The 230,532-nt window shown below is 50.4% G+C and overlaps 4 protein-coding genes and 1 long non-coding RNA gene across 55 annotated transcripts; 2 read left to right on the top strand and 3 right to left on the bottom strand.

The window, feature by feature from the left end:
- Nucleotides 6,994–57,170, bottom strand: VAPB (VAMP associated protein B and C). Of its 2 annotated transcripts, none has more exon segments than NM_001123213.1 (6): nucleotides 6,994–8,459; nucleotides 10,731–10,907; nucleotides 12,799–12,879; nucleotides 16,533–16,636; nucleotides 30,136–30,288; nucleotides 56,776–57,170. In NM_001123213.1, coding segments are annotated over 6 exon segments (732 nt in total). In that variant the 5' UTR covers nucleotides 56,834–57,170; the 3' UTR covers nucleotides 6,994–8,300.
- LOC110257417 lies at nucleotides 30,295–45,076 on the bottom strand. The gene is made up of 3 exons (XR_002339983.1): nucleotides 45,067–45,076; nucleotides 42,387–42,391; nucleotides 30,295–33,240 (listed from the first exon to the last, which is right to left on the bottom strand). It is a non-coding gene; the product is annotated as an uncharacterized LOC110257417 (long non-coding RNA).
- On the bottom strand, nucleotides 79,498–136,934 carry RAB22A (RAB22A, member RAS oncogene family). Its single transcript, NM_001123174.1, has 7 exons — nucleotides 136,654–136,934; nucleotides 135,619–135,698; nucleotides 100,418–100,499; nucleotides 92,331–92,402; nucleotides 92,137–92,243; nucleotides 91,394–91,503; nucleotides 79,498–86,840 (listed from the first exon to the last, which is right to left on the bottom strand). The coding sequence occupies exons 1-7, from the start codon at nucleotides 136,687–136,689 to the stop codon at nucleotides 86,743–86,745; spliced, it is 585 nt and encodes a 194-aa protein (NP_001116646.1). The 5' UTR covers nucleotides 136,690–136,934; the 3' UTR covers nucleotides 79,498–86,742.
- Nucleotides 137,097–216,953, top strand: PPP4R1L (protein phosphatase 4, regulatory subunit 1-like). Of its 50 annotated transcripts, XR_002340187.1 has the most exons (18): nucleotides 137,097–137,133; nucleotides 137,272–137,317; nucleotides 162,046–162,178; nucleotides 183,766–183,889; nucleotides 184,309–184,458; nucleotides 192,153–192,279; nucleotides 193,273–193,369; nucleotides 197,149–197,326; nucleotides 197,632–197,737; nucleotides 203,172–203,353; nucleotides 203,450–203,755; nucleotides 204,056–204,151; nucleotides 204,877–205,210; nucleotides 205,306–205,506; nucleotides 205,688–205,925; nucleotides 210,044–210,178; nucleotides 211,080–211,237; nucleotides 212,200–216,953. XR_002340187.1 is itself a non-coding variant. In XM_021078397.1 (17 exons), the coding sequence occupies exons 13-17, from the start codon at nucleotides 205,097–205,099 to the stop codon at nucleotides 211,329–211,331; spliced, it is 978 nt and encodes a 325-aa protein (XP_020934056.1). In that variant the 5' UTR covers nucleotides 137,097–137,133; nucleotides 137,272–137,317; nucleotides 162,046–162,178; nucleotides 183,766–183,889; nucleotides 184,309–184,458; nucleotides 192,153–192,279; nucleotides 193,273–193,369; nucleotides 197,149–197,326; nucleotides 197,632–197,737; nucleotides 203,172–203,353; nucleotides 203,450–203,755; nucleotides 204,056–204,151; nucleotides 204,877–205,096; the 3' UTR covers nucleotides 211,332–216,953. The 50 variants fall into 50 exon arrangements, 15 of the variants coding, with proteins under 15 accessions (XP_020934056.1, XP_020934057.1, XP_020934064.1 ...); XM_021078397.1 differs by having other exon boundaries at nucleotides 205,764–205,925; nucleotides 210,966–216,953; XR_002340193.1 differs by lacking the exons at nucleotides 184,309–184,458; nucleotides 192,153–192,279; nucleotides 193,273–193,369 and adding an exon at nucleotides 209,072–209,192 and having other exon boundaries at nucleotides 205,764–205,925.
- ANKRD60 (ankyrin repeat domain 60) lies at nucleotides 217,250–226,754 on the top strand. Its single transcript, NM_001128449.1, has 4 exons — nucleotides 217,250–217,534; nucleotides 222,128–222,258; nucleotides 223,730–223,895; nucleotides 226,441–226,754. Exons 1-4 carry the CDS (start codon nucleotides 217,420–217,422, stop codon nucleotides 226,752–226,754), a joined length of 726 nt encoding a protein of 241 aa, NP_001121921.1. The 5' UTR covers nucleotides 217,250–217,419.

The raw sequence follows: 230,532 nt of genomic DNA, 5'->3' as shown, positions 1-230,532 counted from the left end.
TTAGAGAAGCTCCCCACGGCCTGGGATGTGAAACGTGCCTGCACGTTTGCATCCTCTGTGAACCCCACGGCAGAGGACCCCAGGAATGCGGGAGACACAGGCGTTTAGACTAGTGTCATCGTGAGGCTGCTGGCACAGGTCAAGAGTAGAGGCATGGGCCCCGGGGAAGACCCCACCGCCGCCCCCCAATCCACGTCTATACCCTTTGCTGCACGTGTCGTCACGCAGAACCCTACTGGCACACTCACAAACGTGTGCCCTTGGCATCTTCATTTTTGTTGTTGTGTTGGCCCCTGCCTTCGTGGGGTGCGCCTTTCTCCTCTGACCTAACTTCACGGCAGATCCTTCCCCGTGGGAAAAGTGGCTCCACCTCCCCGAGAGAGACCGCAAGTTAAATCTGGGATGCCAAGTGCACTCTGCAGACGAGCGAGGGCCAGAAAGGCGGGCCAGGCCACGTGCTGGTGAGGAAGCAGGGACAGCGGCAGTGCCGGTACCGCGTGGAGTCACGTGACTCCGTCTCACACGCAGGTGCCCTTTCTCTTCCAGGAACCCTCACGATGGCCTTGCCCATTTGTAGGGTGCTTGCCGGAGCTGTGCTCGCCGCAGCGAGATCGGAAGTGACTTCAGCGACCTCCGCGGAGCGCTGGTTCAGGAGATTGTGGGCCCATCACACGGAGGGGAATCGGAGAAACATTAAGATGCGCACGGCCACGGAACCACCTCCACGATGCCTTACGAAGCCAACAGTCAGCGCTCAGGACAGGGTGGGGAGTGTGTGCTGCCACTTGTGTGCAAGAAAACGCAGAGGCTCTCTGGGGAGCAACCAGGAAATGGGAGGTGGGGAGGTGGGTTGTGCCTGGAGCAGGGAAGCGGGTTTGCTGGGCTTGGTGGATAACTGACTTGGGGCTGCCCATCCCCTGGTCTCGGGCGAGGTCGTGCTGTTTGCACGTGGAATCTTCCAAGAGGTTAAAACACTTTAACGAGATAAGAGTGTGAGATGGAGACTGCCAGCCCCTGCTTAGAGACAGAGGCCACCCCACCTTGTGGACCTGGAGGCAGTGTACCCCAGTGAGCACAATGTAAATCAATGACAACTGCCCCCTGCCCCCCAGGAAAACACAGGGATGCCGGCCTGGCCCCTCTGCCTGAGCTCTCTGGGCCCACATTTGCTCATCAGTAAGATACGCTGACCTCAGTCAGCCTGTCCGTCTGCATTCAGGCACAGCATGTCAGATAGTTCATTTAAACCAATTTTATGTCCCTAAGAAGCAGTGAGAGAGTCAGGGTGACGTTTGCTAAAGCACAGCTAACTGCTCCTAAACCATCCATTCAAAATAATTTTACACTGAAGCATCCTTTAAATATATTCAGAGCACAGAATTTATTGACCATAATATGGAGACGGCTCGTACAAAGGTCCATGCCTCGGCAGGGCGGGTTCCATCCGGCCGGCATGCAACGTGTGCGGACATGCTGTGGATGAATGGCTCTTTCGAGCTGGACACTGCAGACAGACCCCCGCCTTCCCTCCGGGAAACAAACACTCAGCCATGAACCCGTGAACCTGTTACCTATCAGAGAACCAAAGCACACGATGGCAGAGTCCTTTCCTAGACCAACTTTTAAGCAAATTCCAGGTCAAAATAAGTAATACAGCTTAAGATACATCAAAGAAAACACAGGAAACCAAAGCATTCTAAAACATCTCTTAAAATACTCGCTCCCCACAACGTTAATGCACACGGGAGTCAGAGTGAAAACACGCATCCCAGGACCGCAGAGATCTTTCCTCAAGGCAGGGAGTGCGATGCAGAACGCTGTAGGAACAGCATGTGTTACTGAAACAACCTCTTTACTCAAAAAGGAGAGAGGCGAAGGGAACATTTAAATAAAAATGGATCATTTTGAGTTTCTTATAAGAAGTGCCAAATGGCAGCAGTTTATAAATTGTCTTTAAAAAAGAAAACGCTGGCAGCAGAAATGAGAACCAAATGTATTTTGCGTTTTTCTCTCTCTACTAGAAGCTTGAATCACCTCACCGAGGCTGCTGGCAAAGGAAAGCCACAAAAACACAATCACTCCCATTGAGCAATTTCTCAGCATCTCATTTGGTCTCTGACAGAGAGAAGGTAAACTGGACCCATGTCTGCTGAATGAGTGATGAAAAGCAAGAAGCGGCTCTTGTACACGTGGTCCCAGCACGACAATGAACTCTGACCCCGGAAGTCAAGGAAAATGGTCAATGGGGGGGAAAAAGCATGTTTAAACGAACGCTGCCACGGAGGTTAACAGCTGGATTTAGTTCTCTCCTAAAATACAAAGGGAAGATGGGAATGCAAGCGGCCAGTTCATCAAAAAAAAACAAAACAAAAACAAAAAACAACAAAAAAACACACCCAGGCCTTTCCATGGGCTGACATGAGAAACACGCATGCCGGCTCATGACCTTCTTAATCATGAAAAGCTATGCAGTCTCGTTAGCACTAAGCCTTAATGAAATTGTGTGAAAGATATCTGATGTTGTCTCCCTACTTGGAGCTGCTGAAGGGGAACCAAGAAAGGCAGCCTGTTCTGTTGCAGCCAGATTCAGCCTCGGGTGTGTGTGCGACACAAACCGTCCATGGCAGAAACCGCAAGAGGCAGCACGGAGGACCGGGAGCCAGCGCCAGCCCCGCACCCACCTCCCTTAGCTGATGATTAAACAGACATCCACCCTGCAGAAGAATAAAGTCATGAGAATAGGGCCCTGTCGTGGGATCAATGTTTCCTGGTTTAAAAACAAACATTAGCATTTACCTAGCAGCAGAAAACTATTATCCCACGGCACTGATTCACTCAACTGACGACTCTGAATCAAAGCGATCCATGCCGTGGCAACATTCCAAGGCATCATAATTGCAAATATTCATGGCAAGTTAGATAATAGCTATATATATTTTTTTCTTTTTCTTTTTTGCTTTTTAGGACCGCACCCGAGGCACACGGGAGGTTCCCAGGCTAGGGGCCAGATCGGAGTTATAGCTGCTGGCCTACACCACAGCCACAGCCACGCCAGATCCGAGCCGTGTCAGCGACCTACACCATAGCTCACGGCCACACTGGATCCTTAACCCACTGAGCGAGGCCAGGGATCGACCCCGCAACCTCATGGTTCCTAGTCAGGTTCGTTTCTGCTGCACCACCACGGGAACTCCAATAACAGCTATATTTTTGTTAGGAGTTTTTTCTTCCTTTTCTATTGATCGGATGCAGGCATTTTCTCATGAATCATTTCCATTAAGAAGAAAACCTGAAGTAATTATATTGAGACAACTTCTTATCCACCTCCACCGGTTTCACGGTTAACTGTTATACACAACTGTTGACGTGAGTGGGTATCTTCTAAATTTTTCAGAATGCCTCTGTAATGAAAAGAAATTAGAACGAAACCCTGCGTTTCAGCAGCAGACCTGCAGCTAACAGGGAGGTCTGGGATCCCTGGCACAAGGGCGGCGGGGGGGTGGACGTGTGCACCCCAGCAAACGTTCTCGGAGGCCGAGCCTCGTGTGCCAAGTCGGCGGCTGATGAGACTCAGGCACGGGAGCGAAAGGGTGAGTGAGTCCTGCCGGAGATCCATTTCCACAGCCTCCCAAGCTGGCCTCCTTGGCAGCGTCTGCTGTCACCCAGCTGCACTGCGATGCCCTGACATGCAGCACTAATTCGGGGAGAGGTCTCAGACCCGCAGCTTGGCGGCTTTAAACCTCGGCAGGCCCCTTCTGTGATAGCAATTTTAAGCAACTGCACCCGCTTCCCATTTAATTCACAAGTTATGTGCAGCCTCCACAGAAAGCACCCTCAGCGCCGCGCTGGGACAGACCAGGAATTTTCTTTCTTGAGCCCCCAGATGCATCCCCCAGGAGCCTCAGGCAATGAGAAAATGGAAAACGCCCATGTCTGCACTGGCTGTAGTGGGTTCATTTTCTTCCTTTCAAAAAGAAAAATAAAAGGCATCTAAACGAGAGTCCCCACGCCGTCTGCTTTGTCTTTAAAGTGACCGCATGGAGGCATGAAGACAAACCTGTACAAGGCGGACAAGGGCTCAGCGTTTGGGCCCCGTTGCTTCACCGCGGCCTTTCCCGCCGCTCCTCCGAGTGGGTTTTTGCGGTTGCAACGGCCTTAGCCGTTTGAGGGCTGGCAGCAGCCTTCCAGAGACTGGTTTCGGTCCAAATGAGAGGGTCTAGGAAGGTACCCAGTTTAACCTCCTGGAGGCTTCATGTCCTCGGGTGCAAAACAGAGCCCTCAGGCCGGCACAGCCCTCAGGCCGGCACAGCTGTTGTGAGGAGTCACCAAGGGGTCGGGAACACCCTGCGAGGGGGGACAGCACCCTAACAACAGCAACTTCCTTAGAAAGACGATGTCGGAGCCGCTAAGGAAGCCTTAAAACACAAAACAAGACTCCTCCAAACCCAGACAGGTGGGAAGCCCAGCCCTGAGCTGGAGTCGTCCGTCTACCCCACAGGGATTGTGGAAATCAACTCCATTCCTGCTCATCTTTGCAAACGTTGCTGGGCAAACACGGCCCAAGCTTTGCCGGGGCAGGTCCCCCCTGAGTGGGGATGGGATGAGTCCGTCTGTTGGTGAGCCTCCTGCTCTAGCTCCAGGGTCTCCACAGGAGGGGCCATCCAGCCTGTGACCTGGCCCCCGCCAGCGGGAGGGGCTGGGGGGGGGGCTCCCCACGTTCCAAGGTCTGGGAGGTGAGCCCCTCCTGACTGGTCAAGGTGACTTCAAAGCTCAAGTCACACCTCTTGGTATTTTCTTTTAAATCAGGAATTTCACAGACAAACCACAGCCAGAAACTTGTAAATGGGCCAGTTCTTTAGAGGAGGAAGTGAAAATGACATTTTATTTTGGCACGGGCTCTGAGTTTGCAAATACAGAGCTTTGTGTGTGCAAAAAACAGAGGCGCCATTTGAAAAATGTTATGCTACTTACATATGTATGGTGCATATGCTACACACACACACACACACACACACACACACACAACACACACAGAGCTTGTTTTCAAATTAATGTGAAAGGCTATTTGGCTCTGAGCTAGCACCACATTCAGTTATATCTGACTCAACACAGCCTCCAAGTCCGGCACTGATATCTTTCGATAGCAATTCTATTCCTGGGATTTGTTTGAAAGCGTTTAGGTTTTCACGGATCACTGGAAGTTCTTCATTTTCCCCCCTTCTGTGTTATGTATAAGCCGCCTCTCTAGGCATAAACTGTCCACTGGTAAAAATCAATTTTGATTTTATCGGTATTTATTACTGCTGGTGCCAGCCGTTTAGAAGACTAGGGAAGGAAAACATGCAAACTAGGACGAGGGAAAAAAAAAAAATTAAAGCCAGGTCCTCACACCTACAAATAACATAGGCTGCTGTCTTTAAGAGGGGTTCTGTATCACGCCAGGGCATCTTAAATTATCGATTTAAAAATCCAATCGATAAAAACGTACACGGATCCGTCACTGCTCACTCGCTTTCATATTTGCGAGCTTGGCGGCGGCGGGTATTTCTAAAACGAGGGCTCCGCTCTCAGGGGTGCGGTGAACCAGTAACGACAGCAGCAGGCAGCCTGGGCGAGCTCGGCCAGGCTCCTTTCCCGGCTGGCACCCTCACCAGCTTCAGCCTGGCTCCCTCTAAGCCAGCCGACCCCAATGACTTGACTCTCCCCGCTCGGGACAGGAGATGCCGGAGGGAGGACCACACACCCACCTCCCTGCCTTTTTTCAGACACCCCAAATGGATGTGCTTCTCCAGGTTCGAGATCTTGAGTGTTTGTGGCTCTGCAAGTGGGCCCCGAGCCCGAGCGCGCCTGCTCCACTCTGCCGCCGGCAGCGTTACCCACCAGGGCCACTCCCACGACGTCCGCGCACCCCACCACCAGCCTCCTGTCCCCGGGGGCTTCCCTGCTTCCGCTCAGCCAAGAAGCTCAACAAACGAACGGGTGTTCCCCCAGTCTTACCCCTAAGCCAGAAAGAGATTTGACAGAGCCATTAGTGAGAAACGAGAACGTTGGCTTTTAAGCTTGGATGTTTAGCTACACACAAAATGTTCACCTCCCCAGAGAAGCTGAATTCCTTCTTCCCTAAGATGTACACAAAACACCACGTCCCTTTCTGAGAACTCAAGTGACTCTAGTGCAGGTGCCAGCAACCCCCAGCATCACAGGCCAAATGCCACCAGCGGTTCTTGCGAATAAAGTTTTATTGGCACACACACAGAGCACAGCCCCCTGCTCTAAAGGGGAGGCCCTCCCAGGCCCTCTGGTCAAGGCCAGGAGGGATCAGACGCTACATAAAGATGAACCAGCTGCGCCTCCTCCACTCAGACTCTTGTCCACGTACAGCAGTTACCAGCAGAAAGCAGATGCTTCCCAGCTCCGTCTTCTCCGTTCCTAAACACCCAGATCCACGTGGCACAGAGACCGGGGAGGAGTCTATGCCCGGGAGGGCGGCCTCCCCGCTTGGCGCACGGCAACGAGGGAGACAGGCGTGTGGCCGAGAACTAGGTCTAGTCAAGGTTCATGGCAAGCACTTGGGGTGTAAACTCTTTTGTGAAGGCAGCAAGTCGCCTCCCCTGAGCAGCCGGGTGGCCACCTCCCAGTCCCCAACCAGCCCCGGGCCACATGGAGGCGCAGAGGGACCTGCCTTCTCACAACCGCCCTCCTCCGGTGAGCCTGGCTTTTCCAACCCACCCGCAGGCCCGTCCTGCCTGCACGGCTCCTGGACCCGGAGGAGAGGTGTCTATTTACCGGGAGGCAAGGTGACCAGCTGCGTCCGACTTGGAGCAGTTTTATTTCTACACTCTCAGCTGAAGCCAAGCAGGAAAGGGAGAAAAATGACACATATACCCTAAACACGTACTTTTCATCAATAGGGCTCATTGGGAAATCAAACTTCCAATGATAAAGTCCTGATACCGCCCCCCATATAGCAAAAGTGACAAAATGACACAAGAACTCTTAATTTTGGGGCTTTATTTTAATTTTTTTACTTTTTAAGATGCTACATAGTCAAACAGAATTGGATTGGTCTTTTACGGCATAAAATTAATTTCACAGTCAAACTCTCGATCACAACTTGATGGATGATCTGACGTCTCTTTCGCCCTCCCCTCCACACCCCACCCCGCCGGCTCCCTCTCTCCTGAGTCCCTGCTGCCTGACCCCAAGCGAGGGCCGCGTGGGCAGGTCAGGGCCGGGCCCACCCCGGGGGGCGTGTGTGCTGCAGGGTGAGTGGGGGTGAGGGCCATGCTTCTCCATGGAGAGTGATGGGGAGTCGACAGCCGCTCTTGAGAGGGGCCCTCCCTGTGACAGCTGTTGTTTATTTACACAGAAAAGCACTTCCTGGTGGCTGTTCTCCAGCCTGTTTTCCGAGAGCAGCCACGCCTCCGTGTGTGCAGAGCCCACCGCCCCCAGCAGCCGCAGTGCAGCCTCACCCGGCAGTGTCAGGAGCACAGGTGACTTTTAGGCCACAGCATTGATTACAATCTTGTGACAGGGACACATGAGATGAAACACGTTAAATAAGTTAAATATGCGTTCGGCATCTCTGAAGCACAATTCAGTCTCGCTACATGACCCGGCGGGGTTCTAGCTTGGTCCCTCGAGAGGACGGAGCACGGGCTTACTTCCAGAGCACTGGGTCGACCAGGCCGCGCGCGCACACACACCTCCCGCTCTGAAGGGCACCGCCGATGCTGCCACAGCGCCATCCTCGTCGGGTCCCGACTCTGTCCGCCAGTCCCCGGGGACGGGCGGTCTGGGCCGAGCTCGGAAAGCAGCCCCGAGGGAGTGGGCCGCGTGGGGGTGACGACGTGGAGGTGGCGACTCCCCGCCGGGCTGGCTCCAGCTCCCGAGGGCCAGCACCAACAGGCGAGGAAGAGTGGCGTGTTTTAAGAGAGGTAATCCAGCAACATGTACCGAGGCTACTAATGTTTAAAATGACACTTTCGACATGCCACTGTCGTTTAATCACGGTTCCCTCGTCATTAATAAGGATCATTATTCCCCCCAATCATTTACTACACGTTTTAAGCTTTCTAAAAGATTGTTAGATTATGTTCTACCTGTGTGTGTGTGTGCGTGTGTGTGCGTGTGTGCGTGTGCATGTGCGCGCGTGCGCACGGCACAGGGAGGGGTAATTTAAAGGCAAGACCTGTGAGATGTCATCATACGTTAATTTCTTTTTACACGTGGTTAGGACCAATTTCAATCCCACGAAGCGGCGGATCCGTCAGCCCGGTTTCCCGTCCTCTGCACGCAGCCTACAAGGCGATCTTCCCTATGATCACGCCCACGATGAAGAACAAAACCACCAGCGCCAGCAGCCTCGTGCTGAGGCCCTCCTCCTTCCCAGGCGTGGCGGGCGCGGGCGCAGGGCTGTTGCTCGGCACGGGCTTCCTCATCCGAAGGCCGTCTTCCTCCTGGGGAGCAGACGCACAGGTCAAAGGCAGCCCACGGCAGCAGGAGTGCACGCCAACGCACGGCCTCGCGGCGGCTTTTAGGACCCCGGACTCATCAGGCAACGCCGTCCGACCCCCGCCCCCCCCCGGCTTTGCAAGGGGAGACACGGAACCTTCAGAGAAGAGACTGGCCTGTGGCCGCTGAGAAAACACTGCCAGAGGCCCGTTTCCTTCCCCCATCCTACCAGTGCTGCAGGTGCCTGCACACACCACGCCTCTAAGCAGGGCACTCGGGGTTTCCCCACGATTTACAGAAAACAGCTCTGGGGAGAAAACGCAAGAAACTACCAACTGGGAGACCGGGGAGCTTGCACGCAGAGCTCTGTGCGTGGCTCCTGTCCGCTGACTCGCGTGTAGACGGCTGGGTTGAGCACGTGACGTTCCTAACAGTAAAATGCAACTGGACTGGGCTTTCTGCTTCGTGCACGGGATTCTCACCAGAGAAGCCACGCCCGTCTTCACACACAGAGCAGACACCTGCCACGTTCCGGTCCCTGCACAGCCCTGCTCTCCCTGGTCACTCCCCAGCAGGGCCCACTCCGAGGCCTCCCGGCCAGAGGGCACCCTCCACTCCCTCCCTGGCAGCCTCCACAGCGGGGGCACTTTCTTTGCTTCCCTCACTTGGCTCACGTTCACCACGTGCCGGCAAGGTCGGGAGACCCCAGGCGGCCAGCCATCGCGCCGACCCTCCCTGGCACCTGAGGCCAACTCTGTGGGACCCCTCATGACACGGGTTGTGAGTGCCAGCGTCTGTGGTCAATAGAGTGCTCTTATGGGCAGGGCCCGCCCGTGTCTGTATCCACAGTGCTGGGGACCCAGTAGGGTCTCAAGAAATGTGCCAAGTGAGGGCATGAAACAACACAAAACAAGAAATCAGTGTTTGGCAAGATAAAGAATCTTCTAACGTCAAGACTGGTCTGAGAGTACATTAAAGATACACAGCTCGTGGGGCACAGCCAAGAGCGTACGCAGTGATAAAGGACTGGTGCTGTTTGATTAACTCCCCAAAAAAGGACACAGCAAAATACAGCATTTATTTCATTGGGTTTATATAGAAGCTATTTCTAGCTATTTATCACTTTAAATGGCACAGAACTCTGTTTCTGAAGAGAAATACATTCAAGGAGAAGCTCTAGGCGTGTCGTAGATTTTTCGCCAGAAAGTAGGGTGTCGGCCTCATAATTGACTCCACACTCAAAGGGCGGCCAAACGAGGCGATAACTGCAAAGAGGGAGGAGCTCCCCAAACCGTCGGCCCCCCGCGTCTGCCACACGGTCAGAGCCAAAGAAGGCCGGGCCAGCTGAGACGAACTCATCCCACGTACCTGCTGTCATGCGGAACGTGACCGAGATGGAGAGAAGGGATCGGCCCCAAGATTTAAGCTGCCACCAAAGCCCCTGCGATGAGCTGTGCAGCAGGGCTCTCTTTAACGTGTGCGGGAACCAGACCTACCACTCCCCACTCTGCAAGGGGCCTCAGAAGTGCTCTGCGAGCAGAGGCCTGCTCCCGGGCCTCTGTGTGGCTAAGAAAGAGCCACAGCTCGTTCAAGTCTGGCTAGCTGTTTCCACAACACGCAAAGCCTCCGAGGCCAAGAGAAGTGCACCGGCCCCCCTCCACCACCCAGGGCAACCTGACCCGCCAACACCAACGCCAACGGCCGGGTCAACGGCCACCAGCTGGAGACTCGGGTCTCTCCCGCCATCTCCACCCACCTTATGGTGACAGCGTCCCACCTCCAATCTCATCACTGTGTTAACAGTGTGATAACACCCTACTGCCTAAACCGATTCAGAATCCTCAAAAATCCGAACTACGCAAACTGTGTTAAAAAGACTACACAAGGGGATTTACCCTCTTTAAAAAGCTTCTCATCCAATGGGAATGGAATGGAGTTTGAAGATGGGAATTCAAGATAAGCACTGCTGTCTTATTTTTAGTCTCAGAATTAAATTTCAACTTACAGCAGCGGAGGGTGGGAGGGATTGGGGGTGTTTCTGTTTGAATAGTCGAGAAGCCTCTGCTCAAGGGACCCTGGCTCTTGACTGGGGGGTGTGTGGAGGTGTGCTCAGGACCCTTTGAGAACTCGAGGAAAGGAGTGGAGATTGCCGCCTGGAGGGAAATGTGCCAACACGAAACCGCCCGACAAATCCGGGGGTGCGTCAACATCCCCGCCCAGGATCGGAGGGAAAGAGCCCCCTTCTCCGCAGACATCAGGAAACAAAACACGGGTACCTTCAACTGCTTGTTCTCCTCCCGCAGCCTCTGGACCTCGCTCTGCAGCCGCTTACACTCTTCCATCACCTTCTTCACTTCGGTGTCGTCCAGAGCGGAACTCAGGGCTTTAGACACCACTGGCGTTTCTGTCTTTGATGCAGTTGTGGATATAATTTTATTTATTTCTACATCATGCTGTTCAGAAATAAATGAAAGCCCGAGTGTCACCAACTATGTAATAAAGGACTTTTTTATGCAAAGTAAAGTAGTTCTCAGCAAATACCACACGTGGTAGGGTTTCATCCACACTGTAAAATGTCACATTTATTTTTAAAATGGATCGCTTTACCTAGTATCTTAATAATCTCAGCAACTGGGCTCCAGAAATTATGGACAAGGGCAAATAATGAAGCTCGGCTGAGACTAACACTTCAGCGCAAGAGAAGAGGAGCTGGGCATACTGCACGTCAAACCCCTGCCATGCAGAAATCAGCATCCCGCAACGGTGCAAGCTCAGGAATTATTAGCCACAAATCACTGTCGCCACGAAGGTCTCAACACCCCAGGACGCTGCGTGGGGGTGGGAGGCTGAGGGCCATTTCTTTCACGAACTTCTAACTTCGAAGGTGGGGTACAGGTGCCACAAGCTCAGTGTCTATGACAGCTCAGCCTGGGGGAGCCACCCGAGCCTCCATTTCTCTGCCAAGACCGTGTCCTAACCCCCTCTGGAGCCCGGCTGGGGATGAGCGGAAAGGGGGAGCCCACGGCAGCACTCGGGGGTGTGGGGGAAAGCAAGCGGGGATGGCTACCCTGGGGTCCCCGCAGCAAACGGAAAGCTCTGAGCTCCACTCTTCATTTCCCAGGTGAGGAGAGCGAGGCCTGGAAGGCAAGGCCCCAGCACACAGACTTAGTCACCTAGCATGGAGCCAGGGCCGGGGGACAGATCTGGCAGCCGCCGCAAATGGCCTCCCTAGGACGCACACGCAATGGGGGCAGAGAGAGAAGGAGGAAAACAGAGAAAAAAGACTGCCGCCCAGTCAAAGAAACAGGATGATGACAGCGGTCAGTCATGGAGTAGAAAGAAAAGGCCAAGGAGTTGTGACACAGGGCATCACACTCCCGGAGCTCATGATGGGTCATGTTAGGAGAACGTGAGCGTTTCTATGGCCCAACGCCAGCTATTAACAGCCAGGGTGCTCTAATATTCCACGTGCGTTTCAACCCTGTTTTCTGTACAATTTAAGGTTTTGGGTTGAAGGGAGGCCCCCACGAGCACTGCAGATATAGTCGTCTTTCCAACTGGCCGCAAGCGGGGGCCACAACAGGCTCGGCCCTGGGTTTCGCAGAGAGAGGGAGCTGGCAACGTGGAGGAAGTCAGTGCCCTGCCCGCAGCTGCTCAGGCAGCAAAGGAGGTGACGGGAAGGGGGTGACCCTGCCCCGGGCAGGGCGTATCTGGCACTATCCAGAGGCCCTTCTGGTTGTCACTCACTAGTACTGGGGGGCGGCACTAGTGAGCAGAGGCCAGGGACGCTGCTAAACATCCTACAAGGTACAGGACAACCCCCACCGCAAAGACTGATGCGGCGCAAGTGTTAATAGCGCTGAGGCTGGGAAACCCTCATCTGAGAGCAGCTTCTGGCGGAAGAGGAAGGAGGGGTTAAAGGGCAGAGCTGGTGCTGGGGACGGACAGGCAGGGGCTGGGCAGAGCCGGAGAGCTTACCGCCACCTGCCCGTCAGGCCCCACGATCAACGGCAGATTATCTGGGTTCAGACTTACCCACTGGGAAACAGCAACCTGTACCTTTGCCACGTCAAAGAAGCTCTTTGGGATTTATGACATTTCAACAGCCCATAGGCTGTACTTTTTGAAGGGAAAAAAATGTTTCAATTAGTTGTCTTTCTGCAAGTCCTTCAAAGGCAGATTCCATGAAGGCCCACTTACTTGTTGACTCCAGTCTATTGTTTTCTTCATACATCAGAAGAAGGAAAATGATTTGCCAACTTAAATCTTGGTCTTGCAGGAGATGGTATGCAAATAAGTATCAGCTTGCAACATTCAATTACTGTTAACTAGAAACATACTTACTGGTTTATCATTTTCTGCTGGCAATTCAAACACACATCTAAGTTTTGAATCCATAAGGTCTTCCGGTTTTGCCTCCTTCCACTAAAACAATTTAAATTTAATAATCAGGATATTATAAAGCTGCTGGAAGAATAATTTTCTTCCCATAACTGACAATTTCAGAAAAATACTCTTAATGAGAAAGCCCTGATGTGTATCAAATAAAGAACTCAAGTCTGCTGAGATTTCAATATTTTTAACATGACAAGATTAAATACACTAGCTCTCCTGAATATTTCATAAACCCGGTCTTGCTACCTGACCCCTCAGTCAACCAGCACCCTTTCTGCGGCTAGTCTGTGGGAAGCAGGCAGACAGAGAACAAAGACCACCGCTGAGCCCGAGGAACCTTCCGGATTGCGTTTGGACAGCCAGAGGGTGTGTTGGCTCTCCTGAAGAAAACAGACCTTATTCCGCAGGGTACATCCTTCCTAGAGAGACCAAGCACACACCACCTGGGAGGTTTCGGGCACTGCCAGCTACCAAGGGCACGTGGACCAGCAGCCCAAGCTGTGACTGCCACGGCCTGGGCCGACTCCCACCCCGTTTGCAGCAAGGACGCCTTCCTGACTAAGGCCATGCCTTGGGGTGACACGCTCCCCTTTGGCAGCGGAGGACAGGAGCCCCAGGTGTTCTGAGAATTACAAACCAGCAGAGCAGGAAGAAACAGAAAAAGGAACCAACCCCCACCCCCCCACGCTCACCCCAGGACCATGCAGGCGACAGCGAGAGCAACACAAGCACCACGAGCCAAAAATGGGAAACTATCTTTATGTCCGACAAAAGGGGACGCAGCCAAATCAATCAGAGCAGAGAGTCAGGGGCTGCATGCCATTCAAGAGCACTTAGGGACGTGGGGAAAACGCCCCGGATATTAAGGGAGGAAACTATAAACAGTATCTTAAGTCTGTTCCTCTACACACACACACGTATGTGTGCCCGCATGCGTGTCAAAAGAACTTCAGGCAAGGACCATCTCTGGGTGCTACAGTCAGAGGGAAAGACTGCGGGGAAGCAGGAGAGTCACGTGGTCTCTAAAGTATCTGAGGACTCTGAGTACACAGAGCACCTACTAAGCGCGGGGTAAATGTGCTTTGACACTGCAGACAGCTGGCAGTCACCTTCGCCAAGTACCAGACTTCGTGTCACCAAAAGAGGGGCAACCTGGCGTTAAATGCCTTCGGATGTGATGTACACGTGACACAACCTAGGGAATCTTCTTGCCCCCATCCAAACCCCCAAAACAAACACTTAACCTGAATTTCACCATGAGGAAATAACTGGACGGATCCAGAGTGCGAGGCATTCTACACGGCAACCGGCCAGCGCTGTAAAAAGGCTGAGGCTGCGCCAGGAAAACAGCACCGAAAGGCCATTTTGGAACAACTGGAAAATGCTGCATTTTTTCTCCATTAAACAATACCGATTCGTGTCAACATTCTCAGCTGCGATAAGAGGACTGCGGCTGTGTGAGAGACTGTCCTTGTTCGAAAGCATTTAGGGCAGTGACGTGTCATGCAGTCTGCACCGTACAGTCACGGAGCGCAGCAACAAAGGAAGTTTATGACAGAACGGAAGCGAATGTGGTAAAATGCTAAAAGGTGAATCTCAGCAAAGGTTAGATGAGTAGTCATTGTACTCTTTTTTCAACTTGCTGTGTATTAAAATACAAAGAAAAATATTTTAAAGAAAAAGCAGGTGTTCCCGTCGTGGCTCAGCCCTTCGCAAACCTGACTAGGAACCATGAGGTTGAGGGTTCGATCCCTGGCCTCGCTTGGTGAGTCAAGGATACGGCGTTGCCATGGGCTGTGGTGTAGGTCAGAGAGGTGGCTTGGATCCCGAGTTGCTGTGGCTGTGGTGTAGGCCAGTGGCCACAGCTCTGATTGGACCCCTAGCCTGGGAACCTCCATGTGGAGTGGGTAGTGCAGCCCTAAGAAGACAAAAAAGACCAAAAGAAAAAGAAAAAAAGAAAAAGCACAAGGCTCTCATTAACAGTGGCCGGGTCTAGTATGAACAAATTACAGGTCAATGTTGGTTTTATTTCTACTATCTGTATGTTTCCGTATGTTCCAACAATGTACCTTTCATATAAAAAATGTCTTAACTTATACAAATTATCACTGAAGGAAGTGAAAGTCACCTTTATTGTACACAGAGTGCCTGGTCTGTGTCGACACTCGGATAAAAACGACTGCTGGACACGATGCCAAGTGTTCTGCACACACAGCACATTTAACCCACTAGGTTTTTATCACCATCTTGCGCACGAATAAACCCTCAAGAGAGTTAATGAAAGCTGCCCAAGGCCGCAGTGTTAGTAAAAGGCAGAGTGCAGCTTCACACCAGGCGCCCAAGCGCATGCTCCTTCGCGAAGCCATGCAGCAAAAGCCGAGCAGAACGGATCCCTGGGCAGTCCGTACTCCGCATGTGCCACACTCCTCCTGGCTCGTTCAGAGCACCACGAAGGGACACCTCAGGCTCCGGGGATAAGAGGAACGATGCTGCCTCGGTCACCATCCTCTGTAAAACGAACACCACCTGCTCCCACGGATCTCGCTGACACCCCAGGGCTCTGGCTCACCCTCACTTCCCGCCCCGAGGTCAAACATGCGTGAAGACGGCCAGTGATGCTTTTCCAACTAAAAGGAAAGGCTGTGTGGTGACACAGGGACTCGAAGGTGGGCCGTGCGTGAAACGGCCCCTAGCGTCAACCTTGGGGAGAGAGGACCGCGGCGGAGCGTGAGCCCTGGCGGAGCAGAGCTGCAGGCACTCTCGGGCGGCTCCAGGCTCTGGGTCTGCGCTGCCCACCGGGCAGTGGCGAGCATGCGGAGGCGACCCCGCCCTTGTTCCCCAAACCGTGAGGACGAGACCGTCTGTCCTCACCGGTGCTGTGGGCTTTCAGGGTTATCAGTAGAATGCCTGATGATTTACTCAGACGTGTAAAAAGCTTCGGGGAGAGTGGCCATTACAATCTCCTGCCGGAAAAATCAACACAGTCGCCCCTTGGTATCCACGAGGCCCCAGCCCCATGGTTACCAAAATCTGCCAGTGCTCACGTCCCCCACACAGAAGATACAGTACCGTCGGCCCTCTGAATCCACGGGTGGGGAACCCACGGAAATGAAGGGCCAACTGTGGTGTACCCATTGTTTATTTTATCTTATTTTCACCAAAGGGAGAGATGGAATTAAACGTGCGCTTAAGCAGGGGGAAATGCAGGCACCTGGGGGGAAACGACAACAACAACAACGCACAGAGAATCATGCTTTCCAGAACCAAGCAGGGGGAAAAGGCCAAAGGGCTGAAGGACGTTCAGAAGTCCTCCCTCTGGGTTCTGGGGGGCGGGGAAGGCATGGTGGGCAAGGCCCTCTGCAGTGGAGCGCCCTTTTCTACGGGGAAGCGGAAGTGGGGGGAAGGGAGGGAACCCCCAGACCACTGAGGACACAAAATCCACCAGAACAAGGAACTGCGAAGAAAACCAGGTATGACAGGCAGAAGGGTCCTCTAAAGAGTTACATAAAATGTTCCAATCAAAGGGTTAGAAAAACCAGAAGGGCAATCCAAGTGCGAACCCCGAAAACACCATTCCCCTCTGGAAACGATTCTGGCGTATTCTGAAGCGCATGCCCCCACAGTTCCGCACCTAGTCACCTGCTGGATTACTGAAAAGAATAAGAAGCGTGTTGGGTACTTACAGCTGCCTCCATATCAGAAGTGTCAGCTGGAGCAAACATAGACTGAACCATAAACTTGTGTTTACTCTTCTCATTGGGATCATAATCGAAAGGCTGTAACATCACTGAGAAAGAAAATATTTCATTAGGAGGGTCAGAGCGAGGTTCCCAGCAGCCGCCTGTTACCTTCGCAGTTGCGTTCTCGCGGGACAGCACTTCCCCCGGCTCCCCTCCGAAGCCCCGGGGGGAGGGAGCAGGGCAAGACGGCCAGCCTCCGCTCCACTCCGCAGGCCTCAACCAGGCCCAGCAGAGTGGAGGGACCTGCCCGAGGTCAAGCAGCAGGGAGCGACTGGGGTGGGGACCCAGGTCTTCCGATCCCTGGTCCCCTCGTCTCCCACCCCCGCCCCCCGGCCAAACGTCTGCCACAGGCCCACGGAAGAGGCAGACCAGGCAGAAACACCAGGCACGGGTTCTGCGCAAGCAAACACACCCAGCCGACCTCTTCAGTAACCAAAACAGAACCCAGGACACCAAAGGAACGTCCCGTGAGCGTCTCCCTGTCCCAGGTCCCGGGTCAAGGCCATCATGGCAATGCTTCCCATACACTTTTCCCACTAGAATGTTCAGAGAACGTTCACGACCAGCACCCTCACAGCATGGACAGGACACCCCCTTTCCTGCCCAAGAACCTAGAAGAATCTCCCATCGAGGCCCCGATGGAGCACACCCACGGGCTGAGCGAGGGCCTTCCTGTCCCGACCGGCTTCCTGAGGACACAGCCCCCACCTCGGATCATGAAATGAGCACTGCCTTCCTGGCAGTTTTTGCTACAAGGCTTTGCTAAACCACGCATCTAGCTGAGCTCCCCGAACACCACACGCAGGAAAAGCCGGCTGGCCCTGGCCTGACGAGGGCTACCTGGGGCTGAGGGCTCCCCGTGCCAGAAGCTGAGCGCTGCACTTCAGCTCATCGCTAAAAGGCAGTGGGGCCTAAAAGGCAGGCACTGCTGTGGACGTTACTTGGACGCCTGATTTCAGATGAAAAAACAGAGGCACAGGGAGGTCAGCTAACTTGCCCGAGGTCACGGGGAGGTGTGGACACGCCAGCGCAGGTGGCCTGGGCGGAGGTCCTGCCTTCTCCACAGCCCTCTGCTGGGTCCTCACTCATCAGGTTCCTCTTGCCTGTGAACCCCACCCAGACCTTCTCGGGTGCTAAAGCCTCCCCCTCAACCAGCCTCTGCAGCAAATGAAGGGCACTGGTCCTAAGCCCTCGTTTATGAAGAAATCTGGGGCCCAGCAAAGCAAGGGACTTGCTCGGGGTCACAACGCTAGGAAGCAGCAAAACTTCAACAAGGAGCCCAGTGCAGCCCAGCCCCGCCTCTGCCACGCTGGTCACTCCAATATAAAACAGGGTCACACAATGTGAGGAAGAGAAATACAAACGTGTCCCTCTCTCTTGGGGGTGTGCATGGGGCCTTTCCATCGTGGGGACAGAGAAAGTCCATTAAAGCCCACAACACGTCAGATTTGAATGTGCTGCTGCATGCAGTCCCTAAGGCAGCTCAGCGGCCCCATCACCCATCCCAGTGCTCTGGGCTAGAGGACACCTTTCTGGGTAAATTCTTCAGGACAAAATCAATAGACATGCAAACTTTTTTTTTTTTCCAACTCAGTGCTTGTATACCTACGACACCAAGTTTAGCTACTGATAAAGATCAATAAACTAAATATGTTCAGTCTATGGATTCAAAATCCAAAGTGTGACCATCGGCAGAGAGAACAAAGGTCATTTAAAACAGAGGGCCACTCTATTTGCAATTTTATTCTTTTTGTTGTTGTTGGTTTTGTGGGTTTTTTTTTTTTTTTTTTTTTTTTTGTCTTTTTCCTAGGGCCGCACCATGGCATATGGAGGTTCCCAGGCTAGGGGTCTAATCGGAGCTGTAGCCGCCAGCCTACGCCAGAGCCACAGCCACGCCAGATCCAAGCCGTGTCTGTGACCCACACCACAGCCCATGGCAACACTGGATCCTTAACCCACTGAGCAAGGCCAGGGATCAAACCCAAAACCTCACCATTCCTAGATGGATTCATTAACCACTGAGCCACGACGGGAACTCCTGCAATTTTATTCTTGCAGATGGAAAGGCGTGGTTCCATCCTAGAAAAGCGGTCCTCACTGACCGCTTGGGACCGAGAAGGGAGACACGGCTTAGGCCTCCGTGAGCCAGCCAGAGCTCTCCAGGGCTCTCCTGGGGACAGGCCTGCAGCATCACACAGCTGGCCTTGACATTCAACCTCAGGGGCAAGTGGCCAGTCGAGCAGGTCAAAACCAGACTCTTATTCTGAAAGCTAAATTCCAACTGCGTTTTCTCCAGCTCCAAGACTGTACTAAGGACACAGATAATCTACTGGCGAGCCAGGGTCTCCCCTGGACAGGGACGGTCAACTTTCCCTAGAGGTGGGTCACAGTCTTCAAACTTTTGTCAGATTAACGTTGTTTTTTTTGGTCTTTTTGCCATTTCTTGGGCCGCTCCCGCGGCATGTGGAGATTCCCAGGCTAGGGGTCGAATCGGAGCTGTAGCCACCAGCCTACACCAGAGCCACAGCAACGCGTGATCTGAGCCGCATCTGCAACCTGCACCACAGCTCACGGCAACGCCGGATCGTCAACCCACTGAGCAAGGGCAGGGACCGAACCCGCAACCTCATGGTTCCTAGTCGGATTCGTTAACCACTGCGCCACGACGGGAACTCCTAACGTTGATTTTAAAAAATTAGAGAGCATTAGGTCTTGAGAACATCTGCTCTCACCCGGGTGTGACAGTAGCCCACTGCCGTGTTTTCAGAATGGGAAGGAAGAGAACTGCGTCCCAGGTGATACTCTGGCAGCCAGGCGCAGCCCTAGCAGAAAAACGGCCTCATCCTTGAGACTCTGCTCTCCCAGCTTGAAGGGCTCCAGTTCCCCCGCGCGGGGTCCGACGCCACCCGGGAATTATCTGCAAGGAACGCCGGCACCCAGAGGTGAGAGCCACTGGAAGAAGGCTGATGTCCGAGAAGCTAGCTGGCTCTTAGCTCCAGCTACGTGGGGTCACGCAGAGTACCGATGGGGCCAGGGACTCAGACACCCGCACATGTGGGTGAGCAGCCCCAGGAAGACCTGCTCCTCCCTCTCCCTCTCCGTTCCCCTCCTCGAGGTGGTGGCAGCCAGGAAGGGCCTGGGTCCCCGCACGCCCCAAGGCCAATGGGCCTCCCTTTCAGCTCTCCACCCCACCCCACTCTCCCATCCCCAACATCTTCACAACATCCCAAGAAAGAAAGGAAAATAACTTTCATGAGCACCTAGGCAGGCACTAGGCGCCAGAGAAGCCATGTTTTCCTTGATTCTCCCACGTAATCCTCACAACCAGCGTAGAAGAGGCCGTGTCTTCATTCTCCAGAGGAGAAGACAGAGCTTACAAAGGCTGGGCGGCCTCCCTCAGGTCCCATGGAGCCGGCGCTCCGGTCTGGCTTTGTTTCCCGTCAGACTGCCACGCCACAGGTTCTCGGAGTGTTATTCACAGCCCCAAGACCCGCCCCCGCCACCATCGGGTGGCTCATAAAGTCAACCCTGGGCTGAGGAGAACACCAACACGTTCTACGCTGTCTGCCTCTCCCGCGTGCTGCCGCTCGCAGTGACGGCGGGCACAAGCCAACGGGGTAAAACCGCGGGTGCCTGAACACAGAGGGGCAGCAGCAACGGTGCGTGTGGCTTCAGATCTGGCACGACCACACGCTCATGGGCTTTTTGTTGTTGCTGTTTTAAAGGCAGTCTCACTTAAGAATATCCTGGAAGAAGCACTAAAAGCACTGCCTTTCCTAAATCCTCCCCTGGACCCTGCACCCTAGGCCTGCGCCTGAAGAAACGGCAAGCAGGCGGCAGGCACCCCGCCGTCTGGGGAAGCGCCGGCGCGCTGTCTGGGCTGTGAGCTGAACGACACGCGCTCTCATGGAACCGCTTACTTGAAAGAACTACCAGCAGAAAAACGACGGTCGCTCACACCCTGGGTAGGTGGCAGACACTCTCCTGACAATGAACTAAGTGAGCCTGTCCCTCTAAGGAAGACGACATATAGTTGTTGCCAATGATAAATAAAATCCAGGCCTTCAAACAAAAATGAGAACCTTGGAAAAACCTCTACCTGCCACCGAGAGCGCCACGGCTTCCCAAAGGCTTAAAGACTTTCCCAGCGAGAGCAGTGGGAACAGCAATGGGATACTGCATAAGGAATGAAGGTTCCTTTGGGATGCCGCACAATGTCCTCAGGATGCCGCGTAATGAAACGCATGTCCTTTGGGTGCTGCGTGAGGAAATACCCCCCGGCTGGAAGAGCTACCTGACTCAGCCAACCTAACACAGCACCGCCAAGGCCGCTCAAGGGCAGGCGAAAACAATGCATTTCTGTGACACAGGGTTCAGAGGGTTCCCGGACAGGCTGTCAGATCCATACTGCGCCAACCTTGAAGGCGATGCCACTTGTCAAGTTTTGGCGTCATATCAAAGAAGAATGTCTACAATTACCTGAAAAGGCTACTAAAGACAGTCTTCCCTTTTCCAACTACATCTATGTGGTAAAAGTGACTTTCCTTGATACGCATTCACAAAACAACACATCAGAACAGACCGAACACAAAAGTAAACAAGAGCCTCCAGCCTGTCTGCCACGAAGCCAGGAGTGGAGATGTGCAAAACATATCAAATAACACCACACGTTTTCTGAAAAGCTATTTTTCATTAAAAATGTTACTGTTTGCAATAACTGTATTTATTCGTGTTTTACTAAAAAACACCTCTTAAATTTCTGTTTAATCTGGAAAAATGATAAATACTGACACAACCCACAAACCAAAAAAAGCTCTCTCAGCCTTTAATTTCTAGGAGTGTAAATGGGCCCTGGATCAAAGGATTTGAGCACTGCTGTTCTGCTTCGAGCTGCCTCACTGGTCCCTCCAGGAGGAAGACAACCTGGTGAAATAATTCCAGTGAAGCGGCTTTGTGCTACCCCTCTTGGGAGAATGTGCAGTTTAAAAGGAAAAGCTTCACACGAACCAAGTCCTGAACCCAGGACGTGCCAGGCCTCGGGTGGAGACAGAAGCGCACATGCAGGAGCACTGGTCCCACACAGAGAGGGCCTGGGTCCCCTGGGCTCCTCTAACCAGACCACCTTGCAACTGCCCGCACCACCTCTGCAGGAGGGTGCTGAGATGCCCTGCCATCCTTGGCTGGACCTCACAGGTGCGTCAGCCCAACGCCAGGCCTGGAGCAGCCTTCCTGCCGGGCCGCCACAGGGCAGAGCTGGAAGAACCTCCAGCAGACGTAACTTGGCTTTAGGGCTCTGAGCGCAATATGAACGCAGGCCTTCAAGAAGAAGGCACTGGCGGAAGCCAGTCACCTGGGAGGAGCACTGGAAGGGACAGCCCGAGCCGAGCTGGCAGGTCAAATCTCCCTTGTGCAGAGGCGGGGACTCATGGAATGCAAACACAGATGCCCTATGCACTGGTGAGGCTGGCGAGCTGCCAATTAAACGGTGAGTGAGAAGCTGGCCTGCAGGAAGCGCAGGTGCCCGGCCCCTCCCCCTCTGCAGGGTCTCTCTCTAGAGCAGTGGGTCATGCTGCTGCCTCCCAGCTCCCCTTTCCTGTGGGCCCCAGATTGGCCAGCAGGCGTGAGGACGTCAAGCAGCCACCCAGACCCTGTGGAACTTCATGAACCCTGCGGGCCCCAGGATCTGCATTCTACCTGACAGAGCCCCCAACTCATGTCCAGAAGTTTGTGCTTCTCAGCTACTATCATCGCGTGTCAAATTCAATTTGCTATCCCCTATTAGCTGGAACTCACAAGAACATGACAGAATAAATGTTGTTAATCGTTTGTTCTTTCAGCTCCATACATGCAAATTGTGACAGAAATTATGTACTTTTTTCCATGACAGGCTATAAAAGAGCTTCCCATTAACTTAATTTATTTCACTTGAATACCAGAGACACTGATGATAAAACCCTCTTAAATGAACCATCTATCCTACTTTTAAAATCTATCGCTGATACTGCATTAAAAAGAAGCCTGTTACCAGGAGACGGCCTGGAGACCAGGTCACCACGCACCAACGTTAACGCTTTGGGATACATGTCTGCTGCGCTGCAGACTGCAGAGATGAGATCCGGGTAGGAAAGGGCCCTCGGGGTCATAAACGCTGGATCAATAAGACCGGACTTTCTTCTGAAGAAATGCAGAATTTATGCTGCTCCACACACACACACACACACACACCCCCACCCCTCAGAGAAAGGATGACTTGATTAAATGCAGCATAAAAGCTTCCTATGAGAACCCAAGCAAGCCACAGATCATTTTCATCTGCATCGTAATGGCCACGGAGCAAATGAACAAAGGCTAACAAGCACCACGCACACGCTTCCGCGTTTTGTTTACTCTCAGAGTGTTGCCTGTGAAGTGTCTCTCTGTGTCTGCGGGACCACCACCTCTGCTCAGGCCTCCCCAACAGCTAAGCTTCTCCGACCAGACCGTCCCCAACAGGCGGCCCACACGGCCCTATGACCCCACAGAGTTAATCTCCCTCCGAACACCTCCTCATGGGCACCACGATGTTCCTCAGATCAAAACCCTCCCACAAAAAAGCCCATTTCCAGGTAAAAGACAATCAACTCAAGTCCTCAGTCTGGTTCTCTCAGACCTCCTGGTATGATCCACCAACGGGGCCCTCAGTGGTCTAACGGGTGTGTACACGTACTGGTACACATGTACCCAGGTGTTCTCTTGTCTGTACCCAAGTCTCTTCGTCTTCTTCTTCTCTTTTTTTTTGGCTTTTTGTCTTTTTGTCTTTTCTAGGGCCGCTCCTGCAGCATATGGAGGTTCCCAGGTTAGGGGTCCAATCAGAGCTGTAGCCACCAGCCTACGCCACAGCCACAGCAACGACGGATCCTTAACCCACCAAGCAAGGCCAGGGATGGAACCTGCAACCTTACGGTTCCTAGTCGGATTTGGTAACCACTGCACCACAACAGGAACTCCCCAAGTCTCTTAACACAATGGCCCCAGGCGGCTGGCACATCCCTCTCAGACCCCCTGCCCTCCGCACATCTCAGGATGGCAGACCTTCCAGGGCTTAACCCGGCTCTGAATCTCCACCAGTCTGACTGTAACGCGGACCTCGAGCTTCGGCATGATCAGAACCGCCGGGAGCGCCTGGGACACACAGGTGGCAGGCTCCCACCTCTGGTCTCTGAGTCAGCAGGTCGGCGATGGGGCTGAGACCACGCATTTCTAAAGCGTCCCAGGTAACGCAGATGCTGCTGGCCCGGGAACCACGCCTGGAGAAGCTGCTCCACGACCTCTCCCAGCACTGCAGCGCCCGCTGGAACGCTCTCTCACACCCTCCTTCTTACTGTGGGTCTTATTCTATCCCTGCACTTGAGGATACTAAGCTCTCCCCACATGTTCGCCTTCTCTACCCAATTAAGCTGAGACCAGGACTTCGGGTTTTGCGATCTCACATCCTGGGAACTAATTTGCAGCTTTTCGCTGGCTGAAGAGCGTGCACCCTTTTCCCTCCCCACATTCAAAGCCCTCCTGAATCACGCTCCCTCCAGAAATCTCGGCTTCTCTCCCGCCCTACTTCCCAGAGCCACTCACTATTCTGCTCAGGGTTTAAAACCACCGCTTCCAATCTTCTCATCACGGCTGTCCTCACTATCTCTCTTTGCTTTCATGCCTGTATCAAAAGACTGTTCTCTACCAAATTGCATTTATGCTGTAATAATGAAGTCATTGCTCCATTTTTTTTTGAAACTAATCAGAGACAAACCAGAGTTCTGTCATGGGCTTAAGATAACTAATGTTGCCACAATGGGGTGACAGAATTCTAAGCTAAAGCAAAGAAACTCAGACATTTTAGTTACACTGTATGCCTTTATCACCACTAAATTTATTACTTCCTTTAGGATGCTCAAAATGCTGAAACCATGACTACTTTCCCAGACCTCTGCCTATTCAGGGACCCATGGATGGAACTGAGTCTGGCAGGTAAACAATTAATCTTACCTGTTTATATATATTAGCTGACATATATATTATACATATATATGTCCTTGCGTTCTCTATAGGATTTTCCAGTTCAGTACATCCCGACTCGGGCCTCAAACACCTCGCGTCTGAAGAACTTACCTGTGCAGCGTCTGCGGGGCCAATGTACTCCGGCATGACCGGAAGATGAGGTGCGCCATATACAGGCACCGGCCAAAGATCCCTCTCTTCTATACACATCTTGCGAAATACACGTCTTCCTTCAGGACGGCAACACGCTCTCCCAGGTCCACTAGCTCTGCAGTGCAACACCACACGGCCTTCCCTGAGCACGCGCGTGTTCTGACGAGGAGCAGCCGTCATGGGCTATCTTAACATGGCCTGCAAGCCAGGTCTCCCGAGACTGACCCACTGAGCGGGGACAGTGGGCATTCGGGACCCTACTGCCTTCTCACTGGCGCTTGTTCTCTGGGCTGTCCCTGTCCAGCCCCTCACTGTGCTCACTCCTTCCTCCCGGCCTGCGATGGGCTGGCCCTCAGAACGGGGTGAAAGGGGAGCCTAAAGTCAGAGTCTAAAGAGCCGTGTCAAGACTAGGGCGCCCAGGGGTATGAACGTGCACGGAACTGGAATAAGCGAAACGCACCCTACTCTGGGCGGCTCCAGGGCCAGGCCACAGAGCTGAAGCTACCTCCTGCTAAGGGAGCCGAACAGAGTGTACTTGCTAAGGCCGCCTGACCAGCGTCTTGGAATGTAAATCGGGAAACTGTGTGGGTCACCCCGATAAAAGGTGAAACACAGGGTTCTTCTTAAGAAACTGAAATATCACAGTAAACTTTTAAAAACTCTTTAAAAGCACAACTAAGTTGAATTTTTGTTGGCAATTCCCTTATAAAAAACAAACAAACCAACCAACCCCAAAAACCAGAATCTCATCTGGTGAAAAAGATGAAAGACATCTTTTAAGCATGAACGAGAATTGTTCTTATCTGAGAGGAATAAACCTGGTTCATGAAAATCATTTATAAAAGGGTTTCATTTGTCAGTGACTGCCAACGCAAATAATCAAACGAAGAAGAATGCTGCTGTGAAGATGCCCGACCTCCCAAATTTAGCTCCCATGACCAGCTCTTGACGGACGAATGTCTGAGTTCTTTCTCGAAGGGCAGGGCACTTACACTTTGGTGCCAATCGCCTCAAAGCTGCAGCCCAAGGCTGGCGGGTCCAGGGCAAGCAGGCCGCTCCATTACACGGAGTCAGCAAAATCTTAAAAGGATTAATTAGCAATTGCAGTCGTACCCAATTACATTAACTGCCCAATGTGTCCATCCAAGAAGAGTTGCTGATATTCATCCTCTGTCCTCAAGAACTTTATGTTTCAAATGTGACTGAAATAAGTGCTGAAAAGGGCTGTATGTCAGGAATGAACACTGCTCCTTAAGTCTTTGAATTTTAATTTAAAATACAGACTCAGACACTAGAAGATTTGTGTGTGTTTGTCTTGAATCCATTTTCAATTCCCAAGGTACACTTAGGAAAGTGTATCTGTACCTAAATATTGGTATCTTCAATGACTCTTCCCAACGCCCCCCCAACACAGATATTTTGCATTTCTAATTTGCTTGGTACACAGGCAACCAATGTGCATAATTGAACTGCAAATGGAAGCGTGCTTGCTACGTTAGTGAAATTAGAATTCAGTGAAGGTTATAAAAATATTAAACTTAATATCACATTACAGCAAGCATAAGTACTTTTGATGGGCCCATAACTTTACCACTTTACCTGCTGGGTCCTCCGGCAAACATGGTTTGGAATTAATGGAAAACTCCCTCATTATTAAACTGCAGGATTAAAAAAAAATCACAACCACGAACAGCTTACCACAAAGACATTTTCAGAAATTATCTACCTTAAAAATATTCCCCCATCAGACAGTTCAGAAAACAGATCTAATTTTGCAAAGCTAGAACAAGTGGGGAGACCCCCCACTGCTTCAAACAATTCATTAATTCAACAAGTTCCATCTTCCGTGCATTTAAAACCTCTGGGGGAAAAAATCCAATCTCCTCTTTTCCAATCTCCCTTTAAGTGTGCCCATTTTGCTGAGGTCCAGGTGGGAATAATTCAAAAGCACCTCTGGCAGACGGTGCGGAGTAAGGGGCAAGGGACCCAAACCACGGCCTTCCGCGCCAGTCAGTGCAAACCCAGAGCACCAGCACCCCTCTTCTTCCGCACGGCCTCCCCAACAGGCACGGATCCCAGAAGGGGCTACCAGAACAGGATGAAACGAGCACATCTCCAAAGGGCAAAGAAAAGGACTCCCTCAGAGACCCTGAGACCCTCTGGGACGTCCACACATTTTCACCCACTGACAAGGAGTTCAGGTTATACCCGTTTCCAACCATAGCTTTACCACTGGAGTTTACAAAATGGAGTGGTCTGGTTTCCATTTTTTAAGGACCTCCTCTGCAGGACAAGGCTGGTAGCATTTTAAGTTGACTCGATGGCTGCCTTTTTATAGATTGTATTTGGAAATTTACTACTGAATTGTCAGTATAAAACAGATGCATATTATAGAAATAAGAAAAATACAAATTTTTCTTAAAATTAGAAAAATTCCATAAGGGAGTAAAATACGCGAAATTTATAAAAAGGCAATTCAAATATGTACAACCCACCTTCAACAAAAACTAGCTAGTTTTTATCTAAGCTGGGGAAGAAAAACTCAATCACACTCTTGCAGCACGCTTCCAGTTAAAAATATTGGCACTGGTAAGTACTCTGTGAGCTAATACCGTTCTCTCTCCATTTCAGAAATGAGAAAACTAGAACCTAGAAAAGCTAAAGTCCTGGCCAAATATCAGCCAACAGCTTAAACAGCGGGGCTGGGCAGCCTGTGCAGAATTCTGAACCCCAAATCTAGGGATCTCTGAGTAGAGAGGGTTCGAGCTTGGCCGTGCACACACATGGGGACAAGGGACGGCCGGCCTGCAAGTGTCTACAGGGCCCGTCCGCTGGGACCCTCCTTTGGAGGGAAGATGGCATCATGTAGCTGCACTGTGAGAGGACCCCTGGAAAAGGGCAATGCTTTTCACCCCAAAACATGAATGTCTCTTAAGTGATACAGGGCTGCACAGCACAGAAATCTGCAGCAAAGTTTACTGACTGGTGAGCTGTCCCTGAAATGCAACAAACCCTGGCTCCACCTAGGTGCATCTCAAGCACTGAAACCAACACACACCAAATAAAAATAAAGGAGTCGGAGTTCCTGTCGTGGCGCAGTGGTTAACGAATCCGACCAGGAACCATGAGGTTGCGGGTTCAATCCCTGGCCTTGCTCAGTGGGTTAAGGATCCGGTGTTGTCACGAGCTATGGTGCAGGTCACAGACACAGCTTGGATCCCGCATTGCTATGGCTGTGATATAGGCTGGTAGCTACAGCTCCAATTCGACCCCCAGCCTGGGAACCTCCCTGTGCCACGGGAGTGGCTCAAGAAAACGCAAAAAGACTAAAAAAATAAATAAAAAATAAAGGAGTCCTTCCTGACATGTAAACATCATCCTGTTTGTTTAGGAGGAAGGCCACAGACACACAAGTGTCTTGTCGTCAACTGCTTTTCCCCAAGTCCATTTCATCGTGAGAGCCGGGGTGTTTTGTTTTCTACTCACTTGTAAGTGAGGCCACCCCCAACACTGGTGAGGCAGTTTAGTGTCACCAAAGAGCCACTAGATCAGGACAGACACCTGGCTTCGAATACCAGCTCTGCTGCTAATCACCCACGTGACTGGAGCTGGTCAGCCCACTCTCTGTCCCCTTCCACCTCCTCTGCAAGAGGAAGGCCGCAACCACAAAACCCTGGTCTTCCTGACGGAGACAGTAACAAACCGAAAGGAATGCCCCGAGTTTTTAACAGCTATCCCTGTGACAGGGGAGGCTGAATCTTTCTGAAAGATACACTCACAAACTAATACTTACCATCAGAGAGCACACCTACACTGCACACCTGCCTGTTGAGACTCTTTTACTCAGAAGCTGTGCTGCTGCCTGCCTGTTTACTCCGAAACCCAGTAAATCTCATCTCCGGACAACGCTGCTCAGATCTGATGTGGACGAGGACACCGAGAAGGAAAAAACTAAGTCCATCAAAAAGAAAGGGACTAGAAGGTATCAGCTGTCCCGGATTTCAGGAGAAAAACCGAAACCAAACAGATCCAAGGGGTACGGAAACGCCAACCTCCTGGGTCCCTCCCTTCCCCAGCTGCAGTTTAAAGAGTCTGGGCGCCAGAGCCAGAGAGAATGACCCACATCCTGGCTCTATCACCGCCAGCTTCGTGAGCCTACAGCCACTGGTCTCCCTCTGAGTATGAGGGGGGGACAGGGCAAATAACAGAAACTACATGAGATCATGTGTGTACAGGCCCAGCACGGAAGGGACTCTCAGCAAGCGCTGGCTCCCAGCCTCCTGAGTTCTCCGGGATAATAACCCGATTCGAGAGCCCGATAAGGCCTTGCCGCCTCAGAGAGAAGCACGCAGGGGGCCAGCTGGTGAGGGTGCACAGTAACGAGACAGACCAACGGACGGAGGCGGTAAGGGTTTGCAGAAATGATCAGATAATGAAACACCTTACATCTTTCCAAAGAGGTGAGTCATTTTCTTTTAGGTGTCAAATGAATAGCCAAATGTATCACAATCAAAATCTGTCATGAAAAAAGCTGGCTGGGTACCCACTTCAAGTGAGTAGTAGCCTCTAAAGATGCAGAGAGCTCTGTGACAGAGCCTCCTGACAGCTCAAGGACACGCACACCCCACCCCGAGCTCCTCCACAGACACAAAGGCACTCCTGGGTCCAGAAGTTCTAATGAGCTCAAAGTTCATTCCATTTCTGAAAGACACCTGAATTCAAACCCATCTCTTATACCGCCTTAGTTCTAAAATCCAGTTCTCAATCTCAGCCCTTTCCCAGCTTCTCTTCAAAAGGCGGACTTGGGGAAACACAGACGCTCCCAGACGGAGGGGGAAAACCCATCAGACATGCCCAAGACTTGCACCCTTGAATCTATTCCAATTTCCCAGCCTCCATCTCCCTTAGCTTTCCACCATCAGTAAAGTGCAGTTACCAATCACTGGCAATGACACGAGCTTAATGTCAGAAATCATTTAGCTTGGATAAGAAAATAACTCCATTTAGCGTTCTCCCACAAAGTAAAATTAAGTTTGTTTAGCCCTTTTTTATTTATTGCCAAAGGGCAGATTTAATTTCAAGGGAGTGAAAACCAAAGTCATTCTGAAGTCAAGCCTGAAGTTACCACTTTAATTCTGCGTTACCATTGGGGCACGAAGGCTGTAAGCATTAAACCAAAGAGCATTCATTAATTATGGGAAAACAATAGGCGAGTGGCACCCCCCAAGCTTCTTAAATCAGAAGGCGAAGGGCTGGGGGGAAGCCTGCTGTCTTCCTCTGCCATCCTATGAATAAAAGCTTTGAGAAATCCCGCCGCTTCCAGGGGCTTTGCAGCACCCCGCTGGCCTTCATTCTCAGAACTTACCAGATACATTGATGGAGGCCCCCGCGTCAATGATCCCACTGTTGGGCCTCACGCAGTACCTACGTGGGGCCGTGGTCTTCACCTTGAAACACACATTCCGGTCTGTCGGGTTGCCGAGCTTTAGGTTGGTGGTAACCACGTCGGTGAAGGGACCTGCGGAAGCAGACAGAGACCGATGGGGCCACGGGGACCGTCGCGGGGGCCGCCCGATGGGGCCACGGGGACCGTTGCGGGGGCCGCCCGATGGGGCCACGGGGACCGTCTCAGGGGCTGCCTGCCCGATGCTCCAGTCAGGAGGGAGATGGAATGCGGTGAAAGGCTGATTCTAGACCCAAAAGCATCCCATCGTGATGGACAGGAGAGCTGAGCTGGGGCTGACACACTAAGAGGAACAGCCAAAATTCGCCACCTTCTTGCCACGCCTGCCACCCAGCACCTAACCCAGTAATAAGCCTTCTAGCACATGGCATCGCCTTGAAGCCTCACAACTGTAGGACCGGTGCCAGACAGAGACACCGAGGCGCAGGAGGACTCGCGACCTGTGCGTGGCCACGCTAGTTTTCATGCTCGTCCGTGGCCGTCAGGACCCATGACTAGAGAGCCTGCATCCAAGGCCAGTTCCTGACTTACGCTGAGCCCTGATTTCCACAACGAGATGGAATCCAGCCAGAGAACGGAAAGGTCTAGACTTGGGTCCAAAGTGCTTACCAAAGGCAGAGTGCGCCGACAGCAGCAGACGCAAGAAAGATTTTGAGGTGTAAATGGTTAGACGCCCCCCCCCCCCCAACAATACAGCGTTGCTACGGAAGAGTTCCTGTCATCTTAGGCTACAGCAAGGGCAGAGGTCTGCTGGGCGGCCCACACCCGGGACACCACATTCGGTTTTAACGACCCAGGCTGCTGGGGAGACGGAAACAAAGCTCAGGGCCCTGAAGGTATTTTTTATTATTATTATTTATTCATTTTCTACTTTATTAGATTTCTTTAATTAAAAAAGTAAAACATGCTTCTTAAAACAAGCCAAACAATAAAAGATGTATAAAGAGGAGGTTAGTAAGTGCTCCCTGTCCCCTGAGGTAACTGGCAGCAACTGCGGGAGGCCCTCCACCTCCTCCGGGCTTTTACACAAGCAGACACCTGCGGACGGGTCCGCTCCTCACGTCCCTCTCGCACGAGCAGTGCATACACGCGTGGGCGGGGGAGGTAACCCAAACGGGTCCTAGTCACACAGCTCGGACACCTGCGCTTCTTCCTCGTGCCGGTGACGCCTGGCCGCTGGTGCTCACCGCGGCGGCAGCCGCAACGGCTGAAGCACCACACCTCCGAGGTCCTCTGCAGCCCTGCTCGCACTGTCCATCAAGGACGCCTGGGTCTTGCCCGGCAGGCGCCTTCCTCCCACCCTCACACTCGCAGGGAACTGCGAAGCGGGACGCGGAGGGCTGTGCTCCTCTGCTCACAAACCAAGAACACCCAGCGCTGGGTCACCTGCTCCCTAAGAAGAACCGCAATAAAGCCATTTAAATCTGGGCCTCGCTCAAGACGCCAAGGAGAAGGATGATATTTTGCCCGTTTCCGTGCCTGGTACTGGCAACAGGTACAGGGGTGTGTGGGGGACGGATTTTGAGAGATAGCCAGACGGGCTTCCTCCTTCGCCAAGGAGGAAACCTCCGCGTGGAGAACCGCTGGCGAGACCTCAGGCCGCTCTCAGGCCGCTCTCTTGCCTTCAGAGGTGCTTGGGGTATGAAAAATCAATCTGATATGGGCTTAACAAATATAAATTAAGAAATCAATAAGGGTGAACAGGAAGAAAGGAAAAGGGACTCAATTCCAAAATAAAATAAACTGGTGCCAGTTCTGCTAGAAAGCTTATTTTGAAAACGTGCATCTGTTCCAATGTGATTGATGTGCACATTAGGAGGACAATCTGAGCATAAAATGAATTTCACATTTGCTTATGTGTGATTCTGTCTGCAAGAAACGCTAAATGAACACAGAAAACTGCATCCAGATGAACCGGGTGGCAGAGAAGTACACAAACACACAACTGCACACGTCCCAACCACCTACCAGCTGCCTCAGTTCACCACGTGGGAAGGAGCCACGCCCACCCACACCTGGGGATGCCAACCTTGCCGGCGAGTTCAGGTAACCCGCCTTCCTCCACCTCACAGGCTGCGGCTCCTCCAGTGCCCACTTCTACAGGCAACCGTCGGGTCTTCTTCAAGGTAAAGCGCCATATTTATTGTAATAGTCACATATGTCCTACCCATTTAATGTGTGTAAAACTGGGCTTCTATGTTTATTAGGCTCCGATCTTTGTGTGTGAGACCAACAAAGTTTTCGCGTGTTAGGCACCTAACCTCGTTTGCTGTTCCTCTAAGTCCTGAGGCTTGTACCGTGCCTCTCTGTGTAAGAAGGTGATTTTAGAAGGCATACGCCACACTGCCGCAGGAACACCTATGCTGCTGGGCTATCTACTGTTTTGTCGTTTCTTATACTAAAAGCTATTCCCCTTCTTTGAGCAAAGACACCTAAGGGGAGGTTCCCCATTTGCTTACCTTTCCAATAAGCCCTGCCTCTGGCTCTCTGGGAGTCAAGCTGGAAGCCACGGGAGGGAGGCACTTTGTAGGTGCAACGGTGGCCAGATGTGGGAAAGGCCAGGTCTCTGAGCTCACGGGCTGATTCCAGCACACGCAGCCCTCTCTCCACACACTAAGCCATTGCCTTCCAGAGCACTAGAAGCTTACCCAGGAGGGGAGGTACCCTGAGCCCCAAGAGGATTTTCAACCACAGCGAGGGAAAGCCAGGTGCCAAGCACACTCCACCCTGTATCAAGCTTTTGGCCTTAGGGAGAAACAGGACAGGGGCTGAGGCGGTCTCTGTGGAATTACGGAGGCAGCAGCTCTCCAGGACTCCACGCTGCTCCTCGCCCCAACACTGCAGACCGACGCAGAATGCAGATGGAGAAGGTCTGGTCTCCCATTAAGCCTCTGCCTGCCTAGGGTGGCTATCACTTCGGCGATGGCAAAAGAGAACAGAACAGCTAAACACCACTCTGCTTTTCTGGAATCAAAGAACACAATTACACATGTGCACCTGCGCACGCTCAGACAAACCTACACGCGCGTGACCACCCCCACACATCCCCCAGCCCTCACGTAGACGGTGCCCGTCACAAGGATGCCACGTGAGCACAGCTCCAGCTCAAATGGCCCCCCAATGCCGGGCGCAAAGACACAAAGCGTGGGAGACCTGAAAATGGGTGCGCTTTCAACTAGGACGCCTACGGGAGAAAACCGTGCTCTCGCCCACCGACCGTCTGAAGGGGCCTCATACGCTATCAGGCCGTAAGGCTCTCCGGCGTACCTTAAAGCTACCTGTCTCAACAAGCCCCCGTCTCAAGAACATGGGAGCATCTTCGGATCAAAACGCCAAGAATTCGTAATGCCCCACAAACACATGCAAAAAACAGATTTCTCTAAGTGGTCTGAAGGATACCAAGAGCAGAAAACAGGGGTGCTGGCAAGATTTCACTGTGATGAAACTGAGAATACCTGTTTCCAACTCCATTTCTCCTGCCTCTTCCTCCTCACTCACCCTGCTTCATGAGGTGTGTCTGTGCGTCTGTGTGGGGGCCGGATAAGTTTAAGTGTGTTTATTCTCTGCGTTGACCCTTTTCTTCTAGGTATTCCACAAAAATAAGCCACATTTAACTGTAAACGCTAATCTAGTTTTGGAAATTCCACCAGTTAGTATGTTACATACAATCTAAATAGTATTTCAACCTATATGAATCACCTAAAAAGTAGTTTAAACTCTTAAAAGACAAACAGTATTTGTAGTAATAAGCAGAATAAAATAAATATCCCAGATACACTCAATCCTGAGCTTTTAAGTGTTGGAAATATCTTGGGCTTATGTAGGGTTTTATTCCTAAAAATTTGGAGGAAATGAAAATAAAAATATATACAAAGTGAAAAGCATCAGTGATAAAACAGCAAAGTCTCATGAGTAAAAATCAAGACATTTTGTAAAACATGGGCCAACCCTCTCTCCCCACCCTGGGCGATTTACTCTAAGAATTTTATTGAAAATAAATTCTATTCAATTTGAGTAATTATAGCAAATAAACCATGTCAGTGGTTCTCCTTTTCCCCTGTATTAATGAATTGGAATATACAAAAACCTCAATAAAAATGATATAAGGGCTTATGAGCACCATTCAGATTTTTACTAGTCACTTTCATTTCATAAAACTGCCATTTCCATTAAAGCATTATGTAAAAAATGGGATTTTACTATACCAACATGCAAATATATCAACAATGAATTTAAACATCACTTACAGAGTGCAGTGTCAATTTTACACATGAAATCCAGTTCAAAAGTTAAGACTTTTTTCTTTCAAGAGATTGAAAAGAAAAAAAAAAAAGATTTGGTGTCTCTAGAAGCGCAGCACATCGTTTTAATCATTTTTCTCTCTAGTCTTGTATTCTTTACTTCAGATATTTATCCTGTATTTATTTTAGGAATTAACATCTAAAATGTAAACTAAGGGGTCAAAAAAATGAAACTGCGATTTGGGGAGAAATCAGGAATGGTCCTAAAATCTTCCTTTTTCTCCTTTTTAACAATGTGTACAATGGTCTTCACGCCCTGTATTATGCGTACTCATCTATGAAAATTGTGTGAGTTTGACAGATGCTCATGAATAGCATTAACTCACTTGACTGTAATTTCTTGACAGGCTCTACAACGTGTAAGAGAAAACCGAGCACAGTTTCACCTCCTCCCTCCATCCAGGTCTGGCTGACTGTCATCTTAACGTGTGTATTTTAAGACAGTAAGAAGCTCTAGAATTGACCCGTCTTAGAAAGCCAATAATACAATGCCAGTAGCAACACGCACAGCATTAAAAGAAAAAGGAGGAGTGGTTAATTTTTCCGTCATACTCACCGAAACAGCGCCTTGGCACGAGAAGGCACTGGTTTAAGGGTCAGGGAAGAAGGTCACCATCCAGCAAACCTCCCCGTGGTTAAGGCATCGGGCTCCAGATACTGAATATTTCATCAAAAGTGGCTGCATAAACTTATCAATCAAGAGAGCATTTTGCGGAACACGAATTCCATTAAGTCTTTAAACATTTTACCAAGCTATGCATGGTTTAAGTACTTCTGTCTCGTCATCGCCTATTCTGAGATCTAGGGAGGAAAAGACTGTAACAAAACGCTTCCTTTTCAGGAAATGCAAATGACCATTTTTACAAAAGAATAACTTAAGTATTCAGGTCCCGGTGACTCTAAGAAGTGACAGGGAAAAATCCAGGTGAACTCAAAATTCAGTCTTGACCTTACTTAACTATGTAACTTCAAGCATATCCTGTCACCTCATTTGTACATCACAGGCACAATTCAAGGGTTACGATTTTTGCTCAGTAATTTAATTCAACAAGAAAATAAAGACAGACAGATACACACAAACACACACATACACATATATATACATACATTCGCACACATAAAACTATACGAATCCTGGAAGGTAACATAATATCTAGATAACCTTGGGTTTGGCGATGACTTTTCAGCTATAACGCAGATGGCACAATCCATGGAAAATAAATAAATAAATAACTGAGGGAGTTCCTGTTGTGGTTCAGTGGGTTACAAACCCAACTAGCATCCATGAGCATGCGGGTTTGATCACTGGCCTTGCTCAGTGGTTAAGGACCCGGCATTGCTGTGAGCTGTGGTGTAGGTCCCAGACATGGCTTGGATCTGGCGTTGCTGTGGCTGTGGTGTAGGTCAGCAGCTGCAGCTCTGATTTGACCCCTAGCCTGGGAACCTCCATATGCCTCAGGCGCGGCCCTAAAAAGAAAAAAAAACAAAAACAAGAAACTGATAAGCTGGACTTCATTAAACTTAAAAATGTTTGCTCTGCTAAGGTGAATGAGAAGACAAGCAAGCCAAAGACTGGGAGAAAACATTTGTGAAAGAAACATTAAATAAAGGACTGTCATCCCAAATACACAAAGAACACTTAAAACTCGACAGTAAGAAAATGAACCACCCAATTTTAAAAATGGGCAAAAGATCTGAACAGACACCTCAGCCAAGAAGATATACAGATGGAAAAGAAGATACACAGATGACAAAAATAAACACATGAAAAGATGTTCAACATATGTCATTAGGAAACTGCACGTTCAAACAGCAATGCAACAATGCAGCTGGTATTACACTTGACAGGCACTTACCAAAATGGCCAAATTTTACCACGCAAACATCATCAAACGCTGGCAAGGACGTGGAGCAAAAGTTCTCATTCCTCGCTAGTGGGAACGCAAAATGGTATGAAACTTGGGATGACAGTTTGGTTGTCACAATTAAAAAACCCAAAAAACCCTCTAATACTGTCTTTTCACACATTTCAGCAATCATACTCCTTGGTATTCACCCAAAGGAGGTGAAACACCATGTCCACACAAAAACCTGCACCCCGATATTTATGGGAACGATTCACACTGTCAAAACATGAGAGCAATCATGACGTCCTTTAGCAGGTAAATGAACTGGTACCTACAGACAACGGGATACCATTAGGCACGAAAATGGTTACCACACCATGAAAATTCAGGCACGAAGGAATCTTACATGCATGTTGCTAAGGTAAAGAAGCCCATTTGAAAAGACTAGATCCTTTATAATGCCAATTTTATAACATTCTGGAAATGGCAAAACTATAGAGACAGTGGCTGCCAGGGGTCGAGAGGGCAGGGAGGAAGGAGAGGGCGAAGAGCGTGAGTGCAGAGGGCTGCCAGGGCAGTGAAACTATTCCGGACAATATTACAACGGTAGGAACACGGCATCATGCATTTATCAAAACCCACAAACTGTCCGACACGGAGGCCACGCCCTGAGGGGCACTCTGAGGACAGTGACGTCAAGGCGGGTTCATGAGTGGTAATAAATGTGCCACCTGGCGGGGTGTTGACGGCAGAGGAGTCTGCGCACATGTGGGGACATGGGCATTTGGGGACCCACCCTACTTTCTGCTCGCTTTTGCCGCGAACCTAAAGCAGCTCTAAAAAATAAAGTCTTTCTTCCTTTCAAAAACAAAGGTAAAAAAGTACTTGGCTTTCACATTACTTCACTTTTGGCGGCACCCCTCCCAAATTTTTGGACATTAAATACTGATTTTAATGTAGAGTGTATACATAAATGAACACATATACATATATATAAATGAATAAAGACGGCTTTGTTTCGTTTTTCTTCCTTTTTCTGGAGGTCACCGAATTCTGATATCCTTCCTTTGCAGTATTTCTGCTGATGTAGCTACGATACTTTGCAACTCAAACCATGTGCTACCAAATGAGTTATATACCAATTTGATATATAATCTATCAGGGCTCAGCTTTCCAGATATAAACTTAAAGCTTTTTCCACTCCGCATAAAAACAGCTGTAGGATTTTATACTCCTGCAAGCCCAGTTTAGGGACCACATCTCTCTCTCCTTCAACCCTTCCAAAAAAACACGGTACCATGTTTCACTTCAGCTCTGAAAAGATTACCTTCTGGGAAGGTAATAATCTGTCTCTAGAAGCCTAGGACTGATGATGGATTTTGTTAAGACAATAAAATTATGCTTCAGGTTTCAATGCAACAGATTCTGGTAAGGGAAAGGTATGTCGAATTGGGGGGAGGGAACGGACAAGATGAAGCAACAATCTGCTGGGTCTCGTGCAGATGTCTTGAAAATTTACCCTCTGCCAGTCCATTTTCATTACAGGTACCCACCTGCTTCCCGCTTTGCCTACCCATCCGCAATGCACCAAATCCTCACATTATTTTCCACATTTATGTCCGTCCTCCCCTTTTGGAACAGAAACTCCATGAACACAAACTTTTCTGTCTGTCTCGTGCACTGCTGGTCCTCAGCTGCCCCAGATCACTTCCAGACACAGGCAGATGTTCCATGGCGCACGCTGAACGCTGAATGAAGGCGTGCGCGGCCACGCCACCTGTCCACGTGATGCGAAGTGCTTCTCCTCTTCCTGCGCGCGCCCTCCTGTCTGCGCCACCAGGTCTGCAGGAAGGGATACGGAGGCCCCGCTGCTCCTCCTGCAGCAGTGACCCCCTTTCATCTTCCACAGGGCACGTACCATCAACTGGAATTTCGCGTGTTCCCTTCCCGGAGGTCTCCCACCTAGAGTGACCTCCACATGATTCACCACTGGAGGCTCTGAGCCAAGAACCGTGAGACACACATGGTAAAAGCTCCCTAAGTGTGTGCAGCACGAGCGGACGTCAGACGTCCTCAGAGGCGGTACGAGGTGATTCAGACACGTGTCCTATAAACAGAGGCCTGCTCCGTAACGTGGATCTGTTGCCATGACGTACCTGTGCTGTTCATACACAGCTTGGAGGTATTAAAAACATTCGTTTGTGTCAATGAGGCCTCATCAGTATTATTCTATGATCATTTTGTTTATAATTGCCCCCTCTAACCATGAATCCAAGAGTTAGGACACTGGGAGATGATTCTTTCTTAATCTATTTTTTTTTTATTTCACTCTTTGTTCACACATTAAATCAATGCTTTAGAAACACAATTAAAACTTGGTAATCAATGTGTCTTTAACAGCAGATACTGGATTCCAATATTTTAGCAGAAAGCCTTAAATCTCCTATTTTGAAAGAACCACACATAAAGAATACTACACGCACGCCTAACTTTCCAAAAGAAATCTGAGAATGTAAAGTGTTCTAAATTAATAAAGTAACCTACCTGCTATACTTGGGAGTCAGCCAGCTGCTGAGAAATATCCCACCCATTATTATAGCAGGAGAAATCAAAACCAAGAATACTCACTAATGGTGCCATCAAAGAAAGGCACACTAGAAGCCGGCTTGACTGAAATAAACTACACGAACTTTAAATTTAGGGCTGCTTATTCAACTCACTAGTTCCCCAGCTCCTTTGGAGCAAAAAGAAAGAACACTGTCTCCCACCAACTCCATGCGAGGGAAACCTAGACCTCAAGGCACCCACGGCAGGGTAAGAATTCAGCAGCAGGTAAGAGAACTCCGGAAGACTAAGAGCAAACCCAGGGAAGCCACCTGCAAAAGACATAAAGCTCGACGGCAGGGAACAGCCGGAGAAGCGAGAGGATCTTTGCAGCTGTGTTCCCAGGCACGCAGAATACATAAGCCATCATTACTCAGCAAAACAAATGTGCTGGGCTCTGAGGAAGGACTACTCTACGACCGAAAAGAAGGAACTAGAGAGACCCGCGTTTCCACAACAGAGGGTCTCAAAGGCATGTCGAGTGAAACACACACCGTGCCGCCACATTAAAATGGCCATCGTCCACGGTCGGCTTGTCTGGCGAGGGACACGGGGAGGAGCGGGACGGGATGGCAGGTGTGGAGGCAGACGTGTCTTGAGACTCTCAGGGTGTGTGTTAGAGAAAAACTTGAAAGCAAATCGAACAAATTAGTAACATTTGGTGACTCTGTATGTTGGTGTTTATTCCACTATCTATATTTACTTTTTTCCCACATAAAGAAAGCTGTAGTTTACGTGACACCCAGACAATGTCCTGAGAGAACTCTCTTCTTGCCAGAATGCCCTGCAGAATCCGGAACTGTGGAGCTGTCAAAAACCAATGTATCTACACCAGTAGCCATTCTTGTGCAATTTTTATAAAAATCAAGCTTATCACTTAAAACATGTCTAGAATAGCAGTGGTCTCGTTCATTTAAAATAAAGACCCAAACCTGAAACTGCGACAAAATCGACTGTAAGAACTTTGAAGACTAGAGACATTAACCCATCGAGAGATATATACTATATTATTTTTCATTAATGCAGCACTTTTTTTCCTCACTAGAAAAATGGCTAAAAGTATTGTTAAGAGCTGAAGCTTTGTACATTCTACCTCTACCCAGCACCAAGACAGATTACGGTAGCCTGAGACGAAGATTATTTTAAGGTAATGGCACACCTGACTAGTACGAATCTTCTCTTACTTCTAAAAGGATCTTGGACTATTTGAAAAATTGGATTTTTTTCAATGCACAATTTTTGTCCCATTGACTAACAAGCATCTAGTAATTTCTCTCTATTTAGAATAACAAAATCTGTGATTAGAGTGATCATGAAAATAAACAAAAAGATAATATCCTACTCCAAGTGAAGTTCTACCCAAACAGGAGAATGGGAAACAGGACTCATTTTCTTTCACACAGCACAGGAGGAATCAAGACAGATGTTATGCCCAAAGGAGGGCTGCGAGTGTGTGGAGAGCAAGGGGCTCCGATTTCTCGTGGCCGCAGTTGTGGTTGTAACTTGACGGCGTTATAAACGAGCAAAATTAGAGTCAAGGGCCTAAAGCGTATGGGCGCGAGTAAAAATGTCCCCCCAAAGTCCAACCTTTAGGGGAGATGACAGACAGCACGTGAGAAGGCTCCACACTGAAATCAACACACCTCAATTCACAGCAGACGCGCGGCGGGGTGCCGCTAAAACATATCCCGCAATCCGCACCTCTATGGTCCAATCGGAATCTTCAGTTTGTGAACAACGAGGAACAGCAGCCCATGGTTTAGCCGTTAGGGGGTGATCTGCTCTGGTTTCCCTTTCAACAGAGAGCCTCGGCGGCCACACCCATGAAAACAGATTATCAACTAGGTCAGCAGCTTCTTAAACCAATTCAACGCGAGGCCAGAGAAAAGGGCTGTGAGTCTTGGAGGAACAGTATCTCCCACTTTCCTCCTTCTCTGCCTTTGGAAATCACGCTCATTCTCCAAAGTGTCGCTCAAGTGCCTTCTCTCCTGGGGAGGCTTACCTGAGCTCTGAGTTAGAAAAAATCATTCCTTCCTATATTCTGTCCCAACGGTAAACTGGTGATTGCCAAATTTACATCCACAGCCTGACCTTCTCCCCAATCTCCACCTGCAAGTGGTCTAAGCATCTCAGTGGCCAAACAGCAGAGACCCACTCCCCTCCCTCAAGCCCACCACGTCCCATCTCAGCAAAAGAAATGGCCGTTCACCAAAATGCTTGGGCCAAAAGCAGTTGCCTGAGTGTCCACTCCCTCTCCTACTCCACATTTCACCCACCTACCGGCCAGCTCGCCCTGCAAGAGATCTGGAATCTAAGCATTTCTCGTTCCATTTTCTCCACCACCACCACGCTGGTCCAAGCCACAGTGTCTTGGCCTGGATTAGGGATAACGCTAAGGATTATGGATGGATGGGTGGACAGACGGATGGACAGACGAACAGAGGATGAATAACTGTAGCAGCTTTATGGCTTCTACACATACCACCACCCACACACCTCCCACAGCCTAGGCTCCCCACACCATCCATGGTCTTACAGAAAGACTCCTGCTCAGAATTCTCCATAACTTCCCATCTCACAACAAAATCCAAAGTCCCTCCTGCGGCCCACCCACCAGCGAGGCCTCCCTCCCTTCCTCTGGGAGCCCAGCTCCCACTGCACCAGTTCAGCACTCGCTGCAGGCACAAGGGCCCCGCTGCTCCTTGAGTGCGCCAAGCTCACAGCCCCCTGGGGGCCTGGCACTTGCCCTTCCCTCTGTCTGGAATGGTATCCCCCAAAGGGGTACACGGCTTATATGCCAGTCTCAGTTCCAATATCACCTTCTCAGGAACTCAGCATCCCTGAGTTACCCTCTTCAAAACAGAACCTACTCCCAAACCCCTTTATCCTGTGTCTGCCACCCCCACCCCCTTGGCCCCTACTACTATCCTGTACCACGTTATATACATTTCATTCTCTTTTATTCAGTGCCTGTCTTCCCCACTAGAAGATGAGCGCCATAAGGCAAAGGTCCTTTGTTTTGTTTTGCTGCCTTTTTAGGGCCTTACCTGAGGCATTTGGAGGTTCCCAGGTGAGGGGTTGAACTGGAGCTGTAGCCACCAGCCAACACCACAGCCACAGCAGCACTGGATCCGAGTCCCATCTGCAACCTGCACCACAGCTCACAGCAACACCGGATCCTTAACCCACAGATCGGGGCCAGGGATCGAACCCGCAACCTCATGGATACTAGTCAGATTTGTTACTGATGAGCCACAACGGGATCCCAAGGCAAAGGTTTTGTCAGTTTTTTCACCTCGGTCTCTCAAGTATCCAGAACAGTATTTAGCACACTGCAGGCATTCAATAAGAAACTGATGGCTTACTGTGCTAGGCCCTCGAGCTCGGAAGATGACACCACTGCGCCTGCCCAGAACCCTGAAAAGACAGCAAATACATTTGGAGAGCCACCCCAGGACCCATCCAGAACTCGGGAAGAAGAATCTCTAGGATTGAGGCTCTGGAATGATCTACCTCAGAAAAAAACTATCAAACGACAGTGACCTCAGTTAACACTTAACAGGTCTGTTCCAAGCACTTTCCATGTGTTAACGCACCTAATCCTCCTGACACAGAGGCCACAGTGAAGTATCTGAGGCACAGAGCAGCAAACGCTTCACCAGGTCCTGTGACCTTTAGGGAGCAGGTCTCGGGTTCGCAGCCACAGGGCTGGCCCGTGGTTCACACTCTTCTATCTGTGGGTTGAGTGCTGCCTCTTGCTGCACCGACTACGGTGTCAAAGCTAAAACACGGCGTTCTGTGGAAACACAGCGGGGCAGGGAGTTGAACACTGAGTCCCAGAGAGTGAAGACAGAGGAAGGTGCATTTCCACCTGGCGTCAGCCCGGTGTGTGCCGGTCAAAGTGCAAGGGGCCTTTGGGAGGGAGACCCAATGACCACAGCAGAAGGGGCTGAGGGAAGGAAGGAACTGAGAAATGGGGGAAACCACATCTGTTTATGCTTTTTTACTGGTTTTTGTTGTTGTTGTTGTTGCTGTTGCTGTTTGTCTTTTTAGGATCACACCCATGGCATATGCAGGTTCCCAGGCTAGGGGTCCAATCGGAGCTGCAGTCACCAGCCTATACCACCGCCACAGCAACGCAGGATCCGAGCAGTGTCTGCGACCTATCCCACAGCTCACGGCAACACCAGATCCTTCAGTCACTGAGCGAGGCCAGGGAGAGAACCCGCAACCTCATGGATACTAATCAGATTCCCACTGAGCCACAATAGAAACTTCTGCTTATGCTTTTTAAAACCTTATGTTGAAATAAAAATAAGCTGTAAAACCTTAAACCCCCACAAGTCTGGCAATGAGCGCTGCAGGAGGAAATGAAAGGAAGAACATAAAAAAATGATTCTAGGAAGGTAGGTATGAGAAAGGAAAATGGGCTTCCCTTTTCTCCCCATGGGTTCTGAAGAGTATTCACTGCCTCTACGCACATGCAATAGAAATCAGGTGTAAGAATATGCATACTCATGCATGTCTCTGTGTGTCAGAGCATTTGTTATTCTAAACAGCTCATAAATATTTTAATTGTTTTAAAATGGAGAATAAAAACTGAGTTTGTTTTAAAAATAAAAAAGTGCGGCCCAATTTTGAAAGGCTGTGATGCTGGCTTAAGAATTCTGAACATTAACCTGTAGGATTGAGGGAACCAAGGAATGCTTTAAAACAAAGAAAGGACATGGTTGATTTCAATTTCAGAAAAATAACTCTGAAACTGTATCCAGGATCCCTTGAAGAGAGAAGGAAGTAAGCGTAAATCAGAGATCAGGAGTCAGGCCACAGGGCAGTGCTCCTGAAGACAGAGGGGGCTCCACGCAGGCCAGGGCGGTGGGGATAAAGAGGAGCAAAGGGACAGACTAGGTGTGAGAGGTGTGGCAGGGGCTGTGAGAGAGGAGGTCAGGGCTTTCGGCTGGGTGAGCCAGGTGCGAGGGCCATTCCCAAGACAGGAAAGACACAGCCAATGGGAACAAGAGCATAAATCATGAATGCAGCACGGAATAGGCTGGATCCGAGATGTTTTCAGCCAGCCCAGCGATCAAAAGATCTGCTTGGAGATAGAGATTTGAAGTTTTCTGCGTAGAAGTGAGAGCTGAAGGGATTACTAATGAGAGAACAGAGAGACGGTCAGATGGCGAAGTCCGAGGACAGAAGCTCGGGAAATGTCAACACGCAGCACACGATGACATGACGAAGGGGCGGGCATCCACCAGAAAAGCCAAAGACAAAAGGGCTTCAGGGAGGGGTAACTCTGAGAATCAAGAGGAAGGTGAAGATGTAAACCAGCAATTGAGATGCACTGATTCCAAAATTCAGTTGCAATGTAAAACCAGGCATTTACTTAAGCAGGGGAAGATCTGGAGGAATGCGATTTTTGACTTTGGGTTTCTTTTAAAGGAAGGGGAAACAAGCATGTCTGCAGGCACTGGGAAGGAATCAAGGAGAAGAGACATTTGAGTCACCAGAAATAGAGGGTGACTGATGGCGCGGGATACCCTAAGTGACAGAAAAGGAACAGGTGGGAATCTGCAGCGGAAACGAATCCAACTAGTAACCATGAGGTCGCAGGTTGGTCCTCTGGTCTCACTCAGCAGATCAGGGATCTGGCGCTGCCATGAGCTGTGGTGTAGGTCGCAGACAAGGCTCAGATCCCACGTGGCTGTGGCTGTGGCTGCGGTGCGGGCCGGCAACTACAGCTCTGATTCAGCCCTTTGCCTGGGAACCTCCATGTGCCATGGGGGCAGCCCTAAAAAGCAAAAAAAAAAAAAAAGGGAAACAAGAAAGGGAACAGGTGAAGAGCACTCGATGAAGAGGCTGTGCTAAGTCTCTGAACAGGAAGGGAGGACAGTGAAAACATAAGTCTGGAGAAGGGAGACAAGTGCCCGACACTTGGTAGAAAACCCTTTTGCCGCTTTCTGAGCAGAAGGCACTGGGTCCACACGCAGCAGCGGCACACAGCGGGCCATGGAGATGGGTCTCACCATTCCTTTCTACAGAAAGCCTTTTTCTCCTTCGCCCGTCTCACTTCTCTCAACACGCTCAGACCCAGACACCATGCACTCCCTGAGAAGACGCCTCGTGCCGTGCTCTGCGCTAAGCCCTGGGATGGGGGATAAAAGACACAGTTCAGAAAAAGGCAAAGGCCTTGCTGATTAATGGGGAGGACGTCAAGTCACCAGACACACCTGATCACACTGTGGTAAGCGCAGGGGACAGATACCCTGTGGGTGGAGCGTGTTGGGAAAGTGACCTCGAACAGTGAGGGAGGTACAGCAGAAAGTGATGCCACACTGCACAGCAACTACACTTTAAAATGTTAAACAGACGTGAAGGAGGGTGCCGTGGGGCAGGAGGAGGGATGGAGGCAACACATGCAAAAGCTCAAGGGCCGGAGGATCAAAGGCTAGAGCAGAGCCTGAGGAAAGACAACAGGCACCGATCTCCCAGGTCTCCTTCAAGAATTTAAACTTCGTTCTTCTGGCAGGAGGGAGACATTTAAAGACCACAAGCAAGTCAGAGACAAGCTGAGATCTGCATTTCTGAACGTACCATCAGTAGGGAGAAGGCCAGAAAAAACTATTAGTCGTGGGGGGTTGGGGGGACCAGAAAGAAGGGGCAGATTTCAGTCGTGGGCTTTCCAAGCTGGTGCTGATCAGCTGTGAGGCATGGGTACCATTCAGGGAGGTGTATATGCAGGAAGAGGCAGTTTGGAGGAAAAAAGAAAAGGGAGTGGTGATAAGGACATCTGGGGCCCCTACGGAGCTCAGGTCAGGCCAAGGGTCCTTCAAGTGTCAGAAACCAAGGTGCTGGCAGAAGAGCTGCCCACCGGGAAAAAGACAGCCAGGGACGGGGGGGGGGGGGGGGGGGGGGACTGAGAAACGAAGAAGAGGGAGGGACACCTGTGCCCCCGGCACCATCCTCAGGACGCCAAACGTCGTGGACAAGCGTGAAGGGAAGTGCCAGGCAGCACGCTGGCAGAGGGCTCAAATGCCACAGAGCAGAATCATTAAGAAGAGGGCATGGTAACGAGGCTCGTGGGTAATGAATGACCTGAGGAGTGAACGGGCAGTGAGCAGATGGAGACGAAGACCTCCAGAAGCTTAGGGGATCAGAGGAAGAGAAGGGAGTAGCTAGAGTGGGCATACAGGACTGAGAAAGGAGTTATTCCTTTTCTTTTTTTGGCCACACCCACGGCATGTAGGAGTTCCTGGGCCAGGGACCGAACCCACACCTCAGTTGCAACCTGTGCCACAGCTGTGGCAACACCAGATCCTTAACTTGCTGAAACACAAAGGAACTTTCCAGTTATTCTTTTTTTTTTTTTGGCTTTCTAGGGCCACACTCACAGCATATGGAGGTTCCCAGGCCAGGGGTCAAATTGGAGCTGCAGCTGCCGACCTACACCACAGCTCACGGCAATGCCAGCTCCTTCACCCAACTGAGCGAGGCCAGGGATGGAACCCGAGTCCTAATGGATACAAGTCAGGTTCATTACTGCTGAGCCACAAGGGAGGTCCCCCCAGTTATTCTTTTGAAAAAAGGCAGATAACACTCGGGTATTTGCTCAAGTGGACTAACTGCCAGGCACTGTGCTCAGCATCAGGCACGGAGAAAAAAAACAAGAACCAACCTTTCTTTGAAGGGCAAAGGCTACCAAGGCAGTCATTACAAACAAATACATAAGAATACAATAAGATAAAATAAAGAGACCCAAATGAACAGTCAAGTGTTTTCTGGACGGCTCTAGACGACGCCTCATGTTTCTTCTACCTCGGACATTCTGAGCAAGAGGAGAGGTCAGCTAGGCACCCAGTGCAAACTGTGATGCTCCCGTCCCCAAATTACCGAGAAGTTCTGAAAGAGTGTATCTGCAGATTCTCCAAGGAGTGATTCATGGCTTTCCTTCATCCAATTAGTAAAGCAGTGTCTGACTTTAAAAAGGTCAGAAAGCGCGGATTTAGATTTTCAGAGCAGTCCATCAGGATACGTTTATATGCCAACAAATCAATTCAAACAACAGAATGCGAATTCAAATAAGTCTCCGCAAGGACAAACCTTTGGTTTTTCAGCAAATCCCTGTTTTTACTCCTATGTGTGCTTCTATTTAGAACGGTCACACCAAACACTGAAAAGATGATTGAGGCAGGCTGGGTGCTCCCCTCTCTGGGGTTACTGGGGACGCAGAGAACCCATGCTCTTAGTTACGACTGGGAAAGCTAAAGAAACAAAACCTACAGGAGCCTGCATTCCGGCTGAAGACAAAGCAGTCAGTAAGGAAGGCGCACACAGAGGGAGACGGAGACGTAAACACAACATGTGAGTGAGACACAATGTGCAGAGCTTGAGGTGACGCAGAAAAAACTGGAACTGGATGAGAATATCCACGAATACCAAGGAAAGGTTTACAGAACAGAGAGCTTTTCAAGCAGAACAAGAGGGCTCACTAAAGACAGATCTGAGAGCCCGCGAGTACAAAGCCCTGCAGGTACTCAGAGAAACGCAAGCCCCAGTTTCTGCCCTCAAGGGGCTCTCCATCCTTCTCCTTCAGCTAAAATGAACTTCCCTGTTCGCAAGCCCAGAGCCGGAAGGCACACCGAGCGGCACTGCGTCCAAGCCTCTTCATGCAGCAGAAGAGGAGATCCAAGCTGGGTGGAGAGGCTGGCTGGGCCCCTCTCTGGGTGACAGCAAGGGGAGGAACAGAAGCCTCCTTTTGTAACACGAAGCACACGGGAGGCAGAGGCTGCGAGAACGAGGTACAGACGACACAGTTCGCCAAGGGCCAGGCCCAGTCTCTCTCGTTTCTGAAATGAGATGACTGCAATACCCACTGTCCACCTAGACATGAATTGCTGGACACGGCTTGAGACACTCAGGACTCTAAATTGCCTGGGTTGTTTTTAAAGGCTCAATGGTGCTCAGAGAAGGGGAGAGGAACGGAAAACGGAACCTAGGCGCCTCTCCTTTTCTTCCCTTTTTCTACTATATTATAAAGCCTGAGTGCTGTAACTAGAAGGTAAAGTAGCACCCAATTAGCCCGCGCTGTCTGCAGTGACAGGCCTGGAGGTGACAAAGGACCTGCAGTCGGTGGTGGAAAGGAAAGTACGGTGGTAATATTAGCACATCATTTTCAACACTAACAAGTGAATGACGCAATTAGAAATGATCAAGTTAGGACCGAAGTTCTTAGGGGAAAAAGAAAATTAGTAGAAAGGGGTTTTTTTTAATCAGTCATTCTAAGTGCCAGGACAACTGTGTCCTCCATGGAGGCAGTGACAAGGAAGCTATTACCAGATGACAATGACAACTAAGCACCTTTGCTCCTTTTCATGTCTTGCTTCTCTTTCAACCCTCTTCCTCAATTCCCACTGTCCGACTTCCAGTCCCCCTTTCATCTTCCTAAGAACATAATAAATAAGAAAACCACGGGCTTTCCCAGTGAGCCACAGTCTCGCCAAGCTTTCAGGAGGAGAAATGCAGCCGAAGCAGTGACCAGGAACATGGGCTTTGCCGTCGGACAGAGCTTGGCTCGAATCCCAGTCCCACCTCCAATCTGGGTTACGAACCTGAGGCTCATGGCTGGATCTACTCCCTAGTCCTGCTGGAAGAACAAACAGGCACGGAATCGAAAAATGCCCAGAGTTCCACCTTCCGCGTGAGATTCAACCCCGAGGGGAACTTAGTTTTTTCTAAGCTCCTAGTGAGGAACTGCCATTGTTCTCACCCCACCGCCCGGAGGCTGGGAAACAGAAGGGCCAGGACTCCTCTCCTGCCTCTAATCCACTACCTGGCCCACAGGAAGCTTCCAGGACGCAGTGACCAAACCAATCTTGAATCGCAGCCATGCTACATTCCGTCAGACAAGAAGGGGTGTCTGCCCGTGAAGAAGACCTCGAGGGATGAGTTGTGCAAAAGGAAGAAAGCCCAGATATTGCCAGATGGACGACCCCCTGCTCCACGCGCGATCACCTCCCCACGCTGACTCTCGGGCCTGGAGGCCAGTCTGGGGGAAGGACGACTCCCAAAGTGCGCTTCACGCAGAATAAAACAGCACTTTCTCACAGGCACTTTATCTTGCTCAACACTTAAGAAATCTCTAGTTAATATTAACTTACCTTTATTTGTTTCTCTGTCTTTGTTGCCCCACTTGTAAAGTTTACGGTGGCACCTATGAAGGTCATTTATTTCAGACATTTCTATCTAAACAAGTATTCTTTCAAACTTCTCTAAATTCCCACTTTACAAATCTGCAAAACTGTGAAATTCCTACCTCACACAAATTTCACCCTACCTTCCAAAGACTCAAGAGCAGATGTGCAAATTACTCGAAAGTTAATGTGTTCTATATATACAGAATCATTAAACACGAACAATGTGTGTTATAAAAAGTGAATATTCACAAGGTAAATCAAAGAATATTTTGGAGTCATCAGTATGAACTTTCTTAAAAGGATGGTAAGAAATCCCTCCTAAACATTCCACAAAGATTAATTCTTAGTTAATTAATGTTCTGAAGAAATTATCCTGACGGCTCCTAACACTTCCTTAATGGATAAAAATTCTCTGCCCTGGAGTCCCCACTGTGGTACAGTTGGTTAAGGATCGGCTGTGCAACAGCTGTGCCATAGGCTGAAGCTGTGGCTCAGATCAATGCCTGGCCTGGGATCTTCCATATGCTGTGGGTGTGGCCAAAACAGAAAACAAAAATTCTCTGACTCCCCACCCCCCCAAATGAGCTCCTTTATGAGTTCATTCCAGAGCCCCTGTGATACACCGGAAAGAAATGCCTTAGGTGCTGGACCGACCGGGGACAGTGGCCTCACCCAGGGCCGGGCTCCCTAACGGCGGAGTAACGCACATCACAGGGCTGTGCCACAGACTCCATAAGAAGATGAAGGATGTCAAGCATCTGTCGCGCCCCCAGACTTCACGGACGTGGTGAAAAGCAGGCAATTATCTCCCAGGGAGCGTCCTTCTTGCCTTCCCTTTCCGTCCCCCTCAGCTAGAAGGCGAATGCCAGCACCCCCTGGCCTCGGCTCTTAACGGCAGAGCCGGGCCCAGTGGGCCATCCACTCCTTCGCCCTCACCACCATGTCCTCTGCTCCCAGGCCCTCCGTCCGGCTCTCTGTTCCTCTCCCATCCCTGAGCACCCCCCAGCCTTTAAAGACAGCGCCAGGAAAACTCAAGAGTCCCAGTGGTTCCAAGCCACATCGCAAGCAATTTAAATCTAGTCCAGGGGTCCACTACACCGTCTTAAAGTATGATCCAAAAGAGACAACCGTCTCAATCCACCTCCCCCCCCGGAATATTTAAGACCCTAAGCCCCCTCCCAGACAGGCTACAGCCATATGATCCTACTGAAACACCAGGTGCGGAGGAATGGCTGCCACCTGCACCATGTGACCTGCCCCATGGGGACAGACACCCCCGACGGCAGAAGAGAAATACTAACCTACTAGTCAAAAATTGATAATAACCCTTCTGAAAGGATGAAGGAAAACCCTAGGAAGGTAGTTCTATACGGCTTTACAGTTTTGTGCCATTAATGCTAAAATATTATTAAGAGAAAATGCATCAAGATTTTTCCCAAGGGACTAGGCCATTTTCTCAATCCCCCCCCCCACCCTGTGCAAGGGAGGGAAAACCCAGAAGCACATCAAGGCATCATTGTTTCTAGACATCAACAGCTTTTGTTAAAACAACACCCTGAACATTTTGAAAACAAGATACTCTAGAAAGACTATTTTGCCACACTGATATTTTTTAAAATAATCTTAGAATGATGGTCAAGTTCAGTAACTTTGTTTCCAAGATAAAGCTCTTTAAACAACTCCTGTTTTTGTAAAGTCAGCAGCCTAGGTCTGTCAGGTAAAAACTTCAAAGACTGTACATATCCGCTGAGCACAGGCCAAAGCAATCCTGGATGTGCTACGCTGATGACAGCCTGAAAGGGGCCTAAAATGACAGAAAACGAGGAAGCAAGCCTGGAACCATAATGCAACTTTGTTTTTAACACAATGCCCAGTGCAAGATGACTGTGCAGAAGGCTTTTATTTGATGTTATTCAAGACACTCGATGGCACCCTTGTCCTGACGAATGGAACTCGTCTTTCTTGTCATCTTGCTGAAAGCTGGGCTCATTTGTTCCAAATCATGGTCATCCTTCAGATGGCAACATTTCCAAATACAAATGGGAGATGTAGGAAGCATCCTGGTGATAATTCCTATGTAAAAATTCAAGCTTCAGGTTCAAAACGCCGAGCCTAAGGGTAGTATTTGAGTGTAACCAACATAGTTCCTTCCCCTGATTCCTTCCCTAATTTTCAACTACTTGGCGGTAATACCACAGGGTCAAAGTCCTCAGTGTTTTGCCTTGAGCACTGGATGGGAAGATGCTATATAATCTTAATAAATAAAAGATAGTATTACTAATGCTTAAGAGTTCATCTCTTTAATAAGCATCAATTCAGACTAATTATTTTAATAAATCCGTACGTGAATGCAAACTTACCAGGTAGTTACAAAGACAACCGTATTCGTGCTACAAACACACACAACAAGGGACCATCACCATTTTCCAAATAGAAACACACAGCCAAGAATTATCTAATTCCCCCCCCACCCCCAAGGAGTTAACTGTGAAGAAAAGAAGAAAATAAATGTGTAAAAAGAAGTTAATCTCTAGTCCCCATTTTTCTCCCAGGAACAAAAACTCAGAAGTAAATAATACAATCTAAGTTTGACTAAAGATTGGTAAGTTTAATGCCACCTGCTTCGGATGAGCAAGCTGGTTAATAATTAAATAAATGAAGATAATCTATGCAGGATGGATTTAAACCACCACCATAAAGAATCTTAAGCACACTGCTGACATTCTGTTGTGCTGTAAAACACAGTCTGCTCTCTGTGATCATGAAATGTTAAGGAAATCAGTGCTATGCTAAAAGCTAAAGAATTAATGGAGTAATTAGCATCTGAAAGATAATTACTGCATTGTACTGACTATATCTACCGAGTTTTATATTTTTTAGCTTCCTAAACAATATTAAATTACACATTAACGTAAGAGGATGAACTAATGATTTCCTTATACAAAAGAGAATATCCCTAACCGGTCTACCCAAGTTCCAGTTTTCTCCCCAAAGTGGCAATCAACCACACCAACCAATGGTGCTGTGCCAGTATGTTACCCGTACTGACCCACAGCAGGGCTATCCAAGACGTAGCAGAGGCCGCTGGTTTAGGTACAGAGTAAACAAAGGTAAATGGGTCCTCCGCGGGTTTAAACCCTAACTGACCAGCTCATGAGGCTGGTTAACCGACCCTTCCCACCTGACGGTATCATGAGGTGGGCGGGGCGGTTGCCAGGATGGGAGGAAGGATCCTTAAGAGTCTTGGGCAATGACCAAGAAAATACAAAGACATGCCACTTACCAGGGATGGAGTCAATGGAAGGGGAGGGAGAGAAGAAAGAAAAGATACAAAATGCCCTGAAAGCTCACTCTTTCTTTCTTTCTTCAAATCCTGTCAGTCTTTATTTTTTTGTTTTCAGGTTTCTTTTTCTTTTTTAATTACTTGATGAATTTTATTAATTTATAGGTGTACAACAATCATCACAACCAAATTTTTATAGCATTTCCATTCCAAACCCTCAGTGCATGCCCCCCACCCCCCGCCTTCCTTCTTTGTTTCTCTTGCCATGCCCAAGCCACACGGAAGCTCCCAGGTCAGGAAACGAACCTGTGCCACAGCATCAACCCAAACCTCAGCAGTGACAACACCAGAGCCTTGACCCACTGAGACACCAGGGAACTTCTCAGAAAGCTCTCTTTGAGCTGAGCAACAAACGGGAACTCAGAGTGAGGAGATGGAGAGAAAAGGATTTGGCCTAGGAAGACCAACAGAACAATCAAGAGAAAGAACAATGCAAAGCATACATTTCAAAGGTTCTCAAAATGCTTCACTCTTTCAGAAAGGTCACCCCAGTTCAAGAGAGATCCTCCCGTTTCACTACAGCAAGTGTCGTGGTGCTGTGCTTCTTTCAGGAGGCCAGCAGTCTTTCTCCTCCTGACACTTAACACAAAGCAGCACGGCATTTCCTATAAAACCCTACGAGGTCCTGCAAGGCTGTGCTCTCCTTCCTCCTGTAACATCCTTAACTTCAACACAACCACACGAAATGCCCGAGATGAAAAAAAATCCAACACATACAACTCCGTATCATCTTAGGCTGCACTGAAAAACAATTTTTTTCCTTTGGATGACAGGCATTTTAACTATTATCTTTTTTTTTTTTTGGCCCACACTCGCAGCATGTGCAAATTCCTGGGCCAGGGATTGAACACACGCCACAGAGCAACCCAAGCCACAGCAGTGAGAACACCGGGTACTTAACCTGCTGAGCCACACGAGAACTCTATTACCTTCTTTTTTCTTTTTTCTTTTTTGTCTTTTTGCTATTTCTTGGGCCGCTGCCTCGGCATATGGAGGTTCCCAGGCTAGGGGTTGAATCAGAGCTGTAGCCACCAGCCTACGCCAGAGCCACAGCAACGCGGGATCCGAGCCGCGTCTGCAACCTACACCACAGCTCACGGCAACGCCGGATCGTTAACCCACTGAGCAAGGGCAGGGACCGAACCCGCAACCTCATGGGTCCTAGTCGGATTCGTTAACCACTGCGCCACGACGGGAACTCCTCTATTACCTTCTTAAGCAAAGTTAGCTGACAAGTTTGATTCATCTAAGCGAACCATCCAAAGTCAGATTCATCACCCTGAGTAACCTGTATGTGCCAGTTCTCATCCTGAAATGAATGATCCCGAAACAGCAAGCCAGGACACAGAACCTCTTTGTTTTTGTTTGTTTGTTTGTGTCTTTTCAGGGCCGCACCCTCGGCATATAGAGGGTTCCCAGGCTAGGGGTCTAATTGGAGCTGTAGCTGCTGGCCTACACCACAGCCACAGCAGTGCAGGATCTGAGCTGTGTCTGTGACCTACACCACAGCTCATGGCAACGCCGGATCCTTAACCCACTGAGTGAGGCCAGGCATCAAACCCACAACCTCATGGTTCCTAGTTGGATTTGTTTCCACCGTGCCACAAACTCCGGAACCTCTATTCTAATTTCACTACCTTAGTGCTCAGTTTAAAAACAAACCAACAGGTGTTCCTGCTGTGACACAGCAGGTTAAGGATCTGGCATTGCCTCTGAGGCAGTGCAGTGGGTTAAGGATCCAATGTTGTTGCAGCTGTGGCACAGGTCACAGCTGTGGCTCAGATTTGATCCCTGGTCAGAGAACTTCCATAGGCCACAGGCATGGCCAATAAAGGGAAAAGAGAAAAAGAAATAAACCCACAAAAAAATCGCATAAACTGGTTTATACATGCCTCCAGGTGCCTTTTCTGAAGCCACAAGCCAACAGCCTTCAACAATCTGACACTGCAACTTTCCTGGACCACCTCCCTAGCAAAAATATCCAGGGGCTTTGGCCAGCCCTGGGCCAGAGAGATCACTCTTCTCCACCACACTGTTCATGTAAAGAAGCTGAAAGGATGACACCAGCTGACCAAATACTCCTCTGGAGAGTGAAGCGGCCAGCCCAAGGTCAAACATCTTCAAGTGAAAGAACTGGGACAAAACCTTTAATAGTCCCCAATTAGTGCCTCTTTCTATACATCACTGTAGGAAGTCTACATGCTGGGGGTGGGATTAAGGTTACCCGGGATCAAAAAACTGGCTGAGAAGACAACATAATTTGAACGTGGACACTGGCTGCCTCTGGCAGAGGCCACAGAAGACCTGACTCCTGTCCACAAGCCAGCCTGGTCTCCTACTTGGCCTCGTGACCTCCAGCAAGTGCTCATTGCTGCTGTCATTCAGAACTACCATCCCAAAGGAGCCCCATTACTCAGCCTCTGTGCCACTGTACATGCAGTTCCCTCTGCTGCCACGCTCCCTGCCCATGGCCTGCTTCCCTTCCACCTTCACACACAGCTCGAATGACACATCTTTCTGGAGCTGACTCCTCCCGGCTCCCGGAGCACTCTGAATTCCCTCAGACCCTCGCCCGTCCTGGCTGATTCTGCAGGACCTAAGGGGGCGTGGAGAGGCACACCTGTGATGTGACTCGCCTCCTCGTACCTGACACCTGGAGCAGCACACGTCTACGGACTAAATGAAGGAATGTGCTGCTGCCCAGGAGCGGCGAAGCCAGGCTTGCGGGGTAGAGAACGTCGGACACCTCACGTGCAAACCATCCCCTTCATGGTCAGCACCATCCGGGGATTCCACTCCCAGCCCGGACCCTGGAGGAGCAGGCCAGCGGGACAGCACGCAAACTCCAGTTCTCTCGCGGAATTATAATCCATCCACCTTAGGTCTTTGAGGGGGTCTGTTTTGGTTTTAACTGGACACCCTTCAGCTGTTTATACATTTAGGGTCACTTCAGACTGTTAACCTGGGAGGCAATGTAAAGCCACAGGACTGGAACAGCTCCCAGAGGTGGGACAGCAGAACTGCTAAGGAGGGTGAGCTCTGAAGTCTGAGCTCAAATGTGTGCTAACTGGGTTAAGTTTGGGTAAGTTACCCTAGGCTACTTCCTGCCAGTATAATTTAAAGTGGGGTGCATGTGGCCAGAATGCAGTGCGACTCCACAAACATCTACTGAGCGCCTACAGTAAGCCAAGTGCTGGCAATACAGCAGGGCCCTGGGCGTCCAGTCTAAGCAGATGCTCGTCAGGGCCGGCTGGTTTCAGGTCCTTCGCGGCACGTGCCACTCCCTGAACCAGGCTTGCGCGCTCGTGTGTCCCCCTCACTAGAAGGTACGCAGCATGAGATCGGGGAACTTGTCCCTCTGGCTCATTCCTCCCCCTCCAGTGCCAAGCTTACGTTACTCAAGGCACTTGAAAAGATGGCACTGGGTAAGTCAGATGAGGTCCCAGACAAGAGACTCCTGGCACTTTCATTTTGGTGGAGAAGACGGGGCGGTAAGACGGAAAATAAAGACAGACGTTACAAGGGGCTCTGGCTTGCCACAAACACGCGTGGCCCCCTGGGCTTCCTCTGGGAAGATAAAAGATCTCGCCGCCCTGCGAGGCCCCCCTCGCTGCACAGACGTGAGCCGCGGGCATGAGGACGGCAGGGCAAGGAAGGCTGGGCCACGTCCCGCCAGAACGTGTGCGGAGGCTCCTGCCACTCTTTTGTTCAACGGGTATTTATTAGGCCCCTAGGACGTGCGGGGCAGGAAGCGGAGACGTGACACGGTCCTGTCCTCATGGAGTTTCCCTTCTAGTGTACCAGCAGGGTAAACAAGCGCGGAAACGGTCCTTCCAGGTCGTGGCAAGAGCCGACCTGCCCACGAACACATGCGACGGGGACCGGCTGCAGGCGTCCTCCCTGGGCAGGTGACAGCTGACCTATGCCCCGAGCAGGCGAAAAACCTTCTCGGCGAAGGCGCCCACACCAGGGCGGAGGCCGCACACTGGACAGGAACAGTTACACTGGCAACTGTGCGAGTGTCTCGAGGGCGAGGCGCAGGGAGGCTGTGGAGGAGCAGGCCCTGGACTCCCGCGCACGGACGCCTGGCGGCCCGGGGGCGCGGGGCGGGCGCGCCGTCGGGGGGGAGCGGGCGGGGGCCGCGGGCCGGGGGCCGACGTCACGGCCGCGCCGCCAGGCCCTCCGGAGCGCGGGAGGGGGTGCGGGGCGGCGGGCCCGGCCCGCGGCCGAAGATGGCGGGCCTCCGGGCTTACCTCGGAATTTGAGCTCGTGCTGCGGCTCGAGGCTCAGGACCTGCTCCACCTTCGCCATGTTCCTCGGCAGCGGGGCACCTCAGGCGGGGAGACCCCTGAGAGGTCACCTGGGGCGAGAAGCGTTAAGGCTGCGCCCCCTTTAAATTTGGAAAAGGGGGGGCCGGCCGGGGCGCGGGCGGGGGTCGCCGACGGGGTGCGCGCGGGGGGCGGCCTACGCGGTGCAGGCGCAGGGGCGGAGGGCGAGGGCGAGGCCGCGGTGCCCGGCGAGCGCACGGCACGCACGCACGCAGCGACGCACGCAGCGACGCACGCACGCACGCACGCACGCACGCAGCAGGCTGGCCTGCTCGGCCCGGGCGCGCGCTCGGGCTGTGGGGAGCTGAGCGCGCGCGGAGCCCCTGCCGGGCAGTGCGCAAGCGCAGCGCTGGCCGTGGGGGCGGGGCTGCCGGGCGGCAGGGGGCGGGGCGCCGCGCAGTCCCGGGGAGGGGCGGGTCCGGGACGCCGGGAGTCTTGGGCCGTCGCGGGGGAGACTATTTACTGAACGTCCTTGGGGGCCTGGCTTTGTGTTAAGTGCTTTACTCAATAATAATAATTAATAAGAATGAACTTCCACTTTCCCTTGTTTGTGCGGTGCCAGGCACTTAGAGACTGAATAATGATGAAAACACTATTTATTCTTATTATAAACATAATGTTTATTGGTGAATGATGTGTGCTAGGCACTGTGACGTATGGTAAACAATAAATATAAATTTAGTAAGGTACCAATTACTGCTTGCTTATTTTGTGCCACTCTGCTGAGCGCTTTGGATAACAGCAGCATCAATTGTATTAAATAAAATCTACTCTACGTGAAATGTTTACTAACAAATACGGTGCTGAATCCTGTGCTACTAAATGCAACAAATATTTAGAAACACCAGAAGCAGAAATGTTGACCTGGTTTCTACCCTCTCCCTAGAGCCGGTAGGAGGGACAACCTGTGAATAAATAACCGCACAAAAAAGTTCATTAAAAATTACTGAGAACCCAGATCTTCTTGGCCTCAAATGTGAACACTCTGCTTCACTATTGACATTTAAATTTTATTCCATTTATAATGTTCACGACATGAAATATGTTATTAATAGTCCCCTTTAATATATATGTATAGACGAAACACAGCAAAGAGCTAATACTGACTCTACATAGCAGGCATATGTGGTTTCTTTGCACTATTCTTCCCATTTTTCAGTACGCTTGGAATTCTTCATAATAAAAGGTTTTTTTAAAGATAATCTTTGTCTTTTAACTAGAGCATTTGGTGCATTTATACTTATTATATTTACGATCTATCTGGATTTATTTCTACCATCTTATTTGCCCCTTCTATTTGCCATGCCTGCTTTTTTTTTTTTTTTTTTCCTCTCCTTTCATGCTCCTTGGGTGCTGATGTTTTTTCTCATTCCGCTTTTCTTCCTCTTTCATACTCTGTTTCTGTTGTTTTAGTGATTACTCTTCACCTTACTACCTGAAAATAAAAGCACTTAGGGGTACTATAATGACCCATATACTAAATAATATGCCTTAATTGTAGTATATTTTCAGTTTAATCTTTTCCTTTTTCACCTCAGTGAGTCATTACTAAATTGCTGTATACAGTCAGTGTTAATTTAGACTCAATCACACTGTTACCAATTTCTTTGCTCATCTTCTTGCTTCTCAGAACTTAAAACTAGGATCACTTTCCTTGTCCCTTAAGTACAACCTTTAAATTCTATTTCAGTGAGGGTTTGTTGGAGCAAATGCCCTTGGTTTTTGTTCACCTGAAAATGACTTTAGGAGTTCCTGTCGTGGTTCAGTGGTTAAGGAATCCGACTAAGAACCATGAGGTTACAGGTTCGATCCCTGGCCTCGCTCAGTGGGTTAAGGATCCCGCATTGCCGTGAGCTGTGGTGTAGGTCAGCAGCTACAGCTCTGATTGGACCCCTAGCCTGGGAACCTCCATCTGCCGTGGGTGAGGCCCTAGAAAAGACAAAAACCAAAAAACAAACTTTATATTTCCCTTGTTTTGAGAGGTATTTTGCCTGGTTTCCTAGAGGGACAATCATTTACTCTCAGCACTGAGAAGATGCCACCACTGATTTCCAGCTCCCACTGTTACTGGCTGAGCTTTCAGATGACAATCTCCTCGTTATTCCTGCAAAAATAATCTGTTTTTTTCCTGTCCTGGGGTTCTACAGTCTTATCACAATATACCTTTTAATTTATTGTCTTAGCCCATTCAGACTGCTCTAACAAAATACCTTATAAAGGGAGTTCCCGTTGTCGTGACTCAGCAGTCACGAACCCGACTAGCTTCCATGAGGACGTGGGTTTGATCCCTGGCCTGGCTCATGAGTTAAGGATCCAGCGTTGCCATGAGCTGTGGTGTAGGTCGCAGGTGAGGCTCAGATCCCACTTGAATGTGGCTGTGGCTGTGGTGTAGGCCGGCAGCTGCAGCTCTGATTGGACCCCTAGCCTGGGAACTTCCATATGCCTCAGGTGCAGCCCAAAAAAGACAAAAACAAGAACAAAAATACCATAGGGAGTGGATGGCTCAAACAACGGTATTTATTTCTCACAGCTCTGGAGCCTGGGAAGTTCAACATCAGAGCACCAGCAAATTCTGTGCCAGGCAAGAGCCTACTTTCTGGTTCCTCGGCAGCTGTTCTTTTGCTCTCTGGGGTCTCTCTCTCGCTCTCTTTTTTTTTTTTTTTTTTTTTTTTTTTTTTTTTTTTGTCTTTTTTGCCATTTCTTGAGCTGCTCCCTCGGCATATGGAGGTTCCCAGGCTAGGGTTGTAATTGGAACTATAGCCGCCGGCCTACACCACAGCCACAGCCAACACCAGATCCGAGCTGTGTCTGCGACCTACACCACAGCTCACGGCAACGCCGGATCCTTAACCCGCTGAGCAAGGCCAGGGATCAAACCCGCAACCTCGTGGTTCCTAGTCGGATTCGTTAACCACTGCGCCACGACGGGAACTCCTTGGGTCTCTTCTATAAGGGGCGCTAATCCTATTGATCAGGGCTCCCCACTCATAACCTAATCACCCCCCGGGGGCCCAGCTTCCAATACCACCACTCAGGGACTGGGTTTCCACCCATGACTTTTGGGGAAGATACAAATGTTCAGTCTATCGTATTTATCCTGCTTGGAGTCTCGAGGAGTTTTGAATTTGTTGACTGGTATATTTGATCATTCTGGAAAATTCTCAGACAACATTAAAAAAATGTCTTACTTGTAAAATACACATAACATAATTGACTATCATAATCACATGACATGTAGAGTTTCACGGTATTGAATTCACTCACCTTATTGTACAACCATGACCATACTCTGTCTCCAGAACTCTTGCAAAACTAGAACACCAAGGAGTTCCCTGGCGGCCTAGCAGCGAAGGAACTGGCGTTGTCGCTGCAGTGGCTTGGGTCGCTGCCGTGGTGCAGGTTTGATCCCAGGTCTGGGAACCTCCACCTGTGGCAGGAACAAAACAAAAACAGAAACAGAAACAAAAGTAGGACTTCATACCCAGTAAACAGTAACGCTCCCTCCCCTTCCCCCACCCCTGGCAATCACAGGCTTTCAGTCTCCACGAATGTGACCCGTCCAGGTCCCTCTACTTTATGTACGTGGGGTCACACAGTATTTATCCTTTTGTGGCTGGCTTATTTCACTCAGCATAATGTCTCCAAGTGTCCCCATGCTGGCGCATGTAGAACACCATCTCTTTGAAATATTACCTTAGCCCCAGCCTCTCATTCTTTTCTCCTGGAAGAGGCTGACTCGCAGTTTGTTCAACCAATATTTTTCAAACTGTAGGCTGCTTCCCAAAGGTGACTTGTAAAATCAATTTAGTAGGTTGTTACCAGCACTGAGAAAGAAAATGAACAGAAAATATCAGAGTGTCTTGTACTCTTTCATGAAACTTTAGTTTCGGCTGTGTATCTATGAACACACCGAGACATAAAACCATGTCGTGGGTTACAAATAAAATGCATTTCTTCGACTTTCTCATCCCATTTCCCACGTTGCTCTATTGCTCTGTCAAAGCTTAATGTCGCATCTCTGCGTCCCACGTTGGGGCTCTTTCTTCAGATCGCCACGCAGGGAGTGGTCCCGTATTGGGTTTTACTGTTGTCACTTTAGTCAGTGGCAGTGGCCAGGTCAGCTTGATGAAGGGACATCCCTGTTCTTGGGCCCCCACGGAGCTTCCACACATGCTACCATGGGCATTTTTAAATAAACTCGGTGTGTCAGCAATGGCAGGGCCGGCCCCAACCATGTCACCTTGTCCACTTGATTAGTACGAGTCACCACTGCCATGGAGGTCCTTGGGTGGGCATTCCCATAGGTCACTGTGGCCATCCTGGCTGGCATCCACGTGTGTCCTCCCCAAACTCCTTCTCACCAAGTCCACTCCTGCTCTATCTGCCCCCGACCCCTGGGTTAATGCACAGAAGCACCGGCTCTATCCCACCAGAGTCAACATCTAAAAATACTGCTTGACAGCTAGATATGGGAGTTCCCTGGTGGCTCAGCAGGTTAAGGATCTGGCATTGTCACTGCTGCGGCGCAGATTTGACCCCTGGCCTGGAAACTTCCACATGCCATGGGTGTGGCCAAAAAAAAAGTTAAAAATAAATAAAAGCCCTACTCGAGATTCTGGAAATTCTGTGAATTCCATGTGTGTGGTAATTCTACTACTCGACCATTCGATTTTGATTTTCAGCAAGGTCAGAAATCTGTAGCTACAAGAAATAAAGGATTATTTTCGGGCTCCATGTCATCTCCCTCAAGTCACAGTTGGAACACCAATTGTGGCTTAAGCTGAGGGCTTACAGTTTCTCACTTTCTTTCCATAACAGCTCCAGGGAACTCAGAGGCAGCTGCCCCACCGCACGGTCCCTGAGTCACCTCCGGAAGGGTAGCAGCCACCTGGCTCTCCCAGGCCCCTGCGTGTGGGCCCTCCGTCACAGTCCGGAGTGGGGGACAAGGCCCTTGGTGGTGACACCCCTGCATATTCCTTGTAGATTACCTGTAACCCCGGCAGGGTGCCATACTGACTCTCTGGGGTAAAAATCACTCGATTTGCCATTTTTGCGGATTCCTGTGGTGCAAACACTCCCCCCATGACTGTTTTGTTTGGTTTTGCTTTTTAGGGCCACACCTGTGGCATATGGAGGTTCCCAGGCTAGGGGTCCAAACGGAGCTACAGCTCTGGCCTACACCACAGCCACAGCCATGCCAGAGCCGAGCCGCGTCTGCAACCTACACCACAGCTCATGGCAACGCCGCATCCCCAACCCACTGAGCGAGGCCAGGGATCGAACCCACATCCTCATGGACACTAATCGGATTAGTTTCCGCTGAGCCCTGATGGGAACTGCCCCCATGACTGGTTTTCACCTACTTGTAGCACATGGCTGCACACGGGGTGAAAAGAGAGGGGCCCTTTGGCTCCTGCAGGGTGGGGGACAGCCCTGCTTCTGTTCTATTTCCCCCCCAAGGCTCACAGTCTGCGTGAGGTCGTGGCCCCATCAGCCCCAGAACCCCAACTCTGAGGCTCTGTTTCCCGGGACCCCTCTTGGTACCAAGCACTCGACCAGTCAGAGTCCAGCCAGGAGAGCAGAACTTACCTCAGAAACTCTGACAAAGATGACTGAGAAGGAGGACATGGTTCGTGGGGTGACGGGAACTGCAAACGCCCAAAGAGGAAGACGCGGGGTCTCTCGGGGAGGTGGGGGGACACAAGGAAGGTGTCACTAGACCCCAGGAGCTCCGAGGCCGGGCCTCAGGGAGTGGACTCGGAGGGGCCACCCCCCAAAGCTTCAGGCTGTGGCCAGGGGAGCGTCGCAGTTGAGGTGACAGTGACAGGGAGACCAAGACCCCCTTCCCCGCCCTCCTGCCCTCAGGTCTTCCCCAGGGGCCTCTGCTGGGGGGAGCTGACAGGAGAGCAGCTGCCTGAGGGGAGTGAGCGAACGGAGCCCCTGAGCCTCGGGGCAGAGAGTGGGGGCCCGAGAGCCCCACACCCACCCCCTCCTGGATTCCCTTCAGGTCATGGACACTTGTGTCTACAGCCTGTGCAAAGCGAATGGGTGTGGAGTTTCGATTCTGTTGTTTCTGCTGGCTCAGGGTGTCCTGTTTCCTTGTGTGTTTTCTGGTCTTTCGGCTTCTGTATGGGCGTTCTCGGAGGCCTGGTGTTGCAATCCGCTGTCACCACGTAGCCCATGGCTGCAAAACCCAGCAGCTCAAACACCACCCGTCAAGTGACCAGCGTCCCTCACGTGCGTGGGGTGGCTGGGCTCCGCCCCGGGGTCTCACGCAGGCTCTCTCCTGGGCTATGCAGAGAGGTGAGGGCCAGCTGCAAAGTTCAAGGGCACAGAATGCTGGGGTCACCGTCTTTTCCCACACCAACTGCGGGTGTTAGGCGTGGGGACGCCCCCCAAACCATCCTCAGATGTGATAATTCAATAGAGGCTCATAGAACTCACAGAAAGCTGGTATACTCATGCTTAGTTTCTGTCTTCTTAGGGCCACACCTGAGGCATATGGAGGTTCCCAGGCTAGGGGTCCAATCGGAGCTGCAGCTGCCGGCCTACACCGCAGCCACAGCCACGCCGGATCTGAGCTGCATCCGAGACCTACCCCGCACCTTTCGGCCACGCCAGATCCTAAACCCACTGAGTGAGGCCGGGAATCGAACCTACATCCTCACAGATGCTATATTGCGTTCTTAACCCTCTGAGCCACGAGGGGAATTACATAGTTATGGTTTATCACAGGGAAAGGAAACGGATTCCAATCAGCCAAGGGAAAAGCGCCTGGAAAAGAGGATTCTCCATGTGGAGCTCCCTTTGCCCTCTCCCTGGGGAGTCGGGACCTGCTAGGCTCCAGGGTCAGTGTGTGCCAATGGGCACAGAGCGTCACCAGCCAGGGAAGCCCACCTGAGTGTCTGTGTCCGGAGTTTGTACTGGGGCTCCATTCTCGTAGGCTGATGGCCCACAGGGCTGTTTTCAGTCTCCTGGCTCAATTGATAGCACATGACCCAAAGCCTCCACCCTAAGGCGCACGGCTGGTCTTTCTGGCCGCCGGCCCTCTTTCTCAGACTATCCAGGTGTGGCCAGCCCTCCCCAAAGCACATCGTTAAGACTATCCAGTAGGGATGGGACCAGAGATTTTGCCACTAAGTGAAGCCCATCAGAAAGAGAAAGACAAATACCATATGAGATCACTTATATGTGGAATCTAAAATATGGCGCAAAGGAACCTAGCTACGAAACAGAAAGAGACTCACAGACACGGAGAACAGACTTCTGTTTGCTAAAGGGGAGGGGGAGGGAGTGGGATGGATGGGGAGTTTGGGGCTGGTAGATGCCAACGATTACATTTCGAATGGGTAAGCCATGAGGTCCTACTTTGTAGCACAGGGAGCTATATCCAGTCTCTTGGGCTAGACCAGGATGGAAGATCGTATGAGAGAAAGAATGTACATACATGTATGACCGGGACAGTTTGCTGTACAGTAGAAATTGACACAATATAGTAAATCAACCATAATAAAAACATTTTAAAAATAGTAAAATCAGATGTAAAAAAAAATATTTCCTGGAGTTCCCGTCGTGGCTCAGTGGTTAACGAATCCGACTAGGAACCATGAGGTTGTGGGTTTGAGCCCTGGCCTTGCTCAGTGGGTTAAGGATCTGGTGTTGCCGTGAGCTGTGGTGTAGGTCGCAGACGCAGCTCGGATCCCGTGCTGCTGTGGCTGTGACGTAGGCCAGCGGCTACAGCTCCAATTAGACCCCTAGCCTGGGAACCTCCATATGCCACAGGAGCGGCCCAAGAAAATGGCAAAAAGACAAAAAAAAAAAAAAAAAAAAAAAAAAAAAAAAATTCCTGGAGTTCCCATTGTGGCTTAGCAAGTTAAGAACCTGACTAGTATCCATGAGGATGTGGGTTTGATCCCTGGCCTCGCTCAGTGGGTTAAGGATCTGGCATTGCTACAAGGTGCAGTGTAGGTCAGAACTGAAGCTTCAGTTGGATACCTGCCCAGGAACTTCCATATGCTGCAGGTCCAGCTGTAAAAAAGAAAGAAAAAAAAGAGAGAGAGAGAGAGAAAGAGAAAAGGAAAAGAAAAGAAAAATGGCTGATTTTAAGACGGGAGCAGGGGATAGAGGAAATGGACCTGGAGTATCTTCGAGTGCTGGAAAGTAGCAAGTGTGCAAAAGACAAGAGCAGGTGGTATGTCAAAGGGATGCAGGACCCAGCGAAAGAGCTCCCAGGGGACAATCTGAACAACAGCAACAGAGAGCAGAGTGTTGGGTTATAACCCAACGAACGCAATAAATATCCATGAGTCCATACTGATGTCAATAATTTTATTTTATTTTTTTGCTTTTTAGGGCCGCACCTGCAGCATATGGAGGTTCCCGGGCAGGGGGTCTAATCAGAGCTACAGCTGCCGACCTACACCACAGCCACAGCCACACCCACACCAGATCCAAGCCGCGTCTGCGACCTACGTCCCAGCTCATGGCAACGCCGGATCCTTAACCCACTGAACGAGGCCAGGTACGGAACCCGAAACCTCATGGTTCCTAGTCGGATTTGTTTCTGCTGCGCCACGACGGAAACTCCCTGATGTCAATAAATTATTGAATAACTAAATGGAGCAGAAAAGACAGAAGAATTCCGGATAATTTATGTTAACTATTCCTCCCTCAAGGAGGGGGGGTCCTATCCCCTGAGTGACAACTATGCTTAGTGACTTCCTTCCAACAGTACAATATGAAAGGCTGGAAAATAGTAACTATGAGTTCCCTGGCGGCTCAGCTGGTTAAGGATCTGGCATTGTCACAGCCGTGGCCTGGTTCAATCCTTGGCCCAGGAGCTTTTCCATGACATGAGTGGAGCCGAAAAGAAAGTAGTAAGTCTCTAAGGGGAGACCTGGCCAACAGAACCTCGGCCAGGTGATCAGGAGTGACCGGTTGGGGAAACAGAGCTGGACATGACGTGATGCACAGCGCACCTCCCCCCGGAAGCTCATCGTTCCAGTCTGATTATAAGAAAAACATCGGGAAAACCCAAACTGGGGGAGATCCTGAGCAGCACACCTCACATTCTGAAGTCATCAAAAACGAGGAAAGCCTGAGATATGGCCACAGCCCAGAGAAGCCTCTGGAGGCGTGAGGACTAAAAGTCAGGTGGGGTCCAGGTTGGGTCCTGGGGCAGAAAAGGGCCATCAGGGGAAAACCCAGGAACTCTGTATAAAATATGGACTTTAGCTGACGTAGCGTATTCCTCACATGGGTGGGTCACTGGTTGTGACAAAGGCGCCAGAGCGTCAGGAAGATTTTAATGACAGAGGACACGGGGTGCGAGGCACCCAGAGATCCCCTTCGCTCTCTCTGCGACTTTGCTGGAACTTCAACGATACTCTAAACTTAAAAGCTTATACATGTGTGACTGAGTCACTTTGCTGTACCGCAAATTTCTAGTTGGTACAACATTGTAAATTAACCATACTTTACAAGATGTAAAAAAAAAAAAAAAAAAAAAAAAAAAAAAAAAAAAAAAAGCTTTCCAAAGAAATGGGCTGTGAAACACAAAAAAAAACCCCAAAAACAGATAGTTTTTTTTTCTTTTCTTTCTTTTTTTTTTGGCCACACCCCCCGCATATGGAAATGGAAGTTCCCAGGCTAGGGGTTGAATTGGAGCTGCAGCTGCCTGCCTCCGCCACAGCCACAGCAACGCTGGATCCTTAACCCACTGAGCGAGGCCAAGGATCGTACCTGCCTCCTCACAGACACTACGTCAGGTTCCTCATCCTCTGAGCCACAAGGGGAACGCCTTAAATATTATCAGTGGATTTTCAGCATCCTGAATTGGCGCTCTCTGTAATGTACTTGGGTACTGCTGCTCTCGGGCCTTCAAGTCCTTTGACAAGCAGCAGGCATGAGGCTGGACCACACTGCAGAGATGGGTTCCCTGAATTGATATCTTGCCCCATTTCCCTTTGGGTTTTTTTAGGGCCACACTTGTGGCACAGCGAGATTCCCAGGCCAGGGGCTGAATCGGAGCTGTAACTGCCGGCCTACACCACAGCCCCAGCAACGCTGGATCCGAGCCGCATCTGTGACCTCCAGCACAGCTCACAGCAATGCCAGATTCTTAACCCACTGATGGATCCTTCGTCCTCACGGATCCTAGTCGGGCTTGTTCATCACTGAGCCATGAAGAGAACTCCTTGCCCCACTTCCTGCCTTGGAAATGCCACCAGCCCTGGCTGCCCAAGCCCCGTCCCCGCATCCTTCATGGCCTCACTCACTCATTCTTTCATTCATTCACTCATCCACACAGCATTTCCCCAGGATCTGTCAGCATCCTGCAGTGGACAGATTTAGCCTTGGCTACAGAGGGTCTTACTGTCTAGGGAGGGCAGTTGAAAAAAAACAAAGCAAATCCCACCAAAAGAACTACCATCTGTGCTAAATCTTAAAATAGAAAAGAAAGCTATGACGGACAAGGACTTTTAGCGGAAAAGCTCATAGGGTAATCGAGAATAATCTTGGAAAAACGGCAAGAAAGATCTTGCCAAATGGAAAAGGGAAGGAAGAGCTCTCCAGGTCGAGGAATAGCCAGTGCCAAGGTCCTGGGGTAGACGGCCAGCCAGGGCCTACCCCTACTGGCGAAAGCCAAGGACGGATGATGCCTTCTCACGTTTCCCCAGCTCCTGCTCTGGGTCAGGCAGGAGATCAGCCTACACATTCATTTCCTACGGTTGGGTAGCAAATCACCACCACGTGGGGCTGAACACAACACGTATTTTTTAAAAAACAGCACACAGTTGTCATGTTGCAGTTCTGGAGGTCGCAAGTCCGAAACTGGGTCTCACTAAAATCCACCTGGCTTCCTCTGCAGGCTCTGTGCCCTGTCCACCTCCTGGAGGTCAGCCGTGTTCCTGGGCTCCATCTCCGAAGCCAGCAGCAGAGCTTTGTCTCCTCGGGCCTCCTCGTCCACCCCACTGAGTGTGTCCCGCGGGCCAGGTACCACCCCAAGGGCCTTGCTGATGTTGACTCCTTTAATCCTCACCGTGTGAAGAGGGGTCATTTACGGCCACTTTACAGATGAGGAGACCGAGGCTACCACAAGGACAGGGATGGGTGTCCCTTGTGCTCTGGAGTCTGGCTGTCACTGTTGGACACCCTTGGCCATCCCAGAGGATACCCCACCTGCACGAGTAGCCTGACCAAACATGCTGCTGCTTTTTTGTTTATTTTTGGTTTCCTTTTTGTTTTGTTGGTTTGCCTTGTTTTATTAAACTGTTTTTTCTTATTTTATTTTATATTTTATTTTGTCTTTTTGCCTTTTTCTTGAGCCGCTCCCATGGCATATGGAGATTCCCAGGCTAGGGGTCGAATCGGAGCTGTAGCCGCCAGCCTACACCACAGCCACAGCAATGCAGGATCTGAGCCGCATCTGCAACCTACATCACAGCTCACGACAATGCCGGCTCCTTAACCCACTGAGCAAGGCCAGGGACCGAACCCACAACCTCATGGTTCCTAGTCGGATTTGTTAACCAGTGAGCCATGATGGGAACTCCCATTTTTGTTTTTTAAATGTATTGTTTTATTTACTTATTTTTTACTTGAAGTATAGTTGATTTACAAAGTTTCAGGTATACAGCAAAGTGATTCTGTTTTACATATAAAACATTTTTTTTTTTTTTTGTCTTTTTAAGGCCACACCTGCAGCATATGGAAGTTCCCAGGCTAGGGGTCCAATCAGAGCTGCAGCTGCTGGCCTACACCACAGCCACAGCAACGCCAGATCCTTAACCCATTGAGCAGGGCCAGGGATTGAACCCGCATCCTCGTGGTTATCAGTCAGGTTTGTTACTGCTGAGCCACAACAGAACTCCTAAAATGCATTGTTTTTAAATAAACCTTTAATTTTGCAATTTTTTTTTGGTTTGTTTTTTAGGGCCATACCTGCGGCACATGGAAGTTCTCAGGCTAGGGGTCCAACTGGGGCTGCAGCTGCCGGCTTACACCACCGCCACAGCCATGCCAGATCTGAGCTGCATCTGCAAACTACTCTGCAGTTCAAGGCAACACGGGATCCTTAATCCACCGAGCGAGGCCAGGGATGGAACCCACATCCTCACGGACACCATGTCAGGTTCTTAACCTGCTGAGCCCCATGGGAACTCCATGCAATAATGTCAGACACACAGAGAAGTGGCAACGGCAGTGAGAGAGTTTTGTTCACTCCTTGCTCCGTTTTCCCAGTGTTATCACTTCACATGGTTTTATACACCTGTGGTGGCAACACTGGGACACGCTTATCGTAAACTCCAGACTGTTTTGGGATGTCACCTGCGCTTCCACAAATGTCTTTTTTCTTTTCCCCAATCTGGTCTAGGACACCACCTTGCCTTCAGCCAGTTTATTTTTCTCAGGGCTGTTCTGGAAGCTGCTGCAGGTGGACGGATGACGACCCCAGCGGTGGCCTCCAGGGCCCGAGAGCCCGGTGCCAGGCACCCTCCTGAGAGGCACGGTGCGTCTCTCATACATCCTCACCACAGGGAATGATAACATCCTGTCTCTCGTTTGGAGCCGAGGCCACCAAGGCACCGGGAACTGCAGAAACTCACCAAGAGGAGGGAGCCACTGCAGATGGAGGAGGAGGACTGGGGCGAAGGAGACCCCAGGGGTGGGGCCGGGGGGGCGTCTTGCAGAAGCGGCGGGGGCGGGGGGAGCACCATGCCGAGGGATCAAGGCCAACACGCAGAACTCCAGTGGCCCTGCCACAGGCCCTTTGCACGGGCGGTCCCCGCTCCTGCTGTGGCCTGCCCAGGGCCACCTAACGTTGTCACTGGCGTCCCACAACTCCCTGGAGGCCCGCTGCTCGGGTGCCGGGCTAGGTCCACGTGTGCAGCTGCTTCCGGGAGGTGGGTGCACACGAGACATGGGAGCTGCGGGAAGGGACGCGGGTGAGGACGGAGGCCAAGGGGGTGGGTGTGAGCAGGACCCAACGCCCCGCCCTGAAGGCTGTTCTGCCAGCTTCCTGTCGCCAGCGCCTCAGTGATACCTGTCCTTCCCGGCCCTTGGCCAGCGTGGACTCACCATCTATTTCTCTGCGGTCCGTCTCCCCACGAGGACACAGCCTCATGAGGGATCCACCCTGGGTCAGGCTCCCAGCGGCCAGTAGAGGGATGAGCGAGAAATGAAGGGGGGAAGGCAGGCAGAGCCGGGGTCACCCGGCGTGGCCGTCTCAGCACTGGCTTGTGCGCAGGCTTTGTGAAAACCACGCGGACCCAGCAGCGTTAGCCTGGTGGGAGCTGGGGGGCCCCGGAGCCAGAGCCACCCCAGGTCTGTGCCAGAGGGGGGGCGTCCTGTGTCCTGACAAGGGGGCCCTCCAGGCTTGGGAGGGGGAAGGACTTGGGAGGGGGAGGACTCGTGGTCGCCATCTCCGGCCCGGCCTGTGAAAGGTGCTCAATAAATGTTTGATGAATGAACGAACTAATGTAATTAAGAATCTGAAGGGGGATACGGGGGCAGTCTTTTCAGTCCTGAGGCCTTGTCCCCAAGCACCCAGAAGGCCACATTTGCATACAAATAATTGATATTCTAATTACAAATCATTCGTATTGATTTATTAAGCAGATCCCCAAAGGATCTCTGGAAGATAATTGGATTCCAAGCTCCTTAGGGGTAAGGAAGGCATATTTACCTGGCTGTTCCCCCACGGCGGCGCGAGGCAGAAGCGTTACATGATAAATGTTGGATGAGGACGGGGAGAGGGTGGTCTTTTGTGGGGGGTTTATAGCGGCCCCACAGATCGCTTCCAGTGCGTCCGGGGCTGGGGCATAGGGGCTGCATCCTTCTGTGTGTTTGCGTGTTCCTGTGTGTGTGTGTGTGTGTGAAATTGCAAATGTCGCTTTCCCCCAAGCCCTGGTGATTTTCCACTGTGTGCGCGGCCTTCCTTCACGGAGGGGACACGCTGGGGACCGAGATGCAAGAGGCACTCAGACCCCTGGTCCTCTGTCCAGCCGGAAGACAAGGCCGAGCAAGACTGGAGTCCCCAGTGGTCCCCCCCGGGGGTGGGTGGCAAGGGGCTGGGGTGGTATCGCTCCTGTCATCTCTGTCGGCCTCTCCCCAAGCCACTTCAAAGAAATGACTTTAGTACATTAAAAAAATAAAAAGCAAGCAGTGAAGGAAGGCATCAATAGAAAACTTGGCTGCTTGATCTGATTACAGACTGGGCTTGCTCTGTGGAGGCAGCTTCAATTCCTCCATCTCTACTGGCTTTCTGACCCGCCGGCCACCCCCAGGGCCCTCTGAGAACAGAAACTGTGCAGCCGCTGCCTGAGGCCAGCAAAGGACGAGGAGGAATCCCCAGCAGGCCTGACCCTAGAACAGGTGGAGGCAGCGCTCTGCAGTGCAGGGCGGGCGGGGGGTGTTGGGGGAGAGGAGGGGGGATGGGGGAGGGAGGAGAGAGAGCCACACACGAGAGACAGAGACAGACAGAGCCTGAGCTGGAGTGGTGCTGGGGCGGAGGTGTTTTAAGGCTTGGTTTCTCCATTTCCAGGAATGCTTAGGGCCAGGGATTCTCAAGTGACTCTCTCAACTTTGCATTTCTATCTGGGAGGAAAAACTTGAAAATGAGCAATTACAATTTGTAATGCATATGCAGTCTTCTCAGGAAATCCACAGGGTTGCAGGATCAAGGCCCATTCTACCTGGGCCAGTGGGGCCTGCTGCCTGGGTGACACCCCAACCTAGCCGTTCTGGGAGTTCTAGATGTGTGACCTCCGGCAGGTTACTAAGCTGTGGGCAGCGGCCTCCAGCCAGAGCCCTGGGGGACAGACCTGCAGTTGAACGAGGAGGGGTCCTTTCTCACTGCAGCGGGGAGGAGGGGGCTGGCAGAACCCCCGAGGGGAAGGGTCTGAAGGAGGGTTCGAGGAAGTGGGGCTTTGCTTTGGGTTGGATGCAGTCAGGACTGGGCGATGCCCTGACCAGGCGGGTATCCAGGGAGGACGGACCAGATCAGCCTACAGCTGTTTAACTGGCAAAGGGGAAGCCTCACCATCACTCAGATGCAACCTTGGGGAGAGCTCAGTTTTGGGGTTTGGACGATGCTCTTGTCTTGTCTGGGCTCAGAGTGATTCTGGAGGGGTCTTCTTAGTGTCTTGACCCATCCGGGTCTCCGAGTGGCCTTGTGGGAACCCGGGGTCCCGCGGGACCATGATCAACAGGGGAGGGGACCTCAGGACGGCTGAGGGCCAGGCCAGCCCCTGGCTGCCAGGAGCTGCTTTTCCTGTAACCTGTAGGGCAGGAAATAAGCCACATATCTCTCTACGGTGTGGGGAGCCGGCGGTGTACGAATGCAAGGTCTCAGCGCCGTGTGCCCGGCACATGGTAAGCCGTCAATAAAACACCAGCTATTACCACCAGGCTGACGTTTCGAAGCGCTCCCCCGCCTCTCGTGAGGCATCTGGGAGGCTCGTATGGTGTGTGCGCTTGGAGCCGTTATGTTTCTGGAGACCGCAATTTCAGGCGGGGTTTGCAGTCACACCCGGTGCGACAGAAACGAGCCCCTCTCACCCCAAACACGGCAGCCCAGGAAACAGCATTAACACCTGGACTCTTCGTCGTCACCGTGTAACTTGGCGAAGACACCCCCACTCCCCCAGTCTTCTCTTCCTTCGCTCGGAGCAATTAGCAAAGGGAGCATGTAGCAAACACCTTCTGTCATTATTCCCACGGGAAAGGTATCATTAGGAGGCAGCTGTATCTCGTGGAAGACGCACTCCCTCCCGGGGCCCCAGGGCACTTGTGTTGTGCTAATGCACGCTGTGTGAGAGCACCCTGAGTTTTCATCCATTTATTCCTCCGTGGCTGAGACACAGGGCTTTGCAGCCGCAGGAGTGTTTTAACATCTGAGGATACGAACAATAAATGACGTCGGATCAGCCTCTGAGAGCTGGTACCTGGCAGGGGCGGGGGGCGGGTGGGGGGCAACATGCGTCCGGCCGTGGCCGTGGGCTGCAGCGACCCCGGCCACGGGCACCCGGCTCGTCTGCCATCCTCGTCCATTTCCACCTTGCCCCTGGTCCCGACTCTAAGCCCCGGGGCGCCCCTGTTCAGACTCTCCTCACCCCAGGTCATTCTCCTGCTGCTGGGGCTACACACAGTCTTTTGTCTTTTTCTCATTTTTCACTTTGCAATTTAAGTCATTGCCTTTTCTTCATTTTGTGTCTGTGTGCGGACTCACAGGCTTGCGTGGGTGTAGTTTTATTTAAACTACAGCGTTATGAAAAACAAAGACAAACATTGACATTTATTTTAGGCTGTAATATAGAAACAATAAAGAAGTCCCTAAGGGAACCTATGGTGAAAATAAGGCAGGCACCAAATGTGTGTGGTTTTGTAACAGGCCGTCAGATGCTCCGGCTAATCATAGGAATTGGTCTGTTTTTTTGTTTTGTTTTTTTTTTTTTAATCAATGTGATTAATAAAACTTACAGAACCTGAAGGCTTGCCATCATTAGCTATTCGCAGTAGCCCCGTGAAGTCTGCACCATTATCATTTAGCAAATAAAAGCACCCACAGACTAGCAGAGGAAGTCACCAAAGTTTAAGCACAGTCACTGAGTTGGCAAAATAACTCAGGTCTCCTGGTTGGCCTCTCAGCCCCTTTGGAGAAGTGAGCCCTGCGTCATTCGTTTCAGAGAAGAGCCCAAGGAATCGCAATCTTATTCCACTTCCTGAAATGCCATCGTCAAGACGGCCGGGTCTCTTAAGCCGGCACAGCCCTTGAATCCAGCACTTAACCCAGTGAAGGCCAAAACGGCCTCTCCAGGCTGGCCTTGCGCTCCGGGTGGCTGAGGTTTTTTCGGGGGAGGGGTAACTGGATACACACAAGCACCGCCTCCATTCAGCTGTCCTTTCTGCACTGTAGGGTCGTCCACAGGCCATTTATACAAACGGCCACTTGGCCACCCGTGTGGCCACATCCTATGGCATTCAGAAGGGGACTGGCCTGGGGAGAAGTCCCTGGAGAACAGGCAAAGAAAACCTGCAGGGATCCTCCTTCTCTAATGGGGGTGATCACACTGGAAGAATGAAAGGCCAACATTTCAAAATGCAAGCAGAACATTCTCCGTAGGCTGGCGTACGATTTGATGGTCCCGGGTATTAATACCTGGTGATTCAGACCTCACTTCCCCGTTAGTAAAAGAGCCCCCATGCCATTGCTGTTGTGTTTGCTCATTTTTTCCCCCATTTTCTTACTTTTTCAAAAAACCATGATGTGTCCTCATTTATATGCAAAGACGACGTGACCCGACCCCCTGGCTGGAGCCAGCGCCGAGTGAAATTCTAACACGAGTGAAATTCTAACACCGAGGACAGTGAGCCCCGGGCATGGACCCCGTGCCCAGCACTGGGCACTGACCTCACATCTCATGTTTACATTCACGGCCCTGCAATCTTCTTAAAAATGACCTTCCTCTGATGGAGTGGAGCCTTGGGAGCTTCCCATGATGCTTTTCTACAGGTTTTATCCAACAGGGGCCCGAAGGGAACATTCTACACGGACGACTCATAAAGAGACTTCTGACCCTCCGGTCCTTTTTCCCACCCCTTTCACACTGATGCCTGTGGTTTATATGAGCTTTATGCACAGATCTTAAAAGCTGATCTCTGCACTCGTTTCTTAATTTTTATTTTATATATATATTTAATTTTTTAGGACTGCACCTGCAGCATATGGAAGCTCTCAGGCTAGGGGTTGAATTGGAGCTGCAACTGCCAGCCTATGCCACAGCCAACCAATGCCAGCTCCGAGCTGCGTTGCTTGTGGCAATGATGGACCCTTAACCCACTGAGTGAGGCCAGGGATCAAACCTGTATCCCTGGATACCAGCTGGGTTCTTAACCTGCTGAGCCACAACAGGAACTTCAATCTCTGCATTCTTACATTGTCTCCTGGAAGACGGTGAAAGGTTATGCTGAAAACAAAGTGACCAGAGGTCTGATTAAAATCATTCTTCTTCTTCTTCTTCTTTTTTTTTTTTTTTTTTGTCTTTTTAGAGCCACAACATGGCATAAGGAGGTTGCCAGGTTAGGGGTCAAATCAGAGCTGTAGCTGCTGACCTACACCATAGCCACAGCCACCTGGGATCTGAGCCAAGTCTGCAACCTACAGCACAGCTCACTGCAATGACAGATCCTTAACCCACTGAACAAGGCCAGGGATTGAACCTGCATCCTCATGGATGCTAGTCGGATTCGTTTCTGCTGAGCCACGAGGGGAACTCCAAAGTCATTCTTAACACAGTGATTCATTTTGACAGGGTGTTAGATATAAAGTCCCCCCCCCACTCTCTTACAAGCTCCAGCAGTGTCCCTCAGAAGGGGTATCAACAAAGAGATAATTTTTTTGTTTGTTTGTTTTAGCTGCACCCATAGCATGTGGAAGTTTCCGGGCTAGGGATGGAACCCAAGCCACAGTGGGGACCTGGGCCACAGTATGACGACATCGGATCCTTGATCTGCTAAGCCACCAGGGAACTCTGAGAAGGGATCGTTTAACACGGCTTCTGGTAAATTCTAGAAGGCTGATGATGCTTGACTTCCCAACCGACACTGACATTTTCAGGGGAGAGTCGTGTTTTTGGCCAGTATTATTATAAGTCAAAGAACTGAACATTTTAAAAGGCTTCACATTTTATTTTTATAATTCACCATCTTAATGGAAATCTAGTTTTTAAGGTCTAATGGGAAAAAAAAAAAATCTGCAGTAAGCATTAAGGTTGCTTAGAAACCTGGGTCCATGATTTAGCTTTTCTGTGCTCTAAAGCGAGCAGCCCGTTGCTTGTGGAAAAATAAAGCACTGTGGTTTCGAGTGTGCCTTGAAACCATCCCTGTTTGCTCTGGGAGTGTGCTCATTTGATTCTTCCCTTTTTGCATAGAGTCTTCTCTTTTTCTTGGCATCTATAAATGAGACTGGCTTCCTTAATGGTATCTGACATTCTGCAGGTTGACATGACAGGTTGCAGCTAACGGTCTTCTTCTTAACATATGTTTCTTTACGCTCTTCCTTACCCCGCTTTCGTCTAGGCGTTTAGGGGCCGCTTGAACAGATTTATCTCAAATAACAAAGTAAGACAAATGTGGACTGTAAGCTTCGATACACTTGCTCCAAGGCTGGCTCTAAGCTTTTCGGCTAAACAAGTGGAAGAGTGTGTGTGTGTCTGCGTGTTTTAAGAAGGAAAAATAACAGCAGTAGGAACTATGCTCAATATCGCAATAACCTATAAGGGGAAAGAATCTGACCCCCCCCACACATATAAAACTTTATTAGTTTGAAACACAATATTGTAAATGAATTCTACTTCCATAAAAATAAATTAAAAAAGCAAACAAGAAGAAAATTTGACTAGAAGAAAATGCATGAATTGTCCTACTTGTAAATAAATACGAATTCCTTTCTCATGCCACAAAAAAATAAATAAAATACAAAGGAAAAGTAAGACAAAGGCAACTTCAGTGTATCTACTGAGCCAGTTTTCATGAAGGAGCTGAAGAATTAGGGAAGAATTTCTGACTTTTTGGTGCACCAGGGCACAGGGAAGTTCCCAGGCCAGGGACTGAATCAAAGCCACAGCTGCAACCTACACCACAGCTGTGGCAACGCCGGATCCTTTAACCCACTGTGCTGGGCTGGGATGGAACCATCGCCCTCCCAGAGGCCAGCTGGATCATCAACCCACTGTGCCACAGTGAGAACTCCCTGACTTTAAAATTTTTTTTATTACTATTATTATTATTATTATTGCTTCTTGGGGCTGCACCTGTGGCATATGGAGGTTCCCAGGCTAGGGGTCCAATCAGAGCTTCAGCTGCCGGCCTACACCACAGCCACAGCAATGCAGGATCCTCAACCCACTGAGAGAGGCCAGGGATCGAACCCACAACCTCATGGTTCTTAGATTCGTTTCCACTGCACCACGATGGGAACTCCTCCTTTAAAAAAAAAAATGAGATCCACACCTATGTGCAGCCTAACATTTCAAACTACAGAAGTCCAGATAAAGCAGAAAGTGAAAAGAAAGGTGACAGTTGTGTATCCAAGCCTCTCTTCGCAGAAATAAACGACTACTGCTAACAGCTCGGTGCACCAGTTTCCAGGTTTGGAAAGCACACACACAGAAGCGGGGTGAATGTGCAGTTTCCTTCACAGAAATGCACTCATCCGCCACACACACCCTGGTCTTTCCCCCTCACAGGACACTGGGTGCACCTTTCCAGGTGCACGTGTAGGTGGCAGTTTGTGCCTGGACGCTCCTTTCCCAGAAGTGACAGCGAGGCCGCAATGACCGCTCTTGTTCCTGCAGCTCTTCTACAGCATCTTCCGGGGGTGAGGTCTTTAGATGGGGATCCGGGGGGGGGGTTCTTCTCCAAAAGGCGGGGTGTCTTCCCTCTGAGCCACAGGCCAAACGCCACTTCTCTGGTTGGCACCTGCCTTTGTGTAGCTTACCCCCTTTGGTTAATGTGCGATCCGTGTTTTCTTTTTCATAAACTGCCTTTTCGTGTAACGGGTCTTTTCATTTCCCTGTTGGAAGGTGGGTCTTTTGGCTTCCTAGCTGCTCCTAGGGGACCACAGCTAGTAACCCACTCTGTCACATGCGTGGCAAACACGTCCTCCCCAGGTTTCGGTTCACCTTCTCAGCTTCATGTAAGGTCTTTTTTTTTTTTCCTGGTCTATCTTCTCCAGTCACCGGATAAACAGGACCTAGGAGTTGACCCTGGGTCTGGGGCCTCCTCACCCACTTGGCATCACCCTCCATCTCCCCACATACGCCACCCTGGCTGAGGGTGTATGTACTGTAACAGGAGAGGGTTTGTACCAAACAACAGACTCCCTTTCGGGAACAATTAGAAAGACCTGCAAAACACACACTGAATAGGAAAATGCAAATTCCACCGAACGATACCACCACACCCCCGCCAGAACGGCTAAAATGGAGAAGAGGGTAGTAAGTGTTGACCAGGATTCTGAGCAGCTGGAATTCTCATACACCGAAGGTGGGCATTCTACCGACAGGCCACTTTGGACACACTGTTTTCTGCTGAGGCAAAGAGGAATAAGCACGTCAATTCATCTCTCTCCCGGGACTCAGAAATTCCACTCCCAGGTATGTGCCGAGGAGAAATTGTATAGGGCATCAAAGACATGTGTGAGAACGTCTATGGACGTCCATTCGTAAGAGCAAATGTCTGCAGACAATCCAATGCTTAGCGAGGCAGGATGGATAAAGACACTGTAGTTTACTCTATGGGAAAAGAATCGGAAGAAAGGGAGTTCCTGCCGTGGTGCAGCGGGAAACAAAATCGGACTAGGAACCATGAGGTTGTGGGTTCGATCCCTGGCCTCCCTCAGTGGGTTAAGGATCCGAGGTGCTGTGAGCTGTGGTGTAGGTCGCAGACGTGGCTCAGATCTGACGTTGCTGTGGCCGTGGTGTAGGCCGGCAGCAACAACTCTGATTCAACCCCTAGCCTGGAAACCTCCATATGCTCCAGGTGTTACCCTAAAAAGACAAAAAAAAAAAAAAAAAAAAAAAAAAGCGTGGCTACATGGGTATGTCTCCTTTATGAAAACTGACTGAGGTGTACACAAGATTTATGGAATTTCCTAAGTGTTATGCTTCCAAAAAGTGTCACAAAGAAAAAACCAAACCCATGACAAAGAGTTACTTTAATGGAAACAGATACGAGGGAGGTGGCTTTTCAAAACAAATTATATGGGAGCACTTCCTACTGACAACGCCGTCTGAATGCCAGTTATGCAGGCATTGCCCCCAAACAGCCACGGGTGTTGGTTATGACCTTCCCATTTTACAGATGAAGGCAACGACACTCAGAGACGTCAAGAACTTTGTCTGAGGCCACACAGCCTAGAAAGGGGCCAACCTGAAGCTCAGACCTGAGTCTCAAGCCATCTCGAGCTTTCTCTGGCTCCCTCGCTTGAACACATCTGTCCTGTCGACACAACCACTGCACAGGGACAACGGCGTCTCTATCTTAGAGGGACACAGCAAAGACAGAAGAGTGTGTGAACCTGTGGGCAGTGAAGGGAGGGCACGGAGGGACCACAGGGCAAAAGTCCACGCTGGAAGGAAACACTGGATCTTTGACAAGAGCCACCGGGTAACGAGATGGTGCAAAAGCTTCCTGCTCACGAACTTTACTTGGCGGGGGGATAGAATTTCCTCCAGATGCTCAGTGGAGGCTCTGCAGGCCTGCTTCCAGCATCCTTCCCCAACGCATCTTGGGAAGGACACAGCCAGGGAAAGAAGCTGTCTGAGAGAGAGAGGCAGAGAGCTGGGAGCTGGATCAGTGGATACGAATACTGCATTGCTCGCCAGACACTGGCTGTCACAGTTCTGGCGTTTCAGTTTTCCAAAACTGGAGTTCCCTTGCGGCTCAGTGGGTTAAGCTGCCGGCATCACTGCTGTGTTTCTGGTGCGGGTTTGATCCTGACCTAGGAACTTTCACACGCTGCGGGGGTGCCCCCGCCCCCCCCGCCCCCCCCCAAATCATTTTGAAACGACTTCAGGAGATTTGGTTAAGAAAAACGTGTGATAGATGATCCGAACGAGAAACCAGTTGAAAGGCAAATACATCTATTTGTAAACATAGCATTTTATTAACAAAATGTTTACACTCTCCTTACAATACAAGTTTTGTAGTGACTTAGCATGTCATATTCTGTAAAAGTTTAGTATAGAATATTCAAGCTAAAACAATACAGTTTAAAAGTATGCCACATCAACCACCATTTGCAAACTATCTACTACCAGCCTAAGTATAAAGAGGAAAAAAACAATCTTACAACGAAAATGCAAAGATCTTGCTTTCTTTCGTCCGCATCTACGCACGATACAGACGCCATATGGTTTACACCCACAGACTCAGGTCCAGCCTAAGGTTCTGACTGCAAAAATAAAGTCTTCAGATATCCATGTACGCTTGGCAAACCATCATTCCGATATGTCATCACAGGTGCTCAAGCACTGCGTCATGCAGAGAAGCCTCGGCTGTAAGTCTGGGCTGTTTTTATATCTAGTGCAACGAGGCGGCCTCAACTGTGAGCAACTTGATTTTTATTTTTCTCATAATAGACGTGATTATAAAAAGGCACAAATACCTTACTCCTTGCATCACATCTTGAAAAGGCATGACGTTCGCAGGAGAAATAAGAATTGCTGGTACAACAGCTTAGCTCTTTCTTCTTTTTAAGGTGTCTAGACTCATCTCTATAGCTGTTTCTCTTCAAGACTTCACACTTGGGAGTTTTACATACTTTCACGAATGCTCTGTTACACATTAAGCCAAGTTCTGACACTTAAACTGTCTCATCACCAACAGTAAAAAAAACCATTTTGTTACGCAGTCACGTTGTTGCTATAAGCTAGAGCTGCCCATTCCCTCTCTGGAAATACTGATTTCATCCCCTCAAGTTAGCCTTTGTGTTTTCTGAGTGGTTTCTCTGCATTGTCTTTTGCCTCTCCTGTTGGACGGGGTGGGCAGACCCTAGAGCTGCGACCAGGTGAGGCAGCCTGGGAAGGCGTGTCACATGCGCCTCGGCGGTGGCTTGGTGGCCTGCGTCTTTAAGGGACAGCCCACAGCAAAATGAGAAGAGAAATAAGGCAAGAAGTTGGCTTCGATCACAGAGAAGGCAAGACGTCAGTTCTGAAGGTCAGAGGCATGACTGACAATTATGTGAGTGACTCACAAAGTAAGATGATAAAAAGACCGAGCTAGGAGAACAAGGAAAAAAAAAAAAATCCTTCCCAGGGCAATAAGGGTCCGTCTACACAAAATGACAAATGGTTTAAAAATAGAGCCACCGGGAGTTCCCGTCGTGGCGCAGTGGTTAGCGAATCCGACTAGGAACCATGAGGTTGCGGGTTCGGTCCCTGCCCTTGCTCAGCGGGTTAACGATCCCGCGTTGCCGTGAGCTGTGGTGTAGGTTGCAGACGTGGCTCGGATCCCGCGTGGCTGTGGCTCTGGTGTAGGCCGGTGGCTACAGCTCCGATTCGACCCCTAGCCTGGGAACCTCCATATGCTGTGGGAGTGGCCCAAAGAAATAGCAAAAAGACAAAAAAAAAAAAAAAAAAAAAATAGAGCCACCAATCAGCTGCTCTGCCCAGCCAGCCACTGAGGCTACTGCCCACCAACGGACCGCTGGGGCTCCAGCATCACGTGCCCGATCCGTGGAAGAAAAAGGTTCCTGAGCGGTCACAGCCTCCCGCAAAGTAAGCTAAGCGGAGGGACACACATCCGGACCCGCCCTTGCCATTTTCCGGGGCTGAAGCTGATTACTCAAGTACGAATGTCGTGAAAAAATTCAGATGAATGAAGGGCTGAGGCCCCAGGTGAAGGCAAGGCTGCTGGGCGTTGCCGAAGGTGTCAGGTTGGGGGGACCCACTCCCCGGGGCTTGGTTCTCCAGGGGACAGTAGGGGCGGGGGGATCCCGGTCAATTTCAACTCTGAGCGACGACAAGGGGCCCCGGGCGTGCAACGCCCTCTCCGAGATGGCTTCCTCTCAAGTGCCACACTAAACCATTTGCTCTCGGAAACACGGAAAAGTTCCCCTGAATCAAGAAGTTGCCTCAAAACCGGTATTTTGTTTCTTTTGCCTTAAAACCAGTATTTTGTTTTTCTTTGATTACGGAGCTAATTAAGGTCTAGGGTTTAAAACTGCCAATTAGAGAAGGCGCTTTCGAAAAACCCATTACTGTCTCGAGATTTCCCATTAACTGGCTGAATTCTTGGCACGTGAGTTCCTGTTGGCAGAAAGCTCCCCGGAATTTTGTTTGTTTCCATTATGAAGGGTTTGGATGGGGCACAATGGGCACCAGGACGGTGCAGACCTGAGAATGAGCTGGCAATAAATGGTGAATAAAATGCTGTGAAGTCTGCTAAGCCTCCGTGGTTTTAATTCTAGCATCTACAGATGACACATCCTAATCTCACTCTCCATCTAGAAGATTCAAGGTAATGAAAGGGAAGGATGGAAGATTTAAGATTTTTCTTTTTATTAGACTTCTGAATGCTGTTGCTGTGAAGTCAGAAATATTCTAGCCTGTCTAGAATTGATTATACTCTAGAAGGGAAGAACACAGATATTAGTTATTTCTGATGGTAGAGACCATCAAATTAAAGCTGATCGATGCCACTGGAAGTCCTTCTAGATTTGGAAAATAAATCATTTTTCCTATGTGCTAAGAGAATCCTGAAGGACCGACTGAGAAATATGGAGAGTCTCAATTCGCTCACTTGTCATCTCTCAGATTGAAGAAGTGGAGGCTCCCGGAAAACGCAATAGTCTCCTAGTACTTATTAGACTTTCATTTGCACATAAAACAGGACAAATGCCCCCGAATTCCATTAATGTTCCCTGCAAATCGGATCATCACATTGCCTGGACTTCTATTCCTGGGAGTCAGTAACTCTGCCGTCAGGAGGAACTGGCAGAGGTGGTTTCTTTCCGTCCCAGGCTAAACCCCACCCTGACCGACCTCCCCTCGCCAAGACTAGACAGGACAATGTTTACGTCCTGGATGAATCTGTCGCTTGGACGATTTTTTGCCCCAGCACCACAGGAGTTAACACACCTCTTCGGGTCGCTCCCTGGAGTCATTTAAACATCTGTGATGGACCAGGCCAACGGAGGGCAGGTATACAGTGGTAACGGCGGGACCCCTGAAGGTACATTCTGTTTCTTCCTTTAAAAAATATTAACCGTTAAGAGGTAGATGGCCTCCCGCCGTCCAACGGTAAACAGAAATCCCGCTTCTGGTCCCTTTCAAGCAAATTTAAATGAGGAAGGATTTTTACAGGTTTCCGCTCTCCAGCTTATCTCTGTCGTTTAACTTTCATTACGGAGACGGGAGCGACATGTGCAGCCTAATGAGTGCAGGGAGGAGAGCCAGCCCGCGGCCCTCACTGCCGTCTCCCCCAGATGTTCTAAGCAGGTACCTAGCATACATGCGAGTTCAGGGAATTCCAGGAACTTTTCCCCAGAAGGAAACGATTCTCTCATTACTTATACAGGTTCTTGCAAAGACATCTGAACGTGCAGGGGCTCATCTGTCTCATATATAACAGACTGCGTACATATTTCTTATATGCTAAGGGGCCATGAATCACACTCTCAGCGTGTTCCCAAAAAAATGAGTGAAGAAATGCTTATGAGAATTTATATAACCTCTTTTGCAACTTACTCTCAGACTATAAAACAATGAACAAATGCCTTTTCAAGCTCTGAGGCTGACATGCCAATTAGTGCAGTGTGATCCGAATTAAACCTGTCCATTTTTTTTTTTTTTTTTTGGTTGTGCCCGTGGCATGCAGAGTTCCTGGGCCAGGGGTCGAATCGGTGCCATAGCAGTGACCCGAGCCACAGCAGTGACACTGACAGCTCCTTAGCCCACCGATCCAGCAGGGAACTCCAAACCGGCCTGTTTTAAACACGGCGCCATCACAATATTCTGGTTTGTCGTCTAAGGACGCTTCCTCACTGCGTCTTCCAGAGTGTGTGTAATGCAGAAGGTCTCCCAGACCTATTTTCCATCTCAAGAACAGGAAAGAAATAAATACAAAACTTAAAGGGAAGTTCTGAAATTAAATGTGGATTTCTTTCCCTTTCTATAGACTTTACAAATAATAAAACCCGATAACCTCAAGAAGGACATCACCAGCCCGCTTGGAGCAGAAGGAGGTGACGTCTCCGACACAAAAGGCTCAATCCTTTCAGACACAGGGAGGCATCTAGGATGTGTGTGTACAATGGGAGGCAGGCACTTGAAATAAAATCAGAAACAGGCGACAAGGCGGTGGGTTATTTTAAAGGAACCAAACCTTTCTGCTGCCACGTGCACAGCTTCTTCTGATGGGAGAAAAAAAAGTGATGGAGATTTTTCACGTGGAACCAGAAGGGCTTTTGCAGTAGGTGCGTCGCCCTAATCACCTCGTAAAGAGAGTTTAAGATGAAGGACACTTAATCACGCTCCTACTGTAGGATCTTTTAATCACCAAATGATAGTTAATTAGTTATCACAGAACCGGAAAAACACTTGTGTGAAAGGAGAGTTCTGGAGACCAGTGGCTACCAGGATTGGACACCTGCAAAGAGCTTATTTCAATTTCTCTGAGAGGAATCCAGGTACACTTGCAGCTAATTAATGATTTTTCTCTTTTCAGTCCCCAATGTTCGAAAAAATGGCCCTGTGTCATCACAGGAAGAATCAAAAGAAGGTATGTAGAGATGGGCCAGGTCTCCCTTCCTGTAAAATCTAGCTTTTCTCTCATAATGAACGAAGAAAGAGAGAACATATAAAACGTGTATTAGATCATCGTTTAGTCACGTTAATGATCCAAAAGTGCGTTCAAAAAGCAAAAAAACCCAAACCCCACTGCTTCCGCTTTTGACAGTCACCTTTGCATTTTAAAAAGCACACAAAGAACCCGAAAACCTTTCCCCCCATTTTCCATCGAGTACGGATTGTGCGGCTGCCATCAAGCATTAAAAAGATACTACATGGGAAAAAAGTAACCCAGCAACAGAAGATGCTCGGAACAGGTGGGAAGGAGCGGGAGCCACCAGGGAGAGCGAGCAGCTGGAGAGGCTGCGCCAGGGCCGGGCTGGCTCCACGCGGTAAATGTCACGGCAGGAAGAGGCATTTGGAGGCCTTAGCGACGGTGACACGCTGCCTTTCCCTGTGCGCCCAGACACCACGAGATCCTCCGCCCTGACTGACAGGTTCGGGGGGGGGACATGTGAAGGTCACAGATTTGCGTCATCTTTTGGTGAAAGGAGACAGAAAGGGCACAGAGGCACTGCCTCCTCAGCCACGAGTCCAGCAGCCTTTGTTTCTGTTTTGTTGTCATGGAGACAGAGGCCCGGCAGTGGGAGAGCTGGGGACTAACCGGACGGTGGTCTGAGGCCCGATCCATCTGGATGTATGGGAGAGAAATGAACCCGCCCTCAGGTGCCAAGTGCCGGCGCTCGTCCTCAGAGCCTGGGCCGGGGTCACGCTGGGAAGGGAGCAGGAAGCTGGGGGGAGTCACCCAAACGACGACGTGAGACTTTTCACCACCTCCAGCCCTTCTATAGCATCTCCGTAAGAGAATAAACAATTCCCAATGCTGAAGAGTCCCCACCAGGGAAAAGGGAATCGCTTTTCACTTCATCTGAGTTATAATTTTCCCATTAAAATCTATCCAGATCAGGTGGGGGGCACAAAGAAAGAACAATTATTTTTCAAAGTTTCGACTGTTCACTTTAAGGATAGCTCTGAAAACACAATTCAGTTGGAGATTCAAGCTGTTTCATTTCCTATCTAATCTCGTGAATTGCCTTCCCTCACAGTCCTCGGGGTGGAAGGCGCCAAATGAGACCCGGAACGAGTTTTCACCAACTTCACTTCAGCGCTTTATTTTCAGATTATATTAAAACCTCATTAGGCTCCCTGAGGGAGAAGCGTGTTAACCACGAGCAGAGGCAGGGGGAAAAGAAGGGAAAGGAAAGACATGCTACACTGCTAACAAGGAAAGCGCCCTGAAAACAGCTGGGCTGCGGTTGGCCTTGGTCAAAGCTAAAAGCAGCTTATCACCAAGACCGGGAAATGACGTGAGCCAAGCGGGCAGCTTCATCCTTTTACCCCACGGCTAGGGAGGGCCGGTCAGGCTTGTCAAGGTGGCGAATGCCTTTAGGGGGACTTCCAGATGGGCCTGAATGTCTCCGGGCTCTTCCAGGTGGGATGGGGTGGGGCGGGGGAAGGGAAGGCAGAGGAGCTCTCGGGCTGTGAGCCCAGCGCCCGGCACCTGCGCTCCGAGCAGTGTGTCCACGGGCCTCAAGGAGCCTGGGGTGCACAGGCCAAGGCGGGGGCGGCCGCAGGAGTGAGGGGAGTGCCGAACCAAACACAGAATTTATTCGTGTATGTACATAATTTATCATCTGTGAGCAGAGGTCTCATAAATACAGAGTACAACTCTACATAGGCTAAGCAACAGGTAATCGCTTCCCCCAAAATAATTCGGTTCAATAAAAAATCGAGAGCATTTACACCACTTCTTGCCTTTCTCGCTTCTTCTCTTTCTACACCATCGCTGGTCAGTTTAAACACGTGCCATTCAGTTTCCTCCAGGCAGCCTCTCTGCCACCCCCGTCCTGACGGTGAGCGCTTACTTATTAACAAGGTGCCAGGAGCGTGCTTGGTGACACCCACAGATGCCAGGGCCAGAGGCAGGCCTGGAGGGAGCCAGGCCTCTGCTGCTGGGACAGGACTGTGCGAGGCCTGGGCTGATGGGCTCAGTGGCAGGTGCTCTGGAGACGGCGGTGGGGCCAAGGCGCCCCCCGGGTGGGGTCACTGAGGAGGAGCCCGTGCTCCCTTCGGGGTAAGTGCCATCCCCTCCACCCCTGCTGAAGAGCCACCACACGTGAATGACACAACCCCCTCGCCCAGGGGGACGGGAGCCCAAGGAAATGACCATCTCCGCAGGGTCATCTTTCCCTCGAGAACCACCAAAGTGCTCATCTTCCCCTTACAGACACGTCCCATCACCAGACTACCCAAGGCGCCACCCTACCCTCCAGCCAACCACGCCCTCCTTCTCAGCAGGTCAAGAGCCAGCGATGTCGTCCTTTGAACACCAGAGAGTCTTTACACAGAGGAGTCCGCAGACGGAAAGGTCGCTGCTGCAGTCTCCAGAGAGGAAATGGAACTGGTCAATTTCTGTGAATCCTTTGTGCCCAGAGAAGAACCACGATCGGCTGGGCGACACCTGGTGACAGGGCCCCAGCCCTCCTGCCAACCTTCAGAACCACCTACTTCATCGTCGAGCCCGGAGGCCGAGGCTCCGTCAGCAGCAGCTCCGCTTTGGCTCTGAAGGCTGTCTCCGGAGTTTGAAGCCTTTACCGCCGGACGGCGGGCTGGCATCCGTGGATGGAATTCTTCGACCTACACCGGGAGGAGAGGAGAGGAGAGAAGGGGATGAGCTTTAACTTTCTTTTTCTTTTTTGTTGCTTTTTAGGGCCGCACCTGCCACAGACGGAGGCTCCCAGGCTAGGGGTTGAATCGGAGCTGCAGCTGCCGGCCTGCACCACAGCCACAGGGGGCCACGCCAGATCTGAGCCGCGTCTGGGACCTACACCACAGCCCATGGCAATGCCGGATCCTTAACCCACTGATCGAGGCCAGGGATCGAACCTGCGTCCTCATGGGTACGAGTCGGATTCATTTCCACTGAGCCACAACAGGAACTTCCAGCTTTAACTTTCCCAATCTGTTCCATTCTCAGACACAACCATTTTACAGAGGCAATGCGACAGGTCTCATGAAAATCTAAAAAGTTTCATCAATTTTTCATTTTGGACTCATGTTAGATTTACAGAAAAGTCGCAAAGATAACACAGGCTGTAACGCCCTCACCCAACAAGTATCTGAGAGCTTTACCACAGGATTTGTCAAAGCGAAGAACTCGACACGGGACTATTAACCTGACTCCAGCTTTTGTCGGATGCTGTCAGTGTTCCTAGCGGTGTCCTGTTTCTGTGCCGGGGTCCAAGGAAGACTCCCCCACGGCACTGAGGACAAATTTCTTCAGAAAAAAAAATGACATGTTGCAAAGTTCCATCAGAACATGTCTGTCCCCGTGTGGTGGCAGAGGCCACCGCCAGAGACACCGACACCCTGCCCCACCCTGTTCTTAAAACCCAGCCAGGTGCTTTAAATACTGCTGTCCCCTAAGCCACCCCGGGGCTGTGCCATCACAGCGCCCTCGGAGACAGCGCCACGAGCCTGCACCTGCGCAGGTGCCCTCCTTCGCCTGACCGCCCTCCTCCGGACAGGTGTTTAGTTTGTTTCCAGGACGTCGCTGTTCTTAACAACAATGCAGAGGGTGTCTCTGCGAACCAACGAGGGTGTGTGCAGGCCAGGGGAACAGGCGTGCAAGAGCCGGCAACGCTGCTCTGCCGCGGAGGATCTGACACAGACGCCGCCTTCCTGCTGTCTGTCTCGCACAAACGCAAGAAGGACGTGCAGTTTAAGTTTTGACAGATGCTGCCAAATTGCTCTCTGAAGAGGCCGGGCCACTCTGTTCTCCTGCCAACAATGCATAAGAATGAGCGGGTTTCACTCGACTGCTCTGTGGAGCAGGATGTAAGGTCGAGAGAAACCTGCAGTCGCTGCCCGCCCGGTAACGCCAGACAAAGCCTTTCCCGACGCCCGCCCACCTCCTAACCCTGCCCGGCACCTCCGAGGCTGAGGGCGGCGGGGAGCCAGAGCAGGGGTCGTCACATATTTGTACGCACGCGACCATCTTCCCCGAATTAGGCCCAAAGCCTTTCGAGGGAGGAGGTCCCGTTTCTCCACCTTGATGTTTCCAGCATCTGGTCAGCACAGACCTGGCACTGAGGCAGCTTGAAAAACACGGAGCAAACGGACACCTGCATCTTGCCATTAACAAGGCTGAGTGGGAATCTGCCAGCTGCCGGGTCCCCTGGTTGCCCAGCCTGGGCCTCCAGTGTGTGGAGCGCCCTGCAAAGTGGGTGGGCAGGATGCCACCTGGGGCTGTAGGGACAGCTAGAAAGTGTCCCCCCAGGATGTCCCACAGCCACTTTTCAAAGGCCTGCCTGTGCTGTTGTGAGTGACCTGCAAACTTCGTTAAAAGCGTTACTGAATCTTCTTGTCATGACATATTTCCCAGTAAACGGATACGGAAAACACAGCTGCTGTTACAGAGCCGCCTCCGAAGTACTGTTTCAGAAGGAAGCAGAGAGCATCTTCACCGCCTGGGACCTGGCGGGGAGGACGAGGGTCTTTAACAGGAGCCCGAGGGCACGCCAGGAGGCCAAAGAGGGAGGGAGCGGTTACACGCAGATGAGCAGCTCCGGTTCGTTAGAGGAGCCCATTCGAAGATGGACGTCAAGCCACAGAGCAGGCCTCTCCGGCAGACGGAACAAACCACCCACGTCCAAAATAAACGGCACGTGCTAAGACAAAGGCAGAGACGCCCAGCAGGAAAATAGGCAAAACGACACAAGGGAGCAGAGCTGGACCTTACGGAAATGTACAACCAGACCTCCAGAAAGGCGCTGGACTTCGTCTCCTGGCCCAAGCTCGGATCCCTACCCCGGCCGCCCGCGAGGGAGTGACGGGCACTCTCACAGCCCTGGTGCCAACGTCAGCAGTGGCTGGAGCCACTCTGCAGACTGTCTGCCCATAAACCTGCACGGGACGCACGCACACCCACAGACCGGGCAACTCGACACGCCTGACAAACTGTGCGTGCTCCGTACACACTGGGCGCAGAGGTGCCACCTGCCGTCGCTCTAAACCGCAAAGGGTGCCCCATCCATGGAACGGGCAGCTGCATCTCCCCCCGCCCGCCCCTGACGCCCCCTCCTCAGCCAGGACGGTGACTCTGAGCTGCGCTACCACCGGGCCATGGTGGCCGAGGATGCCAGGCACACACGAGTAACGCCCGCCCGTTTTAAACAACGTAAAGTGTAGAAACGGGCAAAGGAGGAAGAGCCGGCACTCAGGGTGGTGGCTCGGGGGCGCCGTTGGGTCTCCGTGGGGGGCTGACTACCGCCTAGACGCCCGCTGCTCCTGATACTCCTGACACGAGCACCTTGCTGCCCGCACGTCCTCCTTCCATAAAGAGCTCAGCCCCCGGGCGCCGAGCGCCTGCAACTTCACAACACGCGGTAAATGACCAACTCCACGTACTTCCAAGTTTCCCATTGTTTTCAATGTGTATTTTTTATTTTTCATAGTTAAAACGAGTATGTACATGCTAGTTTTCTTTAACAATTTTCACTGTGGGTACAGTTCACTACCTTCCTGTTTTAATACCGCGGGAGTAAAGAATGTTTAGAAAATGGTGGTAATTTGAGCACTCATGACACCCCACACTTAGATATTTGAGCTTGAACTGCGAAAAACTCCCGACCGGCCTTACGTTCTCTTTCAAGAACACATGTGGGCAACTGCTGTTTATAATCCAGGAGGACAATACATAATCATGACTTTTTCATGTTGAGAGGAAGGGGCTGGACGAGAGTTTGCAAACCAGCGCGCCCTCGCCATCCCTGGTGGCATACGGCTTGGCAGGCCTGCACAGCACTCTGAAAATATCTGAATAGTGGCCAGATTTACACAGTGTGACATGTTACATAAAATCCAGATCTCTGGTCTCTGAGCAAACAAAAAACATCAAAAAATAAAATGAGGAAATGTTCCAAGATTAGATGGTGGTGATGGCTATTCAACTATAAACATAACAAAATTCGCTGAATTATTAAAAAAAAGAGTAAAACTACTTTATGAACACACACAGAAAAACCCCAAAGCAACACAAAACAACCCCAGCAACTGAGCAACCGGTGGCCTACACTCTACCTGCTGGAGCTGGGCCTGCATGTGCCAGCGGGTGGGGTCCCTGGGTGTTCTGCCCCGCCCCCAGGCCCTCACCCCTCAAGGCTCACCACCTGCCCCAGGCCTGCTCCACTGGTGGGCTGTCCTGCCTGGCACCGCTGGGCACTGGCAGCTTATGGCCCTCCCTCTACATGCCAGCCCGGTGCCCTCCCGCCCTCTCCGATCTCCCCGGAACGATGGATGGATCTGAATGAGTGCGTTCCCCTCGCTCACTGGCCTTCTCCCCTCCTGCACCGGGAGCCTGACACATTCACTCACGGGGAGCCCTAGGTCTCGGCACACCTGCTCGGTCAGGCCACAGCCCCCCTGTCACCTCCTCCGAGAAGCCTTCCTTGACCATCCGCAGAAACTCTCTCCCTTCATCCTCTACCGTCTTCTTCCAGCCACTGCTCATCACCTGAAAGGCTCTTAACAGTCTGTCTGCCTCCCAAAGGAGGACATGTGCTTTAGCAGAGCAGGGGCCACACCGTGACAACTGGCTGCTGTCTCCCCTGAGCCTGGGGCAGTTCTCAAGAATGGTCCTGATGAACTGGAATGAAATGAATGAACACATGCAACCCGCGAGGCTCCCCGAGCCATGCAGCAGCCTCTCCCCCACCTAGTGCCTCAGCACTGCCCTTCCCAGAGGGAAGGAGGAGCGGGGGGCGCCGGCTCCCCTCTCACGAGCGAGTGCCTGGCGTTAACTTCCGAGGGTCTCTCACACTGGAATTACACACGCGTTTCGTCTCCCTTTATTTATTTGGTTCATTTTCAATGACTCTGGACGACTAATTGAAACACATTTAAAGAGAACGCGAGGGAGAGATGACAGCTCTTAGGTCCTCAAGGCCCAGAACATTATTTACTCAGCAGCAACATCCTTTCTAGAAGGGCCACAGTCGCCAAGCAGCAGCTCCCCGGCAATTAGGGCATGATGCGAAACCTGCCGTCCCTCCTAAATCCCCAAACCTCATTCCACTGAGAACTCCATCAGAGGCCAGACTGCTCTACATACGGAGAACATTCTCCCCAGCAAGGTAATTCTGTCTTAAGTTGCAGTGCACAGAGGAGACCCGAAGGCACAAGATACTCACTAATTTCTATAAACAGTTCGTTTATGTTTATGGCGTTTTTTGCGCTGGTCTCTACAAAAATTGCATGGATGGAGTCGGCGTAGTCCTTGGCGTCTCTCTCCAGGACCTCCCTGCAAGGCAACAAATCACAAATCAGAAATTCTGCCCCATCGAGAGCCTAACGGGATCCCCGCCACCCAGCAACTCCCCAGGTTCATGATGCCAGAGAGGGTCGCCACGGCTGGGGAAGGAGCCCACACAGGCGGCCCTCCCCATCCTGCCACTACTGCGGATGAAGAACACAGAGCCCAGAGCGCCCTGGCGCAGACGACGAGTGACGACGGCAGCGGAGGGGACCGTCAGAGACTGCCCGGGCCGCCTCTCCCTTCAAAGCACAGCCCTGCCTTCGGGAAGCAGGGAAGCGGTCCAGAGAAACTGCCAACAAACGCGCTTTCCTCAAACCGCTTTCCTCACTCAGGCACCCGGGGTCACGGGAGCCGAGGGCTGCACTCATCTCAGATAATGTCAAGTATGACGCAGCCGACGCCGAAATAAATCACACACCTGTCTCGATATACAATCTAATTAGCTCCAAATGTCTGAACTCTCATTCAGTTTGAAACTTCGGGACTCCAACCAAACAACAAGGGGGAATTTTTCAATGTCAGAGATAAAATAAAAGCAAGATTCTTATACTGGATATTGCTCTGGAGGAAAAGGCACACACGCAGTCAGCAGCGTCACCTCCCGCGCCACTCACTCACCTTACGTCGATAAGATCACACTTATTTCCTGCAATGGCGACCACGATATTAGGCGGGCCATGCTGTCGCAGCTCTTTCACCCAGTTCTTTAAGGTTGAAAATGTCTCCTGCAACACAGAGGAAGAAAGCAACTGGAGACCCTAGCAACCCAAACAGAGTTCTCAAAACCGTCTGGAGAAAAGGGTAAGCCTTACTTCTTTTGTGATGTCATAGACGATTATAGCTGCAGCCGACCCTCGGTAGTACATTGGCGCTAAGGCACGAAACTGCAGAGGAAAAACCGACAACAAAATTGGGAAAACTGGTTAATTTTTTTTTTTTTACTAGGCTCTTTTAAGCCCATTATCCCTGCACAAAAGGTACTCTTTCTCTTAAGCCAAAGAAGATGACATGATGCTTTAAAGCAAATGAACCAGTAATTACCAAAGGCAAAAACTTTTAATGTAATGCTGCAATGCCTCTCAGAAGGTAGTTTAGCATACAGTTTTATCGGAATTAAATATGGTGCTATAAACAATTGTTTCAGCTAAAAAGGCTTTTTAATTGAACTCAATGTTATAACTCCCAAATGCATTTGTTCAACAGTCCTTTAAACTTTGACTTCCCAAACTCTCAAGGAGACAGAAATAACGCTGTAAATCGCTCTCCGGAGAAGCGGCTGCATCCGGGTGTCGCACAGATAACCCTGTGACCTAAAAGCTGCCTGTGCTCCAGAAAGGCGCACACATTTACATCCACAACTCGGGGCGCATGGGGCTCTAACTCGCTGTGCTGATATCTCCACGCACGTGGCAATTTCCCACTGCGGGTACGTATCTCATTTCACTTACACGAACGTAACTCTGCGTGCAGGTCGCCGGCTGCCGATCACCCGCTCCCCCGCACATCCAGGAAGGGAGAGAAGGAAGAGGGAAGGAGCAAGTCCTTCAACAGCGAGGCTGGTTCAGCGGCCCATTTCTCTTACGGGGTGTGAGTGGGAAACGGGAAGCGCTTTCCCCACCGCCCTTGGCTCCTGGGCATTTGCAGGTGCTGCTGAGCACCCCGCTCAGTGAAGGTGATGCCGACATCTACAGATGTAGATTTTCTGGCTTTTTGGGGCCGTGCCCGCAGCATATGGAAGTTCCCAGGCTAGGGGTCAAATTGGAGCCGCAGCCAACGGCCTACACCACAGCCACATGGGATCTGAGCCATGTCTGTGACCTACACCACAGCTCATGGCAACGCCGGATCCTTAACCCACTGATCGAGGCCAGGGCTTGAACCTGCATCCGCATGGATCCTAGTCAGGTCCATTACCGCTGAGCCGTGACAGGAACTCCCAGCTAAGTTTGATTTCGGATCTTAAGCTGCGGTCAAGTGACATACATGCATGTGTATATCCACGTAAACACCATCCCACCGAAAGACAAAACATCTCCATCGGCATGGACCGTCCCCGGCGCGCCTCTTCTCATGTCCCTGCTCAATCCGTCACAGCAACCCTTGTTTTCAAGGCTGTTTTATGGCTATGTACCGATCTTGACACGACCACAGCGGTTTTCTCTTGTTTATGATCTGCACAGAATACCCTCGTCCATTCTCTCGTTTTCAAGCCATCTCTGGATTTGCAGTTAAGGTAATCCTCCTATAACCAGCACACTCTTTGATCCTCATTTTTTTTCTCTTTAAAAAAAATTTTATTGGAATGTGGTTGATTCACAAACTTGTGTTAATCTCAGGCGCACAGAAGGGCAATCCGTCAGGGATAACTTTTCAGACTGTTTTCTCAAACAAGCTTGAACCTGATTTTTGATTCAATCTGACAACCTCGGCCTTTTAAGTGGCATGTTTAGTTCCTTTACATTTCATGTACTTGCTGATACATTTGCGTTTTACTAACATTAGGTCTATCATTTTGCTATTTGCCTTACATTTTTGTTCCGCCGAAAAAACCCCAAAAGACCTGTTCTTAGAGTTCCCATTGTGGGTCCGAGGAAATGAACCAGATTAGTATCCATGAGGATGCGGGTTCAATCTCTGGCCCTGCTCAGTGGGTTGAGGATCTGGTGCTGCCATGAGCTGGGGTGTAGGCCGGCTGGTTGCAGCTCCAATTCGACCCCTGGCCTGGGTTCTTCCTTGTGCTGCACCTGAGGCCCTAAAAAGCAAAAACAAAACAAAATGCCCTTCTTTTGCATTAACTGATTATTTTCCAGTATTCAGTTTTAACATATTGATTTAACCATTGGCTTTTTTGCTATACCTTCTTGTGTCATTTAAGTGGCTGCTCTTGTAATTACAACATACCTTTCTCAAAACTGACTTCAGAGTTTAAAAATGCACCACTCATGTAAAAGATCAGACCTCGGCAAGATTTCTTTTACCCACTGTCTTTCGTTCTGTTGGCTAACATTTTACATCTATACTACAAAGCATACAAGCCAATATAATTTTTGCATTAAATAGCAGTAGCCTTTTATTTATATTTTTGTCTTTTTAGGGCCACACCCACGGCACATGGAGTTCCTCAGCCTAGGAGTTGAACTGGAACTGTAGTAGCCGGCCTACACCACAGCTCATGGCAACGCCAGATCCTTGACACACTGAGCGAGGCCAGGGATCGAACCCACGTCCTCATGGATTACCAGTTGGGTTCGTCACTGCTGAGCCAAGACGGGAGCTCCCAGCAGTGATCTTTTAAATAGGAAGAAAAAAGCCTGATTTTATATTTACCATTTTCCAGTGGTTATTATTTCTTCCCGTGGATCTGAGTTGCCATGTGGTATCGTTTCCCTTCAGCCTGAAAAACTTTCTGGGGCTGTTGCCAAATCCACTCAGCTTTTCTTCTCCTAAAAGTGTCATTACTTTGCATATTTGAAAGATAATTTTGGCAGACTGACATTATTTTCTTTTTCTGCTTTCGACACTTCATTTTTCTAAGTTTACTTTTTCTTTTTGGCTGTGCCTGAGGCATGCGGAAGCTCCCAGGCCAAGGACTGAACTCGCGCCACAGCGGTGACAATGCTGAATCCTTAACCTGAGCCACAAGGGGCCTCTGGCTCTGGGCACATTAGAGATACACTGTCCCCGTGAGAAGTCAGCCCTCACTCACGCTGCTGTCCCCGTACGTACGGTGTCTATACTGTTACCTTTGGCTGCTTTCGAGATTTTTCTCTTTAGCTTTGGTTTTCAGCAATTTGCCTATGATGGACCCTAGACGCGATCTTCTTTGTATTTATAGGTTTGCTAAACTTGTGGATTTGTAAATTGATATGGTCCACCAAAACCTGGGGAAATTCCAGCCATTATTTCTCAAAATGTCTTTGTTTCTGTCCCTCCTGCTACACCCCCCCCCCCCCCAACTTCTGGGTCTCTAGGTGCCCCTGTTAGACTGTCTTGAATTTGATCCTACGGGACTAAGACTACGTTCACATTTCTCCCGCTTTCTGTTCTGGTTTGTTTTGTCACCTATCCAGTGGCTTTTTCATTTTAAAAATTACTGTTTCCAGTTTGGGCATCTCCGTTTGATTATTAGTTGTCACTCTGTGTGAGATTCCCCATCGGCAGTTACGTAGATACTGACTCCTTGTCTTTTAAACCCTGGAACATATTTAAACTATCTGGTTTCCATCATCTTCTCTGGAGAGTGTTAAACCACTGCCCACTCACCCGAGATTGGTTTTACACGTGGTCAGGGCGGGTCTGCTCGGGTCTGTCTGTCCTCCCAGGCCCAGGGCGCGGTCCCCCTCCTGAGACAGGCCCTTCTAAACCTGCAGGGGAAGCCGAGGCGTCTCTGCTCCCGGTAGGGCGCAGGACTGGACTCCAGTCTCCCTTCCTGGGATGAGCGGCAGCTCTGCTCAATCCCGTCACCCCCTCGGGCCGCTGGCTTCTGCTGGCCCTCTTCGTGTCTCCCCCGTGCACTCACGATTCGGGGGCTCAGCAAAGCCCTGTGGGGAATTTATAAGCAGGTTTTGGGGGCTTCTCTCCTTGGTGGAGCCATCTTTCTGGGGTATGCCTCCTCTTTTTCCTGCTGACCTAGCAACCTTCAACTCTGTCCTCAAATACGGCAAGCTAAAAATAGGGGATCTTCCTGCAGGAGTCCTAGCTATCCTGGGCCCATGGTCTGGGGCGTGCCCTCCGGAAAAAGCTTGGGGTTTTCTCATTCAGTGAGAAAACGTGAGTCCCACCCAATGTCATCCTTTCTCAGTCCTTGGCCACATCTGGTCGCTTGGCAGTGCCTTCAGATAGCTGTTTTTGAATGTTTTGTTCAGAGGTGATGTGTGATTGTTATCTGTGGGAGGGTAAGTACATCACAAAGGGGGAAAGTTCACTTAACAGTGAATTCACTTAGGAGAGCAAATCGGGATGAAAAGGCCTGACCGAGGCTCTATCTGAAGAAAAAAAATTATGAAAACAAATTTCAATCTAACTGGTATTCGAAAAAATTGAGGCTTATGAATGCAACCAGGAGCTAGTTTCCTGAACGAACACCGAATCAAAGTGGATTGATGACTGTGATTTTTCTGATAAACCATGTGCTGGCACCATACGCTATCGACCTTTCATTTCATGCTTGTCTCTCCTAGTCCTACCATAACAGGGGAATTTTTACAAAATATCTGAGGACTCCATCAGCTGCCCCTCGGCCTCTCAGCCTTCCGATGCACAATCACCACCTTCCGAAGCCCCTGGGTCATCATTCTGACCGGAGGTGCTCTTCTCACTTAATTTAACAAGGTCCCTACCATCCGTGGCTTTGCATGGCATCTGCCGCGCGAAGTTCTCTAAAGTCACTTTCATGGACTTAATCAAATCACCTGACAGTCGCCTGCGCCTGGACCATGAGAAAGACGACGGGTCTGGGAAAACCAGACACAGTCACAGACGTGAGCATCGAAGGCGGAGGATGCTGGAATGGTCAGTTTATCCTAAAGGACTGTCATTTTATGGTGACTTCTGGCTCCGTTACAAATCTCATTACTACGGAGAACGGAATCATAAATATGCAAATACCAGAAATGCATCATTTGAGGCGTGCGATACGCACACCACACATTAAAGTGGGTAGAGGGTCTGGCCCCCTTACCTGGGCCCAAGTAGGGCCGGCGCCTGGGCGCCAGGGGCCGAGAGCACAGACGCGAGGATGTCCCTGCCCCCTCGGGCTCACAGGCTAACACGAGATAAACAAGGAAGCAGGTGACAGCCCCAGGATTCGAGGAAGTGCACCGCAGGCTCCACTGACTAACTGGTCCAGCCACCATCTGAGCACCGGCGCCGGGTCGGCTTTGTGCTGGGCCCTGGGAATACGGCAGCGAACAAGACGCTGTGGTCCCTGCTCTCATGGTCTGGTCTATGGGGAGAGCCTGGCAGTAAAGGGATGCAGACAGCCAGCTCATTACTACCTGCAGTGAGGGTCCGGGGGAAATGGACTTAGGGCATAGGTGCGAGGGCTTAGGGGAGACTCAGAGGGTGGGACACTGAGCCGAGACGAGAAGGCTGGTAGGGAGCCAGCTGGCCACGAAGAGAGAGTTCAGTACAGGACACGACGTGTGGAGCCCTGACTGACAGAGACCGTGGAGCATCTGCGGGGGTGCAGGGAGGCTGGAGCTGAGCGGGAGGGCGGCCCAGCCTCAGATCAGGCGCGTGGGGCAGGCCGCCGGTCAGGCTCCGGCTCTCCTCTGCCGGAGGAGAGGAGCAGGGGCAGGTACCAGAGGGAGGACAGCGGGGTCTGGTTCCTCGGTCCTGTGAGGACGGACACGCGTGGCGGGGGGCGGGAAAGCGGGGGCACCGGTTAAAGGCTAAAGGCTCAACTCTGGGGTGGGAGTGAAAGGTGGCCGAGAGTAGGCTGCTGGTGGAGACGGAGAAGCGAGTGGATCCGAGCCTCTGTGGAGGCTGGGGTGTGAGGAGGGATGGAGTCGGAGAGGACCTCCTGATGCAGGTCCGGGCGAGGCGGCGGCGGGCTGTCTGAGAACAGCAGGGGTTAGGAGAGCCCCTCCCAAGGGACCCGCAGATGAGGGTTGTTTTTTCTTTGTCTTCTACGGCCGCACCTGCGGCATATGGAGGTTCCCAGGTTAGGGGTCTAATTGGAGCTGGAGCTGCCGGCCTGCACCACAGCCACAGCAACATGGGATCCGAGCTGTGTCTGTGACCTACACCACAGCTCACGGCAACGCCGGATCCTTAACCCACTGACCAAGGCCAGGGATCGAACCTGCGGCCTCATGGCTATGGATGCTCGTCAGATTCGTTTTCGCTGCGCTACAATGGGAACTCCAGGTGAGGGTTTTGAAGGCTGAAGAATCCCGGGGCAGGAAGAGCATTCCAAGCAGAGGGACCGACAGGACGAGCGTCTGAGGGCACGGACCTGCCCGGCACCCTGGGGAAGGCTAGGCCACCCGGTCTTGCAGGACAGATGGGTGGGGCAAGATGAAGACGGACCGTCTGGCTGAGGGAGGCACTGTCAGGGCCCGCAAGGCCCCGCACAGGACAGCCGGCAGAGGCGCCCACGTGATCTCTGCGGCTGGCATTTCGGTTTGCGATGGGCTGTCAGATGTTCAGCTCCTCTTAAACGCTGTGACCTGGCAACCCTGGACCTGAACTCTCCCCTTGGCAACCAGCAGCTGGAGCGGGTGCGCCGCTGGCCTCTCTCCCGACTGCGGCAGCTCTCCAGAGCCCTGCCTGCCTCATTTACATTCCCTGTGCCAGCCGAGCCCCTGGCTGCTTAAGTGATGGAGCTTCAGGCGGGGGGCGGGGGGCAGATGTGCATCTCAGAGCAACTACTCCTGGTGCAGAATCAATTAGGAGCAGGAAATAGGAGGCAGGCAAACCAGCTAATTACAAAACTTAACAGAATCCCGCTACTACGGCAGCAGTAAGACAGAAACATAAACCCTTGTGTTATTCTTTTTTATGTTCTGGAAAACAGAGGCGTTATATATCATGGTGTCTACCCGGACGGGCTCTGATTCAAAGCATAACGGGATCTACGTTATCGCATGAGTCTTTATGATGAGGGCTTTACTGCACCATCGAATATATGGGAAGGAGTAACTACATCCTGGGACGCAGCAAAAGGCTGCTTACGCATCGCTCATGAGAAGAGCCACGGGTTCGTGGCGAATGGGAGGTGATGCCGGGGCTGTGAGCGGGGGTCTACTCAGGAGGACCTGGTGGGAAGCGGCCCTTCTGCAGGATCAGAGGGATGGTTGGCGAAGGCCTGCCCCCCTCGAGGAGCACAGCCCAAACAGCGCAGGAGCAGCAGGGAATGGGGACACGAAGCCAGCGCGTCTCAGACGAGGCACCGGACACACGGTATGCCATCCACCACGAGAAAACACAGAAGAAACCAGCCGAGCGAGCTGAGGACGGCTCGTCCGTACGAATGCACGGTGTCCGTCTAGGACAACAGTGATGGCTTGTTTGCTTCTGCTCCATTTGTCTGTGATGATTCTGGTCCTACTTTATAGTGTACGCAGCATCTACGCTGTCTCAGATAAGACTGTGACAACAGACGCCTTCTCCTGATTACTTCTGCCATACTTTTAAGCGCTTAAGATAGCACTGCACATCCATCAGATGGCCTGTTTTGATGGCACTGTTTGAAAACAAAATTAAACAGCGGCTGAATAATGGGGCCGCTGCCAGACAAACCTCGACAGGAAATCAGAGTCAGGGCCCAGAGGGCAGAGGAGGCGGCAGGCAAGTGTCTGGTCCCTTCCCTGCCTTCCTGCCCATTTGGTTTGGGTGGGCTGCACCAAACCCCACTCGGCACGGTGAGGCTGCGGCCCCGGCCCTACTTCTGGTTCTGGCTCCTCCTCAGGCAGATAACCGCCCTGGACAGTTTTACCGTCGGGCGTTTACTAGGTGTCTGCGGCGCCGCAGTGTGTGAGCTCACCCACTTCACTTACGTCTCGACCTTTATACGTGGTACAGTTCCCTCCTTGGCTTTTAAAAGGCAGCTGCACCTGAGCTGTGCTCCACTCTCCCCTTTTCTCCCGCTAATTCTCTTCTGTCTTTGCTAGAGGACGGAGCCCCAGCTCACACACGATGCCGTGAGCGGGGCTTTAGCAGGCCTGTTAGTCGGTGTTTAGGGGAAGACACTAAGAGGTATGCAAACGCCCTCGGTGCCCTGGATCGCCTCTCCATCGCGGACTCGGCGAAAAGGCTGGCGCTGGAGGATGGAAATCAACGCGACTCTGGCGCGGAGGAAGGAAGGAAGCGACGTCAAAGGGCAGGAACCGGCAGTCCTGTGGCAGCTTTGATCTGGGCCTCGGAGAAACACGTAGTAAATGAAAGAGGGACTTACTCGTTCTTGTCCAGCTGTGTCCCAGATGAGGAATTTATGTAGCTCATTCTGGTACTGGACAGTCTTGGTCATAAAGGATGCCCTACAAAGAGAGACCTCGGTGGTCAGAACACAGTAATGCAAAGCCCGTCACCAGCCCCACTTGGAACACCGCCGAGACTTGGCGCTCACGCTCCCTCCACGCCGCAGCCCGGCGGCGGGCCCCTCGGGCGCGGGTGAGAGGCTCAGATGCCGGCTGCACGTTCTGGGTCAAACAGAGCCCTGGGCACACCGGCCGCCGGCACAAAGACGGAAGGGTCCTTTGGCTGGGGACCGCCGGAGCGCCTCGTCAAGGCACCGAGGGCCAAACTGATGACCATCCAGACAGGAGCCTCCCGAGTAACGTAAGGAAGCTGTTTGGGAGAGAGGGCACCGTGGGAAAATGCTGCCAAACACCCGAGTGGCCAGGAAGCGAGGGCATGAGGATCTCAGGCCCCGGGGTTTGTCCTCACCCCCTTCCTACTCACACGACCGTGCAGGAGCTGCTGTAATACGGGAGGGAGGAAAATGAAGACGCCGATCCAGAAGCAGGGAGACAGCCAGAGACGCGATGCCCCGGCAGCGCTCTGTGTTTGGGCCACGAAGCAGCCCCTCAGCTGTCCTATGGCCCCGGCAGAGCCCCGGGCCTGCCCAGCCCTCGATGGGGAGGCGGGTGATGCCGCCGTGCAGGCCACAGGCTCGCCCCGAGGGACCACTCTGCCCAAGGCCTTGAAGGCGGGGATCCTGGTATTTGGGGGCCTCATGCTTTTTGGAGACTCAGAGGAGCCACAGTGGCCCGGAACACGTACCCGGGCACTGCAGGGGCTCCTGAATAAAGCTTTGCAAGTCCCGCCCTGGGCCTGCACCGGCTCCAACACCATCTCACCCAGGAAGCTCCCTCCTGAGTCCTGGCTCCTCCACACACCCCGGTCTGGCCCAAGATCCCAGCGAGGGTTCTGTCTTCCTGCCTGCTGCCCAAGCCTCCTGGGGCCAAGGGTCCAGCCGTACCCCGGGAGCCAAACCCTGGTCATCCCCATCAGGGCAACGGGCTCCAGGGCCGGACGTCTTCAAACACGCTGCACCTGAAACACCTCTGAGATTCAAGTAACAGACGCATGACTTTCCAGAAAGTACAAGACAAAATCAAGAGCATGATTTTGAGGCATTACTGCGCTTACAGAAGTATCCGAATCGTTAGTTTTAAAAATCTGAACTCTGACACAATGAATTCCTAGAAGTATTTATTAAATTTATGGTTTAGCAGGGAGCCTCCCAAACAGTGACTGTGATGAGGAGGGGAGGGGGCTGGGAGACGGGACCCCATCCTGTGGGCTAGTTATCCACTGGAGGTTCGCCCGCAGTATCCTCAGTAAGGGGCCTTCCCCACGGACGGGGCTCAGTAAACGCTAATCCCATCAGAACTTGCGGTGACTTGTCACGATTAAATCAGGACGTACAACGTGATTTCTCACTTTAGGAAAGATCTACGCATTCGAAAAGCCTTATTTATCGTGAAGATTAAATGATATGATGTATGTGGAAGTGCTGTGCAAATTGTAAGGTACTCTACCTCCACGTGGTATTAGTATTATTATTATTTAAGGGCAACTTGGGAGAATGTTTTGGCTTAGGCTTTGCAATTAGTCCTAAAAGCTTGCAACTCAACTCCATCAATTACGGCTGTGGTGTTAGATTTAGAAGTGACAACAGGCAGTTGACAGAGGCCTATTAACAGAGCCAGAGCAACCAACACCTTCATTTTGGCTGCTCAGAGAACAAGGGGAGAGACACGCCGCAAGGAGACCTGAGGCCGAGAAAGGGTACACAAGACAGCTAAAAGGAGATGCTTCGTTATTAGATCAGAAGTCCCTGAAGTTCAACCTACCTGCCAACCGCGTCCCCTTTAGGGAAAGCATGGAGTCAACACTCAGCCGAGAGGAGGACAACATGGCAGCTGTCACGTAAGTACCTTCAAAGATTAAACCCAGCTTCCTGTCTGTGACCCCAGACCACCCTTCTCTCTCCCCTGCCCCGACGGTCACTCTCAACCCACCTCCTTCCATCTACACTGAGGTCCCTGGGTCCGAAGCTCCCTGCCGGGGGAACCCTGGTCTCTGCGGGCCTCTTGTCCTTTCATCACCAGCATCTCTCGCCCACACAACCAGTTCTTTAGGAATCTCGTCTGTCCTCTGTCTCAAGCACCCAGAAAAGCCTCTCCTCCTGCTGCTTCTGCACAGAGTGGGTGGCTGCTTTGCTGGAGCAACGTCCCGAAGCTCTGCGGACCGGACCGGTGGTGATGAAGCCTGTCCTACCTTGGCTGGACCCGCCCCAGGCCTCCTACTCCACAGAGCGCCTATTCCAGATGCTCTCAACTGTCTCCCAGCTCCATACCCCTGCCTGCGGGCCCTCTTTCTGCAGTCTTCTCAGAGCGAACAGGTTACAAGCCTTAAGGTCCTCAACATGTGCCCCAGTCAACCCTCCCAACGTGGGAATAGGCCCATCTCCATTCACACCAGCTGTGATTTCCACTTTTCTGGCGCCGACGTGTCGGGACGTCTTTCTTGGATTCACCTGTCACCACTGCCCTGCTCCTGATCCCAGCACACCCTGCCCGGGCCATGGCAGTGGTCAGACTGGCCTCCTCCTCCCAGACTCCAAGCCTTCCACCTGTCCCCGTCCCCACCTTCAAGCCGACCGCTCCTTTTCCTTGAACGCGCGCTCCTGGCTAAACACGCCTCCCGCTGTAGGGCCTGCTCGGCCGCCACCCTCAGAGAAACCCGCGCTGTCCACCCAGGGCAGCAGCCTGCCCGCCAGCCCGCCCACTCTGCAGCACACGCATCAGCCTGTTCTGTCCTCCAAGCACACGCTGCGAGGGCTGCACAATGCCTGACTGGTTGCTTTGCTCATTTTTAAAGTTTCGGTTCCACGCCTGACACACCATGAGGAAGTTGAGTGCCAGGAAGGCAGGAACCCTGCTGGACGTCTTCCCGTGAACGGGTATCCTTCTCCTCTCTTCTGGCTCTCCCGGAATTCTGACCGTGTTGCCATGAGGCGCACTTCCATTCCACCCACTGTTCCAGGGCGTCGGCCAAGCACTCCCTGAGGCCTAAAGTGAGACCAGCTTCCGAAGTCCAGGCCGAGGCTCCTCAGCCGGGTGTGAGGCCTCCAGGCTGTGAGGGGTGTGGTTCTGCTGACTCTCGGGAGCCCGAGGTCTTGGCCAGTCACACGTCTAAGAACCATTTCCTCCCGCTGGGCATCTGGATCCGGCCGGTCTACACCCTGGCGACACGTGGCCTGAGGTCTTGGCCAGTCACACCTCTAAGAACCATTTCCTCCCGGTCGGCATCTGGATCCGGCGGTCTACACCCTGGCGACACGTGGCCTGGGGGTCGGGCCTGGAGCGAGGGATGCCTGTGGTCTCTCCCAGGAGGAGCCCTGGGCAGAAGGCCTCCCGCGCGGCTCGCTGGGTGAACCCCGTCCTGCAGTCTCAGTGCTCTCCCACATTTCCTGACCTCGGCTCGGCGCCGCCATCCCGCCGCGTCATCACCCGCTCGCGCCAGTCCTCCCTCCCGCTTCTCCATCAGAAGCCTGCCCGCCTGCCCGCCCGCCGAACACGCACTGGTCTGCAGCGAAGCCTGGGCCTTTGAAACTTCCATCCAATCTCATACAACCGTCTGGTTCTTCATTTTACATTTAATCTACACTGGAACCTCAACCCCTGAAATAAATTCATAAATTGGACCCTAATCTTCGAGTGCGGCTACTACAATTTCTCTCTCCCGTCACTCCAACTCCAGGACACTCCCACAACGTTCAAGTTCAATGATGCGGAGGGTATGAGAACGTCAATATCTTGCTCTTTGAAAAACAGGCAATGGCTTCCTGCCATCCAAATGATACATTTTTATTTTCCAGCCTGCCATTTACTTGTCTGATAACCTTATTTTTCACTACTAAACCATCTCTCTTCACTCTGCCGAGGCAGATCTTATTACCTCTTTAATCTAAACTCCCTACTAGCATTATTTCCTAAAGCTAGAATGCCTTCCATATACTTCTCCATTTTTCACGACACTCTAAAAATACGACGTTCACGCTCACCAAGGAGGCATGATCTCCGGTTGGAGTGCGTGATCCCAGTGCAGGCACTTGCTACCAGGTGTTTTAAGAACGTCTTTCCTGGAGTTCCCGTCGTGGCGCAGTGGCTCACGAGTCCGACTAAGAACCATGAGGTTGCGGGTTCGGTCCCAGGCCTCGCTCAGTGGGTTAAGGGCCCGGCGTTGCCGTGGCTGTGGTGGAGGCCATTGGCTGCAGCTCCGATTCGACCCCTAGCCTGGAAACCTCCACATGCCTCGGGAGCAGCCCTAGAAAAGGCAAGAAGACAAGAAACAAAACAAAACACGTCTTTCCTCCACCTGCAGCAGACCTGCCTGGCTCTCTGAGAACACGGGGTGCCTGCCATCAGCCCAGGACCTCCGAGTCTTGGAACGACACACGGATTACCCCCATCTCCCTAATATACCCGGTGCCTTTCGAAGAAGCTCTGAGTGGCCATAAATCCAGCAACTTACGAGGGTTCCACATTCAGGCGCACCTTTAAACGCCACCATCTCTGAGACGAATGAGGTCTGAGGGTTGATGTGCCACAGACACACCTTCTCCGCAGCCCCTGCCCACTGAAGCCAGATGAGTGCAGAGCCGGTGGTTTGCCCGCAGGTTTGTGCTCACCCTGAGCAAATCCTTTCGTATTTTCTACATTTTCGTCATTCCGACAACTTTTGCGGAAACTTTTAAAATCAAGGAAAACACTACTTTAAACCTAAAGGTTTGGCCTCTCCTTCTGTTTGTCAGGAATCGTGTACAGAATGGGAAAGTCTTTCGCATCGTGTACAACCCAACCAACACCAGGACGACGGCAGCAGCTGCCCCAGCCGAGCACTCGCCGCAGTCAGCACGCCTCCTGTCCCTGTCTGGTCCTTACCATGAGCCCCTGGGCTGCGCTCAGTTCATCATCACAGCATGGGGGACAGAGCAAGCGAGGGGCACAGCTAGAAGCCATGCCTGCTGCTGGGCCCCCGAGCCTGTCCCTGGGGCCACAGCACTGCAGGGCCCATCTTGCACTGGTGGCTCTACCTCCTCCAGCACATGCCTTCCTCCGTGCGGCGGGAGTGCCAGCAGGGTAAGCCCAGCCCTGCCCAGGAGGCTCACAGTGGGAGGACCAGCTGGCGAGCACGCAGTTGCAAGGCAGACACTCGAGCAGAGACAGAAGGAGGGACAGAGCTGCGGGAACACAGAGGTAAAGCCTAGTCTAAGGACCCGGGAGCGTGGTGGTGGGAGGCTGGAAGATGCCCCCCACCCCCCAGCCCAGCCCTAGACCCTGTGAACATGGTACTTCCACGGTGAAAGGGACCTTAAAGATGCAATTAGCTGCAGAATCTTGGGATGGGACGAGGATCTTAGATGATCCAGGGGCCAATGTAATCACAAGGGCCCTTGCAAGGAGACCAAGAAAAGTCGGAGCCAGAGAAAAAGGTGATGGAAGAAGGAAGTGGAGACCAACTCCTGTGCCCTGTGGCGAGGAGGCCTCCTACATGGGAGCTTGTTCTCCGGGGGCGCTGGGCCCAAAGTGGCCTAGGTCAAGTGCTCCCGCCCCACTGGCTGGTTACCGTCCTCTCACTTCTCCCACCCTTCTGGATTTGTTACCGTCTTGCACTCTTCACACCTGTCAATACAGACTGTCTACACCGGAGTTCCTGTCACAGCTTAATGGTTAACGAACCTGACTGGCAACCACGAGGTTGCAGGTTCGATCCCTGGTCTCGCTCAGTGGGTTAAGGATCCGGTGTGGCTGTGGCTGTGGTGTAGGCCGTCAGCTATAGCTCTGATTCAACCCCTAGCCTGGGAACCTCCATGTGCTGTGGGTGCGGTCCTGGAAAGACCAAAAAAAAAAAAAAGAAGACTGTCTACACTGAAAAAAAAAAAAAGGATCCAAGGGAGCAGTGACGCCAGGTGAGGGAAGCCAGAGGAAAGATGGATGAAAAGTCCAGCCACTAAAAGCTGAAGAAGGCAAGGAAGCCAATCACCCCCACACCCCTGTGCAGGTTACGACTTCTAACTTCCAGAACTATGATAAATGGCACTCTTGCAAGTGACTAAGGTTGCAGTCATCTGTTACAGCAGCAACAGGAAACTAATACACTAGGGAGGGCTTCATGAGAAGAGCTGAAGTTTGACCTGAAGTCAGACGTTTCAGGGGGGAGTCTGCCCAGTGGATGCTCAGCAGCAGATGTCCAGCAGCAGGACCCAAGGTGCTGGATCACGTTCCTTAAAGAGAAACAGCAAGAGCAAAAGCACAGGGTGGTGAACATGCAAGACTCCCAGTGGTTCTGCAGAGCGAGACTGGGTGAGTGCGCGGTGGGGCGGGGCAGCGAGTGAAGCAGGGTGACCACAGAAAGGGCTCCGGACAGGCTGGGTACAGAGGTGATGAAAATCAATGAGATGCCGCATCTCAACACTGCTGAGTGTCTCACGCTGTGAGGCCCCGTTTCCTGTAAGCTGACATCTCCCCAGAGGCCAGGGCCTTGCTGTCACCACTTCTGCCATATCTGTGTTTATCTGTATTACTTACTACTGAATAATGTAAAAAAAGATCACTCCCCCCCCCCCGCCAGGGCTGCACCCTTGGCATATGAGGGTTCCCAGGCCAGGGGTCGAATTGGAGCTATAGCTGCCAGCCTACACCACAGCCACAGCAACGCGGGATCCAAGCCACATCTGCAACCTGCACCACAGCTCATGGCAGTGCCAGATCCCCAAATGACCCACTGAGCCAGGCCAGGGATGGAACCCTCATTCTCATGGATCCAAGTCCAGTTTTTAACTGCTGAGCCACAAAAGGAATCCCACTTTTTTTTAAAAAAAAACTGAAATTTGTCTAAGCAATAATATTGGTAAAATTAAAAACTTAACAGCATTTGTGGACTGGTTTTATTTTTCCTAACAGAATAAAATACTTAACAACATAAATGTAAAATGCTTATCTGTGCCCATCTAAAGTAATCTCACAGGGGTTGTTTTGGAAAAGACAGCTGAAAGTGAAGGGGAGCCCCCCCACACACCGGCGAGGAGGGGTGATGCTATCAGACCTGCTTGAAAGGTGAACTCTGGGGGCGCACCACAGGCCTTTGGGGTCTTTCTGCCCGACGTTGAGTCCGTGACAGCCCGAGGATGAGTGAGGTGGATGTCTGTAACAAGGCCCCTGCAGGGCACAGGTGGAAACGGATGTCCAGGCAAAACCTGGGGAATCCGAAGCCCTGGGAGAGCTCAGACAAGACGGCGGCAACGGGAGGGAAAAGGGAACCAGGCCGGAAGCCAGCCGGAGGCCCGACAGGACCCAGGAGAAAGGCAGGGCCGTTGACAGGAAAGAACAGGGCATCGGCTGGTGAGAGGGACGGTTCTAAGGCGTTGGGGGCTTCTGGCGGCTCAGGCGACTGTGTGTGAGAGGAGCTGGGTCAGTCACCTCGGAGCTGTAAGTGCCCTCACTGCTGCTGGGGCCAGGAGGGCTGGCTGCCCGGCTGAGCGGAGCAGGCAGGGTCCCCAAACGGCTCCCTTCCCCCCTCCCCGGCCCCTCAGCTCCTGTCAGACCCGCCGTGGGCTGCACAAGTGCGTGGGTAGCCTGTCTCCCCTGCGCCCTCCTTCACGGGTGCCCGTGGCAGAATCTAGCAGGGCCTGCCATTTCTTTCGCTCTCCGCGACACCTAGGAGGCCACCCAATGTACGCCCATAAAGGTTTCTCGCGCTGGCCTCTGCCTGGCATGCTGTTACACTAACACACCGAGCGACTGCACAACAGCCGACACTGTCAGACTCCTGCTCACACCAGCGCTGCGGTCCCTGACCCGCACAGCCACGAACCCTGTGTCTGGGACCTGCGTGGGTTTACCTGAAGGAGCAAGTCCTGGAAGGAGAATTTCTGGGTAAGGACAGGAGACAACACGATACTCACTAAATGTGCAGATGTTTCAGCCAGACTACTCAGCTCTGTTTATTGGTTTTGCCACCATCTGGAAACGAGGAGTAGCTTTAGCACCTATGATACAGGGCTTTAAAATATTTTATATCTATCTGCATCGCTGAAGTTTCATGTTTTCTATACACATAGATTATATACATATATTTACTGGAGAATAATTAATGAACAATAAAATGCAGTAGAGGGTTTTGGTGTTTCATATTCTTGTGTAACCACCGCCCAAAACAAGATAAAGAGCATTCTCATAACCCCAGAAAGTTCCTTTATGCCCATTTCTAGCTAGGTCTTGTACCTATTATCTTTTTGGGGGGTCATTTATTTTTATTTATCTTCACCTTTGGCCACGGCATGCGGTGGCTTGATGCGGGATCTCAGTTCCCAGACCAGGGATTGAATCTGGGCCTCAACAGTGAAAGTGCTGAATCATAGCTACTAGACCACCAGGGAGCTCCTGGGGCAAATCATTTTTGACTTCTACTTCATAGATTAATTTTGATTATCCTTGGATTTCACAGGAATGGAATGGTAAAGTATACACACACATTCTTGCGTCTAGCTTCTTTCACTTAACAGTGTTTTGGAAATTACTCTACATTATTTGGTAGTCAATTCTTTTTTATTGCTGTAAGGTTTCCCACTATAGGAATATATGACTTTGCTCCTTGTTATGCTGAGGGATATTTGGGTTGTTTCAAGTTCTGGGTTATTATGGATAAGGCATCTTGGTACAAGCCTTTCTCCGAACACATATTTTAATGTCTCCGGGGTGAATACTTAAGGGTGGACTTGCTGAGCCATAAGGCAATGCAGGTTTGACTGAGGATGAAAACAGAGAGGGGGTCTTCAGAGCAGTAGTGCTGTTTTCTAACCCCCGGAACCGTGTATGTACAGTTCTAGTTGTTCCATATTCGCACCAACATTTTGGCTTAACGTTATTCTCTAATTTTAGCCCTGCCTCAAGAACAAGGCCCAATGTCCACTCTCACTTCCATTCAACACTATACTAGAGGGTCTAGCCAACACAATAAGGCAAAAAAAAAAAAAAAAAAAGCATAAACACAGTAAAAACTGTCGCAGAGGCCATGTGTACCCCTAGACATGAAGCTCGTGCCTGTAAAAATGCACAATGGCCTTGGGGTCTACGAGACACGTGACTGCTAGAAACAAGACAACTGACCTTACGCATTTATGTATTTGGCTGGTTTTAGGTTTCCCATTTTGGTATCTGTTTGAAGTTTCTTCAGTCTTCTTTTTCTGCTTACTTTGGGATAAATCAGTTTTTTCTATCAGACAGGGTTAATTACCAGTGCCCACTGATTTAGTCAGTCAGGCCTCATCATCAAGCCTCCATAAAAATTCTTCTTTTTTTTTTTTTCAGGGCCACACCCAGCGGCACAGGGAAGTTCCCAGGCTAGGGGTGGAATGGAGCTACAGCTGCCGGCCACAGCCACAGCCGCAGCCACACCAGATGTGAGCTGCACCTGTCACCTACTGCACAGCTCACAGCAACGCCGGATCCTTAACCCACTGAGTGAGGCCAGGGATCGAACCCGCCTCCTCACGGATACCACTTGGGTTTGTTACAGCTGAGCCGTAGCAGGAAGGCCCATAAAAACTCCTTAACGATGGGGTTTGAAGGGTTTCCAGTTGGTGGCCAAGCCCAGCTCCACAGGACAGAAGCTCCGGCGCTTGGGTGGGTTCCAGCTGCGCAGACCTCCTCGCCCGGTCCATCCCCATCCTTCGGGGAAGCGGGTCCATCTAACAAAGTATGTCCCTGAGTTCCGCGGGCTCTGCTAGCAAACTGCTAAAGCGCGAGAGGGTGAAGAGGTGGGAACGCTCAACCCTGCGGCCTGGTCAGACCGAGTGCGGGCACTCGACACGGGCGACCAGCATCCAAAGGGCCAGCGTCTTGTGGGACTGAGCCTTGCACCTGCGGAGTCTGAGAGAACTCCAGGATTCGGCGTCAGACCGGAACTGGACTGAAGGAGACCCTGCGGTCGTCCAGGGAGCTGGAGGGCAGACGGCTGGTGTGGAAAAACCCCTCACCTGGTGAAAGAGGCGTCGCGAGCAGAGGCCCCGGGAGACTGCCCCGAGGCCGTCCTACCGCGTCCCACGAGCCGGGCACCGTCAGGGTGGTGCGGCCGGAGACCCTCCCAAGACCTCAGACGGCCTTTCCTTGCTAGCAACGCTCTTCTCCCTCCGTGTTTCAGTTCGGAAGCGCGGTTTCCTTGTGTGTTTCCATCTACTGCCCCGACGTTCAACAGAGCTTTTCTTAGATGAGCTGCATGGCTGATGGGCGCAGCAGAGGCAGGGAGATGCTGAGGCGTCCTCCCGGCCTTCCGTTCCTCCGCCTGCATCCCTGCGCACGGGCTGCAGTTCCCGGTGTCCAGTTGGCGGGGGGGGGGGGGGGGCTCCCTCAGAGAGGCCCCTCTGGGCTCACCCGCGCCGCAGGCCCCGCAGGGCACGGCCCGAGGCCCGTCCAGGGCAGCTCCTCCCCACCCCTGTCCCCGGGGGGGATGACCGCAGCCAGAGGCCACTTCTCTCCTGAGAGTGGCTCCTCGCTTTCTGAAGTGCGACTCCTTTAGGCTCTTTGTGAGCTCAGATGTCTCCTGGGCTTTTAAAAATTTAACTTGCTGGCTTTGGTTTTTTGAATGAGTCTCTCATGACTTTTCCCATCAGAAGTGCGAGCACCCAGGGTTGTTTTACGGATTAAGCTATTGCGTTTCCGCATCAAAGAAAAACAGCATCATCACCACCACTCGCAGCCCCGGCAGCTGCGCCACCCCACACTCGGGGAGGATGCGCTCTGGGGAAGAGAGCGGGGAGAGAGGGGGGCGTTCAGGGGCAGGTATGTGAGGTGCCAGGTGTCTCTGCGGTGACACAGGAGTCATCTCGAGTCACTGGAGACAGGCGGCCCTCAAGGCTGTGAGCGTGAGGGAAATCAGCCGGGCAGACACAGGGCTGCAGGGAAATCCTCACGGTTTCAAACTTTAGGCCAAAAGAACAGAAAAAGGAGGACTCTGCCCAAGAGGCAGGAAGGAGGGGAGCAGCACCGCATCCCGCAAAACAAGATGCTCTGCAGGGAAAAAGAGCGCCAGGCACTTCGAGAGGACAAACCCAACGAAATGGTCAGCACTTGGCCACTCGCGAGCTGACCTTCAACCCCGCAGCGGGGGTTCTGGGGGGGAAGAGGGCAGAGGCTGCCAAGAGTGGAAATAGAAGAGAGCCTGGTAGAGACCAGGCCCGGACACCTCCGTAAACATCGTACAGAGCCAGTTGCTACTGAGCTCCTAATGATGGGCTACACCTGGCATCGCTTCGCCAAGATTCCTTTTCCCTCAGAACCACAGAGCCCGGGGGGGGGGGGCAGACCAGAAGTACGCAAGTAACCAGGTAAGTGGTTACAGATTGTAACGTTTACTATGACCTTAACCGAACACTGGGTGGGAGGAGGGATGAGAGTGGAAATTTCAGCAAAGGACACGAAAACGAACAAAACCACTGGGTATGCTACGACTTCAGAAAAGCAATAATTCAACCAAAGACCTTAACGGGTAGGTTTAAAATTATACTAGAATTAGTTGAAAAAGTGATGAAAGAACTGGATGAAGGGCTAGGGAAAAAACACCTGGTCTAATGCATGGAGGGAAAAAAAAAAGAAAATATAGGAAAGAATATGAGAGACATGCATAAAAAAATAAAAAAATTTCTAAACTATATGTAACAGCAGTCTGAGAATGTGAGGGAGAAAATGGAGCAAAAGCAAGACTGAAGAGATAATGGTTGAGAACGTTTCAACCTGAAAGACATTAAGCCACAGGTTCAAGAAATCCTATGAACCCAAGCAGGGCAAATAGAGCAAAAATCTCATCTAGGCACATCAGAGCAAGACTGCTAAAACCCAAAGACGAGCAGGAAATGCAGACGGCACCGAGGGGACATCAAGAGATGACAAACTGACACCGGCTTTCAATAAAGACAGGAAGTCATATGAAAATGGGATACGTATTTTCAAAGGTCTGAAAGACAGTGACTGAAAACCAGGAATTCCGTGTCCCATGAAAACAGACCTCGGTGTTCCCGTCATGGCTCAGGGGTTAACAAACCTAACTAGTAGCCACAGAGACGTGGGTTTGATCCCTGGACTTGCTCAGTGGCTTAAGGATCTGGCTTGAGCTGTGCTCTATGTTGCCAACACAGCTTGGATCTGGTGTGGCTGTGGCTGTGGCGTAGGCCAGCAGCTGTAGCTCCGATTCGACCCTAGCCCGGGAACTTCCATATGCCGCAGGTGCGGCCCTAAAAAGACAAAAGACAAAAAAAAAAAAAAAAAAAAAGAGGAAAGAGAAAGAGAAATAGACCTCAAAACAGACTGACTTGCCAAAATAACTAAAATTAAAAACAGCTGTTGAAGATGTGGCACAAACATACCTTTCACGCACGGCTGGCAGGAATGGAAAGGAGAAATCAACCACTTTGGAGAGCAGCAGTTCTGATAAACATGCCTCAAAACCCACTGTGGCTGGCAGCCGGCATCCGAGGTGGCCCAGGGGTCCTTACTCCTGGTTTCATGTCCTTGGGCAGCCCCTGCCACAGGGAGCAGAGGATGCTTTGGAAACGACGGGGGGAGGCTGCAAAGACACGGAGGCTTCCATCCCGCTCCCAGCGCTGAGTCGCTACGAGGCAGATGCGCCCTGCTCTGAGCGAGGAGGCCCTCAAGCAGCCCTGTGCAGAGGTCTGCGTGGAAAGAGCCAGACTCGCCCAGCTCAGCTCAGTGGACCCTGAATTCCAGACCCCTAAAAACTGGGAGCAACTGCTCGTTGCTGTTTTAAGGTGTGAGATTTTGGGGTTATCCATAACACACGATAGGTGAGAAATGTGCCTATTAACCGGAAACTCCACCTTCAGGAGTAATGAATGCACACATCCCCACACAACCCGTATACAAATATTCACAGCAGGCTTATTCATAATGGCTTAAATCTATACCCCATTTATATCTAGTTAGCTGGCTACTGGCCACACCTGTGGCACATGGACGTTCCTGGGCTAGAGAATGAACCCAAGCTGCCGCTGGGACCTCTGTCACAGTTGTGGCAACACCAGAGCCATTAACCCACTGTGCTGGGTCAAGAGATTGAACCCATGCCTCAGCAGGGCCCGAGCCACTGCTGCAAAGATTCTTAAGCCACGGTGCCATGGTGGGAACTCCAAAAGGAGACTCCATTTAAATGTCCATTTAAATGGCAGGTGGATAGTGTGGTCTATTCACCCGCCACCATTCGGCAAGACAAAGGAACAAACTGCTGACTGATACACGCACAAACGTGAACGAACCTCAGAAACAGTGTTTTGAGCAAAAGAAGGCAGCATAAATGAGTACACTTAGGAAGACACGACAGCAAGTTTAAAAACACACATACCCACTCCACGGTGACAGACGTCAGAACTGTGGTTGGGTTGGTGAGGGTGGGGCAGGTGTAGCAGGAAGGGAGCTTCCCGGGCACCAGGCACCGGAAATGTTCTAAACCTGATGGTATTTAAACAAGCACAAGGTAAGAATCCACCGAGCTGCACAGCTTACTGTGTGTCTATACCAAAGCTTGCTTTAAAAAGAAGTCATTAGGTACTTTCAGACAGATCACCCAGCACCAGGAGCACACACTGAAGGAAACAGGAAAGGGTGTCCAGAACGACGTGAAGAGTCCCAGACAAAAGGTCAGCAAAGCGGGCAGGACTGTAAAGCAAGGGACGAGCAAACACGCAGAAAACTGGCAGGAATGTGCACCGCGGGGCACTGATGAATGTCCTGTGAGGTCTAGAATTAAAACGCAGAGAAAGAACATAAAATCCAAGAAACAGAGAAGCTGGATTTGAGACCCTGGCATTGTTGGAATATGGTTAAAGTAATTTACATTAGCCTTGAATAAGTCAAGGATGCATAAGTTAATTGCCAGAGTAAACACTTAGAGAACAGTGAAAGAGTGCATAATTACCAAGATAGCAGAGGAGGAACCTCGGCAACGCAAACAAAACAGAGCAAAACTCCACCCCAAGAACGGAGACCAGACAGGGTAGGTAAACAGGCAAATGTAAGCCTGCAGTGTTTAAATACATCAGTTATTCTATTACGAGTAAAATGATTAAGTACTCAAACGTCAGCGTCTGGGAGGGCTGAGGCCAGGAAGGGAGCCAGTGGGTGGTGCTGAAGAACCCTGACAGCTGCCCAGCGGCCCACCCGGGCCGCCGCCTCCACGGGCTGGAGGACAGGGTTGGGAAACGGAGGGGGGGGGATGTCCTGGAAAGGAAGGAGCTGTCCAAGGAGCCCCTCAAACCCAGGGCCACTCTTAAACCACACAGGCACCTACGCACGCATGGGGCGACTCCAAGGACGGCAGCGATGGGGAGGCTCAAAACAGGCTGAGCAGAGATTTCCCGCGCCGCCAAATGCAGGAAAGAGCGAGCCGCAAGTCTGAGTCCCGCCAAGTTGCAGGGCCCCGTGAGCGCCCTGAATGAAAACCCAGACAGGCCAGACTGCCCACGTGTCCCGAGAAGAAGGATGCGCCACACGGCCAAAGGCAACACTCCCAGAGGACCATCCTAACAGAGTGGAAGAGGAGAGTCCGTGGATCCAAGGTGACCAGCCCACAGCGTAACTTCCCACAAAACGAAACTTGGCACTCCCCAGCAGAAAACGGGAGACGCTCAAAACCTCTGCACCACCATCTTCGGCAGCATCCAGAAAAACTACTAGATCTGCAAAGAAATGTGACCCACGGGCAAGAGAAAAAAGAGTACATGGCAACAGATCCTGAGCTGATCCAGATGTTGGCGCTAGCAGACTTGCCCTCTAAAGCTAATCAATACAACCAAGACTTAAGGAGTCATACTGAATGAACAGATAAGCTTACAAAATATAAAAACAACTAATAAACAAGGCCCTCCTGGATACCACAAGGAACTATATTCAATATTCTATAATAAACCATAATGGAAAGGAATATGAATATGGAATATGTGTGTGTATATGTATATATATATGCATATGGAATATGTGTGTGTGTATATGTATATATATATTAACTGAATCACTTTGAATCACATCAGAAACACAACATTGTAAACCAACGACACTTCAATTAAAAAGAAAAAAAACACCAGCCAAGTAAAGATTCTAGAACTAAAGACAGTATCTCAAGTGAAAAAGATATAATAGATGTGCTTAACAGACAGTAGACGGATCAACTGAACTTACAAATCAGTAGAAATAATGTGATCCTAAGAAGAGAAAAAGATGGAAAACCAAACCAAACCAAACCCAGGCTTCAGTCACTTGTGAGATAGTATCTAATAGTTTAATGCATGTTTAACTAGAATTCTATGGATGGATCAAAAGGCTGGGGTAGATAAAATATTTAAAGAAACATGGCTGAAAATGCTCCAGTCATATTTCTAATCCAAACAACTCCGTGAACCAAGACCATTTATGCACCTAGCATACAACGATAAATTGCTAAAGACAAGAGATAAAGTGATTTGAAATGCAGCCAGGTGATAAAATGATGTTACATATAGGGGAACGATGCCAAGGGTGACTAAAGGCCATTCAGCAGAAACTTAGGAGACTAAACTACAAGAGAGTAATATATTTAGAACGCTGAAGGAGAGAAACTTGTCTGCCGGGACTCATTTATTGGGTACCTGGAAGTACGCATCTCCGACACCTTCACTCATTTCACCCACGTCACGTGCGGCACGATGACTGTACTTCATAGTACTGTACAGTATGTTTGAAAGCTGCCGAGTAAATCTTAAACGTTCGCATCACAAGAAAAAAAAATGTTTTTTTGGTCTTTTTGTCTTTTTAGAGCCGCACCTATGGCACATGGAGGTTCCCAGGCAAGGGGTCAAATCGGAGCTGTAGCCGCCAGTCTACGCCAGAGCCACAGCAACACCAGATCCGAGCCACGTCTGCAACCTACACCACAGCTCATGGCAACGCTGGATCCCTAACCCACTGAGCAAAGCCAGGGATCGAACCTGCACCTCATGGTTCCTAGTCAGATTCATTTCCGCTGTGCCAAGATGGGAACTCCGGGGAAAAAATTTTCTAAGTATGTGTGCTGCTTGGATGTTAACTTACTAAGTAATCACTTCACAAGATGTTCAAATATCAAATCACCATGCCGTACAAAACAACAAAAAAGAAGGGGGGGGAAGACCCAGAAAATCCTTATCTAGCAAAAATATTCTTTACCAGTGAGGATGCAATAGAGACCTTTTCAGATAACCAAAAACTGAGGGACTCTGTCACTGCAGCCCTGAAAACATGAAACACTAAAACAGTTCTTTAGGCTGAAAACTCAGATGAAAGCTCAATTCTACAGAAAGAAATGAAGAGCAATGGGAATGGTAATATGCGTATAAAATAAAAAGAAATGACTTTTGCACTTCCTCTTTCCTTTCTGCCCTAAATGACTATTCAATCTCGAAGTCGCTATGAAGCGGCCAAACGAGTACGGTAGAGGGTGGGGTGGCCCAGAGTGGGGTATCACAGGCTGACCACAATAAGGAGTCCTCGCACGAGAAAAGCAAGGTGGCCTTGGCTCAGGGAGCCGGCGTGTGAGGGGATGAGGGCGTCAACGGCTCACGGTTACACTCTTTTATACCAAAAAGCCAGCTGTCTTTTAATGACATTGGGGGAGAAAGCTGGTTGTCTTTTAATGTCTTTATTTACAGTAAACTAGCCATCATAAATTTTTTTGAAAGCCTCTAATTTATAGAAAAGTTAAAAGTGCAGAATTTATTTATCCTCAACCATTTGAAAGTTGCTTCTTTACCTCTGAATATGACTGGACATTACCTACAAACAAGAATAACTTCCCACATAAGCAGAATAAGATAATCAAAGCTGTGGAGTTCCCTGGTGGCTCACTGGGTTAAGGATCAGGTGTTGTCACCACTGTGGCATGCGTTCAATCCCTGGTCCAGGAACTTCCGCGTGCCACAGGTGCGGCCCCCCGACCCCCACAAAGATGATCAAAACCGCGAAATTAACACTGACACATTACCATCCATTTCTCAAAACCCATTTGAGTCTTGCCAATTGTCCCAACCTCTCCTTTCTGGTAAAGTATCCAGCTGAAAACACCTGCAGTATTTAGCTGTCATGACTCTTTAGTTGCCTTCAACACGGGTCAGCGTCTCAGTCTTCCACTGACTTTTTAGACTTTGAGATTTTTGAAGATTATAAGCCTGTCGTTTTACAAAACATTTTCAAACTGCGTTTTTCTGATGTTTACTCATGATTCGATACAGCAAGGATGAATAAAGTTTTGAAATTCAAATTTTTGTCTTTTTTTCCCTTCAAGAGTGGAGCTTCATTCTAGAACCTGTGAGTCTGGGATGGGCTTAGCAGCTCCACTCTAAGGAGTCATAAAAATACTGCAGGTTCTTCCTTGCTCTCCCTTGGGTCACTTGCCTTGGAAAGTTTGCTGCCTTGTGGTGAGGACAGCCACACAGCCCACGGAGAGGCCCACGTGGTGAGTTCTGAGGAAGTGAGGCCTCCAGCCAACAGCCATGTGAGCGTGCCATCTTGGAAGATGGTTCAGCCCCAGCCAAGCTTTCAAACGACTGCAGCTCTGATGGACACCATGGCTGCAACACAAGAAGCTCTGAGCCAGATCCACACCAGCTAAGTCACGATTCCATATCCAGGGAAAATGTGAGATAATAAATGTTGTTTCAAACAGCTAAGTATTGGGATAATTCGTTACTCAGAAATTTATAATGAATACAATTATCCACTGCATTAACAGCAAAAAGCAGATAACAAACCATATTATCATGTAAATAGATGCAGAAAAGTATTAAGCCAAAATTCAGAACCCATTCTTGATTAAGAAAAAAAAAATTGCAGCAAAGCAGAAAAAGCAGCTTTCTTATCTTAATAATGGGCAACCCACAGCTAATACCACACCTAGGATAACGCTGAGTGTTTTCCCACTAAGACTGGGAAGAGGCAAGGATGCTGGTCACCGTTTCAATACAGTGCGGTCCAGGAGGTCCTGGCCAGTGCAGCAAGAAAAAACCGGGAAAAAACTGAAAAGAAAGGAAGAAGTCAAACCGACTTTATTCTCAGACAACACAATCCTGAATGTTAAAAACCCTAAGAATTCTACAAGACAGCTGTTAGATTTAATCAATCTAACGGATTAAAATATAAAAGATCAATAACAAAAATTAATGTGTTATTTCCATATACAGGTAACAAACAATTGTAAATAAAGTAAAAATTAGTTGCATTCACAAAAGTTGACAAAAATTAATATGGAGGAAAAAAATTTAACAAAAATACTTTTAAGACTCCTGCACGGAAAACTACAAAACAATGCAGAGAAAAATTAAGAGACCTAATTAAATGGAGAAAGACACCATCCGAAGACTCAATATTCTAAATTTTACTAAGGTGTTTAGGCTGGTCAATTGGAAAAAGAAAGACGTTCAATAATCAATGCTGGGACAACTGGAGATCACATGGGAAAATAAAGACTCTTACCTTTACCTACAAAACAGAAAAATTAACTTGACATGGATCAAATAACTAAACATAAAGCCAAAACTATGATGAGAACTTAGGACAAGGCACGCAGAGGACCAAAAAGGCATGAACTCAAGATGACAAAACTGATCACATGGACTTTATTAAAACTAAAACTCCTCCTCATCAGAAGACATCATTAAGAAAAGAAAAAGGCAAGTATGGAATGGAAAAAATATTCACAATAAATATACCTGGAAAAAGAGTTCTACTTGTGATACGCAAAGAATTTCTACAAGTCTGTAAGAAATAAAGCAAAACCCCCAAGTGAAGATGAGAAAAAGACCTGAGTAGTGACTTTACCAAGAGATGTGTGAGTGACACCTAAGCACACGCGAAGATGCTCGGCTGCATCAGTCACCCGGGAGATGCAGAGTAAAAGCACAATGAGATACATTTTACGTCCACCAGAATAACTGAAGTTAAAAAGCGATACAATCCACTTTGGACAACTCTTTGGCAACTTCACACTAAGTGATACAGGCAACTCTCCTACGAACTAGAAATCCTACTCCTCGTTGTCTACCCAAAGGAAGTGAAAACCTACATCTGCAAAAAGAGTTGTAAAGACTGTTCACAGCATCTGTATTCTTAACAGCCCCAAACTGGAGACCACCTGGACGTCCACAACCAGGAGAATCGTGAACCAACTGCGATCTACCCACAGAAGAGGAAATTAGCCACCAAATTAAAAAAGGGACTACCATACATGCAACGACATGGAAGACTCTCCAACACATGGTGTTAGGGGGAAGAAACCAGACGTCAAAGAGTACATATATTCTGTATTATTTCGTTTATGGGAAATTCAAGATCAGGCCAATTAACCTATAATGGTTGAGAGCAGCACAGTGGTCACTTAGGGAGCGTGAGACAGAAAGAACCATCTGAGGTGATAAGAAATTTCTGGATCTTGATTAGGTGGTTGGTATATGGAATATACTTTATCAAAATCAAATCTTAAGAAACCCATCTTAAATATAAAGAAAGAGAAAGGCTAAAAACAAAAGGATGAGACAAAGACACACCATGCAAATGCGGACCAAAGCGAAACGTGTTGCTGTACTGATGACAAATTCGACCTCAAGGCAAAAGTCATTCCCGGACCTGAAGAGTGCATTTCAGAATGGTAGAAGGTTGGCATTATTAGTGAGATATAAAATTCTAGATGCGTGAGTACTTAATGTAGCTGCGAAATAGGTAAAGTGAAACCGACAGACCAAAAGGATAGATATACAAATACAAAACCATAGTGGGAGATTTTAACCCCTAAGTCTCTCGGTAACTGATGGAACTGGGGAGACCAAAAAGCCAGCAGAAATGAACATGATTAATAAACCTGACCTAATTCCACTCATAGAACATGGCAGGTCATGGGTGCAATCGTTTCAAACACAGGAAACATTTACCAAAATCAGCATTATGTTGGGTAACCTGCAAACTGTATCAGCTTTTAAAGGATTTAAATATGTTCTTTCATCTCAATACAGTTATGCCAGTAATCATTTTATTTTATTTTTTATTGTTTTGTCTTTTGTCCTTTTAGCACCACACCAGCGGCATATGGAGATTCCCAGGCTAGGGGTCTAAGCGGAGCTGTTGCTGCCAGCCTATACCACAGCCACAGCAACACCAGATCCAAGCCGTGTCTGTGACCTACACCACAGCTCATGGCAATTCCAGATCCTTAACCCACTGAGCGAGGCCAGGGATTGAACCCGCAACCTCAACGGTTCCTAGTCGGATTCATTTCCGCTGCACCATGATGGGAACTCCGCCAATAATTTTAAAGTCAACTAGAGGGAGTTCCCATCGTGGCATACAGTGGAAACGAATCCGACTAGTATCTATGAGGTTATGGGTTCAATCCCTGGCTTTGCTCAGTGGGTCGAGGATCCAGCATTGCCCTGAGTGGTGGTGCAGGTTGCAGACATGGCTCAGATCCCATGCTGCTGTGGCTGTGGCACAGGCTGACAGCTGTAGGTAGCTCCCATTCGACCCCTAGCTTGGGAACCTCCATATGCCATGAGTGCAGCCCTAAAGAGCAAAAGAGTTAACCAGACATCCCTATGCTCATGGTAGCACTATTTACAACAGCCAGGGCAGGGAAGCAACCTAAATGTCCATCAACAGATGAATGGATCAAGAAGATGTGGTACATATACACAACGGAATACTACTCAGCCATTAAAAAAGGATGAAATAATGCCATTTGCAGCAACATAGATAGATCTAGAGATAATCATACCAAGCAAAGTCAGAAACAGAAAGACAAGTATCATATCATATATGTGGGGAATCACTTTTATGTGGAATCTTAAAAAAAATGGTACAAATGAACTTATTAACAAAATAGAAACGGACTCACAGACTTCAAAAATAAACTACAGTTACCAAAAGGAAGGGTTCGGGGGTGGGATAGACGGGGCATAACCCACACCACTGTATGGGGACCGGATGGTCAGGGCCTGATGACAGCATGGTCCGTGATAACCCACGTGGGACTGGGTGTGAGTGTATGTGTTACTGGATCACTTTGCTGGACAGTGGAAATCAACACATTACAAACCAACTATACTTGAATAAAAATTTTAAAAATACAAAAAAAGAAAGAGAAATCCCATATGATACGACTCACATGTGGAATCTAAAATAGGACGCAAATGAACCAATCTTTGAAACAGAAATGGACTCGCAGACATAGAGAACAGCCTTGTGGTTGCCCTGGGGGTAGGGATGGACCGGGAGCTGAGGGTTAGCAGATGCAAAGGGTTACACACGGAAGGGTAACCAACAAGGTCCTACTGTATGGCGCAGGGAACTATATTCGGCATCCTGAGATTAAACAACATGGCAAAGAATCCAAAAAAGAATGGAGGGAGCGGCGGCTCAGTGGAAAAGAACCCGACAAGTATCCGAGAGGTTGCAGGTTTGATTCCCTGGCCTTGCTCAGTGGGTTAAGGACCCAGCACTGCTGTGAGCTGTGGTGTAGGTCGCAGACGGGGCTTGGCTGTGTTGCTGTGGCTCTGGCGTAGGCTGGCAGCTGCAGCTCTGATTCAACCCCTAGCCTGGGAACCTCCATGTGCTGCGGGTGCGCCCTAAAAAGAAAAGAATGTATATATGTGTATGACTAAATCACTTTGCTGTACGCAGAAATTCACACAACACTGTAAATCAACTACACTTCAATTTAAAAAATAAAAAACTGGAGTTCCCATCATGGTGCAGAGGAAACAAATCCGATTAGGAACTATGAGGTTCTGGGTTCAATCCCTGGACTTGCTCAGTGGGTTAAGGATGCAGTGTTACCATGAGCTGTGGTGGTAGACCGCAGACGCAGCTCGGATCTGGTGTTGCTGTGGCTGTGGCTGTGGCGTAGGCTGTAGCTCCGATTCGACCCCTAGCCTGGGAACCTCCATATGCTGTGGGTGCGGCCCTAAAAAGACAAAAACAAATAAAAAACCAAAACACAACAAACAAAAAGTTAACTAGAAAATTTCCCTATATTTGGAAACTGAGAAACACACATCTAAATGACACTTGGACAAAGATGAAATCATAATAGAAATTGGAAAATATTTTGAAATGAATGATATGGAAATGATGACATATAAAAACTTGTTGGATCCTGCAGAAGCCATGGCTACGGGTTTAGGAATAAAACTGAAAATAAGGACTGAAGATCAGCAATCATCCACCTCAAGAAGTTAGAGAGAGAGAACTATACACTGAACAGGACGGAAACTGCAAATGCAGGAGCAGGGATTCAGGAAATGAGGCGGAAATACTGTTGAGTGGATCAAAGGCAAAACTAGTATTAGAAACCTAAGAGGGATACATGTAAAAAGTATAAAGTGGAGTTCCCGTCGTGGCGCAGTAGTTAACGAATCCGACTAGGAACCATGAGGTTGTGGGTTCGATCCCTGGCCTTGCTCAGTGGGTTAAGGATCCGGTGTTGCCATGAGCTGTGGCGTAGGCCGGTGGCTACAGCTCCAATTAGACCCATAGCCTGTGAACCTCCACATGCCTCGGGAAGCGGCCCTAGAAAAGGCAAAAAGAAAAAAAAAAAAAAAGTATAAAGTTTTAACATCTTTATGCCCATAAACTGGGAAAAGTCTATCAATGAAAAAACTCTCACAATCTATCAAAATCAGTACAAGAAGAAATAGAAAATCTGAAAATGAATAATCCTACGACTAAGAAAGAAACTGACTCCTTAAACTCTATTTCATATGGACGACTTGAAGCCAAGATGACATCAGTGATGAAGGCAATCACCCCCTTAAAGAAGAAACGAGAGTAATTTTATACAAACTCTTCCATGGAGGAGTTTCTCTACCAGTTTTATAAGGGAAGCACAACCTTCATAAGAAATCTGACCTGTATGTCATAGAAATACTACATGACAATCTTACTCAAATACATAAAGAGACTAATATATCGTAATCTGAGTGGGTTCATCCCGTGAAAATTCAGTAATACCTTTACCACATTAATAGCATCAAGGAGAATAACTGTATGGTCAAGTCAATAGATGTAGGAAAAAATTTTGGTAAACTCCATACTTATTCATGTAAAAACACACAAACAAAAAAGCCCTCCAGCAAATGATGAAAAGGACATTCTGTAATGTCGTAAGACGCATGTACCAAAAACTACAGCAAACACATTTAATGGTATGATAGTCGAAGCTTTCCTGCTAAGATCAGAATGAGTTAAGAACACCCAGTACAACCATTTCTATTCAACACTGTACTGGAGAGCGCACGCACCTCAGTAAAAGACATAAACAGTTGAAGAGTAGAAGTGAAGATGTTTCAAAGCCATACCATGTAGCACATTACCGGCACACAGCTGGATTGAAACTTCAAACCCTCTGGGTTAAGTCCAGTGGAAGATGTACAAGTCCACTACACAGAGAAACAGAAAAAATACTGAGAGAAAACAGAGGCCTAAGAAGTGGAAGAATGATCTAAGTTTGTAAATTGGAAGATCCAACATCACACAGATGTCATTGCTCTCCAAACCAATCTATCAACTCAGTGGAATGTCAATTAAAAAAACACAGTAGGGACTAGAGAGTTGGTGTGTGTGAAAAAGGACAAGAGATATTTACTGTTTATGTGGAAATGTAACAGGCCAAGAATATTTAGGAGTACTCACACCACAGGACACTAAGATTCTAGATACAGATATGAAGAAACTGGAGAAAAAGAAAAAAAAAAAAGGGAGTTCCTGTTATGGCACAGCAGAAATGGATCCGACTAGGAACCATGAGGTTGTGGGTTTGATCTCTGGCCTCGCTCAGTGGGTTAAGGATCCAGCATTGCTATGACCTGTGGTATGGGTAGCAGCTGTAGCTATGATTAGACCCCCTAGCCTGGGAACATCCATGTGGCCCTAAAAAGCAAAAAAAAAAAAAAAAAAAAAAAAAAAAGGCAAGAAATGGAGAACCTGTGACAGTGGCATAAAGATCCAGAAAGATAGGCTGACAGTCTCCTTAAAAGATCACTAAGGCAAAAAAACAAGAGGTGTACTGAAGATTTCATAAGACGCAGAAATAGGAGTTCCCGTCACGGCTCAGTGGTTAATGAATCTGACTAGGAACCATGAGGTTGCGGGTTCGATCCCTGGCCTGGCTCAGTGGGTTAAGGATCTGGCATTGCCGTGAGCTGTGGTGTAGGTTGCAGATGCGGCTCGGATCCCGCGTTGCTGTGGCTGTGGTGTAGGCCGGCAGCCATAGCTCCAATTCGACCCCTAGCCTGGGAACCTCCATATGCCAAGGGGGCAGCCCTAGAAAAGACGAAAAAAAAAAAAAAAAGATGCGGAAATAAAATGTATGACAACAATAACACAAAGGATGAGTGCAGGGAAATTAAAGTATACTCCTGTAAGGTTCTTATAGTATATGGGAAATTGTATACTATTTGAAGGTAGGCTGATAAAGAAGTATATTGTAAATCCTAGTGCAACCACTAAAATAATAGAAAAAAAGGTAGCACTAACAAGCCAATAATGGATATAAAATAGAACCAGTAACAACGGGCAAGTAGAAAAATACAGCAAGGTGGTAGACTTAAGCCAAACCATACTGAGAGTTATAAAAAACAAAAATGGTCTAAACCAATACTATGCAACAGAGCCTTCTATAACGAGAACTTGAAAGGGGGCTGGTGTGACCGAGGCACCGAATTTTAAATTTTAACTGAAGTCCCGAGAGCCATAATGCAGCAGCGGCAACTGTACACAATAGTGCAGGTGTCAACACTCCACTTAAAAGGCAGGACCTATGATGCTGTCTGCAAGGAGCTCACTTGATACAGATACAAACAGATTAAACAGGAAAAGATATGCAAACACTAAGCAACAGAGAGCTGAAGAGCCTGTATTTATATGAGACCAAGGAGAATTCAGAATCAGGACTGTTACTAGGGAAAAACAGAGGGACATTTTATAATGGTGAAGGGGTCAAGGTATCAAAAAAAAAAAAAATAACAATGTTAAAAAAAACAAACAAAAAAACCAAACAAAAAAACAATGCTGCATGTAGATACCCTCATTAATAAGAGCTCAAAACACATCAATACAAACGGATTAAACAAAAAAGGGAAATAGACAAAGCTCCAATTAATTAAGGTTGGATTTCAAACACTCACCGCAAATGAAAGCAGAAAAAAAAATCAGTAAGGATACAGAGGACAGAAACAATGCTATTTATTTAACATTATAGAACACACCACACAACAGTAGCAGCATATGCTCTTTCCTGGTTCACATGGAACAGGCACAAGACCATATTCTAGGCCATACAACAAACATCAAATGGAAAAGGTCTGAAAAATAACGAGTATGTTCTCTGACCATAACGGATTTAAACTACAAATCAACACTGACTGAAAATTTCAGGCAAATCCCTCAATAAGTGGGGGTTAGAAAACATACCTTCGAACAACCAACAGGTCAAATAAGTCACAGGGAAATAATACTTTGAACACAATGAACATAAAAACACATGTAAAAATCTATGGGATTCACTGAAACCAGAACTTGCAGAGAAAATTTACAGTTCTAGATGCATAAACAGCATATACGGAGAAAGCCTTAAAAATCAATATTCTAAACTTCCACCTTAAAAAAACCAAAAAAGAAAAAATTAAGCCAAAATAAGCAAAGGGAGGAAAAAATGAAGATAAACGAAAAAATCAATGAAAAGGAAAACAGTGAAATATTAATGAAATAAAAAAATGGTTCTTTGAGAAAAACCATTATAATTGCAAAACTTATAATGACATTAAAAGGATAATAAAGGAATGTGATGAATAACTTTATACTAACACATTAAGAAACAGAAGAAATGAACAAATTTCTTGAGGGACATTAACTACCAAAGTCTACTCAGGAAGAAATGAACAGGCCCTTATTTATTTAAGAAGTTGAGTCTGTAGCTAACATTTTTCTAGCAAAGAAAACTACTCGCTCAGACAGCTTCATTTATGAATTATACCAAATCTTTAAGGGAGATCTGAATTCTCCCAAAAAAATAAGAAGAGGAGAAAACACTCCCCAACTTATTTTAAGAGGCCCTGATACCCAAACTAGAGAAAGATATTACAGAAAACTACAGATCAGGAATTCTCTGATGGTGCAGCCTGTTGAGGGTCCTTTGTTGTCACTGCAGTGGCCTGAGTTGCTGCTGTGCTGCTAGTTTGATCCCTGGCCCAAGAACTTCCACATGCCATGGGTGCAGTCAAAAAAAAAAAAAAAAAAGGAACAAAATTACAGATCAATATCCATCTCAAACATGGAAGCAAAAATCCTTATCAAAATTTTAGTAAATCCAATTAATAATAACCAAGGTAACTTTTTTTCTTTTTTTTGGCAGCCCTGTGGCACGTGCAGTTCCCAGGCCGGGATCAGATCCTAGCCGCAGTTGCAACATACACCACAGCTGCTGCAATGCCGCATCCTTAACCGCTGTGCTGGACCAGGGACTGAACCTGCGTTTTAGCGCTCCAGAGACACTGCTGATCCCGCTGCACCACAGAGGGAACTCCAACCAAGTGACATTTACCTGAGGAATGTAACATTGGTTTGATATTTTAGTATCACTTGCTGTAATTCACTATTTTAAGACTGAAAAAGAAAAAGCATAAGGACAGTTCAGAAGATGAAAAAGGTACACCTGGCACAATTCAAAGTAATTCTTGATAAAAAAGAAAAATCTCTCTGATTTAGGGGCGGATGAGAAGATTCTCAACTTGATGTTGGGCACCTATTAAAAACCTAGAGCCTAGTCATCCAACTTAATGGAAAGACTGAATGCTTCCCCCCTCCTGGGACTAAGGTAAGGCTGTCCACTCTTACCATTTCTCAAAGTCCTGGAGGTCCTAGCCTAGGTGATAAGGCAAGTAAAAGAAACAAAATTCATACAGCTCGGAAAGAAAGAAAGAAAACTGCTCATTACAGATGACATGATCATGCTCCTAAAAAGTCCCAAAAATCTATTAAAAAGATGCCTGAACTAAGTCACAAGAAATGAGATCAATGTGTAAAAATCAATTTTATGTCTCTATATTGGCAATAAACAATTGAAATTTTAAAATTCCACTTACAAATCATTAAAAACCATGAAATACTCTGGGATAAACTTAACAGAACACATGCAAAGACTGCACAGTAACAACCGAAAAACTTCGTTGCTAGAAATCAAAGACCCAAACTAGTGGAGAAAGATACCACATTTACGGACGAGAAGATGCAACCTGGTTAGGATGTCAATTCTCTCCAAACCAACCAATAGCTTCAACATATTCCCAATCAAAATTTCAGCTGGTTCTTTTCAGGATTTGGACATTGTGACTCTAAAATTTAAACAGAAATGTAAAGAACCTAGAGGAGCCAAACATTTGAAAAATAAGAATACAAGGAGATGGCTAAGCTACTTGGTCTCAAGGCTTTGTACAAATCTAAAGCAATCCAGAGCATGCACTGTTCTAGCACAGGATAAACAACGAGATGAACGGAACAGAAAGAGACCTACACATACATATCGATGTACTTCTGACAAAGGTGCCAAGGTAATTTAATTACATAAACGCAGAATTCAACATTAACACGTGCTGCTGTAATTAATGGATTGACACACGAGGGAAAAAAGCCTTAACCCTTATCTTACTCAGTAAACAAAAAGGAGATAGATAGATCATAGGAACAAGATTTAAAACACAAAGCTATAAAAATTCTAGAAGAAAACATAGGAGATATCTTTTGACCTTGGATGCATATGAAACAAAAAACATGAAAAATAACTGATAAATTGGATTTAATCGGAATGAAACATCTTTGCTCTTCAAAGAACACTGTGAGAAAACAAAATGGTATGGATGGGGAGAAATGATAATACAAACAACCCAGTTAAAAATGAGCAATAAACTTGGAGTTCCTGCCATGGCGCAGGGGTTAACGAATCCGACTAGGAACCATGAGGTTGCGGGTTTGATCCCTGGCCTTGGTTAAGGATCCGGCGTTGCCGTGAGCTGTGGTGTAGGCTGGCAGCTACAGCTCCAATCAGACCCCTAGCCTGGGAACCTCCACATGCTGCAGGTGTGGCCCTAAAAAGACAAAAAGCCAAAAAAAAGAAAAAAAAAAGAGCAATAAACTTGTACAGACACAAGTAAGCACGTGAAAAGATCCACATTCTTAGTCATCAGGGAAACATAAACTAAAATTAGTGTGACACCACTGAGCCCTCAGGAGAAAGGCTAAAGTGACAAAGATGGGCAAGAAAAAGCATCGGAAATGACGTGGAGCAACCGCAACTTTTCTCTGTCCCTGGAGGGAGGGTAGCATGATACAACCACTTTGGACAAGAGTGTGACTTTCGCATAAAATCACACTTATGAGAGCCCCTACTAGAGGTCCTAGAAATTCCACTTCTAGATATATGTGTGAGAAATACATGCTCATTGAAAGATGTACACACAAATGCTTACAGCAGCTGTACTCACAACAGCAAAAAAGCGTACACGACTCAAATGTTTACCAACCAGTGAATGAATAAATAAACGGTGGTCCATCCTACACAATGGAACACCACTCAGTAATACAAAGGAATGACCCACTAGGCCGGCAGTAACGCAGGTGACTCTCAAAAAATTATCCAGACACAGGAAAGCACAAACAGTAGTTACATTTATATGAAACTAGAAAAGACAAAATCCACAGTGACAGAGCTTTTCCGTGGCCTGGAGCCAGTGCTGGGGGTGGGGACAGATAAGGATGGGGCAAAAGGGTTCGAGGCTCGCTCATGGAGGGGATTTCACGGCCGCATTTGCTAGAATTCATTTCAATGTTCACTGAAAATGGGTGCATTTTACTGCATGTAAACTACACTTCAGTAAAAACAGAGACCAATGGAGTTCCCACTGGGGTTCAGTGACTTAAGAACCAGACTAGTGTCCATGAGGATGTAGGTTCAATCCCTGGCCTCGCTCAGTGAGTGAAGGATCCAGGGCTGCCGTAAGCTGTGGTGTAGGTCACAGATGTGGCTCGGATCTGGTGTGGCTGTGGCTGTCGTGTAGGCTGGCAGCTGCAGTTCTGATTCAACCCCTAGCCCGGGAACTTCCATATACTGCAGGTGCGGCCATAAAAAGAAAAAACAAACACAGACCAATGGGATATAATAAGAAAAACACATTAAAAAGAGCACTGTAAACACAAACGCTCAATTTGCGACAATCATGGCTCAGTATAAAGCAGTGAGTTACGGATGGTCTTTAAAGAGAAAAAATGGGGTGAGAACTATTGGATGGCCTTGCTGGAATTTAAAAAAAAAAGCTCCAAACCCCCACGACTTAATTTTTACATCTCAACCAGAACTAATTCCAGGTAAATTTTATTTTTTGATGCTTTATTTTTATTTAATTTTTTTTTGCTTTACAATTGCATTTTTTAAATTTAAGTTTTATTTTATATTGGAGTATACTTTATGTTGTGTTAGTTTCTGGTGTACAGCAAAGCAATTCAGTTTTCCATATACGCGTATCCACTTTTTTTTGGATTTTTTTTCCCACATGGGTTATCACGGAACACTGAGTAGAGTTCCCGGTGCTGTGTTGCAGGTCCTTGTTGATTATCTGTTTTACATACAGTGGTGTGTATGTGTTAATCCCGACCCGTAATTTATCCTTTTTCCTCAGGTAAATTTTAAATCTATGAAAGGTGAAACAAAATTTCTAGAAGATAACAAGAGAGTATTCTCATGACCTTGCTCAATCAGGTTTCTTCAACAGGACACAAAATGCACCAACCATCAAGGGAAAGACCCATCAAACGGACTATCACAACAGTAACAACTGTTCATTAAAAGATCCTTTCAGAGACTGGAAAGGTTAGTCACAGAGCATGAGAAAATACCCACAACACTCAGAACCCATGAATGTCTAGTAACCAGAACACACACATCCCTACAAACCAGTAAGAACAGGACTGATAACCCAGGAGAAAAATAAGACTTTCAAGTGGGCATTTAGAAAAGCTGCTATCCAAAGGACAATAAATATGAAAATGTGTTCAACTGCTTTAGTCATGAGGGAAACAGAAAATAAAAGCAGAATGAGGTCCTACCACTCACCCACCCTCCAACCCAGCTGGGATTACAGACCGATCCTATCCAATGCCGAAGGGGATATGCAGCAACTAAAACGCCCCACCCTGCTGGTAGGAATGTAAACTGGCAGATCATTACCAGAGTTAAGACACATTCCTTCAGACCCAGGAATTCCACTGCCAATTTCCAAAGAAATTTCATACATATGGGAACAAAAGCCATGTACAAGAATGTTCACAGCAGAATTATTTGTGACAGCCCCAGACTAGAAACAACCACCTTATCCAAGAGGAGAATAAATTGTGGTCTGTGTGTCCAACGGGGTACATACTATACAGCAATGAAAAAGCATAAACCATTATTACATGAAACAACACAGATGAATCTCACAAGGTCTAAAGAAAATGACATGAAACTACCTACTGCCTAATTCCATTTAAATAAAGTTAAAGAAATGCTTACCATATGTCAAGCACCATTCTAAGTAATTTTCACAACCCTATAATTAGATGCAACTAATTATTCCAAATGTGCAAATTTGGTCAGAAAGAGATTAAATAATTTGCTCGCGGCCACAGGGCAACTAGGCGCTAGCCCTGGGGTGTGAAGGCAGCCAGCCTCCCTTGAGAGCCTGCATTCTGAGCCCTATTTCACACTCAGTGATGGAGCTTTAGTGGAAAGAAGGAGGGCGGCGAATGGGCCGGGGGAGGTGGGAGAAGCAGGATGACACCATTCCCACTGTCCGGAGGAAATGATCCATAGCTAATGCAAAACTGGGAGCCTGGGCGGCAGGGGGGGAGCGCAGGGACCAAGAATCAGCAGCATATGCCTGTTATCAAAATGTCTGGAGGAAAAACAATCAGCAAACAAAACAAAACCCACTCAATACCATCTCAGCAGCAGCTGACCCTTGGGAGTGAGTCAGAGTGGACCAGGGGCTGTTATACCCAACCGACAAGCCTTGCTGGTTAACAAGGCTTAACCAACATACTGAAAAACACATATGCACTACCTTCATAGAAATAATTCAAAAGATTTAAAAAGATGTAAGTATTTTAAAATAATAATGCTATCATGTATTGACCCCAGTGTTCCTGGCACTTAGCTAAACATTTTAAACGCAGAATCTCCGAGAATCTCCCTCACAATATGGAGCTGGGACCACCATTACTATTTTTTTCAGGCGAGGAAACAGACTCAGGGTTAACCAGCTGCAGGTGGCAGAGTCCACATCTGGACCAGCAGGAGGGCAGAGGAAGGTCTCGAAGTCGACACCAGTAACAGGGATGGAAGGGTATTTCCCAGGAGCCCTGGCCAGGAGCTGGTGCGTCCTGCTGGCTTCAGGAAGGGGAGGGGACACGTTGGTCCTTTTCTTTACAAGACCTGTCGAAAGAGGAGCAGAGGCCCAAGCCTCTGATGGGAGTTTATGAGCACTGCAGAGGCCCTAGGTGTTGGAGTCACATGCGTGGGCAAGGGCCCTGTGATCTGTGGAATCCACAGGTCTAGGGCTGAAGAGAGAATTTGGTACCAATGGTGTGGGTTTGTTTACATGAGTTTCATCCGTTTTTCCATCCCAGCATGCTTAAGGAACACAATATGCTCCGCTGGTGATTGAAGCTCACTATCGAGGTGATGTGATGGGGGGGCCCTGTCTTCCCAGGTATATGCGTTTGTGGGGGGAGGGGAGAAAAGCAGGTATAAGTCTGAAAAAAGCCCCCGTTTTGAAAATACCTGCTATAGATGCAACCTGAGGCCACAGCATGAGTTAGGTCATCAAGCAAGAGCCGGTAAAACGAAACAGAAGGGGGTCTAGCTGGGAATCGTACATATAACAGGGGCGAGGGGCCAAAGCCAAGTGCCCACGGGCTAGGAGGGCAGTGTGGTGCAGGAAAGGCTGGATGCCAGGGCCGCTCACACCTGCGAGTCTCCAGTTCTTCCTCCCCGGCCGTCTCCCTCAGTAACCTTCTCGCCTGGATCCTGCCCGTATCGGGTTTGCGACTTTTAGAGGGGCTAAAGGTGGCCTCGAGCCTTGACAGAGAAGCAGGAACTCACCAAGGGGACAAGAAAGACAAAGGGCCTCTCCGAGGGAACAGCGTGTGCAAAGCTCACAGGGGTGGAGAGGCCGTGTGTGCACAGCGGGGAGGCGTGAGCAAGAGCATGGAGGAAGCAGAGGAGCATCGAGGTCCGGGTGGGGAAAGGTCTCCTCCACCACCGCCGCCAGCAAGGGGACTGAACTTGTCTCTAAAGATGCTGCGACAACAGCAACGGGGCTGCCAGTGGGAGAGGAGGTGGCAGGGCAACAGGTGACGAAGCCGGCGCACAGTCCAGGAAAGATGGGGCCGCGCTGCTGCACTGGGAGCAGGCCGCTGGTCCCGGCGCTTGCACAGAACTAGCAAGAACGAGGCCGGGATGGGACTGGCGGGTGGAGGGGTGTGATAACCAACAAGATCTGATCACGGTGCTACCACCAACCACCCATACTTCCTGTGCACATCCGTGCGCTACCAAATTCTCTCACCCACCCCAGGAGGCACGGCCAAGGCCTCCCCACCCCCACCAAGAGGCCCTGACTGAAGTCCAGGCAGGATGGGGCCTCAGGGCTGAGCCTCGCCCCATACGACACATCTGGCTCATCAGGGAAGCCTGCAAGTATGGGAGGAGTGAGGGATTTAGGGCTGGAGGGACAGACACCAAGTTCTCCAGCAGATGATGTCCAACTCACGGGCTGGACACACGGGCCTGGGAGCGCGGACGGGATGTCGTGACGTCGGAGGCTCCGCTGATGTCTGGGGCCTGGCCCTGCTGCCTTCCCCGGGCTCCTGGCCATCCCTGCAACGTGTCCCCAGCCTCACAGCTCGTGCTGTCCCCATGCCACTCGCCACCCTCGACCACACTAAGCAGTTACTGTTCACTCTTCAAAAACTTTTTTCTGAGAGATAATCCACTTGTCTGTCAAGAATTCAACATCGGGGCTGCCAAGCGCCTCATACCTTCACTGTTTCCCCAGAACCGGCCACTCCCTTAGGCCGCGGGCGGCCCGGAGTACAGGCTCTCTCGGGCGCTGCATCCTCCTCTGGGCACAGAAAGCGGCCACGCAGACCACTCCCTGCACCTCATCTAGAGACTATTCCAGGTGGGATGCACGAGGGCAGGAGGGGTCGGCAAACGTTTTCTGAAAAAGTCCAGACGGTAAATACTCTCCACTTTGAGGGTCTCAGGGTCTCGGTCACAACTATTCAACTCTGCTCCTGCAGCCGGAAAGCAGCGGACACAACACGTAAAGGAACAGGTGTGACTGTGTTTCGGTAACGCTTTCTCTAAAAACAGGAGGTGGCCAGAGGGTCACGGTGTGGACCCCTGATCTGAATCACTAGCACCCAGTTCAGCATCTGGCACCCAGTGGGCACTCAATGAGCGGACAAATAAATGAGCCTGTGGCTTTGGCAATGAGATGGAGCGAGGTACCGAGGGCAGGAGGTTTGAGGGGACGGTAGGGGTGGGACAGCGACCATGGTGGTTGAGGAGAAGCAGCAGTTGAGGAAGCAGTAACTTCTCTTTCTCGAGTCCCGTGGTTTGCACGGCAGGTGTGGGGAATGGCCCTGCCCTGGCGGCGCCTGCAGAGTGGGGGCGCCTCTGCAGGCCCCCACACGGAGGCAGAGCGGCGGAAGAAAGGGGAGACGGGAGGAAGGGGGGCTCCGGAGCTCAGGTGTGTGGGGGGTGGTCATGAAGGAGGAAGACACCTGCCGAGGAGAAGGAAGGGGGAGGGGATGAGTGGAAAGCCTCGTATCTGTCTCTTCTGCGGGTGTGAGCCTAGACCACCCAGTGCAGAGAGTGGGACTCCAGGAGGTTAAAGACCCCAGCACCTGTCGGACTAGGGGGGCTGGCAGACAGGGAAGCGGGGATGCCCAGGACCGCGCCCCAGGCCTCCGCATGACTGCCAGAGCTAGACCCTCCGTCTCCCCTCTTCTCGTCTGAGAGCGCACTTCCACCCAAGCCAGCCTTGGGGTGGTCAGCGCTGACGTGGGGTGAGGTGCGTCATTCTCTGAGTCGCCAGCTCTCCCTGCTCTCACTTCCTGTCCATTCGCTTTCCCAGGCAGGTAGTGACACGCAGGCCCTGAGGAGGATGAGTTCACACCTTAAGCGTGTGGACAGACGCAGTTCTCTCTTGAAGGGTCCTGGAAGGCATTTTCACCTCGCAAAGTGAGTGGCTGCGGCACCGTCACGCCTTCGGATGCGTGTGGATGTGCTGTAACATAGCTCCCAATTGGGCGGAACACAATTTCTTTAAATGGGAGAAACTATGTGATCAGGGGTTTGCAGAGCAGCTACTTAGTTTTACCAGCAATAACAAAATACTAAAATCCATGAAACAAAACTTCTCAAGAGAAAGAGTTAATATCACATTTAAACACTCGGGAAAGTTTTCGCAAAGTCAAAAAGCCTATAGCCAATTTCGCTTATTCTAAGAACCAGATACCTGAAAAAAACCCTTACGGTTTGACATTAATTTATCAATTCATCATTACTCCTAGTGCAGGAAGGTGTGAGAAAGGTTCAGAAAGACCATAAACTACTTTTCAGAAAGAACTAAAGCCACCTAAAATTTCTTTCAGTTGACATGCTGGAAAAAAATTATTAGGACCTGTTTTCTTCTGCCTTATTTCAAGATGTAATTGGTGTTATAGTCACAGGCTGAAGGCATTATGTGTATTCTAAAACAAACTTAAACTCATGTTTCCATTTTGAAGTTTTCACGAAATCAAAAGCCAATTTTTCTAAAACCCAGCAATCTGTGAGGGTTTTAAGCCCTTCCTGAGACAAAAGGAACCACTGCCTCGAAATTTACTAGAGTTTAAAATGAGGATGCCGCCCCCTGTGACACATTTTTAATGAGAAAGGACTTTCAATACACCTTTACATGTATATTCAATAAGCTCCATCTCTTACCCTATTGTTGGGTTGATGTTGGGATCAAAGCTGTCTTCCACAAACCGCCACACAATGCTGGATTTACCCACACCTGTATCCTGAAAGAGAATGAGACAGGTGAATCAGAAAAGGTTTACCTGCTTGAAGACACTGAAAACGATCTTGTGCCAAGAGCTGAGGACTTTAGAAAAATCATCCTGAATTTTAGAAGTTAAGGGACACCAAGGAAGTCTTTATAAACATTCAGTGGAGTACTTCGGAGATTTCAAAACGGATTGTAGGAGAGGGGTTTTGAGCTTTTAAGAGACACGAGAACCTTCTGAAAGACCCAAAGTCTCTGCTTAGTGTGAAAAGTGACAAACTCACTTGCTTTCTGACCTGTATAACTCACTCTGAACTCTTGAATTACTTCTGAGTAATCCCTGATATATCCCAGCCCCACCCAATCTGGGAAAGAGGAAAACCAATGGAAATCTTTATCAGTCTTTCAAGCAGCAACTCAGGAGAGCATCAACCTCAGATATGCTCCCAAACAGCAAAGGTGCCTTGACAAGACAGGAAACTTAAGCTGCAAACTAATTTTGGGGCCTCCTGATTTGAATGTCTCCCCCCGCTCCACGAAAAGTAACTCTTCCTGAAGTGTCAGGGGTATCCCACAAGTTCAAAAGACCAAGCTTTGTAAAACCTAAAGGCCTGTTATGGGTTTTACTTTGCAAGACTGGGCCAACTCCTAACTAGTACATGGGTAGGAAACTATTCAAGAGCTGCTCTTAACCTAGATGCAAGGGGAGGCAGGGAGGGCTCTTCATCCTCTGGGGGGCAGGACGACTCCTAGGGCTCCAGACAAGGCGGAAGGTCCCCCGGCCCAGCAAAACCTTCAGGAGGGAGCGGCCCGGTGGGCTGGACGGCCCGGGGGCTGGAGGGTGGGTCCCGGGGCAGGTAGGCGGCGTCCGGCGCGGAGGTTGGGGGAAGGGGCGGGGGGATGTGGGCACGCCCGGGTCCCCGGCCCGCCCGGCCTCCCGCGGCCCTCCTGGCCAGCCGGTCACCACTCACCCCCAGCAGACACACTTTGAGCTCCCTCAGCGCCATGGCCCGGGAGCAAGGGGCGCGGGCCCGCCGCCGCCCTAAGTTGAGGAGGGAGAGGCCCGGCCCAGCACGAGCATCCCCCGGCGCCGCCGCCGCACGGCCTAGCCCCGGCTGCGGGGCGCGTCTAGGCGGCGGCCGCCCGTTCGCCGGCCCTCGGCCCGGCCCGTCCGTCGCCAGCCGCGCGGGGCCCTCCTCAGCAGCCGGGACGGTGCGGCGGGCTCCCGGGCGCCTCCGCTGCCGCCATCTTGGGACGCCAGCCGGGTCACCTGACCTCCCCGCCCACCTCGGCAGCCACCTTCGCCGAGAGGGCGGGGCCGGCCGGCGCCGCGAGGCTGGCGGGGAGGCCCGGGCCCGGGGGCGGGGCCCGAGGCCAGATTCCCCGCCCCTCTCCCGCCGGCCCCGCCCCCTCCCGCCGGCCCCGCCCCCGGGCCCATCCCAAGATGGCGGGTGAGTGGGGCCGGGCTCTTGGGGCGCCCCCTCCCCTCTAGCCGTGATCGCCCCGCGAGGCCGGGGGAGCCCTATCCCGGCCCCGAGCCTGCCTGCCGCAGCCCCCTCGTAACTTCTTGTGTGTCTCTTGGTTTTCAGAAATTCCCCCGGTACTTTGTGGACTTGCCGGATGACTTAGACGATTGTAAGTAACAGTTGGGGCGTCCCCGCCCCTGCCCGGGAACCTCTCACAGAATTCGGGGTGCACTGAACTTGGGGGTGGGACCTACAAACTAGGCTCGGCGCGTTGGGAGCAGAAGAGCGGGACCCCAACTGTCTAGACCACTTGTGGCGGTCCCTCCTCTCTGCGCGGGGCGGCCGAAGATGCGGAGCCCCCTCCCCGCCACCGGGAGGATTTTTGTTGTTGGGACACTTCTGACTTCCTGTCACTTTCTTCCTCCTCCTCCTCCTCGTGCCCCTGCGGCGGCCCTGCGGGGACCGGCGTCCAGAGTCCCGGAGGTGCTGGGCGGGAGGAGGCGTGGCCGCCGTGGGCGTGGGGGAGCGACCCCCCGGGTCTCCGCTTTGCCCTCCCTGGGCACTTCCCCGAGGGCGGGCAGTTGGGAGGCCCGGCTCTCCGGTGGCCGCCGCGGAGTTCTCACGCGTCCTGGCCGCAAGCTCACCTCCGCCTCGTCCAGGGAGCCCCTTGTCGCCCGCCTTTCTCCAGGGGTCTCCTTCTCCTGTCACGTCGTACCCTGTCCTTTAACATCGCTTTAAGGGCAGATGGCTGGGGAAGGTTTTCCTGGACTTGCAAGTTCCTAATTGTGGTGAATGAAGCTTTGCTTTTCCATTCAACAAACATTTCTTGAGCACCTGCTGGTTCTGGGCTGGGCCAGCCCGGCACCCACAAAGATGAACCATTCACCAGGCTGACTCTCAGGGACTCAGGGTCCGGGGAGAGACTTGTAAACAGATAATTACCACGTGGGGGATGCCTGCTGGTGAAGGAGGTCGTACATCATCACGGTGGTCAATATTAATGGGGGGGGGGGCTACTGGGCTCTTCCTTTCCCCACCTGCACGTTTCAGAATAGTAAGAACTGGTGTTTACTGAAAACACCATAGGTCAGGCACAGTTTAAACCCTTTACACACATTGTCTCTCTTATTTTTATTTTATTTTACTTTATTTATCTTTTTGGTCTTTGTCTTTTTAGGGCTGCACCTGCAGCATATGGAGGTTCCCAGGCTAGCCCACAGGAACTCGGGGTCCGAGCTGCATCTGTGACCTACACCACAGCTCATGGCAACACCAGATCCTTAACCCACTGAGTGAGGCCAGGGATTGAACCCGTGTCCTCATGGATGCGAGTCGGGTTCTCTGACCGCTGAGCCACGAAGGAGACTCCACACATTGTCTTTTTTAGAAGGAGGCAATTTTATTGAAGCAGAATGACACTTGAAGGGGCCAGCAATTAGGAGTGTGGGTTCTGGAATCAGCTGGCCAGTCTTTACTGGCTGTGTGATCCTGGCCAAGTCACTGTACCACTCTGAGCCTGACTGGCCTCATCTGCAAAATGGGCATCTCAGAAGGCTTTCATGAAGATTAAGTAATAAAAGCTTGAGCATGAAGCCTTGTGCGTAAGAAACACTAGTAAGCAGTAGCTTCCGTTATTGTTATTTCTGTCATCGTTATTCATGATTATTTAACACAGTTGAGCGCAGTACAGTGTAGGCCCTGAGTTTGCAGAGCTGAATGTTTCAGCCAGTGGGTGGGAATGCAGCATTTCTCTTGATAGACAGCAGTAAGCTGCTGTCAGGGTATCTCTCATTCATGGATTTGTTATTTGGCCTGCCTGGAAAAGCTGATTTCTGGCTATTTCAGTTATTTAATAAACCACCCTGGAACTTGGCAGCTGAAGTCAGCGTTTTGCTATTTCTGACAATTCTGTGCATTGCTGGGAGATACGGAAGCTTCATGGGTTCTCACTGAACTTTGGGCCGATGACAAGGTCCCGAATGGCTTTTCTCGCATGGCTGTTGGCCAGGAAATGTGCTGGGACCGTGCAGGTCAGGGCCTCAGTTCTTCTCCAGGTGCTTCTTCCACTTGACTATAGCGTGGGCTCCCACAGTGTGGGGGCTGCGGGCATGAGGCCTCTTTCCTGGTAGCTAGCTTCCTTTCATCTTTTTTGTATATGTGCACAGAAACGAAGTAAGGCATTATATAGGAAAAAGTAATTCTGATTTTACTTTGGCCTTTTTTGTACAAATATTGGGTGTTGGTAATGAAAAGTGCCGTAAATAGTGTTTAGCAGACAGCTGAAGACTTGTCCTGACAAGGACACCAACGTTATGTCTCTGAACATATCCACGCCACGGGCAAGGCAGCTCTGGGAGCCTCCTGGGGCAGCTCTGGGAGCCTTTGTGAGCAGGGGTGTGGGCCTTAGGGTGCCGTACCTCTGACTTTACAATATAAATGATTTAATTGATAGCCATGATAGGACTCCCCCACCCCTCAACAATTTACGATGCCCTGGGTCCCACCTTTACGCTTCACAGTGGTGGTGTCTGGGAGGCCTTATCATACCGTGATTGACAGCAAGAACCCTGAGATCCTGTGACCCACCTCCTGCCTTTAGCTGCGTCAGCCCGAGCAGATCACTCACTCTGCTCACTTTCTTCCTCTGGAAAATGACATAAGAATTGGAGATGCTTCATGGGACTGATGAGGAGTAGATCGAACTGTACCCAGAAAACATTTGGGCACAGTGCTTGGCAGAGAGTGTTAGAGTCAGTGATTTTATTCTTGTTATTGTTTTAACCACCGTTGCTGTCGCTAGGCATTTGAATAAGACCATCTGGTTCAGGGTTAAGGCCTCCTACTCAGTGAGGTAGGTGACCTTATTCCTATTTTGCAAATGGTGAAACCGAGAATCAGAGAGGTTAAGTAACCTGTCCATTGTGGCACAGATCATGAATGATAGAACCAGCCCTCAAACGCTGTCCTCGGGCTCCTGTTCTTTTTATTCCATCACGCAGAGTGACCTCACAAATAGGCTTAACCTAATGGTGGCGGCATGGCTGTTGGTTTGGTTGGTTCTGCGTCCGTTGTCCTTCTTGGGCGTTTTTTGGTCTAGACGATGGGATAAGTGCTCTAGGAAGGCTCTGCGTTGCCTTGAGCAGGAGCGCAGGTCATCCTTCTTGTAACCCAGTGTCCACCATGGGCTCCGTGTTCCATTCGTGTTCCTGGTATAACAACAATGGATCACGAGGCGCATCTGATTTCCTCGGTGATTTCTTGATTGAATTTGGCTGATTTCAAAAAGAAGCTATAATGAGAGGTTGCCTTGTTTTTTTTCTTTTTTTTCTTTTTAAATCATTCGGAGTCTTGGGGCCATCGCCACACAGAAAAGGTTTAATTTGAGCGAATTAGCTTGCTGGAGCAGTCTAAACTCCTCCTCTTGAGAGCAGCACGTGTGTGGAATGGCCTGGTACGCTGCTCCTGGCGGTGCTGCATTGACAGAGAAGGAGCAGCTGGTCGTGTCTGTGCTCAGAGGCTTGAAGGCTTATGAGTGTCTGAGGGTCTTGCTTATAGCATGTGGAGGCTGAAGGGGTATTACTCCCGGTGAAGTTTGCTTGGCCAATCAGAATTTAAGTGTGTGCCAGTGGTGAGCACACTTGGAAAAAAAAGTAAGGGGAATCTATTGCAGATATAAAGAGACCTTTTAGCAAAATGCAATACACATGTGGTCACATTGGGGTCATTAGTTGAACAAATCAGCTATAAAAAGACATTATGGAGACAGCTGGGAAAAATTAAGTTTGGATTGGGTATTAGATTATAGTACTCCTTATTAAGAATTATTATTAATTTTGTCAGATGTGATAGTGGTATCGCAGCTTTATTCAGAGGAGAAGGACCTTATTATTATTATTTTTTTTTGGCCACACCTGTGGCATGTGGACGTTCCTGGGCCAGGGATGAAACCTGCGCCTCAGCAGTGACTTGAGCCACTGCAATGACAACACTGGATCCTTAACCCACTGTGCCACAAGGGAACTCCGAGAAGGGCCTTATCTAACAGAAACGAACAAGCTTTTTTGGGTGAAATGATTGGATGTCTGAGGTCTACTTTCAAATACTACGATAAACAATAAATAATCGAAAAGTTGGAAAGAAGGATAAATGGGAAAAATTGGCAGAATATTGAGACTTGTTGAAGCTGGTTGCCAGGGATGTGGGGGTTTATTATGTATATGTTCGAAAATTTCCTTAATAAAAATTTTGAAAAATGAGATGAAAATTGCATATGTTTGAAAATTTCCTCAGTAAAAATTTTTTAAAATGAAAATTTCATATATGATCAACTTTTGCATATGTTTGAAAATTTCCTTAATAAAGATTTTTAAAAATGAGATGAAAATTTCATATATGATCAAACATCTGCAATGAAGAGTTAGAAAGCTGGATTCCAGCTCTGAGGTCAGCTGCCATGTTATCGTAAGATGCATTCAGCTTCAGAAGACAGACTTGGAGAATCTCTTAGTATTTATGGGACTTGTGTTTTTTTCAAATGTTTAGTTTTTTTAGTTTTTTTTTTTTTTTTTTTACCTTTTCTAGGGCTGCTCCTGTGGCATATGGAGTTCCCAGACTAGGGGTCTAATCAGAGCTGTAGCCACCGGTCTACACCAGAGCCATAGCAACGCGGGATCCGAGCCGCGTCTGGGACCTACACCACAGCTCCTGGCAGCACCGGATCGTTAACCCACTGAGCAAGGCCAGGGGTTGAACCCGCAACCTCATGGTTCCTGGTCGGATTCGTTAACCACTGCGCCACGAGGGGAACTCCCAAATGTTTAGTTTTTAAGAGGTGTCTATGGAAGAAGTGGGAGAAGGTATACTTCTGTTGATGAGCAAAGCTGGTTGCCAACAAAAGATGTCTGGCTGGGCCTTTGTTGAAAATAGGATATTAGCTAACTCAGAAGAATATAGATGGACTCTTCAGATCTTCATGCTAGAAGGAGTCCTGCATGCTTTTTGTTTGTTTATTTGTTTTGGGCTTCACCCACAGCATATGGAAGTTCCCAGCCTAGGAGTTGAGTTGGAGCTGTAGCCGCTGGCCTACACCACAGCCACAGCAGCATGGGATCTGTGTCCTACACCATAGCTCACAGCAATGCTGGATCCTTAACCCACTGAGTGAGGCCAGGGATCGAACCCGCATCCTCATGGATACTAGTTGGGTTCGCTGCTGTTGAGCCATGAAGGGAACTCTTAGGAGTGGTGTCTGTTGAAGCTTGATTTCTTAACTAGAGATGTGCAAATTTTTTTCTTTGAAGGATCAGATGATACGCATTTCAGGCTTTGTTGGCCAGAGGCCTAATACAACCACTCAAGTTGTATCAGGAGCCTCGTAGCCCAGATAGGCAGATATGCGTGAAGGAGTGGGCATGGCTGTTTTCTAATAAAACTTTGTTTACAAACACAGGCGGTGGGCTGGATTTGGCCCTCGGGCTGCAGTTTGCCCACCTGTATTCTAAATCAAACTTGATTTCATCCTATCAGAGCCCAAAAGTCTGTCGATGAGCTGCGTCAACCTGATGGGCCGCCTTTCCCACGAGGCTCGGTTTGAAGAGCTGAGCTTTTGGCTGGCACAGCCTCTGCTTTGCGGAGTAACCCTTGACATGCTGTTGAAGCCTCCCGTCTCATTCTTCCTGTTGGTGTGTTGGGGATTAGAAACCTTACCCATCTCCTCCCAACCGGACGAAGGTGTCAGGAACAAAGAGCCGGCCTGGTGGGAGCAGAGGCCACGGTGCTTCCTCTCTGGTCGCTGTGATGCATTTTACTTTTGTTGTCCTATATTTTCCATTTCCTGTGTGACACACAGATGAACATCAGAGATCCCCTGCAGTTGTCTGTTTAAAAAGAGAGTTTTATGTGGCTTTCTACATCACAAATGAAGATCTTTTAAACAGAAAAATTTCAACAAGTCCTAGCTAGTGAAAGAGAAAGTGGTTTTTGAGCTTCAAAACACCACTTAGCCTTAACCCTGATGGGCAAAAAAAAAAAAAAAACAAGAGATGAGGGCAAGTGGTTGCTTTCCCCACTTGGCAAGTCATTCATCCATCATCCTCGTGGCGGGGCCCTCCAGCTCCTCCCGGGCAGCAGCCGTTGGGGTGGGTGTGGGCGCACTGGGGTGGGGGACTGGCTAGGCCTTGGGCTCCTGCCCTCACCTGCTGGCACCTAGAAGGAAGCGTGAACAGAGAGCTGGGTATTAGGGAAGCAGAGGGGCCATCTGCCCAGAGACGGGGAGGTGCTGGTTGTGTTGGTTCAGGGCGAGGGGGGCCATGGGCCTTCCAGGCAGAGGGGCCGGTGGGTACAGTGGTGGAGGTGTTGCCATCGGGTTGGGGACTTGGGAAGAAGGAGGTGGGGGAGGGGGGGGAGGGTTGGGATCCGGCCACCGGCTCAGAATTAATCCGAGAGGCAGTGGAGGATCCCGAGGTGTCTTGATGGGACCTGAGTCTCAGGGAGGCAACCCCGGCAGTGGTACAAAAACTACCATTTATTTAGGCTAATAACGTGCTAAGCTCCGTGGTATTTGAACTACAAAATCCTGTGAGGCAAGTGATTTTATTTGTATTATTTTATTTTATTTTTGCTTTTCAGGGCTGCACCCTCGGCATATGGAAGTTCCCAGGCTAGGGGTTGAATCAGAGCTACAGCCACCGGCCTACACCACAGCCACAGCAACACAGGATCCGAGCCACGTCTTTGACCTACACCACAACTCACAGCAACGCAGGATCCTTAACCCACTGAGCAAGATCGGGGATCGAATCCGCAACCTCATGGATCCTAGTCGGTTCGTTAACCACTGAGCCACGAAGGGAACTCCGAGGCAAGTGTTTTTAAGTCCATATTATTGCCAAGCAAGGCTCACGAGGGGCACAGAAAGGCCAAGTGACTTGCCCAAAACAGCGCAGTGGATGAGTGGCAGAGGTGGAATTCAAACTAGGGCATCTGGCGCCGTATGTATACTCTCGGCCGCTATGCTTTGGAGGACTTGCCATCCATCCATCCCTGTGACGGATATTTATTAAGGACCTGTTAGGTCCCAGGCACTGCGCTCAGCCCTGTGAATACAGAGGTAACTAAAACAAACCTATCTCTGCTCTCAGGAGCTTTCTGTCCAACATCAGAGGGAACTGCTTAAAGTCCGCATGAGCGAGTGAGGTTAAGTTCGGGTGTGGCAGGTGCAGTGGAGGACATGGTTAACCGGTGTGATCAGAGGTGCCAGGACAGAGCTGGGTGGTGGCTGGAGCTGGCTCCTCGGGGGCTCTGAGAGTTGCTCTGGAGTTAAGATTTGAGCAGCGAAATGGCCATGCTCCCAAAAGAGCCAGCGGGAGCATCGCAGGCAGAGTGCCAGCAACGGCCAAGGTTCTGAGGCAGGGGACCCCGCGTTGTCCAGGACTTGAGCACAGCGAGTGAAGGGCCCGGGGGTGAGAAAGCAGGTGGGGCCTTGTCATGTGTGCCCTACGTCCGTCCCAGGATGGGGGCGTTCGCCTTTTGTCCAGAGTCACGGGGAGCCGCTGGGGCCTTTTAACCAGGGGAGTAGTGAGAGCCGAGTTGCATTTTAAAGAAAGGACAGACTGTGGAGGAACCAGCCAGTGGTTCTAGGGATCCAGGTGGGGGCGGGGAGCAGGACACGGGGCCGATAGGTATTTCTGAGGGGAGGGGTCGCCTGAGCCACGGGGCCTGTGGGCAGCAGCCCTGCTCCCTGCGCCCAGGCTGGGCGAGGCCCCCCCACCCCGCTCTGTGCCCCAGAGCCCCATCCCCAGTGGCAGCATTTACCAAAGGCATGGCCCCCAGGCCTTCTTGTCCGTCAGACTGGGTGCCCCTGGTCTTTGGATCACGCTGGTCTAGTGCAGCAAATGGCACGTGACAGACACGGGGAAGCAGGCGCCGAGTGAAGGACTAGGTGTTACACGTGCTTTGGGGGTGTGGTGGAGTGGGCGGCGCTCACAGCTTTCACATGTGGCACTTTTGAGCCACTTTTGGTGGCTCCTGGTGGCACCGTCTAGGAGGTCACTGAAAAGCCCCATTTGCAGGGTTCTGGAGCAGGGTTGAGACCAGAGATAATTTTTTTTTTCTTTTTAAGGCTGCATCTGCAGCGTATTAAAGTTTCCGGGCTAGGCGTTGAATCGGAGCTGCAGCTATGGTCTACACCACAGCCACAGCAACACTGGATCTGAGCCACATCTGTGATTTATGCCCTAGCTTGCAGCAATGCTAGATCCTTAACCCACTGAGCGAGGCCAGGGATTGAACCTGCAACCTCAAGGCCACTATGTGGGGTTCTTAACCTGCTGAGCCACAACAGGAACTCCCAGAGATCAGATTTAAGAGCCACAAGTGTTGGACTGTATCTAGAGGCAGGGGTGTGGATGAGCAGCAGGGGAAAGGAAGGGACAGGGTGAGAGCCCCAGAGAAGGAACATCCCAGAAGGAGAATGGGGACCCTGGAAGCCAGGGTTTTGTTTGGGCTGGTTGTTCACACCACGTGGCAGAGAGGGGTCCGGTAAGATGAGGGCAGAAGACCGGCCGTAGGCTGTGGTGTTCGGAGGTCTTGAGTCACCTCCAAGAGAACTTTTCCAACTCAGTGGTCATGCATTGAACACCCACTGTATTCCAGACGCTGGCTGACCACTGGGCACTTTGGGGAATGGTCACCGCTCTGGTGAGCTCCCAGTGTAGCCGGGAAAACAGACCCTTCTGAGAAGAAGCAGCCGGAGGGCTTAGAGGGGTTAAAGTCAGTTGCTTTTCTTTTTGGATAGAAGAGTCCAGAACATGTTAGCATTATTTCTGTCTACTCTGAGAACCTTAAAACAAACAAAACAAAACAAAACAAAGAGATCCCATTATGGCTCAGCGAGTTAAGAACCTGACTAGTATCCATGAGGATGCAGATTCGATTCCTGGCCTCGCTTATTAGGTTAAGGATCCAGTGTTGCTGCAAGCTGTGGTGTAGGTCACAGATGCGGCTCAGATTCATTATTGCTGTGGCTGTGGTGTAGACTGGCAGCTGCAGCTCCAATTCGACCCCTGGCCTAGGAACTTCCATATGCTGCAGATGTGGACCTAAAAAAGAAAAAAGCAAATGGAATGGAATTCCACTCCTGTTATTTGCCCAAGAAAAAACATGAACATGTGTTTTCAAAAAGACGGGGTCATAGTTGGAAACTCGAACCTCCCCATGTGCCCATCATGCGTTCAGTGGGTTATTAATTGTGCCGATGTTCACACCGCGGAGAACCGTGCAGTTGTAAGAGTGAATGACCTGCAGCTCCCCTCGGTGACATGGATGAACCTCACAAACGTGGTGGTGGAGGAAAGAAGGCAGGCACAAAAGCGTACAGACAGCGTGATTCTGTTTATACAAAGTGCAAGAAACAAGCCCAGCAATCTGATTCAGGAGGCGGGAGAGTGGTCCCCCTTGGGTAAGGTGGAAAGTGGGAGGGAACATGGGGGGCTTTTGGAGAGGCTGGTGAAATTGTCTTTCTTGAGCTGAGTGCTGGTTTCACAAGCATGTTCAGTTAGAAAATTTGTCGTGTGAAACACTTACTGTTTGTACACTTTTCCGTGCGAATGTCATGCTTTCATTAGAAAGGAAAGCATTGCTTTTTGAGGTGGAGGCAGAGGGAGAGCATGACCGTGGACCAGGGGACAGAGTCGGTGCAGAGGGAAGAGTGGCAGAGAGCCGAGGTGCGGGAGGAGGACTGCGGGGCCAGGCTGTGTACACGGCGCCTCTGAGGAGGGCTCATGTCCCTCCAGAGGCGGAAGGTGGCCTTCCCGGCAGTTTGGCTGAGATGGCCCTTGAAAGAGGTGTAGGGTTGGCCATCGTTGCTTGATTGTCTCAAATAAGTAGAACAGGAAAATCAAGTCCCGCCCGCACACACGCTCACCCCAGGGTTTTCTTTTGCAGCCTTTTTTTTCCTTTTGGAATCTGCCTCAGGTCAGGCCGGAGGCGTTGCTGCATTTGTCAGCAGTGTTGTTCCATTCGTTGCCACCATGTAGACTCTGGGTCCCCCCCTCCCCACTGCCTGGTCCCAAATGGAGGGGGGTCGGCGGGAACGCTGAGATGTGTAATGTCACAATGGGACACCAAGTTCCTGCCCATCAGGTGACCTGAGTCAGTGTTTGCCATTCACCGTCAGCCTAAAAGTCATAAACAAAGCCAGGTTCTGGAAGCCGTGATGAAAGCCACACCTCGAAGGGGAATTTCCATGTTTGCTGGCGTAGAAGGGACGCCTGCCCGTGGATTAGGTTGGTCTTTTCAGGCAGCCCGTGGACTAGCGCCAGCAGTAACCATCATTAGCCCGCAACGATGTGCGATGTGAAACATTCGGCATCGGACGGATGCACTCGTCCAAGAGCTAATAAATCAGCATGGGTCTCGTTAGAGAATGGCAGTTATATGGAGAAAGTTTGCCTGTGCAACGTGTGCTGAAATTTAGTGGAGTCAACGAGGACCCGCAGGGTGTGGGGGTCAGGCTCCCCCCAAAAGCCGCGACGCCTCAAGCATGCTCTGTATCTTCAGAGGGTCAGGCTTGTCTAGTCTAGCTTTTAGAAACAGTCCCAGTTTAAGACTCTGCATTAGTATTTATAAGCCTGTTAGCAAGAAGAATGAAACCACTTTAAATAATACATTAATGGATGGTTTGGTCTAGTTCCTCCCCAAATCATTTAAGGCCTTACAAAGACTTCGTTCTTGTTCATTGAAGAGTGGCTAATGAGAAGCGCTAAGAATGATCAATTATGTAAGTTCTACATTAATACGTTTCTCTTTCTTTCTTTCTTTTTTTTTTGAATACTCATTTTGAAAACAAGGCTAGACTGCTTCTTGGCCACCATCAACCAGGCTTCTAACCTTTTGAAACGGACACGGACAGAGCGGGTCCCATTTGTCCTGCTCTCCCAACCAGTGTCCCCCAGTGCTGTGTTAGAGACAGCACGTGGGACTGCGTGGATCATTGGGCTGGCCCAGGGTGGCGTTTCCCACGGAGTTACGGTGACAGGATGACATGCTGAATGCAGAGTCGTAACTCCTGGCAAGGCTGGGGCACGATCCTTAGTGAAAACGCTGGCCAGGGTGGACGGGCTAGAGCGTTCTGCTTCCGTCTCCACCTCCGTTCGTCGGGGCCAGTGCGGTGTCTTACTGGTCATGTTTTATTGGGTTTGTCTTTCCTCCCCTTGCCACTTCAAACCAGTCCTGGGGTGGCTGCACAGTCAGGGCTTGGCGGCTTCGTGGGAAAGCCCTGGCTTCCTGACCCACTGACGGCGGCCTTCACCCGTCGAGCGCTCTCTCCCCTTTCCCAGATCCTCTCCGTCTCTTCCCAGGTGCCCGACTCCTGCTCCATCCTTGGGGCCCGACTCAAATCGCACTTGCGTTCCAGGGAACCGGCTCCCGTGGCCTCCTTCCTCCACGCGGCAGAGCGGCTATCCTCCGCTGGTTTCTGTTGTATCCAGCGGCTCTTGTCACCAGGGGCTTGTAGGTTGTTACGAGTGGGAAGATCTTTGTCCCCCTGGGAGCTTTTGGAGCCTGGGGACCAGGCGTTTCTCACTCGGAATCTCCGGTGCCTCTGCCGGATGTTGTTACCACGGTTTACCGTTGTCACCGGCAAGTGTCCATGGTGGGGAGAGCGGCTGTGATGGGTTTGCTGGTAACGTGCCTTCTGTTTTGGTCCTAGATCTTTGTAGCCTTTTCTTGATGTAAAATGACCTGTACAATTTCTTTTCTTTCTCTTTATTGGGTTTTATATATATGGGGACCTTTGAACCTGTAAAGCACATTCATCTAACATTATGCTTAAAAACATTAATGTGTACCTAACCTGTTTCATTTTATTTTTTTGTTTTTGCTTTTTTAGGGCCGCACGTGCGGCACATGGAGGTGCCCAGGCGAGGGGTCGAATCGGAGCTTTAGCGACCGGCCTACGCCACAGCCACAGCAACTTGGGATCCGAGCCGAGTCTGCGACCGACACCACAGCTGGCAACAACACTGGATCCTAACCCACTGAGTGAAACCAGGGATCGAACCCATATCCTCACGGATCCCAGTTGGGTTTGTTAACCGCTGAGCCACGACGGGAACTCCAGTGCCTAACCTGTTTTAAGATGGGTGGGTGTCTTGTGAAAAGCAATGACAGGGAGTTCCCGTCGTGGCTCAGTGGAAACGAATCTGACCAGTATCCATGAGGATGCAGGTGTGATTCCCTGGCCTCGCTCGGTGGGTTATGGATCCGGCATTGCTGTGGCTGTGGTGTAGGCTGGCAGCTGTAGCTCCAATTCAACCTCTAGCTTGGGAACCTCCATATGACCCGGGTGTGGCCCTAAAAAGACCAAAAAAAAAAAAGAAAGAAAGAAAGAAAAGGCAGTGATACCCAGGCATGTGCTCAGGTGTCTGTTGTGTGTTCACCACAGCAGCCTCATCCAGGTTATTTTGTGCTCCTGCCTGTTTTCCGTGGTGGACACACTGGCAGTGTGCGTTCTTTGTGGTAGGTAACCCTTGAATAACCAGTTAGCGTAGAGGAGTCTAAATCCTTTTGTCCCCCAGAGTTGTAGCTTCCAGAAATATATTTAATGAGGAAAGAGTTCTTTATTGTTGTTTGTTTTTAACTTAGTCATGTAGCACCAGGGTCAAAGAATAATAATTCTGTTATGCTTCGTAAACTGACGAGGACGTCATGGAAGAGGAGCCAGTCTCAGCTTTGGTTGTGTGAACTCAAGGTTACTGCTTCAGACCAGCTGGTTTTGGTTGGTTGGTGGAGGTGAGCTTTATCTCTCTTAGCTGGTCAGCTGGGTTTTTAAACTTGGATGGTCCCCCCGGAGGGCAGGTCTAAGCCACAGCTGTCGATGTGACTGAGTTGCACCAGAGTGGCTGGGACATGCACCCTACAGTCCAGGGAGCCGTTGGCACATGGGCGTGCAACACGGACGGGGTGCTGAGCAGCAGGTGTGATGGGAGGGGCGTGTACCCCTATAAAGCAAACAGTGCTGCTTCTAAGCACGTCCCCCACTGGTCTCCGTTAGCTTTAAATTGTTAGTCATTTTTGGTAAAGGGTCAGTGGTGCCTGTGTAAACTTGCCAAGGAAACTAATATGTGATGGAAACTTATAAAGCAGCTACTGCTCCAAATTCGTCGTCGAGCAATTAGCAGACAGCCAGTCATGACCAAATTGCTGTTTAAATGTTTTCAATGGAGCCAAGAAGGCCCAAAGGGGTATTACAAACTACTTCCTGCTCTTTCTTTCTTTCTTTCTTTCCTTCCTTCTTTCCCTTTTTTTTTTTTTTTTTTTTTTGTCTTTTTGGGGCTGCACCCATGGCATATGAAGTTTCCCAGGCAAGGAGTTGAATTGAAGCTGCAGCAGCTGGCCTACACCACAGCCACGGCAACACCAGATCTGAGCTGCATCTGCGACCCACACCACAGCTCATGGCAACACCGGGTCCTTAACCCACTGAGCGAGGCCAGGGATCAAACCTGCATCCTCATGGATGCTGGTCAGATTGGTTTCTGCTGAGCCACGATGGGAACTCCTAGAAACTTTTCTTTTCTTTTTTTTTTTTTTGGCCTTTTGTCTTTTTAGGGCCACACCTGCAGCATATGGAAGTTTCCAGTCTAGGGGTCAAATCGGAGCTACAGCTACTGGCCTACCAGCCACAACAACGAGAGATGCGAGCTGAGTCTGAGATCTACACCCCAGCTCACGGCAATGCTGGATCCTTAACCCACTGAGCAAGGCCAGGGATCGAACCTGCCTCCTCATGGATGCTAGTCAAGTTCGTCAACCTCTGAGCCAGATGGGAACTCTAGAAACTATTTTCTTGAGAAGGCTTTCCTTTCTGTATGGTAGTAAGCTTTCATAAATGGAGTAGGTGACTTTTTTTTTCCCAAATGTGAGAAAATACAATGAAAAAATTTAAACAAGGAATTATTTATATCCTACTTTGTATTAGGTTTCTAATTTGAATGCTGAAGATTCCTGAGGTTTCTGGGTGACCTGGACTTGAAGTATTGACTGCTCCTGGTATAGCCAGGTCCATGGGCCTTCACTCCTTATTCCCATAAACAGATGCCAGACAATGTGCTCTCTTGGCAGTGGCTAGGAACGTACATTCTAGAAAATTCTTTCTAAGCACAGGAGTCCTTTTATGTGTTGCTGTCAGAAGGCACAGCAAGCTCGCTCCACAGACCTTTGCCATTTGCTCACTCGTTCATTCCGCCGCTTTTGCTGACTGCCTGCTGTGTGCCCCGCGTATGTCCAGGGGTCAGTAAAAGATTTTCGCCCTGGGGGCAGTGATGGGGGGCGTGGGAGTGGACTGGCTGATGAACCGTAGCTGTAGCAAGTAAACCTTCTGGGTGTGAGAGGGTGATACGGTCTCTGAAAAACTAGAAGCGTGGATTGGGGTCGGGGTGGGAGGCATGCAGTTCACAAAAGCTGGTCAGGGGGCGTCCCTGCGAGGATGGAGGTGCAGGAATTTTCACCGGAAGACGGAAGTGATCAGCCAGAACATCTTGGGGGAGCCGAGCTCTAGGCACAGGGAACCGCCGTGCCATGCGGTGGCCCTTAGCCAGGGAAGTCACTGGGGCGTGGCTGGAGGAGAGGGCAGTGGGGGGGCACATGAGGTCAGAGAGGTCGGGGGCCGGGCAGCTCTTTCCTGCGACCCAACACCCCTTCTCTTGGGGACCATCCAGTCACCAGGGGCTGCTCAGGGCACCTGCTGCATCTTCTCTTTCACAGTGCTTCTCACCTGGGGACACGTGGCAGTGTCGGGGATGTGTTTTGATTTTCACACATGGATGAGAGGATGCTCCTGGCATCTGGTGGGTTGAGGCCAGGAATGCTGCCAAGCGTCCTGCAGCGGGCAGCCCCCTACGGCGAGATGAACACATCAGCAGTGCCGAGGGTGAGAAATCCTGCTGTTTTTATATAGTTCATCAGCTGTTGAATGATTTAGTTTGTCTTTGAAGACTTAATAAAAAGAAAGCATTAAGACGTCATGGGAAGAGGTTATCAATCACGGTACCTGGTCAGAATGCCATCACAGTTGACATTGAAGATATCGCTGGCTATTTTCATTCTCTGTGGAAGGGCTTCCAAATCTTCCTTGTGCATACACTTTCGTAAACTCGCGTGCTTTTGTGCAGCAGCTCCAAAAAATAATTTTGGGGGGCCACGCCTGCAGCATGTGGAAGTTCCTGGGCCACGGATCAGACCCGAGCCACAGCAGCAACCTGAGTCACAGCAGAGACATCACTGGCTCCTTAACCGACTGTGCTACCAGGGAACTCCCCAAAATTTAGTATGTTATTCACCGGTAGATAGCAATAATCCCACTGATAATCTCATTAATTTGGATTCAAGTAGGATTTGGAAAGGGGCTAGGATTTCGATTCACACAAGGAAAGATATTTGCCTATACATATACGTATATGTAGTATTTGGAATAAAAGACACTGTTATTCATATATGAATGTGATGCTGTTAACGGGAATATTTCCCTTGGGTTACACTAAGCCGGTAGTTTTTATTTTTATTTTTATTTATTTTTTGTCTTTTTGCCTTTTCTGGGGCCACTCCTGCAGCATATGGAGGTTCCCAGGCTAGGGCTCTAACCGGAGCTGTAGCCACCGGCCTACGCCAGAGCCACTGCAACGCAGGATCCGAGCCGCGTCTGCAACCTACACCACAGCTCACGGCAATGCCAGATCCTTAACCCACTGAGCAAGGGCAGGGGTCAGACCTGCAACCTCATGGTTCCTAGTTGGACTCGTTAACCACTGCGCCACAACGGGAACTCCTGAGCCTATAGTTTTTAGAAGTCAGTCATTTGTGTGCTGTGTTTCCTAGTTCTATCTATATACTACCCGTATTTTTCTTCATGTAAAATAATTTATTTAAACACATCTTGGGAGACTCGTGTGAGTTGCTCAACATGGAACTTATCCATAATATCGTAAGACAGAAATAAAATACCATTATAAAGTTCTAGGTGAACCCAGTTGTCTGCTGAAAGTTCTGAGTATGAGCCCTGCGCTGTGTTCCAAAGGAGGATTACCCATCTTGTAGGACGTGCTCAAGACATGCTAGTGCCCGAAGGACGCTTTCTTTGATTAATCAGAGAATTGAGCAGGGAGTACCTTTCCCACTGTGTGCTTTGGTGATATTTAATGCCCCTTTCCAATGTCACACTGGTAGATCTTCTGTCCCAAGCTGTCCATACCGAGGCCGAGTGATGGCTGTGCATTTGCAGCTCAGCTGGCGAGGTTGAGCTGCAGGCTGAGCATGCTCGGCCACCAGCAGCCCTGGTAATGCAGAACTTTCCCAGAGAGGCAGTCATGAGATAACCTGGTTCTTTGTTCTGTATTGGACTAAAACTGTCTTTCAGTTTCTTAAGATAAAAACAGAAATCTCTTTAATTTATTTATTTATTTTTGCTTTTTAGGGCCGCAGCTGCGGTACATGGAGGTTCCCAGGCTAGGGGTCCAATCGGAGCTACACCTGCCGGCCTACACCACAGCCACAGCCACATCAGATCCGAGCCACATCTTCGGCCTATACCACAGCTCACAGCAACACCGGATCCTTAACCCACTGAGCGAGGCCAGGGATCAAATCCACAGCCTCGTGGTTCCTAGTCGGATTCGTTTTCCTCTGCGCCACAACAGGAAGTCTGAAATCCCTGTAATTTAGATTTCTTCCTTTTTTCAATGAGTTTTACACCTCTTTCTTCCCTCTGCACCTCTTTGCATTTTTTTTTTTTTTTTGCTTTTTCAGGGCCGCACCTACAGCGTATGGACGTTCCCAGGCTAGGGGTCAAATTGGAGCTGCAGCTGCTGGCCTACACTACAGCCACAGCAACATGGGATTTGGGCTGCATCTGCGAGCTGTACCACAGCTCACCATGACCCTGGGTCCTTAACCCACTGAGCAAGGCCAGGGGTCAAACCCAAGTCCTCACTGATGCTAGTCGGATCTGTTACTATTGGCCCGCAGCGGAAGCTCCTACATAGTTAATTTATTTACCAAAATTGAATTCTAGTATATTCATCGTTGGGATAGATGAATGCTTTTGATTAACTCATGCACTTTAAATTGGATGTTGAAATTCATTTTATTTTAGCAGTTATGTGATCATTTTGACCTGCGTTCTGTCTTGAAACTAAGATCTCTCATTTTTGCAAGCAAGCAAGATGTGTGAATTAGTGTCTTGGCGTCTTTATGTCGCAGACTATGGGTGCAGGTCCCAGGGCATGCGTTTATAAAGGCGAGCTGCTACACCTCACGTTTCTTTCTGTGGAAACTAGATTTTTCTCAGCCTCTCAGGGGCTGTTAGACTCTCATGAATTGAATCCAGGTAATTAAAGTCTCAGGAGACTGATTTCTACAGAAACCAATATTTATTTATTAAGTGTTGGCTGCGCATCAGCTGTTCTTTGACATGGTCCCAGGGTTTCAAGGGCCTCCAGCACTAGCTGTGAAGACAGAAACAGTCTACTTAGAGTTAATAATGCACCACTTTGCATGATTGAAAACTGACAGCTGTATAGTTCCATTGATTTATGTTATAATTCTCATCCTATAGTAATCTGCATGTGATATGTTGTACACTATGAAGTTACAGTTTTTGATTTGTATTGGTTTAAACCGTCATGATTATTTTGAAGAAATTAGGAGGAAGAATAGTTTTAACAACATTTACCCAGGGAGTTCCCGTCGTGGCCCAGCGGTCATGAACCTGACTGGTGTTCCTGAGAACAGGGGTTCAATCCCTGGCCTTGCTGAGTGGGTTAAGGATCCAGTGCTCTGTTTCAGCTCCTGGCCTGGAATCTTCCATATGCCGAGGGTGCGGCCCAAAACAAAAAGATGAAGAAAAAAAATTTCCCCACATATTTACCATTTTCAATGCTCTTAATTCCTTTCGAAGATAAACTTTCTAAGGGGCATCACGCTTCTTCAGCCTGTGGAACTTGGTTGAGCGTTTCCTGGTCTGCTTTTGCTGGCAGTGTGGAAAAAGGGTGTGTTAAAAAGGAAATTCTTTGTGTGTGTGCTTTTTTTCTTTTTTCTTTCCAATCTGACCGTGTCTTTATTTCATCATCCTTCCCGAAGGGTATGTCAATGGATGTCAAGTTCTGGATGGACATTTGTTCTTTCAGTCTTTTTTTTTTTTTTGTCTTTTTGCCTTTTCTATGGCCGCTCCCGTGGCATATGGAGGTTCCCAGGCTAGGGGTCTAATCAGAGCTGTAGCCGCCAGCCTACACCAGAGCCACAGCCACGCCAGATCCAAGCCGCGTCTGCGACCCACACCACAGCTCACAGCAACGCTGAATCCTTAACCCAAGGAGCGAAGCCAGGGATTGAACCCACAACCTCATGGTTCCTAGTTGGATTCATTTCCTTTGCACACGAGGGGAACTCCTGCTTTGAGTGTTTTCTCTTTTAGCTAGTTTATGTTTTCTGTTTGTGTATTGAGTAATTTTGGATTGTAACCTGGATATTGTAAATATTATGTTCTGTAAATATCTCTGGATTCTGCTGTATGTCTCCAAAGAGTGTGATTTTTCTGTTTCATTTTATTCATTTATTTATTTATTTTTGCCTTTTCTTTTCTTTTTTTTTTTTATGTTTGCACCCACAGCATATGGAGGTTCCCCGACTAGGGGTCAAATTGGAGCTGTAGCTGCTAGCCTAGGCCACAGCCATAGCAATGCTGGATCCTAGCTGCATCTGCAGCCTACACCACAGCTCAGGGCAATGCCGGATCCTTAACAACTGAGCGAGGCCAGGGATCGAACCTATGTCCGCATGCATACTAGTCAGGTTTGTTTCCACTGAGCCATGACGGGAACTCCTATTTACTTTACTTTACTTTGTTTTGTTTTAGTAGGAACTTAAGTTGGCTGAGGTCAAACTGTTGCCACTGTCACTCCTGGGGTGGATGGAAGCCCAGAGCTCAGTTCAGTTTTCTTAGCCTTAGCTGTGCTGGAGTTTGCCGCACAAACGCTCGGTTTAGGAGTCAAGACAGAGTTTGGGCCGAGTTTAATACAAAGTCCCCTCTCTGTTGTTTTCCTTTTGGGGACATCCTTCTGCCCCCGCCCCCACCCACGGCCCCCTGGTGGCTGTGGCTGCCCTGAACTCTGGAGGTAGAAACATAAGCAATACCACTATGTAATGTGCTCGGTGATTGAATAATAATACTAAGAGCAGCTGATATTTTCAAAGTGCTTATGTGTGTCGAATTCTGTATAACTACATCTATCTCCTGTCATTTAATCTGCACCACAACAATCATCTGAAGTCATCGTCCATTTTATCAGAGTGAGAAGCCGAGAGCCAGAGAGGTAAGGTATTTATCCAGAGTACAGAGTAAGAGGCAGAGCTGGATTTCAGAATCAGGTTTTTTGACTCAGGGCCCGACACTTTTGTGTGTGTGTGTGTGTGTCCACCCTGCAGCACATGCAGTTCTTGGGCCAGGGAATCAGATCCCAGCTACAACTGCAACTTACGCCAAAGCTGCAGCGATGCCAGATCCTTTAACCCACTGCGCTGGGCTGGGGATCGAACCTGCGTTCTGCCGCTGCAGAGATGCCACTGATCCTGCGCCACAGTGGGGACTCCCCCCACACTCCCGTCGATCACATGTTACACCTCTGACATCTTTTAAGTGAGAGGTCTGGGATTTCATCTTGTATTTTTCTATTTTCTTTAGATGCCTTTCTTTGCTGTTGATCTGTGGTGCATCTAAGTGTAAGTGTGTTATTAATCATTCAGTTCAGGATTTGTACTTCTTTAAATTGAATATTCAAATTGAATATTCATCATTTTTTTTTCCCTCCTGGAACATCGTTCGTTGGTCATTAACTCTTTGAATCTCGCCCCTTCCTATCTTCACCGATCCCTTTTTCTGGAATTCCCGTTGGACTTAATCTTGGACATTCGTGTTCCGCTCCTCATGCGCCTTAGTTGCTGGCCCGTATTTTCCACTCTTCAGTTCTCCGTGCAGTGTTCTGGGTGATTTGTCAGATCAATCTTCCAGCTCACTAACTCTCTCTTGAGCGATGTCTAAACGGCTATTTAAACCAGCTACTGAATTCTTAATTAAATTGTCTCTCTCTTTCATTTCTACTTGGTTCTTTTCCAAATGTGCCTATTACTCCCATTCCCACTCTCTTTTTTTTTCATTAGGATATCTGCTTTCAAAATCCTGCTCAATTCTGTGCATAATTATTTGATAATCTATTTTAAGTTTTTCTAATATTTCTAATCTTGAGGTGCAAATTCTCCTTTGCTGTGTCTACTAACTCTTCTTCTTAATGGTTTGTAACCACCTATAGTTTGAAAAAATTTTTTAATCACATGTTTATCTTCAGCAGGGATTATTTTATGCAGTTGCTTGCTTATTGGATTGAGAAAGTCTTTAGAGCAGCTTGTTTGGAGTTCCTCTTGTGGCTCAGTGGGTTAAGAACCTGACACAGTATCCGTGAGGATGTAGGTTTGATCCCTGGCCTCTGTGGATTAAGGAAGGATCTGGTGTTTCTGCAAGCTGTGGTATAGGTCACAGACGTGGCTCAGATCCGGGGTTGTCGTGGCTGTGGTGTAGGCCAGCAGTGCAGCTCTGATTTCAGCCCCTAGCCTGGAACTTGCATATGCCACAGGTGCAGTCATAAAAAGGGAAAAAATAATCAAAAAAAAAAAAAAAGAAATAAATAAAGAAAAAAAGAAGAGCTAGTTTGCTTCACCAGAGCTACCTGGAATTAGAATAAATCTGGGCAGTGCTCCTCCCAGTAGCTCGGTGTGGGGCTCCTACACTTTATAGGTCGTTGCAAGTCTGGACTCTATAGTCATGGACCATGCACGGCTGCGGCTTTGATTTCTCAGGAGTGACTACTCCTTACCCTGCTCCCGCCCTAAGTGTAGTTCCTTTTCCATAGGGGTTTTATATTTTTCTTTCAAATTCACCCTGTGGCTCTTTATCCTCCTACGAGTGTCATAAGGATCTGGCATTGTCACTTCTGTGGTTCAGGTCACTGCTGTGGCTCGGGTTTGATCCCTGGCCCAGAAACTTCTGCATGCCACAGGTGTGGCCAAAAAAAAAAAAAAAAAAAAAAGCCAAAAACCCAACCAACCAACCAACCTAAAACCCTTGTGCTTTAGACCTACCTGTGTGTAGGTGGTCAGTGTTGACCACGGGGTGTCATGTCACACTCTGCTGAAGCAGTTGTATGCTTGGGTGCTCTCCAGGGGCTGCTCTGCTGCGCCCCCGTCTCCTGAGCACCCACTGCCTTGGCCTCCTCACGCTTCCTGCAGGGGAGCCAAGACACCCCTGCCACCCTCGGGCTCTCCTTGTTTGCGACCGTCCTCCGAGAGGTCCTGGTGCCGGCTGCCTGTCTGTGGTCTAGTGCTTGACGACTGTTTCATTGATTTTCTCGCCTGGGCTTCTAGGCAGGAACCTCTGTCTCTGTGTGGCCCTCGAGGGTCTGGAAGTGGAGGGCTCCCCTGCCTTCCTTCAGTTGCCTCGGGGACCGTACCCATTCCCTTTGGCTCGGTGGTTCTCTCCGCCTTCATCTCCGCAGGCTTTCCTGCACATCTCTTGCAAGAGCCCTGGGCTGGAATGCAGAACCTTTCGTGCTAAGGATCCCATTTCTGCTGCCGGTGTTGGGGGCACAGTCTGTAAAATGAGGGAATTTTTTAAGAAAATTTAATTTATTTTTATTGGAGTAGAATTGCTTTACAATGTTGTGTTAGTTTCAGGTGCACAGCAAAGGGATTCAGTTATACACATACATATATTCATTCTCTTACAGATTCTTTCCGCATATAGGTTATTACAGAATATTGAGTAGTTTCCTGTGCTGCACAAAAAATGAGGGAATTTATCAAGGCCTGTTCTAAGGTTCCGTCTTGCTTCTTTATGATTCCATATTATAACTTTTTTTCAGTGTTTGGTGTGTTTCTTTTGTTTTTGTTTTTGCTTTTTAGGGCTGTACCTGCAGCATATGGAGGCTTTTTAGGGCTGTACCTGCAGCATATGGAGACCCCAGGCTAGGGGTCTAATTGGAGCTGTAGCCGCTGGTCTGCACCACAGCCACAGCAATGCTGGATCCTTAACCCACTGAGCAAGGCCAGGGATCAAACCCGCGACCTCATGGTTGGATCCCCACGCTTGGGGAGGCGGGGGTTAAGATGTGATGGTGCCCCAGCCAGTGGAAAGACAGGTACAGAATCACCGAGGCCAAGGATCTTGGTGCGTTGGAAGAACTAAGAGAAAAAGCCACTGTGGCTGAATCCCAGATGGAGAAGAGGGAGGGGGTGCTTTGAAAACGAAAAGTTCGATTTCCTCTCTGACAGTAAAACATATTGCAGCCTCTGGAGTGTGGCTGTTTGGGGTTCAAAGTCTGACCCTGAGGCTCTCTAGCTGTGTGACCTTTGGCAACTTTGTTAAGCTCTTTAAGCTTCAGTTCCCTTAACAGACACATGAACCAGTGTGGTTATTGTCAGGGTTTAGTGGGCTATGCCTGTCCAGAAAGTTCTTAGCACAGCTCCTGGCTGGTAGCAAGGAACCAGTCAAGTTTCGTTCTTGTCCAGTATTTTATGGATTATAGCTTTTATTTCCATGTATATAGTTAGTGTAGTTTTTATATAGTTAGTGTAGTAGAATCATCAGTATGCTCTAATAACAGTTATTCTTTTGTAGAACTGATTGCTAAGTTCTTCCTTCTCTGATAAACAGAGTTTTTTGAAGGATGCCTGGGTGTTTTCTGTTACTTTAAGACAGGAGTGAGTTCTTCACCCAGGAGGTACACACTTGGGCCTCAGGAGATCTTTTGAAACCTGATGCTTATGAAAAGCGTTGAGTTTGTGTGTTTGTGGCTATCGCCAGGTCCTGGAGCTGTCTGCGTTGACCTCACTGCTTTATAGCTGGGTCCACAGTGCTCTGTAAATGTGCGTGGGGTGGAGGCTGCAGGTTCCTCCTGGGCCTCAAAATGCATTGAAAATAGCTCAGACCGGAGTCCCCGTCATGGCTCAGTGGTTAACGAACCCGACTAGTATCCATAAGGATGCGGGTTTGATCCCTGGCCTCGCTCAGTGGGTTAAGGATCCAGCGTTGCCGTGAGTTGTGGTGTAGGTCACAGATGGGACTTGGCCCAGTTGCTGTGGCTGTGGTGTAGGTCACAGATGCAGCTGGGATCTGGCGTTGCCGTGAGCTGTGGTGTAGGTCGCAGACACAGCTCAGATCCCACGTTGCTATGGCTGCGGTGTAGGCTGGCAGCTGTAGCTCTGATTCAACCCCGAGCCTGGGAACCTCTGTATGCCGCGGGTACGGCCCTAAAAAGATACAACAAAAGAAAAAGAAAATAGTGACCGTGGTTGGGGGCCTGGTCCCCCCCAGCAGGGATCCTGCAGAGAAATGACATATCTGATTGTGCCCCACACATGTTTTTTTTTCACAAAAGTGTAATTCTTTATTAAAATTCTCTGGGTAACCGTTAGGCAGTGTACGTTTTAAATAGGCTCTAATTACTAGCCTAAAAGAATTAGTCGAGAAAAAAAATGTGGCTAGTGTTTCAAAGAAAAGTAAGCAGCTGAGCATAAACGTGTCCTCCCTAGTTTTCGACTCTCATCAATTACCGCCTAAGTTAACCAACCACATTTTCCTATCTGCCAGGTGGGCACCTGCACTGGTCATGTTTTGCACTACTCTTGCACCAGTCGTGTTTCGCACCCAGTTATTCCAATGCATGGAATGGAAAGGAAGCCTTTAAGCCCCTGAAGCGCGGGCGTGTGGAGGGTGGAAGTGGTGGCCAGGGTCAAGGCCGGATCATGAAGGGCCAGATCCCACCGGTCTTTTTTTTCCCTCTTTTTAGGGCTGCACCTGTGGCATATGGAGGGTCCCAGGCTAGGGGTCCAGTCGGAGCTGCAGCTGCCGGCCTACCCCACAGCCACAGCAACGTGAAATCCAAGCTGTGTCTGCGACCTACACCACAGCTCACAACCACGCCAGATCCCCCACCCACTGAGCGAGGCCAGGGATCAAACCCGCACCTTCATGGGTACTATTCCGATTCATTTCCGCTGCACCACAGTGAACTCCCCCGCCGATCTTCACATGCATGAACTCACTTGTTCCAGCATCATCCAGACAGGGCCTTATGTCCCCTGTGTATCAAAATGTAGGAGTGTAGACAGGTTAGGTCCCTTACTCTGGTCACGCAGCTAGTGAGTAGTAGCTGGGGGACTCATTCTGTGCCAGGGGGTGGGGGTTGGCTGCAGAGTCCCTGAGCTCAGCCACCCAGGATGATGGAGGGTGGTGCTGGCGCCCAGGCGGGGGCACAAGGAAAAGCAGCCTTGAGGAGGAAGGGGCAGCGTGACGGCTGGCCCTTTAGGCCAGAGTGAGTTGGGGGCACCTGATGGACATCCACGCGGAGGGGTGTGGCCAGGCGGGGGGTGTGTGTGGGGGTGGGAAGGGACGTCTGCTGAGTGCCTCCAGGCCAGGACAGATCCGCCGCGGGCTTTCCGCCAGTCTGGCTTAGGGGTCTTTTTCTTTTGCCCGTTTGCAAGGTGTTTGCGTAGAGCTCCGTGGACGTTTTTCCCAAGGGCGAGTGAGCATTCTTGTCAGTAGCTTCTGTGTCCCCGATAGCAGAGAGCTTCCCCCGCGGCGGTGAGAGGCCATGCTGCGTCAGACGGCCTAGGAGGCGGCGCTGGGCTCTTTTGGTGGCTCTGGCCTCAGCCCCCTTCTCTTGGGTTGTCAGGTCTGCAGTTCTCAGAGGCGGCAGCTGGGAAGGACGACGGCGGGACCGGGCCCCCTCTTTGCCCAGGTGCCACCTGTCACGGATGAGGCGCACTTACAGGTGTGGTCTCTCTCTTCCCCTCTAGATGGATTTGAGGAGTTCGGGCCAGATGGTCACCGCACGAAGGTGACAGCCTTCTCGGACATTCCGGACCAGGACAACCTGCCACCGCTCACTTGCCTGGAAGAGTCCACTTTCAGCGATAGCATCTTCAAGCCGTAAGCCCAGCCCGTCCTTGGAGCGTCACCGCCCTCTGCCGTGGCTGGTTTAGGCGGCCACCAGTCTGTGACAGCTTCTGGGGACTTGAGGAGGGCAGGGCACGCTCTCATTTTGTGGAGAAAGCAGCGGCCGGGGTCCCTCTCAGTTCTCAGGCGCCCAAACCTGACTCGGCCGGCGCTTCCCTCTGCCCAGACGGGAAGGGCCTCCGTCCTGTCCTGTCCCGGCTCACCCTTCCAGGCACTCCTTCCTGCCCCTGCCGTGCGGCTCCCCGGGAACAGCCCTCTGGACGCCCCCCGCGGCCTCTCCTTGTCCCCGGAAGATGTGTTCTGTCGCCCCGCGTGCCTTTTCTTGCTCCACTGCTCTGTTGCAAGGTGATAATCGGTGCTTTTACATTGGTTACGTCACAGGAGGCTCACAGCGGTTGCTGCTGCGTGAGCCCAGCTTTTGTCCCCGTCTCACCGGCGGGCAGGTGACGGCCTCCTGGCAGCTTCCCAGCCGCGGCATGATGAGTCTCTTCATTTAAATGTGGTCCATGGTTTATCACCTTCTTCTTTGATTTTTTTTTCTGGTGCTTTTCATGTCCCGTGTAGCCCATCTGCCTCCCCCAAGGCCACCGCGGTATTTTCTCACCCCATCTCCCTGAAGTTGTATTGTTTTCCGAGTCACCTCTGGATCCACAGCCCCCCACATGGAAGTGCGTGTTTGTCTGAGATGTGCGGGGGGAGGCCGGTTTCCTTCCCTCGGGCTGGTCTCCAGTTGCCCCAGGGCCCCTTTCGGCAGGTGCCTCCTCTGTGCTCCGACACCCCCTTGGTCTTCCGTCGGGGTCCATTGGTAGACTCTCCAGCCCGCCGTGTGGGTCTGTTTACCTGCCGTGGCACTGGGACCCCACTAGGACCCCCGACTCTTGATCCTGCAGCTTTGTTCTCAGAGTCCTGGTGTCGGGCACAGAGTCCTCCGGCTTGGTTCCTCAAAACCGTCCTGGCTGTTCTTGGCCCTGTGCGTTTCCAAATGTATTTTAGTGCCAGTTTATCAACTTCTAGGCAAAACCCCACAGCCTTCTGGCATTTTCATTGGCATTGCATTGCATCTATAAATCAGGATGTAGAGAATTGACATCCTCGCAGTGTTTCGTTTCCCGATCCTCCCGTTTTTAATATTTTCTTCAGCTTCCTCGTGCGTGTGTGTTTGTACACACATATATCATCCACATAAATAACTACAAAACTATAATACCTGGTTTTCTGTCATAGAAGTCTTCTGTATCTTGTTAGATTTAGTTCTTAGGTGTTTGATCTTTTTTTTTTCTTTTTTCTTTTCAGGGCCACACCCAGAGCATGTGGAGGTTCCCAGGCTAGGGGTCAAATCTGAGCTGGAGCTGCCGGCCTACACCACAGCCACAGCAGCAACAGATCTGAGCCGCATCTTCAACCTACACCACAGCTCATGGCAACATGGATCCTTTAACCCCCTGAGAGAGGCCAGGGATTGAACCCACATCCTCATGGATACTAGTCCGGTTCTTAACCTGCCGAGCCACAGTGGGAACTCTGGTATTTGATCTTTTATACTTCTGTGAATTGTATCATTTCTTAACATTTATATTCTAATTGTTGCTGACATATGAAAATGGAATTGATTTTATATTTTGATTTCATTTCCATTGATTATGCTAAGTTCACTTATTAACTTATAATAACTTTCCTATGGATTCTGTGGGTTTTTTATGTACTAGGGTGCTGTTGTCTGTGAAAAATGGTGGTGTTATTTCTTCCTTTCGTATCTTGTTTTATTTTTTTAGAAGATGCTTATTAGTTTAAGAAAATTTATATTTCTTTATATTTCTATTTTGATAGGAGATTATTTTTAAACTTTAAAAGATAATCTCAGACCTCCAGAAAAAGTTCAAGAATAGTAGAAAGAATTCTTGTACATCTTTCACTCCGACTTGTCACTTGTTAACATTTTGCCAGGTTTGATTTATATCTCTTTATTTTTCCTTTCGTTTCTAAACCCTTTGAGAGTAAGTTATATATTTTATGTTGCTTTTCCTTTAAATACTGCAGTGTGCATTTTTCTAAGAACAAGGACATTCATCGTGCACTTGCATGATCCCAGCACAATGATCAAAATCCGGAAATTTAAGCTGGAGACAGTGCTGTCATTTAACGTATAGATTTTAGTCAAATTTTGCCAGTTGTCCTAATAGTGGTGTCCTTTATAGCTGGGTTTTTTATTTGATTTTTAGCATCATGTGTTGCATTTCATTTTCTTGTTTTTTTTAGTTTCCTTTCATCTCTAACAGTTTCTCAGCCTTTCTGTGCCTCTCGTGATACTATTGACATTTTTGAAGAATACAGGTTATTTATTTTATTGAACAAAATCTCTAAGCGTTTTCGGAAATCCTCGGTGGGGTCTAAATTTTGTGCCCTGCTTCTTTTACATCTATTGAGATGACCAGATATGTTTTCTTCTATCATCTCTTTCTTTTTTCTGGCTTTCTTTAAAACTTCTTCTAGGAGTTCCCTGGTGGCCTACCGGTTAAGGAATCAGTCTCGTTACCTGCTGTGGCTCGGGTTTGATCCCTGGCCCAGGAGCGTCTACGTGCTGTGGGCACAGCCAAAACAGTAGTAATAGGGTAAGACTTCTTCTTTGTGAACTGGACCACATACAGGGAATTGGATAAAACACACATGCAACGTCACGAGCCGTGCACACACTGCTCATGTGGCCCTTACTCCGGCCACCCTGGGGGAGTGTCCTCCCCCAGTTCCTGATGCCACCAGATTTTGTGTTTCTCACATCCTCCGTTCCCTTCGAGGGTTAGCGCCTGAGTTTCTGCCTCCAAGGAAGATAATTTCATTTTATTGTTTCTGAACTTGAGATACAAGAAATCGTATGGGCTGTTCCACCTTGTGATTTGTATGTGGTCTTGCGTTCGTTCCTCTGCCAGCAGTGCCCTGTGGTTTGCCCATGTTGGCCTGTGTCTCCTGTTGTCGCAGCAGCTCCAGCTTTCTGCTGGGAACACTCAGCAGGGCGCACTCCTGTGCACAGGTCCTGGGTGCACACGGGGGCGCGTTTCTCTGAGGCGCGTATCCAGGAAAGAATTATTACGTGACGGGCTATGCTTATCACCTGCGTGAGTGACGGTGCCAGTTTTCCAAAGCGGTTGTCGTGGTTTACACTTCCAGCCTTCCCCTTCGTCTTATCTGCCAAATCGTGTTGTCGGATTTCACACGCATAGCCAGCCCGGTGGTGTGGTGGTGTTTGTAACGGCATCGCTTTGTGATTGTAACGTACATTTTCCTTGTTTGTGAGTGTGGACACCTTTTCCAGTGCTGGTTGAACACCTGAATTTCTTTTTTGTGACGTGCCTTTTTAAATCCTTCGTCTTTTCTTATCGGTTTGCAGGTGTCGGGGTGCGCTCTGGATTCCTACCTTTTGTCAGCCCTCCCTCCCTCAGTCTGTGGCTTGTGTTTAGCTCTCTTTATGGTGTCCTTCTGGTGACCAGAAACTACTCATTTGGATGTAGTTAAATTTATCAGCATTTTCTTTTATCCTTGGTGCTTGTTGACGTGTCTTTAAAATGTCTTCCTATATCCCGAGATCATAAACATGTTCTTTCATGTTGCTTTAAAGGCTTCAGTTTTTGTTTTTGTTCTTTTTTCCTTCACATTAGATCTATAATCCATCTGCAATTGATTTTTCTTCTTGGCTGCGCCCGAGGCATGCAGACTTTCCCGGGCCAGGGATCAAACCCATGCCACAGCAGTGACCATGCCTGATCCTTAACCCACCGAGCCACCAGGGAACTCCTGAAATTGATTTTTATTCATCGTGTGGAAGAGCAGTCCAGCTCTCTTTCCTAACACCACTTACCAAAAAATACATCCTTTTCCCAGAGCCATCTCTGTTTAATCCAGCATCTGTTTATGACTGTCTGTGCTGCTGCTTCTCCCCGGGGTCGTGGAGTGCTCAGTAGTCTGCGTTGTGGACTCTTTCATCCTCCAGTGGTCTGTCTGTCTCCCTCTCAGCCAATGCCTTGGGGCCTTGATTACTGTAGCTTTGCAGTAAGTCTTGATATTTGGCAGAGCAAGAATTCTCACCTTGGTTTTCTTCTTTGGCATGACTTGTTATTCTTGGTCCTTTGCATTTCTGTACAAATTTCAAAATCAGCTCATCAGATTCTAATGCAGCAAAACAAAAGCAACACCTATTGGGCCTTTGAGAGTTTGCCTGGACTCTCTCTGTCACTTTGCAGAGAACTGCTGTCTCCATAGTATTTAGACTTCTGCTCCACCAACATGGTATGTCTTTCTCTTTATCGAGGTTCTCTTTAATGACCCAATATATCAGTTTGGTCATTTGCTCTGTAGAAGTTCTGCGCCTTTTTTGCCCGTGTGTTGTGAAGGAAATCTAAGCTACATCATTTTGCCCAGTTAAAGACTTTAACTGCGGTATCCTTATCACACTTAAGAAGCTTACCAGTAATGCCTGCCAGTCAGCCCAATCTGTGTTCAGTTTTCCCTGACTGTCTCAAAATACTTTATTATGGTTGGTGGGTTTGAATCACCATCCACGTGAGGTCCACACGTTTCACTAGGTAGACGCGTCTCTGAAGTCTTCTTTGGTTTATCGTGTTTTCCTTTCGATGTGAAGTTTCTTTTCCTCTCTAATTGGTTCTCCCTCTCCTCCTTCCTGACATCCTTTATTCGTGGAAGGGGGTCATTAGTCTTGCAGAATTTTCCACATTCTGGATTTGGTGGTCCTTATTCTCATGGTGTAATTTAACCTGTGCCTTGGTTCTCCGTGTTTTCTGCAAACTGAAAATTAAACTTGGAGAGTTGATTAGATTCTGCTTCGGTTTTTTTAGATGATACTTCCCGGGTTGTTTTGCGTACTCGTTAGTACAGAACATCAGGAAGCACATGTCTGGTCGTCCCACTTTCAGAGACGTTAGCAGTGAGCAGCGGGTGCAGGCGCTCAGTTCCTTCTGCATAAAACGCCTCCCCAGCCTTTCTTGCAGTGATTTCAGTGCTCACAGAGCGCCGTCGCTTGGATCGGTTATTTCGTTGTGTTGGAAAGTGGTGATTTCCTTTGGGGTGTCTGTGAAATCTGTAGTGTGGCCCCATTTCCCTTCCCGGGGTGGGTTCTTGTTGTCCTTTTCTCTTTTCTCCCTGGGCTGATTCTTACCAGAGGAGTATCAATTGTAGTAGTTATTTGGAAGAATCAGGTTTGCCTTTGAATTTCTTCTTCTTTTTTTTTTTTTTTTTTTTTTTTTTACTTTTGTTAGGGCTGCACACGCGGCATATGGAAGGTCCCGGGCCAGGGGTCAAATCAGAGCTACAGTTGCCAGCCTCCACCACAGCCACAGCAACGCTGGATCCTGACCCACTGCAAAAGGCCAGGGATGGAACCCACAACCTCATGGTTCCTAGTTGGGTTGGCTTCCCTGGCACCACGATGGGAACCCCTGCCTTTGAATTTCTATGTTGTATGTTTATTTTCAAGTTCAGTAATTTCTGCTCTAATCTGTATTATTTTCTTCCTTGGAGGTTTTTTCCTTTTTTTTTTTCTTTTTACGGCTCCACCTGTGGCACGTAGACGTTCCCAGGCCAGGGACTGAACTTGAGGCACAGCTGCAGCCCAAGCCACAGCAGTAACAACAGGGGTCTTTAACCCTCTGTGCACCAGGGAAGTCCTGCTCACACTTTTATTTTACCCTGTTTTTTTTTTTTTTTTTTTTTTTTGTCTTTTTTTGCTATTCTTCCGCTCCGCATATGGGTCCAGCAGGGTCCAATCGGAGCTGTAGCCACCCCTCGCCAGCCACACGCGGATCCGAGCCACGTCTGCGACCTACACCACAGCTACGCAACGGATCGTTAACCCTGAGCAAGCAGGACGAACCGCACCTCATGTTCTAGTCGATCGTTAACCACTGCCATGACGGAACTCCTGTTTGTACCTTATATTTAAAGCGTGGTTATTGTAGAAACCACCTAGTTGGGTTTTGCTTTCTTATCCAATTTAAGTCTTTTAATTTGTTCAGGTCATTTACATTTGATCTTACTATTGATATGGTCTGGTTTGAATCTACTGTCTTGCTCTTTGTTTTCTATTTGTCCCAATTCTTCTTGCTATTTTCCTTTTTTCCCTTCTTTTTAAGAAAAACCAAATGTTTTTTCATAATTTCAATTTATCTCCACTATTGACTTTTTTTTTTTTCTTTTTAGGGCTGCACCTGCAGCATATGGAGGTTCCCAGGCTAGGGGTCGCATCGGAACAGAGCTTTAGCCACTGGTCTACACCACAGGCACAGCAATGCCAGATCCGAGCTTTATCTGTGACCTACACCACAGCTCACGGCAACGCTGGATCCTCAACCCACTGAGCGAGGCCAGGGATGGAAAAACTGCGTCCTCATGGATCCTGGTCAGATTCATTTCCACTGAGCTGCGACGGGAACTCTCACTTCTTAGTTCTACTTCATTTAAAATTTTTTTTATTGGTTTTTCTAGGGATTATCATATATTCCTTTAACTTATCACAACATATGTTCAAATAAAATTATACCACTATGCATGCAGGCAGATTAGAGCCTAAGAACCTTAAAGCAATAGGCTCGTCTCTCCATGCCCATCCTTGGTGCTGTTTTTCTACGTTTTATCTCTGCCCGTGTCACAGACCCTACAGCACCTGTTATTCCGCTTGTTTCGGATAGTCCACCGTCTCTTATAGCAGCTAAAATGAGAGAAGTATTTTTATATTCACTCTCATTGTTACCATTTTTGTGCTTTTTATTCCTTTTGGTAAAATGTCCATTTCTGTCAGATATCCTCTTGCTTCAAGAACTTCCTTTAACAATTCTCGTTAGTTCAAGACTGCTGTCGATAAATTCTCACACCTTTTGTCTGTTGGAAGGTTTTAATTTCACTTTTTTTCTTTAATTAACAGACTTTATTTTTGTGAGCAATTTGGAGTTTGCAGAAAAACTGAACAAAAAGTGCAGAGAGTTCCCATATTCCTTAACTGTCCAAGCTCGTCCAGCTTTTCAATAGACCTGCAGCGTGTGAATCAGATTAATCTTTTTTTTTTTTTAAGGGCCACACCTGCAGCATATGGAAGTTCCCCAGACCAGGGGTCAAGTTGGAGCTGCAGCTGCCAGCCTACATCACAGCCACAGCAATGTGGGATCTTTAACCCACTGAGCACGGCCAGGGATTGAACCTGCATCCTCATGAATACTAGTCGGGTTCTTAACGTGCTGAGCCACAGTGGGAACTCCAGACTTACTTTTTAATTTTTCACTTTTTAATTTTTGGCCATGCCCACCACATGTGGAAGTTCCCGGGCCAGGGATAGAACCTGTGCCGCAGCAGTCACCCTAGGCACAGCAGTGACAAGGCTGGATCCTTGACCATGAGGCCACCAGGGAACTCTGAGTCAGACTTGTTCTAAAGCCCTAGTCTGATGTCCTGTTGTCCTCGCCCTCCGTGTCTCCCTGCCCGACCCCGGCTCTCCCTGCCTGGCTCTTCTGTGTCCTTCTTGTCTCAAGGTCCTCGTTGCTAGATGCTTGTCATCGATTTTCCTGCCTCCTTCCAGGCCTGTGAGCTGCTCCTGGAGCTTACTGCCTCTGTGCCCAGGCTTCTTGCCCCAGCCTGGCATGGGTGGGGCTCAACTCGTGACTGTACCTGCCCAGGGGGGAGGGAAAGAAGGGGCATGAGGGGGTCCCTTCATGGTTACCTTTCCAGCGAGCACTGGCCTGTGAGATGGAGCCATCCTCTTCCTCCGTGTTAAAAAAAAGGTCGTGGAGTTCTCGTTGTGGCTCAGTAGTTAACGAACCCGACGAGCGTCCGTGAGGCGCAGGTTCGACCCCTGGCCTTGCTCAGTGGGTTAAGGATCCCGCGCTGCCAGGAGCTGTGGTGTAGGTCGCAGACGTGGCTTGGATCCTGTGTTTCTGTGGCTGTGGTGTAGGCCGGCAGCTGCAGCTCCGATTCAACCCCTAGCCTGGGAACTTCCACATACCACGGGTGTGGTCGTAAAAAGACAAAAGACAAAAATAAAAAAATGCAATAAATATAAAATAAGTTCTTAAAAGTAATGCACGCTCTGTGAGTTTAATAGTGAGTTTAATAGTGAGTTTAGTGAGTTTAGCAGTCTCAGGAGTTTAATAGTGAGAGTTTCCCTCCCTCTCCCACTGCAGTCTTAGGAGCCGTTCAGTGTGTGCCCTTCCAGACGTTTCCCGACTGAGCGTGTGTGTGCGTGAGTGTGTTTATGTGTACACATATTGCACGCGTGTGCATAAACAGAATTTTGGTTAAGAAATGGGCTCCCTCGATATGTACACGCCTTTGCCTTGTATGTCATCGGACGTGTCACGCATCTTTCTCACTCGGTGTGTATCTGTGGGTACCTTTCAGGATGGTTGTAGGGCCTAGTTCGTGTTCCCATAGACATTTTGGCTGCAGTTCTCTGTTCCACAGTCACACCGATGGATGGTGGCCGACGCGCTGGGGAGCGCATCGGGGGCGCGTGCTGAGCACGGAGCTGCCGGGGGGCCATCTCACTGATGCTTCCGTGCAACCCCAGGCTCTCAGTTGTCCTCTCTCCTTTCATCCCCTTAGCGTAGCCGATGGTGGGAAGTATCCAGGCTGGTGCCTCTGGCTTCTGCTCGTCCTCTCTGGCCTCTCCAGGTCCGCCTGGCGTGAAGCAGCCAGGTTCTCCAAGGCCTTGCGTCTTTGCCCCTCTCACACCCTGTGGTCCCTGGGGTGGATTCGTTCCTGCTCCAGAGCCCCTCCTACCTTTCCTTGCTTTTCTGAGGAGCGCAGACCCCCTGTGAGCCCTTGGGGCTGGGTGCAGCTCTGCCGCGCCCTCCTGAGGCCCTGCAAAGCAGAGGGGAGTTCTTGGTTGCCTGATTTCCCAGGAGCGGCTGCCATGAGGGTGTCCAGTGGAATATAATCAGGGCCTCGGTGGCATCTGTCCCCACTTTCCCAAGCCTCTTGGCCACCAGATCGCGCCCTTTGATCCCCGAGGTGGTATACGCCTCTCCACGGACAGGCTTGAGCTGAAGGGGTTCTTTCTGCTGTTCACGGAAATTCCACACTTCTAGCCGTCTTTTCTTTGAAAATCAGGGTGGGTTTTTGACGTCAGCTAATTCTCCTGATGCATGGCCAGAAGTGACACAGAGATAAGTGTTGTTCCTGGATTGTCAGGTACCCAGAGGAGCAGACAGAAGCAGGCAGGGCTCCTTTCCATCTGCCCACAGAAGCTTATCAGAAGTGCCTGTTGCTCTTCTTGGGCACACGCAGGCCCGCAGGCCACCAGCAGCCACTGCTGATGGCCGTGCCTTTTCTTCTCATCAGCGTCTTAAAACACCCTTATTGAGGCACCCTTTTCTTTTCTGTCTTTTCTCAAAGGCCACACCCATGGTGTATGGACGTTCCCGGGCTTGGGGTTGAATTGGAGCTACAGCTACTGGCCTACGCCAGAGCCACAGCAACATGGGATCCGAGCTGCATCTGCGACCTACACCACAGCTCAAGGCAATGCCGGATCCTTAACCCACTGAGCAAGGCCGGGGATTGAACCTTCGTCCTCGTGGATACTAGTCAGATTAGTTTCCACTGAGCCACGACGGAAACTCCAGGTTTTACTTTTTTTGAAGAGTTTCATATACGTGGAATCATGTGGTGTGCAGTCTTTTCTGACTGGCTTCTTTTGCTTAGTGACATGCATTTACAATTCCTCCGTGTTGTTACCAGAAATTCTCCGTTTTATTGCTGAGTCATATTCCATTGCACGGGGTGTCCTGTGTTTTGTGTGTGCATTTCCCGGTTGACGAACATTGAGGTTTTTCCATTTTGTGGCTACTGTGAATACTGCTAATGTGAACATTTGTGTATAAGTCTTTTTGTGGATATGTTTTCATTTCATTTGGGTAAATACCTGAGCGGGAATTGCTGGGTTGCATGATACGTGTGTATTTAACTTTTTGAAAAACTACCAAATTGTTTTGCCAAATCACCTGTGCTATTTTGCATTCCCACAAACAAAGCTTGTGGGTTCCTTTTGCTCCGTGTCTTTGCCAGCACTAGGGACTGTTACTGTTGTTGTAGTTCTTCCAGTGGGGGTCATGTTACCTCATTAGGCCTTTTTTTGGTCTTTGCATTTTGTTTTGTCTTTAAACTTTGTGGGTTGTTTTTTTTTTTTAGTGATTTTTATGTTTTTCATTATAGTTGGTTTACAGCGTTCTGTCAATTCCTGCTGTGCAGCAAAGTGACCCAGTTACACATATATGCACACATTCTTTTTCTCACATGATCCTCCATCATGTTCCATCACAAGTGACTGGATATAGTTCCCTGTGCTGTACAGCAGGATCTCATGGCTTAGCCACTGCAAATGCAGAGTTTGCATCTACCAACCCCAAACTCCCAGTGCATCCAAACTCCCTCCTCCTCTCCCTTGGCAGGTCTGTTCTGCGAGTCCATGAGTTTCTTTTCTGTGGAAAGGTTCATTTGTGCCATGTATTAGATTCCAGATGTAAGTGATATCACATGGTATTTGTCTTTCTCTTTCTGACTTACTTCACTTAGTAGGAGCGTCTCTAAACTTTATTTTGAAGTAACCTCCGATTTACAGGGAATGGTAAAGATTGTACAGGTAGTTCCTCTGGCCTTTGGCTCAGCATCCTGTAACCAGATGTGCTCTTGCCCCCAGTGGACATGGGGCATTATCTGGAGACGTTTTTGATGGTCACGTCGTGGGAGGGGCAGACAGGGGGCTGCTACTGGCACCTCGTGGGTAGAGGCGCCTCGAGATTGGGATGGATTGCAAGGCACTTCTGTATTTCTTGGTCACACAATTCCCTCCCCTGTCATGGGGCTTCTTTTCCGAGTCTTTCCAGGCCTGAAGAATCAGTCAGAAGAGAAAAAGGTTTTCTTTTGTGCAGTGGACGGTTTCGAGCTCCAGTGACTACAGACTAGAAGGCCCTGGGCCCCCTTCCCACAGGACAGGGACCCACCTCAGAGCTTCCTTGACGGTGTCTGTGTGTGGAGTCAGAGGTGGCCGATTCCCTCTGGCTGCTACCTGTGTAGCATACCGGGGTTGGCACATGCAGCCCTATGTGGGTCTTTTGTGGTCTCCACAGCCAGATCATTGCCAGAGGGCTGCTGGACCTCTCCCGAGACTTCAGTAACAACGAGGAAGACTTCTTGACGGTCCTGGAGATCCCGAGCAGATTGTCAGAAGACGCAGGTTGTACAAGGATTGTGTACTCTTATTTTTTTCTTGTGCATTTCCCAGAAATTGCATATAAGCTTTGATAGCTAATTAAAATAGAACCTGTTGGGAGTTCCTGTTGTGGCACAGCAGAAGCGAAGCCAACCAGTATCCACGAGGATTTGGGTTCGATCCCTGGCCTCACTCAGTGGGTTAAGGATCCAGCATTGCCGTGAGCTGTGGTGTAGGTCGCAGACGCAGCTCGGATCTGGCATTGCTGTGGCTGTGGCGTAGGCCAGTGGCTACAGCTCTGATTCAGAACTTTCATATGCTGCGGGTGTGGCCCTAAAAAGCAGGAAAAAAAAAAAAAAAGAGTCTGTTTATCAATCAGTAAGCTTTAGGCAGTGTCTAGCCATGGATGGATTTAGTCATGAAGAAGGGGCATCTTATTTAGCATCAAATTGTCCTTATTTTTAGAAAATTAGAATGACTAAGGACTGCGAATGCTCTTTGCCCTGGCAAGTTAGGCCTTTTGTGTTTTGTGAGTTTTGCAACTCTTGGTTGCTAAGAAACACTCAATCGGAAGTCCTTTGGGTTAGAGCAATCCCAGTCGTTGGTACCCCACCTGTGGTCTTTGGAGGCTGATGCTGATTTTTCTTTCTCCTTCCCACCTCCCCACGACTGCTGTCCTGGAAGAAAAGCACACTGCCTTGTGGTAGACCCTAAGTTGTCCATCCTTCCCCGCCCGCCCCCTGTCCATCCATCCCATCCCTGTCTTGTCAAAAAGGGCAGGTCAGAGGAGTAACTAGTGGGGTCCCCAGTGCTGAGGGCTGCTCTGCACCCCCTGCCTCCCGCGTTTCCGGCGACGGGTAGACAGCTTGAGAAAGTTCCCAAGATCTCAGGCTTGCTTTAGATTTTGAGCGCTTTAACTGAAACTAGAACAACAAGCCTTCCATAAAGCTCCCATGTTGGTTTAAAATATTCATATGAATGTGACACAGTGCTTTTGAAAAGGCCCAAGTGGATGTTTTGAGTCCTTAAATGGACCTGCTCTGTAAACGAGTCACCGTTTACAGCGCTGAAGCGCTTACACATTTGTGTTAAATGCAGTGGCTCTGTCGGAGCCAGAGCCGCTCTTTGTTTAATGTTTTGCCTTAGAAGTAATTGCGATGCGTGGGTGGTGGGGGAGTGCATTTGTGAGAGAATTATTTATGGTGTGCACATTCTGGGTGCTGGAATTTAAACGAGCACAACCCATAGGTCTGGCACACGTGCCATTAGTTGTGCTGGCTTTTGGATGCTAGCCTAGCGTGATGACCTCTGCGCCCGCCTCGGTTTGTATACGGCTTGTTATAAGAGAATTGTCATTCTCTCTTCTTTCTATGTTTGATCTTGTCATACAGCTTATTAGCTTTTTAAACCTGTCCGTAGCATCAATACTCTAAATGGGAAATGATTGCGAAACTGCATTTGTCTAATTTTCTGGACGAAGTATTTCAGTAAGAAAAGCTGGACGCTCTCCATATGTGCTGTATAAGGTGCTTGGCTGCTTCTTGTAGTTCTTTTTTTCCCTTTCTCCCACCGCGGAGCCCACGGTGCGGGCTGAGCTGATGGAACAGGTTGCTCCCAGTGCCATTTTTCTGCGAGGAGCAGACCAGGTTTTTCCGGTGGTGCCGCCCAGTACCTCATACCTCTTGTGGTGAGGTGCCCCGTGGACCCCAACAGTCAGGCGTGAAAAATGACAACCTTAAGACCTCGTAGCAAATTCTCTTTGTCTGTTATTTTCGCCGATGTTCATAATTCAGAACACAGCTTCTTAGAGTTAAGTGACTCAAGAACAAAAGCTCTATTTGTGCCCAGTTTCTTTAATCACAGAGGAGGGCGATGGCAAAGCCTTCTTATTATCATGAGATATTTCTTTTTTAAAAAAACTTTTTATTATGGAAATTTTCAAACACACCTGGCAGTGGCAAGAATATTAAACTAAGTGCCCTTGTCCTCTTCACCCAGCTTCAACTACCATTAACATTTGACCAGCCTTTTTTTTCCCTTTGTCTTACCCAGATACATCCAGGCCAGATAAAAGCATTTCCCAGACATTTCAGCTGTAAATGCTCTGGTTATTTCTCCCGAAGCCATATAGACGCTTAAAAATAAATGAATAAACAGACAACCTCAGTACCGTTATCACAAGTATAAAATCATCAATCGTTCCTTAATATCATCTAACGTCTACGCATTGTCCACATGTTCCCAGTTTTCTCACACATCTGTTTTTGGCGGATAGCCTGGTGGAATCAGAATCACACAAGGGCCACGCCTTGCCTTCGGTCGGTGTGTCTTTCCGATCCCCTTTAGTTCCCAGTGGTTCTGCCTCCCCTTTTCTTACCAGCGGTTTTTTGCTGGTATTTGCTGTTGCCAGCTGGTATTTGCCGAGGAAGCTAGGTCACTGGTCCCCTAGGATCTCCCGTGTTTGGGATCTGGCTGACCGCACCTCCGCTGTTATTTGAGATGCTCCTCTTTTCCCAGGCGTCCTCCAGGCCTGCGAACTCTAGAGGCTCTGTCAGACGCGGAGCTTTGTCTAGTAGAGTGAGGACACTTTTGAGGTGCTGCTGTGTTTTCCTGCCGTATCTAATCAGGAAGCACCAAAGCAGTGTGGTCCCTGGATCAGGTTTTTTTTTTTTTTGTCTTTTTGCCATTTCTTGGGCCGCTCCCGCGGCATATGGAGGTTCCCAGGCTAGGGGTCGAATCGGAGCTGTAGCCACCGGCCCACGCCAGAGCCACAGCAACGCGGGATCCGAGCCACATCTGCAACCTACACCACAGCTCACGGCAACGCCAGATCGTTAACCCACTGAGCAAGGGCAGGGACCGAACCCGCAACCTCATGGTTCCTAGTCGGATTCGTTAACCACTGCGCCACGGTGGGAACTCCCCTGGATCAGGTTTTGGCGGCCAGGTCCGTTGATTACAGAGCTCCTCCTCAACTTTTGAGCACCCGTCGGTGGTCCTTGCCTGGATCACCAATGGGATTTTGTTAGAGGTTGCACAGTTGTGATGCCCTCATTTGATGATCATCTTAACTTACTAGCTGGAATTCTTCATAAAGAACTTCCCGCTCGGAGTTCCCGTCGTGGTGCAGTGGTTAACGAATCCGACTAGGAACCATGAGGTTGCGGGTTCGATCCCTGCCCTTGCTCAGTGGGTTAAGGATCTGGCATTGCCATGAGCTGTAGTGTAGGTCGCAGACACGCCTCGGATCCCGTGTTACTGAGGCTCTGGCGTATGCCGGTGGCTACAGCTCCGATTAGACCCCCCTGTAGCCTGGGAACCTCCATATGCTGCGGGAGTGGCCCTAGAAAAGTCAAAAAAAAAGAAAAAAAGAAAAGAACTTCCCCCTCAACTATTTGGTGACCCTGGAGAACTGTGTGTCTAGGGGAGACAGGTTATATGCTTTATTTTCCCCCTTTATTTTCTAGTTTCCAGAATAGTTGTTTGTAGCCTAACAACTTACAAGTTTACCAATTAGGTTTTAAAGATTTGTTTGGTGAGTCCCACCGTGGTGCGGTGGGTTAAGAACCTGACTGCAGTGGCTTGGGTCGCTGCGGAGGCACAGGTTTGATTCCTGGCCTGGTGCAGTGGGTTGAAGGATCTGATGTTGCCGCAGCTGCAGCATAGGTTGCAGCTGCCTCGGATGCAATCCCTGGCCCAGAAACTTGCATGTGCGGCCATAAAATTAAAAAAATTTTTTTCGTGTGAGTATTATTATGAACTCCTGAATTTTAACATGTGTAGAGATGTTTTAATCCATTGTAGCTGTTACTCCTTTCAGTAATCAACTTGCTCAAGCTTGGATCAGCGGGAACCCTTCAAGCTGACTCCTGAATCTTCTTCGTATGACCCGGGACACTGATAGCTCACCTCTCTCTACCTGGGATCAGTCATTTCTCCAAGGAGCCCTGGTTCCTTTACGAGCAAATAATCGTAGGAAAGCAGGATGTGGGTACCAGGGCTGCTCACTGCAGCAGGATTGGTCACGGCTTGTAGTGACAGGGGATTTTATTTTCTTTAAAAAAAAAAAAAAATTCCTCATGAGATTCTATTGGTATTTCCAACTGAAATTTAGAAGTACAGAGCTTTTACTTTCTTTCTTTTTTTTTTTTTTTGTCTTTTGTCTTTTTTGTTGTTGTTGTTATTGTTGCTATTTCTTGGGCTGCTCCCGCGGCATATGGAGGTTACCAGGCTAGGGGTTGAATCGGAGTTGTAGCCACCGGCCTACGCCAGAGCCACAGCAACACAGCAACGCAGGATCCGAGCCACATCTGCAACCTACACCACAGCTCACGGCAACGCCGGATCGTTAACCCACTGAGCAAGGGCAGGGACCGAACCCGCAACCTCATGGTTCCTAGTCGGATTCGTTAACCACTGCGCCACGATGGGAACTCCTACTTTCTTGATTGTACATCTGTATCCTTTTTTTCTTTAACAGAGGACAGATCTTCCTTCCTAATGGTGTTAATGTGTGTGGGGTGGTATTTAAAATAAAAATAGCAGTTTTATTACTAACGACGTGATCGGATCACTGAGCAGAGTTTACAGTTTCTTTGCAGGCCTCTTTGCTTCTCGGCTCTCTCTCCCCCCGAGGGGCGAGGGGCGCAGTTGTTAATATCACTGTGTTTAAAGTCACTTGCATTGACCCTTCTTCTTGTGGTTAAGCTGCCAACTTGATGCACACTTAGGCTCATTTGTTCTCATTTATTTTTCATTTTTAGGAATTGCTTTAGCTTTTACATTCTGATTTAATTTAGACATAATTATTTAAAATGTTTTTACATGATCTAAGTCAAAACTGAAAAAGAAAGTGCATTAAGAGAACTCTGATTTCTGCCTGTCTCCCTGCCCGTTCTCCCCCTCCCCTCCGGATGGCCGTTTTTGTCAGGTTTCGGTTTATTCTTGCCTTTGGAAGAACGCACACGTCCAAATGACTCTAAGCTAATACCCGGATGTCCTCGTACCATCCACCCCTTGTTCCGTTCCCAGGTGCCAGGTGGCTCACTGTACCCTGTGCCCTGTCGCTTCCTGCCCCGTCGTCTTGGGTGTCTCGGAGACGAGCCCAGGGCCGTCGAGGGAAGGCAGCCTCGTTACTTTCCCCAGCACCGCAGCGCCCCACTGCGGCCTTGATCCTCAGACCTGAACCTCAGGCCCGCCCTTTGCCACCCTAAAATCCCTGCCACAGGTAACCTTGCCCCATTTCCATTTCTGTCCCTTTATTTGGAGGATGGCTTCCCACAAGGGCGAAGTGTGTTTGTAATTTCTTACGATATGCCAAGTTTTTGTGATCTCCAAGAAATTTTACGATTTTGACTTGTGTTTCTCTCTTGATCCAAGCCTTTTTAAGAGAGTAAAGAGGTCTCTTTTACCTGGTAGGCGGTGTGATGGGAGCAAACATGGCTCTTAAATAAGGAAAGAAGTCCTCCTGCCTCCCCCCTCTCTCCTAACAGCAGTAATTTGATTATTTTTGCATCTTCTTCTCCAGGTGCTTGCATTTTCTTCCGCGTAGGTCTCATCATAACGGGCTGCGGGTTCTCCCGTTCATTCATTTGTCCAGCGTCTCTGGGTGCTCGTTACGCACCGAGCGCCGTGCCCCATGCTGGGCCTGATGAGGTGGCTAGGACGATTTTCCGCCCCGGGAAGTTCGTCTGTGCGCCGTGGACCTTGTACATCTTCATGATCTTCGTGTCTTTAGCTTTTGTGGATGCTTACAGCTCTTTCAGCTTTTTTGTACTGTGGATGCCGTGAGCTTCAGAGAGGTGCAGTTTTATCTTTCCATTGGCTTTTCTTTTTCCTTTGGATACAGTCTTAAAAGTGCGGTTCCGCTGAGTCAGGGGATGTGGCGTTTCCTTGACCTTTGTCAGGTGTCATGGTCAGGTGTTCCATTCCAGAGGAGCAAGGCAGGAACTGTGGCTTGGATCCCAGGCTCTCGTATGGTTCCTCTGCTTGCCAGAGAGTCGTGTTCCTGGCGCTGTCCGCCTGGGCTGCTCATGCCTCCAGCCCCACCCCACCACCCTGACAGCTCGGTCACTCCTCCCTGGGGTCTCCAGAACTGCCTCCGAAGTCCCAAAGATGGCCTCGTGCGCTCCCCGTGCTCTGCCCCGCTCTCCCCCCCCCCCCAGCTTGCCTCCCTGGGGATCCCCGGCCCCCTGCTGCCCGCTTCCTCCCGCCCCAGCCCTGTGGGCCATCTCCACGGTCCCTCTCCATCTTCTCCTCTGGACGGTGACTCCGCCATCCTGCTCTGCCTGCCTGTCCCCAGGCCGCCCACCTCCTCCATCCCGGTTGCCGAGCTTGGCAAGGGGCGTCCGTTGATCGCTGTGTGCGCCCCTGTGGATGTCTGGACTCCATCGCAGCTGGGCTCGTGGGGCTGCCTGGCTGTCCTCTCGCTTGTCCCTCATCAGCTGCTTTTCACATCACCCTCGGCAGCTCTTTTAGACCTTGGCCGCTGTCATCGGGCCTCTTCGCCCCACGCCTGACTGGTGACCTTGCCTTTGACTCTTCCGGAAGAACCATCCAATCACCTCCTTCCCTCCCCTCCGGCCTCTCTCTAGACCCATGTCTCCTTGTGTCCCTAACAGGTGCCCAGCCCTTGGGCACACCCTCTACTCCCTTCCTGGTCCTCAACCAGAGATAAGATGACGTCATACCTTACTCAGCAGCGCCTTGGGCACAGCGCGCTTCCCGTGGGCCTCCCGTCCCCATCCTGCCCCTGATGCCACAGGCGTCTGCCCGGGGCCTTTCATTCTCCCATGCTGACTCCCTGCCCTTCCAGATGCCCTCTGCTCCCGTCAGCCTCCACCTCCTGACAGATGCCCACCCTCCTGAGAGCCCCAAGGTCCGAGAGCCACAGAGCCTGGCCGTGCCCAGGTCCCCGAGGAGTCAGGCTCCATAACTGGGCAGAGACGCAGGTTGCTGCGGGTGGGAGTGGCTGTGCCAGGGTCTGCTTTCGGGCGGCCTGGCTTTCTCTGCTCATCCTCAGGTACTTTTCACGGCCATTGAACAGGCAGTGACTCCTGTGAGCGATGAAATTCACAGAATGGGGCACCACGACGGCAGTATTATCACTGTGCCTGCTGCTCTTGCTAATAGCTGCCATTCCTCCCTCCCTCCTCCCTCCCTCCCTCCCTCCCTCCCTTCCTCTTTCTCTCTCTCTCTTTCCTTCTGCTGTCCCTGAGGCATGGGGAAGGATCAAACCCGCACCAGAGCAGTGACCTGTGCCGCTGCAGTGACAACGCTGGGTCCTAACCCGCTGTACCGCAGAACTCCGAGCTGTTTCTTGAGCTCCCACACTCTGGTTTGTTCTTGCTGACCATCCCGGGAGGGGTGGGCACAGCTCGTTAGTTCACCCTTGTTTTAGACTTGAGGGACCCCGGCACAGAGAGGTATTGGGAGCACAGGATGCCAGCCTGGGTTCCAGAGGCTCCTCTGGTGAGAGTTTTAGGATCGCCCAGGTCTCCTGGCTCTTGTAACCAGTGGTTTCTCTCCCATTCTGAGCCCCTGACACCAGGAAGAGGTCCCTCTTACTCTCTCTGTGGCCTAGTGTAGTAAAGACTATAGAACCGCGTCCGCGGTAAGCGCTCCCGCTGCCAGCGTGGCTGTCCTGGGAGCCTTGCCTCTGTCTTTAACGCACAGCCCACCCCTTTTCAGGTAGGATGGTTCCCTCCCGCCTTGGTCCTGTCTCTCGTCCGTCACTTCGTCTCTCTCACTGGCTCTTCTCTCTTGGTTATAATCTCACCCAAGTCCCCCTCGTCGTCGCTTCCCCAGGCCCTGACCTTGAGCACAGCATCCGCCCTTTCCCAGGGTTCTCTGCAGCCTGGACCCCCCGGCGGGCTCCTGGTCAGGGCTCTCAGCTCATCGCAAGCCGCCAATGGTCCCTAGAGCCGTCTGGCCACGGACCCAGGTCACCTCATTGTGAAATCCGATGGTTATGCTTTATTAAAAATACTTTCATTTTTTTAAATTTCAGGAACTGTTTTAATCACACGAGAGGGTTGTGTCATAAACGCTCATGTACCTGCTGCTGAATTTGACAGATGTTAATGTTTGGCAGCTTTGCCTGGAACCTTTTGTTGTTTTGTTTATAGGTTAGAGATATGGTGGGAGCTGCACGGGGCCTCATCCCGCCTTCTCCCTCCTCCCTCTTCTGTAGGAAGCTGCCCTCCTGGCCTGGGCTGTCCCTTCTCAGGCAGGGTTTTACCGTCACCCCACCTGCGCAAGTGGCCCTGAGTAGGAGAGCATCTGGACGCGGGTGCCTTGGGACCTGGCGTAAATGCCGTCGGGCCGTGCTTTCCACTCCACTGCCTGCTTTTACTTCCCCGTTTTTCTCATCCATCCACGCTGATCGGGAGAGCTTGTGGTCATTCATTTGAACCGCTTTATGGTGTTGCGTTTCTGTTTTTCCACCGTTTACTTACCAACCCCGCGCCGTCCTCTCTCCTCCGCTTGTCCCGTTAAGCGCCCCCCGCGGTTTGGAAGGCGCCGTCCTTGGCTGCCCGCTCAGCCGCTCAGCCCTTCACGTTGCTCCATCCTGGCGGCGGGATGAGAGGAGTCTGGTCCTGAATGAGTTCTCTGTCCCTGCAGCTCATCCTCGGGCAGGTCTGACACGGGATTTCCAGCCTTCATTTGGGGCTGCTGGGCCCCAGATGCCAGCCTTTATGTAGGTCAGGTCATTTCGTCCCACGGCCACCTGTGGGATAGGTGCTGCTACTGCCCACGGCCGCGGGTGAAGAGACCAAGTGCCTGAGGCGGCCCCGCGAGGCCCTGCACGGGGCAGACTGGGTGCCGTGTTCACAGCCCTGTGGTGTCACCTCTCGGGTTCTGAAGGTCCTTCCCTGGTCTCTGTTACCAGCCCTGGCCCTCGCCCACCCTTTGGGGTGTTGTCAGTTCTTCTCTGACAGTGCCAGACCTCATCTACTTCCATGGGCCTCGGGGGTCCCTGTGCGCCTGTGACAGGTGGGGCCCATGCTGATGACGCTGGACCATCTCAGACGCTTAACTTGATCACATCTGCAAAGACCCTTGTCCCAGAGAAGGTCACCTTCAGGGATTCCAAGGGTTCGACGCGGACATACTTCTGGGGCCATCGTCGGCCACCTTCCGCCTTCCGACGGCCTTCGATGTCTGGAGGTGCACCTACCCGGGACCCTCCCCCTGGGGCGGCCTCCCCGCGCGGCCCGGGCGTGTGGTGTCGCGAGGCAGGCCCGGCTCGCCCACCCTGTGGTCCCTGCTACTCGGAGCTTGTGTCTGATGCTCAGAGTGACGGGGGCTGTCGCTGCCTCTGGTTGGACACGGGTCCTCCCAGCTGAGCCCGGTGATCCTGCTGGTGTCCCCCGGGATTGTCGCAGTGGCCACCTTGCCGACCTTCCTGCCCTCAGGAACACCGCTGCCAGAATGGCCTTCCTCAGGTGCTGTCTTCATCCGGTCACCTGTTCAGAAACTTGAATGCTCGCTGGCCTCCGAGGCTCCGTCCCCCGGGACCTGCTCCCCACTCATCACTTGCAATGCTCCCACCCCCCTCGGTCCTTTGCTCGTCCCTGCCTCCTCATCACGGCCGTGGGCTGCACGGTTCTCGGCTTCCTTGCTGACTTGGAATTTCCTGTGCTTTTCCTGCCCTGAAGCCTCTCCCTGCAGCTTCTTGGGACCCTTTGCCCTCTGTGGCTGCGCCCCCGTGCCGACCTCAGCCGTCCCTCGTCTGGCCCGTGGAGCCTTCGTTCCCGGGTGCCGCTGACTGGGGCTCTTCCAATGCGACAGATGATTCGCTCTGGGGCTTTGCAGAGGGTGGGAGGAAGGCACCACGTTCCTGTCCTTGTGCCCGCGGAGGGGGGAGTGTGCTCCGTGCCGTGGGCATCCTGCCGGGTCCTCCTGAAGTCAGTCGGAGGACGAAGGATAAATCAGACGTGGTACCCGCCCTCCAGGTGCCCTCTCCGCAGTGGGCAAGGCAGACAATGCTGTGTAGTCATGCAGGAGAAGTTGTGTGTGTGTGTGTGTGTGTGTGTAAATCTGGGGTCCCCGTTGTGAAGATAAAGGGCGGGGGACGGTTCGCCTTCAGCGTGTAGGTGGGGACCCTGACCTGGGTGGGGCAGGGGGCGTTTGGCTGGAGAGCAGAGGGACGGTTGTTGTCATCAGGGGTGTAATAAAAGGCCTCAGGGAGGAAGTGCGACCCAAGGGCCAGATGTGCGTGGTTCAGGCGCTGCTGCGGCGGGGTCGGGGGCGGGGAGGCGGCGGCAGCTGGCTTGGCGTTCGGTGAGGAGGCAGTTTGATCCTGATCCTGAAAGCACTTTGGCCTATTCTGTGTTTCACCTTTTGCCTCTTCCAGGTTAGAAAATGAAGTCAGGAAGTGTTGTTGGTTCTTCTGGAGCAAGACCTAATTTTCCAGCACGATGTTGAAAACACGGTGTGTCCCCGACGGCGAGGATGAGTCCAGAGCAGAAGCCGCGAACGTGAGTCCACCTGGGCAGGGCAGCCCCACACCTCTCCGGACTGTCCTTAACTTGGCCTGTGCGTCACACGCATTCTCTGTGGACCCTACACTGTTCGCATAAACAAGGCAGCTGGTGGTGTGGACTCAGAGGGTTCACGGTGCACGTGTGAGCGTGTATCGCCAGTGATTACCTGTAGATCCAGTTGTTTCAAGGAGACAAGTGAGGGTGATTTAGGCAGAGTCGTGGCAGCTGGCTTGGGCTTCTGCTGGGCAGGAGGACGCTGAGGCTGACGGGTAAATCCTTGAGCCAGCGTGGATCAGGGACCCTGTTTCCCAAAGTAGGGGACCAGGTGTGGAAGGGGAGATGATTTTAGGTGGTGCTTGGACAATTAAAAAAAAAAAAATCTAATAGACACGTGTGTCTGTTTCATAAATTAGGCCAAGACTAAAGTAGGCATGTCAGCAAATGCGAGAGAGTCCCTCTGGAGAAAGCGGCCGAGACGCTTGCAGCCGTTGGGGACATGCTGTGTTCAAGTGTCTGTGCGCTTATGCGTTGAAGGTGTGCAGTGGAAGGCGTCGTCTAAATCCGTAACTACTTCTGCTTTTAGTGGTGAATTCTGTGGTATCCTTGGGTTTGTTTACGAAGTGATGGGAACAATCCAAGACCTTGTTCTTGCTTCTCGAATCCTTGTCCCGGAGCCAGGGCCCTCAGACCAAGACCTCCAGCTTGTCCCTGGGAGTCCGCATGGCTCAGGGGGAGGCCACCCGGGGCCACCTCGTGTTGCCCAGCTGCTGCTTCTCCCTCCGCTGACCCACACGGGTGGTGCTGCCCAGCCTGGCCCTTTGTGTTGGTGTTAACAGAAGAAAATGGGCCAGGATGATTCTGGCACTTGAGGGAAATACATAAGGACTGAAAAAGTCTTAAGCCTGGGAGTTCCCATCATGGCACAGTGGAAATGAACCACGAGGTTGGCAGTTGGATCCCTGGCCTCACTCCGTGGGTTAAAGATCTGACATTGCTGTGAACTGTGGTGTAGGCTGCAGACGTGGTTTGGATCCCGAGTTGCTGCGGCTGTGGGGTAGGCCCACAGCTACAGCTCTGATTCGACCCCTAGCCTGGGGACCTCTGTATGCTGTGGGTGCGGCCCTAAAAGGCAAAAAAGAAAGAAAAAAAAAAAAAAAAAGAAAGAAAGAAAAAGAAAAAATCGTCTTAAGCCTTATTTATGAGTACAGTAAGTTATAGAAGAGTTGGTTCCTTGAAAAAAGAATGACGTTTGAGAAAAGAATTCTTTTCTTGTTGAAACTGTGAAAACATTATACACCATGGAGCTGAAAATTTGTAATACAGCATCAGAACGTTTGGCAGTTATTCTTCATTTATGTAAAAGTTGTCCTCAACTATGAGGTAAAGGTCTGGCTTTTAAACTAATTTAATTTTTTGCATATTCCATATATTTATGAGTCAGGCTGAAGAATAATTGATTATTAAAATTCAAATTCTCTAGGGTTCTTTTATAAATTTCAAGTTTCCCTCTAAGAAATTAAATTTATTTTGTGAAATGAACCTGGATAATATCATTTAGTTGGGAGATTTGGCAGATGAGCAGTGAACTTTGCCAACCGAATCTTCTTTTTTTGTTTAAAAGTTGGTTATCGGCAAGTTTCCAAGGCTACAGCTGACAACAAGATATCCTATCCTTAAAGACTGATAATACCATGAAAAATAATGCTACAGGCATTTTTGCATGATTTTTATTGTGTTTTGTTTCCAGCCACTCCATTCTTGTCAGCAGTATTCTTCTTCTTCTTCTTGGATGAAAATATTTGGAAAAATAGAACAAATCTTCAAGAAGCTCTTTTCACATTTCACTTACAGAACAAATTAGTTCTCATAAACTGTGTTTTTCATTCCAAGTGGGTTGCTGATATCATAACGTGAAGTGTGCAGGCTTTCAAATGCAGCTAAGAACAAAAATGGTCTTGAACCCTGCCCCCCGTCCCGGGGGGAGACACATCTGCCTTTTGGGGTGTTTCAGGAGAATTGCCACTTCTCTCGCCTGGGGCCTGGAGGACTCGGGGTGTGGGGGCCTTGCCTGGCCCGTGTGTGCTCAGCCCAGACTCAGAAGCTGTTGTGTCTTCTTTCCCCTGTCACCTGGGGACCAAGGAGACTCGGAGGGGTCTCATGCCTTGGGTCCCCAGAGTCCTGGGGCTCAGAGGGTGCTGTTTTCTTTGTAGCTGGGAAATGGCAGCCTGGGTAGAGAGCGGATTTCATTCTTCAAGGAACAGGGGCCACATGTGTGATTAGCAGAGCTCCCGCGGGAGGCCGGGGTTCTCATTCAGTGGGTCTGTGGGTGACACCCCAAATTCCGTGGCCGTTGATGTGTACTTGTGAGGAGGTGATGGGAGAGAAAAGAAGCAAACTGCACTGCTCCAGGATCCTTGTGTCTGGGGCGTTTTCTCTGCAGCCATATGGACTGAGCGGTGGTGCTGCTGCTGCGTCCATGTGTACATAATAAACATACCCACTCGCGGAGCAGCGCCGTTTTGCAGGAATTGGCGTCTTGCTCCAGGGAAACCAAATACCTTCGTAGGCAAATCGTGCGTCTGGTCATGAGACTTTTGCCTCTCTTTGGAAGTTACAATCAGTTGGTTCTGATGCCAGCAACCCCCGTGTACACAGGACTGGGAGACTCAGAGCTGGCCAGCGGGACATGTCCTAGGCGTTTTAAAATCGAGTTACACAGCACTGAGTGTGCGCATTACCTGCTGGTTTCCTACGTCCTGCTTCCTCACATAAATGCATTTTGTCTTGTGAGGCCTGTCTGATGTGCCAGGAAGCATTAGTGCCTCCCTCCCTCACGCAGCCAGGAGGCTTGGCTCCTATCTGTCTTCTGTCACTCAGCGATTGAATTGGGGACTTCCGATGTTTGTTTATTTCTCCTTCAAAATGGGGCGCTTCTTAAACACAGCTGTCTCTCCGCCATCGGCACCCAGCACAGTGCCAGGCCCAGAGTCGGTCCTAAATAAATGTTAGTTGTCGAATGAATGAATCGGTAAAACCTGGAAGCGCTGTATCCTGTAATTATATCTCGACAGCATAAACAGGCCACTGGAGACCAATTATAATTCCTCTTGCTTGCAGGAAGGCCATTAGCATTCTGAGATTATAACTAATTGTCAGAAGCCTATTTTTCTCTCCCAACACGTTTTCGCATTAAGGCTTCCTCATTTTTTGTTGTCATTCCTATTTTGGAGCACATTTTTATTTGTGCATTTATTTAGAAAGAGCGTCGTGGCTCTGGGCTGCAAGGAAGAGCTGGCTCCCAGCAACCGGCCCAGGAGCTTCCTTCAGATGAGCAGTTCCCGGGCCCCGGGAACATCGCTTCTCGTCACTTGCTGTGCGGACTTTTAATGATTCTGGGTTTGTTGTATACGGGTAGTAATAAGGTCTTGTGGGTGTGGCGGATGGCGAGGGTGGATGCAGGTGCCGGGCACTCTTTAGTGCCCGTTGCCCTGGATACGAAGCCTCGTGTCTCATTTATGCGGCTGTCACTCTGTGCAGCTCTGCCCAGCATCAGATCAGAGATGTGCATCCTCCGGTTCAGAAGACATGAGCCTGCCCCTCACTTGTGCTGTGGGGGCGCCCCCCCACCCCGCCCCTAGGAGGGTTTCTTTCCCCTCCTGCCTGCTGCGCGCAGATTCCAGATCGAGAGGTGGGAGAGCCGCTCCCGGGGACTCGCTCTGCTGGGGGTGGGGAGGCCGGGCGGTGCAGTGGGCAGAGCAGACTCCGAGGCAGGAAGTCCTCCCTTTCCCCCCCCCCCTTTTTTAGGCGAGGATTGGAGAGTCCGCTAAGCATTCTTTTTGGGTAATGCTTCATTCTGTCTTAGTTTCAAAGTTGTAGAAAAGTTAGAGCAGTGGACTCCTGTATACCCTCTATCCTGCTTCTCCAGCGGTCTGTTTACCTCTGTTTGTTTTTTTATTGGCTTGTTTACTTTTTATGGCTGCACCCATGGCATATGGACGTTCCCGGGCTGGGGACTGGATCTGAGCCACTGGATCCTTTAAGCCGTGGCGGCAGGCTGGGGATGGGACCTACGCCTCCGTCGTGACCCCAGCCACCGCAGTTGCATTCTTACCCCGGTGTGCCACAGCGGGAACTCCTGCCTCTGCTCAATCACATCCTCTCTCTGTTTACACACACACACACACACACACACGTATGCGTGTATGTTTTCCTGAGCCACTTTGAGTAGATGGGAGACCCGTGCCCCTTTACTCCTAAGTACCTCAGGTTGTATTTCCTAAAACAAGGAAATGTTCTCTTAAGCAACTGCAGCGCACTGATCAAAATCAGCACATTTGATATAATGCTGACGTCTCATCCACGGCTCCTGTTCAAATGTCGCTTGTCCAGGATCATACATGGTGCTGAATCGTCGCATCTCTTTGGGCTCCTTTAACCTGGCACAGATCTTAAGTCTTTCTCGGAATTTCTTAACATTCACCTCCTGGAAGAGGACAGGCCGGTGCTGTGGTGGACCGTCTGCCGTTTCCTCGCCGCTATATTCAGGCTCTGACGTCAGGCAGGGGATCTTGCAAGTCTTGTCACGGCAGGTTACTGGTGGCGTTGGCTCTGGTGACGGGGCGGGCAGAGCTGCTGTCTGCGCTGTTTCTGGGCTCTGGGGTCGTGAGGCAGGTGACGTTGCAGCCGCGCAAGCGCGCTTTTCATCAGGCTTTCGCCCACTAGCCTTGGCGTCCGCCGCCGACTCCTCTTGACCTTCTGGTGTGTTGGCCAGCGTTTTGCGGAGGTGCTCACATCGGCATTCAGGAGGATTGCTGGAGGCAGTTTTCTCGTCCGGCTATGTTTTGCCAGGTGTGAGAACCAGGGTTGTTGGGGCCTCAGAAAGTGAGTTGGGAAGTAGTCCCTGATCTTCTGTTTGCTGAAAGATTTTGTTTAAGATTGGTGTTGTTTTCCCCTTAAATAGTTGTTAGAATTCACCGGTGAAACTTCCGGCGCTAGGGCTTTCTTTGTGAGGTGGTTTTTGATAACTGATTCAGCACAGATATTGGACGCGTCAGATTTTGGTGTTTTACCTGTGCCATTGGGTGAGTTATGTATTTTAGAGGATTTATTAGTTTCATCTAAGTTGTTCATTTATTGGAACAAAATTGCTCCCCGTGTCCCCTTATCCCTCTAGTGCCTGTAAGGTCTGTAGTGCATCCCTTTCATTTCTGCTGTTGGTAATTTGCTTTCCTCTCTCGCTCTCATTTTTCCCTTTCGTGATCAGTCTTGCTAGGGTCTATCGATGTTACCCATGTTTGTAAAGAACCGTTTCCCGGCTTTGCCGATTTCTCTGTTGCTTGTTTGCCTTCTCGCTGATTCCTCTCCTTACTCTTTCCTCCCTTCTACTCGCTTGAGTTCCACTTGCCTGTAGTTTTCTCGCTTCTTAAGGAGGAATCTTAGTATTTTTCAGCCCACCTTCTTTCCTCCTCTAAGCGTTTAATTGCACATTTAGTGTTTGTGTCTTTGTGATGTGCTGGCTCTGTTCCTAGGAAGCGGCTTTCCTGCTCTCGGGGCGGGAGGGATCCGCAGCTCGTGGTCTTCTGGGCTGTCACGGGAGCCCCTCTGGCCCTCTTGGCTTCCTCTCTGTCAGCGTGTGTTCGTTTACCTCTCTTTACCCAAAACCTTAGGTGTCTTTACGTTTGAAATGTTCCTCCTCTCGTTAGAAGAGAGTTTGGTCTTGCTTTTATGTCCAATCTGATAGTTTCTGCCTTTACCTTTTTGTCTTTTTAGGGCGGAACCCGCGGCCTATGGAAACTCCCGGGCTAGGGGTCCAATCGGAGCTGCAGCTGCTGGCCTACACCACAGCCACAGCAACACAGGATCCGATCCGTGTCTGCGACCCACACCACAGCTCACGGCAACTCTGGATCCTTCACCCACTGAGCGAGGCCAGGGATCGAACCCGTGTCCTTGCGGACACGAGTCGGGTTTGATAACGCTGAGCCACGATGGGAACGCCCCAGTTTCTGCCTTTTAATTGGAGTGTCTAGTCCATGTGTGTTTAATGTAATTATTGATATTTTTGAATTTAATTCTGCCATTTTGTTATTTGAACACCATTTGTCTCATTTGTTCCTCTGTTAATTCTTTCCTGCCTTCTCTTGAGCTAATTGAATATTTCTATGGTGTTGCATTTTAATCCCTCTACTGGGGATTTTCAGAAAATACGGTGTCTTGCAGCAGTGGCTCCGCTCAGCCCTCTCCTCCTCTGTACTTTGTTTTCATATACATTGTTATTATGTATGTGTAATGTATTCACAAAATTTTTTTAAATTTAAAATGATATACTACAGAGATTCTGGATTCTGTTTTATTTTTCTAAAATGATTTGGTTTTTTTTTTTTTTTTTTTACGTAGCAGGCAGTTGTCTTGTCTGTTTCCTTTGTGGTAAGCAGCAGCTGAAGCCTCTGCTCAGTTGGTTTCATTTCTGGCTGTGGTTTTTCTGCTAGATCCCTGGGGTCTCTCCCTGTGTGTGTCGCTTAGCAGTCAGCCAGAGCTCTCAGGAAAACGTAGACCCAGACTTTGGACCTTACTTGCAAATTTCTCCCATTGCTGTTCATCTTTTAGGAAAAATGTCCCCTCTGGATCCCACCTTCTGGTTTCTCTCCAGTGTTCTTAAATAGTTGTTTTGTTGTTTCCTTTCAAGATTCTGCAGTTGTCATCTGCAGGAGCGGAAGCCCGACCAGGCGACTGCGTTATTACAAGAAGTCCTGACTCTTGCAGAGGTTCTGTTTCTGGGATGGGATTTTCCCCCTGCTCCCTGTCATCACCCGATTTTCCTTTCAGCTCTTGAGCACGTTTATAACAGCTGCTTTCACGGCTGCTAATTCTTTTTTTAGTTAAAATAGAGCTGACCTACAGTGCCGTGCCAGTATCTGCTGTTCAGCAAAGTGACCCAGTCGTGCCTATATATACAACCCTTTCTTATGTGATCTTCCATCACGGTCTATCCCAAGACACTGGATATAGTTCCCTGGGCTGCACAGCAGGACCTCCCTGCTTCTCCATCTAAATGCAGTCGTTTCCGTCTACCAACCCCGAACTCCCAGTGCCTCCCACTCCCCCCCCCCCCCCGCCCCCGGCAACCACAAGGCTGTGAATCTGTTTCTTTTGTAAAGAGGTTCATTTGTGCCATGTTTTAGATTCCACGCAGAAGTGATATCGTGTGGTATTTGTCTTTCTCTTTCTGACTTAATTCACTTAGTATGAGAAGCTCTAGTTGCATCCATGTGGCTGTAAATGGCATGATTTTTTCCTTTTTATGTCTGAGTAGTATTCCACTGTACCTCTATCTTAATCCATGCATTGTCAATGGACATTTGGGTTTTTCCCACGTCTTGGCTATTGTGAATAGTGCTGCAGTGAACATAGGCGTGCGTGTATCTTTTTGAATTACAATGTTTTGTCTGGATGTGTGCCCAGGACTGGGATGGTTGGATCATGTGGTCGCTCTGTATTTAGCTTTCTGAGGAACCTCCAGACTGTCCTCCGTAGGGGTCGTACCAACTTACATTCCCACCAGCAGTGGAGGAGGGTCCCCTTTCGCCACACCCTCTCCAGCACGTGCTGTTTGTAGACTTATTCACATGGCCATTCTGACCAGTGTGAGGTGGTGCCTCATTGTAGTTTTGATTTGCATTTCTCTAATAATTAGCATCTTTGCATGTGCCTGTTGGCCATCCATATGTCTTCTTTGGAGAAATGTCTATTTAGGTTAAAGTCCACTAACTCTAACACCTGGACCTTCTGTGGATTTGTTGCCGCTGACTGAGATTTTTGTTGAGTATGTCGCATTTCCCCCTTTTTCTTCATGTCTGTGGATTTTTATTTATTTTATTTTATTATTATTATTTTTTTGCCTTTTTCTAGGGCTGTACCCGCCGCATATGGAGGTTCCCAGACTAGGGGTCTAATTGGAGCTGTAGCCGCCGGCCTACGCCAGAGCCACAGCAACACGGGATCTGAGCTGTGTCTGCGACCCACACCACAGCTCACGGCAACGCCGGATCCTTAACCCACTGAGGGAGGCCAAGGATCAAACCCGCAACCTCGTGGTTCCTAGTCAGATTCCACTGCGCCACGTGGGAGCGCCTGTGGATTTTTATTATCTAATGTATCCTCTCGATGGAACACTGCAGAAGCTCTGAAATCGGTGTTTTTCCTCTGCAGAGTGTTGACCTTGTTTTTGTAAACAGTTCAGATTCTTTTTCCTCTGCAGGCTCAGCAGCTAAAAGCACACAGTCCCTTCTGCCTTCAAGCCACTGCGTCTCTCTGAACCTCACCATCTCCCCTGTGCCCGCACGGGGCTGAGGGCAGCTGAGGATTAGAGTGGGATTTAACTGCAGGTGGGGGCTCTCGCTCCTTGGCTCCCTCCCTCCTCCCTTCCCTCCCAGGATTCCACCCTCACTTTCCAGCCACCCTGGCCGCCTCAGGCTCTGTCCCCTGACTTCTCAAGCCAGTGGAACAGTAGCTTTTGCTTGAAGTCCAGCTACCACGCATAACCATGTAGAACGAGGGGTACCCTGGGCAGAAAGGCAGCATCATTGCCTGTGTAGCCAGGGCAGCTCCCCCTCGCCAGGGACTCCTCCCCTTTGGTCCCCGTTAGTGTTTGGTCACTCTCTGGTGATCGCCCGATGCTTTGTGCAGCTGTTACTGTATGTCCCGCCACACCACTGTTTGGCTGTGGAGACACTGCCAACCTTCTTTGAGCATCGTTTTCCTCACCTGGAGAAATGAAGGTAAATAATACATCATAGGGTTTGGGGAAGGGAAAAGAGGTCATGCTCATAAGCAGGTGCCTACTGCTGGACAGACAGTAGGCACCTGTCAAACGCTAACTCTTGAGCTTTAGACAAACGGAATCTGAGTAAAACTTGAAAAATATCACCCTTCTATTGATATAACTTGACAGAACGCAAAAGAGGGTGGTCTCGGAATTCCCGTCGTGGCTCAGTGGTTAATGAATCCGACTAGGAACCATGAGGTTGCAGGTTCGATCCCTGCCCTTGCTCGGTGGGTTGAGGATCTGGCGTTGCCGTGAGCTGTGGTGTAGGTCGCAGATGCAGCTCGGATCTGGCGTGGCTGTGGCTGTGGTGTAGGCCGGCGGCTACAGCTCCGATTCGACCCCTAGCCTGGGAACCTCCATATGCCGCCGGAGCAGCCCAAGAAATGGCAAAAAGGCAAAAAGGTGAAAAAAAAAAAAAGAGGGTGTTCTCTGTTTTGGCTTCTTGGGTCTTTAGGCAATTTTTTGCACATTCGTTTTTGGGATCTAGTTCATGATATGTGTGACATCTGGGCTGTGCTCTTTCAAGTGACCCCGGTTTTCTTGGTGTTTGCAGGCTGGCTTCAGTGCTGAGCAAGGGCAGAGCTGAACGCCTGCTGCTCCCTGGGTTCTGTGAACTCTGTGCTGATGGGAAGCTCTTTCACGTTCGGAAGGTGGGAACATGCAGTTTCAAAACCAAAAAAATTAAAGGGTTAAAGAATTCTAAATGGAGTCCTTTAAAGTTTCTGGCCTTCCTCAGTAGACGCAGTCTGGAAGAAAAGCGTGGCCAGTTCGGGCATGTGGGGACACGCAGCACAGGGTTCCGTGAGAGTAAATGGAGAGACGGGGACCTCTTGGGCTCGCGCTTTGACGCCGCTGCCCAGACGTGCGGGCCTTTCATTACGGGGGCCGAGCGGCTCCAATGCCCTCTGCTCTTTGCTGCCCCTTCCATCTGCAGCCCCTGCCCCGACCTCCCCTTTCAGTCGCTTGTCCCTCGGGTGTCAGATTCTTCCTCGCAAGGCCAGCCCCCCTCCCTGAGCTGCGTCACCTTCCACTCGGCTGTGGCACCATCCTCCTTCCCCGCGCGCCCCCTCATGGTGCAGAGGCGAGGAGCTAGGTCTTGTTTACCATGCAGAGCATATGAAGGGCCTCTTTGGCTCTCTCGCCAACCAAATGCATTATGTATTGAGATAATTAGGAGCCAGAAAGTCCTAGCATGTGGTGCGCTGTTGTAAATCTTCTGTTTGCAATGCCGCGGAGGCACCGGCGTGGTGCCGTGTGGGCGCTGGGCTTCCTACGTGCTTGTTAGCTGCCTGAGTGGAGGAGAAATTGCTCTCAAGGTTCCTGCTCATTAGTTTTCACAATTTGTTAAGACGAAAAGAAATCTTAGAATAACGAGTGTGCCTTTTGCCTTTTTAAGGTGTGCGCGACAAATTTTGGTGGTATTTGTCGCGCTGTTGGACCGGAAGCCACTGAGAAATTTTTGGTATGTGAGGTTTTGTCCACTGTAATTGCTGATGCACTTCTTAGGGCCTTTTGAAATTAGTTGTGAAGTTTCGTGTTTATGAGTCTGCCATTGGAATGGCAGCTCAGCCTCGCATTCATCAATTTCAAATTTCTTGACTCCTGAAGCTAGTGTTTCTCATCAGCATCAGGCCGCCAGTCTGTCTGAGCGGAAGCAGACCCTGTCTGCCTTCCTGTGGACTTTTGCTGTCCCTTCCTCACTGGTCACTCTCCCCTGGTCTCTCCTCACTGTCTAAGCACCTCTCTCAGCCACTTCTCCACTGCTCTTTCTAGAACTCTGCTGTGCCATCTTGCTTCCAGGCTTCAGCAGCAGGGGGATGTGTTCTTGTTTACAGATTAAAATCCAGGCCCTCGTTCGTCCCCTCTGGCCCCTCCACAAGTCCCTTTCCTGCCTTGCCCCCAGGCTCCTCCCTCGGGTTGGAATCGTGCCCTGACCTCTGGTCATGCGTCCAAATCGTTTGGAGGACGAAAGGGGGTGGGGCCTGGAGTTGTGTCTGTGCTAATGCACCTGATGACTCCAGGCACAGCAGGTGGAGAACTGCGCCACTGGCCAGCTGGGGGACTCTCCAGCTCTCATGCACCTTCACCCCTGCTTCTTATGCCCCCCTCCTCTACCACCAGCGTCTTCCCTGCCAGAGGGGGTGGAGGTGCTGCTCACACTTCCAGCCAGCTTGCATGCGCCTTTGCCTCTGTCGAGTTCTTTCCCTGTCTAGACTCACCTGCCCACTGTGTCAGAGAGAATTCCCCTCCCTGTCCAGCATTTCATTACGCCCTGCTCAGAGGGCCTGTGTGTCCGTCCCTGCACCTCACCACGGTGTTGCTGTGGGGGAGCCTACCCCCACCATGTTCATCTTTGGTTCTTCACTGCGTGCCCGGGGCCAGACACCCAGAGAACTGTGCTGCCCAAGCACCTGCCACTTCTACCTGCATAGTTGGAATTTAACCTCAGAAAGTATAATCTCTAAGTGATTTTCGAATTTAAGTGCAGAAGCTCATCTTATTCTGTTTGAAGTATGAGCCACTGAACATAGTTCTAACCCCACCTAGTTTGTAATGGGCTGTTGCTTTGAATGCCGTGTCACCCTCGACTTCACGTATCTGAAGGAAGAACAGCAGTGACCAGCGTACCAGTCTCTCTGGAGGTGGATATTTACAGGATCACATATTTCTATTCCTGGAGCTGCCTGTTTTATGTTAGGATATTAAAACCACAGCCTTATTTTTAAAGGGTAACCGCGAAGGGAGGATGTAACCCCGACCTCCGTACCGCTATCAAAGGAGCACGGGTCAAGAGCCGAGCATGCTGAGAAGTGAGGGACCCGGTGAGGGCACAGCTGGTTTAACTAAAGCACCGCACGTCTCAGTCACACCAAGGCGGACGGACGTGAACTTGTGGATGGACTCGGAACCGTCAGCATCCAGGGCAGTGGTCAGTCGCACCCGTCTGCACGCAGTGCGCGTTCTGTGGATGGGAGCCCTTGCGTGGCTGCCTTCTGCCACCGAAACGCCCCAGTCAAAGACCGCGGTGCCCGGGTGGGCGCAGTAGTTGGGGAATCCAGCATTTCAGCGGCAGTGACGATTTTTCTCTGTAGTTCACGTGACAAGCGTCAGCCGTTCAGCCTTTTGGTGGTTTCGCGACCATCTCGTTAAATTGAGCCACGTCATTGTCTAGAATTAAGAGGCAAAGGAAATTACACGTCATGATCTCTGTTTGTTGCAGGTGATTCTTTTTTTTTTTTTTTTTCTTTTTTAGTACTTTTTAGGGCCACATCCACAGCATATGGAAGTTCCCGGGCCAGGGGTGGAATTGGAGCTGCAGCTGCCGGCCTGCACCACAGCTCGCGGCAGCACCAGATCCTTAACCCACTGAACGAGGCCAGGGACGGAGCCCGCGTCCTCATGGATGCCAGTTGGGATCGTTTCCGCTGCACCACCATGGGGCTTCCAGATGCTTCCTCTGGGACCCCTCTGTGCTCCCCTTCTCTGTGGCGTTACCTGCTAGCTCTGCTTTGGCGGCGTCACTGGAACAGTGCACCTTCCTCGGTCTGGGGCGAGTCAGAGGGGCCCGCTGTCATCAGCCTTGGTGGCTCCCCGAGCTCTTTGTGCTCTGCTGGGACAGCGTGTGGGGGCTGCCGAGAGCCTGTGCCGAGAGCTTCGTGGCCGTGTCCCGCGACGCGTCCTCTGAGGTCCGCGGGCCTGCCTCTCGCCGCTCTTCATCCGACGGATCCGCGACCCCCGTCGATGGGTAAATGTGGCCACTCGGGCCCTCCATGTGGCTTCTGGGAGCGTGACTGTACCCTGTCTCTTCTGTACCCTGCGGATTGGCATGTTTAGACGGTGAGGACCGGGTCCCCACAATCTCAGCGGCCTGGTGCGCAGGGAGTAAGTGACACAGGCCTCAGCATCGCTGGCAAACGCCTCGCCCAGAAATGAGAGCTGAGACGGAGACAGCTGTCACAGAGCCGTTAACTTTTCTCGTTGCGGTTGTAAACTGCCTGTAATGATCAATCCGGTCTGTCGAGGTGCTTCACAGAGTCTGGAATTATTTGATGTGGAATTAATATTCTGGGAGTTCCTTGGTAGCACAGCGGGTTAAAGATCTGGCGTTGTCACTGCTGTGGCTCAGGTCGCTTCTGTGATGCAGGTTTGATCCCTGGCCCTGGATCTTGCACATGCCGCGGGCGCGGCCAGGAGGAAAAAAAAAAAGGATTAATATTCTGGAAGAATACAAACTGCATGATGGTCCTAAATTTTTCCTTATTTTCTGTTGCAAAGCAGTTTGTTTGGAGCTCAGGGACTGCCTCCGAAAGGGTATATCTGCTTAGACGTAAGTTGGCCGACAGTGACTTATCTGGTGGTCCGCACCTGTTCAGCCGGGGACCAGACCTGGCCGATACCGCGTTCACCGTGCCGTTCCCTCTGGTTCCAGGTGCTCCAGGCTGCCTTCCAGGCCCGAGGCCCCTTCATCTCCACCTTTGCAAACCCTTCTAGGGCTGGCCCTTATATTCGAGGGGACGGCACCCTCCGACCACGGGCTCCAGATTTGGACTCGGGCTTCACCCCCGCGTCCCCCAGCAGGGGCAGCGGTGGCAGCGCGTCCTCAGCTGGTAAGTTTCGGCCAGGATAATTATCAGGATCCCGTTCCACCTAAAATTCTAGCAATTATCTTGTCTGGAGTTTTCGTAACAGTGACCTTCTGGGCAAGACGGAATATTAGAGCTTTAATTATGTAAAGAAGCAAAAAGTAATTGCAATAATGATTTTGAAACATGACTAGTGGGTTATAAATAATGAAGCTACTGTGTCTCCTAAATTTAGATAAAATATTCATTGAGAGTAGTGATTAAATAACCTATAAAGAAAATTTTCTCTTACTTTTTGATTAATGAAGTTCTTTGGGTAATTTACACAGGGAAAATGTGAGGTCTCCCCAGAAGACTTCTGTGCCATAGGATCTTACGTGCATGGAGAGGTGACATTGCTGAACCACTGTTAGTGGGCCCTGCGCTGTGTTCCTAGTAAGTTCTAGTGATTGATCCTGGATTTTTTTTCCCGTCTCTTCTAGGAAGTTGATGGGTACAGTCTAACCAGCCCGTCCGAGGCAGTTGACAAGCATTTCCTCTTTGGTAGTGTAGTTTCGGGGCATGAGAGGCCGTGCCTTACCTCCCAGTTGGTCCAAAGCCCTTGTAAGGTTGGTGCACCTTTCTCCACCAAAGTCACCGACTCCTTGCCGAACGCCAGGCCTACAGGCAGCATCTCCCCATCAAGGCTTCCCAAGCGGTTCACCAAGCCCAGCCCTTTACAGCCTAGGCACCTGTCATCTCCTCATGCCTGCCCCCTGGTGGCGGTCCTGAGGAGCAGAAGTGGGTGAAATCTTGCTGTGGCAGGTGTTCCTGCAGAAGCCGGGGCTTGGGCACCACCCGAGTGTGATGAGGGACCAGCTGACCCTTCCTGTGGCATTTCCAGTGCACAGAATCCTCCCTGTAGGGCAGAGGGCACAGACTGGCCTCTCATCCTCTTGTGAGGTTATGATCTTCTGGCTCCAGGAGACGCAGGAGGCTGGGTGGCCAGGCGGAGAGGGGTGGGTGTTCAAGGCTGTGGCGCTCACGTGTTCCCTCTGGACTTCCGGCCCGCTCCATGGCGCTAAAAGCGCGCTTCCTTCAGTGGAGCCCAGCCCCACGAGGCCAGAGCAGGCAGAGCCGCATCCGCCCGTGGAAGACACATCCTCGGACACCGGCACTTCCCTGTATGTCAGTAGCTCCTCCGGTGGCCGAATAGAAAACCCAGGGGCAGACTCTGTCTTGGCTGGAGCCCAGTTGACCAGGCTCTGCCCAGAGGCCACGAAGCTCCCCAGTGCTGCCTAGCCGCCCCCGTCCGTGGTCGTCCTGGACCAGACCCCCCGGTCCAACTGAGAGTCCTGAGGATGTACTCAGTAATTTCCCTTTTGGGCGAGCTCCCTCCCTGACATCAGCAAGGACTTGGAGCTGCTCCTGAGAGAGGCTGGGCCTGGGCCAGAAGACTGCAGCCCACCTGAGACCGTGCAGAGGGGCTGTGTGGCCAAGGGTGAGATTCAGAGGGTCCTTGAGAAGCAGCAGGAACATATGATGCATGACTCAGAGGTTCAAGGTAACTGCCATCCACGGTCGTGAAAGAGAAAGTGGGCTGTTTCCAGGTTGTGCGACGCGACGCGGGGGCCTCGGTGCGTGTACTTGCTTTTATCAATGCCTGCACCCATGGTGGGGGGGGGGGAGGTTGCCTGGCCCAGTCCCCCTCCCCCAGGGGTGCTGCTGTGCAGGTCCCTGGGAGGGTTTGCCTCCTCGCCTTCTAGCTGTGTGCGTCTGAAGTCAGTTCTCAGATGAAAGCGGGTAGTTCTCGGGCGTGTCGGGGGCGGGGGCATGCCATCAGCTCTTAGACGTGGGTCTCTCGCTCTCCGTGTTCTGCTGCCCTTTCTAGTTGTGGACAGGGAAGGGTGCTGCGCCTTTGGGAGCCTGTTCACTCAGCCCTCACCTCCACCTTAAGGTTTTGGCCTTTGTACAGCCAGGAAAAGTACAACTTCTTCTTTGGGGTATTTTTCATCCTGTGATGAGTGTTCCCACTGAGCGTCTGATCTGGGAGCCAGGCCTTGCAATCCACATCCATCATCACGCCTCTTCTCTCTCTACACAGGGCTCTATTTGTATTCTTCCCTGAGTTGGGGAAATTGGAAAAAAAGCAGCACTTGCTGCTGTTGCTGGGCAAAGATCTGTGACGCTTTCGGGAAAGGAAATGCGAAAATCCAGTTAGTCCTGTGATTATTCTTTGTCTTTAAATGTATCAAGGAAATTAAGTCAGTGAGTGCTGAAGGAACGAGCACATGTAACGTATCGCTTCTAATAGTTTTAGACAAAGGGATGTTTTTGGAAAACGCATCTCTAAAGCTGCAGTAATTTCAGTGCCTGGACGTGGGCTGTGTGCTGGGGTCGTAAATGACGGACGTGTGAGGCCCATGCGGTCTGATGGAGGGGATTGTGGAAACAGCCACGCAGTGTAGGGAGTGGCCGGGGCCGGGGTGGGGGTGGGCGTGGGCCGGCCGCACTGGGGGAGCCCACCCCTGGGGGCAGAGGAGGCATCTGGGGGAAGACCACCCCACTGGACGTGGGCTTCAGGCCACAGCCTGGACTCCGTCGTCTGGAGAAGCGGAGGGAGGCCTGCCAGAGCTTTCTTCCAATTTCCTGAAAGGGTTGCTTGTAGGATGCCCACATACATTTAATTTCTTTGTAAGAGAGGACCCGCAGCTTTCATCAGAGCTCAAAGGGGTCTGGGACCTCCCAAGATTCCGAAATACTCTGCACATTGGGTCTTTGTGAAGGGACAGTGGCTGGAAGCGTCACTCAGACCACAGGAGAGGGTCTCGTGTGCTGCCCCGAGGAGGTGGCACCTTGGCCCGGGCCCTGCGTGAGGCTGTGACGAGCTCTCCACGTTTTAATGAATCTTGTAGAATTCAACTATAGTAGGAAACGGGGCGCGGGCAGGATTCTGTGTCGGGTGTTTGGAGGTTGGGGATGTGGAAAGGCGGGTTTGTTTGCACAGAAAGGCGTGCGAAAGGTGGCAGCTTTGCTGTTGGGAGGGTCTGCAGTGGTCGTGCGGTGGGCAGAAGCCTGGGTGGCCCTTGGGGCTGGCTGAGCGGGACCCGTCCCCGACCGCGTGGACGTAGATGGATGGATGCCCGCGCACGGGGGCGTGCAGGTGCGTGTGGCAGGGAAAGCTGGGCCTCGCCCACAGCGGCGTTCAGCCGCCTCGTGTTGTCCTTCTGTGGAGGACGGTGGAACTGAGCTCTGATTTGCCTAATTGAGGCTTTTTGAGCTCAGATTTGATGCTCTGCGCATGGCTGGCATTTAGTTGAACTAGTTAAAGTTAATGGCTGCAAACATCACCGCCTCGGTGAGAGCTCATTTGGAGGGACCGATGAGGCAGGGAGCAGGTTTGCGCGTCCACAGCCAGCCTGCCTCGTGGTGAAGCGAATCCCCACGCGCCGAAGTTGTTAAAGGCCTCGAAACTTCTCTTCCTGCAGCTCAAGTTTGGGTATTACCCGCTGCCCTGAGAGCCACACAGCTTGACTCTGTGCGGGAGCCCGAGCGCCAGCCGGCAGGGGGACCAAACGGAGTGTCCGTCGCCGACCCCAGCCCTGCCCCCCGCCCGGCCGCTGCCCGCGTCGGCTTCTGGGTGGCACAGCCGGGCCTCCAAGGCCGGGCGATTACACATCGCCGTGAGTGTCTGCCCCTCCCTCGGCCACTGAGGATGCGACAGAAATCACAGCGCTGCGTTTCCTTTTATTAATAGATCCTGGCAGAGATGATACATGGCAAACTTAATTTTATTCTTAAGGTCATGGTTTGGATAACTAGACAACCAATCAATCCGGTGATGGATAGCCCTGCTCTCTCTCCTCCACAGAAGCACAGGTGGGGAGACCACAGAGCACCTCCCTCCTCCCCAAAGACAAGGCCTGGTCCTCCGGGGGCCCTGGCCGTCCAAGCACCGTCTCCCTGCCGGCTGCCGTTTCCCTGGTTCAGTGATGGCGAGGGTGCGTTCACACACCTCCTAGAATGTAAAGTTGACGGTGGCCTTCGAGGCGGAGCGTCAACCTAGCGCCCGTCCCGTGGGCGCGCCTTTGCCGTGTGGTTGCTCCAGGAGTGATGCTGGCCTGCTGATTCTTGGGGGAGAGATTCTGAAAAGCCAGTGGCTTTTTTTTTTTTTTTTTTTTTTGGTCTTTTTGCCATTTCTTGGGCCGCTCCTGCAGCGTATGGAGGTTCCCAGGCTAGGGGTCAAATCAGAGCTGCAGGAACGCAGGATCAGAGCCGTGTCTGTGACCTACACCACAGCTCACAGCAACGCCAAATCCTTAACCCGATGAGCGAGGCCAGGGATCGAACCCGCAACCTCATGGTTCCCGGTTGGATTTGTTTCCACTGCGCCACGATGGGAACTCCCACTTCTTCATTACTTGCTTGGAGTTTCTCCAAAGCTCCTGGTGCGCTTGTGGCTGGAGGCTCTGACGGCCTCCTGACGCCTAGATGTGTGCATGGACCACTGGGAGCCGGGGCCTTCATGGGGCTTGAGGAGGCTAAAGAACTGAAATTAGGGAGGGTCCTTGGTCTTTATGTCATGGTCTCTGGGCACCGCCTCGTTTCCGTGGGCGACAAGGGCGAATCTCTTCCAATTCGTGGTCTCCAGAACCCCGTTGTTTCTCCATTCACACAGTTTATATTTTGATTTTTGTGGTTAAACTAACTCATCACTTCCCTTTACCCCCTTGGTCTGGTCCAGTAAAGCGAACCAAAAGACGAATTGAAAAAGCCCGAGGAGAAATGTTTAGGAATTGGTTAAGGTTGCCTTTGATTCGTAAGGAATGAGATGAAGCCCTATTTTGCTGACTTGTTTCCAAAAATAGGCAAGAAAGCTCATGTTGTTACCCTTGTTATCTGGAGTCCAAAAATCATCTGCGTTGCATGGAAAAGTCTGGCCACGTTTGCCTTGGTGGGAGATGCAGTGGCCTTTGGGCGTCTTTCAGATACAGAAGTGAAAAGGAAGAAGGGCGGAGGGATTTCTCCACGTTGGTTCTCCTGAGTGAACCCGCCGTGGGAAGAACCAGGGCCCGTGTGGCTCTGGTTCACGGTAGATTTGACTCGGGTTCCTGTGGGCTCAGTCAGGATGCTTTGAGGTGCAAAAGAAGGACAAAGAGGAGTTCCCGCCGTGGTGCAGTAGAAACAAATCCGACGAGGAACCATGAAGTTGCGGGTTCAATCCCTGGCCTCGCTCAGTGGGTGAAGGATCCAGCGTTGCCATGAGCTGTGGTTTAGGTCACAGACACGGCTCGGATCCCACTTTGCTGTGGCTGTGGTGTAGATCAGCGGCAATAGCTCCGATTCGACCCCCAGCCTGGGAACCTCCATATACCATGGTATGGCCCTAAAAAGACAACAACAACAACAACCACAACAAATAGAAGGAGAAAGAAATGAAAACCTTGAAACGCTTAAGCAGAGGAGGAGGCGAGGCTGGGAGGCTGGCTGGTCACTCGAGCCCTCGCACTGACCCTGCTCCAGCTCCCACTCTGCCACATTAGTGCCCCAGTTTGGTCCCGAAGTGCTCTGGGGAGGCAGGGGCTCGCTCTTCCCCTCATGTCTTTTGACTGACAGGTGGTTTTCTGGGGACAGCACCTTGCAGTTCCTCCTGGGACTGCCCTGACTTGGCTGGTTTACGTAAACCATCCCTTGGCTCCTGCAATAAGCACTCTCCGTAACGGTTGCACCGAAGACTCTGGAATCAAACTGATTCCTCAGAGAAGAGTAATGATTTTTTATTTATTAATGCATGTGAATTTATTAACTTGGAGAATTGAGGTCTTAGGTTATCATACCCAAACATTTCTGTTTTATCGTGCCCCCTATTAAAATAAGCCGTACCTTTCAGGGAAAACCTTGGGAACCGAAGGTTCTGGTAGCGGGCCTCGGAGCAGACGGAGCATCTGTCCGGGTATTAATCGACTTTCCCGGATTGCATATTGAGCTGATTCGTCAGGATCCATGAAGCTAGTGGACAGTATGACATTTCAAGTGCGAGGAGGAAGGTCCATGCTATGGTCGAAGGAGAAGGTCAGGCGCATCTCAGTTAATGTTAATCAATGATCAGAGGCCAGTATGTCACTGCTGGATGTTCTGGCTCATTTTCATTGTTAACCTCATGTGCAGGTTCAGCAGCAAACACCAGAAGTGTTTGTACACGTGAAAACTCAGAAGAGCTTGCTCCGCGAATCCTCTTGGACTGGCCACGCTGTCTCCCTCCGTCTCCGTGGTCCCTCCCCCGCCTCTCCGCCCCCTGTCTGGAGTCTGGCCTTGCTGCCCCCTCCAGCCCCGGGGAGCTCCTGGAGGTGCTCGCTCGCTTGCTGCTTCTGGCCAGCATCACCCTGCCTTCTGGAGCCGTCTCTGCTTTGAACATGCGACTCTTACTTAAGGGCATTGGTCAGCCACCCCGGGGACCCTGGGGCTTCAAGAAGGGTAAGGTAGACTCACGCTGTTGGTGCTCACAGCCGTTTGTAGGGCCTGGGGCAGAGTCTGGAAATGAAAATGTATGAAATCTGGTTGTCTCGGCACCTGCCGTGGCCGAGCTGTACCGTGTCATACACAGCTGCTCGAATGTACGTCTCACATCTGGAGAGGTGCTCTTGCCTCTGGGGGAAGTGCTGGCCTTGGTTCGCAGAAGTCATTTCTGGTGCTGAAAGAGGGTTCTTTGAAGGGGGAGCCACAGGACAGCTTCCTCCCGTGGCCTAAGTGGATGTGCCCCCCTCCATTCTGTAGGGTCCAGGCCAGCCCTGCAGAGGAGCCAGTGACCATCGGGAGGCTGGCCAGAGGCGTGACGCTGCCCCACTTGAAGAGAATAAATCTAAATTACAGGTTTGTTCCCTGAAAAGCAAAGCACCTCAAAACTTTACATTTTCTGGAAGTTAAATTTAAGAATGGTTGTTGGAACCAAATGTTTTTCTGCCATCAATATTAATGACATATCTTAGTTCATAATCTGTGTTGCTAATATTTCCTCTCTAGCTTAAAAAAAGTAAATTCTAAAGTAGTATTTCAAGTCTTCTGAACAATCTGGAAAGATATTTTAACAAAACAAGTCAAATATGAGAAAAGAATTGGACATGTATACATTAATATTTAGTGTCTGTTTATTATGAGCTGTTTATCTCCTTTTTTGTTGGACAAGTTTTTAAACAGCTTCTTCTTCTTCTTCTTCTTTGTGTGTGTGTGTGTGTGTTTGTGGTCCTTTTTAGGGCCACACCTGCAGCATATGGACGTTTCCAGGCTAGGGGTCCAGTCGGAGCTGTAGCCGCCGGCCTCCACCACAGCCTCAGCAAGGCCAGATCCAAGCCACGTCCTCAACCTACACCACAGCTCATGGCAACGCCACATCCTTAACTAGCTGAGCAAGGCCGGGGATCGAACCTGCGTCCTCATGGATACTAGTCAGATTTGTTTCTGCTGTGCCAGGATGGGAATTCCTTTAACAGTTTCTTTTGTTGAACCGTGTCTGGTTTGGTTCTACCTCGAGCATTAGCTTGCTGTGCTCTTAAGTTCTCGTAAAGGTTTTTAATCATTGTACCCCATTGTCTTTGCAGAGAAAAAGCTAAGTGGCTGATGTCTTGGGAAGCCTGAGTCCCGTCAGTTGGCAAGAAGCGGCGAGGAGCAGAGGGAAGGGGCTGCAGCCGTCTCGCTGGGGCAGTTACAAGAAAAGAGGAGACAGGTGCCATTGGCCAGAGCTGTGTGCGTCGGGCTAACCCAACGCCGACCCTCTGGACTGGGCTCTGGGATAGCAAGCGCTGGGCCGATTTCAGAGAGATGAATGCAGGCATCGCTTTAACTGTGGGCCACGTGGAAATCTCACTCCCTGCAAAGCAAGACGCTCGCCCCGCCCAGCCCCGAGCTTCGGGGAGGCCTCCTGCCCTCGTGGAGGTCGGTCTGCACCCGAGTTCCTCGCTCCTTTCCTCCCCCGAGTGGTCCCCTCCCCTCCCGAGAGATGCCGTTGCCCTTTCTCTCCTGTCGCCCAGGACAGAGCGCCTCACCCGCTGCCCCATCACCGTCAGTACGATCAGTATGTGTCCACGACCGACCCGGCTCGAGCCCAGACCGTCGATACCGACATAGCCAAACACTGCGCCTCCAGTCTGCCGGCGGTGGCACTTGCCCTGGGCAGGCCCCATTGGCACTCCCTCAAGGACACCTACGAGACGCTGGCTTCCGATGTGCAGGTAAATACAGCCTGCTCAGAGGCGCGCACGGGATAGGACGGGCTGCCTAGTTGGGGAGAGAGGGCTGCCGCTACAGGGCTCGCCAGTGTGTATTTTAGGGGGCACAGTGGGCATGGTTACTGGTCTTGGAGGAAGTAAAGCCTGCAGTGGTCAACACCGGGCAGTATCTGTCTTCCTCCAGAGACGGCCTCCGGCTCTTGGTGACACTGAGTTGTGCTTTTGCCTTTGTGGTCGGTGTGTCTGCTGTGCGCCCCCAGCGGAAGGTACGTCGGACCCTGGCCTTCTCTGTCCACGAGCCGGCTGTCATCCTCGGCAATCAGCTCACGGCCGCCGACCGGGTGCCCATCTTCAACGGATTTTTAAAGGACCTGGATGCAGTGCGCACAGGCGTTCTTAGGCACCTGTGTGCCTTTCTAAAGGTAGGAAGAAGGATTGAAAGCAACAGACTCCCCGCTTCAGCACCGTTGTTTAAACCCCTGCATATGTAAGGTATCAGTGAAAAAAACAAAAGGCAGCTGTCTGGGTTTTTTCCAGTTGAAACAGATCATCCCGACCCTAAAGTGGGTGTTCTTTCAGCGATGGGTGGCTATTTTTTATAGCTTTCCTCCTAATCGCCCTGGCCCTTGGAGCTCTAATTCCACGGAGGCTGGTAGACAGATGGCCCAGCACACTGCAAGAAAGAAGGACTGGGCTCCCTGGGGGTGTGTGACGTGCCGGCGGTCAGCTAAGAGAAGAGCCCTCTGAAATCCAGTCTCAGCTCTGCACGAAGGACTCTTTCTTACAAGACGTTGCTGCTTCCCTGCTTGCCATTTTTTTTTGTCCCCCCAAAGGAATGATGAGTGTGAAAGTAAGAGTTAAAATGACCCAGGGAAGCTAATTACTCGCATCCTCACGACCAAGAGCTGCCCTTGATGGGCTCTGGTACGTGCTGTGGCGCCCAAGCAGGAGCGCGGGGCAGCGTCGCCTCCCCGGGAGGCAGCCGTGGCATTATCTTGCGAGCACACACGTGCTGGCTTGTTTTTCAGGCAGGAAATTATGAAAGAAGGCCGAGTGGGGGGCATGTGGAGACACACACAAGCGCATGCACTGGCCAGGGGAGAGGGGTGGAGGCGTGCAGGGCTGCACCTGACGGCTGTTAAGAGCAAAGCTAATACACAGCCAGGCGGGGTAATGGAGCCCGAGGCGTCAGGGCATGGTTCTTGCCGGTGACAGATGTAGGATCTGAGGTATAATAGCACAGCACACTGGGGGACATGTGGAAGGATTATATATTTTTCTCTACATATACATTTTTAAAAAATAGTCGCTTCATGAAGACAAGAGGAGAGAATGCCTTTATCAGCTTCAGGCATTTGCAGTGACCCATAACAGCAGGAATTGGAGGTTTCCATGTGACCTGGCAGAGGACGTAAAACCTGTTTGGGGCTATGAGAAGGCAAATTGGAATAATTCTTAATTTTCCTACCTTATAATTGATTTCTAAAGCAGCAGTAATGGTGTTCTTTGGGATAAAGAGATTATGTTTTTATTAAGGGATAAACTGAATTCCAAAGCTCGAAGTTCCAAATACCACAGTCTCCGGAGACATTCATTTTCAGAGGCAGACAGGGCGAGAGTCACTTTGGAATTAGAGTGTTCTGCTGTTCTAGAAGGCAATTTATTCGAACCAAATAAAAGATGAATCACCCGCTCTTCAATATTCTCCTCTTAATCGGAGCAGTTTTTTGCCAGAGCTTTCTTGAACATTCTGAGTGCAGCCCCTCCCTGCAAAGGGGGGTGGCGTGGCTTCTACATTTCAGCTCCTAAAGAAAATTCTGCTACAGGGAGAGATACGAAAAGGTCTAACCCAGATGAGCTGATTATTAAATAAAAACGTCCCCCAAGGAGGCTCAGATCTGTACATCATTTTGTGTGCGAAAGAGTCATTTAATTCCATTTCGTGCAGGCAAGAGGAATGCTATGAAGGGTTTAGGGATTCTGAAAGGGCAAAAGCGTCACTTTAAGTAATTCTCCTTTCCGAGGCTCTGATGTGCTCTCCGCAGTACTGAGGGGGTTTGTGTGTGCGTGATGTTGTTGTTTGGGTTTTAGTTTTCACCTTGCCGAGATTTATTTCAGTATCTCTGGTTTTCATTTTTCTTGTCCTCAACTAGCAATCTCTCGAATAATTGTCTTCCCTGTAGAAACCCATCAAGCTTTTGCAGCTCTTCAGGATATGATGTGGCCGATGCCGGGGGCAAACTAAAAGATTTTCTCTTCGCTGTGATCCTTAATCATTATGCTTAATTTGAGAGATTGAGGCTTCAGTCATTATGCCATGTTCCCGGCGTATTATTATTCTAAGAGAACGGAGAAAAACAGGCCCACGTTTTTTTCCATGAAGGCATCGCGCCCTCTAGCGGCAGAACTCGGGAACTCGGCGAGGTCCGTCTCGAGCTGGGCTGGCCCGCTTGCCCGGGGATGGAGGCCCCGGACGGGATGGGGATGGGGACGGGGATGGGGTCGGCGCGGGCGGTGGGCACGGAGCCCGGCCCCGGGGACCAGGATGGGAACGGGGACCCGGGATGGAGTCGGACCTGGGGACCGACTGGCCCGCTTCCGCGGCCGGGGACCGGGGACGGGGACACAAGGACGTTGACGATGTGGAACCCGAGCCGGTGCCGGCTGCGATGACCCGCTTCCAGGGGCCCGGCCGGGCCGGCTCGTTTCGCCCCGACGGCGTTATCTGCGGGCGCGGGCTATCTCACATCTCTGCGGTGGTTATTGATGCCAAAGCCACTGATAGGAATGCTGTGCTTCCGTGACCATGATATTGGCATCATTTTTCTGAAAACAGTGCCTTTCGATATGAAAGTATTCACCGGTACTCCTGGCTTCTGGTTCTAACTTCCCTACAATCTCTTTTTCATTTCCTTTCTATGCCAGTGTGGAAATAATGCCATTTATTTTCATACGCTTCTCCCCATTCCCATTTAGAAAATATCGAAGGCTTTGGTAGGTTTTTCCCACCAGCCATCTGATGAATTTTTTCCCTGCGAGTAAAGCGGTCTGGCTCTCCAGGCGGACCTCGCTGGACTGAAAAGGCTTGTGCACAGTGCGTGAGCCGGCCAGCAAAAGCAGAAAATTTAATTTGCAGCTTCAGGAACGCTGCGGAGACAGTGAAATCTCATTTGTTTCCCCTTGATCTGTTGATCTTTGGGAACTTCAACATTCTGGCTATTTTTATGTTATCTGATTTTTAAAGTTTTATGTGCTTTCGAACTGATAACCTAAAGTTGAAATATTAAATCTCTATTCATAAATTTCTCAGCCTCTGTTTTACAAAGTTTAATTTATATCCTTTTTGTTTGATTTGTGTGTGAGAGAGAGATGAAGAAATAAGATTTTTTTCTTTCTCTTTTTTTTTTTTTTTCTTTTTTTGCATGGCCGTTTTCACCCAGGTCTCTGCTTCTGTTGATCTCCCAGCCTGGCTATTTTTATGTATAAGATGAAATAAGAGTAAAGAGAGATTCGTAATGTGTTTTCTTGTCCCATAAACAAATTTCTTGTTTTTTTTCTTTAATTTCAGACAGCTTATACTGATTTTGGAACTCTGTAATTCCAATGATGTTTATGATTTTTTAATGCAAATTCCATTAAAGCTGTGTGCCGATAAAGTTTCTGAAGTTCGGTGGCTCTCCTTCAAACTAGTAAGAAATCATGACCTTTGATGATGTATATAATACATTTTTATTCTAATTTTTAGAACAAGGAATATTTATGTTTCTTTCATTTTAACTCCTTTATCCCCCCCGCCCCCGGCCTTAATTTGTCAATCGACCCATGAAAGCGGCTGTTAAGTTTTGAAATTAGGGACTGTGTTATAGCTTTATCAATCTGTGCGATAGCTATCTTTTTTTCTTTGAAGACAGCTGTTTTGTTAAGGCGAATGCTCGAGTGATGAAAATTGTGGACAAATCACTTTATATGTGAAACCCCTTAAACAGTGTCTTCGTGTTTTTCTAAAAAACAGGTTGGGTTTACTCTGTAGCACGGTTTTGTAGAAAAGTACTGAGCAAAGACTCCAGCCTAGACAAGCCGATGCCATTTTATGAGGGCTTATATCAGCTGTGAATACTGAGGGGAAAAAAAACCCACACTTGAAAATACTGCTTTACTAAGGTACCCTGATGGCGTTAAAATTTTATAAAAATGACATGTTCTGAAAGGTAATGCTTTAGTTATTATGCAAGGGGACATTGTCCAAAATTTGGAATCTTAAGATTAATAATGTATTTGTCTAATGCCAGTCCCTTTTGAAATCTCATTTTTATGAAGGATTTTATATGCGTGAGTGTGTGTGTGTGTTGCCATAGATTTAAACATCTTTTCCCCTCTGTGTTCTAATGATTACTGCGACAAAAATGACTCTCTCCCATGCTTATAGATTCATTTTAAAGGTGGGAGGGTGCATAAAAATGTCTAGTTTCCATGTAGAGTAGTACTCATAATTCAAATAGATGGCAGTATTTTAAATTTGCTCGTCTGATATTTTTCCCAGGTGGTGGCAATTCTGCAGAAGTTCCGTTCAAACAGTGAGAGTGCCCTGGGATTAAATTTCATCAAGGAGCTCACGCTAAGATTCGGGCACTGTTCGAAGTGGGTCGGCAGGCAAGCTTGGGCTTTCATGTGTCAGGTTAGCACCACCTGGGGGACATGTCTGCCCTGGACGGATGTTTGCCACGTGCATTTCATGAACATCAGGAAAAGCATCCCCGCTCTGGCGGAGGGACTAGCCAGGAACTTGGGGATCAGCACACCGAACCCTCTTCACCCCCAGGAGATTGTTGAGCAACCCAGTCAGGCCCAGGGACGTGCCCGGGGTTACCAGCCTGCATGGGCATTCAGCCCCTGGAGCATGACTGAGCATCTCCTGTGTGCCAGGCACGCCCCGGATGCTGGGCACAGAGGCGGACAACCTCCTGTGCTCCCAGCACCTCCTGTCTGGTGAGCAGGGCCAGGCGCAGCCCCATTGCCACGTCCGGTCCAGGGCTGCTCATCACGGTGTCTCCCCTCAGCAGGGAAGGAGGAGGTTGGGGTGGGGAACAGAGCAAGTCCGGGACCATTAAGTCTCTTTAAGTGTGAAGTTCAGGGCCTGCTCGGCTCCTTGGGTCACCCTCTCTACTTAGCATCGTGGGGATGAGAGTGCGATTTGTGTCTGGCTGGGGTGGTGGCTGCCATTTCTTGATTGCCTCTGAGGGCCAGGCATCTCATCCCCCGTCTGAGCCTCAAGAGTAGCAGCTACCCTGTCGTGAGCGGGGCGCGTCCACGTACCTTGTAGACCACTTTCTTTAGATGAAGGAGTTGAAGCCCAGAGAGGTTAAGTAACTTGTCAAGATCACACAGGAAGTGTCAAGGCATGATTTTTTTCTGCTACAGTGTTAACAACTTTAACTTCCCCTCATGCACATATTCTGTCAAAGGCTGAGGGCACACACAGTGGGATGAATCTCCACGAACCCATCACCCAGCTTCATCTCAGAGCTGTGATTGGACCAGACGCTGGGCTCCAGAGGCTCTTTTCTGTCCCTCAGCAGCACCCCATCGCCTCTGAAGGACTCACCGGTGCCCCCCATCAGCCTTCGGGGTATCACGGGGGCGCTTTGGCTGCCGGCTTGGGGCCCTGCGGTGGCTGCAGACTTCAGTGCCACTGTCAAACCCTGCAGGCCAGAGGCCACAGACTTGTCAGGAAGAGGTCAGTGCCACACGTTAGTTTCAGGAAAAAGGGTAGACGAGATATTTTAGCTTTTATTTCAAAGTTCTTTCTCTGGAATGTAGACAATCCATGATGAAACAGGAGGAAAAAGGCACCAACCAATTCTGTTTAAGAAAAATCCTTTTTTTTTTTTGGTGCTTTCACTAATGAAATACTTAGAAAGCCCGCAATAACACAAGCAAAAAGAAAGGGTACCTGCCAAGCATACCTCCCGGGGTCCTAGGGATTATTATTTACATGCAGCGGGGGTTCGCAGCCTGGCGGTTAAGGGGCCGACTTTGGAGTCCAAACCTGCTCGCTCGTAGGGGGTCTCCTGTTTCCCTGCCGAGGGGCCTTGGGCATAGCACTGTCTCTGCTGCCTTTCAGTCTTCTGTGGAGCGGAGTCCCGGGGTCCAGCCCGCCCCCGCCCCCGGTGAGGTCCTGAGGCTTTAGTGAGCTGATGCCCCCAAGGTGCCTCGCACGGTGCCAGGCACCTGGGATGCTCTCAGTCACAGCAGCTGCTGTTGTGACTCTAGTGGGAAAAGATCTAGAGGATTCGGAAACCACATTCCTGGCTTGGACTCTCCTCCCTGCTGCTGCTGCTGCTGCTGGTCCTGAGACCTTCCAGTGTCACCCCCACACTGGACTCACCTGTAAAACTCGGCTCGTTCTGATTCCCCCAGCTGGCTGTGGGAATGAAGTGAGCGAATGCACGTGTGAGCTGAGCTGCAGTGGGCAGAGGCTGGTGGTTATGACAGGAGCAGCATGGGTTGCTTGTTCACAGAGGGCTGGACACTGGATTGGGGTCTGGGGTCTAGCTGTCCCATGGCAGACATGGTCCCTGCCCTCAGGGCCCGAGTCCTGGGGAGTCACGGAGGGGCAGGCTCCTAACCCTTACAGGCGGGCGCTCCTCGGCCTTTGCAGAGTTGATCTGCCATCCTGCTTGCTTCTCCCCGGTACAGGTGGCTCAGAAGAGTGAAGCCAGTAAGGCAGCGGGTTAGGCCCTGAACCTAGGCCTGTGTGACTCAGCAGCCTCTGCCGTCCCCACCGGGTGCTGGGGGGCAGCACTTGTGCCCCAGAACTTGGTCAAGACAGAAAACGTGAACTGTGTTTCTGACCAAATTCAGTCATCGAGATTTTAAAATTCCGGCGCGCACCCGCACACCGCTCCTCAGACCAGAAGATCCTGAAATTGCTAATTTGGAACATTCCTGAAGGAGTCGTAATTTGGAATGTTCCTGAAGGAGTCGCTCTCGTTTTCTTTTTTCCGCCATCTGATCACTCCTGGAGAATGTCCCCTGTTTGGCCATGGCCTTCTGTTCGTCCAGGCGGCGGTGAGCAAGGAGGGGATCCCAGTGGGCCAGGTTGCTGAACGCTTCCTTCCCAGCCCTTTATGCCTCGCGGCAGATCCGGTGCCAAACGCAGGAGTTCCGCTCGCCAAGACTCTAAAACAGACACTGTTGGAAAAGGGTGTGCGGACCGTTGCTCTGAGCTTACAGATTTTAAACCTCATCAGGCAGCAGCTGGATTTCTCTTTAGGGAATTGTGGCCAATTTTGTGAGAACCTACTTCAGATGTATTATATAAATTGATGTATTAATTTGTATGTATGCATAAAACATGTTATTCAATGACTAAGGAAATTAATAGTTGTTTTATATTTAGTAAACATAGTCTCACATGCAAAATACTACGCGGTGTTCTAGAAATGAGGGAAACTTTTTCTATAAATTGTAATGACAGAGTTATGAAAGGCAGTGAATTTAAGCCTTAACTATGACTAGGTTTAAATGGTATCAACTTTGTAGTCAGTTATTTTAAACCTGAACAGGGTGTAATATAAGACTCTGTCCCCTGGAGAGGTCACATCTGCACCCCGTGTACAGGAGGACATCTATTTTTTTTTTTTTTTTTTTTTTTTTTTTTTGCTTTTTAGAGCTGCTCCGGGCACATGGAGGTTCCCAGGCTAGGGGTCAAATTGGAGCTATAGCCCCTGGCCTATGCCACAGCCACAGCCACCCCAGATCCAAGATGCGTCTGCGACCTACACCACAGCTCATGGCAATGTCGGATCCTTAATCCACTGAGCAGGGCCAGAGATCAAACCTGCAACCTCATGGTTCCTAGTCGGGTTTGTTTCCGCTGATCCACGACGGGAACTCCTGGGAGAACATCTCTCCTGCTCTGCAGGCACCTTTCTTGCCTCTTCCCTCCCATCCTCTGCCCCATCTTGCTAGCAGCCTGCTTTCCCCCTTCCTGTGGTCTGTGTTGCCCATTCTTTTGTATTGGAGAGAAGAAAATATTGAAAGATTTTTAGTTAGAGCTTTAAAAATATGCATACTGGAGTTCCCGTCGTGGTGCAGTGGTTAACGAATCCGACTAGGAACCATGAGGTTGCGGGTTCGGTCCCTGCCCTTGCTCAGTGGGTTAACAATCCGGCGTTGCCGTGAGCTGTGGTGTAGGTTGCAGACGCAGCTCGGATCCCGCGTTGCTGTGGCTCTGGTGTAGACCGGTGGCTGCAGCTCCGATTGGACCCCTAGCCTGGGAATCTCCATATGCCCCAGGAGCGGCCCAAGAAATAGCAAAAAAAAAAAAAAAAAAAAAAAAAAAAAAAAAATGCATACCTATTCTTAGACGTTTGTCTTTAAAATTTAGGAAATCCTCTTTGATTAAAGCAATTTTATCATTTGAAAGGACTTATCCTGTGAAGAAGTGATTTGTTGTCCTGAGGTGCGGTTTTTAAAAAAACCCCAAACAAGAGTATGTTTCAGAACACAGTTCATGGCACATGTGACTCAGTTTCCTGCGTTGGCTCACTAGCATATTTTAGAAATGCTGGTAACCCTCATCTTGAAGTCGTCAAAGAGACCGTCTTAGCTCTGCAGTCTGACCGGGACCAAGACGTTAACTCGTTTGCCACACTGGAGCCAGAGCAGCAGACTGTCACAGACACTGCGGTGCTAGAAACGCGGAATCAACCACTCCGGTCACACACAGTCCGGTCGATTCATGCTTGGCGCCTGTGGCTTGACCGTGTTGAAGGGGACCTGAAGGTCCCGCGCCTGCCTGGGGAGGAAGGGTTTCTGAAACTTTGGTAGCTGTGCACTCAGTTGGCCCCTTCCCCGTCTGCGGTCACAGGGGCTGCCCCCGGGGCGGGCCAGGCCCATGCTGCGCTCCTGTGCCCCCCTTCCCTTCCGACGGGGAAGTCTGCGAGAAGGTTGCAGAACTGGGCGCCAGCTGGGCGTGGGGTCTCCGAGGCATCAGACTGCCCACGAGTGTTTGTCTTCTCCATTACAGGCTATGTTATTACCCCCCCCCCCAATAAGGTGCTTTATTAGAAGCTTTTAAGTCTTTAATAGACTTGCATATTTGCCTCTTCCCACATGCTTTCCTATGAAATATAGTTTATGGTATTCTATTTTATTTTTAACTGAAATACTGTACATATGTAAATAATTCTTGACAGGAAGAAAATCTATTAATGTAATAGTCGCCTCCTATCATTGAGCAGGACACATACATCATTTAAATTTATGCTCCACTTTGAGTTGCTGCAAATATAGCCCAATCTGTTTACTTTTGAAAAATGCGAGTTAAAGAAACCTATTAGGGAGTGATTTATGGCAGCCTTTCTAATATTGTACTTTTGCTATAAACTGTCCTTGGAACTTTTCCTCAGCATTCATCTCCTCCTCTTCCGGCAGGAACTGTTTCCATAAGATAACGTGTCGGCCTTTAATGGAAGCCTAAAGCAGAAAGGCCTTTCATTCTTATATGGATGTCTTATCATTTGTTTAAGAACTCGGGTGGGGGGGGATTGATCACTGAGAAGCGTGGATGACGACTTTAAATCTGATGCTTCAGAATCTCAGCGAAACATAGGAAACCAGAGTTCTGACTGGTCTGTGTAGTTTGGCCACAAGTAGCAGTGATTTGGGGGGGTTCAGTGATATAGTCTTCAAATTGACCTAAGTCCACAGAACTTAGACTTCATGCTTTTAAAATTTAGGCTAAGAGAAAGGGACTCTGTAATTTAAACAGGCTTTACATTAACAAATAACTCGAGGTTCTACAAGCATTTGATTAAACTCCTTGTACATACATACTGATGTTATGTTTCTTGTTTCTATTTTTATTTTCTCAAAGCCAGGCATGAGGGGAGGGGGCAGCAGCCCATTTGGGGTCCGAGAGCTCGCTGCCAAGGGCGTGTTAGCTGTTTCCATTCTTCCCGTGGCTCTTTTTCTTATCTTTCTTTTCTTTCTTTCTTTTTAAAAATAAGATCTGGAGCTATATATTGAGTTTCCTGGTATACAGGATGTTCCTCCCCCAAATTCCACGGGCTGACTCTGGAAAAAGAAAGGAAGGAATCTATACCGTGCCAAAGAAAATAAGGCACATGTATGAGAATTGCAGATGGTAACCCAACATTTTGGCAACTTGAGCAGAGAGTGAGTTAATACTTTGGAGACTACATATAAAGGGGGAAAAAAATCCATCCATCTTATATTCAGTACTTGCCTAGAGTAAATAGATGGAGCTATTGTTTTGCTTTGGTAACAAGCAATTTTTACTTTTTTTAATTGCCTAGAAATTGAGAGTGTCATATTGTTAAAAATCTCTTGATCTAGCAGCAAGTAGACTTCTTCAACTGGAATCTGGTATTCTGTTCAGAGCTTCATTTTTCCATTAAGAAAAAAAAATTCGCTTGAATTTGTGAGGATGGGTTCGATTTGCATATGATTTGCCTGCGGAATCAGATGTGCTTGTAGAGGTTGTCAAGACTCTTTGGTAAATAATCTGACCTTTAAGTTTTGAGTGTCCGTGTTAAGATTTTTCTGTAACAGGAATGCCTTTCCAGTGAGAAGACATTTTTATGACTGTATCTTCCCTGCAAAAAGTATGTTTAAAGCTCACATTTTAGTCTTGGTTTGTAACAGCTGAGATGTTTCTAAGATTGTTCTGGTTGCCCTTGCTGTTCTCATGGATTCAGCGCCCTACCCACTGACTGGTCACAGGTGTGGTTGTGAGTGTGTGTGATTTCACCACCTGACGTCCCCTTCCTGTTGACTTAAACAGCCAGTTTCTTCCCGAGTCAATGGAAAAGCACCAGCTGGTTTCTTAAAGGGGTCTCAGCGATAGAACCATCTCAGCGCCCCCCCCCCCCGTGACATTTCACCCTTGTTAAGCATTTTCATCAGCACCTTTCCCACTCCAAGAATTCGAGAACGTTTTCAAAGTTGATGGGTCGTGATGGAGCTTTGCAGATTTTCAGAAAGATCTGTCTTCCACTTCCGGGGTGCGACGTATGGGGCTTTTTCACTGTCAAGTTGGGCCAGATCTGCCTAAACGGAGTCCTGTTTCTGCAGTGTGGGTTTTTTTCCGTTCATGCTAGAAATGCGATTTTTAAGCATGACTAAAGACTGCACTTCACAACTCTCTGCTTTACCCAGCGATGATTCACGCATAATTCCTCCAGGTAGTTGGCCCCAAATTGTGCAATGATTGTGTTTTAAACAGACACGGAGAAGAGATCACAGGTGCCTAAACGGCCACAAGCCGCTCCGTTTTCCAGGTTACAGGAACTGACATTAAGAGCAACTTGGAAGCTGCGAGAAGGAGTTGGGATGTGGCCGGAGCTGGGTGCGCCGGGACGCGGGGCCTCTGGGCGGCGATGCCTCTGTATTGATCTCAATAAATCTCCCTCTTACTTGAGGAAGTGCCTGTGCCCTTTCCTGGTTTCAGCCGCGCCACCCGCGTCCACGTGCAGCCCCGCCTTGGTTGGTTAATTGCCGCCCCGGGGGGAGGGTGGGCTCTGTTGTCCCAGAGGGGGCGCCGGGGCGGGGGCGGCGATGACGCGCGGCCACCGCGTGGAGCGGGGATAACGCGCGCCGGGGCCCGGGGGCCGGGGGGCTGGGGGGCGCGCGGAGCCGAGGACGATGCGGAGGGCGGGGGCAGAGGCGCAGGCGGAGAGGTCGTCGCGGGGCGCCGATCGTCCCGACCCCGCGGGCCGCCGGCCAGACGGGCAGGGGGCGGGCTCAGCCCGGCCCCAGCTCCTGGCCGCGCAGCCCGGGGTCCGCACCCGCGGCTACAGCCGTGTTGGGGACCCGCAGGCCGTACACTTGGCGCTCGACGTGGCCTCAGACGTCTTCGTCGTGCGAGTGCTGCTGGAGGATTCCGGGGAAATGTGCCGAGTGACCAACTGCCACAGCGACATGACCGTGCGGGAGCTCAAGGAGGAGCTGGACCTGAGGCTTGGCATCCCCTTCAACCTCCAGCGGCTCCAGTACCTGGACCAAGGTGGCCCCTGCCCGACCCCTTTCCTGGCCGCACGTACTCCCCAGACCCAGTCCCCTTCCCATCCTGCGGTGCAGGAGGGGAAGCCTGCCTAGGAGCACCCCCAGAGGTCAAAACAGACCCCAGTCCCCTGGAACCGCAGGTGGAAAAGCCAGCCCTGACCACCTAAGGAATTCCCAACTGCAGAAAACCCGGGTCCGCCTTAGACCTCAAATCTCCTGGCAAACCCCACCTGTGTTGGGTCTCCAGTCCCAAAGCAAGGTGTGCGACCTGCCTACCTGAGCAAACCCTGTCCTCATCAGAACCCCAAATCCCCAAGCAGCAGGACCCTCAGACCCCCAGACCCCATGTCTTCATCTGGGACCCAAGTCACAGAGCTGGCAGTGCCATCCACACAAGACCTCAAGGGAAACATCTGTTCTCAGTGGGACCCCACAGCCTCAGGCAAACCTGCTGGTCAGGACCCCAGGTGGAGGCAAACTTCACATCCCTGTGCTGGGCTGTGGGCCATCAGAACGCCCCAGCCCTGCCCCAGAGTGAACCCCAAATCTCCAGGGTTACCATGACTACCCCAGAATCCCAAATCTTTCCATAACTGTGTCCTCACAAGGGCTCTAGAGCTCTGAACAAACCCACTCCAGGACCCTCAAACCAAGGCCAAACCCGCCCCAGACTGAACCCCAAGTCCCCAGGCTAACCGTGTGACCATCGGCAATCGTATAGACTCAAGGACGTCAAAGCCTTAAACTCTGCCCTTCCCAGGGCCTCGTCTCTCTCACGAACCGTACCTACGTTTGAACCTCGGATACAATCCCCAAGTGACCCCTGCTCACAACCGAAACCTAGATCCCGGATCCGACTCGACCCAGATCGTGACCCCAGATCCCAGGCCGGATCCACTCGATTCGGAGACCCCAGTCTCTTCTTAACCAGTTGCATACCCGAACCCCAATCCTTCAGCCTCCTCTGTCTACATAAGGATGCCAGAGCCCAAAATGAACTCTGCTCGCCTCTGGACTCCCAGATTCGAAACTAACTCTGCCGGCATCTGAGAGTTGGTTCTCAAACTCACCCTTGCTACACCAAAACCCCAAGCCAGCTGTCTTCGTAAGGGCTCCAAAGCCTGAGACACACTCTGCCCACGATAGGACCCCAAACCTCAAGTCCAGTCTCCCCATATCTGAACCCCTAACCTCCATGGAAAGTATAAGGTTTAAGCCAACCACATCCATGGAAGGAAGCCAAAGTTCAAAATGAAGCTTGTCTGCATGAGAACCCCCAAACTCAAAGCAAACGCTGCTTGCGTTTGAAACCCAAATCCTTCACCACTTTATCCACACCAATTCTAGACCAAACACAGCTTAGATCGGGACCCCAAATCCCAGAGCAGAACCTGTCACCATCGAGACCCCTGAACCTCAGGGCAGACCTTTCCAATTCTTCACCCCCAGTTTCCATACCACCCAGGACTGCATCAGACCCCCAACCCCCAAACAAGCCCTGGCCCCAGAAGGACTCTGCATCCCAGAGCCGACTGCCCCCCAGACAGAAAGCAAAGCTTGCCTTCATCAGAACCCCAGAACCAGAGCAAGCTGCCCTCATCAGGACCCCAGATCTCAAAACAAACCCTAGCCACGTTTAGACCCCGAATCCTGGCACTGGCCCAGTCCGTATCAGAACCTTGAACATCAAGCTGCGTCCTTGTCCATGGCTGGAGCTCAAAGCTAGCCCAACCGGAATCGGAACCCAGTGCCCCAAGCTCACTGTGGCCGAATCCGGACCCCAAGGCCCACTATCCAGACGACCCCCCCCCCCATGGGAGGCACCGTGGGGAGGGGGCTAGGGCCCTGGAGCCCGATCAGCTCCTCCTTCCATTTCTCCTCCACCATCTCCTGCCCTCAGCCCGGGACCTGGCTGTCCCAGCCCCGCCGCCTGCAGTATTTAGGATATGAGAACATGATCAGAGCCCCCGGGCTCCATCGTCTCCCCACCCGGTTGAAATCAAAGCAAAAACACCTTAAGAAAACGAAGATATTAAAAAACAAAACAAAACTCTCTGGGCTCCTGCACAGAGAAAGTCAACAGCTGGTTCTGCAGGGAGCCTGCAGCTATACTGCAGGGGCCGGAGTGAGGAGAGAAAGCTGAAAGCAGCCAGTCTCCTCCCAGAGGCTGCCCTTCCGGGGCTCAGTTTTTAATCTGAGAGGCAGAGCCCTTTTCGATGGAATCCTCAGTGCCGTCTCCCCCTCTAGGCACAAATGACTCAGGGAAACTCAGGTGTAGACGTCAGGCCAGATCCTTTCCTCTGCCCTCTGGGAAGGGGCTTAAGCATTTCCGCCCCCTCCCCCCGAAATATTTGCTTTGCGAGAGGAGTATGTGGGAGATGCCTCCGAGCATTTTCTAGGCTTTGTTTGGAAAGAGGTGTCCCTGCACTTAAGGTGTTAAAAAGTGAAGTGAGCTATGCAAGGACTTAGTGAGAGTCCCCACACACGTAATTCGAAAATTACGTATCCTGAACTACAGATGTCTGGCACCCCTTCTGTTAATTTATTGTCACCAGTGAGCTATGCTGTGCCATAAATTCGAGAAAGCTAAGAGGGAGTGAACGGGATGGAGTGGCTTAACACGGATGTCACAGTCCTGTCACTCAGCCGCACTTAGCCACTGTGAGAAGCTTGATCTCTCTTGCAGTCGCCCTCCTTAGCGCGGATGGCAAACCAAGAAAGAGCGGAGGAGCAGTGGAGATGGGGCTTCTGCTGGTAAATAATCAGTCTGACGCCTCCAAGGTTGCCAGGGAGGCTCAAATGAGATAATGCGTGTGAAAACCCTCAGAGGCGCAGACCTAAAAGGGGTCGAGCATCTTGGCGGCTGAGCCCCGCCCTCCCACATCTGATGTCAACTCTAATCATTTATTTAGCTGGTGATAATTAGTATTTGTCTAGGCTGACGGCAAAGAAAATGTGCTCAGATTTCTCTAAGAGGTGTTTCGCGCATGTGAATGGTGCTGCTGCCGGTGTGAGGAAACGCAGCCTTCCCCGTTCTCTTGAAGTTGTTGGGAAGTCGTGGCGTTGTCTTGCTTAAACTAATTACTGATTATCCTCCGTGTTAGAACCACACATATGACCCTGATGAACCAGAGTTGCTAATTACCCTTCTGGGTTTACATCCACCGTGCGGAGTTGCCAGGAACCGAAGCATGCCACCAGAATTCAGGGTGCGAAATGCATGATGCCAGAGGGAAGGCAGGTCTGGTGGGGGGCCCCGTGTTGCCGGCCACGTGCGCCTTGGTCTGCCCCGATGGCAGAGGGAGGTGACAAACCTGGTTTGTAGAGAGGATTAAAGAATGTGGGTGTTGAGCATATGGGCACCTAGCACTCCACCGTGAAACCCCAAAACTCATGAATGCTACTCGGAATAAGTGCCCTTCCAACCTGGGCAGAGTTGAGATGTTCCATTTTGGGCACTGCTTAGGGGCAAAAGCAAATTATTGTGTTATCCTTAAGCAAGGATACAGGTGGCCATGTCGGAAGATGTGTGTGTCTTGGAAAAGGTAAACTAGGAATTTCCCGTGTGGTGCAGTGGGTTAAGGATCTGGTGTTGCTGCAGCTGTGGTGCAGGTGGCAACGGAAGTGGGGGTTCCATCCCTGACCTGGGAACTTCCGCATGCTGTGGGTGTGGCCAAGAAAAAAGGTTTACTAAAAACAACTTCATTTTAAAAAAGCATTCTATAATCCTCTTCTAGTAATTCTGCCGGTCTTCCTTAGAGTCTGAATTTAGGAAACGTGAGTAGACCCATCCACCCCATTCTTTCGTACGAGTAGGGGCTGTTCTGGGTGGGGACACGGAGGACAGGAGGTCTTCCATCTCAAGCCGTAATTGTGGTGGATTCAAGATGATGTGGCTTACATGACCACGGGGTCTCCGCTGGGGCACTTTTGTCCCCAAGGGACCATTAGGCAATGTCTAGAGAGATTTCAGTGGTCACAGCTGCTGGCATGTAGTGGGCGGAGGCCAGCCATGCTGCTAAACCCCCTACAATGCCAGGCCAGACCCCAGTGCAGAATGCCAGCCAGTCTCAAACATCAGGAGTGCCAAGGTGGAGAAATGATGCCCTAGACCATAATTTGAAAGAACCAGCACATTTTGTCATTAGTACCTCTTTAAGCTAACCGATGACATCCTTTGCCAGAATTGGTATTTAAGCTTAACGTATGTAACTTGTCTAACCACACTGCCCCACGCCTGTAACAGCGTGACTTCAAGTTCAAATAGTTCTACTTAGCGATTGCCTCCTACAATGACTTTTATTCACCCGTGTATTTTTTTCGCCATAGGTCAAGTTGTAATTACAGGATTTTATGTCATTGCCATGTGTGTATATATGCCATAGATATATAGGTTGGGCTGCTATTTGGGCTAAGCCAAACTCTTTTTCAACCATGAGCAGATGTATGTGGCGTGATCCGATGAGGTTAGTGCTCAAAGTTCTAAAATTATTGTTGGGATACCTGAGGTCAGATCATCTCTTTGCTAAACTGATGTCATAGTTTATCTTTAATACCCAATTTTTCTTTTTAAAGATAAAATTTTTGCCCATAGGAATTTTGATGGATGAGGCTACCCTGAAGTTCTACGATGTTGTTCCTGGTGGAATTATTTCATTACGTATCTGGCATTATGATGGATGGACGGAGCTGGTTTTGGCGGCCGTGGAAGGAGATTCCAGCAAGGTGTTTTCATGTTTCTTTAAGGGGATATTACACTTCATGAAGCAACCGTCAAGTGTGTGTGTGTGAAGTCACTCAGTCTTTAATGTGAGTGTTTGAGGACACCTTTCCGAGCAGAAAAAAGAGACACCAAGGCCTCAGGTCATCGTGGCCAAAGCGAATGTTGCCCTTTGCTGTTTGGCGTCGCGATTTCACTGGGTCCACATGTTTGTGATGGATAACCCACCCATCCCACCCCCAAAGGATGCCGGGAAGCACATGTGCTCTTCATGTGTGCAGTTTGTAGAGCTGGAAGGCTCCTTTGCCAGCGGAAAATCCCACACACCTTAGCAGTGCTTGGCCCGGATCATTCGATGCTGCAAAAATGCTCCCGGGGGTCTGCCCCCGGCGAGGGGGAGAGACGGCCCAGGGCTTGGCAGCCCGGGGGCGGGTGCCTCTGCTCTGGACCAGGCCCTGAGCTGGCTCCAGGGTGGGTGGCGGGGGTAGGGGAAGGAGGGGGAAATGAACACATCCACCCAACAGTGAAGATGAGTCCCTGAGACACAGGGGAGCAAGTGCTGTTCTTTCTGGAAAGTAGATTTGGGAGGAAAGCTGTGAGCTTGCGGAGGAGACAGAGTTGACTTCCAGCTGGGATGGGGGTCAGGGGAGGCTGGGTGTGGGCGGGGGTCTCGGGAGGGTGGGTGGGCTCTGGGGAGGCAGGGCCAGGAGGGCGGCCAGCTGCGCCTCAGGAGGAGGAGGGCCCCTCACAGCCGTCTGCACAGCCCTCTGGCTGCTCCCCTCTTTCCTCCTTGTCCTCCGCCCTCCGTTGCTCCCCCTCTGCCCCTGACCCTGTGTCTACTGTGTCCAGCCCTGGCTGGCTGGCTCTCCCTCTGGGCCCGCCCGGGGTGGGTCCCGCCCGTCTTGAGCCAGCACTGCCAGAAATCCACCCGCCCGGGGCCCCCACATCCCTGGGGTCCTGTACCGGATGCCCTGCCGTCTTCCTCCCGGGCCCAGCGCCTGACGGCACCACGAGATGATGCTGTTTCAGGGCTATGATTCATCTGGGAGCAGAGTTCAGAGGGTTCCAAAAGTTAACGAGACAATGGGCCCGAAAATAGACCGGAAGGCCAGAAGTCACCACATCTCCAGAGGAGCACGTGCCCCTCTGGGGCGGCCGGGGCGCAGCGGCCGGGGTCTTCCTCCGTGCCGCGGCCCCTTCCTCTGGACACCCAGAAAAGCTATTTTCTCTCTGCAAAACATGGACAGGAAGAGTTTCCTGCCTCCCCGACCTGCCTGACGGTACATCCGTCTTTTCCTGGACATGAGGAGGGCGTCCCCTGGGGGCTTCCGGCTTCCCGGTCAGGGCTGCCCCGTGCCCATCACCAGCCTGCCCTTGGATCCGGGGCAACTGTCCCGAGAGCGAGGACCAGCCAGGTGCACCTGCGCCTCGGCCTGTGCTCCCTCGCACGTGCGTAACTGCCTTTGTCTCGCCCAGCTGTCTTTCCTTGGGGTCACGGAGGACTCCTTCTACCGCACCGCAAACTCGCAGCATTTCCAGGACACGCAGTGGAGGAAGTGGGTCGCCCAGAGGGCGTTCGTGGCGTTGTATATTGCCTCACACAGAGGAAACTTGGAGGCTGTGCAGTACCTTCTAGAGCATGGTAATTCTGGTAGAGCCCAGGACGTTCAGGAGGGGGGGTTTGGGGTTCCCATCGTGGCTCAGCGGTTACAAACCCAACTAGTATCCACCCTGGCCTCGCCCAGTGGGTTAAGGATCCAGCCTTGCTGTGAGCTGTGGTGTAGGTCGCAGATGTGGCTTGAATCCTGTGTGGCTGTGGCTGTGGTGTAGGCTGGCAGCTGCAGCTCTGATTCAACCCCTAGCCTGGGAACCTCCATGTGCCACAGGTGTGGCCCTAAAAAGCAAAAAAAAAAAAAAAAAAAAAGAGTGGGGGTCTTAAGTGTTCTAAAATTAGGTTGTGATGATGGTTGTACGACTATAAATATAATAAAAATCGTTGAATTATTTTTTAAAAAAAGGAATGGGGGTCTTTTGCGGGCAAGAGGGACAGAACGAATGGCTTGTCCTCCTAGTCCCTTCAGCAGCAGTGTCCTGGACCCAAGGGTGTCAACTGCCAGTCAAGGTCCCCCTGGAGCCACTCAGTTCCTGTCTGAGGGGTCTTAGGACGTGTCCATCTGAGGCCCTGTCCCCTCTCTTGGCCAGGTCTCAGGAAGATGCTCTCTGTTGCGGGAAGATGGAGCTTTCAGGGCCCCAAGACACGGGAGCAGCCCAAAGTGCTTCCTGGCTCATTGTGTCTGACCAGACCTAATAGCCGTCTGGGTTATTTCTCCCCCACCCGAAGCCCCACTTCTGCGCTGATCTGAGGGTCTCTCCTTGAGCCAGCATCCCTCTCTTGGTGGTTGGCAGGTCAGCTGGTCTCCTTTCTCCAAGCCTTTGAATTGTGTGTCCCAAACCCCCTTTTCAGCTCTCCTCCACCGAAGGGCAATTTCTCCTCCTCTCCCTCCATCCACAGACAGGGCTTTGCCTGAGGTTCTGCGGGAGTAGCTTTATCGTCCCTGAGTGTGGGGCATTTGGGGCAGAGAGGCCCACTGAGGGAGGGTACACGATAGCCAGACATCCCAGCCCAACAGCTTCCCTGGGAAAAGGAAGAATGGGGCATCTGGTCAGTGATTTGGGGCTCACGAGGGGCCACAGTGAGGGTCTCCCATATCAACTCACCTCCAAATTAGTCGCCCCCTTCCGGCCTTTGGCCTGGACCCCAGGCTCTCTTTGCTGTTTCCCCCGCTTCCACCACCCGAGCTGGCAAAACATCTGGGAAGCACGGGCAGGTGCGCCTGGGACGCTAGAGCCTTGCTCGACTCTGCCCCTCCCTCCTCCGCTGCTCTTTGCACTTCGCCTGCCAGAAGATGAAATACGGGCTCGTCCCAGTCCCGCAGTCCTTTCAGCTCATAAAAAGTCATTTTCACTCTGATGGAACTGTGATGTATTTGAAACACCAGTTAAAAAATTACAGCCAGCTAGGCAGCGTTTTCTGTCCTTTGCAGACAGTGGCTGCGAAGAGGCGCCGGGGCCGAGGCCGGGCGGTGTGAGAACCTATTTAAAACGTTGCCGCACTGCCAGCCATAGCTCATAAAAACCGGCTACCGAAATGTCAGCTGCGCGCAATTGAATTGCCTTGTTTTCTGTGCCATGATATTTGTTACCCAGAACTTGATTCAATTCAACAAGTCCGTACGGGACACCTGTCGTTAGCTCATCCGTCGTCTGGGGGAGGCAGCGAGGAATTCAATTGAAGTCTGTCCGTGAGTCAGGCTGCCAGTCGTCTGTCATTGCCCGGGCATCGCGCTCCGTGCTGGGGACGAAAGCAGCAATGATCCAAACGAGTGTGTTTTCTGCCCTTGTGGAGTTTATGAAAGGAAGGCAGCAAGTGATGACAAATCATTAATTCCACGGTCAATTGTGCATGGCGTGTTCTGGAGGCGCAGACTGAGCAAAGGCAGGGGGGTTTGTGCAGAGGGGCGCCAAGGAAGGTTATCCTGAGGAAGAGAATGAAACCTCAAGAAGGAGAGAATTAAGTTCTCTTGTGGTGCAGTGGGTTAAGGATCTGACGTGGTCACTGCTGTGGCTCAGGTTCGATCCCTGGGCTGGGAACCACCACATGCTATGGGTGTGGCCAAAAAAAAAAAAATTTCAGTCTTTCAAGAAGGATAGAATTAGCACAGGAAAACAAAAGGATGAGAATGTTGTTGGCAAAGGGAACAGTGTGTACAAAGATCCCGGGGCAGGATAGGGGAGCGGGTATATTGAAAGGATAAAGCCGGTGGAAGTGGAGCATGGAGGGAGGGGGGGAAGGGGGCGGTGATGCTGGAGTGAGGAGGGGAGGGGGGGTGAGACGGAGCTCTGAAGATGCCAACAACGGGCTCTGAGCAGGAGCGCGATGGGGCAGCATAGAAAGATCCTTGGCTACTGTAGGAGGTGCACTGGAGGCTGGGCAGTGCTGCTGCAGGGGGCAGAGCGGGGGTGGGGATGCAGCGAGGAAGGCCCCCACTGCACAGGGCGCATGGGCTGGACAGCAGTTACTCCATCTCCTAAACGTTCCTTTCTGGCCTCTCATCTTGAAGGTGTTTCTGAAGGTGCAGCTCCTGGCCAGCCGTGGTCCACCCTCAGCCAACTCTCTTATTTCGCAGGTGCCAACTGCCTGGGCAGATCCCCCGTGGGCAGGACGCCCCTGCACGTGGCTGCAGCCATGGGCCGGCTGGACTGTATAAACCTCTTGCTCAACTATGGGGCCTCCATCAACGACAAGGATGCCCAGGGGGAGACGCCCATGACCCTCGCCCGCCGCATGAACCGCGGCCAGAGCGAGCGGCGCATGTTCCTCTTCTACTGGCTGGTGAAGCTGGGGATGAAGGGCCCGGCGGACCCGGCAGACCCTGCGGTGAACAAGGCTTTTCAGAGAGTCAAGTCCAGGTTTGACTCCACGAAGAAGAAGAAGACGTAGGTCCCACTGGGAAGGTCTGCACATCAGCGTGGCCTCGGGGTCATTTCCCGAGCTCAGATCCACGGAGGCCGGGGTGCAGGTGGGAGGGTGGGGGGTGGCAGGGGAGCAGGGCAGCTCATCTGAATCGGATAGGAAATGACCTGTCCTGTTTGTGCATGAGTTGGGGGGGGGGCTTGATGGAGGTGGTGAGTGGGAGTTCACTCCGTGGCCCATTACAGACAAGCTCCCACCCTCGTCTTTGCCTTTGAGCTCTTTGTGTGCCGGATCCAGTGACGCTGGGACCCAATTACCGTCTCTCCTGTCCAGAACCCATCTAATGCACCAGCATAATAGCGATAATGAGAATAGCCCTGTGCTCACTGGACAAAACAAGAGCAGGAGCATGTCACGAGGTCGTGTGCAGCGTGACCTGTACCTTTCAGCTTGTGAAACTCATGGAACGAGATGTGCCCGCAGCCAGCAACGCCACAGAGTCTTCCGGAACCTTCCCGGGGCGAGAGCAGGGGGTCTGCTGCCTGGGTGGGGGCGGGGTTGGGGGAGAAGCGAGGCTGGAGACGGGCACTCCAGAGCTTGGTTGTCCCCCAGGGGTGCCCGCTTCCTCTTAGCAGAAGGTGAAAAGCTGGCACGGGGTTTGGAGACAGCGTCAAAGAGGATGATGGGTTTGTAGAGAGAATCAGGCTGGCAGCTTCTTTTCTTCCTTTCGCCCATCTATAAAAGGCCAAGCACCCTCCTGCCAGCGTCGTCTCTGCCACTAGACCTGGGGGAGTGCCACCATCCTCACTGTGTGGCCGTGTCTACGCTTAACTCTAGGCTCTGTACCCCGCAAAAGCCCGAAAACCACAGGGCTGGGTGTGGGAGACGAGAGGGAGAGGTGGGGACTGGGGCAAACTGATACATGCCCCCTCGTCTGAAGAGGGCACTGTGACTCAGCTACAGCCGAAAGGCAGGCCACAGGCAGCTAGAGCTTCCCAGAGCTTTCCAGAACTGGAAAGCTGGCTTTTTGATATAAGTTCTCACTTTCACGTGGTGGGTTGAAATGTTTTAAGATCACCAGATGCCACAAAAGGAGGAGAAGGTTTGGGCCACACGGATGGGACTGCCAGCCACTGCCCAATTAACTCGGTTCAAAGAGGAAAGTGGTGGAAGCAGTCTAAGGCTCCTTGGAACCTTCTCGGCTCTGAAGCCGCAGGGCGGGAGCGGTCACGCCTCTTGAGGGGAATCCCACCCTCAGCCGCAGACGTGGTGTCTCTGAAAGCTGTTGATGGGTGACGTTCTGTTTTTTTAAGATGCTGGAACATGGCCGTGTCTCCCGGCCGCCTTGTATCTGACCGACATCCCGATACTGGACCCGGCTTTTACAGCAATTGGCCGCATTTCCTGCTGTTGTGGCAGAGCCAGATCCGTGTTGATGATGTGGCTCTACACTCGGTGGACGTGGCTGGACCCGGCTCAGCAATCTGTTTGACAAATAATAGTCAGGGAAAAAAAAAACATAAAATAACACAGCTCAGCATCAACTATGTCAAAACCGAGGTCTTGTTTTTGGCAGCCATTCTCCAGAGTCAATAGGCAGATATTAAATAACCTCTTCCCGCGGGGTCAGTTCATTTAGCTAATGAGGTGTGTTGGCAGGGGACCCGGGAACCCTTTTAACTTAACAAGTGGCATGACTCAAAGTCACGTGTTTTCCGGGAGCTTTGCTCTGCTGTCTTTATTGTCAGGAGAGTCAACTGCCTGACACTTGTCCCCAAAACTTTGGAGGCAAGTGCCTCATCTTGTATGCCCTGCATTCCGTCGAACTCTTGGGCAGGACTTGGGCCAGTTCCAGACTCTCCGTGGTGCTATTTTGCTCAGCCTGCGACAGGGTCATGAGAACATGCCTGCGATCCCGGGGGCTCTTCCTTTTAGACCATCTCAACCTCCTGGCTCCTATGTTCCAACAAGCCTGCATCACCTATTGGGAAAACCATCCCCCAGCCAGAGAGCTGATTTGCAGTTGGTGGCAGTCTCCTGACAGTGTGCAGATCTTCATTGATCGCTTGAAGTTTGGTGGGGTGGGGTGGGGTGGGGTGGGGTGAGGGTCATACTTTGGGGTCAACAGAAGGAATTTTTTTCCAGGGGTGGATCCCAAACATTTTTGGAGGACCCTGAAATCTCTTTGGGCTCCAGGTCCTGGAGATGGTCTGAAGTGCTCAGATCAGAGAGGGCTGTCTGCCCATCACCAAGTGGGCGTCACCTCTGCCTGGAGAGGGCAGGCTTCCTCTGGGAAAGGAGCCCCAGTCGTGCCCCTCAATTTCCCGTCCCCGTATCTCTCATCTCCCCTGGGGGCTGGACGCACGCCCCGGGTGGCGGGGACACACAGGACTCAGGGCTCGGGGCTCCGATTGCATCTTGGTGGCTCTGCCCTATGGTCTCGGGCGATTTCCCTGCTGCTCTGGGGTCCAGGGGGCTGGCGGGGGAGGGCGGTCATGGCACCTGGTCCCCCGGGGCGATGGGGGACTTGGGAGACGGGAAGCCCTTGACCCAGCTGAGCCAGGTCTTTGCATCTGAGAGCCTGGCTGCAGACTCTTCCTGCAGGGACAGTGCCTCTCTCCAGCTTCGAGTTCTGACCACAGCAGTGTTGCTGCAACTCAGCCTCGGTTCCAGTGCTGAATAGAAATGCGGAGACAGGGTTTGGGGCAAAGGAGGAAAAAATAGCTTTATTGCTTTACCAGGCAAAGGATGGTCACGGCAGGCTAATGCCTTAAAGACTGGGCCCCCCTCAGGAGAGACTGGGAGGTGGTTTTAGAGTTGGGCGAGTGAAAAATAGGGCTGCAGGTAAGGATCAGGACAGAGGCAAGCTTGCATTGTTTTCAAAGCTCATGTTCAGAGGACTGGGGGTCTTCTTTTGGGAATAAAGAAGGTTTGGCTCACATCTTCCGTTTGGTGGGGGTTTTAGATCTGCAGAAGAGCGCAGAGCTATTGCCACCTATGTTCCTTGAGGAGGGACCAGGACCTGCCCCAAGGCGGCAGGCACTCTTGTCTCTGGCGGCTCCTCCTTGGTCTCTGTGTCCCTTCCCTTTCTTGATGAGCAGCGGTTTGAACCTGCCCTTTGGAACTCAGCGAAGGTCATGGAGCCTGAAGCTTGGCCCCTAAAAACAAGCAATGGGGGACCCAGAAAGGCTTGTGTGCCCAGGAGCCCCACGGGACCCCGCTCCGTTTCAGAAGGACCGATGACCCGACCCTTCGAGTGCAGTGCCCCGGGGGAAGTGCTCAGTGCACCCCTGCATGTCCCAGTAGCCACGGGAAGGAGTCCCCAATGCCCTCGCTGCCAGGACCTGCTCACCAGTGTGCCTCTGTCACCTGGAAAACAGCCCCTGGGAGCTGGGGAGCCCCTCTGGCTCTAAGCAGGTGGGGTCAGCGGTGTCCCCCACCGTGTTGCCACTTGCCTGGGCTGCCAGGCTGCTCAGAGCCGAGGTTAACACCCACCTGGAGTAAATCCCCTCCCCTGATTGAATTAGAATGAGCTTCTCTGCCCAGGACCTGTGTTTCATGGTAAGTTGGCTCGCATCCTTTCTGGAAGTCACGGCAAGATACATTGGAAAGAGCTGACACCAGCTGTGGGGCTGGGAGGCCCATGGCTTGAACTTCGTGCCCAGGCCTGGCTCCCGCCCGTGCAGCCTCTGGTCCCCTCTCCTGCCCCCACAGGCTCAGAGGCGACTAAACAAAGATGCTGAACTTTATTCTGCACCGGGCCTACTGCAGCATCCTCCGGAACCAGGGAGGGGGCACCTTGGCT

This window comes from Sus scrofa, chromosome 17 (genome assembly GCF_000003025.6).
Source record: "Sus scrofa isolate TJ Tabasco breed Duroc chromosome 17, Sscrofa11.1, whole genome shotgun sequence".
Lineage (NCBI taxonomy): Eukaryota > Metazoa > Chordata > Mammalia > Artiodactyla > Suidae > Sus > Sus scrofa.
The sequence above is the reverse complement of the archived record's forward strand: the minus strand, read 5'-3'. Positions and strand labels throughout refer to the sequence as shown.

Bases quoted from the DNA above. Each gene is read 5' to 3' on its own strand.
- ANKRD60 (NM_001128449.1), top strand. From the start codon at position 217,420: ATGTGCCGAGTGACCAACTGCCACAGCGACATGACCGTGCGGGAGCTC. The intron at 217,535-222,127 runs GTGGCCCCTGCC...TTTTGCCCATAG, and splicing joins GCTCCAGTACCTGGACCAAG to GAATTTTGATGGATGAGGCT. The intron at 222,259-223,729 runs GTGTTTTCATGT...TGTCTCGCCCAG, and splicing joins TGGAAGGAGATTCCAGCAAG to CTGTCTTTCCTTGGGGTCAC.
- PPP4R1L (XM_013985496.2), top strand. From the start codon at position 205,097: ATGAATGCAGGCATCGCTTTAACTGTGGGCCACGTGGAAATCTCACTC. The intron at 205,926-210,043 runs GTAGGAAGAAGG...TATTTTTCCCAG, and splicing joins ACCTGTGTGCCTTTCTAAAG to GTGGTGGCAATTCTGCAGAA. The intron at 210,179-210,965 runs GTTAGCACCACC...ATTCTGTCAAAG, and splicing joins CTTGGGCTTTCATGTGTCAG to GCTGAGGGCACACACAGTGG.
- RAB22A (NM_001123174.1), bottom strand. From the start codon at position 136,689: ATGGCGCTGAGGGAGCTCAAAGTGTGTCTGCTGGGG. The intron at 135,699-136,653 runs GTGAGTGGTGAC...ATTCTCTTTCAG, and splicing joins TCAAAGTGTGTCTGCTGGGG to GATACAGGTGTGGGTAAATC. The intron at 92,403-100,417 runs GTAAGTCCCTCT...TTTCCTCTGCAG, and splicing joins ACACAGCTGGACAAGAACGA to TTTCGTGCCTTAGCGCCAAT.
- VAPB (XM_021077209.1), bottom strand. From the start codon at position 48,873: ATGGCTGCGATTCAAGATTGGTTTGGTCACTGCGTCCTGGAAGCTTCC. The intron at 16,637-30,135 runs GTAAGTTCTGAG...TTTCTTTCTCAG, and splicing joins GGCCTCCATCAATGTATCTG to TGATGTTACAGCCTTTCGAT. The intron at 8,460-10,730 runs GTACCCGTGTTT...TCTGCTCCCCAG, and splicing joins AGGAGAACAAGCAGTTGAAG to GAGGAAGACGGCCTTCGGAT.